The 288,358-nt window shown below is 41.5% G+C and overlaps 6 protein-coding genes and 3 long non-coding RNA genes across 17 annotated transcripts in view; 5 read left to right on the top strand and 4 right to left on the bottom strand.

The window, feature by feature from the left end:
- Nucleotides 1-1,993, top strand: part of LOC119033091 (placenta-specific protein 9-like) — a 5,867-nt gene extending 3,874 nt beyond the window's left edge. The window contains exons 2-3 of the mRNA XM_037122718.1: nt 986-1,077; nt 1,548-1,993. Coding sequence (XP_036978613.1) covers nt 986-1,077; nt 1,548-1,697 — 242 coding nt within the window. The 3' untranslated portion in view covers nt 1,698-1,993. The remainder of the gene's footprint in view (nt 1-985; nt 1,078-1,547) is intronic.
- A 114-nt stretch (nt 1,994-2,107) lies between these two features.
- On the bottom strand, nt 2,108-79,669 carry LOC119033089 (serine/threonine-protein kinase 32C-like). Of its 3 annotated transcripts, none has more exons than XM_037122714.1 (13): nt 79,097-79,669; nt 70,849-71,038; nt 53,458-53,513; nt 31,691-31,842; nt 21,124-21,297; nt 16,352-16,389; nt 15,612-15,701; nt 14,979-15,082; nt 14,732-14,848; nt 11,615-11,740; nt 11,121-11,249; nt 7,616-7,683; nt 2,108-5,806 (listed from the first exon to the last, which is right to left on the bottom strand). In XM_037122714.1, exons 4-13 carry the CDS (start codon nt 31,807-31,809, stop codon nt 5,611-5,613), a joined length of 1,161 nt encoding a protein of 386 aa, XP_036978609.1. In that variant the 5' UTR covers nt 31,810-31,842; nt 53,458-53,513; nt 70,849-71,038; nt 79,097-79,669; the 3' UTR covers nt 2,108-5,610. The 3 variants fall into 3 exon arrangements, 2 of the variants coding, with proteins under 2 accessions (XP_036978609.1, XP_036978608.1); XR_005079145.1 differs by lacking the exon at nt 70,849-71,038 and having other exon boundaries at nt 2,110-3,725; nt 4,963-5,806; nt 79,097-79,608; XM_037122713.1 differs by lacking the exon at nt 70,849-71,038 and having other exon boundaries at nt 2,110-5,806; nt 79,097-79,608.
- Nucleotides 79,670-80,595: 926 nt separating this feature from the next.
- LOC119033090 (leucine-rich repeat-containing protein 27-like) lies at nt 80,596-87,841 on the top strand. 2 transcript variants are annotated; one of them, XM_037122716.1, is made up of 11 exons: nt 80,596-80,770; nt 80,968-81,266; nt 81,444-81,574; nt 81,986-82,044; nt 82,448-82,600; nt 83,350-83,554; nt 85,464-85,604; nt 85,792-85,867; nt 86,410-86,486; nt 87,381-87,501; nt 87,607-87,731. In XM_037122716.1, exons 2-11 carry the CDS (start codon nt 81,057-81,059, stop codon nt 87,700-87,702), a joined length of 1,269 nt encoding a protein of 422 aa, XP_036978611.1. In that variant the 5' UTR covers nt 80,596-80,770; nt 80,968-81,056; the 3' UTR covers nt 87,703-87,731. The 2 variants fall into 2 exon arrangements, with proteins under 2 accessions (XP_036978611.1, XP_036978612.1); XM_037122717.1 differs by having other exon boundaries at nt 80,598-80,770; nt 83,353-83,554; nt 87,607-87,841.
- Nucleotides 87,612-97,314, top strand: pwwp2b (PWWP domain containing 2B). Of its 2 annotated transcripts, none has more exons than XM_037122708.1 (3): nt 87,612-87,746; nt 91,166-92,894; nt 94,937-97,314. In XM_037122708.1, the coding sequence occupies exon 2, from the start codon at nt 91,251-91,253 to the stop codon at nt 92,892-92,894; it is 1,644 nt and encodes a 547-aa protein (XP_036978603.1). In that variant the 5' UTR covers nt 87,612-87,746; nt 91,166-91,250; the 3' UTR covers nt 94,937-97,314. The 2 variants fall into 2 exon arrangements, with proteins under 2 accessions (XP_036978603.1, XP_036978602.1); XM_037122707.1 differs by lacking the exon at nt 87,612-87,746 and adding an exon at nt 88,754-88,928 and having other exon boundaries at nt 94,937-96,849.
- On the bottom strand, nt 88,187-89,399 carry LOC119033092. Its single transcript, XR_005079146.1, has 2 exons — nt 89,009-89,399; nt 88,187-88,837 (listed from the first exon to the last, which is right to left on the bottom strand). It is a non-coding gene; the product is annotated as an uncharacterized LOC119033092 (long non-coding RNA).
- Nucleotides 97,315-102,075: 4,761 nt separating the features above from the next.
- LOC119033848 lies at nt 102,076-128,913 on the bottom strand. Of its 3 annotated transcripts, XR_005079388.1 has the most exons (7): nt 128,702-128,913; nt 127,616-127,797; nt 122,856-123,087; nt 121,214-121,352; nt 109,723-109,886; nt 104,416-104,531; nt 102,076-104,162 (listed from the first exon to the last, which is right to left on the bottom strand). It is a non-coding gene; the product is annotated as an uncharacterized LOC119033848 (long non-coding RNA). The 3 variants fall into 3 exon arrangements; XR_005079387.1 differs by lacking the exons at nt 102,076-104,162; nt 104,416-104,531; nt 109,723-109,886 and having other exon boundaries at nt 119,259-121,352; nt 128,702-128,893; XR_005079389.1 differs by lacking the exons at nt 102,076-104,162; nt 104,416-104,531; nt 109,723-109,886; nt 127,616-127,797 and having other exon boundaries at nt 119,259-121,352; nt 128,702-128,821.
- On the top strand, nt 104,855-119,110 carry LOC119033849. The gene is made up of 3 exons (XR_005079390.1): nt 104,855-108,114; nt 114,484-115,023; nt 116,894-119,110. It is a non-coding gene; the product is annotated as an uncharacterized LOC119033849 (long non-coding RNA).
- A 4,881-nt stretch (nt 128,914-133,794) lies between the features above and the next one.
- Nucleotides 133,795-279,400, top strand: LOC119033931 (inositol polyphosphate-5-phosphatase A). 3 transcript variants are annotated; one of them, XM_037124548.1, is made up of 16 exons: nt 133,795-134,330; nt 172,017-172,058; nt 184,457-184,557; nt 184,907-184,994; nt 216,429-216,492; nt 218,401-218,504; nt 226,101-226,153; nt 227,469-227,588; nt 237,158-237,242; nt 255,708-255,803; nt 257,454-257,528; nt 263,270-263,343; nt 272,742-272,853; nt 275,710-275,778; nt 277,101-277,137; nt 277,517-279,400. In XM_037124548.1, the coding sequence occupies exons 1-16, from the start codon at nt 134,253-134,255 to the stop codon at nt 277,564-277,566; spliced, it is 1,248 nt and encodes a 415-aa protein (XP_036980443.1). In that variant the 5' UTR covers nt 133,795-134,252; the 3' UTR covers nt 277,567-279,400. The 3 variants fall into 3 exon arrangements, with proteins under 3 accessions (XP_036980443.1, XP_036980444.1, XP_036980445.1); XM_037124549.1 differs by having other exon boundaries at nt 133,797-134,330; nt 277,101-277,188; XM_037124550.1 differs by lacking the exon at nt 133,795-134,330 and adding an exon at nt 134,381-134,735.
- A 1,901-nt stretch (nt 279,401-281,301) lies between these two features.
- nkx6.2 (NK6 homeobox 2) lies at nt 281,302-285,144 on the bottom strand. Its single transcript, XM_037125000.1, has 3 exons — nt 284,278-285,144; nt 283,507-283,679; nt 281,302-283,169 (listed from the first exon to the last, which is right to left on the bottom strand). The coding sequence occupies exons 1-3, from the start codon at nt 284,708-284,710 to the stop codon at nt 282,921-282,923; spliced, it is 855 nt and encodes a 284-aa protein (XP_036980895.1). The 5' UTR covers nt 284,711-285,144; the 3' UTR covers nt 281,302-282,920.
- Nucleotides 285,145-288,358: the final 3,214 nt, after the last annotated feature.

Here is a 288,358-nt window from a genome sequence, read left to right as displayed (position 1 = left end):
CAGCACTGCTGCCAGCCTCCAGTAAATGAATGAGCGGTTCACTCATTTATAACGTATAAATGCTATCAATGGGAGCTTGGCCCGCAGCCACTAAGAAGGTGTTAGGAAAATGGAAGCGGAGTCCTGCGAGAGAATGCAGACCTCCCCTCAAATATGTCGGCTTCAAAGAGGAACAGATAATTGGAAACATGACTGCGAGGGGGGGAAACATACTGAGGTGAATTCACACCAAGAGCATAATGGCTTTTCTCAGCATGCTGAGTGTTGCAGTTTTCATTGTATACTACAACAATGAGGCAAGATGACTCATCTAAAGCTGGCAGGGTCCGCCACATATAAACAAAGTAAAACAGCATGAAATGTGTTGTTCTTTAAGGTCAGTTTGTTTCCTCAGTTTATTCAGGCACGACAACCAAGACAGTTTAGATTGTTCAGGCATAAAATTCATAATTACTTTCCTAAAACTACACAGTGAATCTTTAACTTGATCACTTCATCTTTTGTGTAGTCCGGTTCATTTGCCCACAAAGAGCATGAAGTTCGTTTCTACGTGCTAGCTTACAGTGCTTGTGTACGTGCTAACCGTGCAAGCACTGGAAGCTAGCAAATTCATTGACACATGCTTTTCACTTCCTGGAGTGTCTTCTTAGTTTTGTTCAGACTAAATAAATTAGATACAACACATTAAGGGCTGCAGGACAGATTTTGTTACGTTTCGGGTAGAGCCAGGCTAGCGGTTTCCCACATACTGAGTCAACCTATTCTAAGCTGAGCTAACCGGCTTAAATGTTTTCCTTCGGTCTCTTACAGCCATACAGTAACTCCTCCTGTTTAAATGTAAAGACATAGCTCTGAAATCAGTGTTAAATCATGTGACCAATATATTTTATGCTTTTAAAAATTGTTTTAAGCAGTTTGTTTGCCTTTTATGAGCCTCTATCATACATTGTAAATCCACTGAGATATGCATCTTTTCCTCTCTCAGGACCTGAACCTGACCTGCAGCCTCGAGCGGTGCGTTCAAGTGCCTGTCAAGAGCACACGGACCTCCACGGGCGCCTGGATGCAGTGGAGAAGGTGCCATTTCCAAAACCAATCTCCCATTCAGTGTCCTGAACGATTTGAAAAACAGCAGGGATTTTTTGGGGATGTTTCCCCCCCAATGTTGTCAACTTCGTTATTAGACGTCAGCTTTCTCTTCATCTCAGGCTGCCAAAAACAGTCCTCAGCATTTCCCTTTTAGGGAGAAGATGTCGACAAAGCTGTGGCTCGCTGCCACACGCGCAGCCGCGTACTTAAAAACCACACGAATGCTCAACTTTCTCCAAAAAACGCTGATGAGTTGGTCCAAGTCTCCACACTCACCTCATCTGACAAACCCCACACTAACCCTGACCTTACTTTACTAGCTGTTTTGGGGCGACTGTATAATTCATATGAATAAGTGATTGTATTATTCATGAGGGATGATTCTATTATTCATACTACAACTTATTAATGCATTATTCATGCGTTAACCACACAACTATGTTTCCCATCTCCGGCAGAAAGTAGAGGACACGGTTGAGAATCTGGAGGCGGAGCTGACTGCTCTTCTGGACGCCATCGAGGCCCCGAAGTGGCGCCCTCTGTTGGACAATAGAGGAAGGACGGCTGTGGATATCCTGGAGGACCCGGGGCAGATGGGCCGGTCGTAAACCAACTAGACATTCGCGGAGGGGGGGATTCGGGGGGGGGGGGATCTTAAACTTGGACATTGATGGATCTGTTTCAATGACTTCAATACTATTATTTTTTTAAACTGCGTGTATGCATATACTGTACCTGTATATCAAAATGCTGTTTTAATCTTAAAAGAGGAGGAATAAGGACAAAGCTTGTGTGCATTATCTGCTCTTACTAACCCTGTGACAGCCTCAGTTATAGATTCTTCCCCCTGCAGTCAATAGTGGCACGGCTCATGTTTACAACACTATTTAAAGAGTATAATTCACTTTGGACATCCGTGTTATGTTAGTTCATACCCCTGCTCTGCATCGCCCTCTACTGTCTACCCTGAATGCTTTTATCTGAACGAAGAAGACAAAAAACACACCACACAACCAAAATTACTGGAAGGAGATTTATTTCTTTATCAAAGCAAGTTAAAGCAGCATTTTTATTTTATTTTATTTTTTTAAACACACGGAGCAGTTTCAGTTGGTACAGTAACAAGGCTTTTTCACTGACTCCCCGTTAAAAATCCTGCAGCACGGAAACGTTATGCAAAATAGGATCACAAGGAGGAAAAAGAGTGGTGAAAATCACATGTTTTTCTTCTTCTTCTTCTTCTTCTTGATTTGTTTTCTTGACAGGGCACTGAGTTTCAAACTGTAATCCACAGAGTTAAGACATCTACAGAATGGTACACCTCGAGAGAATCCGTCGGAAAAAAATGGCTGAATAGGAGACATGCTGTTGCTGGTCAAACACTAGCACAATGCCTTTTTTACATTTTTTTTTTAAAAACACCTAACAGCATCCAGAACATTAACACATAAAGAGGGACAGGAGGGTCAGGAGGAATTGCAAGCACAGTCCAATTAGAAATGATCACTGATATATCGAGGAACAACTCCCAACTGTGGGTTAGTATCGTAACTTTGAGAAAAGCTTCACTTAAATAAAAATCTTTATCCATTTACAAATGATTAACAGAAAGACACATCCACCTCAGGCCTGTGTTGACTCGGATGGTCTGTAGGCTGCTTTAATGAGTCTTGGAAATAACTGAGCCTTCTTCGCCACGAATGGAGACATTCAGTGTTTTTTTTAATAATGCAGTAAATTCTGTGCTGGGGTGAAGTGAAAACCTGCCCCAGTTCCAAATATTCTTCCTTTGCCGCACAGACGATAATGCAACATTTAAATCCCACAGAAGGAGACATCACACACACGACTGCTGACCTCATTCCACTCATCCAGCAAGGGCACGAGCCTGTATACTTGACCATTAAGCATTAAGACAATCTATGGGATGCCAAAAGGTACTGCATATCATCTAAAAATATCATGCCGTCCATATAACACTGGAATTATACGATTTTTGTACAGTTTAAAGTTCACGAAACTCACTGTCCAGAAACATTTACGCAGGCCAGTTATACTCTGATTTGGACTGTGTCTATAATCAGGTGAGCACTGAGGTATGCTAATTACCAAAAGCTTGTACATGCACAAATCAGCCAGTAAGGCTCAAGGCTCCAGGCTTTGGCAAAAACAAGCTTATACTGTAAAGGTACATGCAAAAAGAAGCACAGGGCTCGAGACTAGTAACTCCATCACATATTTTGGCGGGCTTGGAGGATTGCCACTTTATATCCCTTTAAAGAAGCTTCTTAATCTAATCATAATGTATAGTGTTTAAAGAAACAGTTAAACATTTTGGGAAGTGCACCTATTAGCTTTATTTCTGAGTGTGAGATGAGAAGATTAACACTGCACTCATGTCTGCGTGTTGAAGTATGAAGCCGCAGCCAAGAGGCAGTTAGCCTAGCTTAGCATGAAGGCTGTGAGACTCTGGAGGGACTCTGTTACACGCCACAATACGAGGATCAGACGATGGACCACAGAGGCAGCACCGTTTGCAGTTACAGATGCTACTTCCATCTTTCATGAGACCAGCGGTATGACGTGACAGGACGAGGCAGGGCTAGCTGGCATCGATCCTGTTGTTCCTTTGCATTCTGTTGATAAAGTTAAAAAAGTTAAAATTCGGGCCACATCTTGCACATTATAGCTGTAACTCAAGCTCAAATTAATTAGTGAGCTTTAGGTGGACTTGGTAAGTTGATTTCTCACCTTGGACAGAAGCTTTGTATTAAACTAATTGCCTCGCAGCTCAACTCACAGACACGACGGTGCTATAAATCTTCTCCTTTAAATCTTGTAAAGAAAGCCAGTAGGTGCATTTCCCAAACTGCCTGACTATCACTTTAAGTTTCCCCCCCTTACCTGAAATAGATACTTTATACATTATCACAATATGATTGTATAAATGATAGTATTTTCACTTGCAGAAGGAACACTGACTTTATGTTATACTGGGAAAAAGAGACATACATTCACACACTCAAAGTTCCTTAGAAATGGTTATGCAAATGGTAGAAAAGCTTTGGCATATTTTGCCTACAAGTTGTGCCTGCACACTTGGAAAGAAGAGCAGAGCGAAGCAGTGTGAAGCTTCACGCGGCTCTTCCTTTAGTTTATACGTCGACTTCGCAGTCCCACATAAAACTGTGGTGAGTTTAATTACCTACACTGTATGCTATTTACATGGGTTTCATTTTATTAGGCCTTAGGGTTTCAAGGTGGACCTCTGCTACATGTTCTCAGGTGTTCAGACTGAGATTAATGGCCCCACCTTAAAGGTAACACTATCACTATGACAGTAATAGACTAGCTCATCTCTACGAGTTGAAGTACCAGCAGGGCACAGCTACACATTTAAGTACAGCCCAGAAACAAGCTCTACAGGGAGATGATCGTTACACTAACCAAGCACTTAAAGAGATGATGACGTGTAGTGAAGCAAACAGAGCTTTCTAATAGATTCTTAAAGGATGGGATTGTTGGTGATTGGTATTTAATCCCCAGAGCAGTGTTTCCGTATGCTCTTTGAGCATGGTGCAGGGCTAAAATGCTAAATTTTGGTAACCATTACAGACACAGTGACAAGTAAAACCGCTCATTCTGATTGCTGTACTGATTCCCCGTAAATGACAGTACCTTATCGTCCTTAAAAAAAAAAAAAAAAGCTTGCGAAAGGAATAGTTTGCTTCACACTAGCATTTTAAACTATAACGCACCCATGGCTACGATGTGATTAACGAATACTGATTATCATCAACAGGCACCACTTTAAACAGGTTCACAACATGAAACCAGCCACATGTTCTTGGCCGACTGCAAATTAACACTTACTGTAAATGTGTCCTGGGAAGGTGTTGCAACAGGAGGAAGGTGCTCTGGGGGAAATGAAGAACGGTTGCTCCGAATTAGGGCAAACCTAACATGAAACAGGGCCGAGGGGAAGAGTGAGCTGAAGACACAGGCAATAATATAAAGTGAGTGCCTGCGTGTGCTGAATAATTCAGTCGTCCCCATCAGATTTGAAGCAGGAAGGCGGAGAGGGCGTCTCCTCCGAAAAACCACCGACCCCTCCAAAAAACTGCCGACTGCTATTGCTCAGGATGTCGTCATGCTCGCGGAGCTTTCTGCTTGTGAACAACACCTCCTAGTAAGTGATACCTTATTTGTCATGCTATACTGTAACATTGCATAGAAGTTAGAGCTTACTCTAGGGGGTACAGTAGGCAGGGACTCTCTGGAAATCTGCTTCATTCATGCCTTACCGGAAGGATGCTACAGAACAAAAAAAATAAAATAAAAAAAAAATAAGGAGGGGGGAATGGTGGGAGCCGTGTTGGGTCCTGCTGTGCGTCAAGTCGGACCTGCTGTGCGTTTTCCTCCGCTCCTGGCTACAACAGAGGAGGGAGGTGAGAACGTATCTATTGGCATGGCAGCAGCATCCAGAGAGACCTGCGACCGTCACTTTGAGGCGATGTGGCGCTAGCAGCTGCCGGGGGAGGAGCACACCGAACCGCACATGCTCAGTTTGGAGGAGGACTCGGGCTCCGGCTCGGGTTCTGGTTCTGGCTCGAGCGCGTCATCGTCAGTGCCCCCGGCTTCAGCCTCTCCGTCGCCGTCTCCACCATCATCATCGCCCCCGGCCTCTGACTGACCCTCCTCCTGACGCCGTTTCAACCTGAGACAGATGGATAACATAATGTATATGCATACGTGCACCATATGTTGACCTCTAAATCTAATTCTAAGTCGAACCTTTAACCCCTCAAATGAAAACAGGCAGCAAATTTCTAATTCTATTTTATCCCTGTGAACACATTGGTCCTCAGAGAAGTAGTAAGAAGAAACACACGCAATGAAAGCAGTCAAAGGGAATGAGAGGCCTAGAGTCTATTACATAGTACTTGTCTCTGCTGTGCATAATTCCAGACATTATGTCCTCCATTATAAATAGAAGAAGTTTGCCATTAATTAGAGCAATGGGATATAATAAGACATTTGCCAAACAGAAGGATTTCAGTAACGCTGCAGTGGCAGGACCTGGTCAATAATGAATGAGGCAATAATTTAGAGCAGCACGGAGCCAATATTCCTCCCTCTACATCTCGGAGAGGACACATTTTCAAAAATAAATTAACCTAATAGACTTTATTAATGTATACTGTGTATATATTACAGAAATACAGTTTATGCACAATATGTAGCCACAGTCTTTGATCATCTGTGGTCTACATAGCCAGGTCATTTCATTAAAGAGGCTTCGGTTTGGATTCATGTGCAGTTCTCTCCTTTAAGCTGAATGCCTTCATACATCAGCAACTTTATCAAGATACACTGCATGCTCCATGGCTGTGTGTTACAGTGGACCTGCAGTAGATGAGTAGCCGCAGCTGATACAAGTTCCGAATGTTCCTTATCTCCTGATGGTGTTTGCCTCAGCGGTTTTGCGCTGCAGTGATGCTTCAGGGTGTGTTCAGTGTTCATCCATTCTTTAGTCCCAGTCGTGTTGTAAATGCGGTGAGGTGACAGTGGGGGAGATTACTAACTGTCAATCTTTGGAGTGGGTCCCATCATTTCTAGCAGTTATGATAACTGTGTACTTCCCCAAGTAATTTGCTGAGATCTGAGTCGGCCAGGATGAGGAACATGAGCAGTCAGAGGCCGTCATCCACAAGCCAAAACTGAGCCAATGAGAAAACAATGCAAATGGCGTCACGATTGACTACAATGTTCGATAGCAACACTGGCTTTCTACTTCCAGGTTTAAGATTTCTCGGTATCAGCATTGGTGTATGGGGTAATTGGGGTAATTCATAATTATTATTTCTTCGGTAACAGTAACAGTAGGCTGTGTTGATTTTATAGTATACTACCTGCAAAGAAGTACGCTATAAAGACTAGTACAGTATATACTGTATACAATTAGTCTCCAGTATGGATTTAGGAAAATGGTATTAGTTTTCCGGACTACCAGCTATGGGTATGCATGCTTTTGGTTAGCGCCAAATTAAAGTGGAAGAAATTTGGCAAAACTGTTTAAACGGTTTAAAACGTGAACAATTATCTGAACAGTTGTGTTTTCCAGTCATGTTTCAACAACGCCACAATATGAGAGCATATGAGTATTACATGTGGTGAAGAAAAGTAGTTTCTAAGGAAAATGGTAGCAGAAAAACAAACAAATTCCCAAACTAATGTAATTAGACAATTAATAACATAGCATTGTATTGTCATTCATCTGTGAGGACTTTTTTTCATTCCCACGCACCGATAAATACAACTGAGAATTGAACTGAGAGGGTCTCAAATAAAGCCATATTGTTGTGAACATCAGATCTGACTCTTATGATATTTTTCCTCCTGCCTTCTGCATCCAGGAGGATGATAACTTTCTCTCTGCACTGGTGCATAACTGTTGGATGACGACACAGGAAACTCTGCTTTTAGCCCAGATTATAAATGGTCTGCTGCTCTTGTGTTCACTTACTTCTCACGGTTGAAGATCATGAACTCTTGCTGCACCACTTCAAGGCACTCGTGTAGGTAGTCATTCTCCTGCGGGCAGTCAACAGAAAACATCACCGTCATCATCTTCCACGTCAACATCAGCCTCGTTATCGTCAATAAGGGCCACAGTTAAAACTCTACATCAGCTCGGATCAGTCAGCTGCCCGACCTCCGAGGTTAAAAATGTCTTTTTCCTCATTTCCTTTTTATCCCTCGTTGCTCTTTTTAGACAAGTCATGAATTGTTTGTGAGCCCTCCTCAAATTGGATGTTTGGCCCGAGACAGAAATAGAAGCTCATATTTCCGAAAGCACTTGAGGCCATGACAACAGCAGCGAAGGCTTCATAATTTAATAATCTTGGTAATAACGCAGTATGAGCGCACACAAGCAGGCACACACACACACACACAAACACACACACACACAGAAACACAGAGTCTCATAACCCTGTTATTGTTCGAGGTACACACTCCTTGCACGTGCTGATCAGTGCTGATAACACGTGACGCACACACACTGAGGAGTGACGTTAATAACACTGATGTCATGATGACTGTCTGATGGGAATGGACCGTTTCTCATAGACCTCTCATATACAGAGAGGATATCTCCTGTCTGCACTAAATAATGTCTCAGTCACACAGAACAAGGAAGAGGAGACAAAGTGACTCCAGCAGCGTATTTACAACATGATCCTGGTTTCAGCACAAACACAGAACATCAGGAGAGACCTGAGCCGTTAATCTAGTCTTTAATTTCACCAAAAAAGGAAAGTTCTGTCATTTATTACTGAACCCCATGATGATGGAAAGCTGGATGACATTTCATCGTTCACAAAACATTTCTGGAGGTTCATAGCAAAACAGCTGAGGTATTTATAAAAACATATAAAATCAACCAAAAAAACCCCCCAAACTATTGATTTGAAAAGACTTTATTTACACCCTTGACATGTAGTCAAGCTTGTGTACCACTTCAAATAGGGTGGCACCGATGCTTTACCTTAACAGCTACAGTGAAGATGTCAATTTTTAAAAGGGTGTAAATAATGTACCTTCAAGTCAAATTTAGGATCTCTGGGCTTCCTGAAACTTTGTTTATGACGAGCTGTATAGAGCCATTTAATGTTTTCTTTGGTTAAAAACAAGTCTCCAAATACTTCCGTTGTTTAGGAGAATGCTGCAATGCCAATTTTGCCACTGCAGTGAAGCTCCAAAAATGTTTTAATGACTATGAAACTTCACCTGACTTTCCATTGGTGAGTAGATTTATTTATTGTTCTAAGGGGGAACTTATTCTTCAATGTGAAGGATTGTCCTTTTTGTCTGTATGCCTCAGAACTTTAAGAGGCTGTACATCTTTGGGTCATATTATTTTCCCAGGATTAAGTCAATTTAAAAAAAAAGAATAAATAACTGCAAGGGCTGAAACTTTTCATAATATAAATTAATTGCTTCATTAAAATGTCACAAGCCAGAAACAGCTGATCTTCTCTAAAGTCGTTTAAGTCTCTAAAAGGAATACCTCGACAAGTTAGGATTGGTGGAAGTAGAAGAGAAGATGGAATCTATTTTCATGCCTCTACAGTAAATACGCAGCCTGACCTACCTACTGTTTTTGGTACTGTTTACCAAAAGTTTCAATTTGTACAATGAGAAGTTGCCAGGCAACCTGCAGGGACTCTTTTTTTTAGGTTCATATTTACATGCTGTCATTTTCAAAAAACACATTATTTTTCTCATAACATCTACTGCTGCAACTCGATTCATCATCTGTATAGATGCTTTAGTGTCTGTCTATCTAAGCATCCCTCCAAAAAAAAGACCAGTCTCTCATTGGTCAACTCTCAAAAGCCTGAACAGACTTCAGCCTCTGGGTTTCCATGTAAGCTCTGCAGGTGTGCAATCACTGACTGCTGGGGGCGTGGCTGAGGGCGGTGACTGTATAGTTGTGACAACCTTACAGAAGACCTGAGTCACAGCTTCTGAATATCCATGGATTGAGTGTTTTTGTATATTTGCAATATTTATAAAACACCAGACTTATAATGAAAAGAGACATAGAAATCTCACCTTCTACAATATGTGACCTTAAAAGCTGAAACCTGTGATTTGTTGTTTTAAAGCTTTTGTTTCTGTGCCGCTTTAGCAAACATTTTAATGCTAAAATAAGCAGACTGTTGACTCAAGCTACATATCAAAAAGACAGATATGAAAGTGGTATCAACATTATCATCAGCTCCAGTTGGGAAAGCAAGACATTTCCCCAAACGACTAAAATAATATCCTGCTGTAGTAATCTTCTGTCACGCAGTTCAGTATAGAGTCTGCAAAAGAGATTATTGCCTTATACGATTCCAAAAGATTTAACTAATCGGTGCACTTACAGGACGCCTGCAGAGAGCAAGCTTGTGCAGTCTGTCTTTCTTTATGAATGTGGCACTGTTATTCATTCTGTCTGCTCAGCTGAGAACAGAGATAATTCACAGCAGAAAATAAAAGATGCCAGGATTTAGCTCGCCTCCAATCTAAAAATACACAGTTTTGATGGGAAGTGACAGAGCGGAGACCAAGGTAAACCTGAGCTGCATTGTTATCCAAGACTGGCCCTGCCTCTTCATGTGTGCAGCATCTAGGAGAAGTACTCCGCTAGTGCTGTGCGGCAGGTTATAATTTGCTCTGGCAAGTATGTGTGTGTGTGTGTGTGTGTGTGTGTGTGATGGTGTCCTCTTTGTAATCATTTGCTTTTAGCACCTTCATACTGAAAACAACTCTAATCTGACCTGCACAAGGATGCAAAAATAAAATTTACGACAAAACAGCAAATCGTAGCAATGTACAATGGAAAACAACCATTTAACATGTGGAATAATCTAAGAATACCGGTAGTTGTTTTTACCATCAAAGGGAATGAAGGCCTCTTAACAGATGCAGTGACATCTTGAATTCCACCTTCATACACACACAGCTCCCAAATCCTCCTCCTCAACAGAACATAATGCTTTTAACGCTTTTCAGTTTTTTATCTCTTGTATTTTGAGATAAAATATGAAAGATGGAGCAGATTATTATCTAATCTGATGAATGTGACCCTTCTCTCTTTGAATGTTCTTTTCTGAGACACACATGTGTACAGACCGCATCGCTCTCATAGTGTTGTTTTTTAAATGTCATTGTTTTATTTTGTGGAACACTCCATTCCTTGTTTGAACCTCGCATTTTTTAATGGCTGTGTGAATACAATCTTCTCTTCAATCTATGAGACCTGTTGATGAAGGTTGCTGGATTGTTAAAAAAATAAAAAAAAAAATAAAAATGATGGAAATAGTCTTTGTCTTTCTGCTCTAAATAAAAATATGATGTAATTTTTAAAACCTTAAATCTGTTCAAGTGTTGTCAATAAACCAGACAAACAAAGAGCTCAGACATGGGCCCTGGTATTATAATCAGACAACTCCTGTATAACCACCAGCAACGTCACTCACAGACTGTGAATCCTTGCTGTTGTCTCGAGATCGGTTCTTGGCCAGCCTCTTCTTCTTCTTGTGAAGGGGGCGCGACTCCAAGATCATCTCCTCCAGCTCAAAGGTGGGGTCGCAGTGGAGGCGACCTTTCTGTAGGAGGGAGACGCACACGAGATGATTAGAAACACAAACACCCGCACGCAGGATCATAAATCATCTGCGGTACACACGGAGGGCCACAGAGCGCACAAACACATAGCGCACACTGACGGGAACGTACGGAATAGCACGCATTAATGCACTCACACGCACAGGGTAATTTATTGTAAATCTGTGTACACACACACGGAGATGAAGCTGCATTCAGATTCTTTTGCATTATTTAGTTGCTACACATGCTCATTACCATCGGCAAACACAAAGGAGTGCCTGTGTGTGCTTTAAAGTGTTTATTATGTGTGTGCCTACGCATGTGTGTGTGTGTGTGCGTTCGTGTCTGACTGCTCCATACTAACATTAGGAACAAATCCAGCCTCCATCTTCTTCTCGTACACGGCGTCCCAGTTGACGTCAGCGAGGTAGGGAGATGTCTGCATGTCAGACAGGCCAGAGAAACGATGCTCCGGGTTCACTGTCAGTAGCTGGAAGGAAGGGATTTACACACACACACACACACACACACACACACACACACGCACACACACACACACAGCGATGTCACCTACTTCATGTCACCTTCTGAATCAAAATATCACCTTCACAACTTCTCTCCTCACTCACAGCCAGGCTCTTCACATTGTGAGGCGAAATAAACTCGACAAATCGAGGGTGGAAAATAGAAATCAATCTGATGGTTGCTTTCCCTTCTCTTGTGCAGTTTGAAAGAGCAGTTAACAGAAACCATGAGCAGCCGCTAAGCGTGGCTGGGCCGGGTGAAGCAAATGTAACAAGGAGCCAATAATCTACTCTAAAATTTGTAATCCTGGCTTCATCTTGCCATACATTTCTTTTAATTTGGAATTGGATATATTTTTTTCTAGACTATCATTTTTATTGCGAAGTGTAAGTGTTCATTGTTTTAACTTTTTAATATTAAACAAATAAAAAACACATTTAGATAACAAATACATGATATAAATGATATATTGATATATCACTGCCCCCTGCTGCAGGAAAGCCAGCAGACTCAACAACTGCCACCACATTTAGCCAATTAGCCTCTGTTAGCCAGAGCACCAATTACATTAAAGCTGCTGTAAATGCCGTCCTTCTTTTGGCATCTCTTTCCATTTGGCTGTTGGAAATCTTGTCCCTCCTCTCTATGTCACCACACGAACATGCAGGAGTAAATATATAAATGGATACCGTGGGCAGGGATACCAGAAAATGTACTTTCTCTTTTACTGCATGAGCAGGGGGAGGAGAGACATGGGTTAGTGACCAGATACTCTATAACAGTTGCCCCATTCACACAGGAGAGGACGCATTAATGCCGCAGCAGCTTTAAAGCTACTGAGGTTTAGTTATTGCTTCTGTCTACTGCTGTGTTTCCAGCAGAAGCTAGCTGGTTGTCCATAAACGTTCCCATTCTTGGCTTTTTATGTGACAAGCCTACTGGCTGAACATCTTAGCAGTTATTGAGCTCGCTTGCTTGAGGCGCAGGGGGCACTGTCATTAGAAAAATGACACGGAATAAAAGAGTCTAAGGTGAAAAGCAATTATGACATCAAAACAGAGCTTTGGAAAATTAGTTTGTCAGTAAGAAATGACAATGTAGTGAGAAAAACCTGGTTAATATGATAACGATATGAGTTGTAATTTATTTAATTAGGCCAATTTTACAAATTATGGATTGTTTTTTATCTCACTTAGTTATTCACGAGCATTAATTCCACAAATGATCATTTAATATCTGTATATGCTGCCACCACGCTCCAGCAGAAAACCCAGATTAATTCGAGTCTTCACTGATGCAGTAACCAACAGGGGGCACTGTTAATCAAATCAGCCGCTCATCAGGTTTGAATCAAAATTGTTGCACTGATCAAGACAGATGATGGCCACACATGAGAGGAGTCACTTCATCCAGGGAGGAAAATAAAAACCTGGTACCATGCACGTGCATTTTTTAATGGAATACCATCTGTTTCATCTCTCTCCTCGGGGAAAACACTGGAAACAATAATGGGATGTGGCTTTTGGTGTCATGTCAACTCTCCTCTTGTGCTTTATTTTCCTCCTTTGGTCAGAGGTTGATTCAGTTTTCTCCTGCAGGGCCGGTTAGGTCTGTCTCGGTGGAGTCCAGACATGGTAATCGATCATCAGCGGAGCGGAAGAGACCAACGCTCCGTCCAGAGCGCTCGCTCAGACGCACAACACATGCACGCACTCATGCTCACACTTTCACTCTGCCAAAAAATATCCTGCCTAGCAATTCGTGGTTTTTCATACCGACTCTGAGATCCTGTTTTAAAATGACAACAATAATACCGCCTGAGGGGATGAGATTACTTGTTTCCAGCACAGTTTCACTTATACAGACATACTGACACAAAGCAAAATAAAGTAGACTATCATTATCATATAAAACATGCAGTGTGTGTTTCAAGTAAAGTGTTGAGCAGATTTTATTTTGTTTGATGCAAATTATCTCATCCAAGAGGTCAGTTTTCACTCATAATAAGAAAAAAGGACTTTTCGAGGCTCAGTATGAGGTTAAATTACTGTTAACATTAATATTATCAGCAACAATACACTGGTTGACACACACACACCCACTCACTGTCTCTTCTCTCACCCACGTGCTGTGTTTCTATGCTTCCATCCCTCAGATGCCCATCTGTCGTTTTTCTTCTCCCTTGCCCTAAGGGTCTCGGCTCATCCTCCCCCCCTCCAGCTCCAATCCCCCTTCAGAACCTGTATCTTCTGTTCCTGTGGCTTCAGTGCTTTTTACCTCAGGATGTACCCCAATATCACCTCTACATCTCTGCTCTCCTTCCCTTGCCAGAGTAAACAGTATTTGTCCAAGCAGAGGGGTTCCTTTACGTCAATAAAAATAAGATGTGAAGCAACTTGCTTCCACATACCTTTGTATTATTTCATTTTTTCGTAAGTTCAAGCTTTAAAATACGTAGGACTAAAACTGACAAACAATAAAAACAAACAAATGTCTCCATGATGAAATCAATATGCCATTAAATGCCCCCAAATAATTATCTAAATAAAAAGTAGGCATTTATGGTTTATACATTGTCAAATAAATGGTTTCTGTTCATGTGCCTCTGTTTTTATTTTCCATTTAATTTTTAAACTTAACTATGATTATTTTAATTTTCTATGTCTTCTTTACAGACTGATTTGTCTATAAATTGTCACAGTCCAAAGTGAAGTCTTTAGAGTGCCATTTTTGTCCAACTAACAGTCAAAAAAAGTTAAGAAAGTTATAAAATGTGCTATTAAATAAGATCAAGCACAGTAACAAAACTTCCAAAATTACAAGCTGGAAGTTGGGGAAGTTTGGGATTTTTGCTTTAAAGGAAAACTTAAATGATTAATTGTATTTTCCAAGGTAAATCCAACTATTTCAGTGACACAAGCTGCTAGTACACGATGTCCAGTTATGTCCAGCTCACCTTCCTCAGGAGGGAAACCAGGTCCTTGGGCCAGGCTGAGTTGTACTGGACACTGACTGTACTGAAGAGCTGAATCAGAGACTCCACTGAGTTACTGGCATGGATGTCATAGGGCCTCTGGTGTGAAAACAAGAGGAAAAAGAGGACAAATGGAAAGATGAGGAAGAGAAAGAGGTGAGGAATTCACAAGAGGTTCAGTTTTGCAACACAATAACACAAAAACTCCCAACTTCCCATCGAGCCTTACCCATCCACGCAGCACTTCGAATGCCGTCACCCCTAGTGACCACCAGTCTACTTCAAAGGCGTACCCCGTCCCTCCACTTACAAAAGACTGGAAGATCTCTGGGGCTGAAAGCACAAACAGAATCATTTCTGAAAAAGCTTTTCAAACCACCATCTGTACACGGGGTAAAAGAGCAAGTGTTCCTTTGTAAAATGTCAACTGCAATTGTTCATTCTCCCTCAGCAGGGCAACAAAATCACTAGAAAAGATGGTTGTTGGGTTTTTTTTTGCCTCAGTTTTTCCACAAATAAACACAGGATGATTCCATTCACACAACGGGCAATCAAACAATCTTACTTTAATACACTGGCTTGTCACATGCTTATAATAAAAGTCACACCCACATCCAGTTGTTATCTCTGTAAAAATGTCAGAAACAGCTAATTAATTTAGCTGTCTTTTTTCCCCCTTTCTTATTAGTTTATTCATTCTGAAGGCAACATAACTCCATTCTCCTATGCCAAGAACACAACAACCCTTCTTATAATCCTCTTTTTATGCAATAAGGAGATTTATTTGCACAAAACAATCAGACATAATGAAACCAGACATGGTTGACAGGACGGCTGTGATGCGGCTGCAAAGCAAAGTTACCCATGTAGGGCTTGGTTCCAGCTAAAGCTGTGGCTCTCTCCCCGTCCTTTATGATCGTTGCTATGTTGAAGTCTGTCAGGTGAGCGTGACCTGAGAAGAAGCGACCACAAAGTCCATTAAACCATCCAAACTTTGGTATTTTTCAATAAGTGCCTCTAAACACAGACAAAGTCAAACATTTCCAAGTTAACAAAGAAAACAAAAGCTGAATTTTAAGTGAACCGGGTTTTTGTCCTTGTGGTTTTGTGTTTGAGGCACACATTCCTGCTTCCTCTGACCTTGTTACCAGTTTGACTCATTAGCAGCTTGCAGGGTCATTTTTGTGTCCTAGTTGTCAAGACTGACTCAGTCTCCATGCTGTCTGTATAGTTACTTAATGGCTTGGGCTATTATGTGATTCTCATTTTTTCTTGACACATTGACAGATACAAACGTAGCTGTCCTTACAGGTAGCTGTCAGCGCTAAAGTGGGTTTTTATGGACATATCTACACATAAATGCAATCTCTCTTTTTTTCGGGCAATTTCACTGACGTAAGAATCTGTTTAAGAATATATCACGCACATATCAACAAACATCCCACGATCAAAGGTGTATAAATGTTACTAAGGTATAATTGTGGATTCAGTTTGAGGCTGTCACAGATATCTGACTAACACAGAAAAAAGCTGCCTGTAATGGCTTGAAATGGAGAATATCTGTGTGCAAACAAGATTGTATTAAACGGTTAACACCCTTACCTTGTTCATCCAGCAGGATATTGTCTGGCTTGACATCTCTAAAGGACACAATGACAGACACACATAACAAAAAAGATTAGTCACTCAAATAACAATCATACAGAAAAGCAACCTAATTTTAATACTAGACACTGCAAACACCAGCCAGGTTTTATAACCAAATGTAGTGCAAATACGAAACACAGATAAAATCCCTTTTACTCAGAACGCCAAAACGAAGGCTCACAACAAGCACACACATAGCAGAGCATTACACTCCTGCAACACCCTGATAACTTACCCTTCCAGACAGACGTCGATTTGCCTCCGTTACGGCTCTGTTACTACCTTCTCTAACCTTTATACAGACTGCAAGGTGGAAAAGCGCCCCGCCTTAAAAAGACAGTACCAAAGATTCTTCAGTGATGCGCCATAAACCATTCAGCGCCAGAGCAGAACAAGAGGGTGAAACAAGATCGCGTACCTAACAAGAGCGTACTAACTTTCTATATTCCTCGAATTTCCATTAAGTTTTTGCGCCACACTTCTGGTACTTCTATGAAAAAAAAAAGGCGGTTGAAGACACACAACTCACATCGTTGTTGTTAGTAAAAGAGTTTCAGATTCAGGGTATTTGCTAAATGCCTAATTTGCTCCATTAAATCCAAGTTAAATCACAAACACATAATTTAACAGTGCCTCGAGTTGTGTAGTTTGTCGTCAGGTGGGAATGACTTAGTTTAGATGTGTACAGTATGTGTGGATGTGAAAGTCTGTAGGAGGTGGTGATGCAGGCTGATGATGCATGTGTGAATTACATGTTAGTGCAACGCATGAAGTGTGTGTATGTCGGTGTGCGTGTGTGTGTGCGTGTGTGTGTGCAGTGAGAGGAGGGGAAGAAGAAAGCTCTGATTCCCTGCATTTCAAACGCTGCCAGAGCACATGAGAACACAACCATCAGCGATCCCCCTGGAGGCTTGCGCAGGTTCGTCTGCACATGCTTATTACACTGGGCACCCATGCAACTTACACTCGGTTACACGCTCGCACCCGTGCACACACACTTCTCGACATTTCCTCCAAGTCCTCCACAGGCAATTAACGGAGCGCACACAGCTTATTTAATTATGCTGCACGTCACGCTGGTGTGGAGAATACACTCGGTCCACAGAGGGCGTCTACACTTCCCACAGGATGCATTTGTTCATTGCGGCTATGCAACGCGAAGCTGATGCTAATATCATCTGCCAAAACTCTTGGAGGGGAGTGGTGGAGGCGGTGGTTATGGATCCAGCAGTACAAGGCTGCAGGGAAATACATACATGTTCACAGAATCGTAACACGACTGCCAGCTGCAGCACCGTGCCTTTTTGTTTGATGTAACAAAATCACTTAATGTTGCATTCATTCTGCAACAAGCACAGGAACACCATTCCAACGTGAAGCGGCATGTCAAGTGAATTCTTATTTTTGCACAGGAACAAATCAGCTGTGTGAGGTGGTCTAACAGCGTGCCAGTTTAACGTGCAGAGTGAATGATGAAGACAAATGAAGCAACCCGAGGGTCTCTGCAGAGAGGAAACAGAAGAGAGGAGAAAAAAGGACTTTTACTTCCCCTCTTCTCATAGGACCAAATTTACCTCCTTGGGCATGGTGGCAGCTGACTGTTGCTAGGAGACCGGAGACCCTGCTTTCTTCAGTTGGTGCAACAAAATAATTGTATAGTATTCTCCTGTCAAAAACTTACAGGGTGGAACAAAATTGTAGAGCTGGGGACGGCCATGGATACCCAGGGATTGGATTACGGCTCTGACTGCAGACACAATTGTGTCAAAGGCATAACAGATGATGTCGAGGAGAGGATGAAAGAACAGCACCGATAAGCAGCGTCTGTCACCTACTTCTAATGGCAGTCTTGAAATGTACATTCATTGACGTCTGTGCCAAGCAGACAAGCAAAAAAAATAAATAAATAAAAAATAGAAAAGAAAAAGACATAGGCGTGTAGTGACACGTAGCGTGATATCACGTGGTATCACACATGCTCATGATGCTGATGATGTATGATATGGTAATTTGTTTAGTAATACGAGCAGCAGCTTACTGCAATTAAGCCGTATCTGGTCCACATTTGTAGATTGAAATTCAAACAAATCTTTCTCTACACACACACTGCACATGATGCCTTATGTATATATCATTTATGAACTGCATCAATCATAAGTTTAATTAGTGTTTTTAATTAATGCATGTTTTGCGTGTTTTTGTTAAGCGATTCTGGGTGGTTCCTGCTCCGAGCCAAGAAATAGTTCAGCACAAGCCTTCAGTTAATGAAAACAACTTGTTGTTTTTAGCCTTTCTTCTCATTTTATACCCAAGTGTAAGGTCTTCCCCCAAACCCTAATTTTAAACAAACAAAAACACAGTAAGTAAGTAAATAATCATCATTCTAGTTTAATATTTGTTTTTATTCTGTTAAACACTTGGATTAAGCCTACACATTTGCAGGTAAGGGGCTTCATACTGTCACTGTCCTAAATGTGGAAATAAATAACAAGACACAGGTATGCTTCACTTAACACAGACAAGCACGATTGCACAACTAGAAATACACAAACACACACTCATACGCACACACAGACAGCATCCTGTTGTTTGAAGGAAGAAATGTAGCCCCAATGAGGTTTGAACAAGGTTCAAACAGTTTTTCAGCCATCTGTGGTACTAAATCTGCAGTCTGCAGGGATCCAGCTCTTCCACTTACTGGGCTGCACACAGACATACTGCTGTGCTCAGCACATTTGGACAAAAAGCTGCGGACAGCGAGTACACCCTAGTTGAAGATGATGGATAGTAACAATTATGGGAACACACATAAGGGCTATCTTTATATTTGTAAAGTAGCTAGAGTAAATAGAAACAGGGATGCCCAAATGCTGAGATAAACTAATGCCTTGAGCCTACACCACAACTCAATGAGAAAACTGAAGATATGAAGGAAGGCTTAGGACTGTGTGCCTGCATAAGGATCCATTTGCTTGTGTGATGTGTTTTATAATAATATATTTTTTTATCTCTATTCTTATGTTCCATTATGATAAATCTTAATCACTCTCACAGCAATATTTGGATTTCTAAGTAAAGGATAACAAACACAAATTTCCTTGTGCACTGATCTTGAGTGTATGGTTACAACAGCAGGATTAAAAAAAGAAAAAAGAGGCCATACTACCTAAAATAAAACATGACTAACCCTTTATACCAGCCTTTCTAGGGAGCTGTAGGGCACCATGCACTCCTCTGAAGGGTAATTTAGTGTCATGTGACAGGATCTGCTTCCAGCCAGTAAGGTCAAAATGAGAGCAGGCGAGATTAGTCAACAGCACGTGATCAAGGTGGGTGTAAATATATATATATATAAATATATATATATATATATATATATATATATATATATATATTTATATATATATATATATATATATATATATATATATATATATATATATATATATATATATATATATATATATATATATATATAAATATAAATATAAATATAAATATAAATATAAATATAAATATATATATATATATATATATATATATATATATATATATATATATATATATATATATAGGCTTGTTTACAGCCTAAAGGACTGCTAATAAAGCTGGTTAGAAAGGCACTGTGACTTTGTGGTACTGATAAACTAAGAGTGCTTACACAAAGGAAAAGATTACTGCAGTATTCCCTCCGGAACAGAGAAGAGATAATGCACTTGAACAAGTCATGCTGACTTTTACTTAAATTCAAGTTGGTGTTTGAGTTTTTTTAGTCTGAGGAGTGAATAAGATCACATCAAATTATATTCATACATTGGCAATGATATTGCTGCAAGCTGGAGAACACAATGAGCCAAACCTCTAAATCTCTGAATACTTAAAGTCATTGACACAACCTTGAGCTGATTTTCTTTCAATTCTTCAGTTCTTTCAATGCAGGACAATTTCTAGGCTTCGTTGGGTGAAATAAAGTATAATGATGTAATGGGCTGAAATTGGTGCCTTGGATGTATGTGGAAAGTGTTGAAAGTAAGTGTTCACGATTTAATCAAAACCCAGAAAATGAGTCATCTGGTCCCACAGTGTCATTGTATTTAATGTTTAAATCATTTCTCTATTTTTCAAAAAATGTTTTGGCCTTTGGCTTTTATTGACAGGATAGCTTAAGACTGGGCTGCCATGACGACGACTAGAGGATGAAGCTACTGCGGACGCGAGTTGTTCAAAAACTCTCTTTTTAGTAAACTCTGTGTACACAAACAATGTTCTCAGAGTTCGTGTTCATGTGTAGAGACCCTCAAAGCTGAAATCATCAATATTTTTCATTTAACAATGAAGTAATTTACTGAACGTGATGTGAGAAGTCGAAGTTGAAGAAGAGAACGTGACTAAGCATAATGTGAATCAAACTTCGGTACGTTACCTCATTTATGAACAATCTTGTCGCAAAGACTTTCATTAGCAATGGTCATTATTAAACTTTACGCAGACATTATAGGACACAGATATTTGGATCCATCCACAAAGTAGAGTGACTATTGGAGAAAATCGCAGCCACGTCATGCTGAAAACTAAAACAGTTTCAGAACAAATAAATCTGTTCACATGTCTGTTTCAAGTTTAAGAAAAACTTTTTTTTTTTTAAGGTTCTTTTTGGTGTCAACAAGACAGTCTCTGAAAGCTGTTGGAGACCTTGAAGTGAAGAAATAACAAAGATCCATGTGTACCTATGGATGATGTGCTGGCTTCGCAGGTAGTCAAGTGCCAGGGTCATCTCACAGAGGTAGAGTTTGACAGCGTCCTCGCTGAACTGGACACTCTGCTGCAGGTGGTAGCGCAGATCTCCCCCCAGCAGGAGGTCCACCACCATGAACATGTCCTCCTCGTCCTGGAACGAGTACCTGTCACCATGGAGAAGACACAGTGCTCACTCACGGTCCGGCATGGAGAGACAACACATGCTATACAAACAAAGACTGAGCACGCAAACAACAAACACACAAAATATAGGGGCTTGTTTTCTCCAGCATGCGTCACACAATACAAGTGCAAAGCCAACAGACATGAATGTTTATGGAAACACACACATTGGCTAACACTGTAGGAAGCCACAAGAAAACATGCTCCTTTAGGGCATCTGTCCTTGTCTTGTACTGAAATAAGCAACCTGTAATTCTATTGCATACTTCTGTAAGTCAGTGTATGCTTGAGGCAGGCTGTGAAAATGAACAGTAACAGCTTAACACCCATCATTGTCTAAATAACATGTCATTTATTTGAAGGCATTCAAAAGGAGACAAAGTCATTGTCAAATTAGAGCTTGAAGACAGCCCATCTCTGCTTGATGGGACTTAATTGAAGGCTGCTCGTGGTCCACTAAACATTTTTGCCAATCAGGCTTACTAATCATGCACATCAAATTAAAACACAGCCTCTCAGTGATCTGGGTTGGGATTTGTAGCACTCCACTCCACAATTTCTGCCCCAGACACAGAACAAAACATTAAGCCACACGGGTGAGCAGACTGTTTTTTTTCTTGCAACAGAATCTAATTTCTCATCTTAAAAAAAACCCTGCAGAATAATATCTAAATGGGTCCCCAATGTAAATTTGTAGTGAAGGAGGGAAAACAAACCAAGCCTTGGTGATTTCTTTGCTCAAACTTGGTTTAATGTGGTTGCAACTGAGCCAATTCTTTATTTTCCCCATTAAAGTTCTGATACTGTGGCAGTATTACTTCTTTTTATAGCTGCAGGGTCCCTCAGTATCTTCAACCTGAACACTCGGGGGACTATTCTGATTGGTCCTATTCAGGTGCAATTTCCTGCCTCTCTATATGTGAGAAATGGGGCCTGTGTTGGCTGCAGAGCGAAAAATCATTCCATCTCATCCACAGATCGGTGGTTCTGCCAAAGAAGAAAAAAGAGCCCATTTGCTGTGCTGTTGGGTCTTTTTCTTCTCCTAAAACACAGTGCTGATTAATTGACATGGCCTCAACTTTCATGTGATAGATAGATAACGGTCAGAAAAGCACATCCTTCTGACTCACTGAACGCAAAAATAACCGGAGCTGGCAAGATTTATGGAGTAAGGACCTGTTAAATAATTGCCAACTGTTCTGATAATGGGTGACTCGCTTTGACTAATTATTTAAGACAAAAATGGTCAAAACTCAAAGAATTCCAGCTTCTCAAATGAGAATATTTTTTGGTGTCTCCACCGCTTTGTCGGGATGTGGACAAAACAAGATGTGAGGACATCATCTTGGGAAACACAGACTGACATCCTACAGACCAAACAACCAAATGATTGATCCAGATGATAAAAAATTGTGTAATAAAGAAAATCAGATTGATCAGATTACAAGTATTACATAGACTGGCAATTAAACAACTTTTTTGCTATAACTTAATTCTGAGCTAAATAATAATTGGAGTCTAATGACAGTAGACAAATGACACCCTCTGCCTAGAGATTGGTTCCCCATATACCCCGCTTTCACTATGCTATTCCATCAGCCACTGGACTAGATTTTTCCCTCAGAAAATCAAGGCTGAATTTCAGCAAAACGAAAGCGAGTTTGCCCTTGTGCAACCAAGACATGGCCTTGACTACCCCCAGGTAACTGTGGAATAACTAGAATAACTGTGAAAACTCTCCTCGCCGATGGGAGAGGCAAAGAAGGCAAAGAGGGAGAGTGATTGAAACCAAGGTAAAACAAGACTGAACGGACAGGCGTTCACTCAGCGTAGAGCGTCGGTATTGTATAGACTTTGGACAGAAGTCAGGCTCATAGCAGTAGCAATGTAGCTATCCCTGTCTTTGATGCAACTTCGGCAACAATAATAAGACAGTGAAAAGCTCGGAGGACGGAAAGACGCAAAGTTGCCTCTATCAGTTTAATTGTCAGAAATGGAACAAACATCATTTTAAACAGTGACAAGTTTGAACAAAGACTCAGCTTTGTATTACCATCAAAAAGTTTCCTGAACAAGACTCCCACGTTTCCTCTGTAGACACAGCGGCACCACTGCAGCACGACAGCCCTGTACTGTCGAATGCACTCAACACGAAATGACAGTCGAGTCACCTACATCAGACACACTAAACCAACCTGCCCTGACCCTTCAGAGATCAGCCTCACTATTAAAACACAGAGCAGCCTCAGCAGATGGCCTGCCCCAGGATGTTGTTTGCCGCTGGCAGGGATTCCTCACCGTCACCTTTTTATCACCTCATTGTCACAGTCTGATTCCCAGTATCCAGTTGACAGATGAGCTTCCTCCGAGGCGGCACTCGCTATCTCACTGTTCCACAAATCAGTCTTCCCAGTCCACCGCTAAAATATCTGGGCTCCTGAGAGAGCGAGAGAGAGAGAGACTGCAGCGGCTCGGTCTGGTTGTCACTTCCTTCCCCGCTTTCACCGAGGTGACAAGGAGATGTCAGATATAGGCCGACAAATGGAGCATATGAAAGCGCTAGTGCTGACAGGCCTTGTCACCTTTAAGACTGTTGCCAAGGATGGGACAGGGAAGAAGCACTAACATTTCATTCCCCGGTTTTTGGGAACACTTCGCTCCAAATAAACACAATGTAAGGTCCATTTCTGACAATCTTTAGCAAGTAAAGGACTCCTCTGCTGTCAGAGAGTGGAGAGGAATACTAGTTAAACAATAAAGAAAAGGAAAGTTCACTTGTTTTGAGAGATATTCATCGACTCTTAATCTGATTTCTGGCATTTATTCAGGTCTTGGTCATGACGGCAGCAGGTTAGACGGGTCAGAATGCTTCAGCCAAATTCAACCAACAATCTTTGTAAATTTCCAAAAGTAAAAATCCAACAAAACAGTAATTTTGCCAGCATTTGGCAGACACAATAAGAAAGAACATCCTGCAAACACCTCTTTCAAGTTTCCTATTTCCCATCTTCACACATCTACTTCCATCGCTTTTCATGTCAATGCAATGAATGCCTTCGATTGGAGAAAGTATGTGCCCTTATCACCATTTGTGTAGGTCACTACATTTCATCACTCTATAATAGCAAGCTTTTCATCTTACCATTCAGAAGAGCTACTAACCCTTTGACCTTTTGTGGAACTACAAACTAGTTATGTTTCTACTCTGGCCTCAAGTTCAGTAGTCCAAGTGTCCCTTTTTCTACCCACTTCCAGTATGTTCTGAGGGATTCTAAGGATTTCATTGGTAGATAAAATAGACATTTCATCAGGACCCATCTCTGGGTCTTCTTCTCCATAGTGGACACACCCAGAATGAAGAAGTTGAGCTAGTTCTCAGATACCAGAACTACCTCAACTTGCTCCTTCAGAGTGATGAACAAGTCCACTCCAAGCTCTTTCCGGATGTGCCTTATCTTCTCATCAGGCGAGGGATAAATTATTTCTGCCACTGACTATCCTTGTTGAGGATAGATACAGAGAACAAGAGATAGAATGTGAAACGTTATGATCTACATTCATGCTGATGAATTTGTCAGCATTTGGCAGAGATACTGAGAAAATATGTGTTCAATAGACATTTGCATATACAGCAGTTACTTGAGTCTGCGTTGATCATGGAAAAAGGAAGCACTTTCAGGGTTTGAAGATCTCTCTCATGACACCTTTTTTCTGTCTTTACACAAATGCTTCAATCTCTTTTCACATGTACAACCAAGGACAACACAAGATCGTATAATTCTCTATGTCAGCAAGATTTTCAGCCAATCAATTAGAACAGGTATCAACCCTTTCACCTTTTGACATAGTCCAACGACAGTTGTTCGCTCTGGGCACACTCTGGCCTAGAGCAAAGTGATCCAGATGTCCCTCCCTCCCCGAGCTACTTCCAGCATGTTCAAGGAGTTTGTAGGCCAGAAATTTACAATTTTTCCAGCATGCTCAGGGATACCTCTTGGTCTTCTCACAGGTGAACATGCCAACGAAGGTGTCAAGAAAAATCCTAACCAGACACCAGAACCACCTCAACTGGCTCCTTTTAATATGAGTAAATATTTCCACTCCTGTCTACTTTAAGGGGAAAGTATATGTTGAGTGTAGATGAAGAGAGATTAAATGTAACAGGTTGTGATTCAAGGTGGTGATTTTGCCAGCATGTGGCAGAGACAACTAAAACTAATTGATACATATTTGCATTTCCATCAATTATTTGAGTCTGCATCAGTCAAGCAAAAAATAAATCGTCACATGGCTATTTCTGTAGCTTGTTGGATCTAAAATCTAGCTCAATATCCCCCGAAGACTTACAGTACTGAATGTAGAGCGTGTGAGGAGATCTTGAGCTTTGCTAAACTTAGCGAGTGCTCAGTCTCATATCACTCTAACTGCTTGTTAGTTTCAAGGCTGCAACTCGAGATGCTGCCATGACTTGAGTTGACTTAAATAATAAATTAACTGTTATAAGATGTTGTACTTATGATACTGACTGGTGTCCATGGATAAAAACAGAATTAACTACTCTCTTGCCTTGTACCGCATTGACTGATTGGTAGAACACTTTGGGGCAGTGAAAAAAGCTGTAAATATAACATTGGTATCAGGTATAATTGTTTCATAAAGTTGATATGGATAATGTTTTAGCAGTCAGTTGGCTATTTACTCTTTCAGCAGATATACAGCTTTTCCATCCACCTGAGTATAGTCCAATGTTCAGGCTCCTTTCACTTTAACACCTACTCCGAAGGATAATATCTGGCTATCAACGTTCTAAATGCTCGGTGTTCACCAGCTAATGGCTAGCTTTTGTCCGTTTCATGGTGCTGGGTAGGTAGCTAACAGTAGGTTTATCAGAACCATTTTTTTCTGAAACACTGCTGATAAGAGCAATTGAGACTGAGCCAAAAAGTAAAGTGGTGGGCCGTAAAAGCAAAACAATGAGCTGAAAGAATCTTTTATGCTTTTACAGCTCCGTATAGAGCTGTGGGGAACTGCAGGGCTGAGTGTATTTTCTGTCTGTGGGTTTGTCATTACAAGCGATACCTTTTAGATCACACAGTCATTTCATCTGTAGTCAATCTTAAAATATTGATCAGTGCAGCCTCAACTTCTTTATATCTGTGGTACATAGCTTCACATACTGGGGCACAGTAATGGGTCAAAATCATTTTTTAACACTAATCTCATTTTATCAGCTCTCTGCTGCTCATCATACATTAAAAAGAGCACAGTTTATTAGGTGGGGCTTTACAATGAGCACAGAGGAGTTGCGGGTCAAACCCTTCAGATGAGTGAATGCCTGGCAGTAATCTGGGGTCTGGGGAGAACTGTTACTGTCCAAAATCCGGAGGAGGCCATGTGGAAAGGCCAGGACAGGACTGGGCTGCAACAGTCACAGCGACTAAGAGAGGAAGGTTAGCCGGCTGGAAGGAGTACAAGGAACAGGCTGAAATAATCAGGCCACAATGACAAATGAGCCCTGGGAGGCAGGGAAGAGGGAGGGAAATAGAGGGACAGCGGAAGAGGAGACTAGTTTTGAGAAAAAAGAGAAAAGAGTTTGTGATTGTGTTGGCCCGAGTTGCTCTGTAAAGTTTCAATGGCCTACATAAAAGTTGATGATAGAGAGGTGCAGGCTGAACTGGTCGCAGGACTCAATCACAAGACACCCGCATGCTCCTCTGAGGATTCCTGCAAGAATGGTGCAAATGAACGCTCCATCTCCTCTGAGGTGCCTTCAACCAGTTGCCTTATGACACAACACCTCCACTGGCCTGCTTTCACAAGGTGCACTTTGCATGCCCTACAAAAAAGTTCTTCTTTAAAAGTAGTGTGTGCTGCAGTTTCAGTAAAAGTATTTGCCCCTTCAAGGCTGCAATTCCAGGGCAACATAATCTTTGGATTCATAATGGTTTATTGGAGAAACTGTCTCCTGTGCTTTTTGGAAATTATCCAATATTTCGCCTCTTATGAGGATGATTTAAGGCTAAGCCCCCTCACAGGGCCTGTTATATCTGCTGACTGGGGGTGTAGGGGCTAATTTGTTCTACAGTCTCCGAAGGCCTTGTTCCATCCAGACCTTAAATCAATATTCTTAATGGATGCTGGACAAGGCAAATCTATCCTCACCACTCTTCTGGCTCACTCTCTGACGACATATGAAGGCATGGACAGTATGAGGGAAGCACCACGTGCCGCTCTTCCCGATGACTCATCCCTCCTTTGATTTTGAAACATTTAAAACCCTTAAGATGATCCCAAGGGACTGTGTATAAAGCTGTAACCTCTTGACAACAGTCGCTGCAACCCTTGCTCCTCTTGCTGCTCTGCGACTGTTTTCAACAGCGCTGTGGCAGCGTCCATTTGGTCATGATTCACTGCTGCGTCTCTGGCCACTGAGGGACAACGGGTGATGCAGTTTGAGAGTTATCTGTTGTGATATAATGCTTATGGCGAAACCTTGCTTTCATGAATTGAGCAAAATACTCCATATATCAAAGGGATCAAATTCTATTGCTACACCGTGACGCTTGTTCTTCGAGGCGGGATGAGGTGACCCTTGCACTTTTCAAACACATCCAAGTGTCGGAAGTCAGCATCTTCTCATGTATCACAAATCCCTACAAGGATTTTTGTGGATTTGGTGTGTGCAGCAGATGATAGTTAATTTTTCCTCCTCCAAGGTAATCCATTCAGTGTACCCTGGACTCCTACACATCATATCTACGCAGAGAGGGAATGGTCGCAGCAATTATTGTGGGCTGCAAAACTTGACATCCGCCCAGCTTAAGGCAGCCTTTGCCGAGCTGATGGGATTCAGTGTGGGCTTTCACAAGGTTGCGTCCTAATGAATTTCCTCTGAAGCTACGGACGGAGCTGCTCAAAAAGCAGCAGAAATCAGGATGTCTCAATGAAAGTAAAACCCGGCTTTGAGACAGAAAGTGTGTCTGTACGTGTAGGTAAGAGTGGAGGAAACCTTACAAATCCTCTTAGTGTGCAATTTTTCTTTTTTGACAAAACAAATCAATGCCAAGTACTTTCTTTGCGCCGTCTTGTGCTCCCCTCCCTGCTTCTTGATGCCCCCCCCCCCTTTGTGATTGTAGGAATCATTGCTTCCTCTGACAGCTGTCTGGTGTGTTTCCCGCATTCTCTCCAACTCTGCTTGTCTCTTTGGCTCCCTCCCGGCACCGTATCAATAAAAACACTCCTATGAAGCTTTATCAAAGCTGGCATTTCTCGTGACTTGCATCTTTTTTATTTGATTGCTTTTGAAAATAGGCTGTTTCCAAAAAACCCCAGCTGGTCCACCGCACATCCATTAATGATGTAATGTAGCACCGAAATGCCTAGCACCAGAAATCCTACAGCTCTGTTTGACAAGTCTATAGATACTGGCAACGGTCTGGTCTACAGGGAATTGGTTAAATAGCATACCCACGCAGTGAACCAATTAGGTTCCTGGTTGTTATACAGTAAGGGAGACGATGGGAAGATGAAGCAGCGTTCTCATCAGTCCTATCTCATTACTTGCTTGGCTGAGATGCTGTCTCAAGCAGCAGCTAAATGTAGCAGACAGTTTATGAGATGCATACAGGTGCAACACATAGCAGTGCTGTCATGCACTCACAAAGTGTCTGCTTAAACTGGGGCAGAAATAACAAACTTACCATAGACACAAGCTATAAATTGATTTCTTTTATTTCTCACTGTGTTCTGCTCTCTCCAGCTCAGGGATGAAAAGCAAAACTTCCCTTGTATTCTACATTTATGCACACAGGGAAAGTTCAGCATAGGAGAGCTTTAGTCCTCGCAGGTGGTTTTTAGAGCAGCCCTGTAAGACGCCATGGAGTTGACGAGGATTTTTCAGCAGCTTCTGACTGTAAGTTTGCACCACGAGGTTACTGAAAATGGTATTCTTGGGCAAGTTATACTAGATACATATTTTGTCACTCTCTCGGGTGGATTTACATAAGACCAGTCTCTACACAACATCAACACAGCTGCCCAAGTTCAGTGTGTGTGTGTGTGTGTGTGTGTGTGTGTGTGTGTGTGTGTGTGTGTGTGTGTGTGTGTGTGTGCGTGCGCCCGCGTGTGTGTGCGTGCTACATCAACAGACCTGTATAGAAACAGCTGCATCCAGACACTATCACACAGCTGTTTTTATGTGGCATTTCCCTCTTGTCACACAATCCGATGGTGACAGTAATAGCCTGATGAGGATGTGGCTTTGCTTTCTGCAACCTGTCACCATGATGCTTTATTTGTTATGCTGATTTGACAGCCTCCCTATGCTTTTCAAGAGGGCCAGCCAAATACAAGCAGGCAAGCTCTGAGCAAGATGAGGCAAGGGGACACTTCAGTTTACAGAGGCCACTTTAATGCCCTCAACTTCAACGACAATAATTCTAGAAAAACGCATATCCTTACCATTTGGGTACAGTCATTTTCCATGTACCCTGTGCAATTCAACACCAAAGACTCATTGACTCAGAGCAATCAGAAAGACAGGAATGCTGAATAAGGCAACAAAGCTCTATAGTTTTAGGGCTGTGACACACCAGGCCACCAGCCGGCCACCAGCCTCTGTCAGGGCTACCATGAGCATTTGTGGCCCTAGTGTTACAGTGTGCCCAGCACCACTGATACTAGTTGGCCCTTGTCGGCAGCTTTTTGGCCGACTGAGTATGTGGAATTGGCGGCATAGCCGGTCAGTGAGAGAAAGCACTCTGATTGGCTGTTCAGTTAAGCCTGCATGAGAAGAGAAGCAGAAAAAGAAAGGGAGAGCCCCTCAAGCCTGTCACTTTAGTATCAATGACTTTATACATTCAGTACCACTTTCTCCTTTTTTCCCCACCTCTGCCTCTTCACCCGGCAACTTTTTATCAGACACATATATCATAGAATGTCCCTGAAACTTGAATCCACATTCCCATCCCTGGAACTAATTTCAATCAAAAAAAGATCAGCTCAATCACAGGGTGACAGGATATCCTGTATATTATCAAGAATAACTATGAGTAGTTGCTGTTGAATCCTTTAGTACAGTCACAAAATTCAATTCCTCTCCAGTGTATCTGAGGGGGAGGCTAAAATCAACAATAACTCTCTACTTTCACTTGCTAGTGTAAAATGATCCACCCTCATTGTTATTCTTGCAGAGCCTTATACAGATTCCAGAGATAATGGTCCCAAAAAAGAGTATGCGGATTATCCAGACTAAGACTTTTTGCTGAGCAATACATCTTTGGTACAAAGAGAGCTGGCTGAGATCATTTTTTTCTATATGCTCCCAGTGAGATGGACAGGCCCTCTCTGGAGTATCTCTTTAGAGCTGACAAGGAAAGCGGAGAGAGGAGGTGTGAAGTGTGAAACTTCTCATTCCCACATAGCCGCAATGACACAGTTGAGCATTTTTGTCACTAATGGGCAGTTGAAATAGTGCATGATGCGGGGAGAGAGAGAGACAGAGCAGAGCAGCACATGGAAAACTAGAACACAGAAGGCTCTGGCAGCCATATACTCCTGCAGGGAATTATACCATAAAAAATACACAGGGCTACTATTGTACACTCATTAAAATGCCCTCAGTTTGTTCTAGTGGAGTGGCTCCTCTAATCGGCAAAAATACCCTGCAGATTAAACTTAAATCATTCACAACTTGGTGGGGGGAATGAACAAAGGACATGATTTTGTCTTGGTTCATCTCCTCACTATCTATACAGTAATCAATCCTTCATGGAATGCGTGAATAACAAACTATTCTTGCGGCGATTCCACTGAAGATAAGCACGTGTGAGATCATTCTGCCAATTACAGAGGAGTAAAGTGCTTTGTGTAATATGCCGTGAATGCCGTGCCAGGTCCCCAATTACATTTAGAAATGTGTCCCGCTCGGAGATGAGCGTTGAATAATGAAAGCAGCCTCCATTCACCCACATATCAGACTCGAGGGAAGAGTAAGGTCATTTCAAACCACAGTAATTATCAAATGTGTGCTTCATGGGCTCAGAGTCAAAATTAATATCCTAAAATATCTCCACAGTGTTAACTGTTTCTTCAGTTAACACTGTGGAGGAAATTTAGTTTTGAGCCTTAATGAAACCAACAAAACTTTTTTTTCCGTCTCAGTGCCAAATGCAGAGAGTGAAGCGCATGCAACACTAGGAACATAATATTCACAAAGAGTACATCTATTTTAAGGCTGCAACAGATTTTGGAGCGAGCATGCAACTCTCTATTGAGAATCTCTTAAGTAAATACACAAAATGCACAGACAGACAAAGCAGGCAACTGACACAGGCAGTGCAGACAACATAGAAAGTGTAAAAACAGGATAGTCACCAGAGATTTACTAAAAAAACATGTTCAATTTCCTGTAGGATCTCAAGCTCTCTAAAGACGTTTCGGACCTCATCTCTCTCTATGCACTGCTGTTTGTTCATGTACTTCATGGCATACATCTTCTCGGTGTCCCTCTTTTGCACAATGCATACCTGCAGCACACAAAGGGAGAGCAGAGAGAAAGAGCAGAGAGGATGGGAAAGAAATAAAGAGAGACAAAATTAAGCAGATTAGAACAATGTTAACATATATTTGCACAGTTTGCATATAAAATCTGCATGTGAATTTCTAGATAGCCAACATGCATACATGAAAACACTATCTAATGACTAAATTGGTTTTCCAGGAGAAAACAACTGCACCACTGTCAAGGTCTTGAAGCCAGGTTTCAGTTCCACAAATGCAACCACGCTTTGTAAATCAGATATGTTTTCAAAATAGCCCACGGCATCTTCCATCTGTTGATTAAAGTGATGGTGGAGATGGATGCCCTATACCGATGCATAAAGTGCTGACGCACCGAGCAACTCTAATGAACTTCATTTCCAAACGCAGAAGTTTGCGGCGGAAACCACTTCCAAACAAATCACCTCATTATTTATTTATTGCAAGTTTTGTGGTTTTGTCAGGAAGTGGCTGTGAAAGGTCAGGGGCAGGATGGGACTCCAGGGAGGTCAGAGTTATTACAGTAACATCACTGTGAAACCACGGTCATTAAACAGATCATGTGTCTGCTGCAAATCCTGCGTTGCAGACAAATAAGGAACTGAAGTGGCTTGTCTGTTGTGACTCATTCTGGGGTATTCATTGTAATACCTCGAGACTGGATAATTATGCACTTTTAATCAGTAGACAATAACATGAAGTTAAGGCAGTGAAGGATCGGTTTTCGATGCTTCCAAGACAATCCTAAAAGCCAAATGTCTTAACCAAGGCATTGTGTTATTGCCAGTATGAAGAGGAAGAATCACAGCAACAAATGTTCTCAGCATTCAATTTATATAGCATGTGTGTATTGTATTGTATCCTTTATTAATGTGGCTTCACAGCAGACTCTACGGGGTGGTAAGATCTAATTTGCATGACTGTTTAGAAGGGATGCCACCAACGCTCAACACTGTCAGTGAAATGCTTAAGTGGGCCAGAGGGAAAACACGCATTTGCAGTAGCTTCAAATGCAACAAGATGCACAAAAATACTGTTTATCCATTATATCTTTAACGTTATTTCTATAATATTGTGCACAATGGTTGCGGAAAAGGATGAGGAGAAATCTGGCTAACTCAGCTAGATTCCTAACAGAGACCTGCTGATGTCTTTGTCTTGTTTTTTATTCATTACAAGCGTGCATGACAAAGACTTGAGACAGAAACAGTATTGCGGTGGCAGCAGTGCAGAAGGAAACATCATTACTCATCCTTGTAATACACTTAAAATATTCCAGCCTTGGTCCAAAGCTGCAGTCGGGGTTCGGAGTGGAATCTGATTACCAGCCACCTGCATGTAAAAGCACTCTGTGTTTTTCCTTCTTAACTCGATTTCTCTAAGTGTACCTGGGTTCTTGTGTGCAACGGGGGCACAGTGAATGTGAAACCTTCATTAAAGACAGCAAATTCACATCATCATTCAATGTCAAAGTACTTCAGGAACAAAACCTAAGCAGCTGCTTAAGCCCCTAAAAAGTGTCCCATGAACCCCAGACTGCAGCTCTTGACCATCCTGTGAAGCACTAAAAGTTAAACAGCCCCCTGCTATTTCTGCTGCAGACAGAAGGTCTTAGCTGGACTGAATTGTCCACCGGTGCAGAGGTCTCCTCATTACAGTCAGAGCCAGACAGATGGCTGTTTTACATAGCACTCTGGCCCTGATGCACCGCAAAAAACACCCATCGCAGCTACTCATTCTCTCATTTGTTAAGTCTTGCAGTCTGACACAAGAGAGACAAAATGCATGGATAAACAGGAATATGGAGATACAGTCTTGAAATGAGTTACTTCCAAGCTGTTGGACATATTCAAATGACCTCTGCGTAACAAACAAGTAATAGAGATTAAGAGATCTGAGAGTGATTTAGAAGCATAAATTTCCCATTACGCTGGTGGATTCTCTTCACTTCATTGAATTTGGGGGGAAAAAGGAGTTTTAAGACTGAACAGCAGAGTAAATGAGGTGTTAAAATAGACATTTTGTCTGGTGACAGGAGGGAATCTATTACTGTGTAAAACACCATCTATTTAACTTGCTCATGGTTCCCCCTCAAGCACAGAGCTCATCTGAGTGCCAGGTCTGAGTCGGCTCTCTCCTGTTTCCTCCGTCTGGATCTTCACCAAGACCAGATTCCCCCTGCTTCTGTCGCTTTCATTAGCTTATCATCACAGAGATGAAATTCATCAAATCTCTTCCTCCCCCTTCATAAGAGTCAGATTATACTGAAGGAGAGTTTGTATTAGCTATGCAATGATAACTGTAGATTTCATACTCTAAGGGTGTGGTTGTAAGCAGTCAGTCCGAGCGCCAGAGTACACTGGCACAAACTTAAACTTACGAAGTAAATTGGGAGTGCTGTTGGAAAATACTGTTGGGTTATTCGGAGCACCACACTCTTGGGGAAGCAAAGCGCACTCTTGGCGCCATGAGCAGCCAGTATTTCATGAACAGATGAAATGGCAGCCCGAGCTCAATGTAGCAACTGTGGACTGATGACTGAATTAATGGAAATGATTCAACACATGAGCAGCAGAAAAGTATGAGCTGTTTGTCATTGTAACATTAGCTAAATGCTCACTGGTAGCATGCAATTCTAAAAGTTATTTTTATAGGTCTACTGTTACAGTGAATAGCATGATGTAATATACCCTGCAACAGTGGATGGCAGGGTGGTTTTTAATCCACCGGGAAAACTAACAAAGAAGAGTATTCAAATATTCAAGTATTCAACGCAGAAGACCTTGGGAGCTGGCTTGACCAGAAGAGTTCAGAAGAGTTCTGGGCAAGCCAACTCCCAAGGTCTTCTGGTTTTTCTGCGAAGAAGACAGCTGGCCGCCTCGTCGAAATAAAGCCCCCAATGGAATGTCTAGAAGAGCCGCACAACTAAATTATGTTATCCCCATTCAAGTTAGCCGGGCACTAAACTGGAAGTTAGCTGGCTCTGTCAACCGGTACCAAAACTGGAATGCTGACAAAAGCTGCGGCTCATTTCTTGCCAGCAGCAGTTGCGTTGACAGGCTAAAATAGCAACTTTTGTGGGAAATTTGCTTTAGCTTCAACTGTGTGAGTCGATGGTAAACGCCATCCCCTTCTGACTCTGCAATGTTTCCCACTGAATCCAGAATATTCAAAGAGTCTTACTTTTATTACTTATATAACACAACATGATACTGTTCTGTGGCTAAAGCTTTATGTTTAAAGAAAACATCATAACCAGGACGTAGAGAACACTGCAATGAAGAAGCAGCAGTGCTCTTAAACACAGGCATAGATCTGGTTAGTCCTAGTTTTAGAAATAAAAATGAAAACAGACTGTTAGAGACTAGCTATTTGTATTTTCAAGTGTATATTTTACTTTCAATCTAACAAGAAAAAAGGCGTTTAGGATGAGAAAATTCAATGTGTCACATAACACTAACTTATGGTACTTTGTTGTTGTAGCTGGTGTGTAAACTCAAGTTAAAACTCTGATGGTGTCTAGGAAAGGCTTCCTCACAGTGGCTAAATACCACACAGTGGGGGTGCTACAACAGTGTAATGTACTCTTTAAGCCTGCAAGCTAATGACTAATATGCTGTTTGGCATTGGAATGCTCACTGACCACTGGCTGTTGGTAGTAAGCTGGTTATCTGCACAGGTTATCAATTGCATCTTAAATTAGGAGATAAACGCGCTGTTTAATCCATCTTATACTTGAGGTCTTGCAGTTTCAAAGCAATAAATTAATTAACCAATTTCACTTTAAATGGTTTAACTACTGATGCAGGGAACTTCATTTATCGCTATACAGAAAAGATACAAATCTTGGAGAAATGCCAAACTTGTATGTTCGACAGTTTTCAATTTAAAAATGTCAAATATCAGCAGAAAATATTGCTTATTGCCAGTTTAAATTCTAAATCCTCCTATTTAATTTCAAGCCTCCCTATCAGTTCAACCATACCCTGTACCACTTTGTGGACTTCTTTTTAGCCCTCAGCATGATAACACACAGCTCCAGGCCCTCCCCTTCTCCATCTCCCTTGCTGAGCTTAACACAGACCCAGTTTCTTTTTTGCTCTTAGCCAGGCCAGTCTGTACCATCTGCACTGTGCTAGAAGGTAGTCTAAATAAACTCCTTCAAATCCTGAAAACAGTCATCCAAGTGGTCATCCACACATTTTCATCAGTCAGTTCAAGCAATTTTCAAATGTCTACATCATCTGGGGAGAAAAAAACTGTACATTTTAAGAGACATTGGCAATTCAGCGTCTCAAGACTTATTTGGGAATTATTTTTAAGCTCTGCTGGGAGCAAGAGTGGTAACGTTTTCTAATAGCACATGGCAAAAGAAAGCTTCTTAAATACAACCAGCATACCAATCACAAGAGACCATGTACACAGAGAAAGAGTCATGATGTGTGGAACTACCTTAAGAGGAAATATTTTATGTGAGGTCTGCGGGTGACAGATGAAAACTAGACCCTTATCTGGAAATCATAGCTGTACTCGTATTACAGCACTCAGTGGACATCCAATTTATTTTCTCTTATTGCCACAGAACACAATTTTCTAAGAGATGTGATCAGTGCACTGGAAAGCACTACTGAGGAGAGTGTTTTAAAAAATGGTCCCAGCTCATAACTCCACTACTACGTGAGCGTAATGCAACTTAAAAAAATGTGCAAAGTGAAATTCACTGTGGTGGATTATCTATTTGAAGCAAGCATCTGGTCTTATCATATTGAGATGATTAGTAGAAAATAGGTCTTTGATTTTATGGTCAGATTTAGAAAATGTTAATAATGTTAGGTATATACTCATGTATGCATGCTCTCATTTAGCTTCCTTCAGGATGTGAGCTTCCTTCTGTCTTATCCTTTGAATTTTTCATATGGTTTCATTCAAATGCAGGATCTGTAGTGTTTGGTGGCTCTTGAGGCTCAAGCTGCTGGCCCCTTTGTTCATTCTTGGCTGATGCCCCTCTTGCAACATATAGTAGGCAGGCAAGGTTTTCACTTTGTGAGTCTGAGTGTGTGCGTGTCATGGTAAAATGTGTTCCTGGAGACACACTTGATGGTCGGAACTACCACGGAAGACATTTTGAATACTTTGCAGCATTGACACTGTGTAGGATGCAGTCACAAAACTTTACAGCTATGTACTTGAGATCAAAATGAAGGCTGTTTTAAAAAATGAGTGTCGTAACAATAAGGATGCCAGAACATTGGGGTGTAGGAAGTAGAAAAGAGAAAACCTGCCAAGATCCTATTCAACAAGTTATAATCTTTAGTGGCAACATAAATTTCTTTCAAAGATTGAGTTGAGATAATAATAACCTTTCTTTTTCTTAGTGAATAAACGTCTTAAAGACTTTTTAGCTGCAACCAGCAACTCTATAACTCTCTTTGTCAGTGAGTGCACAAAAATGTCCCCTCCCTCCTTTCCCTTTACTTTTCATTTCTCCATGTTCCTCTGTTAGTCCATCAGCTCATGGGTCCCCAAATATATATCCCTTCACTGGCTCACAAAGCTGTCCACCCTATGGCAACTGCAACTTTCTATTTTTTGGAGGTACTCCTGCCCATGCTAGGGAGACTGCATGTTAGCACTGTAAAAGGCTAATGGTAAACTGTGCATTTTCGAGATGAATACAGCTTTATACATGGCCTGATGTTGAACACTAAACGCACTAAATCTAAACAAAGCAGATGCAGAGAGAGAAAGAAATTATTTGGGCAGTTAAAGCCCTTTATCAAAACTGAGCAGCAGCAGGTCAACAGGTGAAGAAACTCCCATTCCTTTTGAAAACATTCATGTTTCCTTGATCATGTAATTTTCTGCGTTGACCATATTCTCAGTGATATGAGGCTATTCTTACAGAACACTTCGTTATACATGGCTATTTTTAGATTTTCTTTATCAAGGACTCTAATGTTTGTGGCCGCTGTGAAGACGGTAAAACCCAGAGTGTCTTAACCAATCAGACATCACACTGTCAGTCATCCCCCAGCAGCCCCGTCTTATGGAATCCTCAGGAGGCGGTCGGCCGAGCGAACTGATGACTTATGAAAAGGATTTATTCATATATTCATTGAGCATATTAGCAATTCAATGCATTAGTTCAGTTTAGTATAGAGGAGAAAAAAGTACCAATTTTCTGGGAGAGGTGTGAGGCAGAATGTTTTGCAAGATATTTGCATATGAATAGAGACATTTTCACCTAGATTGAAATCAGATGAGATGGAAGATTCTGGCTATTGCTGTGGTGTACCGGATCAGGAGTGGGGCGCCGACAGTGACAGCTTCTGAGACCAATTCTCTCTGAGCAGTAATGGACAATAAAGCGTCCCTAATTAATTCTATAACATTATCTCCGAAATGCTAATGGTCAGCATGAGCCAATCTACCATTACACTTCTGGCGAGGTTTTCATTGTTAAATTCTAATTTAGGAACACCTGCTATTCAGATTGCCTTTGAATATTTGTCAGAGATAAAGGTCATTTTGTTATTCGAACAGGCGGGGTGGAAGCTAGGGCGGGTTAGCGGATGGTGCCAAGTTTCTCCACTGGATGGATGGCTGAGCATCTGGGTGCAGCGGCGGGTTAATATATTGGCACATTAACCAGACTGGGCTCTAGGTTTTCTAGCCTCAAGCCAGCACAACTCATCCAAGAAAAGGAACTCATGGTGCTCAAGCTTGGCATCAAATCAAAATCAAAAAGTATTTCTTTTATACAGTATTTATCACTCAATAAACAGGAATCAAAATCCTTTCAATGTCATATTTTAAGAGTTTAATACTCAAGAATTAAATCAATCTGCTTCGTCCAGACTGCGTGGGTCCCTGCCTACTCGTGTTGAATATCTCTCATGACACTGAGTGAGGAAGGAAGTCTTCAGACGACACTGAGGTTTGCTGAATTTTTTATCAGAAATGTGTGCTGGTTAACCACCAGCAAAACAAGTTGTGTGTTTGTTCTGTGTTTATTCAGCTCAAACAGCCAGATTACTTTACTGTGCATATGTCGAAAAGCTTGCAAGCAACATCACACACTGAGTGTGTGTGTGTCTGTGTGTTTGAATTCAGGTCAACCTCGAAGATCACTGAGACTCCAGTTTTCTCTCTAGTTTTGCCCCCTATCCTCTCTGTAACTTTACGTTAATGGAGGAAAGTACAGCTTCAGGCAGCTGTGAACAATACAGTACATAAACACCCGACAATGGAGGTAATTTCTGCTGCAGTCGGATTGACAAACGCTAGTGTCAATTTATCTCTGAGCTCTGCATACATCAGTAAAAAGCAGCGGATCAAAGCAGAATCTGATCTGACTCCTGATGTTCATTCATCCTGAAGATCTGACTCTGCATCAGCCTCTCTCCACCAGAGTTGCTCTATGTTCAGTCCGGCCCACCACAGACAATACTCAAATGCAAATGTCTTTTGTTTTGTTTTGTTGGAGAGCAGAGGAAATTACATTTTGTGCATTTCAGTCACGCACATCATAAAGATCATGATGTCTTCACCAGTTCTCTTTCCATTACACTTCAAATGGATTTAACTGTACACGAACTTCAATAAAAGTTTGTGGAGTGAATCAAGTTGTTCCCTTGCACTTTATGCATTGGTCAATCTCTCAATTGTTTCCAACTTCCCTACCTTGTCTGTGGCTCTCAGCAACAAGCCCATTGTTGGACACTGTTCAACAGCTGGACATTGTAGTTTTAAAGCTTATTTACACATGAGTGAAATAAATGTGTTGGGCTAATGAGTATTTACAGCAGCAAGACAGTGTATGTGGAATATTTTACTCAAAACACACAGCTGTGCCTGTGTTCACAAATTATGTATGGACATTTAACCCAGTGCAGTGTGGCTCATATATGTGTTTTTATATATTAATGTCTATGGAATAGAGGAATACATTCAGGCTTTGGATACACAAACACAGCAACTTAGTGGGACCAATTTACTGTTAGTTTTCAGCAGGATTTATTGACTAAAACAAAAACATACACTTATCCTTTACTGTGCTGCTTTTACATGTATTCATTTGTTTATCACAATCATTTGAATTCAAGTGGAGCACTAATAGGACACCAGTGTTTTCATCAGCTGTATTTACATACAGTGTATGAGTAAAACTCACTGTTATGGTCCAGGTGACAACGAATTCAGCCCTGAAGCGATCAAACCGTTTTTTTGTCCCTTGCAGCAGGGAACTTGAATGGTGTTGCGGTTAATGAGCAAATACAATTGAAGTGGAAAAAAGGCCATTCACATGGGCTGTGTCCAGAGTTTAGACTTGGCTCTGGATTTTATGTCTCCAAGCAGCAGGAAGAACGACAACGCAGGCCCCGGGTGAGATGCTGTCACAACGTTGGCTGTAATCTCTGACCACCAGCTGCACAAAACACCTGTTTATCTCTGCTAAAGGAAGCATTTTAGCAGTGGTCAGACAGGCATACATACAGACAGACAGACAGACAGACAGACAGACACACACACACACACGCATGCGCACACACACACACAGAGTAAACGTAAAGGCTGGACCTATCGATTTCTCTGAGGACAGTGTAAGAAGTGCAGAGACATTTGATGTAGAGGAATCCAAAGGAAAAGGAAGCGCACGTGAAGGAACGCTACAGATGAGAGCACCTGTCTCATCTTCAAAGACAGGCGCCCAAAGATACCCTCCTCAGCATCACATCCACTGCATACGATCTTTGCTTTAATAGTTTTGAGCTCTGATGCATGAAACTAACTTTGTTTTTCAGCAGCACAATCATTATTTAATCAGTGCTAAGAAAGGAGAACGGGGCTAATAACGAGGAGCTGTTTCCTGGAGTTAATCTCCACAGGGTCAGCCAGGGGCGCCTGGCAGGCAGCGAAACACGTTCCTGTGATTGAACAGCACATTAAAACATCCACTATTCTAAATAAAGCCACCAGTTATTCGCCCATATGTTCTAAGAACTTCTAAGGATCACTAATGAGGCAATACGAGCAGCAATTACAGGATAACAATGGTGGGTCTTCAATGGGTGGATAGAAGAAGCTACTTGTAAACTCTGGTTTGAAAGCTACAGTAATTCATTAATAATTCAGTATTACATATTCAACAGAGCATCAGAGGCTTCAGGGTAAACCATGCAGATTGCATACAGCCTACGGGAAGGGTTAGGATTATTCAAAGATGCTGTAATTGATATTGCTGCAAAAAAGTATCAATACAGGAGCTATAGTAGTGACAAATAAATCCATGATATTATACCTCAAACAACAAAATCCCCTTACAACCCAATATACTGAATATTGTACATTTTGGAAATGTTCCTCCAAATTCTGCACGTTGAGACTTTCAGTTTCTTTATGTTGAAACTCGAAGTTTGTTAGGTTAAATTTCACGGCCCTTCTAATAAATAACAGCTTTTTGTCGCCTCAAACACATCTGGAAATTGTCTGGAATGGTCTCCTCAAAAATGGTTGCAAATGTTGAAACCTGGTGTTGAGCCATGGTCACTGGCTTACCAGCCTTTTAAATACATTACCATCCCCTTGACTTCCTGATATAATAGTCAAGCATGTGAATGTTATATGACATGTTTTGAGGAAATACCAATACGGTGGGTAGGCCTACGATATGGACAAATGTAAACACATTTGTGGTTTGCAGAGATGTTTACTGCACCATTCTATTCTGGCAACTGGGCTGCTTTTTAAATTCATCATTTTAAAGCATAGTTTTAGAGTCTTCCTAAATTTGCTGGAATAATCATTCCTTTGGGACATTATCTGCTAGTAAGAGCCAATTACTGCAGATCATGAGACTAATAATATATTCCACTGAGATGTTCTGTCCAGCTCTGAGTTCAGCCTTTTCACTGGTTTCTGGTGGAGGATGTCAATTTGGAGGCCATTGGATAATGATTCCACAGGGTGTTGGAGAAAACAATTATTCATCGCCTTGACTGAATTGAATCATTTTTAGTTGGGGTAATGGAAATTGTTTCTGAAAGTGACCAGTGCAACAGAGGCACACTTATTGTAAAAGGATAAAGCTTTTAGGTCATGTAGGTATTTTTTTTTTATCTTTAGCTTAATTAAACCCAAGAGGTCCTTTCTTCCAATGTCATTAAAACTTTAGCTGGACTTGAGGCACCAATAGCTCTCATGCAAAATAAGTTTTGTGGTATTAAAAAGCTGAATTCAAGATGTGGTCCTCCTTGAATGCCCTTTTCATAACTGAGTGATACCTAACATTTGAGAATTATGGTGCCAGACTTATGAAAGGAGACGCGTTTAAAATATTGGAGCAGAGAAAGACTGACAGGCCTGCTGGCAAGCCCCTCGAACTATGCTCAAAATAGGAGACCAGGAAGATGATTACTATCCTTTAATAATGTGTTTCATCCATCACAGAGGAGACATTAAATCCTACCAACCACTACAATTTCACTCATGGCCCTAAGGATAATATTTATATATATTCATTTATCTCACAGTTAGGCATAAGACCTTTCAAGTTAACAGGTCAGAGTGTAGTGCTCTGTTGAAGGATGCTGACATGACACAAAATAGCAATTCAACATAAGGTATGACAGTGGTTGTAAACCATGTCAGCAGCACCCCCTGGGGCTCATGGTGATTATAAAGGGATTACAACATAATCTATGGTGTATATAAACAGTGCTGGTGAAATCAAAATTCATGATGTTTATATGTGTTTTTGGTTATTGTAATATAATCAAATAGTTTTTTGTTTTGTTTCAAATTGTGAAAGCTGCATTAAAGAGAAATGTAAGCCCTCTAACTGCTCCAGTTTATCTGACTCTCTGTAACCATGTTTGGTTTTCACATTCCTATGACTAATAATTCTTTTTATCTCAAAGTTTTTTTTTGCATTTGAATATCCTCTGAAACTATTGTGTCATACCCTAAAATAAATCTGCATTATACCAACAACGCTGTTAACATTATACAAAGCTGATATACACTTAGAGGCAGCATGAGTGCATACAAAGGTATAGCGATGCACTGGAGCACTGGGCACAACTGCAGGCAAGGTGAAGGCGCGTCTGCTTTGGGTGTGGGAGGGGTTGACATTAATTAAACCTGTGTTTACATTCTATTTCATGTCAGTATGGCTGCAGTGAAAAAAGGTCTCCTCCATAAAGTTGGGTGCCCTGCGAGAGACAGATGGTCAAAATCAAAGCAGCCCTTTAAAGTGTCTAATATGCATCAAGCTCCAAACACATTAAAGCCTACACATCCTATAATGCATATTGATAGTGTCTTTGATCAGACCTCTGTACCCAGTAAAAGCTTACATCTTTGAAACTACGGAAGGGTTCCCACACCTCCACAAACTTTAAATTCAAGGACTCTTTGAGGACTCTCATAGCCCAATTCTCTCACATTCAAGGACCCAATACAGCACTGTTTGATATGTGGATCAAGGTTATTTACTGTTAAAATACTGAGAATTTCTATATTAACAATTAGAAGGCTTTACAGATGCTCACAGACAACAATTTCTATTACTGAACAAAATATATGAGGTCATCATTTGTAACACAGGCTTACTGCCACATAAAACCAGTGCCATGGATCTACTGTACATCTGTTTTAACAGGCTCAGATGTTCTCCAAATGACAAGTTATCTGAACCTCATATTTAATATTGTTTGTCTTGAGATGATCACTGTCCTAAACTCAAAGACCAGCCACCTCTGTGCTGCATTTACAGCATCATAAAATCATTAGTCACAACAGGACAGTTGTTAGGATAAAAAGGTTGACACAAGGTCTCGGGACAGACTGAGCCACCTTCATGGAGTATCAGGTTGTATGTTGATATCATATCTCTGTGAATCATCTTAGAGCAAGCTGCTCTGTAGTCACTCGCCCTGTCCTTGCAAGCCCGGCCTCTGGGCAGTTGAATCTCTGCAAAATAAAAATAAAAGCCTAGAGTCTCTTTCCGCCGCTCTAAATCTTTCATGTGCAAAGAAATAGTCCTGCACCACAGGCCTCTGCCTCAGTCTCCAGCACTTCTCCCTCCACCCAGGCCTCCTTCTGGTTAATCTCTGTGTTCTGCGCACCTTGAACACATGGACCTATTAAATGCTTATTAGCTGAACACATCACTCAGTCACAAAAAAAGCTCTTTCATGTTGGGCTTCAAAGCACAACTGTGTCACTGTTAAATCCCAAGGATGGCTGCATGTTGTTTACCTTTACAATCCCCCTTCTTTCCTACCCCTCATCCCTGATCCACTCTTCTGCTATAGTTAGCAGTCCTATCAATTGTTGTCAGAGGGTTGAAAGCCCCTGGGACAACAGGGCTTGCAGAGAGAAGAAAAAGGTTGAGTGTTAAATTTAGTGGACTCATACAGGAAGCTGCAGATTTTCTGTTTTCTAGGTCAGGTAAGTGCCAAGTCGGCCAGAAGCCTCTGACAGAGACACATGGGGAAACACAAACAGATAGAAGACCACTGCCTGAGGGGGGAAGGAGGTGGAAAAGAGTTAGAGCAGCCTGTGTCTCTGCTCTTAAGTTCAGTGGAAATATCATCCTGCACATAAAGTGCTGACATCCATCATTCGCCCGGATTAAGTTTCAGCCTGTGTTTGTTGTCGGTTCGATGGTAAGACGCTCATCGTCGGTGAGCAGTGATTGAAAAAGAGTTGTGCAAGTAAAGGATAACCTGAAAACATGCGCGCGCACACACACACACACACACACTCTTGCCAATGCTGAATTTGGGCAAGAGTGCTTTGAGGGAGGCAAGCGAGGCAAACACACTTTCAGGGTCTGATGAACATGTCATCCAGGGAGAAGAAGGAATAATTTGCTCTTTCATTTGGTTCATTCCACTGGATGTCTTCTGCTCTGCAGTGGCTGCTGTCAGCCTGCAGGAAATGAAAGTGTTTACTGAGCTTGGCCATCCATTTGCACAGCTCCAGAATGCACTATTACAGCAGGCATGACCAATAATAAGCACAGTCATGGCTCAGACTTCTCTGAGTCTGAGCTAAGTGATACTTTGTAGTACATGAGCTAAAAGTGAGGTGTTTTCTGTACAAGTATGAGAATCATCTCAAGTACAGATAAGTACAAGTAACACTATGTTGCATTATATGCTGACACACAATGGAGGCACATCAGAACCTCACACAGCAAACACACATTCCTCTGACAGCCGGAGAGTGCTTGAGTCTTTGAAGCAGCCTCTACCGACAATAGCTTAACATTATTCAGGGATTTGGTGTCACTAAGGGAAAAGCCAAAGCAGTCTGAGCAATGGCTGCATGTTTACACTCTTCAAAGTTACAAAACTAATAGTAGGGATGCACCAACTGGCTTTTTCTCTTACAATACCTTTTCTGATCTGCAAATTTTGAGTACCAATCTCATTATATGGAAACCATGCTTTTTGTGCAAGATAACATGAGGCTGGGTATTGATGTAACAATACATTTCTAAAAACATTTATTTGCCCATACTTTCATTGACAAAAAAATGTATTGTTTTGTCTAAAAAAATGAATTTTTAAAAAATACTTAAAATTGGCACAAAGTATTGTCCTCTTATGTCCTGTTATGTCGGACACAGTGTCCTTACTGACTGTGACACAAGCAAATGTCAATAACAAAAATATGTTTGATTGCATTGCTCTCTGCTGAAATGTCCAAACTGGCTGCAAGTGATGCAACACTGAACAGCAGGCCACTATGAGGTGAAATTTTGTCACACGCCGTGCTTCTATGTATGCCTGTCACTCGCGTGGAAAGCCCTTCATTGACAAGGAATGGTTGATTCAAGACATTGAAATGAGGAGTTATCTATACAATATTTCAAAACCTAATAAGGAGGCAAGTGGCTGGAGGGTGATTGCCTTATAAAGAAATATTTAGATGTAAAAATCGAAAACACATGTTTTTGTTTGAACAAAGTACAAAGGAGGAATGTAGGCTACCTTCTCAAACACATCCATCTCTTCCTCATGTTTTCGGTCTGCTAGAACTGTGGTTTGTTTACATGAGGTAAAAGAATATTTAACCAATTCATGTTCAGAGAGCATCCAATGCAACCCAATATTCAGATTCATTGCTTGCCATCAGAACATGGTACGAGTCCAAAACCAAAGAATTGTCAGTTAACTGTCATAACTGACCAAAAAAAAGCAACAATTTCTCCAATTTGAGAAGCTAGATCCAGTCAATTTATGGCATTTTTGCTTAATAATTACATGGAAGGATCATTCAGTTATCCAAACTGTTGATTATTTTGCACAGCTAAGACAGTCATATTATGGCTAATACCAAATCTGTTCAATAAGGTCAGTACTGGCCCTGTTACTGATCCAGTGTATCCAACTGGAGCAGTTTTTACTAATATTCCTCAATTGACTTTCAATTGCAACTGTTGTCCTGGTTGCTTAAAATTCAGACATGTGAGAGAAAAAGAGAGACCTCTACATATCTTGTTGCATGACTACAACAACAGAAGGAAATAATGCACACGATTCAAATGATCTAAAAAGTCCAAATGCCCCAAGCAAGACTGCCTTGAATATGTGCTTATCTCCAATTTATACAAAACACACTAAAGACTTTGAAGTCACTAATGCATGAAGGTGGGAAAGTATAAGGAGCAGCATAATGAGGATTACATGCATCATAGAATGTAAAGGAGACTAAAGATGCCCCAAAAGTGCCTGAAGGCTTATCTCCAGTGGATTCTCTTTAGGCTCACTGATGGTGTTAGAGGTGTAAGTGCATGTTCCATAAAAGGTCTAATCTCTCATACATATTCATCGTCATGATAGTATTTGGAGGCTGTTATTTAATATTTTGTTCCATATCATCACATATGCTGTTTGATAACCCAAGGTGCCATAACCTATATTATCTAATAAAGCATCTCTTCTTTTAAATCAAAGTATAGAACTGACCATTACAATGACTGATACCCTGCCTGCTACCTTGATCTCTGTCTTGTTAACCACAGGGGCTTGATATTTTAGTTCACGGGTCTGACAGCTTGCTTCTTTATCTGTTTTAAGTTTTCATTCCCTGAACTCTCTGTTAAGGTGGACGTCACTCAGTTCACCCTTCATACCCCTGTGGGACCAACACTGACGTGCATATATTTACTCTGTCAAATACATGAGCACTTTGGCTTTCGAAACTGATTGATTATTTTACTGAGCACTGCCTCCTATTTCCTGTCGAGCTTTCTGTTCTCGCACAGTACACATGCAATTAACAATGACGATCGTTGATGACTATCATGGATGATTCATATGTCAAAACTCTCTAATTCTTGAAACCTGGGACCTTGATTTAAAACCCTGAAAGAAAGAACATCTACCTTAAATCTGTACATCAGCTGTAGCCAGTTAATTAGGGAATCAAGAAAACATTAACTCAATGGGCTAGCAAAAAAAAAAACCCAAACCAACTGACTGACTTTTTGATGTTTCACACTGACTCATATTAAAATTATTATCCTGTGGGTTAGGGTAATGATCCATTTAAAAAAGAAGATGAAAATACATGCTGCCCTCATATGCAGTCTTGTTTTCCTTGTCCAGGAGAAGAGTCCATAGAGTCCATTTTGGACATTTTCTAAAAGCTCTGCCTTCATGTGTCGCAACAATGTGTTGCACAGGAAGGCACCTAAAATAACAGCAGTGTTCTTGGAGCACTGAGCTAGTCAGCTTTGACATTATAATGAGGTAATGTTGAAATATGAGGTTAGACTGTTATTTCGTTCTTACTTATTTAGCCGCAATTTCATATTGTACTATGAGTGTTTCAGGGGCTGCCTGATATTGTTGACTTGCTCAGATTGTGTTTATTTTGTAATTTCTCTATGCTTTTTGTAACTCTACTCTGGTTGAGTACACTACACTGTTTTGTTATATGTCTGTTTAAAGTTTTTTTGAAATTCAAGTTCAAGTCAATGTTTTTGACTTTGTTGGGCTGTAGATTCAAGTTGGCACAGGATGTTTTGAAAATCCTAACGATGTGTTAAAAATTGACAGGACGCATTATGTTGTTCCACTGTCTTGAGTTTCTGTCTGGCTGTATCTGCTCTGTGCAAATTGACATGGCTGTGGCTGCTTCCATCAAGGGGCAGACTTGGCGGGTATTCTCTGCGGAGCAGAGCGGAGAGTTGTGGAATAGCTGGTGGAAGGTGCCTGGGCTAGAATGGCCACAATCTGCTCCAGCGACCATTTCACGGCAGAAACGCATCTGGGACTTGCCCAGTGGAATCTGTGGATAACGTTTTCATGCAGTCGCAACGATTACATCTTAGGTCAGAGAAACATACTGTAATCAATTCCGTGCCATTTTGCTCTTGTTAATTTGGTTTTAGAAAAGGCTAAATAACAAGCTGACCACAACCCCATGCACACTGCTTCAGGCTAGTTAGGTTAGGCTATGGTGGGATAATCACTGTTCAGGGAAGGTTACTAACAGACAATTACACTCCTTTCTATTGGACTTTTTGATTAATGTTGGCAAAAGGCAGCCACTCATGCCTTAAAAACAGAAATCTTCGAGGGCTATAGATCACATATCTTACAGCCTGTGATCTTTTCTGATGTCCAGCCTAGGGCGACTGCATTGATGATAAAAAGACACTTGCAGACTGCAGGTTGATGGCATTCTTATGAGAGTCATTTAATCATAGCTCTGTATCAGATTTTAATAAGAATATGTAACCTTATTATAAGGAAAATACTGGACACTCAAATTTTTCAATTCATTCTCCATGGAGTTGCACAGATATCAAAAGATGTAGGTGGGACAAAACACTCTTTCTGGCTAATACAAGCAGAGAAGTTAAATAATGATTCTGAACATGTGAATACTGAAAGTCTGTGGTATTCTCTAGGGAAATATGGTTGGAATGATAATGAAGACAAGTAAGAATTTAACATTAATATGAGCTGCAAAGTTAAAATACTCAGGAAATACAAAGACATACTTTGGCATACTTGGAAACTGATTAAATAAAATGCAGACAGCGGTGAAAATTGTAAAGGTCATCTTTTCTGGCTCACAGAATTGCTGCCATTCTTATTTTCTACCACCATGTACATTTTATTTTCTTGGCAGGAATGTTGATATTAACGCCCCCAAATGTCCTATTTTTCTGAGATTTCTGAATTTGAACTGCCATTTTAAATCGAAAAGAGAAGGGTAAAATTATATACTTAAAGCAACACAAATGAAAATGGGGCATTTCAGGGTTTCTGAGCTCTCTGGAGGTTGTGTTAGAGCAGCTTTATCAGTCCTGAAGCTATTTTAACCATATGGCTCTTCCCTTTTCTACTGGCTATGCAGTGAAGCTTTGTGCTGTGAAACCTGAGGATGTGAAGTGTAATGGAAGAGCATACATTTTCTAGGCTAATAGGTTGCTGAGGGCTACACCGCTGGGCTGTGCTGCAAAGCTGCACTCTACAAAACCAACTCTCATCTGAGCTCCTCACACCTAGAGCTCGAAGCTATAGAGGAGGGAGAAGTCCTTAAGAACAAGATGAGGCTCAACTGTCAGTCTTTAGAGGCAGGAGGACTCTCAGTGTGCTGCCTGGGAGCTCTGCATCGCTAAAGGAGAGAGAAAACGCAAGCAAAGGCTTCATCATCTCTTGACCTTTCCACAGATGCCGGTACCTTCCCTGGATATGATGAGGGTGTCACAGCCTCCCTCACTGTCCTTTCCCCCTCGCTGTATCATCTTCCTCTCTCTTCCACTCCCACTTATTTCCAGCGCCTGTCTCCACTCATCTGTCTTTTTACTTCCATCACACTCTGGTCTAATGAGGACATTTATTCCCACTGAAGTGTGTGTGTGTGTGTGTGTGTGTGTGGCTCAGAGTACGAGGACATGGAGGCTACCAGCTGAGCTCCAGCACGACCTCTGACCTTCCTTGTCTCTCTCCATCCGCCTTCCTTCGCGCTCTCCTCTCGCTGTTTAGTTGTTTACCTGTCCATCTGACTGTTGGCATTAAGGAGCTGTCACTAAACTGCTGTCAGTGCCAATGACTGTCATGTCTCCCTCGAGAGGCTTTAATGAGCCCTGTGGCAGAAACAGGATCACCTATACAGCTCGGGTTGAAAGGATGGAGTGACAATGGGGGGCAAAGTATGATGCTCATGGGGAACAGATAGAGGAAAAGAAAAAGCGCGACAGGGGAGCAGGCAATTATCCCGACTGTATATGGCCATCCACCCCTCTAGCAGACATGTTACAAATGAGCTATATCCCCCACTGCTGTGGAAATAATCACACCCTGCTACAGTCACTCTTCACCTCCACCTGGTAGAGGACAGATGCTTCAAAACATCAGAGGACAAAGTAAAAAGAGGCTGTACCTGGAGTGGGAATTCAAATAATAATAATAATGCCATATTTTAATCTTCATAACACTACATTGCTTTGCCAATACAGGCTTCTTTACTGTCGAGCCCAGAAAATACCCTTGGATTGAATCGCAAGAGAAACAGAAGGGGATAGAGAGTGAAACTAGGCCTGATATAAAAAAGAGAGAAAGGGTGGAAGAGAGGTACCTGTGCTGATAGAACAGAAAAGTCACAGGGGATTTATCTCAAAAAAGGGGAAACATTGTGTAACTAAACAACTTTTCAGACCATAATTTGCCTTTTCCGGACATGGTTTTGAAGACATAAGGCCTTTAACTGGAATGAAATCTGTGCTTGTGCCTGTCAGGACAGGCCATCTAGTTCGAGTGGTTCCAAGATATATCTGTCATGTTTGAGTCTGAGACTGGGGATGAGCCAGATGCATTGGGAATGGAAACTAGGGTCAGTTCTCCCACTGGAATAACACTGAAATCAGAACAACTGTGTGATAGCTCATTCAGTTCAGTGTGCGTTACACTAGGCAGTGTTTCCCACACATAGACATTTCTTAGGCGTCTGCCCAAGTATATTTGGCCAGCCATTTTATCTTTTCCTATTTCTATTTTTATTATCTGGCTGACAGAACGTTGCTGTCAGCGATCGATTAACTAGTGGACAATCTGCCCTTGCTCTACCCTGTCCATCTACTGACAATCACACATGCTTTGGAGAAAAACACAGTGAGAAGGAGGGGTTCTCTAGCTTGGCGTCCCTCCTGTAAATGCAATGATTGTGATCCGACCCCTCCACTATACTATAGGCCTATTTATGCTGTTGTTTCACAAAAGCTTGTAAGCACACCTGGTTGGTGCGATGTCATTCGCTACCGCGTTGGTCTTGACAGGCTAAATCATTAACGGCAAGCCTCCTCCACATGCAGCTTTCTTGCTGTTGTGAAACACATTTTGTGGGTGGAAAAAATAAAGAAAAACACGAGGTGTGATTTTTGGGCTACTTGGGTGAGAACGAAACAGAAAGAGATGAGGCAAGGCAGTGAGTGTGTTTTTACATTCATAACATAAAACTTTTGTAATGCAGACCTTTAGTAAGACCCTCGTATTAATGTGGAAACAGTGTTTGACAGCAGATTCGGTCAGTGAACATTTAGAAAAATTGTAATATTAGAGGGCACAGAGAAGCTCCTGTGTTATAAGAGTGAAAGCCAAAAGAATGGTGGTAGAGAGAAGAAACCGACACTTATTCAGAATGTATATCAAAGAGGAGATGCAGAGAAGGTGATGAAGAGCAGAGTAAAAGTGTTAGCGTCAGCCCTGTTTACAGATGGATTTTGGAAGAGGAGCTTTCTTCTGTCTCTCCTCTGGCAGGTGGCCGCCCATTTCTCAGCTTCAATCTACCTCTCGGCTTCACGCTGTGCAAGAACGAGCCCCACAAAACACATCTTCTCACATTCACAAATGCACTCAGACACACATCTACAATACCGCACAGCATGAACCCATTTTCTTGGAGCAACTACATAAGCTGGAATATACAGATCATGCTAAACGCCTCTCCTTTGTTTGTGGCTGACTCTGTCCTTCACTCTTTGTATTTCTCTCAACTACACACACACACATTCACATTCTTTTAAAAGATAAAAAATATGTGTTTTAGAGGTCAAGGTTTATGCATCTTGTTTTATATCCAACTACATGTCTGCTCACACAAACTGACACAGGCCTTCGTATGTTCAGTAGGACGCTTTAGACTCATGCTGTTAAGTATTCCGAAACAGCAGGAGCACAGAGTGAGGCCACAGTGGGCCAGAAAACACAGATAGGATGACCTCCGACAAGGACAAACTTTATCTGGATGTCTCCATGAGCATCTGTCTGACTGTGCGAGCACAGTTTGTCTGTGTGTGCACGCACATGTCTTGTTAAAGTGTGCTCAAACATGACTGTGTTACTGATATTGCGGAACTGGGAGCCAACTCTCAGACAGGAACTGTGTCTCTTTTCCCAGCCTCTTGGGTGGAGCGGTTGGCTTCTCTTGCCATATGCCGAAGACATTTAAACTGCCCAGAAAGGAACAGCAACTCACTTCAAGTTCTTCTAATTTTCAAAAAAAAAAAGAAAAAAAAAAAAACATGAATGAGCATTTATTTACATGTGGCATCTAGGAGTAGGGATTGAGTGCAAATCATTATTCAAAACATTTGGGCTGCCCTGCTTCAGTCTCCAAAGCTAGACCTGCATGCAGTGTATTCCCCAGCTTACTGCAGCTTCCCTTCAGTATTATAAGAAAAGTGACAGCAGCTTGAGGGAACAAAGCAATAAGTAAAAATTAACATAAATTCACATGGTAATGTATTCAGCATTGGGCAATGACTTTCCATATAACAGGGGGACATGTTTTTGAAAAAAGATTGTGTTTTCAGAAGAGCAAAGCAGAAAGAATTTACAAAGTCGTGCACAGACACAAGTATAATGAACAAATATAAGGCGTGATATTTGGGATTCAAAATGAAGATAAACTATTCCAATCTCCAGAGCCCAATTGTGTACCCACACACACACACACACACACACACACACTGCCCTGAATTCATTATTGAAGACTCATACAGGCATTCAATATGAGCACAAAGGAATTCTTCAACTAACAAATGGCCCACAAGTTAATCCAAAATGTCTGTTTTATCAACAATGGCCACCAGTGATGATATTGGCACCTGAGACTGGGTTGAAAAGAACTGCGGTAATTTGGTTTCACAATATGCAGCAGGCACACACACACGCTCTCTCTCTCACACATACACACAAAGTTTCTCTCACTTCTGTACTCAGCCCAACCATTAAGCATGGTGACAAATGCAGCCACAGTATTGTACTGCTCTGTAATTAAATGGAGACGTGGGGTCAAAACTCCCAACAGGTTGGCTGACATGACATGAAAAGTAAATTGGCTCTTCTCAAAATGACTTTATAGAAAGAATTACATAAGCTGTATTTATAACTATTATTGAAATAGAAAAATTATTTATCTTTTAAGCACCATGTGGACTACAGTGTAATCTCTCACAGGCAGTTCTGGCCTGGCCTTGTCTGATTCTTCAGCGGAGATAATGACTATGCAGGGTAATTGAAGGTACAGAACATCCACACCCACTGCATGAAAAAAAAAAAAGGTTACATTACCTTTCCAAAGCTGCCTTTCCCAATCGCCCGCAGTATCTGGAAGTGGTCAAAGTTCACTGCGAAGAAAGAGACAGGAATAGAGAGAGAGAAACAATCTGTCAGTATGAGTTTGGATACATTTCAGAACAGGAAACGTGTAGTACAATCATAAAGTATCACCTCTGCTGTTGTTGTGGCTCTGCCGACTGGAACATTTCAGTTAAAAAGGACACAATAACTATCAGGTGCTGTCTAAGTAATATGAAGGTGAACACTGGGAGGAATTGCAGCCTAATGTCCCACTTTAAAGACTCAAAAAGTAATTGGACAAGTTAACATGAAGTTGTAACATTTAGTCGTTGAAATAATGTATAATCAGTAATAGGCTGAAGTCTAGGACCCACACACATCAGCAGATAACTCCCGAGTGATGCTCACTTCTTGAATGCTTCAAGGGCTTTTGTTTTTTTGTCTTTGGAAATATAGGCTCAGGTGAATTGAGGGCAGTTGAGGAAGAACATTCTGTTTGGCCTTAAAGAAGTCCCTAGTTGTCTTGCCTGCAGGCATAAGATCCCTTTCCTTCTGCATAGTCCTACATAACAAGATGAAGAGTTATGCTCAGTGGGGCTGTACTTATACAAATTCCTAATATCATCATGCAAAGATGCCCTGGCAAGCTTACATGGGAGTCATTACCGTCGGAAAATCTGTTTAAGTCTGACGTATTTAAATCTGTCCAGTATTACTTGTCCAATGAAAATAATTTCCTACAAGCACAATTTAAATTGTATTTAAAGGTTGATTAAGCACTTCTGGAGAAAGACAGTTGATAGCTGAGTCTCATTCCCAGGTCGTCAAATATCCAAATTTTTTTGGTGATGCACGTCATCAAAACACAAAAACTGGCAAAGCTGAAAATCAGCAATTTAACCTAATAAGTCATTTAAAATCCAAAGGGGCCTGAGTACAGAGCCAAAACAATACAAACCATATTATTGTCCCAACACTTTGTGGCTGTGCTGTACCTTGGATTTGTACTGTCAAGTCATAGCTTTTCAAAAGAAATTAAAGTATATTTTCTATTAGAATGGAAAAAACAGCTTGAAAGCTAAACACCATGGGAGAGAACTATAAACTATACTTTGAACAACGAAAGGCAATGACACTCTTTGTAATGCAATGCCTGTTGCATGATTTTGTTTTCTCGTAAATTTACTAAGGCTCTATTATACAGACAATGATATAATACATTCAAATAGCTTCTTTCTTTTTGTTTTTAAAGAAATGACTACATTCTTTCATCATAACATTCAACTATGACCAACTATTCAACAGACAACTGGACACTAAACAATGCCACTAATCAAGAGATCAACTATTTCATGCTTGAATTTGTGCAAATTAACAAGTGTGAGGAAAAAAAGGATTGTGATCTCCAAATGAAAATGCTTCAAGTGGAATTATAACTTATCTAGCCAGATCATCAGAGCAAAGACAAACATCAGAGGAGTCTTAATTCAGAAAACACACAGCTTACAGCACTGCAATCATTCACCTTTACTTTGTTACATCAAGACATTTAATGGTAGAGTTAGGTGTTTTGGCTCATTGCCTTCTTCAATGGATATGTGTTCTGCTGTGTGGTACTGAGCTTAAACCAGTTCCTGAGAGGGAGGGTGGATGGATGACATGAGTTTTAAAGATCATGAAGAGGAAATAGTCTCAGTGAACAAAGAACAGCCCAGATAGACATACTTAATCATTATGTGATGCTTAATTTCGTTGAGACAAACAGAGAGGTGTTGATTCAACTATATGGTAGGGCTGATCAAATTGACGAAAACAGCCTACCAAATCACAATTATCTGACCAATACTGCAACTGCAAAAGACACTGAATGATTTCCTGCTGTACATAATATAAACAACATATGATTACTTTATCAAAAATGTATCCCTTTCCTACATGAATATAATCGCATAAAATAATGCTACTGACTTGGGGCTTATTCTGAAAGTGAGCGAGGTAATAACCTGGGCTGTGTGTGTCATCCCTTCTTCTTTACTCTATAGTGCACTATATTTACTGTCCATGATTACATTTGAGTGTCCAAATTGTGTCCAAGTATGTAAATGTATCCAGTTTATGGAGCTCTTCAAAAGCTCCTCAATGGGATAAAGAAGTAGTGTCCATGCACTTTCGGCTAACAATCCCACAATGTAATGCTCTGCATTTGACAGATGTGAAATTAACTATGGAGTGACACACCTCTCAGTGATGATGCACACTGATGATGATAAACAAGGGTCCAAAAAACTTACTATCACTATTGCATAAATGACTGAGTGTCCATTATATAGGGAGAAGTGAATGTGTTAATAAATAGCTGATTTTGGACCCAGGCCTGGACATAGCCCACTCTTTAAATTCTTTTCAAACATTAACCTTAAACAGAATGGTGCTATTTCTTTAACAAAACAATCTTTGGTGTGACTAGCACAGATACTGCAGAAAGCAAGAGAAGCCAAGATTTATTTTTTGTTGCTTCACCAATTTGAAGATTTACCAGTAATTAGATACAGTTAAGTCAATCTACAGTACCTGCCAGTTGACATAATACTCTGTAAATTAAACAGTTGTTGGCCTAAACCCTCCCTTGCTACAACTTGTTAAAAGACACTTTAATTAAAGACCTAATTTAGGCCTAAATAAAAAAATGCACTGGTGCTTAGGTTAACGTAGTAAGGGTTTAGACTTATATACCTAAAGATTTTTTGAAGTGCTTTGGTGATGATATAAGAAAGAGAATGTGGCATGTGGGTTGATGAGGTGATTGGCTACCACTGGCTTCCCTCTTCTAAATCATCTGTGTTACTGATGGAGAACTCTGCCTCTGTGTGTGTGTGTGTGTGTGTGCGCGCACGTGCGTGCACGTGCATGCACAGCAGTGCCTGCAGGCAGATGTGATCACAGCAGGCATGACGCTAACTCACACAGCTCCTCCTTAAAAGTCAGTCAGCTTCTGATGCTCACATCCTGATCTGCTAAGCCTCCTGTCCATGTCGACAAGAAGTGATCATGAGTGAGTGAAGAAAGCGCATGCTGGGCTCCTCCAGGCAGACCCACCGCTCGCTAACCTATGCACCCCAGGCTGAACATGAGGGAAACCTCACAATGTTTTTTGCCATCAGACAATAGACACAAGGTGTGGTTTGCATGTTGTGTCTAGAGGATAGACTAATCCAGAGTGGATTCTCTCTGCTCAGTCTTTTGTACATGGCTAATCCTCTCATATGGCATGGCTCTGATGGCACCCTCCTGCTGGCAAACAGAGACACTGTACCATCAACATCGCTATCCGTTTGGTATTAAAATGGATGAAGAGAAATATGGAGAAAATTGTATATATAGCATGGTGGGTTCAGCAGTTCCTCTTTGACATGAGAATGAAGATGCATTTCCATCTGGCTCCCATCCCATGCTGACATTTCCCATTACATTAACATTAACACAGGTTATGTTGAGCAGCACATGTTGAGCAGTATTCTACAACAGGAGTGCTTGGCAGACAGTTGTAATGCTTCGAAAACCCACTCTCTCCATACCTTTCTGAGCTTGTGATTGATGGGGAGGGGCAGGCAATCCAATATTCACACCCACTTTGTGCAGCGATTGGTGAAGTGTGCCGACATGAGAAAGTAAGCTGTTTTCTCCCATTTTTCACACAACAATATCTGCAGCTCTCATGTGACAAACAAGTGCAACCTTATGAATGCCTTGCAGGAGCAATAATCTGCACATTAAACCCAATTTTAAATAATTATCATGATGCCTGTCCAGCATAGCCGTTGAAATATTTCCTTACTGCCTTTTGATATTGTCTGAGGACAAGTGGTTGAAGAACACATCAAACTAACCAGTTCTCTTCCAGAATAACCAGGACCCAGTCCAGTCAGATCATTCTCTAACAATCAGCCTCAATCAGTTTCAGTCATACCTGGTTTCAACAGACAATCTATCCCTCATTTACTTAACTGTATATACAAAGTCATGTAGGTCAGCAGTAAGAAGACTGACAGGTCGGGGCTTAACTTAAAGCAACATTATGTTGAAATTGTCATTTTTATGTAATTTGGCACCACCCTCATTTTCTGATGCAACACCACTGTCATAAATACAAATCCCAGGTCGGTAATGATTTGTGAGATGTAATGTAGGTGCTGACTACAAACAAATCTCCTTACATCATAACAATGTTATGTGTTGAAAACTTGTGTGTTGAAGTGAACATGTATGTAATGCTGCGATCCTACCCTTTCACTGAAGAAACATGTGATGGGGGGCAAAGTGGCTGAGACACAGACTCCATTCACTCTATTACAAAACACTGTAGCATCAACAGGACTTTGAAGCTGTTATGTAAGGAAAAAAGTATGTCGCTTTAAAACAATGAGCTGGATAAGTTGATACTTTCCAGCCAAGAGAGCTACTGATGTCATGAATTTGGTTCCACTTGAACAGACTTTACCTGTAAAACTTCAGTTTACCCCTGAGCTCCATCAGCCTCCAGATAAACTAAAATGATCTGCTCCTGACAGAAATCCCAGGAGAAACACTCAATCCATCGTCTATGCCGTCTCACTTCATCAAGTGTCTCATGCTGTGTTCAAAGATGTCCGACCTCATACTAGAAAAAGTACAAATGGAATGCCTGAGCTGCTACATGTGAACTCGGGACAAATTCATCTTCCGCGACTTATTGAGGGAGCATATTACTTACATCGAACAACATGGCAGCACTCATGAGGATGGGGGTAGGCATGATTTTTTGTTAATGTTTGTTGGCCTCGTCTCCCACTCTGACCTCTAACATTGACAGAGGCATAATAATAATCATAATCAAAAGAGAAAAAAATAATTCTTCATTCTTCATTTTGTTTGATCTTAAGGACAACTCAATTTCATACTGTTTAACTTTATTCATATTTGGTGGACCCTGACACCTTTCTAGCTTCAAACAGTGTTCCGGGGACCTTATCTTAATCTGAAAACAACAATTCATATTTATGAATTTGTATTACTACCTAATTAATATCATAAACATAAAAAATCTGAGAACTACCTTGAATTCATTAACAGCATGAATTCTGTTGTTGATACTTGAAAGCAAGTTCTGGATTTTTTTTATTTCTTATTTTTTATCTTAGATCAGTCAAAGAATCAGTATATTATCTCAGACTCATCCCACTGCAGCCAATACTTTCACAAATAAACCCTGAACCTTGCTTCAATTTGAGGAAACACTAAAGATATGAGTCAGATTAATGGAATCCAGGACTATGGGTTGACATATATATAAAAAATAACAACCTAACATTTGTTAAATTACTATCAAAGTCTTGGAAAACGATTCTAAATGACAGACACAAGTAACCATCCACCTCAACCTTTTTTTCCCTCAGCCCATCTACTGATGTCACCAATATCAGAGCTGGTGCTTCCGCGAAGCATGAGTCATCGGGTAATGGGAAGCAAAACAAAAGTACCCCCCTCCCTTTAACTGGCCTGGTAAAAGGAGTTGCTCTTCAGATTAAGGGCGAAAAGAGATGTGGGGCTTGTTCCATTCTGAAGGGATAATTAGAGCGGACAAGGCGTTTCCTGTAACCATTGCTTTAGCATCGGAGACTCTCTTTTTAACCCCCACGTGCCAGGCTGGTGCTCACATGCTGCGAGGCAGAATTGTGTGGGAGGCAGTGTAGGTCTTTCATGTTAAACAAGCTTTCTGCTGACTTAAATCACAACACAGAGCATCCCTCGACTGGCCGACCGCTGAAATCAAACAGCAGAAGAGTGTTTGCAGGTCAGTCAATAAAAGGGTTCACAGCAGTGCAGATCGTTCAATACCGGCCTTGACAGTCCTCATCTGAGAATTTTTCTCTTCACCTGTGTATTCACAAACCCTAACCAACCATTCACCTGCATTTAAATGACTTATTTTCCAGTACTGTCAATGAGTGTCCTTAGATATGCAGCCCTTTTCTTTCCCAGCTTTGGGTGGTTTTTTTCTGAACAGCTGCTGCAGCAGGTGTGAAGCCAAATGATTAAAGGAGAGGGGGCATCCATTAGGTAAACCAAGTCAACAAGCGCTGCTGATGGTATTTGCAATTCGTGTTGTTTCACAGTGAAGTGATGCTCAAAAAAAAACAGTAAGTTAATGGCATGTGCGGTTGGATAGTGTGTGCAGTCACTACGTAGGCTCTCAGCTTTCAGTGGATGCTGCACTAAAGACCACAGCTGAACCCTGCAGACAACTGCAGCGTGCCGTGTGAGAGAATTTGATCTACCATGGGGACAGTGGGAAACTGACAACATACTTTTCCCTTTGTGGGGGCTGGAAGCTGCTGACACACCAGGATGATATGCTGAGTGGGCTCGACAGGGGTCCTCAATGGGTGATTGGCTCCTGTGGAGGAGCTGATATTGGCACAAAGCCCGTGTCAAGGGGCAGGGAAAGTGTGAGTCTGAGAAGGTCTGACAGTTTATGTGTCCATGTGAGGGAAATTTCGGCCCTTGCTGAAAGAACTCTTGTATTTATCTAATCGGAAATAGTTGCTGAGCAGGAACAGCAGCAGAGGGTAAAGCAGTCCGCCCTGTGTTGTTTCCACTTTGATTTATTAATTTCATTTTGCAGTTTAAACCCAGGCAAATTCCACCAGGAGTTTACCCAATGGCCAGTCCAGGTCTGGCTGCAGTTGAGAACACGACATGGTGCCATAATTGTGTCCAAAATTGAAACTAGAATTAGAAAAGGTTTAAAGCTGCAGATTGTAATATTAAAACTTAACTTCAACCCATGTGTAATATTCAATCTAAGCTCTGTTATTAGAGGTTTTGGGCCAAAATACATCATGGGAGTCCTTGGTAACTAACATCTTGACTTTTAATGGACAAACTTTAACTGTTCTATTAACTAAATATACTTCCTAACTGACAAAGCCTTGTACCTACAACTTTTGATAAAGATATTTGAAACACAGTCTCTTTTCACACCCATCCAAGCCATGAAAGTGCTGCAGCTGTCAGTAACCTCTCATCCTTTATGGAGAAGGAATATTGGATTTTTGCTTCTAGCACGACGGGGAAACCAAATTAGCGCCTCCATCTTCACAGTTCTATATAATTCAATACAGATGTGTCTTCTAATCAATTGTCGACTTGTCTTCAACTCCCCCTCACTACTGGCACAATTTACAGGAACACGTAAACAGAATATATATCATTCATTATTAGCAAGAGAGACAGCTCTGCAGCACAAGGCTCTGGAGCAATAGGGCTGCAATTGACAATTATTCACAATTATTTCTGGACAAAACATTTGTAAATGTTTATTTTATGATCAACAGTACAGTCTACAAAATGCTACAGAACTCTGAAGAATGCCCAGTACAATAGCAACATAGCCTAAGGTGACATCTCCAAGCTTCTTTTGTTTGACTGACAGAAAAAAGCCTGAAGACATTCAATTTGCAATATACAAAGAAAAGCAGATAATCTTCACATTAGAATGAAGCTGGAACCAGACACTGATTTGCATTTTGCCTGATAAATTTTTAAATTATCTGATTATCAAAACTGTTGATCAGTGTACTTTAATCTATTAAATGACTAATTGTTTCTGCGCTACTCGGGGCTATGAGAGCTGTGGTCTTAGGAAGGGAGATGGACCCTCCCTTAAATCTTTCCAAATCAGGAGAGCAACCAACAACCAGCCTGTATCATTGGTAATGGTACAGTGGGGCTTCATTCAACGTGATCCAAAGCTTGGCTTATTTCGTTAATGATTCCAGTTAATACAATCAGCTGTAATACACTGCATAATAAAAGAGAGAAGAAGGGAGGATAGACAAGGTGAAGCATGTGGAGGACACCTTAAAGACCATGAGAAATGCATTATGCAAGAAGATCATTAACCTGGCTAATTATATCCTGGGAAATACTGAATTGCAGAGGGCCATGGGAGACAAAGAAACTTCTTTCAACATGCAAATTTTTACAAAGTAAGACAAAACAAAACTACAGCTCACGTAACAAGAGTTAGATGACAGGGTTGGCATCAATCCCTCAAAGATGAAAAGAAACTGCAGCATGACAAGCAAGAGTCGTTACTGTAACATGGGAGGAAAAAGGACAGCAAATGGGCCGACATTGTGAGAGAGGACATGCTGACACATACAAAACATTTTTTTTTACGGATTTAGTGTGTGGCACAAAACTTGCTATAGTCATATTTTGGCATTAATTATGAATCCTAAGATAATGTAATTTTCATGAGACGTTCTTTATTAATCACCATCACAGTCGCAGCTCCCGGCGCAAAGAGGGTTGTGTGAGGGGAGGAGGAGTGGCAATTCATCAAGAGCGCAGATGCTGATGAATTATGAGTTCAACTCATACACAAGTACCTGCTATTCAGATAGCTGTGGCATGATTCACTATAAACAGATGCTCGTCGCTACAAGGTTGTGAGTTTTTGATGCTTGAGAGTAGTTGGATAGAGTTTACGTACTTCAAGGTGTGATAAAAAAAAAAAAGAGTAGCTGCAGTGTGGTCAAGAGCACAAACATATATATTCACTTGTCACCTTGTTTTTTGAGTTTAACTGTAATTCCATCTTAATATATCTAATGTGGTTTTAAAATAGAACATGTAGAGATTGTAATCAAATAAATTCTACACATTCAGTCGCCAATATAAATGTAGTGTCTTCCTTTTTTTCTGCAATGTTTTTAGTATTGAAGTACAACATTCCCCCCATTTTCCCCCAAACCCAGCAAGCTGCCCTTCAAAAACACATCAGTTATTGGGGAGAGAAAATAAATGAAATTCAATTGGGTTGAATGTAAAACCACTCAGACAACAGGAGATTAAGTATTGATGCATTCCTTAGAAAATCAAAACACCACCCACAGCATCTCATTCTCCACTATTTGGCCTCCAATTTCACCCTAGGTTCCCCAACGAGGCTATATCTAACTGGAAGAGAAACAACACATGATCAATAAAGTGGACCAATGATACGGTTTCACTGTCACCTGAAATGGATGCATCACGCTGAGCTGCAGGATGCTACCAAGGCCTGAGAAGGAGGCAAAGCACTATCCTAATGGGGGGCAATTTAATACCTTTGATGTCAGAGCTTGAGCACATTGATCTACGCGATACCACTTAATACGATGGAGCCATGGTTCACCATGCTCATTTTGTTCACAAGTCGAAGTGTTTTGCTGAGAGCGCTGAATTGAAAAATACATTGAAGAGATTGAAGCTATTTGTGCTAGGATAACCAGTTTAGTCAGTGAAAGTAAATCAATCTTGAGTGTTGGTAAACATTGAAAACGCACATTTTAAGCATTCAAAATAATTCTTTATGGAGGCTTCTTTTCAGTGCCAATATAGCTAGAGCAATAACAGCTTACTTCATACCATACAGACGCCATTAAAAGTACTAACAAATATGTAAACAGTTGAACACTGTTGTAAATTAGTTCTTCATTGGTTTTGCTGGATTATTTGTGAATTTTTAAGCACCATATTTGAGATTGAGAAAATCTGGTAATTATATATTTTATTGGCATTCATTGCACATAAATGCATAACATGCACAAACATTTTTGATTCTGGACCATTTAATATGAGACCATGATATAGTGTGCATCAGGAGGAAAATGTTACAGTTTGGGAAGAAACCTGTTAGAGTTTTATGGTGGATATGTGTAGTCATGATCAAAAGTTTTAAAAAACAGAGTTCCCATGTTCATGATCGGGTTCAAGTCAGGACTTCAGGAAAGCCGTTCCAAATGTTAATTTCTTGATGATTTAGCTATTCCTACCACTTTTGATGTGTTTTGGATCACTGGCCTGTTGGAACCCCTACGTGAACCCAAGATCCAATTTTCTGATAGCCCAAGCAATCAACCATAATCACTCAGAAGAAGTTAAGAGGCCATGATACAAGGCCCAATTGATTCACCAAACTTTCTTTTAGTTCAATTTGCTGTTTGCATATGTTTGACTCAGCAGATTTGGTCACATTTTCAGAATAATAAATTCATTATTGAACCAAACTTCATGAATGATTTTTGTGACAAAGTACTTTGTGTGCTGCCAAATGAGAGTTGTAGAAATCATTGGAGCGCTGTGATATACATGTTCTTTACTCATTGAGTGTATGTAAACTTTTGACCACGACTATATTTGCATCAGAAGTATTGGTCCCCTGATTTATTCATCAAGCTGTGGTCCAGATGCATGAGTCCAAATGATTCTCACCATCCCTCCTCATTAACAGGTTCCTGGTGCAATTGTTCACACAAGCGTCTTGTCCAATGGGAAATGGTGGACAGCCAAATTCAACAAATGCCTGGTGAACAATCGCAATGCACAAAGCAGGGAGAGCCAGATTTTCCAAGAGGTTTTGGTCCAAGTCAACACGAATCCTAAATGCTCTGGTCTACATAATGCATAAGTTATGTGCAAGTAACGTCATTTTGCTAACACAAATTAACTTGCTGAGTTTAGGGTTTGGTCTGACAGTATCTAAAATGTTGGTTTGAACATTGGTGAGGTCATGAACCTTTGTACTATTCCTATGCTACGTAATTTACTTATTAGAAACAGGGCCCAACTACTTCCAAGCAGTATCCAATACACCCATTTACAGACTTTTTACTGCATACATAGCCTGTATCCACAAATGGAAAGCCAATTTTGTAAGCTCAAGCACTTCCATGACACTACATCTAACACTGGTATCTGATCATCATTCAAATTAGCTCATATAAAAAGTTCAGATATTGGAATTGATACATCTGTAGTTGAGGTTGATTTAGTTCTGTATCGGTACAGCAGTCAATGTCGACCGTAGCTACAATCAAATGATAACAATTCTTTCACACAGATATCACTTGATAACAACTTCTGCTTTATCATAAACACTGTGCAACCACCAAGCACATCACAACTGGCACAAAATAAATTGTTTGTTTAAATAAAATGAATATTAATATATTGGTTGAGTGTAAAATGAAAATATGGCTCTATTGTTTCAAAGTGTAAAGCAGTTCGACACAGCACGCAGAAAGTGAACTCTGAAATGTTAATGTAGGGTACATTTAGAGTAGGACCATGCCATCAAATCACACTCAGTGAATGCACCCTGTGTGGATAAGCCCATTGGACTGGGATCAAAAAACCTCCTAGCATCGATCCCTTCCTGTTCTGTCTATGGAGAATACGCCTCTGCATCTAATCCAATCCTATACCGTCTGTCTCTGTACTATGTTATCAGCCTGTGTACAAGCTATTTCTCACATTCTGCTGACAGGTTTCCATTTGCATACACACTGCACATAACCACTACACTGTATGCTTGGCAGCTTTATAACATCAGCAGCAGGCAACGCCGGATATGATGATGGCTACAGACTTTGCTCAAGTTCTCGTGTCACTAGTTCAGTATCTCCACACAGATACTGGCTGGAGGATCAGAGTCTGAGTACATGTGACACCTCACTGTGCATGTGAGACCACATAGTGTCACAAGGATCAAAGTAAGAACAGCTCTATAAAAAAAATGTTTGCTTTACAGCAGCTTTTTTCTCCAACGTGATTGCTGAATATTTTATCGCAGTAGTAAGCCATATTTCACGGTCTGTAGTAGTAGAGCTGTTACTGGGACACACTCGAGGCTTTGATATTGAGAATCCAATGGAATGTATTGAAGAGGCAGATGCAGGAAGACTTGACAATTCAACTCATTGTAAATCCAAGACTGCTTTGAGCATTCTCCATTTCTCAAGCCATCACAGAGACTTACTATAGGCCATCTTGATCTTGACCTTGTATTGATTGTCTTTGATCTTTATTGATGGGACTCTCATTAAGAGATGGGGGGGAGGACTCACATGTTCTTTTGATCAGCACAGAGATGGCTGCATGTGCCTTGGATGGCAATAAAGAGAATATGGTGGCTTGAATCATCATCGTTGGCAGCGTGCTCCATTTCAAGTGTCTCAAGTGTTAAGACCAGGCTCTTGGAGGTGTTTCTTTCACAGATTAAAGTCTATCTGGTGAAGACTGGAAGACACGTCAGAAGAAGAGGCTGCATTGAGTTTCCACAGACACAAGATGCTTGTTACAGGCTGGCTACGTTGAACCCTTCGCTGAGCGGCTGCAGCGACACAATGTTGTCGCCTGTAATCTATAAAATTGGCAACAACAGGTAAGAGAGTGCTGTGTGGTGTGTATGTGCCACAGACAGAGTAAAAATAGTTTCACAGCACTGTGAAAAGCCCAAAAACAAAAGCTCGCCTTCCTGTTTTACCGGTGACTTAAACACCACTACACTATATGTGCATTGTACAATTGTCTCTTTTACTGGCTCATTAAAGCATGGTGTTTCCCTGTTTTCCTAAGAGATGTGCATGTTGCAAAAGTTGACTCTATAATGGGTGAAAGCGAACCCTTGCTGTCTTGAATATCAAAGTCACCCAACAGGAAAGTGCCTCTGAAGCCTGCCGAAGGCCACATTTGATGAATCTGTTTACTTAAATCACTATCATCACCAAGTAGCCATCATCATCATTTTCTCCTTGTACACTAGAGCACTAATACAGCCTAATTGCAGGCTCTCTAAACAGAGCACCTCATGAATATTCATGAGCTCTACCAAGCTTATTGTCTTTACAGGCATGACAATTTCAGCTATGGATCTCAACTGATAACTGGACAAGGACAGGGAGATTCATACAGAGTGTGTGCCAGTGCAACTCTATATTCAATTCTAGCAGTGTGACTACAGTCCCTGCGGGTAGACTGTCATGTGGTTATGCTGTCTTTGAGTCTCCTTGCATGTGCATTAATTACCATGAGAGTGTTTTTTGATCTTCATCTGCTGGATGGCTTTTATGAGGACACAAAAGAATCACACTGCTGGAAAATTAAAGCAGCCATTAAGGCTTGATCTGGTTTTTTTTTTTTCCCTGGCCGTGTTTGTATACCTCACTAATGTGATCAACCTCTATTCAAAAACAACTAGTGGGGCGTGTGATTCATACACTGTACCGTGTTGCTACGGTTACTCACCAAATTAGAATGGACTTTAACTACTGGTGCCTGGAGAGGATCAATATGGGACACAGATCAGGGATGTGCACATCAACTGCCAAAGTTTTATTGGGTGTTTCATTGCCAACTGACAGAAAGTAGAAATTTTCTGCCTGAGCAGTCACACCTGTTTACTTCTTCATCTATCATTCACCTACAGAATCCCCGTCTCCCCAGACTTACGTGGATGGAGACACAGGCCAGTAATCTTGTTTGCCTTGTCCAACTCTTTCGGTTATCTATCTTTCCCTTCCTTTGTTGTTTCCTGTTTGAATTCTGCTTCCTTACCTTACCTTTTAAGCCTTTTGTGAATATGGTGGTTCTAGTAAGGTCCATTAACCTTTTTCTTTAAGCCCCTGTTTTTCAACAGCACTCATGGTCTGCACATTTTAAAGAGAAGCCATTCAAGAGAAAACAACTTCAAGGACCCTGACTAACTCTTTGGTTTGCCAAACAAATGTCTGCTGAACTTCCCCACCTCTATTAGAGAGCAGCATGCAACCATTTCCCTGAGCTTTTCTTAGGGACCTTCACATTACAGACACTACATTTCAATATATTTACATTCTTTAATTAGCTCTCTATAGAGTACTATCCATTGTTGGAGTCAGCCAGGTGGATTGAAATAACCTTCATGCGCATGAGGGGATTCAAAGGAAATGCTGCAGCATGTAATCCACCATTTCTGTTCTTAAATTTGATTTATCCATTTATATCAGCCTCACTGTTTTCTCTCAACTCTCTGTACAGGATATGCAATGCATTGGACACTGCGGTTGTGACAAGGACGGTTCATCACAAATACGTCCAGAAGACATGGTCATTGTCTGCATGACTAGTGGATTTTTAATTTCTGTGAGGGAGAAATGGAACAAGCAGGAGCAGCCACGGCGAGCTGATAGATGAAGAGCTGCAGATGACAAGCTGGACACCTTCAACTACTCAGCAAGCTAACCAACTTTACTGTGTCCTGATGTGTCTGGCTCTGCCCTGTACCATCACAGCAGGCTGATAAAACTGTCTGACGGAAGAGTTACAGCCACTGTTTGACCCTACAGTTTCACACAAGATGCCCACCTGCAAATACTATCCCCATGCATTTAGACAGACAAATGTACAAATGCCATTGCAATTTCAGTTGGTAAAATAACTTTGTCTAAATTGTCATTTGTGAGTAAGCACGTCATTGAAAGGTTGTAAAGTTGAATGATGGTTGAAAAAGCTGCGCAGATGTGAAATAAATCTTCACAAACGGGGAGCCTTGTTGCTGTGAATGAAAGAGGAGATGTGAAACTGGACCTCTACACACAGAGAAATCACTACGGGAGGCTCTATCGTACATCTAAAGGCTGTCAAGACGAGGCGGGGGCAAGACGAGAACACTTCAGAGGATAATTCTGCACTGCAGCACGGGGATTCTCACATGCACAGCACTGTCACAAAGAAACATCATCTGGACTGTGTGAAAACTTCTGAGGTTACCATAGCAATGTGTCCCTTTGTGTGTGTGTGTGTGTGTGTTTCTCTCTGTCTATGTTATGTTACACTGCTGCCACATCATCCCCTGGTTCCTGCATTGGTATAATTAATTCACTGTGATTCACAACTCCTGGGCCAGCATCAGCACCATTGTGCATTCATCCTGTTTTGGCCCATTAATAAATCACAAGGGGGAGGCATGATGCTGGACTTACGGTGAACTACATATGGCTTGCCGTTCTATCTGGGTTTAGACAGCATATACAGATCATAAGCGCTTCAAGTCAATGTTAGCGTTAGGAGTTACTCTTGCAGCAAGTTGTTCAGTTTCTCCAGCGAAAAAGCAATGGATTTATTGACAGCCCAGCCTGACTCCTCAAATGTAATCATCCAAAGCGTGCACCCTGAACCCAGGTCAGCCACTGCATATATTTAAAGCTGAAGGTACAGCTAAGGCTTCACCACCATCACCAATGCTATGCTTTTTTTTTTTTTAGGTTCGTACCATTAGCTACCAGGCTAGGGTCGGGGGCCCTTGACATTTTAAGTGTCTGGGTTACTTGTTTAGGCAACCTTATCAGCAGTCTTCTTCTGAGGAGTCAGACTTGATCAATGACTCATTGTTTGAGTCAGTTTGTAAGGAAGCATGCTACTGTTTCTTCCTAAAAACTGTCAGTACACTTTCTATTGCCCTCTTCTTCTGCTGTCAACGAAAATATTTGAGGGTTTTGGACAGTTGGATGGACAAAACAAGCTCCCCCTAGCTCAAGACTTCAACTTGAGCTATAAAAAATGAAAATGAAAATGACAACAACAACAATAACAATAATAATAATACTTGCTAGCAGTAGTTTATTCTTGGGCATTATAAAAAATGTTGGATTCTTGGTACAAAAGATTACATTTGCCACTGTTATCGGTGAATGTCATCTTACTTGCCAATAGCAGTCAACATGGCCAATATCAGCCGACAATGATGGTCAGCCATTATATAAGTGCCTCCCTAGTTGACTCTACATACTCATCCACCTATTAAGGCAAAATCCCTGCCTTCGATATATATTTAACCTGTTTTTCCAATTAAAAAAATCTGTATCCCAACCCTCACCTGCTCCTACCGCTTGTCTGAATCTTCAGTAGGGCCTGGTTTCACAAACCAATGGGCTGTGACACATTGCGGTGAAGAAACTGACCAAAATGCCATACTAACCTTTCGACTGTTCGCAGAGGGATACATTAGGGATCTATTTAGAGCCTGGTGGGAGGAGGTGGGAGGGAATGTGGTAGACAGATAGGAAGAGCAGTAACATCGAGTCTCCAAGAGACAAGAACAATTGTGATGGTATGTTGCGAATATGGATCTATATGTCCAGTTGTATAGTGCCCAGGTGTTGAGTTTCATATTCATATTTTCAACCCCTCCAAAGGTGAAAAGTACACTGACAGCTGAATAATGTATCTTCACTTCCAGCACCAGCTGTCTTCATGAGCACATGCACAAAACACAGAAGTGCAGGACGTGCCTCAGCGGGCCAGTGTTGATGTACCACAAATTATTCACGATAACATCCCTGATACCAATTTAAGATAATTTTCAGGAAATGTTTAATATGTAAAAGTTTATGTTTTATGCATGTATTAACCTGAGGGAAGACTTTCATTATCAGTACATCATTATGCACAAAAAGTAAATATGGTTAAAGAAAGCTTTATTTAGGCAACACTGTAGCTTTGTACTCAAACAATGGGAAGAGATGGAATACTTTAGCACTTCCTAAGCTTAAGCTGAAGCGTGGCATGTATGACACTGCCTTTAAGTATCGTTTAAGGTGAGAGGAAATGGACACTGTGGCCTAGTTCTCTCCCCTTAGCAGCTCCGATTTGAGGCACATGCAGGACACATGGTGTTCTGGCCCAGATACACCTGACTTCTATTAGTCCTCACAGGTATTTAGGACAAGCACCAGAGCTGTATATCCAGTTCACCAGTCAGGTGCGTGCTCATATGATGCCTCAGCCTAAACCCAATTTTCAAAACCCCTGCATTATTAGAGAGCACCTTTTTCACTGCAATCTTTGAAACAAGACTCGACTCTTTCGACACCTGCAAGTGGCGGTGTGACTGTTTCTATAGATCTCTGATCTGCATAGTGAAGGAGGTTTGTTTGCATACGCTCTCCCTCTGGGGTAAAATGTGCAGCTGGAAAGGAGGAGCCTCTGTCAGATGTGATAGTGTCACATTTCAGTGGCCATTCACTGTGTCTCAAGAATGAAAATATAAATCTGTGTTTTGTGCCTCCAGTGAGTCAGTGTGAGAGCAAGTAACCTGGTTACTGTTGGCTGCCTGCAATAATGTGAGCTTTTAAGTATCATTTAATGAGAAACTCAGTGTACTTGATTGGCGTAATGGATTAAGAGAAATTTAGTTAACATGGCCAGATTTCTGCTGGAAAACCTCACAGGCTTCTCACTGCGTTTTACAAAAGCATTCGTGCAACACTGAGACTTCAAACAAGGAAATATAGCTTTGTGCAGCTGGATGAAAGGGAAGATTATGACTTGTAGTGGTGCATCCTGGTGTCCAAAATAATTAAATCCAAAAAATATGTTTGGGGATAGGGGAGAAATCGGATTACTGACTGACTGCATGTAAACACCAGTTTTAGAGAAACACAGATCTAAACACGATCTCTGATTTCCTGCCTCAACCTGATTTCTCTCAATAACCTTGTTGCTTGTGCGCATGTGAACATAACGAGTGTGACAAACCCTCTGGCAGCACAGTGAACTCGGAGCTCTACATAAAGAGGTACAGCGATGGTGGTGGGTGGTGTGGTATTCTGACATCAAAGAGGCCGGCCAACAGGCTCCCAGTCCTGTCCTGTTCTCTCCTCTCGTAATCATGTGACGGACAGAATCACCTTCCTCTGACCTCATTCTCTCAGTTACAAATAGCCTCCTGAAAAAATCAGATGGAGGGTCAAAAGAAAAAGCTAACATATCATTGGCAGTTTACCTAAAGTTTGCCCAATTTTGCAAAAACCGAGACAGAAATATTGTAATTTAAGATTAATAGTTAATAGTTAGTAGTAGATTAATCTATAATGCTTGTCTGGCTATCTCTTCTTTCATGCATTCTATTACTACAAAGAAGTTATTATTAGATCATATCCTCATATCGATCAGCCTATCATTGGAATTGACAATTTCCCAATAGCCTCCTCAGTGAACAGTGGTCGTAGATTAGGAAGTGTCTGTCAAGCAGGTCTGTAAAGATTTCTCCAGATTTACACTAGATTTACTTTAGTACGGCAAAAACTGTATATATTATTAGGTATTAAGAGTTTGGATGTTGGTGTGTTTATTCCACTTTTCACCCAGCCCAAAATAAAAATCTCTTCTAACATTAGTATGAACCTGTCTGTCTGTACCAACAATAGAGTCAGTCAATCATCACATCATTAACAGACATTTGCTGGATAACAGGAATTGATAAAAGACACTGACTTACACATTTACTGCATAGAATTTGCGATGGCGTGGTAGCCGCTCCAGATGAATATCTGAGTTTAAGCTAACGTTAGCAGTCGTGTCCGACTCCCCTTCGGAATTTTGTTCAAATAAGCTCGAGCAACCCCAAACAAAATTACCAAGGATAGTGCTGGCAGACTCATTTGTTAGCCCTCATCTTAAAAGCCCCCGTAGTCTATTTTGCTGCACCATAGTCTCATATTGATTCAAACATTTTTTTCAAAATGACAGCAGCAACCTCAACCGCACAGACTAGACAATATATAGTTAAAATAGGACTTGCAGGTACTCATAATTTTGAAACAAGACAATGATTATCTGGTCTCTCAGCTGAGGTTTAGCTGCAAGGCAGGACTAAAAGATGAAAAGATTTAAAGCAATAGATTGATATTGACTATTGACTATAGCTTATAGGCTTGTGTGAACATTGTATAGACAGAGCTGTGTATTACATTAAATGGTAAGGACTGGACCCATCACCAGGTAGCAGAGCCAAAGCTTAGACATGATAACTACCGCGGGGGCATGCCCCGGGACCCTTTTACAGGGTCCAATGTCCAACAACCACAGTCAAAAGCTTGACATAGCAGCAATGCAGGGATGCTGAGTTTATCTGGAAACTGGTTATAATTGGTTTTGACGGGCAATAATGTCTGGGCTGGCTGCTAAATTAAACGAAGGAGCCAAGGGTTTGTCTCACTACTCTGCACCGAGGCCTCCCCACACAACAGGACACCACACACACACGCGCACACACACACATTGAGGATTGAATGGAATTACAAACTATGTCAGTCTGTCAAGCAACTTGTGTTGACTAAATGATTTGCGATCCAAGTCTTTATCCTCTCCGATCCTCCTCATTTGCTGCGAGGTAGCCTGAGTACTGAACATGGGCAGAGTGAAAATGTACTTACAGTTTGATTCAGGTTTCCCACAGGAGTTGGCTAAGCGAGAGTGCTGTGTCTATTCCCTTTGTCATGAATCTAGTTCAGTAATTGAAGCAGCGGGAATGTGTGCTGAAAGCAATAGTATATTTCTCCATAAAATAACTTTACAGCCTGAGAGTCAAATATTGAACTAACCTTACCACGCCGCCAGGGTGCCTTCAGGTAACAGTTTAGTTTGCTTTATTAGATGCTCCTCTTATCAGTTCCAGTCTCTCATTTCCCAGCACAAAGCCAAATGGATTTATGGTCAACAAAAAAGCTCTATGACCTTTTCAAGGGGTCTGAAAAGTGCAAATGCAGTGACACAAACAGCAAAAAGGAAAGACAAAACAATCAGCAGGTGTGAGAGAATCCGCGCAGACAATCCTCCACCATACTGAGCCCACTTCAATTGTATTCCCCTTGTCTTAATCCGTTCCTCTCTGCAAAGAAAGACAAAGACAGCTCAACCAGCAAGAGAGCCCTTTCTTCCCTCTGATGTCACCTCAGCATCAAGCTGATTTCATCTCTTTGAAGGCTCCTTAGCTCTGGCACTAGAGCTGCTACAACCGTCATCACCTGAAGCAAACAAGACTGGAGAGATGGACAGAAACTACCTTAGAGGGATTATGAACTGCATTTATAAGGTGGTGTATCGTCTGTGGAGGAAAAGATTTGTTCCAAAATGAAAAATAAGTCAACCCTTAAAATATGATTGTTGTAAGCATTAGTGACAACTCAGTTTTTCCTCCTATCACAAGCCAAAATGAATACTGTCAAAAAGGCTAAAGCTGTCAAAAGTAGGGGAAGGCGCCGTCAGTCAGACATAATAAATAATTTTAAGACATGACTTACCAGCAGTTTGTAAATATGAACAAAAGTGGCAAACTATGCAGCCGTAAAATAGAAATATAACACCTCTTTTAAATGATCACAGTGGAATATCAGTCAAATACATGAGATATACCTCTCATGCAATACCTCCCTGAAACCTGAACGTTTTTATCCGTTCCATATTTCAAATGTCAACTCTCATTGTTACAGGTATTTTAACTGCTCAGACACAAAATTCCAATAATGAACAAATGAGTTTCCTACAGAAAATGTAACTTTCTTAGTGACTTTCTTTCTTAGTTAATTTCATACATAAATAACATAAATAAATGTGAATAATTTGCTATGTGGATGACACAAGTGGATTGACAACTAACTGTAGTTTAATTTATAGAAAATTATTGCAGTGAAAATCTCAATAACAGTCAGAAAGGCCTTCATTACATGTTATTTTTTGAAAGAGAGAGAGAGGTGGGTATCTTTTAACAGGAAGAGTTCCTACACATTTGTTTACTTCAAGTTTTAAGTTGCTGTACGGGAAATACTAAACAATCCAGACGGTGGTCACAGTCTGATGATACCGCAATATGACCAGGACAGTATTCCCCACCTATTGTGTTACTGTGAATGCCAATTATGGCAGCCCTCTGCTGTGGCAAGAGGCCAGTAGCTGCAGGCTGCCATGAAGTGGAGTTGAATAAAGAGAGTGAGAGAAATTGAGAGTATGTAACAGAGATGAAAGAAAGTGAGAGCCTCAGTATTCAGTGCAAGTAATCAGCCATCTCTCTCTGCATCTATCTTTATCCCCTACCAAATCTGCTTTCATTGCCTCATACATTTATCCCTGACGGGAAGTGCAGTTACGCACACACTCAGACATTCAGGCACACACATACACGCCTACACAAAGAATAGAAGTTTATTGTCCACAGAAGTGGAAATTTGCCTTTGGCTTAACAAGGATGATCAAATGCACGCAACAGTGTAACAACACAACACACACAAAAAAAACACAATTAAGAGCATCTTCTACACGCACAATCACACACGCACTTTGAATACTTGGTAAATCCTTTGGAGAAAAAATAACAAGTACACCAAGTCCGTGCCCGTACTCAATTAAAGCAGGCATTTGTCAAATCTGCACTTTCTCCTGCATACTGCAGCACATTAACAACAAGTGCCCTTTTTCAATCACGACAAGCAAGTGCTGTTCCAAGTTGGGATGAGGAATTGGAGAGAGTGAAGTGCTCCTTTGTCTGGAGTCTGGCTAATGGTTAAACTGAACAGCCTATACACTCGGTCAGTCAGCTCTTACTGTGATAACAACCCATTTACCAGGTCTGGACCCAATGTATCTTTTATTTATTTATTTTTTTCTCCAATCAAAGCTTCTACTGACATTTTCAAAATGAGGATTTGAATGTCTGTCATCATATTTTGATGTAATCACCCTCAAAAAAGAAAACATCCATCCATCTCAAGCGAATGCAGACACACATTCTTTTCTTATTTGTGGTAACAACAGAAGTAATTTCCTACAACAATGATAGAGCGGAAAACAGATGTTTTGGTATTGTGGTTATATAAATGCAATTTATGGTGCTGTTGCCAATAACGTGTCCTTTTAATACAGGTGTGTGCCACCCTTTGTGTGCAAAGAGTGGGAGCATGTTCTTTTGACAGCAGTGAAAATTGTATTTTTTTTTAAGGCAAAATAGCAATTGAAGCAGAATGTTTCATTGGATAAAAACATGTTGTGAATTTTGGAAACTTTATGGATATTAGGGCCACTCTGGAGTTATTGGAAATTTTCAGATCACACACTCACAATCCTAAGCAGTCCCCACTGGAATCCAATCATACAAATCGTATAATACTGATAACATTAGATGATAACAACTGACTAAAAAAACAATTATATTATAAAGTATTTATGAAGTTTGGAAGCTCTAAACGATTCAATACTACGGTGTTGTTTTCATTATGGATGGAATTAATGACTGTTTTCTTTATTTTTATTGTTCCAGGGAACAATGCATGGATCTTGATGAAAAATGTATTTAGGCAAAGATTTAAGTACAAAAATGACACAATGTGGTTTAATGGGTTGTTGTGTTCTGATCAACCTTTTGGCCAGGGAGAGTTAATTCATACAGTCTCAGCTGGTTTCATAGCAAACTTTACAGTGATGAAAAGGCTCCAGAAAGTTACTTGACCGAGCCTAGAAATAGTCCAGCACATCTGAAATTGACATGCTATGATCAGTGATTTAGCATTCAAAGAGAACAAGAAAAGACTTCACTGATGAATCATGATGAAGAGTCTAATAGACCAGCACAGACGGCTTAACCACTTCTTATCTAGCACTGACTGACTTATTCATTTCTCACCCTGGATGTTGCTGTCAAAGAGCCTCAGTGAGAAAAGGCAATGCAGAAACACACAGGATGTGCACCTCAATCAATTCCACAGCCTTCCTCTGCTTATCAAACTATGTGCCAAAAAAGCCCTTCTGGCAGCTACGCTTGGACATCAACCTGACCGCTTGATTATGTTTGCAGTCTTTTGAGCCAAACGCTGCACTTATATTACTGCCTAATGTAGGCCATATGCTGTTTTCCATGAAGCAAAGAGATACTGTTTCTAAGAGACCTGACAGGCAGTGAGAAAGTTGAAGTCAGCATCCACAATGCAGTGCACCATGGTGGTTTGCTCAGACTGTTATCAGCGCTCGGCAGCTCTTTGAAAGATGAACAGGGGAAAAGAGAAGCAGCTGCTTTACAAAGACTGTAAACTGTGCAGAATCAGCGCTTCGCAAGTGTTCAAGGTGATCAGACTGATGTTAACAACCAACCACCCACATTGCTCTGTACCTACTGCTCACTGTGTGACTAGAATATTTCACTGCTGCATTAAGCGACAAACACTAGAATACATCCTTGAAGGAACAACATTGTATAATCACGTCAAACAGATCTCCGCAGTGAGACCTCAATCTATGGATCATGGTAGTGTATATGACAAAGTATGATGAGCATGATGCAACTGCACTGAGTCTAAGCTTGGGTAAATTCTCATTTAAACTGATAGGGATACCAGGATCATTACCTAGAATTCGGCAACCAAAGGCACCTTTTTCAGTACTTTACCCGTTCTTTCTCTGCCAAGAAATGTAATTTCAAAAAACATCGAAGCATTGCTTCAAAGGAGGAATCTGTTCAAAGACCTTGAAGCAGCTGGAGAAGCTGTTATTATTGTTTGCACTTTCCACAACCTGGACACCTGGACAAAAATAAAAAGACTGATAAAGCACATTATTGGGATGTATCAAAAATATAAATAACTGTCAAAAAGAAAATAATAACAAACATTAGAGGGCAGCAATACACAAGTGCAGTATCTAGTCTGCCTGATCCAAAGAAAAAGGAACAACCAGTATTGTCTGTTGTGTTGTTGTTTGTGATATTTCCCAGTGAATAGTATCAAATTCATTCCCTACTGGTTTCAGACTAATAACCTCACATACTGTTTAGCATACCAACCAGCATGTTGGTAAGAAAAAATTCTGACTCAACCAGTGCCTGAGTATTGGCTAACATTAGTAAAAATGCTACATCAACCAAGACGGTGAAAAAAAAAACTGTTATTTCTAACAACAACTTATCCCACTAGCTAATTAATCATATAAAGATATCGATGATACTGATTCCTCCTTGTTCATGTAGGAGGCTATAACTTTGCTTGAAAAGATGCAGCAGTGGCAGCAGGCCTGCAAACTCTAACTGTGGCTCCTGCAGGGGACTTGCAGCAGGGGTGAGGTCTCCCTCATGTAGCTGACTATGTTTTTGCATCAGACATAGATCAGTGGTTAAAACAGTTTTCAAATGGAAAAAAGGTCCATCAGATTTAATCTATTATTGATTAGCGGCTAATCAATTGTTAACTGTGTCAGTGGTAGAGTTGCCAGTGACAGAAAAGCTCCAGCTGTCAGCGCTGATGGGATCCAGCACAGAGGAAAGATATTGCTTAAAAATTTGCATCGGTAATAGGCACCCTTAAACGTACTGAGTTTGGTACCCAACCAGACACTATTTTTATGATCGATTGATCGTTTCAGTAATTTTTCAAGCAGAAATGTCAAAAATTTGTCAAATGTACATATTTGCTGTGTTTCTTTGTCATATATGATTGTAATCAAAGAGTTTTTGGGTTCCTGACTGTTGGTTGGAAAAAAAGAAGCAAATTGAGCCCCTTGCTTTTTTTTTTTTTTTTTTTACAATTTGTTTTATTTTATATAAACAAAAGGAATAATTGACTATTTGTGAAAATAATCATAAAGTTGCAGCCTCAAGTCATACATAAAAGGCATGTGCATAATATTGATGATGGGGCGGTATGGAACCTAACTTGTGATAATAAAGATGACAGAGGCTCCCTCCCTTTCTCTGTTTCTGTGGAGAAACATGCCATCTCAGCCTTGATAGTCTCAAGGTTTCTCCACTAATTGCTCCACAGCACAGCTATAGAATCAGAACTGTATAGAGCCCCGGCTGAGAAGCTCTCTCTCTCAACCTTTATATGTGAACAACTGTGGCTCTTGGCTTTGATCAACTGCTGCCGGACAGAAAACAAACCACTTAAGGCTGTAGGGCCACTCCTATTCTTTTCAAAAACCACTCCCCTGGATACTAATCTGAATTAGAGCTGCACACTTTTACTTGAAGGCTATTGACAAAATGCTGCAAGCTTAATTGGGTTATCCTTTTAAGTAGGAACTAAACACACACGCGCGCGCACACACACACACACACACACACACACACACACACAGGCCATATGACCACATCCCTGCAGTGAATTGACCTCATTTACTCAAGTTTTGCCTGTAACTTGGCCTGCACGTTGATGGTGGCTCTGTAGCAAAACCCTGGCTCTCTGTAGTCTATCACATACAGATTCAGTGATCCTGTGCTGAGCTTGCTGGGTGCGCTTCCAAGAGGCTTATTTCCCCATACAGTGACAAGAGATCGTGAATTATCATTACTTCCATGCATGACACTAATCTTGTCTTAATTATGCAATCAACAAACTGTCTTCAAATAGTCCATACTTCAAAGACTCCATTCAGGCATTGACGTATTTTTTTTTTCTCTGCATATGAGCAGATATGTCACAGTGACTGAGGGTTAATGCTACACTTTACCGAGACTCAATTTTTATCTGGACAGAGGCTAATTTGAAGTGGAAACGTCCAATGCTGTCGGTGTGCGTTATGTGGGCGCCATCGAGTGTGAGGAAAACACAAATCTAAAAAAGGTACTTGGCATCTTGTATTAACGCCTCTGGATAATGTAAGTGACAGGCAGATTAGTTGGATGTTGGACTGGACGCCTCCAACAATCTCCGAAAAGACACACACACAAAAACAGCTTTAGTTAAAATGTGGGCAACACACGCCATTTTTGTTTTCTTTTTCTTCTAAGTCCAACGAGCTAAACAGCGCTCTGCTGCCGACATTTCAATTCGTAGTAGAAACTTTGCCAACTTCTATAACACCAGCCCAACTCGTGTCTAAATACAGGCTAGTGCTAACTTGATAACTGAGATATTACAGATACAGACACAACTGTAAGTTAAGTCAAAGCTACAACTTCCAGAGTAGTGTTATTTTTGCTAGGGTTTTGTCTTTTTGGGGGGCGCTTCACTTTTCCATCACTTACCATCTTCCTTCTCATCGAAAACTGGTCTCTTTGAAGAACTGTTGGCTCCCATCCTCTTCTTCCACTTGCCCCAGTGAAACATTGATGCTCAGAGTGCATTCCTCGCCTCTTGAAGAGAAACTACAGCTCTGTGTCGGACACCCTCCTCAAAAGACTGTGTTCATAACCATACATTTCACCCGAACCGTGTCCGTTATGTTCGTTTTTTTTTTTTTATCCGTTATTCAGTCAGCCCACAGTCTGAGCACCGCGACTTAAACTCTTGTCTAAAACCTCGGGAGAACAAACGTGGCGGGCGCCGACGGACTGCGGGATAATTCGGAAGGAAAGACCGCTCGGTCCGGCTCAGTTGGAGGTAAATACAATCACTCGGTTCTGGTTGCGTTCAGTTGTCTTCCGTACCCTGCCAGCCAAACCGAGAGACTTATGTTTTGTCGGTGCTGAGAGTAGGAGCTGCGTCGAGCTACACGCAATCAAGTGCAACGTAACCGGAAGTCCAACGATTTTGCCTTAAAAATAAAAGCTTGAACTTTGTACTAGCGCTGCTGTCGCTTCAAGTCGGCAGGACTGGTTGGTGTGACATACATACACGACACAAGGTACGTGCACCAGTCAGTGCAGTGTGGCGATAGATTAATTGAATTAATAATTTCGATTTAACAATTTAGCATACAGCAGCGGCGGAGTCCGGTTCAGTCAGTAGACTAGGACTTTACATCTAATTGCTTAAAAAATGTATCCTTGATTAAATATATCCTTGGCAAAAAAAAAGAAAGAAAATGCATGACAAACTATTTTACACTACGGATTCAAGCCTATACAGCGCTTACTTTAAAGTCTGAAGTGGAACAAACAAAATAAAGAAAATTTTTTTTATTATTATTTACATCACTTATATCTCTCAAACATCCTTCAGTCTTAGTTCTTTTACTTTCAACACAAATCCTTTATCAAGCGGACCTTTACATTGAAACTGAAAACCGGAAGCTACCGCCTGGTATTCCCATTAACTTGACAGTTGTGAGAGTAGTGTGACAGTTTCTGGCCAGTGACTGTAGTCGACGTAGCTCTGTATCACAGACTGTCATGCATTTTAACACGTACGGACCATCCTCTGTAGGTGAAGCCAGGATAGCTAAGTGCAAAAACTGGAGGGCTTACATCGCCTCTTACCAGCAGCAGCAGAACACTGGTGCCATCCTTCAGCTGAAATGAACCTCAGTGAATTATTCCACAATCTCATTAGAAGATGGATGGGTGGCGCCGGCGGGATCACTGAGGGGGGAAAAAGGGATTTAACACAATGTGCACACTCGATGTATTTATTTGCTCCTGTTGTTTGTTGCTCTTACAAAAATGCATTACAGAGAATGACGTCAAGAATGTTGTTCAGTGTTTGGCATGTTTATGAAGTATTAAAAGCTTTTACATACATTTAAATAAGCCAATGGTTTTTATGCGTTGTGGGGGCAGTTCGCCTTGTTTGCACGTGAACGGTTGCCGTAGTTGGTGTTGACGTCGCTGCCATGGTTACGGCGTCAAACTCGTGAGGCAGTAGATGAAAGTTAGCTTAGAAATTAGGTATTTCGCATTTTTTTTCATAGTTTGACCTCGTATTTTGGGAAAGTGTTGTGTCTTGTTGACAGCATACGAGTATGTTCACTGAAATTAAAGGTAAGCTAACACGCAGTGGTTGAACTTTTTACTAAAGTTAGCTAATTTAGCTACTGTTGAGCAGCAGCAGCAGCAGCGAATGAATAGATAACACCTGCTTTTAGGCAAGTTTGACCTCATGCAGAAGAATTTTAATGCGCAGACAGAAAACCTGTCTGTTAAATGTGATACTGACATGAACTTTCTTATTTTTCTAGACACCACAGAAACATGCCTGTGCAAAAAGACCCTTGAACGCCCCAAACAATAGTCTGTGTAGACTAAACATCTCAGCATCACTTCCACAATGTGTTCCCGAGAGAACGGGGATGTCCCTGACCTGCAGTTGAGTTTTGTCTTTGGGAACAGTGTTGTCAAACCAGAGACCCCCTGCACGCCGCCTGGGGATGCTGAGCCACAGGAGCTCCCTGAATATTATTCAACAGAGACTATGTGTCTGAGCAGAACTGAGCTGAAGCATGTTACAGATAGTATTGTGAAAAATATCTCACTAAAGGTCGGTTGGGACTCCTTTTTGCATTTATCAGTGTCTACCCAACTAGCTGCTTTTGCGGCAAATGATTTCAAGAAATCAGTATTGGATCCAATAGAATATTTTTTTTAGGTCTGTAATTTTTTTGTTTTTGTCTGTGTTGTCTGCATATTTTAAATGTAATGTAAATATTGTTTTCAGTATTTATACCTCGAAGGCAACCAGATATCCAGTATCCCAGGATCGTTGTTCATCAGCTTGCCTAACCTGCTGTGGCTGGACCTCAGAAATAACCAAATTGCATCACTCCCTGCTGAAATTGGCTTGCACAGGTATGTTTCTCACACAACTGCTCTTTTTGAAATATATGCTGATTGGTTCCAAACCTCGCAGCCATGTTTCATGTCCCATTTCAGAACATTTTTAGATCATTTTTTTCTATTTCTATTTTAGATTTTACGTTCGCTTTGAAATTGACAACACAAATTCATGATTCCCAAGTGTGGCAAAATTAGATTCTTTACAGATGTCTATTCCTCTGGCCTATCAGAGATTTTTTGGCATCAGCATATATGTTGCCCGATATGCACTGATCCGAAGAATTGTTAACTGTGAGTGAAGTTTCAGCGTCAGTGCACTGATTTCAGTTTGGACAAGGGGGGTTAAAAGTAAAGTAAAAGTAAAGTGTACTGTCAACTGTAAAATGTGCAGAAAATGTGTAGTTTGTGATTTTGTTCACTTAGGTCTCTGAAAACATTACTGCTTGAAGGAAATCCCATCTCAGAACTTCCAGCAGAGCTGGGTAAGTTAAGTTAGCAAGCAACGTCTCATCCCTTTGAAATAAAAGGTTGTTTTTATGTTTCATCAGCTTCAATAAGCCTCACTGGCAGCAAATTTAGATTTAGATTACATGCAAAGAAAAACTGGTCGCTATTATTAACAGAAAGACTACACAATGTGGTTACACATGATTTGCTTTCCTCTAGTGCTGCAATGATTAATCCGTTTGGTTGTCACTTATTGAATTAAATATCAACTATTTTGAGTATGAGCAATTTTTGAGGAGAAATTCTCAAACTTCTCTGATTCCAGCCTCAATCAATATGGCCTGGTGTCTTTACTCTTGCATGACAGCAAACTGAACATCTTTGGGTGTGTAGACTAAACAGATTTTTTTCCATTCTTTGCTTTCCCATATTCCCCAGGAAATGTGATCACCCTCAAAGGCCTGAACCTGAGGAACTGCCCCATCACTTTCCCCCCACAAGACGTTGTGAACCAGGGTCTCCAGAGCATCCTGCAGTTCCTAAGGAGTGCTATGGCTCAGCGGCCCGTTAGCACGAGGAAGACACCTCCAGGTGAATCAAAGGCACCTTCACTTTGAACAATGCAGCAGCGCGTTGTTCAGTATGCACGTGCATTGCAGCCATCTGCTCTTTTAGTCAGAGATAGGACGGCTGGCCACAAAAATAGCTCCTTGCCCTGGTACCACTTCACTGGTGTGACTTCTGTTGCCTTGGAGACGGCGCGTGCCACTCGGCTGACTCTTCCCCTCTGTAATATTTTTAGCCGGATGAAAATGATCGATAACCTGTGGGCTCTAAACAGGAGCTCTCTGTCACTAAGCACTGTCTGGAGGTAATCACTGTGAGAAGCCCAAGACAGCCCTCCACAGGAGAGCCTGCTGCTGCACAATGAGCAGAGCCAAACCCCTCAGTCAAACCATTTATCTCCCTGTCTACAAGGTTATTAACAGAGGCAGGACTCTGCTGTCCTGAGGGAAATCTCCTCCCCTTTAATTGGCTCAGAGTATAAGTTTAGCAGATTTGAATGTATAGTAATCAGGTACATACTGCATTGTCATCAGGTGCTGTAACCTGTAGTGCAGGCTCCTTTCTTTCTAATTTTCATGTGGGTAAAAGTTACATTCAGTCCCTTGTTTTCCTAATTGCGTAAAACATGTTTTGTTGGTAAATGCTGGCACCCTTTTGCTGCATTTGGAAAATAATTCTGTTTTCATAGTCAACTAGTTGTCATCATGTGCTTGTACCTGCCAGTATTTGCTGCCCCCACATTAAACTTGTTGCTGCCATGGCCGTGTCATTGGTAGAGTTGCCAGTGGTGGAGAAGCTCCAGCTGTCAGAGCTAATGGGGTCCAGCGTAGAGGAGCAGGAAGAGTCGGTGGATGAGGACGAGCTGCAGATATTCAGGGAACTCAAACACAAGATGAACCTGCTGGACAAGGCCGAGCTGGGTTCAATAGCGCAGGGCCACAGAAACCCAAATTCACTTCTTGATTCTCTCAACAGAAGGTAAGAAATAAGAGATTTTTTAAGCGATAAAGGGAGAGGAAATTGTCCTATTTCTTATGATTGATGCCAGTTTCATATGTCAACATTGAATATAGAGAACCAGAGGTAGATTCTTCACAACATTAATTTTCCCTGATTACGCTGTTTTCTTAGATTTGAGTTCCCTGGACTTGTTTGCTTTATTTTGTGTCCCTTTGTGTTTTCTGTCTGTGACTATGTGTATTTATGCTGCTGACTGTCTTATCTAGATCTCCCTTGAGAGACATTCTTAATCTCAGTGGGATTATCCCAGTGAAATAAGGTTAAATAAATTTTTTTTAAATAAATAGAGCTACAGCTGGGAGATGCTTAGTTTAGCATTAAGACCGGGGAGAAGGGAAACAGCAACCCTGGTTCTATCCAAAGTTGACAAAACCTGCTTCCAAGTACCTCTAAAGCTCTAAAATAACTGAACTTAATCTTTATATGTGTAAAAATTGCAATGTTACACTGTTTTACCTAATAGAGTTGCCTGACATGTATCTCTGGACAGGAAATAGTCACACATAACATCCTGTGAAACAACTAACTGTTTTGCACTTCAGTTTTTAAATAGACCTTTTAAAGCGGAATATAACTTGTTAATAAGTGACATTAAAAGGTGCCCGTAGGTGGATTTTGTTACTGTTGGACATTGCTTGGCTAGCTGTTTTCAGTCATCATGCGACGCTACGTGAATCAGCTGCTGGCTTTAGGGTCTCACTAAAACCTTGGTATTTCACGTGGATGAGTGTGGTTTCTACAGGATGTAGCAGGGCACACTTTGGTGAGCTCCGTGATCATGTTTTTCAGTAATGTGTGTATTTGACCTGACATTTGTAAATGGAAGGTGATAATCTACCTTGAAAGACAGTTCCGACCTTTAGATGATACATTATTAAGATGCTCAATTACGTCTCTTACGTCAAGCTGGCAGTGTAATCAGAGTTTTGTGGATTTGTATTTGTCAGTTTGTGAATTTATTGTTTTATGCAATTCTGTGATGTTTAGACAATAAAAGTACCTGGTTTGTTTTAAGAAAAATGGTTGGATTAAAATGATAAGTCAACTTTGACTCTTGATTTCACACTGGGGAACAATTGATGACAAGCCACATGACAGCAGACTAGTTATGCATCAGGCACATGACACTGACATACAGACTAAGGCACCGGCCTGATGAAAAATACCAAATTTTTAGGGAGTCCCACTGGCTTAACTTCATGTTTAACAAAAAGACATGAGAGTGGTATTGATTTTCTCATCTCTCTGCAAGAGAGCGAACAAGCACATTTTCCAAATTATCAATCCATTCCTTTAAATAAAATGTCTAGGCAAGTTACAACAAAGGATTATAAACATCAGTTGCAGCTTCACAATTAACAATGCTTAATAAATGTTTTATGAAACATTTCATAGTGTGTTAACAGTTGAACAACCATTAACTAAAGTTTGATTAACTATACATTTACATTTATTAATGATGGTTATTATAAAGTGTTACCAAAATATTTTTCGTTGTATTTTTCATTGTTTTTTGTGCTCTGTATTTAGGCAGCATAAACATATATTGGACATATATATTGTTTTTCAGCTGCTCAGATAAACATTGCAATAAAGTTGAAAGGGTTATAGGTTACGTAATAGCAGGACAGGGGAGGTGAATTAGTTTAGTTTCACTAGATAACTTTTGTGCTGATGTTTGGAGTTGTGGTGGAGAGCCAAGTATGTGGCACAGTGCCGTGGAAAAGGATAGCAAAACACTTTTTAATGACATTCTCCACAGAGGAGAGAAGTGATAAAAAAATTCTCCAAGGCTGTCTCCGCTGGGACTCAGAGCTCAGGAGAGCAATAAAAGTAAAGCGTGTGTTTGTTTCATTTTATCTGTCAGAAAAAAGGCAGCTACCAGGGCCAGCATAATTCCCGAGCTCCCCCTGTTTGACACTCAGCACTGGAAGAGGCCAGAAGAAAGGAAACAGGCTGCCATGAAAGAGCTGAAAGAGAAACAAGCACTTCTCGAGCAGAGAACCAAGTAAGTTGAGTTCAGCACAATAAACTATCCTACTGTTCTACATTTTGAACGTTAATTGCATTGGATGAATTCCACAGAATATTCTGGCCAGATAATACCAAACATATTATGTCCACTATGTAAATATAATCAGTTTTTACCGTTTTTTAGATCGATTACAGTGCATTGTTATCTGTGTCTCTTATAGAAGCCAGGAGGCTCTAAGGAAGTGGCGTACACAAAGCAGAATCCCACAGGGGAAGGAGAGACAAAGAAAACCGAAGGTATGCGTGGAATAAATCATCTAAATGTCCACCTGTCAACCTCTTAGCCACCAGGGGGCAGGAGAGCACCACCCCGTCACATACAGAGCGCTATAATGGTACATTTAAAATTACCACCATATAAAACAATTCTGATGCTGGTGGGTGACTTTTCAGGATGTATCTGTTGAAGACAGCAACACATGCCGGTACTTGAGACAAAATGTGTTCCATCAGGGATCTCACAGCAGCAATATACTGTACATGCACGCAGAAACAATGCAGATGGATAATTTTATGGGGTTTTTTTTAGACTCTTCACTGTATTCCCATGCACATAGCTGAAGAAATTAACTCTATTTCAGTGCAAATATTCACTGGAAAGTAGAATTAAAAACAACCTATTTCGGTAATTACACACAACAAGGCTTTCATGTTGCAGCCTTATCCGTTTGTAGGATGTGTCGAAGCAGCTGTTCCATCGTATACGTACACAAGTGCTGCACTCCAGAACAAAATCTTGTGATCTATGTGGTAGTTAACATCTCCTCCCTCTGTTACAGGAAGCAGAAAAAGATTCAAAACCCGGTGTGGGGGACAGCAGTGCTACTAATCAGAGTCAGACATATGAAGAGAACAGGTAAATGGGAATTAATGCTGGCCAAGATGTTTGTTGTGTCAGTGTGACTGGAGGAAACTGATTACTGATTAATTGGTTTGAGTGAAAAAAAAGTTAAAAGAAAAATCCCCTTTTTCCAGCTGCTTAAATGTGAATGTTTTCTGGTATCTTTACTCCTCTGTGACAATAAACTGAATGTCTCCCTGCTGTTGACAAAACAAGACATTTGTGGACTTCATCTTGTGGTTCGGGAAAAAGTGACTTATAGGTGAATCGGGGAAATGGATCGATAGATTAATCAAAAATAAATATAATCTTTAGTTGCAGCCCTAGCTTTAAGACTGAATGAACAGAATACTGGTGACCTGTTCACCTAAAATGTCAGTCGTAGCCTTGTTTGCACAGTTGACTTCTCATTTGTCTTCAAGTTTAAAAATCCCTTAATAAAACATGCCATAATGTCCATCTCATCAGTGTACCTGATGAAATATATTTTGAACATTTGGTGTTGATACTTTAAATACTGACAGAGAACATTCTGACCCATAGGGGTGTAGACAGAACAGTCTTTGTCCATGTAAGTATCCACCAAATGGCATGTTGCATGGTCTAGAACTGCCATGCAGGAAAGCTAGAGACACCTAGTGGACTTACAGGGACTGTACACCCACCACAGAACATGAGCTGTTTCTTTTGTTCTTCTTGATCAACATTTAGCCTAAAAACAGATCAACTGGATAAGGTGGTACACCAAGACCTCTCTGTCTTCATTGACAGAATAAATCTAAACAAAGGAGAAAAGGTTTGCATTTTTAAACAGGCATAAAGCCTCCAACACCACTGGTCATATTTAAGTGTCAAAATATTCAGTGTTTCGGTTTGTAATTGTGAGATTTGACCCGTGTGGCCTCACAGAACTGCCCGTAAGCTGGAGCGACAGATCCATGCCCACATCGAGAGGATGGTGGAGAGACGCAGGAATCCCAGGGGCACGGCCGCTGAGCAGATGGAAGCAGAGGAGCAAGATGTGAGAGAGGTCAGTCCTATGCCTCATTATGCACACAAGTAACACATCTATATTGATCTGATAGGTTTTCAAATCAAGTTATTTTTGTTTTGCTTCCACCCAATTGAATGACAGATGAGGAGGCTACAGGCTCGGCTTCTGGAGAAGACGAGGAATCGGGGGAGACATCTTGAGAATTGTTTCACTGTCTTGGCAGCAGAGTTTCCTTGACAACTGACAGAGATCAGAATAACTCTCACTCCGGCTGTTTTCTGGTATTGAATTCACACTCCAAATTATCTGCAAGGGCTAATCTCTTTACCATTGTGATGCTCGTATCTTAGAAAAAATTAAAGATCACAAGGCTTTTTCTGGTCGAGCAAGTGTTTTGGAAATTTCCCAGGTATATTTCTTTCTTTCTAATCCTTTGGCCTTCTGCGAGACACGCTCTCCCTTATAAGGTGGTCCTGAAGTGCAGATCAACACAACAAATGGGAAAACACGAATAGTCATGTTTCACATTCACATGACCATAGTATCTCAAATATGTACAAAACAAATATGATGCTGCTACATATTTACTGTGTGAAATGAAGCTATTCAGTTCATCCCATGTATAAAAAATAAAAAAGTTCCAGCACACAATGTGTCTTAAATAAAGCATAAAATACAAGAATCCTTAAGAGGGAATTATAAAATAAAGGTCAATATACAACTCACCAATGATTTACACTGATGGGCTTTTTTTTGTTTTTATGCCTGACATAACAGTAAGAAGATTTGCAGCATGGAATTGAAAATTTTAAGATTTCAAGGGCATTTTAGCAAAAAGTGACATTTAATTATCAACTAGTTTAGATACGTGTGTTTACATCTTGTGGTAAATATCTAAATTCATGTCATATTTGTCCATTTGTATCGCTTACAACATTACAACAACAAGAAAATGCATCCATATTTTAATCCACGCTCTCGTGTAGAGTTTTAAAGCAGAGCAGAAATAGCCTCTCGCCGTGTTAAACGGAGGCTTCCCCGATGTGAAAGTCCGTCCTAATGAATGGCATCAAACAAGTCGAAGTGAGACAGAGAAGGGTAGGCCTTGTCTTGAGAGATTTCTGCTCCTCTAGCACAGGGAGCGTGATGTCAGCGGTGGCAGTGCTGTTGTAATTGACTTGGTGGGGGTGATGGCGTCATTTTATGCCCTGGTGTAGCCTCCTGCTCCAATAGCGAAGGGGAGACGGATCTTTAGCCGACGCGACCGTGGCTCCCTTGGCCGGGATCGAGCACCGCCGAGCCGGACACTTGACGCCGGGAAACATGGAGGCTGTGGCCGAGGAGCTGCGGGCCGGCTCTCGGGTACCTGTCACTATCGATCAAATAGTTAACGATACACTGGTGGTGACGCTGACCTACCGAGAAAGGAGCTACACGGGGATATTACTTGACTGCAACAAAAAGTGAGTGGCGTTTCGTTCATTTTCTTTCCACTTTTTATCCCCGAAATTAATTTGCTAAACTCAGCTAACGGCTAACTTACCTTTTGATGCTAACGAGCCAGAGCTAGCCGTTGAGCTAACAGGGCCTCCATACAAAAGGCTCACAGGTTATTGTAGCTGACAGGGGAGCTATCTGCTAGCTGCTCGGCTAATGCCAAACTCATTTTAATTTGAGCCCATAATGAGACGGCCACACACGTTATTTTATGATGGTTGAATGCTGCACGTCAAGACGGTGGTCATGTCTACAGAGATTATTGATGACTCTTCTGAAACAATAACTAATGTCAGTGGGTTCATCTATAGCTTATTGTTAGCCTAATCTAATACAGAGCAGCTCAAACGTCTTCAGTAAAAGGAGCAGGCCTTTGCTTAACTATATTCTGTGTATCTGTTGTGTGTACATGTGTTTACACAAACAGATGGTTTGCAATTTGTAGTTCTTGGTGGTTGTTTTTTTTCTGAGTGATGTTTCAGTTCAGATCATCTCAAATATAGTTGGTGCTGTGAGAATTAGCCCTTCAGGACCACTCACTTTTGATCTAGACACAATGGGGAAAATGGCATTAAAGGTACACTGAGACTTGAATCACAACTGTAGTGCTTTTTTTTTCTTTAATCCTGGTTCTGATGACATACAGAGACCCTCTCTGGCTCTGTGGTTTGACAAGAATGGCCATCTCTTGCAAGTTGTAACACAATCCAGTGCATATGTGGGCAAGAAAGTAGGCCTATGTGTATAATTTGACATGTGTTATCTGTCCTTATTGGTGTGTGTCACATGTAGGAGCCTTGTGTTGCTGCTGGTACAGTACACCTTAAAAGCCACTGGCTTTAGACTATTTATAGACGAGTAGAATCAGAATCTGACCAGCTTTGCCCCTTAGTATGCTTAGATAGTTTTTCATGTGAGCGCTCAAGCTGTCCTGAAAATAACCCACCCAAATGGGAAAAGGCAGGCCTTGGAATAACTGGAAATAGGCCTATATTTCAGGCCTTGTCACTGACAAAATTTGACTTCTTCTTCCTTTTCAGCACATGGAAATACATTTCCTGTTATTGTCTCCCACAGGTTTCTTATTGTGTGTGTCTTCATCCAGGCAGATCTCTGCATCTAGTTACACTGCACACAACGTGAAATGGCAACAGCGGCTGGTCATACGCCATGTCCTTGTGCTGTGCTTAACTAGCACTGCCTGTTCCCTGTCACAGGCCGCCTTGTTTGTGCCATGTCAATCATTATGAAGGCTAATATTCGCCTGCTTAAGGGCCGCATATAAAAAGGTGAGAGGCGCAAGCAGCACCAGGAGACTATTATTCGGATGTGCCTGCCAGTTACCTCTCCTGGGGAGGAAATCGGGCTCCCAAAATGTTCACTAATTAATAATCTAACCACACGTAAGCCCTGAGTAGACACGGATGCAAAACAAACTGAAATCTCCTGGCTCCTTCCCCACATCTCTGAATCCCGAGTGATTCATGGGATTGTTTTTGTTCAGTCAGATGTTGGGGGGGGGGGTTCCTGGGCATCCTGTAGTCTCTTTGTCTGCTGTCTCCTGACTAAAGCAACACAGCCATGTTACTGTTGCCTGCCAGCTACCTCTCAAAGACTCCTTGGCAGTTGGGAACCTCTTTGGGCATGTTTGCCGGCCCCAGAGTACGAAAAAGAACTCATAAAATCACTCGGGAGCGAGTCGGTGATACCATTGCTCAGTTTTGCGGCCTAAGGCTGAGAAAGGAAAGATAACTTGGGTGCCTGCGGACCCCATCCCCCACACACATAAAGAATTTTCAGCACACAGGTGACAGAGAGAGCAGTGTCAGTGGGCTCAGTCAAAGTAAAACAAATCTGTAGAACAGGTTTTTCTGACTTAAATCTCAGGGCATGCTGCTTTATAGGGAAGACTGTGAACAGCTTTAGGTGCTTTTTTTTTTCTCTTTTTGGTCTGATTGAAACTGCACAGTATTTGATCAGGTGCTGTTATCTGATACTGTGAAATACAAACAGAGCATCACAATGTCACTCTTGTGAAGGAAATTGCTTAACTAAAAAAATTCAAGAAATGCTTGTCATGTGTAACAAGAATGTTTGTTTGTGTTCTCTTGCACAAACTTCACTGCGGTGCTCTAATGAAGCTCGATGAGACACACAGTTATTCATTTGTTGTTCCTTTTTTTTCCTCCCTTGTTTATCTTAGGACTGGGCTCTTCTGTCTACCAGATTTCACGGCGAAACCCGGGGAATGCCCAATATCTAAACCAACTTGTGAAATCCCCGAAGTTATGAGTGAGGAGCCGGTTTCCAAATCTCCCAGCCAGGCTCCGCACAGACCAAAGGATGAAAACACTCTCCCAGAAAGCAGCATACCTGCTGCACCTCCTCCCTGCCCCGTACCCACACCAGTGCCAGCTGGACAGACTCCATATCCTCCTTATTTTGAAGGAGCCCCCTTCCCTCAGCCCTTATGGGTGCGCCACAGCTACAGCCAATGGGTACCTCAGCCCCCTCCGCGACCAATCAAGAGAAAGAAGAGGCGAACGCGAGAGCCTGGCCGGATGACCATGAGTACTATCCGTCTGCGTCCACGGCAGGTACTATGTGAAAAGTGCAAGAACACACTGAATAGTGATGAGGACAGCAAAGATGGCATAAGCAACACTAAGACTTCTAGAAAAGAGAATGCACTACAGAGCGATGAGGAGGGGGACGACAAGGATACCCCCTCCAAGCTGTCGAGAAAAGAGGATGTAGTTGCAACCAAGGACACTAAGAGACGTGAAAATGGCACCAGCCTTGACAGCAAGCGCCTCAGGAAGGACAAAAGGGTCGAAGCTGAAGGGGAGAAGTTCCCCGGAGGTGACGTTATCCCTCACAGTCCTGTCATAAAGATCTCCTACAGCACTCCGCAGGGCAAGGGGGAGGTCATGAAGATCCCCTCCAGAGTCCACGGTTCAGTCAAGCCGTTCTGCCCCAAACAGCTGGTGCAGAATGGTGTGGAAGAAAATGGCAAAACGTCTTCTGATCCCACCAAGGAGCAACGGCACATTTTAGATGCCACGAGGTCCGGCCTCACCGTGTCCATTCCCAAACTCAAACTAACCAGGCCTTATACAACCGTGGGTCAGGACTTGCCTTCCCCAAAGATCCGCTTGAGACCTCCTCCGAGGGAAGGTGAGGAGAGCGTGGTCGAGTATGAGGCAGAACTTGTAGGTGGCACCAGGAGACGAAGCCCCAGGGTGCCTGGTCCCTGTCTCCCCCACTCTGAAGACTCAGGGGAAGGCAAGAACTCTCTGGAGCTGTGGTCCGGGAGTTCAGGGGAGGAGGCGGAGCGCGGCCACAGCGACCTCACGCTCCTCATCAATTTCCGTAAGCGCAAAGCGGACTCTTCTAGCCTGTCGGTCTGCAGCAGCGACAGTCTAGACGAGTCCAAGTCCTTCAGCTCTGACGGCACCTCACCGGAGCTGTGCGACCTGGCCCCAGGTGAAGATCTCTCTGTAACCTCATCTTCTGTGCCCTCACGGGAAGACTGCAAGACGGTGCCACCGCTAACAGTGAGGCTTCACACCCGCAGCATGACAAAGTGTGTAACAGAAGAGGGTCACGCCGTGGCGGTGGGCGACATCGTGTGGGGGAAGATTCACGGCTTCCCCTGGTGGCCAGCGCGCGTCCTCAGCATCAGCGGCACCCGCAAACAGGAGACGGCCAGTTGCGAGGCCCAGTGGCCCCAGGCGAAGGTGGCGTGGTTTGGTTCACCCACCACGTCGCAGCTCTCCGTTGCCAAACTGTCGCCCTTCAGGGAGCTCTTCAGGTCCCGCTTCAACCGCAAGAAGAAAGGGATGTACCGGAGAGCCATCCTGGAGGCAGCCAAGGCCGTCGGCCACATGAGCCCAGAGATTACATCACTGCTCACCCACTGCGACACGTAGGTTAGTTCACACCACTCAGATGCTGCATGTGGTTTTTTTTAGAATAATTTACTAAAACCAACATTATTAAACTTTCACCTGCCTAATTTATGTTATGTCTGTATGTTCACTCCATTGACTCTTTCATACCAGCCCCTTCATAGGAAAGTTCATCAGCAAACCCCTTTACCCTCAAAACACTGTCAATCAGCAGGTGCCTGTGTCCTTTGTGTGGGATCATTCAAGCAGAGGAACTCCAGCCAGTAGTTTTATGTAACGTGCTTATCTAATGATTAACTTCGGCTGACTCGGAGAAACAACCTAAACGTTAGTGATATTGCAACAGGGTGCCGGTGCTTATATTGTAGAGCTGGCACAGGAAGTAGATGCCATGTCGGTGGTTTGAGCCCTTTGGCATTACACACAAACATTGCATATCTTTGGAAATGGCTGCAGCTACAAAAGGAAGAACGATGAGTTCATTTGACGAGTTGACGAGAATAAATGAAGAATATAAGGGTTTTGAAACATGTAGTTTATATAGCAGTTTTAGTTTTAGCAGTAGTGAAGCATCCCTTTTTTCAAACTGCTAATTATTTTGAGGCTTTGAAGTTTGGGTTGAGATTTAATAGCAGGTCATCAGGCCTGAAGCGAGTATCAGTATCTTGCTTTGAATCTGAATCTGTTCCAATCCCTGATTGAACAATATGTTCAAAGTTTGAATGTAACACAAGTCTCAGGACTCAAGAGACTTAGTGGAAATCTTGAGGCTAAAAAGCAAAATAGAATTTTAAATTGCAGTCTTATATGTTAACAATCCTGAAAATACAACTGAACTAAAGTCATCGTCCTTAAATTAGATACATAGCAGCAGCAGCAGCAGAGGGTATGAAATGCTGATTATTCTCATTACCAGCAAAGGCTAAGAAAATTAAAAGCTCATATCTGAATGTTTTGTATCCTGCTACTCCTGCAAATGGTAGTGATTAAGCAGAAGGTTAAAACCTGTTTACAGTCATTATGGAACATGGGTGTAAGTGTTGGCACTGTGGAGCGCTGACTTGTTTATGGAGTTCCATACCTTTTTAAAATCTCCTGTAAATTGAATGTGACACCATAGAGATGTTGCGCAAATGTCTCTCGCTTTGGTGGTTGCAAAGAAACATGAGCCATATTTTATATGTTCATAGAATTAGTAAATGTTAAAAGCAAAGATGGAGGACTGTGTGCACATGTGTATTAATGTATTGTTTAAGATATTCATTCAGGCCCTACCCTGAGATTTGTTCAAAACATCGAATTTGATCTTCATGTTAAACTTTAGGGGAACGGTGAGTCGAGTGGGGGAAAAAAAGCACCAACCTGCATATTTACGCAAACTCTTATAGCTCTGCCACGCCAGCCGAGGGACTCCAGCTACATTTGAAGGAGTTGCTGTGTTCAAAAGCAGCAAAACAAACATTCATACCAGCTTAAACGCGGGCACAGGCTGTACTGCTGACTGTCAACAGGCACGGCTTGTTAACACAGCTAATTGCAGCGAGTGAGTAACCCAACAAATGGACGTTACTGCTTTTGGCACAATGAAAGCATGAAGGGTATCTGTCCACTGCAGGCATTTTATTTATTTTTTTTTTGTGCCGTGGCTTATACCACACTTGTTCCCCGGGGTTTCTTGATGCATTCTCCCCATGTAGCCAAGCTGCAGCAGGTTCTCAACACACACTTGAAGGTTAAATATTATACGAGAGACAGACAGGCAGCTCCCAACCCTTCTGTTGACTCTGTTGTGGGCTCAGCAGCCAAGAAGAGCTTGGCTGGAGTTGAGAACATACAGCCTATATTTGGTACTTTTTTCCAGAGCTCATGAAGGAAGTGTTTTTTTCCTGCTCTGTCAGCTACACAGAGGTTTCACTAGGCTGGAAAGTAGCTGACGTTCACTTTCTCAGTGCTCCATAATCTTCAGATGAGTAACGTGACATGTTGAGGAGTCTCTCAGCGGATATGTGACCTGCCTTGTTTGCTCTTTGTCTTTACTCTGTTCTCTCTCTTCTCTTGTGCAGAGGCTGAGGACAGACCAGAGGACTGTTTTTTTTTTTTTTTTTTTTCTGAATTCTGAGACTGTCATCAAGACACAGGAGGGGAGTACGTGAGGTTGCCACGGCTACAATTTATATGCCGTTTTATTTTTTTTTGTTTTTTTCTTTTTCACAAGGCTGGTTGAAAAATGGCCGCCAAGGTGGAGTGTCGTTGAGACTGGATAAGGGAGCAAAAAAAAAAGGCCAGGCATCTCCATGGTCTACTATGAACTGAACTGTTCCTCTTTTTTTTTTTTTTTTTTTTCTAGATTTAATCATATTTCAATAGAGCCGAGTAACGACACTACAAGGACCCAAATGTATTTATTATCTGTAACGGTTTATTATGATCCAACCTTCTACTACAATCTCGCAAAAAAAAAACAAACTACAACCTCCCAGTCTGCTGCTGTCATTATCACGGTCCTCGCTGCTGATGTGTTCGCTGCGAGGTCCGACTCGTCCGGCCGGAGGAAGCCGGCGCCATCTTCAATGGAATGCCCACCAACCCATCCCGTCCCCCTCCTTTTGGACCCGAGACATTTTTACCACGGTTGAAAGTCTTATCCTCTTCCTTCTGAAAATGTGAACGGCTCCATCCAGAGACAGTAGTGACTGTTCCAGCTCTCCGAGCGATCAGTGTTCCATCCTCGTAGCCTTCTGCGACATTAGTTGGATTTGTGGATGTATTTATACTGAACTCTTATTCCTCTCCTGAATCATGTTGTGTCTTCTTCCATTTCATTTTTTTTTTTTTACTTTAGGAGTGTCACGTCACCGAACTCCACCCCTCCACCCTTTCCCTCCAACTCTTTGTTGTTCCTGAGAACCATTTTTTTTTTGCATCACTTTAATTATTTAAAGATTCACGTTTTAAGGAAAAAAAAAAAGCACTTTATCTGTACCTTGGTGGCCTGCTGTAAGCTCACTGTCTGAAACACTATTGCGAGATACAGCCCTGATAGGCAGCAGGGGGGGTTCAGAAGTCTTTGTGGTTGACTATCCATGGCCTTGGAGATACACAGAAAATCTTTTCTTTATTTTATTGTACGATTTTTGGGGACACCAGACACGGATTGGTTGTGCACACTGTATTCTCGCGTTTTGACTTGTTTCTCTCTCAGTTTATTCGATACACACACACAAACACAAACACACACTACGAAAAATGTAACATTTCCACTGGAGAAACATGGGTGAACAAATGTGTCAAAGCCCCCTATGCATTATCAGTTAAAGCTTTATGACTGGGAGAAAAAAGATCATAACAACATGCTGTAAGAATACTGTGAATTCAACTGCTGAGTGTGCTGAAGGGAAAAAAAAAAAAAAAAGCTCGCTACTGGTCAGAGCCCCGCAGTTATTGAGTCATCTGGCTGCAACGCTGACCTTTAGCGACCTTTTGTGTTGAAAGCGGCACTGTTGGAATCGGGGGAGGGGCGGCAGTGAAGGCGAAAGAGACCTCGGCTGTCGAGCACAGCCAGGTCTGCGTTAAAAACTTACCGAAGATTGCACACAGTCACGCTCAGCCAACCAGCCCGTCTCCCTTTCCGCCTCTGCGGGCTCAGCTCGAGGCTGGAAACTAGCTTGGTGATTATCTAGGGAGAGAAGTGTGTTTTATAAGAGGAGCAGGTAATGCACTCTTCCCATTACGATAATCTGCGGTCTGACCCTTTTTTTCCGTCGAGCCCGACTAGTTTCCAGGCAGCCTTGCACAACGAGGGGTGGGAGAGTCTAAGATGTATGTATGCCTGAGAGGGGAAGCGGTCACCAGGATTTTCCCGTGTATGAGCAACATGGCTATCTACTGTTGCGCACGTTGGTCAATGTTATTGGCTACTTTTTTGTTTTCTTTTTTACATGTACTGTACATAAAATAAAATATAAAGCAATACGTCTGCTGGTGTGGATGGATCACTTTGTCACTGATGATCAGAAGACGTGCTTTTACTTTGGTAGCTCGGGTTATTTGACCTCATATTTGTATTGTTTTTAATTGTTTATTTGCTGAAGGGAGGTTACAGCACAGCCGATGATGTTCAGATTTTTAAAGGGGCATTTCACCAATCATATACATGCCCGCTACTATGGACTAATGTCAGTAATTTTCGTCCTTTGCTGCTTCAGTTTTGACAAACCTTTTTTTTTTAATCCAGTACTCCAGCAGTCTGGAAGTGTAATACTAAATTGCTTGAGGGGTCCTTTGCTACACTAAAATGCAGATTTTTCATGTTACTCAGCCTCCTGCATATTTATTTGAAAGTAGAATAATGAATGTATTAATGTCCTGGGAGCCTCATTAACACCTCCTGTTGGGTGCTGATGTCAATGCTGTGCCTTGAAAAAATTCATTTTCAACTCTTTTTTGCTCATGGTTCTCTTCGCTCGCTCAGATTTTGGGATATCTGGACATTTTTAGGAAATGTGTTCACGGCTCGCATTTAGCTTGGAAAGAATCGCTTTAAAGTGTGTGTAGATGTAGCTGTCACTTGGTATGTTTCTGGTTGCAGCTGGTCCTCTGATTTGTCTCTGGTCATCCTGTGTGGCAACAGCTTGAGGTTTTCATACTGCTTGTTTTCAGTCTTGTTGCAGGGCGTGTTTTTGAAAGCAACATTAACCCTCAAGAAATTCACAGAGGCTTGTATCAGACTCAACCCCTCAGGGCTATGACTTCAGCTTTGATTCTTTCTGTTTGAATTGAGATACATTCAGCAACGGTTATTTTAACACCAAGCTACCCAAAAAGAAACATCGTGCTCAAGACTCTGGTTGAATCTTCCTTCCTCTCTTCCCTCCTCACCCTTCTTCCAGGCTCCCCCTCAGCTGTGACCATGCCATGCGCGATGATTTGTGGCCTCCGTTTCATAAATAGGAGTGGTTAAGTATGTCTGTTGCATAAGTAGTGTGTGCGGTTCGGTGGATAGGCCGGTCAAGGTGAGGTGACCCTCTGGCTATCTCCTGATCAGATCATTTTACTACAGAGGCTCAGCTGGAGAGCTCCCCTCCCCCACCCCTGCTCTCATTTCATAACTGACTCATTCACTCAAACCAAAGCTGCCCTAGAGCACACTGACTGATTCAACAGGGATAATTTGTAGCTTAAAAAAACAGTGTGGTGTTGAGACAGATCAGGTTAGAGGCGCGCAAGGGGCGTGAAAGTTCATATTAGCAGTGCCTCACCAATAGATCCAGTTTTTTACATTTTTCATTTAGTTTGCTGCTGCAGCATTCCACTACAGATACAGTCCAGTGGGGCAGTTATGAGTCCTGAAAAGTGGCAAAATCTACTATTATTCACCAAAAACTCCACACAGTTGCCAGACATGGCTCTATGCTCTGATAATCAGGCAAATGCGTCCCTTGTTTTCCTTCCATGCTGGATGAAGCAGAATATGAAGATGAATGCCACTTGCGTGTCTGTTCTTAGATGATGCTTCTGCAGGGAAATGCTACGCTAAATGTAAAAAAACTGAATGAATTGTTGCCGGGCTGTATCGTCATATTTGGCATACAGATGTAGAGTGACACAGATCCTCTCATCGTATGCTACTAAAATATCAATAATCTAGAAAAGGTGTTTGTTTTTTGTACCATATTACCTTAAATGTGAAATGCATGCCTGCACATACTCCTAGCTAAGGCAAAGGCCTACAGAAAGCTGTACTGGACTGTGTTCAAGCGCTCAGAATGAGACTATTTTCATCAGCGAGGTTGTACTCAGGGCCCGAGCAACAATAACCACATATTGTCTAGAACCAAAATACTCCCTGTTACTGATTAAAACCACAAAAAAGGAACTTCTCTGCTGTTGCTATAGTAAAATGCTGTTGTGTCATAATAAAAAAACCCATTATAGGTATTATGTCAGCCTTATGAACTTCCTGTCTTTTTTGCTGTTTGCAATCACCTCCCTCCTCTCTACATAGTCACATGGACATGGGCGCTAATCTCCCTGAGTCCATTTGAAAGTCAGTGAGGTTACTTCTCAAAGGATCACAGTTCTATTGTCTCCTTCATGGCCCGCTGGAGGTCTGATGTCACACATTTGGAAGCGGTTGCGCAGCTGATCTGTCTCACTTCCTGTCTGTCAAAAGCCTCCATTGTTTTCCGAAAAAATTGCTTAAAAATGGCAAATTTCTGCATTACACAGCTACACAAAGGAAGTGGGGTTTGTCAAACAAGTGTGACACCACACTACGTGTGACCTGGAGTCACAACTTGTCAAAGCATTTAGATTCAGAACGTTTGCTGTGAACGAACCTGCTGTATGATAGTCACACGTAACGGGTCAGTGTGGACCCAGTGGACACAGAACCTGGTTCACAGTTTGGATGAACCCATCTGGTTCTTCTTCTTTGTTTATTACAGCTGTAGCGTCTGTGTTGGTTTTCCGAGCTTGTGTTAAGTCTGCGCTGCCCGCAGGCAAGTCCTCGCCATCCGAGGCTGTGTTTGGCTCAGTGGCTGTTGCTTAGTTGCTTGGCGTCGATCCGACACACTGTGCAGGTGAGGCCGGAGGGCGAGGAATACTGGCAGGCAGGAACGTCGCATTTTCTGAACCCAGTTGTGAAGTCGCACACAAATAAACACATGCCCTCATGCGCAAGGTGCATGAAACAAAGGAACTGTGTTCACTGGGAGACCTGCAGGCTCGACAGCAGTGACCACAGTGGAGAGATTTGTCATGCTGGGGGCAGTTTTTATTGAAGTGGAGCCAACATCGCCCTCCACTGTGGATCTCTTGACTATGAAGGGGGAAATGTCTGCTCCAGTTTATCCGCAGTGATCTTTTAGCACACATGTGCAAATGTTATCTGCAATTATTAGATGAGATTCCACTTTAATTCATTAGCCTTCACATATTCCTGAATGTGCATACACACAAGTCTTTTCATACCTCATCCAGAATATAACCACATTTTCATAGAAACAGAATATGAGCTAGTAACTACGGTGGAGCTGAGAGCGCAGTGGACTGCAACCAAAGAAAACAAGTAGACTTCCAATACATTCAAATGAAGAAAAGACTCAACACAAAAAATCAGAACATTAGACAACCAAGTTACCGTTGATGTGACTGTGTTATTCCGCCCCAGCGTTCGGTATACAAGGCACAACGGAGGAATAGGGAGTTATTGATGGTGCACCTCTGAGCTGGCAGCTCAGGTAGTAACAGCGTTGAATCAATGTCTGTTCAGAATGAGGCAGGACAGGAGGGGGTCTAACATTTGGACAGCGTGTTATGTGTGTGACCTACAGAGATTTGAAAAGCAGCTAGCAGGAGTTAGCTGCTAACTTAAAGAGGGACAGCAACCAAAAATGTCTGTAAATTGGGGAGAGGTCCAGAAGCTCAAACACCAAAAGCATCAAACCTCACTTAATATGGACGTTATTGCCCTGTGATGCCGTTGTATCTCCAAGAAGGTGGTTATGTTTTCAGCCGTGTCCGTTTGTTGGTCAGTTTGTCAGCAGGATTACACACAAGTGGCTGAACATATTTCCATAGAACTTGCTTGGGGGACAGGTCTCAGGAATGTTATTCTCGCTTTTGTCTCTTTCTAAGGCGATCATCTTTGGCCTTTTTTTTATTCAGTTTCTAAACAAATAATGCAAGTATCCCTTGCACATTTACAAAACTGGCACATTTACTTAGGTGGTTGGTATTTATGAGTCCATACAACAGGGGACAGTTGGGCCTCAGCAGCTCTGCGCTCTACTGCAAGTTCTAGTGTAGAAAGCGCTGCCCAACGCATATGTAAAGCACCACACTAGACACTTTTGCTTGGGGAATGCTTGCATGCTATCCAAAATCACAAACCTTCACTGCATTAAACCGCCATATTCTTCTTCATCATAAAACACAAAGGCGTGGTAAAGAAAGGTCTTTGTTGTAGCAGTATTGCGCGGTGAAACCGGTCAATGTGTTCCTTAATTTTTTTCTCATGTTTTCCTTCTGTGCCCCGTAAGATTTGAGGGGCACTCCTGGGCGCCCTGTGTAACACTGTAACAGAGACTCACTGTGTTATGTAAGCCCACAGCTTCGTCTCCTTGCAGGTGGTGGTGTACTGCAGCAGCCTACTTCACAAGTGGAACTCTCCAAAGTGGGCCTCGCCATCTGCCGGCCCAGACTGCAGAGAGAAACAGGCTAATTGCATTTACACCTGAAAATCTACAGTTCGCGGTTCAAACGTGTAACGACCAGCTCGGCAACTGAGCGGGAGTGAACAACTGTCCCACTGTTTATATGAAAACACATACACCTATACACATGCGCATGCTTACACAACAAACACGCCGTGCCTGTCAGTAATCCCTGTATTTCCTGGAGCTGATGTGGAACTGCACTATCCATCCACATGTGTCGGTTTTTTTTTTCTTCCCGGCCCCTTTGAAACCCAGTCCCAGATTTAGGCCTGACTGATAGATGTGAGCACATGCTCGCACACGGAGGGCCTGGAGTTGCATCACTCCTTCCCCTCTATACACCGCGTTCCCGTTCACAGCATGCGTAGGGGTGCGCTGCTCCTTCATGGATCAGTGCAGCGTAAATCTGGGACAAAAAAAGGGAGGCACATGGCAGAGGGGTGCTGTGTGCAATTACTGCTAATGATATGCCTCCATGCAAGCTGTGGCCGTAATTAACTTTGGAGGAAGCCTGGTCTATCTGTGCTCTGTGCGAGGGGATGCTCGCAGGAACAAGCGCAGCGCTCAGAGCCAAGGCTAAGAAAGCAAACCTGCCTTGACATTATTCAGACGACATGTCTGCTACCCCAGATTAGGCACATTGGGTGGTCCCGTGTTAGGAGTAACATGATGCGGATGTTCGTGGAGTTGTCTCCCGGAACTGAGCTAAAACTTGGGCTTACTCGTCAGGGTGTGGTGAAGCAGACTGGTTGAATCGGAGGTCAGCAAGTTACTGTATAACTGGATGTTGACAGGTACCGAAGCCTAGTTCTGCCGGGAAAAGGTTGTTTTTTTAATTTAGTAGTTAGTCAGTCCTTACTACTATAATTCTAATCATTCTAATACTGATTGAAAACTGATTATCTATTTACTTTGTCAAAATTATGAAATTAGTCAAAAGTTTAGTCAAAAGTTGTTTTGTAATTTTGACTCAATGAGTCAAATCATTCAAATTTGTACTTACATTTCTATACGTTTGATGTCATGTTCACATTACTTATTTATTCACATCAGGAGCTGGAGGGGAGGTTACAGGCGAAAAGGCTGCCAAGCCAGTGACCGCAGTTCAGCACTGCGTTTCAACATTTGTAATTGTGACACCATTCAGGAGTTTAAATGAGTCCTCGGGACAATTTTTTGCTGTATTTTTGGTGACACTTGTGTTTATTTGTGACCAAAACAGGTATTTTAAGCCAAAGACTATATTTAGAGTGATTTCTGTGCTTAAACCTAACCAGAGCATAAACAAACCGTTGTCAAAAGATAAAAATGAACCTGAAGAAGCGTAAAAAAGTTGCAACATATACAAATGTACAATTTCATCACATCTGTGCTTTGCAGAAACATACGCTGACAATTTTTTTGTTGTTCTCGGCAGAAATAGGTTTCCATTGACAGGGGGGCCTGCAGAAACAATTGTTTTGCACAATATAGTAAAGTATACAGTATCTTCACTCGGACTTGTTAGAAACAGAAACAGAGGATGCAGTTGCCGCTGTATTCACCGCAGTGAACACTTATCCTCTTACTGTGTGAAAATGTGCTCCTCTAAGCTTCACTGTCAAGAGGAAAATGAAAGCCACGCAGCCCGGCATGTCTGTGTTTACTTGACGTGTTCCACCTGTCCCTGGAGTTGCTAGGCAAATGGCATGGTGGCTTCAAAAACAGGCCTTGGCGCGTCTCCAGAGCTGTAGCACCGGAGAGCTGCCTCCTCCTTTGTCCTTGATGCCTCAGAGTCATTTCTCACTGCTGTCATCTGTATTGACAGCCCAAGTTCGCTGGCCAAGCTTTTTAAATTGGGTCGTTTTATTGATCCGAGTTAATCATTCGGGGGTTTGATTACTTGAGTCTCTCATTTACATTCACTGGTGGCCAGCCTACCCCCTCTAGCTCGATGCTTTTATAATGTAATAGGGATAATAAATGTTTTATACGTAGGTCATTTTTTCTGATTTATTAAAATATTATGGCTTGAAGGTGAAAAATAGAATTGAACTTGCACTGTAAAATGTCCGTGTGTGTGTGTCCTTGTTAGCCATAAAAGTGATTCCAGTTCTGATTGAGGACATTTCAGCTGTGCGTGTTCCTCAACATGATGCAATTTTCCAATTTATTTTCTCCTACAATTGCCAAATATGCAGCCTTCCCAAACTCGCCCTTGCGCGGTTCCAGGAAGAGACTAGAAAACATTTCTGAAGGATCTGGGTGCGGCTCAACTTGACAATTTACATGACAGCCAGAGGGTCAAGCCACGTGACCCCGGTAATCACAGTTTGGACCCCAACAGGAAGCAGCCGCCGGTCGTGATGGACTTTAAACTGTTAAACGGTGTGCGCTTGTGAGTCATGTGTCTCTGCCACACCGCGCTGCCACACAGGGATTCCTCAAATATTAACACAAGTGGACAGATTGAGTAAACATTGGGACTTCTTTGTCAAGGCTGTCTTTTTATTTCAGGTTAGTCCGGTCTGTGGTCGTTTTCTCGGCCGTGAATGAGTGCATGAGATCCTCGCTGATTCTTCCAGGATGTGGCTGTGGTTCTGGCCCAGCAGTAGGCAGCAGCCCCGGGCCTCAGCGAGCAGCTGTCAGCAGGCTCCAGAGAATCAAAGAAAGAGAGTCGCCCTGCCCCCAACTTTACCAGCCTGCCTGCTCTCACTGCAGGCACGAAAGGGGGATGGGCTCTCATGCAGAGATATATAACATGGAGGAAATCATGAGCGATTCCTCAGCATCCTTGCATGGTTGATTTTACACATGTGGACTTTTATGAATCACGATGATTTATTGTCATTTTCAGGGAACGGGTCCAACAGTAGTCGATCTGTTGAAGCCTTTGTCTCGGTCTCATGTGTCCTCCTCCCATCTGTCCCTCTCTTTCTTCTCCTTCTCAACCTCCTGTTTACCACCTCCTCCATTGTCCTCCAACTGTAATGGTGTCCTCTACCGGAGCCACAGTCAGGCGAAAGATCCTCCAGGGTTTTAAACCACCAGTGTGCCAGTGTCACCATGGGAAGGAAGCGAGTCTGTGTGTCTGCGTGGAAAAAACAAAATGACAGGATAATGTAGACGGGGCTGAGTAATGATTGCATAACAATCAAGCGCGCTCGTGTAGTTTGCCAAGGAAATGAAAAAGTGGCGTAGTTAAAAGGTCACGCTGGATTTACAGGTAGCGAGATGCATCTTAAATGTGAAAATGCCAGAGAGATCAGGCGAGAGTGATGTTTGACTTTGAATGGAAACAAGCAGAAACAGGCTTCGAATGACTCTTGATGCAAATTACTCACAGACGTTAAAGCTTCCACTGGAATCCTCTTGTTTTGATTCGGCATTATAGTCTTCCTTTGGTCAGCGTTTCAGTGTGTGATTTGTTTCATCGAGCCTGCAGCACTTTACATCATTTCTGCTTCGAAGAAGGGACGCACATAAACACATGCAACAGTAACAGATCACAGCCCACATATTGCAGTGCGTGTTTGGTTTAATGCGTACTTACCATATTTTCAGTGTTTGCACCTAATTCTAATCTAAAAACTAAAAATCTAAAAACGTGCGATCTCAACAGCACCCACAATAAAGTTTGTCTGAGTTTTGTTACTGTGACGTCGTGGTGATTGCCTCTTATCTTGGAAGATGAAAAACCAATGACAAATTGAAATGAATGTGAAATTGTTTGCTATTCAATGTTCTGTCAATTGACTAATCAATTAATTACCTTTGCCAAGCAGGTTGTGATTTTACCCATGTTGGTTTGCTGGTTGGTTTGTCTGCAGGATGACACAAAAACTACTAAACAGGTTTCCATGAAACTTGCATGGAGGATGGGTCTCGGCCCTGAATAGACCCCATTAACTGTTGGGGCAGATGCGGAGAAAGGGACAGATCAAGGAATATTTCCTCTCTTACTTTAACGTTGCCAGATAGGGCATTATTACACCCTTTTGTCAAATTCTGAGGGAATAATGCATGAATCTGAAGAAAGCAATCAGGCTTCAGTGGACTGTTAAAGTAACCAGTAACTAAAACAGTGAACATAAGTGATAGGAATACTCTAAAGTACAATTACATCAAATTTGTTCCAGTGTACTCTCAATGTACTTTGTTGCATTCAACCATTCTGAAAACAGTGGGCCATAAACTAAAACCTTACTTAAGCTCCTGCAAATAGCACCACACTCCCTGTATTGCAGTTGCGTAACATCGCTAGTGTTTTGCCAGGATGACCATTTCTTGCCATTAGTCCTCTCACCCAGTCGGCTCAACACACACTTGTGGTTTCGCCATCATTTGCATAAGAACACACACTTGAGCGTCATATGAGTGTGTTCTTGGAACAGGAAATTCATGGAGACATTGCACTTACCACACCTTTGTGTTTGCTAAGCTCCCATATCAACAAGGGCCAGAGCAGTCACACAGAGACAACAGTGATAAGGAGTTATGAAACTGCTGAAGAACATTTTTGTTTACAACACTGATCATTACACAGATCACATCAAAACAAACTGTACATTTCCTTCTATAACAAGAACATCAGTGTTTCTGCTGCATTTTGGGGTTGGTTAGCCAGTCAACAGCAATTATATGGACTGCCTTAACATTTTCGGACAGACATTGATGTACCACTTTTCTTCTGTTACCAGCCGTCTGTCTCAGTTGTTCTTTGTGGCTAGTAAGCAGAAGTCGTCATGCTATCACACAGCTGTTGGTAAACATTATACCTGATGAACATCAAATTTTGTGCTTTCACTTACTATCCTGAAGTGAATACTGATCCAGAATAATGGCTGAAAAATAACATCACCTGCATGTAGAACGGTTGCCTATAAGCCGTGCTTCCATAATGTAGTGGGGTTGGATTAATTAGGGCACAAAGTAAACTGCCATTGCATGACCAAGAGGCATTGATTTCTTTGGTCACTATCCACTGGTAACTGTGGGATGACTGGAATGACTATGGATTCTCTGCATTGCAAAAGAATAAAAACCCTGCTGATGGAGGAGACAAAAAAAGGCAACTAGGGAGGTTGAACAAGAGAGAATGGACGGACATTGACTCAATGGAGAGCGCAGGTGTCGTGTCACAATCTGTTCCCCCGCTGCAATGTGTTTCCTCATACCAAAAGGACAGATTGATAGATTGTGATTTCTAGGTCAAATTGAGATTCTTGTTTTTCAACTGTGGACAGTAGACAGACTTCTAGCGGTAGCCATGTTGCTAACGCTTTCTTCGTGACACAGCGTCAATAGTATTGCTTAAACAGGGAGACGTGAGAGCAATAATTCATTCATTAATATTAATATTATTACAGCAGTTACTATAGAAGGAGTGAGGAATCAATCAGAAACTACTTGATAGTTAATGATTAATTCCTGAATAACTGTAAATAAAGGACTAATGAGCAGATGATGATGACTTCCTAGATAGCATACTGGGAGATACCACATTCATGACTCATTAAGTAATGACTTATCAATAAATATCTGTAAATCAGTATAATGACCAGTTTCTTACTGAGTTAATCCTGATTAACTATGAATCAGATGCTGAGTAAGCGGCACGAACTAGTGACAATTCATTATTAATTACTTCATCCTGACCTTCAAGTGAAGTGAAACATGATACTGAGTAGTTAACAAGTAGACTCAATGACAAAGAGCTGCTTTATCATTAGTCACCATTTTCTGTATCATATCATAATCATGAAGTAATGAGGGGCTACTTAGTACCTACTCAGTATTATGATTTTCTTTACTGGAAGGTGCACAAAAAACAGTAGCTAATGATTAATTAGAAATTAATGAGTCTGTACTAGAAAGAAATTGGTCAGTGTGTCAATTTAAAGATATTTATGAACTAATAATGACTTAAATATTCATTCATATAGCATCTGTGCTCTTATATCTCACTGTTATCTCTATATGGTCCTTGAATGACTGTTAAACAGGGATTTCTCATTTTTTATTCTCGTGTTATTAATCAAGTAATCCCTGATTTATTCATACTGTGAAGTGTTCCTGTTAAAAGAAAATTACAAATATATCTCCCACATTTGTCACGGCCCAAGAGCCAGTCGGTTAAAACATAAACAGCTAATGATTTGGTTGATTTAACAGCCATCAGTGGAGGTTATGCTTTGCTAATTTCGCCCGAGAAAGACAAATAGACTTGGAGTTAAAAACTGCAGGGGGTCTTGGGCTACTTGTGCATTGACACATTTGATAAAAGGGAAGAATATCTGTTCTGCGAGACGGGGGAGTGTTGGACAAAAACGTCTCTAAAAATGCTTTGTATGTGGACTCTGGCCTTTAATGTTCTTCCATCATGGCAGTATTTGCCAATAAATATCACGTAACCTGCCAAGCGCACAGAAAGCAACGTTCCTTTTTTAAGTTATCCAAACTCTTCCTTTTGTGGTGTTTTTTGCACCGAGCTGATCCCACCGCGGGCCAGTTATGTGAGCAGATAAAACCCCCGAAGGCTCATTTGTAAATAACCCGGGTCTACACTAGATTATTTATTCACATCTAAATAGGGTGACATTTAATTTCCCCCCCAAAACCTCTCCTGAAGTGTGTGTGTGCCCGTCAGATTATTCCCCAGAGAGCTGTGTGAGCATTGTTACTGTTTGACACATATTAACCTGAAATGTGTGGGATGGAGTTATGTACATTAGGGGGAGGGGGGACGGTTCTTGGCACACGCTCAGATCAGGATGTGTTAATATCTTAATATGTAACCTATCACACCATCTGTTGTCTCTCATCTTGCTGCTGTTCCCTCCATCCACACGCATTTCTTCCATGTGGCGGTATTTACTGCATCGCTTCTCCTCTGGTCTCGCTTTCTGTTTGGCTTTTCAGGGTTATCCTCCATGCGTCCCCTCCCTCTGTATCTGTCTATTATTTTGAATCACAGCATGTCGCCAACATCAAAAGCGTCAGGCACAATGGAGAAGGACATTCCAAGATCATCGACTCACACAGTGAGTCAACACACACACACACGCACACACAGGCACTGTTCCCCTCCGTGATCTGTACAATCAGATTATGTGTGGAATCTGGTTCGGGTATTCCATCAGAAATGTTTCCGTCTGTGATTGTGAAATATGATAATGTGCCTATGGAGATGAAGGCTGACACAAATGAGTAAAAGTGTGTTATTTATGCTCACATTTGTGGCTGGAATGTGATCTGCAATGTGATCATGTGATCTTTAGCGCTGGCGTGAATGTGAGAAACAGCGGTGTGTGTGCATGTAATGTGCTTTTGTGTTGTGTAAGTGTACATACACACATCTCTGCACATTTGCGTTGACTCCCTTGTCTCCTGTGTGTGTGTGTGTGTGTGTGTGTGTGTGTGTGTGTGTGTGCACAGCGCGGCCCTGCAGCTATTGCTGATTCCATCTGTGGACCCTGCCTCCTCACAGCTTGATCCCAGCACCACCTCCATTGTCTCACTAATCCAGGACTATTAACATTGCAGCACCACAACAGGCGCTTACTGGAGCCCCGGATGGCTCCCAAAAACTCTCCCTCTCCGCTGAACAGACTGCAATCTAATTAACTCAGAAGGGGGGTTATGGCTAAAGGGGTCCAATGTTCGTGTGTGTGTGTGTGTGAGGTTAACAGGATCCAGTGGATTAGCGCCTTCTGATAATGGGGCGAGGCTCAGCGGCTACAGGTGCCAAAATGAAAATGGCCTCAGTCGGGATCACCACATTATGTTAACACCCAAGATCAGAGCGTCTGTATAGTCTTCTTGTTCATAGCCAGCGTCGCATACAATCACACGCGCGACACTTCTCTACTCGCGCAAGGTAGTTTGACGTATATATCCGTTTCACGGTTGCGTTGCCCATCCTCCAACCACGGTAACAGCCCTTTTACATCCTTGAAGACGTTTTCGTTCAGTGTTTTCTGCAGTTCTTACCGTTTTGATAATCACCTCAGCAGCCGGTCAGCTAGCTTGGCTGGCTGCTAAAATAAAGATTCGACTGCTGTCTTTTGCAGTCCCTTTAATCTTTGGCAGCTCTTCCAAACACCATGTGTAAACAAGAGCCACAGTGACCTAATGTTAGCTTAGCTGAGTGACATGCTAATATCACAATGCTAGGTCAAATGTGGAGTGACTAACGATCATCGCCTCCATCGTTATGATCATCTCTCAGTGCTTTTTCATCCTTAGATTCCACTTTTAACAGATAACTGTGCAGCCGACACACTATTAATAGTATTCACCGTCTGTATTTGCTCATAGTATTTTGGATAATTGCCTCATTTTCACAATCGGATAACCGTTAGCGACATTAGCTAGTCCCCTCAGCTTGGCACACCTGTCAATTTTGTACAAGCTGCACTTGGAAGAGCTGAACAAAAACTAAAGCGACTCACATATATGATCTTGTGAAGGTTCTGATCTGATTTTTAGAAATTAGGATGAAAAAGAACTGATTACTGAGGCTGGAGTCAAAGGTGATGTTACTGTAGAGTTGAGAGCGGAAGCAGTAAGCCGTAAATAATGTGCACTTTGTAACATTACATTGTGCAAGTGCAAGCAGTGACTGGTGTTATGTGAACAACCTGATTAACCTGTTTGATTATAGATGATGTGTTCAGTTATCAGATTTATGTCTGGATAGTTGAGCTGAAGCCAACGGGAAACCTTCCAGAACTTGTTGATTTGAAACCTGACGCTTGCTTGGTCTCGTGCTGATGTATGAATACGCCTCCTTCCCTCAGGTTTGCTCCAGGACCTATGGCACAGAATCAACACACAAAAAATTATATGTCCAACATCCAACGAAAATAAGGGTCTCTTAAAACAAGAGTTAATCATGCTGATTTTGACTTTACATCTTTTAAATATAACCTTGTTGTTCCTTCAATCCGATTAGAGCTGAATTATTGGCATGTATGAAAGCACACACAGTGTGAACAGACAAGACTTCCCAGAGTTTCATTTCCAATACTGATATGGGTGTGGTGTATAATCTGAGGTTCATCAACAGAGCCGGTTGCCTAATCCAGCTGTGAGTGACCAAAGCCAAAGCGTGCCTGAAGCAGTGGGAAAAAAAACTATTGTGCAAAACCCGATAAGACATCTTGTCAGCCAGACCAGACTGTGGCACAGATAAAGTAGTTTTAGTGTGTGGTGATGGACGCTTTGTGATATCACGACAACTTGATCTTTCTAACTTTCTAACAGTTAAAGGATAGTTTCACATTTTTTAAGTGTGTTATAAGGAAAAAAAAATATTGATTGTTATTGTTCCTCTTCTCCAAACTAGCACACAGAACCCATAATAGATGAACCCAGAGGACATTCTGCATATAAGGTGCTTTTTACTTTAGATTGTAGCGGAGTATATTTTATACTGAAGTATTTCTACTATGACAAGTTCAGGCATCTAGCCTCATGCCAGCGTGAGTCTTCAGCAGTCTGACATGGAGTGGCTCCACCTTCGCTAATGGAAGCAGAGACACACAAATACCATTTACATCAAAGTTGCCACCATCAAAGACAGGCAATCGACTCCTTTTCTCATTGGCAGTAGATGAGTTTGTCTTTCTGGTTCATTTTCCTGTGTCACGCTGAACGCCGATAATGCGCTGGAAAAACAAATAGTAGACAACAGCAGAACATACACCTTATCAGACTTTTAAAAAAAGAGGTATCTTGCTACTTCTCATGGATGTAGAGAGTTGCATATGCAGAGTACCGGTCAGGCATCCTGCAAAGACCTGGGTTAGAAAGCTGATTATACCCGATCCCAGTGAAGACAGAAGCCAGATCTTTTTTTCCGGTGTGAAAGGATCAAACTTTGGATGATACTCACTAATCTAGCAAGCCCAGATAGCTGAAGCTTCATATTAGCACAAAACATGGACTGTGAATTTGGCCTCTTGCGTTGCTGTCAAATTCGGGAGGGACTACATGTTTCAAAAGACATATACAGTCAGCGCATGTTGTGTTGAAATACACTGGGAAAAAAAGTGTATCTACCCTTTTAATTCGAGGGAACATGGCTGTACCAGCCGCTCTCTTCTCACCATCTCACCGTTACAAACCATGACACATCAATTTGTGAAGGCCTCCAGCAGAGCAGGGTTACCGCTAACATAATAACTTCCTCAAGTCTGACTGTTCTCTCAAAGGTCGGCGGGCGGTGTCCAATTGGTCATTGTCGCGAATGGGCACGTCAGAGTAAGCAGGAGGGTATGAATGCAACCGCAAATGATCCACCCGTTCCGTTGAGTGGACTTTGTGTCTCCAGTGGAGCTGTTACATTTGAGGCCGATATGAATAGCTTTCCCTGAAGGCCTGTGGTTTGACTGCAGCCTGGGTACAGACACAAATAGTTCTTGTAGATAAAAATCACACAAGAAGACACGGTACAAGCCGAGCAGAATTTGCCTCCGGTGCTTGGGGGTCTGTGCAAACGGTCTTAGCTCAGCTCCGCGGAAGAAAAGAAAACAGATCTGCGCTTAGGTTGTGGTTAAGCCAAGGAGCTTACTCGCTTACTGTAAGTCAGAGCAGCTGAGTTTGCATAGCTTCCACCTCCTGAGGCCTGGGAACTGTTGATTCTTCAATATTTCTGTGTGAGTGTGCACATGTGGGTGCCTGGCGTTTGCCTCCATGCGAGCTCACGTAAAGTGGACGGGGAGGCGAGAGAGCTCGCTTCACACACTCCCCGCTCTCCCTCATTTTTGACATTCTTTGGCCTTGTATGGCAGATCAGCATCAGCTGGTGGAGAATAATAACCACAGCTCACTAAGACTTCTGCACGCCAACGCCCTCCCCACAGTGGGTAAAACGAAGCCGCTAATGTCATTCCACAGCTCGTACTTCACATTCGCGTCCCACAGCTGGAAAAGCAGGCTGACATCTGCACCGTGGGGAGCGTGTTAAACCCTTTCAACCCCCTCCGAAGCGCTTCCACGTAGGTAACATCTGAGAGTGAATAAACAATAAATGTACCGAACAAATGAAAAGTTCTGGCTCCCTGGTTCTCTCCTCTCTGTCTCTGTGACCCATCCTCTCTCCCTGCATTACGTGCCTTGATGAGTCAGTGTTTCAGGCCTTGATTGCGGGCTGTGTTCCCGGAGGGAGGAAATGCCAATGTGTGCATTCATACCCATAGCTGCACAGTCATTATCTCTGTCTCTCCATGTGTAATGCACAGGCATTTTTTTTTTAAAGGGGGGGGCGGGGGGGGCCGCTATCACCGCCCCATCAAGGACGCTCTAACTCGAGTGAAACGTCAACATGAATTTAGGCAACAAAAAAAGGCGAAGTGTGCTTGTGAGATAACAAGTGTAATCTTCGTCCATAATAGCTGCTTTGTGCCTCGGGGCGTCAGATCGAGTTCGTCTTTGAGGTTTCGGTTCCCTCTGGTGCCTTCTCGGAAATGTTCGCAGTCACTTTGGATGAAGGTCAGATATGATATTACAAGCAAAGAAAAATATCTGCGAATCATTCTTGAAATTCTCTTCCAGGCCACTTGCTGTTAACAACCCTGACTCCAAAGAATTTGGTCCGGCTGATTGAAAGGAAAATAAAAATGTGCACGTCTGCGAAGGCGCCGCTGACGCTGACTGGTGCGTTGAGGTTTTGGAGCAACGTGTGGAGCAGGAACAGGAACTCCCGCTTATTCCAGACACTGCTGAGCCTTATTCTGCACACATTACAACCTGGCTTTGTATTAAGAGTATAGGTACAAGACTGGTTCATTTGAAAGAAGAGTCACTTCTCTCTCTGGTTCCCTTTAGCTTGCATCGGGCGTCAGTTCTCTTTCTGTTAAACTTTAGTTCCCCTGAAGCTCAGACCGGAGGTAAACTTTAGCATTACTGTGCGTTGTGGACAGTTGGCATTTATTGTGTTCTTTGCCTCAGTGTGAAACAGTGGTTTCTTTCTCAGAATAAACTACGCCTTATCAACATGCCTTGCTGTTTTTTTTATTTCTGAGAATCTGTCATCTATGAGTAAATACAATGGAAAAGGGCAAAGTGAGCCTGGAGCACTTTGTGTTCACAGTGAGCAGGTAAATGTTTCACAAGGGTTTGAGTTCTGAGTATTCATTCTGTACATTTTCACTTATAGTGTGTGCAAAAAACAAAATGCTTGCTCTGAGATCATTTGGACTGCTGGTAGGGACACAGTGTGAACACACCCTTACTGTTTAAAGGAGTCATTTGTAAGAAATTACGAGAATTTGAAGGTCTTTCGAAAACTATGGGGTGGCAGCTTAACCGCTAACAGCTGCTCACTATACTGGACTTTCTTCTCTTTGCTGAATCTTTGATTTGGCTGGTGTGACTAGCTGCTGCGAGCAAGTGGTTTGATTAGCTGTGGAGTGAAGTCGCCCAAGAAGCTGACTGGAGTACACCTACAAACTCAGATTATGGGGAGGTGGGATCACAAAGGGCAACTGAGCTCAGTCAACTGTAGCCTCCCATTAAGCGTATTTTACAATGAGTTACCAAACAATTAATCTTGTCCTGTCTTCGTGTGCAGTTGTATTTGTCTCTTTAGTAAGGAAAATTGGTATGAAAATATCTCCTCTGTTCACATTTTGGGAGATTATTTTGTGTACTTATTACACTAAGTGGTGAACTTTTACGTGTTCCCCATTGGGAATTTAATCATTACAAATTACCTTAAGCATCTTTTCTGAATTATATTCTGGAAAAAAAAGTTTCAACATTGGCATATAATTGACCATATTCAGGCTGATAACCAATATATCGCCAGTATGCCTGTGATAGTCCGTTGTTGACCAATATTACTGACTGGTTTGGGTTTGCTCCCCACTGTTTGGTATCGGGGTCGTGGGTATTCAACACATGTGAAAGCTTTAAGGTTGAGTTATATTTGCTTACAAGGCCGTCAATGATATTTCTTGACTGAAATACCCGAACAGTATGTTTAAATACATCCATTTTTATTCCAAAACTGGATCCGCCAGAAAATGTTTGTAAAGGCTACCTGTCAAAATATTAAAATATGTTCCGTTTTCATTACAACACTGGAATTACAAGTGGCATGAAGATGGCCATAAAACATTTCAAGTGAAACAGCCACAGCACTGTTGTGAGTATGATAGCTAAGAATCTGTAGTAGTTGAATGCTAACAAAGGAATTCATTGTTATTAACTTAGATAAAATGGTAGAGTGCTTAAATTTGAATGTGCACTGTAAAATACAACCAGAAAAATGCCATGTTTGTGGCTCTCAGACCACAGGAACAAAGACTCCATGGCAAAACACAGCCATGGATTCTAGTGGAACAAACGTTATGTTAACCGTATATAAACAGGTCCTCCTTTAACTCAGTGTCCCTTCATTCCAGTTGAAGAAGGACGTCGAAACCCAGCAAGAGGCAACTCCCCTCGGGCCATAGTGGTGTCTAACTGCCACCTCACTCTCTGACAGGTTTTCCACCCATCTCATCGACAGCTCGCGGCTCCAGCTCAGAGATGAGTGACTCACACACACGTGCACACAGAAAGAGAGAGACACACACACACACGCATCACAGTGTGAGAGGTATCAGCGGGGAAGAAATCAATGGCTCTCTCTGACAGAAAAGAGCACTGCGCTGAATCTCTGCTGAAGCCATCCAGTAATGGCTTTTCAGCTGTCCCACATTCAGTTGAATGAATCAGCCAGAATGACTGTATCTATGATCCCCCCCCCCCTCCCCTTAATCAAAGCAGCAATTAATTACCCCCTAATTAAATCTAGCACAATCTGTGTTTAATGTGATATCTGATCTGAAATAATTATGGTCCACGTTTCCCTCCACAGCTCAGATGAAATAGAATATCTCAACGTAATGCCCCCTGGTGCTCAGGCTGCTGCTCACACAATGCACGTCCACGAAGAATGTGTAAGTGAGTACACATTCAGTCGCCCCACCCACACACACACCCACACACACACACGCGCACACACACCATATGCATCAGACTTTACAAGCTTGTTTGCTTGTAATGGTGTTTCAGGGTCTGAATCACAATGCTCTAACCTTTTGGACAGAATCAGTGCCAGGCTACCTTCATGCTGGCTCGGTGAGTCATGCAGAGTGGAATTATACAGGACAAAAGCAAGGGGAAAGGCAAGGTTTAAAAAAAAAAAAAAAAAAGACACCTCCTTCTAGCACCACGATTTGTTCATATTCTATTCCATTACACGTTTATCTTGTCGTTAACTGGTGGCGACTTTTTTTCAAGATAGATCTAAGAGAACCCAGTGACAAATCCACCACCTCCATCATAGTGTTGCCATTATGTTTCAGGTTTGGGAATAGGGAACAAGTAATCTTTGATGGTTAGTGATTACACTTATTCACCATTGTCTCCAAGGTTCTGAGTTTATAAGAGTTGGGGAAATAAGGACTCAGTGGACAATGTAATGTAACGAGGTGATTTTCTGAGGTCAGTGTAGATAATTACAGCAGGAGAAAAAAAGCAGAATGCATCATAATTCAGTTAATCTCATTGGTGAGTTCTTATTTGCTGTTGCAAGCTTTTTAACAAGTTTTGTAGTAGCAGAGTTCCTCACTGGTGACAGCCCCATGATGAAAACTGGACATAGCGTTGTGTTCAGATCATCATTCATTCCTACGAAAGCTGCTGTTTATCAAAATGAGTCATTTTTCCCGGGTTTTGAAGCAAAAAATTCTCCACAATTTCATAGCCACTTCCTTCACAATGTTATCTCATGGGAAAAAGTCTATATGGGCCCTAGTGTGCCACATGGCGATGTAATCACGTAGATTGGCCATTGTGTAAAATTAGCTGGTGCTCTTCCTGGGGCCCTGCTAAGAGCTTAGCCATGATATTCTATATTTATTTCCTCCTTAAAAAACAATTGCAAGATCACAGAGGCTGCAGAAATCAGAATCAGATTATTTTATCACACTGCAGCCTTTTGGAGTTGTTAACCTTACATATAATCTTTGTATAGGCTAACACTGAACTGAGCAGAACATACATGTCAGCTTGAACTGGCACCAGACTCAGCATGCGACTGGAGCGACTGCTTCGTAGAGGAAAAAACTGAACCAAACTACACAAACTGTGACTACAGTACCAAAGTGATCCACCTCTTGTAGAACAATAGTGGACTGACTCACTGGCACGTTAGTTAATCTGTGGCTGTCGCTGCCGGCTTTCCTGGAGGAGGTGAATGGTTGACAGAGACCATTACTGTATCTGACTCCTTTTTATTCATCTGGTTTTATATTAACTTTAATAAAGCTGTCAAATTAAATCGTCTAATTATGTTGGGTCTGAGCAAACATTGTAAAAATCTTTCCTTGGAATCATTATTGACAAAATGTATTCAAGTAAACATGAGCTCATCTAACGTTTCAGTGAAATAAATGTTTTGACTTAACTCCTTTTCTGTCCACAAGGGATGAGCTTTTCAGCTCGCAAGCAAGGTCAAACGACCAGCTAAACCTTGACAAATGCTAGCAGGCTAAAGAGCTTAATATGTGGCTGTGAGCTAAGACACATCATTGACTTTTGTTTCCTCCACTGCTTATGCAAGTGTGGATGCAACTAGATAGCACAGAAGTATGTAGCAGGCACATTTTTGGGGGGTATCGTAACCAGTGACTGAGAAACCCTGTACGTTTTTTAACACCACTACCACACTCTGAGTGTGTGTGTGTGTGTGTGTGTGTGTGTGTGTGTGTGTGTGTGTGTGTGTGTGTGCGTGCGTGTGTGTGAGTGGGTTTGCGTGTGGTATAGGGTGACAGCGCCAGGGACTTTGCGGGAAAGCGGGCCATGAATCAACAGGACGGTGGTACACACAGGAAGGACTGCCATTACAGTCATTGGATTAACCTCCCTGAATTAGCAGCACAACCTGTGACTCATCCGTCAGACCGTCTGGATTCCGCTGCTCTATTCAGGATCGGATAAGAAAAAAACGATCTCCCACAAACTCTGAAAACCTTCAGATCCTCTTTAATAAAGTCAACGATGAACCTGCACAGGTGTGAGGAAAAAGCAGTACAGTTCATTTGTGGAGCTGCCCTTTTCCTGAGTGATCTCTGAACAAAGCAGTGGGTTAAAGAAGCAAAGGTTCTCGGGCCGCACTCATATCTGAACTCGCACTTGAAATAGACAAGAAGAGACATTTTTTCAGATTTGAATTCTGATTAAATGACCTTCTGTGCTGTGCTGACACAGGGACTCATAATATGACTCACAGGCTGTTCTGTGCTCTATCAGTTTGTTCTGCGTTATAGAGCGGTAAGTGGACAGTGCAGGCGTAGTCCGTGTCTCGGCAATCAGAAATGTATTGTACACTGACGGAAAAGAATCCCGCGACGGCATTTACGATCTTGGGTGGAGACATTTATTCTCTTATGAAACCGTCTCGCTGCTGACTTCTTTCAAAAGAAAGATTATTCCATTGCAGCACTGACACTTGCAGAAATTTTTCATGAAATTAATCCGGACACTGGTGCCGCGCCCTATTAAGTAAACTGGTTCCAGTTTTACAAAATCCAGCTGTGACACAGTCATCATATTCAGGGTGCATGACAAGACAGGAAGAGATGTGTTTTTTTTTTAGTAAAGCCAATATGGTCCAACCCTGAGCAGTCGTTGTGAAATATGGCCATGCTGTATGTATGCAGAAGAACTGACGCGTCCATCAGCTTTGTCTGTGACTCATCCTGTCATAAAAAAACACATCTGCTCTCTTTGAAATGATCTGCCTAACCCCCACGCCTATGTCTGTGCTCCCTCAGCGCCAGCTCAGTGATCTTCCCCTTCTGCAAATTTCATCCATTTACCATCTTTAGATGAGGACGGCCGTGCCCTTTTGTGATTTAATATCTAAATGTACAACTGCCTAAAATGGACATGGCAAGACACCTTAACTTAACACTTTTGCAGTAGATTCAAACTTTCCTGGACTTTTGTGACCCCTTAAAATGATCAGCTACTTGTGAGCTCTAACCATAGTTTATGTCCTAACAGTGGAGCCTGCAGAGGTAGAAGAAAAATCCAGTATTTTACAAGAAAAAAAATGTAGAATTAGAGCATAAAACAAGGGGGGAAAAAATGAGATAATTTGGTTTAACTTGTATTTTTACTTGTATTTGCACTACCACTTGATGGATTTACCAGGCCATATGATTGCCACTGCCCTGGTTTCAATGTTTGTTGCAACATGCAGCTGATGTTTGCAGTCTAGAATGACGCCTGACTACCCTGCTCTTTACTTCAGCCCAGTTTCACACTGGCACCTTTTAGCCCCGTGTATAGAAGATTTTCAACCCCACGATCTCAGGGATAACCCTGCTCCGAAGCTTAAGTCTGAGTTTGTTTCCACTTTGGAGTGTGCCAGGATTGTGCTAGTGTGAAAGCTGTCTAAGCCCGAGGCTCGGGAGTGTCTGAGAACGCTTCTAGCCCTGGGCTAAGTTGCCACTGTGACATCCAATGAAATGTCAACATCTCGACATCTAGATTGGCACAAAATCTTGTACTGGCAATAGACTTTTCTTGACTGATCCTTGGAATTCAAAGCATCTCATCTACAACACGATTGTTCCAGATGGCACTAGGAAATTACCGACATTCTAAAGGACAAGTCCACAAAGAGAGCCTAAAAACCTCTGCATGAGGTTTGAAAATGCAACATGATACTGCAGACTTCTTCTTGGAGTCGTAACTGAAATCTTGACACACAGACATAAAATGTCTTGACATAATTCAGTGTGACTTACACCTTCAGATGATATCATTAACGCTGATATTCAGTGCAAAATAAAGTCCCTAAATCTTAATAGAATTGATAAATAAAGGCACCCGAGCCCTTGATAATCAGGTTTTTACATTCTCTTTGGTGGAGAAGTTATCCAGTGACTGTCTATACAGCAAACAGAAAATACTATAGTTCAGAATACCAAATTGTAAACAACTATTGACAAAAAAACAGGGCTGTAAAGAAGATAAAAACCCCTGCCTGTAGTGACATTACATTACACACATTAACCGCACATTTGGTGACATTTTATGGCATCTTCACTGTATTCTCTGTTATCTTAAAATAGGCCTATATGTTGATGTGAGCATGTTTCCTTCTGTCACTTCAGCAGAATGATTTTTTTACTTGCTCTATTTTCACACAAAAGTCAGATTTCACACTGAGCTGATAAAAAGAAAAAAGTAGGACAAGCAGCTCCTTCTCATAGAAAAACACTCAGGAGATCCACATTAAAATACGAGGATGTCGCTCCATACAGAATTGAGATTACAGGAGGAAAAGTGAGTTTGGTGAAAAAACAGGACACAATGGCAGAACAGTAAGCAGTAATGATGGAATGACCCGTCCTGCAGGGAAATACATCAAGTGTGATCTTAAGGGCTTAAGATGATGAAGATAGCAAACCCGGTACCTGCTAAACCAGAATGTGCTAACGTTTTTACCATTCACCATTGTCAGTCATATGTATTGATCTGCAACAGAATCTACTCAGGCAAAGAAGGCGTCCATTTTTAGTTTTCTCCAGTTATGTTTTTTCCTGAGGCTCATTTTTGAAAACGCTGCAGGAAGGTGTACTCCTGTTGAAGAAAAAAATGGGTGAAAAAAACTTATTTCAATGTTGTTGTTTTTTTATTACACACCTCCATGTTCTTGCCTCATATTTGCTGCTAAGTGCTTATCCAACGGGGTTTTTTTGCACTCCAGTTCCAAAATGTCAACCATCAATCAGACTCTGTTTGCAGAGTGTCTGGTTTGTCAGATTTTCTGTTGAAAAAAGGTTTGAACTTTTGCAGGTGTTACTTTTTTTGTGTTTTTTTGGGGGGGGGGCTTCCATTATGGATCACGCCGATTGTGTTTTTCGCTGTGCCTTAATTTGGAAGATTCAATTTATTTCTCAGAATCACTGATGACTCATTCATTGACTGGCTTCAATCACAGCACCAAAGTCCTTCTTTATATGCAGAGATTCCTCCTCTTATTGACAGGTTTCAGGGGACAGCAGGTTATGGTGAGAGGTAATGATGTGGAAATCTGGTGCTGGAGGAAGGGGTGGGGGTGTGAGGGGGCCATGACAGCTGTCACACAGTAACAAACGCCTCCCTCTGTGAACGGACACTCAGGGATGAGGGTTGGGGGGGGGGGGACCTCCCTCACCACACAGCTGCCACAGACCTGTCACTCAGGGTGTTATCGTGCCCCCTCATCTGGACTGGATAATGGGCTTTTGGTCTGTGTGGGCATTAGCCACACATCGCCACAGTAACTCCTGGACACCACCCTCAACTGCAGAGCGTGGTCCTCCAGAAGCTGTTAAAGTTCACTTGAATGAAAATTCCCTGAAGACACTGAGGGGGTGCTGGGAATCATTAGTGTTAAACTGAAATGATTTTCAGTAACCAGTCATATGATGGTGCATCCATGTTGATTCAAAGTCAGATGATGCTAGAATGACTTATGATCCAAACAAACTGGCACTGCAACATTTGATTAGAAGAGAGTCTGCACAATTACAACCAAAAGTCCTTCATTGTCTACCCGAATAAAAGCAAAATAAGTACAACACTGCCACCCAGTGGTGTTTGAGGGGTAACTGACAGAGTGTAAATGTAGTAATAACTTAGATTTGGGGGCCCAGTCTCAGTGGATAAGGCCTGAAGCCCTGAAGCCTCACAGACTTAGCTGATGTCACCAGGTAGGTGTTTGAGTGAGAGCGGCTGCGAGGGGCCGAACTGGTATAAACTGGAATGGGACCCCTGTGGATTTGGGCCCATTAATTTTACCAAACAAATATTAATACAAATAAGAAAACAAGAGCATTCATATACACAAAATAAACAGATTTAGTTGAAGGTTTCAGGGAAAGAAGTTCCATGATGTTTCAAAAGCATAACTTAAACGTGATTTGTGTAGAAAATGTTCATGTGTGATTGTGGTCATTTAGAACATTTCTCTTTATGAATAAAAAAAAACATTGCATATAGTATAATGAAATTAATCAGAGATTGTATGGTCCAGTGTGCAGGATGTAGTGCCATTAGCAGCTGGCTGCAGATGACAGCAGCTCTCACCCTCTGCTTCAGTCAGTAAAATGCAGAAATAAAAGCCCTCTATGAGCTGATGTTCAGTTTGTCCACTCTGGGCTTCTGTAGAAACATGGTGGTGCAACATGGTTGACTCCAGCTCCCTCTGTGGACATTAGGGCTCATTCTAAGGATTAAAAAAAAACAAACAAAAAAAACAATACAGTTTCTTTGTTTCAAGTAATTACACACTTATGAAAACATTATTTTGAAAATTCATTCTGAATCCCCTGCAATCCTACACACCGGACCTTTAAGAGCACCATGCTAACCCTATGTTTAAGTTAAAAACGCTGTGAACGGTGGGTAATGCCCTCGGGTGAAGTCTGCAAAAATGCAGACTTACAAATTGTGGCCTTAAAGGGCAACAAATGTCAGTGAGAGATCCCCCATTCAATCTGACAGTGGTACAGCCCCAAACCCCAGGAGACTTACTAGGAACACGCCTCAAGAGAAACTGGGACAGCAACACAAACACAGCACTCAAATCTGTTCATATCTATGTATGCCCAGTCTCATATATTTAGTGAACTTTGAGCAAACGTAATAAAAGTATTAAGTGTAATGGAAGTCACCTTATTAATGTGTAGGATTCCAGTGAATTTAGAGACTATTTTTATTGAGCACAGAGCGCCGATAGAGAGCTTCATCACATGCTGATGATAATCGTCTGAAGATCAATATCAGCAAAACCAATTTAGTCCTGAGGTGGTCTACTGCTGTGTGATTACTTGTGTGTAAGTTCACAGAGAGATACAAAAAACAAAAGCAAAAATCCTTATACGTGTTGTAGCCATGACAGTAATGATCATTAAAGTATGGATGCCGCTGCAAAGATGCTACACATTGTAAAAATGTGGATGCTTCACACTCATGTTCAACCCAGCAGCACAGAAGATCTCTACAGTCAGCGCAGTTATAAGGTGGGCCAAGAACAGTGATGAGGATTCAGAATCCCACTAAATGTTAAATATGGTGACAATCTTCCCTTCTCTTGCTGAGTTATGGGGTTGATGGGATTAGATATATAATGTCATCACCTCATCATTAATCTTCTAAGAATTTTGTTTAGTGTGCAAATTTGTAATGAATAGGTAAATGGTTTAGTGAGGTCACAGTGACCTTTGACCTCTAACCACCAGATTCTAATCAGCTCAAGCTGAAGTCGGCGGAATTCCTGAGATATCCCATCCAAGAGACTTTGGGACAGATGGACAACGTGAAACAATGTGCCTATGGTCTCGGCGATTATGAATTTCATGTTACTGATTTGGCAGGTAACTAAATATCTGTATATATGTGTGTTTTGAACATTTATGTTCTTTCTGTTGTTTCTGTTTCTGATCTATTTCCTCCTGTTGGTTCAATAATGCAACAATACAACTCTGACAGTGCTGAACTTCCCTTTCTAAAACATGTACAATGTACAAGTTGTAACATACTACTTTTACATGCCCAGTTTGCTCTGTTTGTTTGGTGTGTTACAGGTCTCTACGTGTTTGAAAAGTATGGTGTCATTGGGAATGAATAAATATCAACATATCAAATACCAAATGCAAGGCAAAAGTTGAAGTTGAAGTTCATAATACAACATGCAGACACAACAAGCTCTGTAGAGAGCAAAACTTACCATTGGTTATCTGTAAATATGATGACAACAGTGCAGGGAGCAAACATCCTCTGTAATAGTATATGAAGTCAATCTGAAACAGGTCTCACAGGTGTCAGATGCCTCTGTTACAGGTCACTGCAGCATGTTGTAATGATGGACTCATTTACTTTCCCAAATCCTCTTTCACTAGGCAAGATGCAGATTTTGGAATTTGATACGCGCTGACAGCACTGATCTCTGCTGCCATCGCCTGGAAGAAAGCAAGAATGCATCTTTAGTATTTTCACAGTTATATGCCTTGCTCTCCTTTGTCATCTTGTATCTGGGATTCTGTATTTATGTTTAACCTCCTTCTCTGTATTATAAGGCAAAGCAGTCTCATTCACTTGTGTTGTTTAACCAGTTTGTGTGTTTCTACTCAACAAAAATGTTCATTTCTGGTAAACAGTTTACTTTCCAACGTTACTGGATTGCCAAAACCTATACAAACAGGTCAGACAAGGATCCTCAGTTATGATCTTGAAAGCAAACACATGTTGGTCACAAGGTGGAACAATTTCATCATTTTCAGTCTGGCCGGGGCCACCAGTTGATGGCAATTAGGCCCCACTCAGCCGGGACATTTACATAAGGCTCTGGAGAGCAGCACAGAGCACGGTTTGTTTCCCATTTTGGCAGCGGCCGTTTCCTAGATACACACAGGCCTGTTTTCAGCACCTTCAGGAGCTTTGTGTTTGACAAGCGGCAAAAAAAAGGGCCTAATCCCCCCAGTTTATATTTAGTACAGTCCTCTCGTTACAAGGAGTCTGAATCACGGGGTCGTTGGCTTGACTTATTGCCAGTTATGGTTTGAATGAATGGAGGAATGAGTGGGAGAGGTGATCTTGGCCCTGAGTGTTGTGGATGGGCTGCTGTTGTATGTAGCTGTGTTAATGGCTTGAGGCCTGTGACGCACGCTGTTTAAATACCTTTCTTAAAAACAACAAAACAGAAAAAGCTGCTTTGTAACCAAGATACCGTCACCCACGAAAGGTTTGCTATTACGTTAAAGTAAGACATGAGATTGAGCTTTGTGTATGCTCCGAAAGGCACCTCTAGATGTCAGTAATAAGGACAGACAGATTTGGGTCTAACATGTTATGTCCGTGTGTTGCATCAAAATGAGAGGAGATTTTCAAATGGTATAAAATAGGCTTTAGTTATGGGTTCAACAACTTAATAAATGAACCAAAAAGGATCATGCAAGACAGGATTGAGGAAAGCATCAGAGAAACTAGCAAATCCTCTATCCACAGAGGACATACATGTTATCTAAAGCATTTAAGGGAGCAATTTGTAAAATTTGTGGATGCATTTGACTACTCGTGGAATAGCTGTAAACACAATATTGACAATCTGTTAGCAAACAATTAGCTATTATACATCCGGCAAACATGGCGCAACATCAGTATTCAGTTCAAGGTTCATTATTATACAACACAGGGTTGCATAACAAAATAAAGGTTTGTAAAACTCCTTCATTCCACACAAACACAGAATATACATACAGTTTTGGAAAATAGGCTACATAAACACATCAAACATAAACACACATGGTATCTTTTTTGAATTTGCATCAGGGCTAATGTAAATGTCTCAACTCACTCCTAAAGGAAACATCTTTCTCTTTAGTCAAATGCTTCACACAAGCTGGTGGATAACTTTGCCAGCTGCCATGATAAAGCTGCAGGTCAAATTAAAACAATGAGTTACATAGAGTTAAATGAACCACTTCACATTGTACTTCATAATTTTCCATGTTAATGTGACAATATATTCATGTTAATGCAGAAGTATTGACTAGTGAAACTCTAAAGACGCGATAATCAATATTTCAATAACTCTATGGTTACTTCATTCTAATCATTGTCACTAGCAGGTCTCAAAAGCATGATGGACCTGTTTCTACTGCCCTCAGAAGCTCAAAATCTTTTTGTACATCTTTAAACTTGGCTGGTATTCTTCAAATACTTTCTTCAGTTTGAAGTAATAGGTTTCCATTGAATTTCAAAGTTACCTGATTCGTCTGAAAATAGTCTGAGCGATGAGTTGAAGCAGGGACAGTCTTACCCATCATTCCCCCTTGAACTAAAACTGATTTAGGCCATCAGCAGCCTCTTTCAGAAAATAACTGACCTTTGTCCCAGTAGAATAACTTGCTCCAAATTAATTGGTAAGGGAGGATAAATTAGTATGGGGCGATATAATAAAGCACCCAGTGGGAGCTCCAAAATAGGCTTCCTCGCAGTGGGAGACACTTGGCCAAGAGAGAGAGGTGGAGAAATATGCCAGAGATTTAAGGGTACAGTCCAGGCAGAAGAAGCTAACTTTGTGAACTGAACTTAAATCAGTAATACCAACAACAAGATACATTTTGGGATTATTATTTATGAATCATATTGAATATTTTTGCAAATGAAAAAAATAACATTCATCTTGAGAAAAAGGTCCTCATATAATGGTGTTTTCTTTAAGTGTGATAGTTGAGAGTAATTTTGGACCAACAGTATGCAGTGCTGAAACCAGCATTCCCATTAATAGTCCATAGTGCATTTGGTATTAAGTGGTTGTATGGTTCAACCAGACAACGAAAACACTAACAGAGGCAGTACATCTGGAATAATCATCTATACAACTTCTTGTTTTCTTAAAAATGTGAAAAAATGAGTAAACCTGTTGAGGTGTTCAGGATGTACCGTGCCACTCGTCCAATGTGTGTTTGGATAAGCTTCACGGATGGGTGTAACTTAAAATAGAATGCAATGTAAACATCATTTACATAGTAATGTTAGGCAGATTGATGTCCAATACATGGTCACATGACAACTAAGCTATCTCCAACTGAGTGAACTGCATTCACAGATAGAGCCTGTCAACCTGGTGCTGTAGACCTTGAGTTAAGATGATTTGTCAACAAGCTGATCACTGGCTATTTGAAAGCAACACAAAAATGTAAAAGGCTCGCCGGGAGTAATGAATGCACAAAGAATTAGCAGCAGAATCACCGGATCCTTTCAGCGCTACAGAGCTCTATAGAGAGCTTCAGCTCATTGTTGAGCTGCCCAAAAACGTTTTCCTCACTCACAACACTCTCAAAGTGTTGTTTAGCAGGCAGCTGGTTTTAAACCCTGACAGACAAATTTTACAAACTAGCTGGTGGAAATATTGGAACATTAGCTAAAGAGGCAGAAGTTTCTCTCAGGAGTTTGCAGAGACCAAAAACTGTGTTTAAAAATGAGTGAAAATTTACCACGTGGACAGAAGCATGACCCTAAAGAAATGTTGCTCCATAACTGCTGGATGTGTGAATAAACAACTGCTCACCATATCAACTTAAAAGGTGATTCTATGTCAGTGTTGTACCACTGTCACCAAGTAGCCCAAAATAGAGGGAAACTGCATCTTAACATTTTAATACCTACAAAAATACAGCAGTGAAAGTCGCCGTGCTTCTACAGCTGTTCCTGTTGTGAAAATGATGTTTCAGATTGAAAGTTTGAGGACTTATAAATATACTCTACTTGGAATCCTAAATTGTGTGCGACGTGTTATTCCACAAAAAGGTTTGATTGGAATTCAAATTAGTTGAAAAATTCTAACAAATTATTTTGCACATTTTCAAATCCCGAAAATATCTTTCATTTTAGAAGTTTAAAGATGTCATTTGTAAAATATGGCCATAACTCGAAGGTAGGTCAGCATATCAGAATAACCAACAACTTGTGCTGACTATACTCCTCGCTGAAGCAGTCTTTAGCAACTACCGACGGGCTGCTGACTCAAGCAGAGATCCCTGCAACACAACACATAGACATCTCTGACTTAACATCAGCACTGTCGTTTCTTCACATGCTGATGATATTCAGTGTTTTAAGCTAAGATTCTTGCCATATCTAACAAAATTGCCCCTTCACTTGGTGGACACAATTCTGCTACTTCAATGGAAAGTCCAGCTTTGTGCACAGGAGATTTCAGTGTCCACATATGTGCCATATGAATGACTGGCGTAATTTTTGTCAGTGAATAAATACATTAAACTGTTCAGCTAGACAATCCTGAGGTAATACAAATCATGGTCCACTAAAAGAAACACACAGGAGTTTTTGTTCAAGTGATCTGCGGCAAACATTATATTCAAATCATATGGAAATATGTAGTGAATGTCCTTGGAATGACTCAGATAAACCTTCATCCACACACACACACACACACACACACACACGCCCTTTTCGTTCTGTAGCACAAAAGTGCACACAGACCTCCCTCCCACTAATGAAACAGTTTTCTCATGCTAAATTCCCATGCTAACAAAGCCGGCTCTCCTGGGATTCATACATCAGGTCTACATGACTGATTCCTGAGCGAGGCTGGAGATAAAACTTGATGTCGAGCGCGTCTCAATACATCATCACATGGCTGAATCCCTGCTCCCTCGGAGACATGAGAAAGCCTGATTATTTCCAGGTTTGCCTATTTTTAGATGAGCGAATTTAAGAAATAGAGCGATTGGGGTCAAAGTGCACATACTTGCTTGCAGTCTGGAATTCCAACATAATTTTTCCATTACTGAGAGTGAAGAAGGAGGGGCTTCTGGTCACTGTGCACAACTTCTTTATCAGCAGCAGACACACACACACACATACACACATTTCATTACCCCCTCCTTGCGTTCCCCCCTGTGGGATATCCTGCCTAGAGCTAACGGTGTAGTATTTACTGATCCTCATGGAACACATTACCTGAGTTGTTATCTGTGTGCACACAGAACTCCACACATATTTGTCCTGTTATTTTTAGGTCCATTTCCACTTGCTCCCCCTTTAAGCTGTTTGATTAGCAGGAGGAAAACTCTCTGAGGCATGCGAGTGTTGCGAGCAGAAACAATCTCACCATCCAAGATGATGGCATGGATACAGACCACCTGTGAATTGATGTTTTATCAGGAAATATAGTTTTGAATAAACAGTTCAACATTTTTTGGGAAAAAAACACCTTTTTCACTTTCTGGCACTGGGTTAAATGAGGAGATGGATACTGCTCTCATTTCTGTGCCATGACCATGAAGCTCGAGCCAGGACACGATTAGCTTAGCTTAGCATAGCATAGCATAGCATAAAGACTGGAATCAGTTTGCTTGCTTTGTTCAAAGTTTAAGAAAAAAAAAAAACAAAACAAAAAAAACTCCCCTTTAAGCACAAGCGCCTCTAAAACTCACTGAAAAAGACAACATTTTGTTTTACTACCAGGATTACATGTTGGATCTCAGCCTATTCATTAGCTAAAGGCAGTGCCTTTTCTCTAGTCTTGCTACAAACTCACAAAATACAACTTTGTAAGGACATTAAAGATAATGTCAGTTTAACTATGAGCTATGGAAATACAAATTTTTACCATTGGACAGAACAGGGCTAATCATTACTTTCTGCTTCCAGTCTCTATTCTAAACTAAGCTAATCAAACCAAGCTAAGCAGCGGCTGGCCCAAGCTAAATATTATCAAGATAATTTGCAAAGAAAGCATTTTGCTTACCTTAAATAAAATGTATTATTTAATGAAATTATGTACACCTTGATCAAAATACACAGCCCAGTACAGTGAAAATAAAAAGAAGCTCCCAGCTGGCTAGCATGACAGCAATTACCCTGTTAGCCTGATAGTCCTGCAAAGTTAGCTTGCGTGGTGACATTCAGTGGACCTCAGTTACTACAATTTTCAAGGGTAAAAACATAAAATCGTCAAAATAACCAACATTACCATTACTTTAACTAGACTAGTGGGTCAAAAACGCAACCATTGTTTAAGGAAATTAGAGACCAAATACTCACCATTAAATTTGTAGCTTATTGGTAGGCGTCTTCTCCTTGGCTGTATGGATGGCAGCGGGATTTGTGGTGCGTTCAAGGACAATACGTTTTGTCCCTTTCATGAATAACCTTAAGAAACACTTTATAACAGCTTTAACTGATTTCCTCCTATAAAAAAAATGTATAAAGTTTTGAAATTTGAGAAAGAAAGCCCTCAACCCCCTCAACTTTTGCTCGGGGAATGTGTACACACACACCATTTCCAGCACTGCCTGCGGGTAGTCACTTTGTAAACACGTAGATGAATTTCACTGTGCCTCTTTTGGGTATTTCCCAAGATGTTGCTCTGTGGTAACATAAAACTCTAAGTTCAAGATCAGATTATTTAATTGTTTCATGCTTGGCTTGCTTAGCGCCACTTGTAACGAGACTTTTTCCTCTGCTTGCTCCTCTGTCTTCCTCATCCTCCATCTCTCCTTTCCTACTCCCTCCTCTGCCTATTAAGGACACAGCTAATGTTTTGGGGTTTTTTTTTGTCTTTTTTCTGCCTCCTCCTTCACAAAGCTATTAACTCTCAGTCATCCAAACTCCCAAACCCAGCATGACTTGCTGTTATAATATACGTAACAAAATGAAAACTTTATGATCAACATTAGTCAGCCAGACAGAGAATGTTCCAGCACAGACCACACAGTTTACACAGCTCTAATGGCATTGTGGTGAGTTAACATTCTGCAAAAGAGATATCGTCTAGTTTGGATTGTTTTCAAGGGCCGGTCGGATCCATTTTTAATTAAAGCTTTGTACATGTGCACACGCAATAACACTGGCACTGATTTCTTCCCTTTGAGTGTTATCACTGCCCCGTGTCTGAACGACTGATTATAGATATTCTCCAGCATATCATGTACACACACATGCAGAACACGGCGAAACACCTCATAAATTAACACACGCTCATCAAACACAACCACGACACTGGAGTCACAAAGACACACACTCTTTCTCCCACACAAACACGCACGCACACACACACACACACACACACTCCCATGCCAGACACAGCTGTGAGCACTCTCGTTTTGGCGCTAATCTCTCAGCTCTCTTCAAAGACTCTTAGTGAGGCATGACCGTGTCCCCCCTTCCCCAAACACACACACACACACACACACACACACACACACACACACACACACACACACACACACGTCTGATGTTGTTAACATAATGGCTGCATGAACCATCCTTTAGCCATTTGAGGATTGCCACCGTTCCCTCCTGTCATCTCTGCACAGCTGGATGCACGCTGAATGTTATGACAAAACATTTCACTCCAAAAACGATATAGCAACGTGAGGCTGACAGTTGCCTTCTCAATAAAATGAGCTCTCACTCTGATTCTATTACCTCATCTGTCTTATTAGGGAACCGAAGCTCATTGCGCTGCTATCCAGCATGTCATATGCCTGCCCTACGTGGTTGACCTCAAGCTACCTTTGACTGGAGTGGGCTATTTCTGGTCCCAGGCTCCCTAAAAGCATCAGGGGAGATCACATTGTGCCGTGTAAAAAGCATAATAATTACTAGAATTAATAGATGATGCCCTGTGAATGAAGCCGAAGAGTCAAGCTGCTTTCTCGCCAGATGTTTATGGAGCCAAAAGGTGACAGAGACACATTGGTGATCATTTGTCTTCCCATCACTACTGCGAGCCCATTGCACTCAAACAGCAGCGTCATGACCCTATATTGAACACATATCTGACCTCTGCTTACTGTCATCAGCTGTACTCTTGAGCATAAGTTTGTATTCAACATTCAAAACTCAACAAATGAAGTGGCCCAGTCGCCAAAACAAAATGTTTCTCCAAACCATATGAATAATTCAACAAAACGTATCATGTCACATTCACATTACATGTGTATGCGCCAACTTTCGTGTCGGGAGATGGAGGGGATGCTGGGTGAGATGGCTGTCAAGCCAGACACCACTGTTCGAGATTGTGTTTTACTTTTTGTAATCCTGAAACCACTGAATATTTTTTACGAAACATTAAAACATTTTCCTGCTGTTAATGTCGCAAAAGAATGACGAATGCTCAAAAGCGATATTTTTCTAACCCCAACCATGTAGTTTTTGTCCCTCCAGCCAAACTAGAACATAAGCACAGCATTGTCACAACATATGAATGAAAATTGAATCAAAGTAGCAGCAAACACGTTGCAACCTGAGAAAAGCTTAAATTCCAGTGTACTGTATCTTCTCAGTTGAAACCAAGTGTTGATAAAGTATAATGAAATGTGGTCTAGCTGGTCCAGAGAGTTTAATCAGCATCTTCTAATAGCTGTGAAAAAAAAGTTTCACTTTAGAACCGGTTTAAATGTCTTTCAGCTGTGACCATTAATGCTTTTCAACGGAAAAATGCTCACTGGGCGACTCAGTCATTTAAGCCTTGTGTTTGTATACAGGTGACTTAATGCAAGATGCTGTTAATTTCCTGTCAAGCAAAAACAGGTTTTGTGCGGCCGGGAAAAAGCTGACGTACAGTAAACTAATTCACAATAATCCATTACACATGGGCTTGGCTGTGTCTCCGAGTGCCCTGGGCAAACTCCAAGTCATGCACCCGGTTTGCTTTCCAGTTTTTTTAATATAACAATTTCCAAGATCTTCCTGCCAAAACCTAAAAAGGAACATCTTTAGATCAAAGGTTGCATGTCTATGTCTGGGGAATGGTTGGTAAGCCTGTGCATTGATCACAGACAGAATGGAAAAGGCAATTATAGACTTAGTTCTGCACAACACGCCAGGACTTGTGCGGCAGGTAAGGACGATATGTTAGCTGCTGACTGAGCCCGGTTGCATAGATAAGTGTGAGAACTGTCTGCTGCTAGCAACGCATTAGGTCACAGAGGCTCTTGTTAAGGCTAATCATAGCTGTGATGCTATGATGGAGGCGTATCCATGGTTACAAAAAAAAAAAAAAATCACACCACGCTGCGTTAAACCCTTGTTTGGTTTGGTTCACTCCATGTCATTCACTCCAGGGAATCATTGTGGACAAGCTGAAAACTCAGCCATTTTGGAAGTACGGTAACACAATTTTTTTTTTTATTTTAGCACAAGCTTTTTTAGTAAGCTGCTGCTGAGCCTGCCAACACTTCAGTCTACAGCTCTTTGCAATTTCCAGCCGGTTTAACCTCACAGTTCTGGGGTCCAGGTTCCAACAACAAAAACAGTAATTGCTTTATTAATTGTAATGTACTGTCATTCCCGCAGTCTTAGCCCAAAATCTCAGTTATATTGCAATCCCTGCCTAGTGAAATGGTTGATGAAGAAAGTGTGACATCTGGCAAGCTAAAGAAACGACGGTGATAAAATGCCAGTGAGTGTTTGACAAGACACTGTGAAGCCGGCAAAGGTATGTCCACTGGTCTGTACTTGCTGAACGTGCCCCCATGGGTTGAAAATCCACTCCATGTAAGAAGACCCACTTCCTCTGTAGATATAAAAAGGCTCATCTGAGGCAACAAAAACAAAACAAGTCCTATTTTCAGGTGATTATGCACTTATGTAAACATAATTATGAATAATACATTACATTTCCACAAAGAGTTCTCTCTAAAACCTACACACTGGACCTTTATATGACCATATGAAATATTCTATCTGTAATGTAGATGTCTAATCAGCTTTGACTTTTCAACAAGCTATTGTGTTGCAGATACCTGACTGGGCTTATGACGTTATCTCTGAGAGTCAATAAACAAGGAATGCGTTAGCCTGTAGTTTCACCTCATTGATGTTGTCACAGTTTAGATATCACAGTAGGCTACAATGCTTGGCCTGTAACCTCACTGTTGAGGTTCTCCTGGCTGGGCTCCCTTAAATTGGATGCTGTGGACAGCCCCCACAGCTTGGGGGAACAAGGTGAGTCGCTGAGGACCTCCAGTGTCCTGCTCTGACTCTGTGATGTGAACGGATCTTGGGAAAACTGGCCTCAAACATGTTTCATTCCACCTCCTCTGTTGGTGTTGGGCGGATACAACAATTGCTTTTGCAACAATATGTCATGTCAATTAATCTAATTTGGACTGTTGTCCAAAGTCTTTATGGTTTGGTTTCACAAATAACCACACTGTTACATGCACACAGTGATATAAAGGCAATATATCATTGTGTGCATCATGATTTCCATTGGTTAATTTATTCATGGGAGTCAATTGTTTATCGACTGATTTATGTAATTGTTACCAGGAGTTGCCCTATGCCTCTTGAGTCTGGCTAAAATGTTCTTGTATCATAAAGGAAACAGCTGTTTCTGGTGTGTCAGGTTGGCCGTTCTGGGCTACTGTGTAGAAGAGGACTTGCTACCACCGTGAGGAATGGAGACATGGTATTAAAACTTATTTCCTGGTTCCATCTGGTTCATGGTCTGTGACTAGACTTGCGTACATGCCAAAACTCAAGTGGTAGTGAAGGAAACCTCTGCCTCTGCGCCACACAACAACACATTTAGCATGTTCACTCCATGGATTTAGAACAAGCCAACAGCCCTTAAGATGAAGCCCCCGTTCATTCATGTAAAAGCTGCTCAGACCAAGCCGGCTAACTTCTGGTTTAGCGCCCAGCTAACTTGAATGGGGATGAACTAATTTAATGGACTTTCCAAATGTTATTAGTTATTCACTGCTTTGGAGCCCGTTCTTTCACAATGTTAGCTCATGTGAAAAAGTATTTTTGGGCCAAAGTGCATCACGTGACTCTGTAATTACAGGGTTTGGCCCCTACAAAATTGGCTTCAGACCCCCGACCCACTTCCTGGGGGCCTGATTCACCCCGATCTAATGTTTAGATCAGAGCCGAGCTGAGCTGAGGTGATAAAAACTTGACCAAGGTGTAAATGCCGAGTTAACACATCCCTGATCACATAAGTCTGATCTTAGAGTGTTTAAGTGGGATATTTGACCAGTGAAAAAAGGACAAACACTCTCTCACCCCCAGCTGTGTCCGATAATGGGCGCCGTGTCGCTGGAGGCAGAGCGCGCTGTGTTTACGGTGCGCTGGCCCTTTAAGACAGCCCCGTGTTTCCATTGGCACGGTGACGTCAGAGCAGTGAAGGACTCCAGCCTATCCTCTCCAAACAGTGAAGGCAATGGTCCTGGCAGAGAGTCCTGCTTTCGGAGGGAGACTTTTACACTGCACAAAAAGCCAGGGAAACACTCGCAGCTGAAATGACCCACAGCTCTCGGCCACTCGCCGTGGATTAAAGCGGAAACTTTTGCGATGGCTCTGAACGTGAAAAAGTAGCGCGAGAAGAAGCACGCTAACCGCCGCAGCCGCTGCCGTCGCTAACGGACCTTCTACTGCAAAGCAACTCCTGGTAGATGCACGGCCACTGCTGAAAAATATGCTCCAGCCGAGCCGCCTCAACCCCGGCTTCAGTGGCAGATACCCCGTCTTATAACCAGCTCCGTGAGACATTCGGCCGGCTCCCGTTTCTTCCTTTCTCTCCGCTTCTTACCCACAAAGTCCGCTGTGCAAGTCCACGACCCACCTGAGCGAGATAATTATGGCAGGGAAGCTGACAGCAGCGCAAGGCACAGGAATACTGCTGGTGACAGCCAACGTTGGATCCCTGTTCGAGGATGTGAGTTTTACACCATTGATAAACGCTGCTCTCCCCTCACACCGGTGTTGTCTTTTCCACTTGTTATTTTCCACACTGTCAGCTCCCGTCTTAACGCTGTCAAACGCTAAAATAACGTCTCAGCCGGTCACGACTCGTGTGTGTGTCAAGTCTCTGTCACCTGTCCCCTCACATATAAACACATGGGCCTGTCACAACAACACAGACCCATGCTAGCTCTGTGTGTTGATGGTTATGTGTTCTTCACGTGCAGTGACCCACTTTCTCTTTCATGTCTTCTGCCTGTTCTGTGTTGTTGAGTGTATGTGAGCGCTGATCATCGTCTGTAGCCCCCTCGCTGCTGTAGTGCTGCCATGACTGTAAGGGCTCTCCTCCCATGATCCAGCCTGTAACTTGGGTAATCAGGTACACAGCTGCAGTTTATCTCTGCAGGGCCTTTCCACCTTTCATGCTAATCACAGCAAGTGGAGCAAAACTCGTGGGAGTTAAATGAGGGTTCGGTTTTTTTTTTAGGAAGCAAGGAACCATATGGCACAATGAAAGTGGCATAGAAGTTTGATGGATTTGTGGAGATCACTCAAAAGAATATTGTATGATATATGTGTTTTATAAAGGAGCATATTAGTTAACCACTGCATCACTAGAGATGTTTCATGTTCACCACCTATTTTTTTAAAGTCTTTTTTGCAAAACACAACATGTTCTACACCTCTCGTTCACGTCAGGGCTGCCCTGCAGGGTGAGAGCAGGATTTCCCCTTAACACATCCATTTGAGGTGCAGCAAATTAAGGCAAGATGAAAGATCAAAACTAACTAAGTGATAGATCGTGATGGTCGTAGTTTTTCCCCAGTGGACTTGTTTTGCAAGTTTTGTCATTAATTGTTATATTGTGCCAGCTTTTCCAGCTTTCCCATCACACAGATATGATCATAATAATGGTCTAGAATTATGTGAAATTGCATGTTCATAGCCAAAGTCCCCCCCTATTAGTTTTGATTTGGCCACTATATGTTTCTAGTAAAAAAAACAATATAACAGGAGGCGCTTTTTCTGATTTATTTTTGTGGGGTAAGGGTGCTCTTAAAAGTAGATTGCCTAATTAGAAATTATTTTTGAGAATCTGAGCTGGCAGGCACATATTTTGTCAGTCAGTTCGGAGAACTTGAAATTGTATGAAAGCACAGAGTGGCAAGTAAAAAAACATAAAGGAACTTTTATCCTGGCAAAACATATTTATAAACACAGAGAGAGACAACAGTTTATATCCAACTTAGAAAGAGAATCAACAGGGTTTTTTTTTTCAGACTTTCCTCTCGGGCTTACGTATTCAAGTACTACGTTGCATCTTGACACAATAGGCGGCTGCTTTTGGCCCATGATCCACCATTCAATTACTGTTTTTCCTCTCAAGTTACAGTTTGGGCATCCCTGTTTTAGACCAGTTTTTGGGGGAGGACCCCAAATTGCCACCAAAAACATGCCTCTAAACCTTAAACAGATCCAGGGAAACCCTTAAGAGGTAGGGTGTTTCCTCAAGTAGACAGGATTAGGAATTACACTGATGCCGATTGGGACTGTACGCTCACCAACATCCTATTTGCATCATTATGAGAAAAAGCCTCATTCAAATATTCACTCCAGATAAAGCCGCTTGCTTGCTCGCTCGGCTGAAGAAAGCAAAAGCATGCTCTCTGTGAAAATAGGTCTGTCAGGCCTCCTAAGGAGCGTCTGTGCAGGATTCTGAATGATATGTGCATCTTAGCTGTGTGTTTGTTAGGCTGCAGCTCGACACATAATGGCAGTTAATTACGGTGGAAGCTTGTTACGATTAAATGCTTGGAGTTCAAACACTTTGTGTCACTTTCAGCGTTGTGTCAATAGAGTCCCCCCTCTTCCTCCCTCCTTTCACCCGCCTGAAGAGCTGATCCCAAACATGAGGGAAGAGCTGTCTCCCTCACTGGAGTAAGCCTATAAATAGCCTGCCTCTCACAAGCAGCGTGCTTTGGGTGTCTTGTAGATTTTTTCCTCCAAAAGACTTCTAACAAACAGCGCAAAAAAAAAAAAAAAGAGACATTAAAGCATATTTCCTTCTATGAGTGGGTGTGGTGGTCACATATCAAGCTAACTATAGTCAGCAGTGTTTTTGCACTCCTTATGATTCATATATGAGTTGAATGAAGGCTTTGTGGACTGTGTAGATGAGAAGATTCTGTGTTATGGCTGCGTAGCCTTACCCCAATCCTACAAGATACAATATGAAACACACCAGGCCCTCTGTGTTAGAGGTATATTCCCATGTCACCGCATACAGTTTGATTTCGAGATGGAAAATATGCTTTTTGTAACTTTACAGCTCAGATTACGCTGCTGCAAGCTCCTGTGTTCCAACCAGTAATGTAACTTAAGTATGTACAATTTACTCAGGAAAAAATTTGAGTTACCTAATTTAAGTATTCCCATTTTATGTTTTTTTTTTCGCTTTCACTCAACTACGTTTATTTGACAGGCTACGGACTGTTATCGACAAAATAGAATAGCTTGATTGCAGTTAAAAGTTATAATTTCTGTGACTTAGAAACCTCCACAGAATAGAACTCAGTTGCTAAATTTGCTCTAGAGTGCCTAAAAGAACCTCACCACAAAATACAATGTCTTGGTGATGGTGGATTCATAAACTGCTGCGCAGCACACTGGTTGTGCCCACAAGCTGTGCACCGTAGGTGGCCCAGCGGACCTCCAACTCTGCCAGTCATAGCGCCTGCTTCAACTTTAAGTCACACAGTACTGCTGGTCCAAGATGCTGTCTCATAGTTCCTTTTTTTAACGCTTGTAGCAGTACTCTGGATCTTACCTTCACTCTCTGTCATGTGTGAGAAAATCTCTAATTCATCATGCTGTTTTTTAGATTCACTCGTTTAACCTATGCATGACGATTAAAAGCAGTACCCTGATGTGAAATCAGTCAGCCTTCTCCGACTGCAGTTATGAGTAATTGTTTGAACATCTAAAGCGAAAGACAAACAGTTCAAGTCATTTTCCATTGCCATTGTAGGCCCTCTGAGCCATCCTCACTAAATCTAATTATGACAGCAAACATCATTTTTTGCCGCGTTTAAAGCGGCCAACAGTTAACCATTATTTGCTTTTTGTGGAGTCTCACATGCTCATTTTGTCTTTCTAATGTAAAATCGCCCTCCAGGTGAGAGCTGCACTGACGGTTTGCTGTTTCACTTTTTCAATAAGTTAACCGGTCTGGCAAAAAACAGCAGGGCTCAGTTGTTGATGGCGACTTGATTAAATAGAGCAGCAGGCAGCCACTCAGATATGACAACAAAGAGACACGGTGTTAAAACACCTCATATGATACTGTAGACACTGAACTGAAATGTTCTTAGCCTTTTTTCTGATCAACTCCAGTTGGAGAACTCCCATCCCCATCCTGCCCTGTTTTGATCACTTCATCACAATCCCATTTCAGTCATGTTGAATATTGCCAGTCTTTTGCTAGATGGTAAATTTAATTTTTGTAATGAAGTGATTAGACCTGTTCACTTGTACTAATGTAGCCAAAAACTGGCCTCCCGAACTATGTTTGGCAAGGAACGCTACATGTTGACCTTGTGCTGAAACAATTAAGGCGTATTAAATGGCTGCTGGATGACACTTTGAGGCTTTAACATTTATGATTCTTCATCATACATTTAGTCCCCGCAAGTTTCAGGATATCTACTCCTCAGGCTTGGTTTTATTATCCATTCCCATCCTGAAGTCCCAGTGGGAAGGCACCACGGGATTCCCATGGGGCCTGTGGGATTCCTACTCCAAAGTCAGCCTTCTGTCAAAGTTCACCATACATGAAGCCATTTAAAGATTTTGCTTTCTGTCAGTCAACTCTTTTCAGTGGCCATGCCTGCTTATGGTCATTACAGGGAAAGACGAGAGTGAGTGCACAAACTGATGAATAAATGAATGAATACGTAGCTTTCTTTTTCTGTGGGAACCCGGAAAACCATTCCCATCATAGCTGGCCTTTTGCACCAGCCTTTAATTGATGATAATTATATTAGTTAAACTTAACATGAAGTCAAAATGGAAAAAAAAAAAAAGTCCACTTACGTCTTGTGCTGATCGTTCCCGATACGCCAGTATCTGTCTAGCCCAACAATGAGCTAAAAGTAATTCTGTATGTGTTAGTAATAGTATTTGAGAGTTAGTCATTTTCTGGAAAACAATGAAAAATGTTGATGACCAATTCTTTTCTTATGACTCACCAAAGAGAGGGTTTCTGGAGGCTGGGTTTCAAAACTATATTGTCCGAAAACAAGGCTTTAAAACTTGTGTAAAAATACACTGTTTTAATGTCATTTGTCGCAATGTTCCTTTATTTAGCTTAGTTAAATGTGCAGTTAGTGGTCCGATTACCTGACTTAACCTCTGGAGTACCAGGAGCCAAACCTAGCAGGAAAAACCGCCTCAGTACTGTATTCCCTGTCTTTAAACAGCTTTTGTCTGTCTCAGAGGCTATGTTTGGTCCTGTTTTGGCTGTGCTCACCAAGAGCTCCCAATCTGGGCCGATTCAGCTAGCTAAGACTGCTTCTGTAAATGCCAATCGTGAATCAGTCAATATCCACAAGAAGTCCTTTCCTAGTTTCCTGTTTTGACAGGAAATACACAAATATGCGTAATCAAATGGCACTCTGCTAGTGGTTTCATGGGTACATAAGCTGTCACTGTGGTTGAACTCTGGTTGGAAACTCATGCCAGTATGTGGGCATGATCATATCACATATGTTTGGAGGGCTCTGGAGTGTTTTTCTTCCCGTAGTGGTTTGTTTAAACAGGTAAGGCGCCATGCTGACTCAACTTGGGTGTCACCAAATAAAAGCACTGTGACTCCTAAGCCACAGGGTTCATTTTGAGAGAGGACTGAGGCGTTCTTTAAGTGCGAAGGTAATCTACACTGCATCAACAAACCAGTTAATGGAAACAAGTCAGGGGCGGAACGTTTGGATGTTGAAATTCATGCTTGAAAAACTGACAAAAACAGCTGCACGCTGCCACCTGTAATTCATGCATTCTTTACCTGACATGAACATCTTAGACAATATACTTCAGACAAGCCTATGCAGATATTTCCAACATGCACCACTTAAGTTGCAAGGACTGGACTCGAGTTGATTTAACATCTTCCACCACCCAGAACCTCTTCCCTCTTACAGAAGACTCTGTGCAGTTTGAACCTAAATAAATCCAGCAAAAAAGTATCAAAGTAAACTTTTCCACCATGTTTTGGTATAGAGAAAATTAACTATACATGTCATTTGAGAGTCTTTGTTCATTATGCGATCTCTGGTGGCTTGCTGACAGCAACTAAGAGACCGTATCATGACTTTTGGAGACTTTCCAGTGCAAAGCACAGTTGTGTTAATCCAAATGATGAAAATCTGACAAACAGCCTGCTGTTATTGTTGAGGAAGCACACTGATGACCATGTGGCTCAACTCCGCTCTGTTCATATTATCTTAATGATGGCTCCTACATTCTCCTCAAGTGCTCTCATTGCGGTAATCACTAGTCACTGGCTGTGGTTGTCTTTTGATTATAACTACTCTGTTTTTGATTACACACACCTCCGGTTTGCGAAGCCAAGATGACCATATGCTGATGCAATAGATTACTATGAATAGCCTCCTTGTGGGTATGGTCCTCCAACTTATTTTTCATCATGTCTCCCTGTTTCTCCCCCACTCACCTCCCCTGTATCTCCCTCGCCTGCCCACTGACAGCTCATTAGCTCAGGCTATCACAGCCGGGACCCCACTGAGCTGGCATATTTACACCACCAAAGATAGAACAGAGCAGGAAAAATGTCCTGTCTCAGACCTGGAAGCTATGCATACACTGCTCCCAGTACTTTGTCTTCAGTGACTATTACAGTGTATATAGTGTCTATTCAGTGACTTCTCTGCATCTCATTAGTGGTTCAGAAATTCATTTTCCCTGTAAACATGTGAAGATGTTTCTGCAGCCAGCATGGAGTCTGGAGACTATATTTAGCCCTTAGTCACACGCCTGATGGTAGTGAATTCCCTAACTGAATAATGTAATTGAGCATTCAGGATGTGTATTTATAGTGTTGGCAGTAGTAGCACAAATGTGTGATACCAGACGTGACGCTGTGTTGATAAAGGGGTTGGAAATGGAGGAAGCGAACATTGTGAAAATGGCTTCATTCTTAATATCAAGTCTTTGCTTTGTGTCCAGCTCTCCATGTTTTCTCCAGACTTCTGAGCTCAACTTTTATGAGTAGAAGCTCAGCAGCAGAGACTCTGACTAAATACTTCATCTGACAGCGTGATTTTCTTTCTTCCTCTGCCAAAGTCTGTTCCAGTGTGTTGCTGCAGGAGTGGAAAAGTTTATGAAAGAAAGATCAGATGATGCTATTTTGGTGTTCCCCCCTGCTCTGCCCTCCTCCATCCTGTCATAACACGGAATTAGAATTTCAAAAGGAAAAAGATGTCGGGGAGAGCCGAACATTGCCACCAGCAATTGATGAAAAGTCAAGACTTTGAGTGTGGTGTATTCCTCACCAGTATGGAGCATCTTGCAGTGAAAATAATGTTTCATAAATAATTATATGAAATAATACATGATTAACATTTTTTTTGATAAATTACACTCATTTCTTAATTGAAAGTCCCATATGTGACTTGATTCATAATGTCACTGCTGATGAATTGTTATCTTCTGTTATTTTTCTTTGTTTACCGCGACAAATTATGTTTGATCATCTGATAAGAAAAATGGTAGATGTTGGAAAAATTCATTGTTATAAGATGATTTGCTATACCTGTGCCACACAGTCTGTGTTAGAGTGACACAATGTAGCTCATGCTTTCATTTAAAAGCAACACCTCTGTGATGGTAATGTTAATGACAATGGTTTCATGACAGGTGTGAATGTTCCAGTCTCGTTGTCAACAACACCACACAATGTAAAGTGTATTGTATACTTTGCATGTTGCGTGCTATTGCCTGAATAATCACTTAGCTGTTGCCACAGCAGATAAGCAGATGGTGTTTTGAGTTTTGAAACAAAAGCCTTGCAGCTTTAGGCCACCTCTGCCTGCCACAGCCACTGTGGCCTTTTACTAGGGGTAAAAGTTGAAGGCCACTTTTTTTTTTGCTTCACTCTGTGCTCTGGGTTTTCTTCAAATAACCAGCTGCTCTCATGATAGAATGCGTGCCAGATGCAATGACTTGTTTCAGATGATCACTGTGACAGCCAAGCAGAAGTCAACAAGTTAGCTTGAAGCAACATTATGTAACTATTTTGTCTGAAAATAACCTCAGAATCATTATGATGGTGCACTGGCATGTCGTGGAGGAATGGTGTCTCTGTCAGTCTCACGCTGCACCACGCTTCTGTTGGCAATATATAACTTGAGTGGTCAGTGGTATCTCCTGAGAAAAGTATGTAAAGCATTATAGCACTAAGTCACGCAACATTGACTATGTTAGTGAGACTCGATCATATTTTAATGGAGAAAAGGGTTTTCCCTCTAATGTCCTTTCCCCACTCTGCCAAGTTTCCTGATGGACAGATGCTCACAAGATATTCAACTGAAAGTTAGCAAGCTATCAAGATTTGAGAGCTTTTCTTGCCTATGCAATAATTCATGATAGAAAGTAATTTTGTACAATTCTGGTAACACCATGGTGTTACTGGTGGGAGTAAACACTTAAGACCTTTGTATATGCCCACTCCACCAAGTTGACCGATCTGTCAGTGGAAAAAGCAATCCAATGATTGCTGTGTGGCGACCACTTATTAGCCAGTCAGCACCTTGGGTAGGACTAACACTTTGTCAGGCTGTTTGCTATTTGGCCTCTCTTTCGCTTTTGGGCTGCTGAATAATAATCTTGACTTTCATCTCAATATTGCGCAACATTGTAGTTTGTTATGTTTTTTTTTTTTTTGATAAACTCTTAAAACTTGGAAAAAAGCAGGATTTTGGCACGATGACGCATCAGTGTTTCCTTAAAAATGACATTAGACTCAGGCAGATGTGTTGTTCTCTGGTGGTTGGTTAGAACAAGTCAAAACACTTAGAGTTAGTAAGAATGGAGGTGGTGTTTGACTGTCTGCTTGATGTAAGGCAATGTAAACTGCACAGTACAAGAAAATATGGAAAGATCAGTCCCTAAGTTGTTGCTCACATTGAGCTTATCTAGCTGTTTTTCTGAGTTGTATCTCCCAGTTGCTGAGTCAGGTCACAGTGCCCCCTGAACAAGAGCAGAGCAGAAGAGTCTGCCTGGGCCCAAACAAGCAGAGGTGCGGACATGATCATGCTGCTGATGAAGAGAACGATCCGTCCCCCCAACTCGCCTGAGCTGTTGATCTTACCAAGCAAAATAAGCAGTCGCTCAGTGAACCAGTCAGGAGAGTTCATAGTGGGAGTCTCTCAGGGGAAATGGCGCAATTCCAGACATACATGTGAACATGGAGATGTACACACCAACTCTCAGCCATATATAAATGAGACGGGGACTTTACAGTGGGTCAACACAGCCAACTTTTTCCAGAGTTCATTGACCCCACTCAAGAGGATTTGACAATGTGTGTGCGAGCAGAATGGGACAATGAATAGCCAGGCCCCATTGGACCCAGATAAGGAACTGGGATAAGGGTGGGAGTGTCGACGCCAAGCAAGGGAAGCTTGGGTTCACTCCAAGAGCCATAATTATCCAGGATGGGAAAGCTAAAGAGGGACACCGCCCCCCACCCATCATACTGATGAGGAAGGACTCATTCAGAAGATTCCCTCAAGAGACAGCAGTGGGTGTTCGGTCCCCATGATAACTTGCACACAGTCTAACAGTGGAACAGATGCAAAAGGGGCTTGGTCACTATAAAGTTCAGTCACGTTTAGCAGGTCTTGGCGGTCCTGTTTGCTACAGAGCTAACTTTTCTTTGGTCAGTTTTACCTGACTTCTTTATTTTGGTCACCATGGATCTTTCCTGTCAGTACGAAACATTAGTCTCCTTGTAAAAGTGTTGCATTAGTCATAGTAATAAGGTTCAATAAAGTCAGAAGACAGGAGATGATTAAAGGCACAGTATACCAAAAACGTCATTGTTGTTATTATCTACTCCCCCAACGCCGATGGAAAAGCAATTTTTGGATACTGGTTTTAAAACAATTCCCCATCTACTTCAGGTGTTGCTGCAAAAATGTTGTGTTGTGAAGATCCAGAGGTATTTTGTGGACTACGAAACTTCCCCTGACTTTCCTTCGGCATGGGGATGAGTAGCTGAAAACTGAATTTCAATTTTCTCGGGAACATATCTTTTAAGGACTCCAAACTAGTTATTAAGCGTGTCATTGGATTCATGAAGCTGGCTGCCACTGTTGTTGCCGTCAAAACGTTGTGCTGCAGATCTGATTTTCACAGACATTAACAATCACACAGTGAACATGGAACATGGTAAATAGCTGTGCCATGTTTGGAAGGTTTCTAAGTTATAACTGAGTTATTCTGACCCATTAACTTTCTGTTTGGCATAAAAATGCATCAACACAGAACCAGGTTACTTGAGCAACTGGGTTAAGAACAGAGTGCTCTGTGCTCGTACACATGTAGGGCTGATTAGGTGGTAGCATTATCAGACCCACAGTGTGCTAATGTCATGTTGCGACGGTGCATTGGTAGATGTTGATGCCCTGCTGCCTCGGGCCTCAAGTCCAGCAGCCATCTCCTATCACATACTGAAAAGAGGGGTTAGTGGATTTCCTTAACTGCACCTCCATGTCCAGACATGCCTGGCTGTAAACTCATTCATGGTGTCTTAGGGTGTTGAGTGTATTTGTGATATTTTGAGATTAAATGTTCATTTATTTTGCTTGCACCAGACAAAGAACGTCAGTGAAGCTTTCTCTTTCCTCATCTACTTACAGCTCCTTGCATCTTGTGTAACATTTAAAATACAAGAGAATTAAGGGAGGATTATCCTAAAACCTGGGTCTTATTATTGATCTCCTGCTGAGGTTTAGTTATTTTGTAGTGCTACATTGTCACATTATGTTTCAGCTTTTGTTATTATGTGCTAAAGTTTTAAGATAGCTGTGTCGAATATACCTACTGCTACCCCAAGAAAGTATAAGTTATGTAGTCATGTTGACCAGTAGTCATTGAGGCTCAGCCTTCAGAAACACTCCGCTGTGGCAGCGCTTGTGTTTTTCCAACCCAGTTCTTTTCTCGTTTATGGTCTGATGAACAGTAAATTCATCAGATTCAGGTAAATGACAACACATTTGGTCTTGGCAAACAGAAATGAGTTACATGTTTATTTGCATATAGAGCACAGAAGTTGTTTCACAAGTGGTCATTTGAGACACATTTGGTGACGCATTCAAATGGTAGGTGTGAACTGACTTATGCAGAGCTGTCCACTCATGATCAGATTACTGAAGACACGTGTTGTCAACAGGGCGTTTTTGATGGTCAGGCAGTTTTGTTGAATACATTTGAGTGGAACTCCTTAGTAAACTCCTCTGTAAGTGGTTTTGGATTTTTTTTTTCTCAGTTCACATGTTGATAAGGTCGGAAAGTTCACAGCTTCTTGCTGACTTCTCACTTTGTATTCATCAAACTCTCTGGTTGAGACCGACCATATGGGTTTTGTTATGGCTGGGATTTTCTCTACTAAGAACAAACCCAGAGCTGTGATCTTCTTTTAAAAAAACAAGGTTTGGATAATCTAGAAGCAGATAATGTTGGATATGTTGCAGGAGGTGGTTTATGTTCCAATATTTTTAATGGTTTGTCTTGAAACTGTTGGTATTCATACCTGGAATTGTGCACACAGTTTATGTGCAGCGCTTAAGCTTGCGTCAGCGCTGTTTATCAAAGGAATTTGGCTCTCTTTCATCTTGTAAACCCAAAGTGTGTGTTTTAAAGAGCTTGCTTAGCAACAGCAGGCCTCCTGTCCACTTGTGTCTTTATCTGTGATCCACATCCACTTCACTCACATAGACTCTGTTGTGATGATGTCGGTTTTACACCTCTTACTGTGTTTGTTATAGTCACACACGAACATGGACACACGCACATGCTTTACTCCCTGTCCTGCTGCGTTTCCTCAAAGCAACTGAGTCCACCGTAGAGACACAAACTGAATGATTACAGAAGTGTTCATACCTCTTTTATCTCCATAGGCCCAACTCCTGAAATAAAGGAGCCATGGCTCACAGCCTGACTGTGCTGTCACAGAAGCAGGGTGTTGAGATATCTGTCCTCCCTTCTCTGCACCACATTAGATCACCAAGCTCTTATCACCAGCAGCTACAGGGTTTGAAAACGGGATGCTGAAATTGTGCGTTGCTCACAGACATCAAATGTCTTTATGGATTGGATAATTGGAGGGGATAGCTTTTTAGTCTAGATTGACTTTTTAGGATATTATAACAAACTCGGCAATACTTCACTTTCAATTAATTTATGTCAGAAATTACATTATTGTGTTGTACAGGAATAGCCTTAGGAATCTTTCCTGATCTGTGTTTTCTCTTTCCAGCTTAACTTGTGTTGTCTAAAAGCAAACAGACACATCATTAAGGCAAGGACCAGAATTGGAGTAGTCAAAATTTCAGAGGTCGACTTTGTGTCTGTTACCTTTAAGTTTCAGTTGATATAAATTCTCTGACTACAATGAATTCTGGACAGACAGTGCCTGTTGCACACCAGTGATAACTAAACTGTGAATTTGTTATGTTTTTAATTACAGTTAGACTGATGGAACATATTACAGTTTCTTTACAAAAAAGGATTAAGTATAAATAACATATAACAATAATATAAAAACAGCTAAAGAAGCAGCTTTATAAGTAACCTCTGCAAATGCAAAAGAACAAGATCGTGTTGATACCACTGCCATTATTGTTTCTGCCTATTGGTCTGACACTTTCTTGATTCCATCATTGATTCCTGATCACCATTTTAATCTAGGTTTTCTTAGTCTAATGTGATTATAATGCAGGATATTCACTGTCCGTAACAGACAAGCCTCTCAGTTGGGAAGTAGAGTGTCAAATACATTTCATTCTTATAATTTTAGTCCATGTTGTGGAGAAAGGTATGTCAGCATATTGCTGGTGTTTCCAAACATTTCTTCCTCTCTGCCACGACTCTTCCTTGTTTCAAGTTTCCAGCAGCATGGATGCACAAGTTTGATGTCTTTGTTTTGCAATGCGTGTCTATCAGAAAAAACACGTACATTAATAAATGGAATTGATATGCTCGAAGGCATTCTGTCCCAATGAACTGAACAATTTGGAACCAGTTCTCAATGGTTTCCGTTCTTGATCTGTCCAAACCTAGCTAAATATATGGAAGATTTAATATATGTCCTCTTTGCAACTGGTTGAACTCTTGTGGGAAAGTTGCTTATTTGCTTTCTTCCTGAGAGGTGGATGAGAAGATCAATACCACTCTTGTATGTGTAAGCTAAATAAGAAGCTCCTGAGCTTAGCTTAAAGACTGGAAACAGGAGAAACCAGCCGGTCTGGCTCTCTCTACAGGTAAGAAATCTTGCCTACCAGAAACTTCAAGACCATGTTCCAACTGCATGAGAAAGGACTCATCCATTTAGATTCATCTATTTGGTGAAAAGCTTGGCCCATTGAACTGGGCTGAACTTTTACCAAAAGACGTTGTCCTATGCAAACGTGTCTGTTTAAGTGCATATTCCAGACAATTACATTGTAATTACATTACATTGTGAGAAGGATACTGTATTCCTCAACTTTATGTTGCAATAAAAGATAAAATGGTTGCTATTATTCCAGAGCTTTAAAATCTTGTCTCTGACTGTTAGAAACCTGCTATGTCATGATGTTCATGGCTCTGTTACTCAGACTGGGCTTCCTGGATTGGTAGGTAATTTTCTTTTTGTGTAACATTTGGACAGAGCCATGCTAGCTTTTTTTAAACTGCTGTTTCCAGTGTATATGCTAAGCTAAGCTAATAAGCTGCTAGCTGTAGCTTCATATTTAGTGTACAAGCGTGGGAGATGCAGCAGTCTTCTTGAATAACCCTCAAAAAGAAAGCAAATAATGCTGCACAATTTCTTTCAAAAAAAAGTTTCACGTACTGCACTTCATCTACTTAACCAGTTACAGTGGGTGCATCTGCTCATTTGTATAATGCTGATAAAACAAAAGCAGTAATGTGATCACATGAGAGAAACATTTAAAACCATAACCAATTGTCCTTGGTGACCGCTGATATTTGGATATGCCAGAGCCAAAATTGCTCCTTAAACCCAACCGGTGGTCTGACATTACCATGCGTAGAGCCCTGCCCTCCTGCTGCTAGGGCACTTGTATCTTATTTTTAAGCTTATCTGGCACTCTTTCTTTGCCTTTGCTGTTTAAAGGCCTCACTTTTAGATATTTGTCTTTCCTTGCCACATCTTCAAAGCGTCTGCTTAAATATCTGGGGGCTGAATTATGACTGTCACATGTCAGCTTCTCCTCTGCAAAGTCCTCTGACACATACCTGTTTTGCAGCTAAGACAAAAATGTGAATTTTGGACACTTTGCGAAAATCCAGATTCTTTGCATCGACTGTGTTGCTGTGGACGGACAGTCAGAGGATGAACTAAGGTTCTCCAGCTAGGTTGCACTTCTTCTCTCTTCTCACCCCCGTTATCTCCCGCAGAGACCTCTTTGCTCACCAGTCCCCTTTATCTTTTTCCCATACACACTCAGCCACACATTCCCAGCAGGACGGGTGTTTATTTAATCCTAAGCCTTTGATGGAGAGTGCTTATTGTCTCTGGTCCACGTACAGTCAGTGGGCGAATTTTTCCCAGTTAAGGCCATTGTGTTTTTTTCCACCCCGGCCCCAGCCTGAAAAAGTATTGCCTGGTCTGGCCAAGTCATTAAGCAGAGCCTGGTACTGAGTGACTATGCCTATGACTACACTTTTCCTCTGGCCTCTTGCTTTTTTTCAGGTTTCCTGGTCTGGAGTCATGAGCACCTGGATGGTATTACTGTACACCCTGCCTCTAGAAATCTTGGCTATGATTTGGTCATGAACATATAGTTGTGGTGAAGTGTGTACACGCGCTAATCTGCTTTGCTCAATCTTCTATCGCTCAGATCTACGCCTGGTTTCGCTCAACTACTTGCTAAGCCATAATGGAAAACTCCCTCCCAATGAACAGCAGTATCTGACTGTTTGACATCCTCTGGTTCCCATTTAAGGCAAGCCAAGATGAACGCTGATAGAGCAATACATAACACACACACACACACACACACACACACACACACACACACACTCTCTCTCTCTCTCTCTCTCTCTGCAGGCACTCCATCACTACTGAAATAGCCTGATAGCTCCTGTTATATGTCACATGGCACTCCAAAGAGTTTCAGCTCTGTATTTATTATACCAGGGAAGGCATAGTGTGAATTACTGGACTGTACATGTGGACTGTATATACAGTACGTGGTGATATTTGTTTTATGGCTGTTGCTGATCAATTGTCGTGCTGCATCCAGAATCCTCATATTGTTTTCTTCCCTCAGATGCAAATAAAGGACCAGCTGCACAGAGGGGTGGGGGGGTATTGAGTGTTAGTCCTCAGCAAGCTGCTGTGGTGCTGGAGCTTGGCGCCTGCTTTAATTACTGCATCATTAGCCCTCCCACTCTCAGCCTCACTACTGGAGAAAATGAAGGCTCAGTACAGTTTAGGACCTTGAATGTGAACATGAGATCAGTACTACATCCCGAAACAATCAAATCTATCTGGCGAATAGCTGACACATTACTGTGAATCACGTTAACATTGAGATAGTCTTCTGTCTTGGCACCGGCGCTACAGGCTCCATGCAGGGAAAAACAGTTTCAGTTTCAGAAGTTCCCTTTTTAAAGGAGGAGTTCACCAGGAAATGAAGATTCAGTCATTATCTACTCGCACCACTGACAATAGAAAGTCAGGTGAATGGGAAAAGTCCACCAAACATTTCTGGAGCTGCACAGCAGCAGCACTGCAGCGTTCTCCCAAACAACTAAAGTAGACGGCTTCTTGTTTTAAAATGTAAAAAACAAAACAAATGAAAAACATAAAACATATAATGGCTCCGCACAGCTTACTGTGCTAAGTGCTTACTTATGCATTAAGCTTAGGAGCCAAGGTGAAGATTTTCACAAAAAGGTTGTAAGTAACATCTTTTTAAATCAATTTTGAATCTCTGGGCATCTGTAGACAGAGAAGCAAAACAGTGTTGCAACATTCACCAAACAGCTCAGATGCTGTTTTGGTGTGAAGCTCCAGAAATGTTTTGTGGACTGTTAAACTTCCATCGTGACTTTCCATCAGCTCCAGGGTGACAAGATAATGACTGAATTTTCCTTTTTTGGGTGAACTTTTCTTTTAAACTGGGCATGTCTTTGTGAGTTTTCAGAACCTGCGGTAATCTTGCAGTAAACATTGGCATTGCGTAACAAACTTTGAATGTGTTTGGTGAGAATGCCCGCTCTTTGCTGTGTGTATCTCATTGATATGCAGACCAAGAAATTGGCTTAAGGTAGCGTCTTAGGGTAACTTGCTTTCTGTGACTTTAGCCGAGGCGTGTAATCGATGTGACTCAAAGGAGCAGCTGTGCACTGCCTCATCAAGCCTAAGCTATGAGGCTTTTCACCTTCACTTTTGGCTTTTGATAAATGTCATTTGAAAACTTTACTGTGAAGGTGTTACTAATCACATTAAAGATGGCTGATGCTATTAAGGTGTACTAGCAAGCCATGCGAGCGAATCAGCATGCCCAGTACTAACACACTGGCAGTGGAGCTGCTAAATGGAATTCAACCATTGTTGTATGCAGCTCTATGGTCGACTTTGCTGATGTGAACAGTGGTGAACAGCTGAGTGGGAGTTCGACCACTCCCTGCTGATTTCCCCTTTGTTTTTGAACTTCTCTCTGGGCTTTTGCCAGTTTTCCAGCATACGTGTGCATTTGTTGCGAGCTGTGTGTCGACTCTGTTCCTGTGTGTGTGTGTGGTCCCCGTCGCTGCCTTATCATCCCTGGCCTTTGCAGGGGGTTATCACTCGGTCTACCACTACCGACAGTGAAGTTTCCACTGCTGACAGCTTGAACAATGCAGACCCTCCCTCGCCTCTCCGCCACCTCTGCCTCTTCTCTGGCAGCTATATATAGACCTCAACCACAAGTATATCTTTGTCTAAGACATCCTATTATTTCTTCATGGTGTTTGCCGGAAAAAGGTCCCATGGTGCAGCAGCCTGGGAAACTGTGACAGTTAAGTATTCAGCCTCACCCAAATTTCCTCTTTCAGTGACAAACAGTGAGAAAGTTAGCAAGGCAGACTATAAATCAAGCAGGAATTGGAGGTTTTAAGGTTCAAGTTGGGATTTGACTTGTCTAACTAAAGCTCCTCAAAACTGCAATGTGTTTTTGTGGTACAGTGGCCTTCATTGGGCAAAAAAATGTGCATTTGAACAGAAAAGTGGACATGGCAGCAGCGATTTCAGTGATCCTTTGACAGGCAGTCGATAAAGAGAAGAGAGTTCACACTTGCCATGTACACACTCACTTGTTTGAAGGGTTGCCCTGGCCATTTGCCTGCAGCCTGTCAGCACCTCTTCAAACAAGTGTCCGTTTGGCTCCATGGGACAGGCCAACCCTGAGATGCTGATCCACATACCAGCTGAACAGATGGCATCATCTCTACCTTGCCGGCTTCACAGGCTTTTATTACCCAATTTGGCCAGCTACAGGCTAGTGAGAGAGGGGAGACCAAAGCCTGGTGTAACGGGAATATATTCACCCACCTGCTAATGCTCATCACTGAACTTTTATAGGTATTTGCTTTGTCCGTATGACAAATGGAAACCTTGTTAAATTCTGTATGTAAAACTCTTGTATGTTGCTTTACTGTACCTCTGAGGTAGTATGGCAGAGAGAAAATGATGTACTTAGGCTATTTAAAGCTGTCCAATAGACATAAAACTGTCAGACACAAAGTAGTACCAAGGTTTACAAGGTTTGGCATCTGGTTTGTGCTCCTGTCTTGTAAAATGAGTTAAAAAACTATTACCCAGCAGCTTCTTCATGTGGCACATCTTTATAATCTTTATATGTAGAGGTACGGGGATACAAGGAACATTAAGCTGTTTTACAGGCGTTGGATTGTTGACCGCTACACCCCTGGTCCGGTTATATGTCCTTCTGTCTCATTCCTCTTTATCTGAATATCTATCTGTAGTAATCAATGGACTATAACTGCAATATTTCGGGCTACTATCTATCTTTACTTTTTTTTCCTCAGTAATGCACCTGTCTGTGTAACATAGCCTGATTAAACATGTGACTCAAGGATAAATTACTTCCAAAAAGCAACGTGTGTCCTTAGCGCTCATACTTAAATGAGCAGAGATGGTAGCAGAGGGAGTCGAGGCCTGTCTGCCCTTCTGTTCTGAGCAGAAACAGCATATCGAGTCAGAGCTCAGTCTGTTGGCTCGTCCCATCTTGCGCTTTCATCATCTGACAATAAGCAGTGGGCTTGCATTTCCATCATGCCACAATCCTTTCAGTCCATTTACATTGAAATGTTTTAGTGCTGATGTTTAGCATGTTTTGTGGACTTCATCGACCTTGATATCAGCATCGGATTAAGTAGATGATGACTTTGAACTTTGACCAAAATGCGTAACCCCTATCCCCTCCAGTAGAAGTGCTCAGGGCCTATGCATGTTCCTTTCTGTGTAAATATGCAGAAAAAAGTGTCTGCGTGTTTCACTGTTGGGATAAAATGATGATGTGGTGGTGTGAAAAACTACTGTATGTTTGCATTCTCAGCAGTAAGTCGAGCGGACCAGGTCTCACTGAGGCACTTGCTCTTTCCTTCCTGCTCACATATTCATGTTTGTACACATGGATTCAGAGATGGTGACAGAAAGTCACTGTGAGCGGTGGCTTATCTGATTGGCTGCTGACCGAGAGAAAGTAGTGTGTGAAGGGACACTTAAGGAAATAGGTGGCTGGTGATGCTGGTCTGGTTCTGGCCTTTCCAGTCCATCTTCATCATTTGATACTTTGTCATACTTCTTCTTCCCTCTTCTCAGTACAAGTCTCAGTATACAGTGACACTGACAGCGTGCCAACATCTGATTTGTCAGATTATCACTGGGAATCTTTCCACTGTGAGGGTAACTGCACAGCATAGATTGAGCTTTTGTTAACTGTGCCTAGACTCACTGGCCCCTCTCTTTTTCCTACAATATAAATGATGTTCTCCCATCCCAATGTGAGTTGTAGGAGTTCAAATTAAATGAAGTAATTCCGATGACCTTATCTTGTTGGTGTTCTTAAATTAATTTTGATTACTAGAATGAGTATACCAGAAAGTGAAGCTATCAACACTAGTCATCCAGGAGCTTGCTAGTGCCTTTTGGTTATAGTCATAGTTACAGGAGCTCTCCAAGCGAGCCATTCTGCTAAATTTCAGTTAGCAGGCTTATTAGCTTAGTTAGTAACAGAATGATAAGTTCACATGGTTAACCCAGAAGATGCATACCATCAATTCCTGTTTCACAAGTCTCTCAAACTATATTTCTTGAGAACTCCAACAGCGGGGTGTGAAATAGAAGCGAATGATGCAACATAGCCAATAAGCCACAATAACTTCCTTAATTTTGGGCTCTTTGGCTCCGCATTCCCTCAAAGGTCAGCAGAGTCAAGACACTATGCCATTGGACGTTAGCATGAATTCCCAAGTCAAGAGTTGTCAGAGTTCAGTAATTATCTTTCATTAACTTTTTATGAGAGAACTTGTGTCAGGAAAGTGAATTTAGGCACACAGTGTATGTATCTGTCTGTGTGACTCAGTGGAGTTTCTTTATGTCAGGGTGGTTGAATTAATCCAAATGGTTTAGCTTTTGTCAGAGGCGACAGTGTGTGTCCAGGCAGAGGGTGTGAGTTTGTATGTATTTTACATCTGGAACAGAGAGATTACATACAACTTTGTCTCTCAATTCCTGTTTACGTCTTGCATGATGACCAGTCTACACGCCTTATCCTGTGTGTGAGTGCATGCGGGTGTGTGTGGCAAGCTGTCTGTGTGTAGTTTCCCCATTTTGTCGTGTCTTATTGTATGCCCTTGTTCTGCCGGAAGGTCACCAGAGAGTGACAGGGCTGCTCAGGAGACGTGATTAGATATATCAGATGATGAATGGGAACAGACCGGAGTAAATAGGAACCAGCGTGGTTGCATCTGTAAAACTGATGAGGTGTTTTGTGAGACCCACTGCACTCCAAAGGGAGATGACGCTCGACAGACGGCAAGGACACAAATAAATGGCTGAAAACAGTTAATCATTTCGAGGATGGGAATAGATCTCAGGCAGGGCAGCGTTCAGTCGGCTGTGCAGCAAATTGTTTGCCTTTGTTCAGGTGAACATTATTTTCTGCCCACGTCACGGCTCCCACTCACTCTATATGATCCAACAGTATGCGTATGAGGGTCAAACTATTCGTGGAATACGCTTGTTTCTCAGTAACTGGCTTGGAAGTGTGAATACTCGGATGACAGAGTAAAATCAATTGATTGTTTTGCTGCTGCTGGCTTCAACAATCAGACAGACATGCAGTAGGTTTGTACAGTACAACTTAATGGAACATATATTAAGATCTAAGAGATTCACCAGTGTTACAGCACCATAATTTCTGTAGATTTTTCAGTGAATTAAAAAAGCGTTGTCTTTTTATAGAGATCAGATCAAAGTTGAACTTTTTCCAGTATCAGAATCACCTCGCCATTATGTTAGTTATAGAAATTCGTGTTTACTATGTAGCAGGTTGATGATAGCATTTAGCTCAGCGCTCCACTGTGTCTAAGTATAGCCTCGCAGAGCTGCTAGCATGGCTGTAGACTCTCAGTCCACGCAAGGCTTTTTCTTCCGTCTGCCCTTTTTCAGTTGTTTCTGATAAGTTGAGAGCATTTGTGGCGGCAAGAAGTGCTACACCCAGCGTCTTTTTTCAGAGCCCCCTGCCCTTTTTTGTGTGGCTGGTTGAAAATCTCTCAACTTTTCAGGAAGGCGTTGGGGTAATCTTTGTCAGGCAACTAATCATATAATTGGAGAGGCTTGTTCTGTCTGTGTTTGTCTATCCTGAGCTTTATCAGACAGACACACTATCGTAACAGAGACAGAACAGCCTTTGTTGGAGCACACCATCTGTACTCTGAATGTTGCTGGTGAGTGTTGTGCTTTTATCACCCTATGTGTTGTAAGCTTGTTGTTAGCGGTGTAATCAGCCCTCTGTTACCATAGCATTAGCCAATGTCAGTCAAAACCCATGTGCAGTGTTTTTTTTCTCTCACTGCACAAGCGCTCCCAAGCCTGAAAACAATGTTTATTGGACATGGGCCCTAAGTCTTTCTTTTCACACAGATACGAGATTGTTATCAAACAACTTCAATGCACTTGTGACTACACTACGAAGAGACAAATATGTGCAAATAGCTGAACCGAGTGGCTTTGCAGTATATGTGTCTGCAAGACAGTTATCCTTCTTCGAGTGCCGTGGCCACGCAAAGACGCCTCATTTCTCACACTCTCTCCCCTCGCCATCTGTCTTTCAAATGACCTACATGGCCACCAGGCTAGTTCTCTAACTCTAAAATAAGTTATTAACTCATCATGCTGCCAAATGTATGACACACTTGAAATGTCCTCTGAAATGTAGGCCAGCCTCATCACTTGCCCAACTGCTGCTCCGTGATGTCAGTTCGTAAGAAAGTTGCAAAACTTGATTGAGAAATTATCCTAGTGTTTCATGAATGTTTTTGTGAAATCTAAAATCATGAAGTCAAATAGCCAAAAAAGGAAAATAATGAAGGGAATCCTAATGCTCTGCCAACCGGGGAGAAGTTGAGATAAAGAGCAGATGTTGTCAAAGTGACTCCTACAGTACGCATGCAGCTCATCATGTTGGGGGTCATGAAAACTTAAAATATCCTGGGAGGAACCACAGAGAATATTTTATTTAGGAAGAGAGGAGAGATGAAACTGAAGGGATAGACGCGTTCAGAGAGTTCAGCTGCAGGTCACTGGGAAATACTCTGTTATTCATCAGCCGTCTAGATACCGCCACCCAAACCCACACATGCAGGTTCTAACACAGTTGGGGCCTTCGCTTGTACATTTCAGCCGTCTTTAACAAGCTTGTCGTGTGTCCCATGTCCCCGTCCAGCCCAGGTTTTGACCACTGAGGCCTGTTGTGGTGTTTTCTGGGGCCTGACTCCTCCACTCTGGGTTTGGTTGCGGTCTGGGCCTGGGCACTCTGTTGTGGAAAAGCCAGCGCCCTCTCCACTGTTTATTTTGGAAGTCTGCTTTTCTGGCGCTCTGTGAAGGTCGATGCTGAGGGGAGCCATTAAATGAGAGGACTTCTTGGGAGATATGTTCTTGATTTGGACATATTTTGGACCTGCTTTCTGTTGGAGGAGCGGGGGAGAGTCTGGTTTGTCCACTTTTGGGCTTGCCTGATGAACTATGATGGATTTAACCTATTTTTGTGTGACACAGATCCTCATGTTGATCTTTCTGCTCTACATAGTACACGGAACATGACAGAAAGAGTTGTTGCGGGGCTTCTCGGAGACATTTTAATGGGGTCCTGGTGGAAATGGAAACTGACCCTTCATTGGCCCCCTCCTTCTTTTTCCTCCCCTCTTTTTTTCTTACTTTCCATGCTCTCTCTCTCTCTGAAGCACTCCCACAGCAGGAAGAACCCAATTATAGAGATATCAGGCCCATGCTGAAAACGTGATAGCCTGTGAAATGTCTTCGGCGTCACACAGAGACAATGTTTGTCCTGCCCCAGTGCAAACAGGATGCTGTGTGCAGGAGAGTGTCGCGAGATAAGAACAGACAGCAGCAAGAGGGAAAGACAAAAAAAAAAGGAGGGGGGGGGGAACCAAGGGAGCAAAGGACAACAGGACAGGGACAAGAAAAAAACATCTGGGAGACTGATGATGCTGAGATGATCTGATGACCCCAGGAGAGGCAGAAGCAGAAAAGTAGTACAGGATCACTAGAATAGTGCGATTCTTGTGCAGGAAGTAGAGGGGTATGTGCCGCCACCTGAAGGAAGCACAACTTGTACTACAAACAGTGTGTTGTCTCTCCCTCCTCCTACTCCTAACCATTTCCTGTTGCCTCCTTGCAAGATTTGTAGTTCACATTCACCTCTTTTACCACCATGATCAAGGCTGATCGCCTCAGGTACACAGCTTTGGCAAATCAGTCACGCTGCGCACTGACACTGCCAACAAGGATTAGTATTATGAACGTATAATCACATGTTATTCGCTCACAGAAACAGATTATGGGATGATTATGTCTCTTTTCTCCACTAAGCCAATGACTGTTCTCGTTTTCAATGGACTCACTGACTGAGCACACACTGTCCATAATTCTGGTTTTAAAGGGACAGTTCAGGCCAAAATCAAAAATATGTATTTTCTCTCATATCTGTGGTGCGAGGTTGCTGAGTTTTAGAGATATCTGCTTCAGAGATGTCCATTTCCTCTCAAAAATAATTGAACCACATGGCACTCGGCTTGTGGTGCTCAAAGTGACAAACATTTTGAAAAACTCAACAGCGATGTTTCTTTCCAGAAATGACAGCCTTTTTATCCAAGATGATACACAGAGCAGTTTCATGTAGGAACTAGCTAACTATGCTGACTTTACTAGCATATGTTACAATGCAGAGGCATAACATGTGCTAGCACAGTTAGCAAACACCTTACACCTTAGTGAGGGGTAACTGAGTTGTGATCTATGTCATTATTTATCATAATATTATTTATTGTCATTTGTTTTACTGTGGGGCCAGATACATGTTTCAAAGTAAGTTACAAGTAAGTTGTTAGGGAATTCTGGAGAAGGACATTATTGTTGAGTTCTTGAAGTTTATTTTTGCGATTTGAGCAAGACAAGCCATCTACTTCCATGATATTCAAGAAAAAGCAGACATCTCCCAAACACCGTAACATGCATCCAAACTGTCTAGATGGATAAACATCAAAATGTGTTGAAAATTAGACTTACTATACTCAGCAGGGAGTGCCATTCAGTTTCTATTTCCAACAACAACCAGTTATTATTTATTTGTCTCTTACATGCGGTTCTCATACCGCTAGGCTCACATAGGAATATATTGCTTTCAAGGGAAGACATCATTCACAGATTCAGCCAAAAGCAACAGTGAACAACACAGCGTGTCAACAACCTAACAGTCAGTTTTTCATGTAACCAGAATGATGGTTTTTATAAGCTGGTGTTTTGCTGTTTCAGAGATGTTTGTCCTTTTGGTAGCTCTCAAAATTAGCACCAAAAGGGCCTCTTTTGTTGGTTTTGTTGGATGATTAAACTCCTTGACAGCAAGATACAAACTTCAGATTCAATATCAGAATGAGTTTCAGACTTTCAAACCTCACACAAATGCACACAGACATAAAACCAGAACTCAGAAAACCAGCTCCATCCTCATCAAACATTTCTGTGCAGATGCCTCTGGAGATGTGAGGCATCTGACTGACTTTTCAAAGCTTGAGAAAGTAGAGCAGGCTTTTTATGTTGAATCTGTGGCGGCCTAATTCTCTCTGACTCTTTCTTCTGTTGCTAAATTATGTATACATGTTCCTAAGTATGTCCTTTTTGCCGATTGAAAGTGTGAGCAGAACAAATTTGATCATGTCCTTCAGGTTGTCCTCAGGCCATCCGAGCACTGAGTACTTCACCAGTGGTATAGACATTACCTGCAGTTTTTCAGTTGCATTAATGGCTATCCATGCAGTAATACTGTATTGTAGGATATTTTGTAACAAGCAGTAATTGTCAAATGTGGTGCGAAATGTCTTGTCCTGGCATACCATGGTCAGTGTGGTGATAAACATTGTTTTTTAAGTGAATTTCATTATAATTCCCAAACGGTATTCCACCTGTGGAAAGTGAGAAAGTTGATTTTGCAGTAACAGACACTTGGTGTCTATTAAAAACTCTGTCTTTATGCAAATTTTAGTGCCCAAAACTGAGAAACAGTTAGCTTTGTGAGAATAATATTAGGGACTTGCTTAATGTCTTACTTCACAGTTGGAACTTCCTAGCTGCAGCATTGATTGTATCGAAGAATCCCTAAGAATCTTTCCTTGCATTTCTTACTAAGCGTGAGCAGCTGGGTAATGTAAGTTGTAAAGTAATTTTTTGCTGTGAAGCCTCAGAAATGTTATGTGATTAATGAAACTTGACCTGACTTTTCATCTGCATGAGTAGAAAATTACTGAATTTACAATTTTTGGGGTCAACTTTCTCTTTAACTCCAGGTCCACTAACTAAAGCTTTCAACCCTGTCCCAAATTAAGTAAACTCCATCTGTCAAAAAAGATAGATACAGATCAAAGCCCAATGAAAGGCTGTCGAATAGTACTTGTGTTAAGATTTTTTTTTTCTTTTGGTCAGATTTCCAAAGTCTAGAGAAGTTTTTTTTCGACCAACAGCACGAAGACCATACATATTGAGTTTACAAGAACTGAAAAAGCAGAAAAACAGAAATCCTCACATTCACTTAGAGAGTTCACCAAGTCATTTGATGAAAGCACTTAACATATCAGCAGCTTTACGTGTCATGATGACTTTTCCTCAGACTTTAATTTCTTGCAGGTCATGTGTGATATGTGTGCCCTGCTCCTTGTCACATGAAAAGCTACAAAATAAGACCAATGTCCTTTATTGGAATCACCTGTCATCTTCAGTTATGAAGCTATGTCAGTGTTGTTGAATCATAACCGAGCCAAGCAGCCGTTGTGTCGTATAGCTTTTCGGAAAGTCCCAAAGGTTCTTCGGAACAGAACAGTTGATGACGACAAAGTTGATTTTGGATAATGGACATTGGCATGATTCAGTGCATCATAAATATTATGCTGATGAATTCTTTGTTGGGTTCCCTGATCATGTGACTTACTGTGCAACCTGACTTCTGTCCCTCCCTGCTAGTTCTGTTGAATTACCCCGACGAGAGCAAAGTAAACACAAGGATTAACCTTCAGCACTGCATCTGACATCGCCTTTAAATCTCAGATAGAATGCGTTTTCTCTTCCAAAAAATAAGAAGCCCTCATCGTTTTCTTAGTGGCTGTTGTGCTAATCTGTTAATGTTTGTGTAGAAAAGCTCAGCTCAAGTACATTTTCTCATTTTCCAATAAGGCCTAATGCTTCCATGCCCTTTGGCTTGAGACATTCTACTAACAGTTACAGTAACCAGGCCTGTACAACATTTAATTAGATATTTCAATTACTGATGCCATGTGGAACATGTTTAATTCTTCAGGCAAGCGTCTGGTGCTTGTAAAATCTTTTATCTCTCCCAGAGAGGTTGGGCTCATCTGACTTGGATGTTTTTAAGTTTAACCTCACCAGACTGTCACTGTTAATGAGCTACTTCAGTGGAAGTGTGAAGCTGCTTCTCTGTGCTCCATCACTTCATCTCAGTGGTCCAGCTGATGTGGGTATTTGACCTGCAATTAGAGCCATATTTGTCCAAAGATTAATCAATTCACTATTTGTTATTCTGGAAATATATTGATTAATTTGACCTAATTTGGTAAATAAAAAATGAAGTTGATATATATAATTTTTCATAATCATTCAATGTACAGGTCTAAAAAAGTCAAAAAAATATTGGGAAGTGATTAAATTTCCACATCTTAAAAATTTCCAGTGATGCCATTCGGTCTGCTTGTATTTCCACTGTCTCTTGTTGTGAAAGTTCTGTGGTAGCTAAAAAATGATGTAATCTACTTAAAGCTGCAACTGTAACCTTTGCCCTAAACTCAGAATAGGCACCAAGTTGTCTAGCAATTTAACTGATAAAAGTACACAACAGAATTGATTTTGGCATACCGTTCCTTGTTTCCTTGGGATAAGCTTGAAACCTAATCTAGACGAGGACTACCTAGTCTTGGGCGAGCCGTCTTTGCAATGATTGAAAAAGTGGCAGATGGGAAAAAGCTTCTTATCTCTATGACGAACATCATTTTTATTTTTTTATTAAGCCCTTAAAAAGCCATACAGGACACCGCCCAAGATTAAGTCACTTAAGACATGAACTTATGCACCATTGAGATAGGAGGGTATTGTTCTAAAACACAGTTAACCTTTAGCCCTCATGAAATGTAGAGCTACAGTAAGCAGAGTTGAGTTCTTTAATCAAATGCAGTTAAATCAGAAGAGGACTTGGTGTGGATCAATGTATTGATAGTCTTCATATTTGCTTGATTAGTGTCTCATTACAGTGTCTTGGAGGCATCTGCAACACCAGGCACTCTCTTACTCCCTCAGTGGTGGTTTACAGAATATCTGTTATTCTGTCCCACATCTGTTGGCAGGACAGATGTGGTGATTCATAGTTTCCCTTGTGTTATTAAGATCATTGTGGAAAGAGCTAAAACTTGACTAAAATGGTAAAATGTAATGTCTTTGTAGTGGTGACAAGCAAAACTGATTCCTACACATAGCTATTAGTATCCAGTTATCCAGTCTAGTTAGTATCCTGAGGACCTACAGTGTGTTTGATAGGAGTGTAGTTCAAGGTTCAAGGTGATATGTCATGATGCAATGCAGGGTTGCGTAACGAAATGAAAACTTTAAAAACTCCATGCTGCACAAACGCGGAAAACTAACTGTTTATATACATGTAAACATGTAGTGCATTTTTCGATTTTGCATAGCAATGATGAGATGGTCTGGATCCTCATATTAAAAGTCAAGTGCAACAGTTTGATCCAGGCTGTTGTGGTTGAGATAGGTTCCTGTAAAGATGTTGGAATGACAGTCAAATGTTCATTTAATTTACCTGTGCTGGACAGGAGCACACTTAAACCCAAACTGGAATAGCACGACTCCCATCCTGGGTCTGTCTTCTCTCCTTATTGGGGTGGTTGAGCATTTAGCATTGTAAAATTCTTGAAAAGCAAAAAAATGAATAGATTGAAAACACACCCCCATATTTTATTCTTCTTCAGACGTGAAGTCCTCAGTCCAAACTGATAATGACTCAAGTGACAACACACACAGCAATTTATCAGTCTTTGTTCAGCTCCCTCTTGAGCCAGGAAAGGCTTTATACAGTGTGTTTCAAATAGGCTGTAGCACTAACCAACAACTGAAAACAGGTGATGTGTGAAATCAGTGGAGTTCCCCTTTAGAGCCTTACACCAATGATATTTTGAATGGAGAATTCAGTGAATTTTTGTGCCTAGTTGTCAGCTTCACAAGGTTCACATGTGTGAATATTGAGACAGACACCCTCACTTGCAAAAAAGCAAACTGTTTGAAACCTACTGAGCAGATTTTTCCTGTGTGAAAACTGGCAATTTATTTAACTGAAATTGATTGTTATTATTATAAATCCAATGAGACCACAGCCTTTCTTCCCCATTAAGATACAAAATATAACAGCCATAGTAATGTAGGTTAGCGTTTGATAGTTTAAAAGATAGATCTCGCGTAGTGTAACACTTTGGGATTGTGGCTTCTTGACAACCCCCAAGGGCTTGACGAACCTCCAGTTGATTATTTTTAGGCGTCTTGTGGAGACATGTCCTGGTTTTTGTGGAGCGCTGCACGTGCCTGACCTTTAAACACACACACACGTGTGCGCGCACACACACACACACTGTATTTGTCTGGGACAAGATACAATTGCAAATCAAATGTTTACTTTCAAAATCTGAATTTTCTTTAGTATGTAAGGCTGCATTTATTATTTATCACAGCATCTAGATGATGCCAGGTTTTGTTGTAGATTGCATCCCAGCAGTTGTGAGAGTAACATGCTGTGTGTAAACTGTGTTTAACCAAGCTACATGATTTGAGTAATGATGATGCCCTGAAGCCAACACCTTTAACTCTGAAGGCCAGGGGTTTGGCACATTTTGATTCTAAGTTGTAAGGATGAACGGAATTGTAATAGAACTACACAGTTGTCTGTAGTTGTCGGGTTTCATGTTATGTTTCCATCTTTATAGCAACATCAGTTCATAGTAAAGCACATATACGATGATGAAATGAATGACGCATGAGGTAAAATAACATGCAAGATGCATGCACTTAATTGCGGTTTAAGATTATTGTCTTATAAATCTGCATTAAGGTAACTGGTCCACACGTGACTTTCAAAGGAACATGTTACAGCTTGTGTGATTAATTGTCTACAATCTTGATAGATAATTTGATTTCATTTGATACTTAACAGAAACTTTTTAAGTCCCTAACTACATGGATTGAGGACATCGCCACATGTTGAGGGTTCTGATTTATGAATTCTCACGAAAGGAGTATTGACTACAGTACAGTAGCAGTGTGCATCATATTGTTAAAAGGAGTTTGCTGTTTGTGTTGAGTAACACATGGCAGAGGTGTGAGTGGGAGAGCTCGCACTGTTCAGATAGTAGCAAAGCTCCGTTGGTTGCTGGGCTGTCTTTAGGCCTAGTGTGTATTGCACAATGCAGACATCTTTAAAAGATTTTACAGTGAAAACCATTAATGTTCTTAAGAAATTTCTCCAGAAATGCATGGTGAAATCATTCTTGACAAACCAAGGCTTTAGTCTGTGCTGCGCTGCTGATGCACTGCAGTATTACCTGAACTGTACAGCGTCATCCTGTACATACTGTATCCATCTAGTGAGGAGGTGTGTGAGCTGTCAAATGCATTATAACAGTGTGCTGCAGCCTCATGCAGCAAGGAAAAGGCTTTCAAGCTAACACGGCTGCGGTTTCTCTGAGTGCTGTCATTTCCTGTTTTCTGATGACACCTTATCTACGCAAATCCCAGCTGATTGCAGAGTTGATTCACACTAAAAGGGGCGTGTGTGTGCATACATTTGTATTAATACTGCTTTTTAGTTTTACTATTTCACTGTTACACACTGTGTTACATACACCCTGCAGCTACCATGCCGTTCAGGTTCACTACATGCTTTTTCTGTCTGCCAGTTTCTCTTTATTGATCACATAAAGCACTTAAAATAGGATGCATTTTTTAACTTACTAACTTACATCCAAAAACAACACGTAGCAACACTTGCTTCTTTCTGTTCAGGGCTGAGTTGTGCTGGAACCATCTGTCCCAGCGTGCTTTGGGTCAGTGGCAGGAAAACAGACCCAAGAGCTCATAAGCAGCAGAGAGCTTGCCAAAGACACACAAGAGAATGAGCGGACAAACATTAAAGTGCAAAGAAACGGAAACAAACATTATAGCATCTGTATTTAGTTGTGGTTACTGACTAAATAAAAAATACCTTGAGGTAAAACTTGCAACAGCACTCAGGTAGTCACTGACAGATTTAATCTGCTGCTGAATGAAAAGCAGCTGTTAATGCTGAAATGTATCGTTTAAACTGGCATGATTGATCAGCTCTGTGTTGTTGCGCAGTAATGGAGGTTTGATTGCAGCTGACTGGAGAATTATTTATCTCACTGACCCATCTGATAACATTTGCACTGCGCATATTATTTCACATTTTGTCATGGCAATGTTTGCATTTGATGGAAATGGTTGTGTGAAATAGGGTGATGGATGATGTCTACTTTCACGCCCCTGCCTATCAAGCATCAGACATACTTCCCCCATTGGGGTTGAAAAGTATGCTTTGTCTCTGCACCACACATCCGTGACTTAGCTGTGTTCAGCCAAAGAGCTTTAAACAAAATTAGCCAGCTTCCTATACTGAGGAAGCAAAGCTAATAAAATGCAAATAACAATGCCACGACTGAGAGAAACACACCAACAGATCCAGAGAAATGATACACAAATGTAACCACCTATATAATAAGAAATCCTGGGTCGCCTAACTGTACAGGCTTAATAAGAAAATAATAAAGAGGACATGGAGATGTAACCTATGCATTTTCTCTCCCACATCTTACAAACAACAACTCGTGTCTTAAAGGCAAATCTGAGGATTTACACTTTTCTGTGCTCTCGAGAGGAGGTCTTACTGATATAATGATGGGACACGGCTCAGTAGTCGACCATCAGCTATTAGGATTGATGGCATCATCCATTGGGAAGAAAAAAAACTTGAGAGAAGCTTAAATCCTGTATGTTTTTCACCTCTACAGAAGTTGGTGAGCTTGTCAAGTTGTTTTGTTTCTCAAAGTAAAAAAACAAAAAAAAAACAAAAAAAAAAGAAAATGTGAGATCCAACCACCAATGAGTCTAACACTGAAATGACAGGAGCCAAGGGGGGGTTTTAAGCGCTATTAGATGATCTGACGGGCACTTTGTTTGAAGCATGCTGACGCCTCCATACCTTATCCTCTAGAAGGATGAAGGCATCTCTCAGGAGTCAGCTTAGGTCTAATTTAGTGTTTCCTCAGAGTAGATTTGCTCTAATTAATTCCATAATGAGCCTCTTTGATGTGGAGTTACATAAAACACTGAGGGGACACACCTCCGCTTCATCCGGCCTCCACTGAGCGACTGTGAGGGAGAGTTGTTAGCGAAAGTGACATCAGTGACAGCCTGTTGAAGGACACATGGCCGGCCAATCAACCGATTCCCCTGCTGATTTTCCAGCTGCTCTCCTTCCTCAGATCCCCTCAATGGCCCCCATCTAGGCAGGGTATTTTTAGTCAGCTGCCCGCTCCCCTGATAGCCAATAACCTCCTTTTTAACAGTCTGTCAACACACCCATGGACATGGAGCTGTGTTGCAAGGGTCGGGAAAAAAAAAAAATGAAAAAATGAGGCATTGACGTGAAAGGCCTCTATTTCATGCCCACTACCTCCACTGTATATTTTAACATTTTTATTTCGACTGTTGTCTGGGATATCACAGCTTTTTGTTGTTATTAATGAGCATGTTTTTGCGTTTGATTCAAGGAAATTACATCCTGTTATTAAGACTTAATGGCTATAATTCAGTTGAACTTGGAAGAGTATCAAAGCGGTGAAAGGGTTCTCTTTGTAAAGATGTTTTTTGTGAGCTGTGGTTGTTTGGAGAAGCATTCCAGGCCTTCCTGGTAGTAAAAGCTGCCACTGATTTATTGTCTTACTTTGCATGGCAAATGAGGTGGTTATGATTTGAAAAAAAAAAAGACACGTTCGTATCACACCTAGAGATTATAGTTAGTCTGCTCAAATGACTTATTGAGGGCACGCTCTAAAGCGTGAATGTTCTGCTCTCCCAGATGAGATGAGACAGACTGCAGAACTTTACATGCTCTGTCCATTTTAGCCAAGTGTGTTTGTTTTGAAGCAAAGTCTTTCGTGTACTAATAAATGCACAGAGAATGGTCACCCTACTCTTTGGCTCCCAACAGCGCCACACAACATTTTAGCATCGTTTAGCTCCTTGTTTTACATAGAGCTAACAGTTTAATTGTTTTTTTTTTCCAATCTCACCACTCACGTCAAAGTCATTTCAGATCACAGCCTTTTGTGTTTGTAAAAGCAGTGACAAATAACCCACTCTAGGCAACCTCCCCAGCATCAAACCACATAAAAAATAACAACTATTTGAAGAACATAAGCGAGCAATTAGCTTAATAGGCACAGATTTCCAACAGAATTTGGCAGAGTACAAAACTAAGCAAAATGAGACTAAATAGTGGACTTCAGCTGGACACGTGACTCCTTATCCTGCTCATGATGCCAGCTCCTGCTAAAGTAATGCTAACATGTCTGTCACTTGTGTAAATGGGCAACATGTTCGTCATACCAACTTTATAAATTGATACTATGTCATAGCTTCAAAGGTGTAAGCATTTAAGATTAGGCTTAGATGAATCAAATTGTTGTGTATCAGAAATATTTGTCTTTTGTGCTTACAAACTGCAGATAAATTGAAGAGGATGTTAAGGGGGTGAGTCGAGTATGACTGTGCTGACTTTCAAAGCTTGACATTTAAGTGTTGTGAAATCAGAAGTTTTTGGAGCTAAGGAAAGTACTTTTACAGGTCTACTTGCATAACAGACTTGGAAGAAAGTCACCTCCTGCCACTGTACATGGCTGTAGCACAGCGACCACAGCTGGCTTAGCCATGTTGGACTGGACATCTGTTAAGGTTATGATTTAAGAACTGATCATGTGCAGCATGTGTTGTCTGGACTGTAAAGGGTAATTCTGGTATATATTGCAAAGATGTGCAACTGACAAGAAACAGGATCAAAGCACTGATGTTTAATCCCTAATAACAAGAATGTGAAGGATCCAGAAACACCAGATCTTAAACATTCGTTATTACTCTCTCCCTGCCTCGTCAATGCCCACGCATTTCCAACTCTGTGCTCCCAGCTTGTAAGGCATTCTTTCTGTTGTGAATCTGTTGTCTCCAGGCTCAAGCTGACTAAACCCCCGATGACATCATTAGGATTTATTTCCTCAAACTTGACAAAGCTCCTCCAGGGCCATGCAAAACTTTTTACATCTATTTCCAAAGGTTCAGCAAAAGTTTAGCGCTACTCATTGCATTATTTAATATGAATGGTGCTTTCAGGTCTGAAAAGTGAATATTGGCCATATTTGAATGTTTTCCTCCTTGTTGTTACTTTTGGTGTAGTAATGAATGAAGGCCCATAATTGCAGCCTTCAGCAGCTTCCATTCAGAAACCGTCCTCATCTACCCACGTCAAACCAGTATGCAGGTACACCACATAATAGCATCCACCTTGAGCCACTCGTGTATATCTCTCAACATTTTTCTTTCAGGGATACTTTAACACATGCAGTAGGTTGATATATACTCGTGTCTGGTTTGCTGTAGAGTGAGGTCCACTTGTTTGTACGTCACAGATCAAGAAGCAAATTATAGCTGTACTGTGTTTGGCGTTTAGGTTGTACCTCATACACAGCTTTTTTACTGTGGTAAACCTGTGTATGTCTGGTATGAGTGCCAGGTGTAACCAAGCAACCATTGCTTTTTTAAGACTCCTCGTCTCCACTCTCTTGTTTTCAATTATAGAGGTTGCGTGCTGCATAGCAAAGTTGTTGTTTTTTTTTTTTTTTACTATATTTCTCCTACCCCATGCCAGTCTGGTCTGAATTGGTGAGATCTGGGCACGCTTGCTGGGAATGGAAGAATAGCGCAATTGTTGGGAAGGATGAAGCAAAATAACAGCCAGCGGAGATGGGAGGATGGACAAATTTAGAGATCAGTGAAAACCTAATGAAAATATTAATATTGTAGTAGAGATTGAGGCCAAGATAAAACAGCGTGAGGAGGATTACTCAGGACTACGAGGAGGAGATGGAGGAAACTCATGTGGTGGCCATGTGTTCCCAGCAGATCGCCACGGGGGTCTTTAACAGGACAGGCCTTGACGTCATTTCCCTACCAGCCTCAGTTTAAACATTCTGCTGTAATACTGAGGCTAGAGCTGTGGAATGCTACTACACTGTTTGCCAAAAATGCCTCACTGAGGAGCCAAAAGAGGAAGAAAAGCATGTGGACTTCAGGTGACGACCTCTGAGGCTCTGTGGCAGCCCGAAGGTTGTGACCTCTGTTCAACTCGTAGAGCTTCATGTTACTGTGTTAGTCCAGCAGAGACACATACATAACTTGTATCAACTCAAAATACATGCAGACACGTTCTGATTCATCGCTTCCTGCTTCTTATTAAAGAGATGCCGCCACACATTACATTGGAATAAAATGTTTGCAAATGAGGACATTCTACAGTCCTGATTGAAGAAGACAGCACATGGTTTTCTGCTGCAGCCTCACTTTGTGGTTTAGGTTACAGTCACTTCACTCAAATCACAAAAAAGACATCCTTTCTCACATACATATCGGCATTCAGTCATACAGGTACTTTCATTTTTTGTTGCACAGAAACGTATGTTTGGAAACTATTAATGTCACAGAATGTAGTTCCGATTAAAAAAAAAAAAGAAAAAAAAAAGCTTACAATGAGGATCTGTGACCTTGACAGCTACAGTGAGGTTAGATTTGTTAAACATCTGGTAAATCGAGCAATTCTGTTTCATAATCTGAGGATGGCGGACGGCAGGACGCAGGAAGTTGGTAAATTCAGCAAACTTCTTCTTAATAAAACAATGCAATTGGTGTTTTCATTTGGCCTGTTCCAACTATTAATGTTCAATGTTAACGAGTTGTCTGTGAAAACTTTGATCCTTTGAAATATCCATCCAAGGTCATTCACATCGTAGAGTTTCCGACTGTATTGTACTCTGTGTGAAACCAAATTTTGACCAGCATGCCAAGCAACAGTGCTTTGCATTTTATTTGTTAAATTCAAAGACTGGGCATTTGCAATGGGCAAATATCTTGCCCCAAGACAGTCAAACCTACATTCATTACTCCAAGAAAGTGTTATGATGCTCTTATGAAAAGAGGAGTTTATATGCTGAACGTTCTTATGCTTTATTGCCAGATGTAACTGAAAAGAGTATATGGACATTGTCATATTGAAAGTCAGATTTCTTTCCAGTATTTTCCACTGTTGCAAATGCAAAGTGTTAAAAGGTCAACAGCGCAAGGACCCTTCAGATTTACCTTTTTAATGGCAGGGATTTAAAATAGTTTTCCATTAAAAACCAAAGGAGAGTCTCTTAGTTCCCCACGCTGTCTCAAAAGTAGGCCATCGACTGCGAAAACAGAGGAGGTGGAGAGAACTAAGCGAGTGAAAGAGCCAGTGGAGGAAGAGGAGGTGTACGTGGAGGAGAGGCTGGGGAGGGTACGGGGTTATTTTTACCTCTCTGCCAGTATAGCCCCACTTTCTAATTAACTGCAAATTAACTTCTGATAAGCTGAGGGCGGGTGGCAGAGTGCCGCGGCTACATATATAGACTTGGTTTGTCCTCCCTTCCCTTCTGCTATTAGCCCACTTTCTCTCCAGGGCCTAGGGCTCCATGGGCTTGCCCACGCTCCTCAGAGCCACCCTGGCAAGGCCAACATCTGTTCCCCTGAACCGTCACATCAGAGATGGGGCAGCCTAAATCTGAACACTCTAGAAAGCTCTGGATAAATTTCACCACAACCAAGCTGTTTTTTTTTTCCATCCTCTGCTCCATGTCGAGTTGTTCTAGGACACATATTCCCCAGATGAGATACTAAAGATTTGTTAGTAAAACTGTCAACAGTATGGTTTTATTGCCTCATTACCACGGACACCTCTCAGTCAAGTTTGTGTCTGCTGCGTTTTTTCATGCGAAGTACACTTTGTGCTGCAGAGTGTTTGTGTGATTGAGTGCAGTACACCTGAAACCTTTGAATTTGCAGAGAGCTCAGCCAACAATGGTCTTGGGACAAAAGGACCGATAGAAAGAGCTAAAAATATGTGGATTATTTGTCCAAGGGTTGTCATTTCACGCAATGGTACAATCACTGGGGTCCCTAACTACAGTATTAAAACTTGACACACTCACAGACATGTTTTAAATGTAGTTTTTGTGCAACATTTGCCGATAAGCTGCCAACCCAAGCATCCCTGTGAGGCACACACCTAACCGTAAACAGCATCAACCTGCACCTTTTAGTGTGAACTTATGACTGTACTGTATGTGGCTTTTTGCAGTACTACCAGGATGGTCAGGTGGCAACTCTGGTCTGAACCTTTCTGTTCCTCTGTCTGCCCGTCTCCGTCTCACTCTCTTTTTCTCTTCCTCCATCCATGTGACTAATGACAAGGTCCAGTGCTTATGTCCTTATATAGACCTATGCTCTGTCTCATCTGGCTGAGGCTGGGATGATGGTGCACACACACACTTGCTCCTTCTTCAGACATTTAGGTGCCCCTAGAAATGTCAGTATATATCAGGCAGGAGCTCATGACTGCATTAATAAATGCATTGTTATAGTTCATCCGTGGAAAGTTCTGCAGTCAATTCCTACCTTGATGATTAAAAAAAAAATCCTACATTTAGTTAGGTTCTTTCTGACTTGGGCGTGATCCCTGATTGGACCAAGTAATACTGGCTCTATTTCTGTCTGGCTCAGGTGGTGTTAACAGTCTGCAGATAAAATCTTAAACGAGTGTGTGATATGTAAAGATTCTCACTGCCATTTGTCATGATAGAGCCTACAAATCACATTATCTGTATAGAAAAATCGGGACTCATTTTTCAGCTGTAATATCTCTCATAATAATCACAATATGATATTTTTTTTCAGCCTTTAGTTAAATGGTGTAAACTGCTTCATGAACGTGTGACAATTGGCATTCTTGCTGGAATCAGTCTTTCGTCTTTAACCAGAACTCCAGTGGTTACTGACCAGTTAAGGATTTTCAAGTGTGTTCAGTCAGTTCAAGATCTCAGTGAATTGGTGGAAACAAGGAAACTAGTCCTTAGGTTTGCCCCAAACTTAAAGCACCAAAATGTAACTTCCTGGAGTAAGAGAGTTGATTGTTGAGTCTCATAACCAGATCTTCAAGTACTGATGCTGTGGGTCTCAGTATTTTACCCACAGGCATTAAGCTTAACATTTTTACCCAACTCGTATGTTATATTAAACAGAGTGCTTTAGAGGGGGCTAGGCTAGCTGTTTCCCCTGATTCCAGTTATATATTTAAGACCAAATCCTCATTTGTAGTTAAGTAGTTAAGTTAATTAAGGTGTGCAGTTACTTTGTTACACTATCTTTTCACCCTAACATTTCTGCGAACAGCCTATGACATGTCCTGGGACAATTCACCCACAGATTTTACTTCAATTTTGAGAGAACTCCATGAAAAGCAAAGACACGTGCACACTGGAAAAGAAGTTGTTAGTGACGTTATCAGGAGTATTACTTCAGGAGTACTTTATTTAAAGAGGTGATCGTGAACCTTCATACTCATCATGATATACAGCTGAGCACACATATATCTTGGGCTGCTTAATTTACATCCGGTGACAAATGGTATTGCATGCATTTTAATCATTTGGACAGAGGAAAATATTTTTGATAGAGTTGTCATGGCAATAACATATTTGTTGTGCTTTGTGCCCTGATGCTATCCAAGGATACTGCACCTACTTGTGTAATATATTAGGGCTTTGTTACAGATACCAACAGAGCCTGCGGATCCCATGTGTATTCTTATTATAGACCCGTCTTGTTAGGACAAACTCTCCAACACACACACATACACACAAACACGCAAGAGCTGTTCATCAGACCTAGTTATCGACATAGAGAGATCTCTCCTTAAATGGTAGACCGCCTGGGGCCCTGTCTCTGTTTCCACTGCTGGAACTAAATGGAGTCCAGGTCTGGGAATAGCCTTTTAAAGTGGAGTAGAGAGAGGGAGGAATGACAGATACAGGCAGAGCAAAGGAAGGTGAGAGGAAGAAAGATGAGGGAAGTCTCGTTGATGCCCTGGAGACCATGATTCTGAGAGACCCTGAGAGAAAGACACTGCAATTGGAAGAAAGCAATTTCCTGTCAGTAGAAGTTGTTTGTCATCTCTTACTGATGCACCACTGTGTTTGCTGTTGATCAAGAGAGGTCTGAAATAGCGTGATTTCAGTCTCCCAATTGAAACAAGTTGATGTGCACACAATGAACCACAGTGGATCTGTGATTAAGTCAGAAAATACTTACTAACATCACTAACATCTGGTCTTTTTTCTCTCTTTCCAGCCTGAAAATCTACAGAAAACATGGCTGCGGGAGTTTTACCAGGTAAGCCATACAATATCCAAACTCAAATACATGATGTCAAGTTTTATCTTACTGTTGGGGTCAGACACAAACCCAGCACGTTCATTATATGATTACTGGTTATCACTTTTGACATGTCATAAGTTGTCTAAATATGAATAATTTAAAACATATGTAATTAATTGGAACATATTTTTAGCATCTCCTCACCCTTTCCCAGCTGCAGTAGTAGTACAGTGGATGTGCTGCTATCACAGTAGTCCTTTTATGTGCTTTCTATAGCTTCTAGTGTTGTCATGGGACTGTGACCACAAACCTTGAGGCTAGGCCACGTGATTTTCTTTTTCAGTTGAAGCACTGTCGATTAGGTCAAGGGAAGGCATGTGTTTCCTATAGCTACAGTGTCTATTTCTTTTTTACAAAGGAAACATCTAAATCTGACTCTGCCTTGAATTGAATTGAATTGAATTGAATTTCTTTATTGTCATTGTAACAAGTACAACAAAATTAAGTACAGTAATTTCAGTGCAAAGAGAGTTTGATAAATAGTAAAAAAAAAAAGTAGAAACAACACATAAAAAACAATGTAATACATAAAAACCTTTTCATATTCAACTAATCTTTTTACAGTATTTACAGAAAAAGAGTCCAGCAGGCTGATGTTGGAATAAGCTACTGTGATCTGTTCACCCCATTCTCACCCCTCTAAACAGTGTTTTTTTTTTTCAGAAAGTAACAGCTCAAGCTCCGTCATGTTTCAAATCTTACCTTTTCATCTACATAGGAACCCCTGTCTAACCACAACTCTTTCCACTGTGCTAAGGGAAGTGAGGCAGCTAGAACTTGTAACTGCTGAAAGTGACAGAGAGAAAAGAGAGGGAGCGACACACAGATAGTTTTGCTATGATAACCAAAAGGTGAATTGAAGAATTAAATTCATCATTAAATTCATCATTCAACATTTTAAACAGTTAAAGGTAGAATATGTAAGGATTGTCCACCTGTTGAATTCATACTCCTGACAGCTAGGGGTAGCAAATCACCAGAGTAATGCTGAACTGCTGCTAACTGTATTCTGTTTAAACATCCAGGACTGTGGCAACTGTTAGCTATGTTAACAGTGTTAACTTTAGTAAATTGAATGGTACAATATCTAATTAGAAAATAAAAAAAAAGTTAAATACCACTGTATAGATGTTGTTAGCTGTTCATTACTCTCTGAATTTATGCGTTAAATACTTTTTGTGATGATTTGAATCATTGAGCAATATACACAGTTCTGACCTTGCAGGACTATGTGTTGCTGTGAGCTTTAGAAGCAGTGGGGAAAAAAGCAAAAGTTAAAGCTAGCTTAACACAACACTTAGTATGGGGGAGATGCCGATGACTCAGCAGGTGTTAAATTCATGAACAGAAGATAACTCATAATAGGAACCAGTGATAACATCAGCAAAGTTAGCCATATAGCTCAACTGAGAGAAAACTAATTAGACTCACCTAGCTTGCTTAAGATACCAAGTTCCAAGTGCATAAACAGCATGATTATCCTCCCTCATGGTGAATTAAGGGGAATATATCTTGAATTGTTAAGTTAATCAAGACTCTAGACTTGCATTGTGCTCTGCAAATGCCATGTGCACTTGGTGAAAAAGCACAAGAGTTTTCGGCAAGGCTACAGGACTTGCCTGTAACCTTGGCAAATGGCGATAAATTTACTGACACCATCTTTTCCATGAATGTATCCTTTTTGAAAAAGGGAAACTTACACACAGCAGCCGCAGTTTTATGAGTTTATATTTTCTCACATAGAAATTAATACTAATCCAAATATTAGTCCACCAATGCCACTTCGCCAGTATCAAACCCTCCACACATAAGTTGTTGTTGATGTCAAAAGTGGCAGCACTTGATGAATAACAGACGGTATGACACAGAGGGAAGGTCGGAAAGAAATTCAGAAAAAAAGAACATAATGAAAGACACCCGAGGAGAAACACACTGACAGAGAAGGAGAAGAGGAGACGGAGAATAAGATTATCTTTATCTCCAAATTCATCAGGAAGGATGGCCGGAATTCAGCAATTCTTATAGCGTTACTCAACACTGCTGTCAGGCTAAATAGCCTGCTATTGATTTGTGTGTCAGTGATAGTAGCATTAGAGCCATGAATGTCTGTAGCCAGATGATGTACTGTAGTGCCAGTGTTTCTGCTATACAGCAAGACAGGCCAAACAGAAGTAGGATCCTACCTGGGTAACGTCCAGGTAGACAGACAGACACACACACACACACAGTCGCCTAAACTAAGCTGACTACAACACAACTACAACAGAGAGACGGTTGGAGAGAAATACATGTCCAAGTGAAGAGGGTGATGTGAGGTTAAGGGTTAAGGAGACACATTTTCACTCTCAGGATCAGGAAGTGGTTTGACTGACGGTGGTTTTCTAGTTGTGAACAAGCATCCTGGAATAACTGCACACGATACAAACAACTGTACAGTGTAGTTGGGACTTTTCTTAGGGTCCATCTACTGTATATTATAGTGGCAGTGGCTGTGAGGTAAGGACACAGTGTCACTGAGGATTTCTACTTAAAGATGTTGTTTTTCTGTACTTTATCTATAATGTAATAGATTTTGAGGAGATGTGTTTCTGTGGGCAAACACATTATTTCAAGTGTTCTGAATGTAAGTTTAGGAGCCTATCAATGCAAAAATGTGTACTAATTCTGGTGAACTTGGTCCGAGTCCTCAGAAGTCACCTCCTGTCTAAGCTTTTTTGTCTTCCCGTTGGCTCTTAATGCCTTCATTTGGCAATATATCACACACGAAAAATAAAAAGATAATTTGCTTCTTCCCATTAAACAGCACCCTGTTCTTTTCCCTGTCTGCCACTGGTGTCAGCAGTGCAACAGTGGTTGGAAAGAAGCTGGAAAAAGTGGTTAGTTGAGACCTGTATGTAAACCAAGTCAATAAACGACACCTCAAACACTGTAGAGAAAAACACACAATCTTATTTACTATTCCCAGGAAGTTCTGGTACATTGGTTGTGATGGAATATATTCCAGACTCACCCTGAACACACACATAAATACACACAGCCCAACTGTCATCATTCTGTTTAGCCTCAAGCATTTATAAGAATATGGTTTGTCACATTCTCAAATATTTTTGCAAGGCCATGAAAAGGTATACCTCTAACTCTGAACCCACAGCATTTAAGATCTCCATGTTATTTTAGCGCATCTGCAGTCGACTGCTCGGTCTGTAATGGATCGTTTAACGTGGGAGTCACAGATTGCCTCATATAATCTAATAACACATCACACAGATTAAATGTGATGCTGCATTGATAACTAAGTGAATGTGAATATTGAATGCATGATTAGATTTCCTGGTAATTTCCAGACCAATATGTGCAGTGCAAAATTAGCTCATATTTTCTATACACTTAGTTAAAAAAAAAAGAAAAACCTAGAAGTCTTAAATCCAGTAATATTTTGTTACTTTAAAGTGTACATAGATTAAGTCTAGCTTGAAGTCAATGCTTCATGATGTTCAACATATTTAAGCACCCATTGAGCTGCTAAGTTTGTATTCCACTAGGAAAATGAAAGCTAGCAATGGAGACTAACTAGCTGTCATTAGAATGTGGAAGATAGGTAGCCTAGCCATCTTTAGCACCCATTAAACGAGGTGAGCCATTGTCAGATTCTGATTCGGTATTGAATTTGTCCCACATAGGAGTAAATAAGTGGTCTAGCTAATGTTAGTTGTCTTTCGGTTATAGTCCCGATGTGATGAATGAACAGATTTTTAACAATTACAGTTACTGGTGGTCCTGTACCCACAGTAATCCATGCATTACTCTGTGATTGAAATCATGACACAGAGTAGCTAACATAAAGCCATGGAGGAAATGGGGAATGATTCACAGAGAGTATAGAACAATGCCTTACTACTTAAGCACTCCAAGTGGTTAACTGCTGGTGTGGCCATTGAAATTCGAAGTGATGTTATGGACTATTATCAGAAGAGGCTTTCACAGATATTGCCCCAATGGAAGTTCCAGCAGAGAAGTGGGAAACAGATATATGTATGTGACAGCTCAATAGCTGTGCATTAAGGAACTATGATTTGCTTGATAGCATTCACTTTTCCTGTGTTGTTCCATATCTTGTCTGAGGCTTTGTACAGACTGCAGGCAAATCAGATCTGAAAGTTTGAGTGTCCGCACTATTTACTTGTAAGTGATCAGATTTAATTGTTTTGTATCCAGACAACATGAACACATCTGCATGAGTTGTTGTGGTAACAACATAAGCATCAGTCACTGCATCCGCTGGTGACGCAGCTTCCCATCACTGAAGCTTGACAAATGGAGATCCACCATCTTGGTCTTTAAACAATCCTGCTTTCAAGTCTTGGAGCGGTCAAGTTATTTCAGCTTGACCCTCCATGGACTTGATGTTGTTGTCATCCGTTGTGCTGCGAGTAACACAAAGGACACTTTGAAATCTGATTTCAGTTGCATTTCAACCAGCTTCAGAATGTGGTTTTGGTGATGATTTTTAAAACATTTTATTACATGTGGGTTTTGTCTCTTTCTAAAGTCTTCCTAAAATCAATTTCAATAGAATCTGGATATGTCAAAAATAGATTTGGGCTCTCAGTCTGAACATAGCTCCATAGTGTTTTGTACAATAGATGGAGGAATGTGGAACATTTCTGTCTGAAACTGTTGTGGCCAGAATGGTTCAACTGAATTGGACTGGGCAGTCTCTCTATAATCAAATACAAATGCAGTTTTCAGCCAATAGCAGCAGGCCGTACTGTTGTGCAAATGTCACGGAATTATGTGCAAGAAAACTCCAGCTCTAATACAGAAGCTGTCAGTGTTGATATCTTTACTAAACTGCTGGTATTTAAAGATAATGATAGAACACAGTGGACAGGACCCATATGTGGAACAGGATTGGTTAGAATAAAAAAAAATCTTAATTGCCTCAGGCTTATTCTCACCAATACCAAGCTATGAAAATATGCCTGAACTGTCTTTGATACTGATGTCTGAAACTTTCAATTTCCAGTTTTAGTATTTTTTTTTAGAATTGCTTTCATATCGACTAATCTGAATCTATTAAAAGAGCCCTTTTACACTAGGAATTTAACCTTATTTGTGACTGTACAAATTACCATCTCCTCCACAAGTCCCTGAATCTTTGTCAGCCTTGCTTTACTCCTCTTGGTATTTATTACTGTCAGTTGCGTGTCATGACATGTTGATTGCCAGGTGATTCCAACCTGTGTGTTCTGTTTAACACTGAAGTTATTGGATATAAAGAGCACTGAGCATGGCCCTGTGTGTGTGTGCGCACGTGTGTGTGTGTGTGTGAGAAAGAGAGAGAGAATGTGGAGAAACATGTCCCGGTCACGACTGTTGAGGAATTCTGTTTGCATTGTGCAGCTTGCACTTTTAGAGGAAGGTATCTTACTGTATGCGTGCATGCGTGCGTGTGTGTGTGTGTGTGTGTGTGTGTGTGTGTGTGTGTGTGTGTGTGTGTGTGTGTGTGTGTGTAGTGAGTGAGAGAGGGAAGAAAAGCATGCACAGATAGAGAGACAGAGTGTGTGACTGTGTGAGAGAGAGGTGTGCCCCTGTGTGAACCAGGCAGGCCTGTAGCCTCATGCCAGCTCCGTGCCGCTGCCGGCTGACGTCATGGAAAGAAGCATCAGACTCTGAACTCGCTGCGGCTGGGAACAACCAGTAGTGATGGCTACAGTTCACTACAATCAGCCATGCTATGCTAGCTCATCGCGACCCCCCTCTGCACACACAATACTGTGTCTTCTGCTCACCTGCTGTTAGGTCAAGAAATCTTCAAACTGCTATACGTCTCTTACTGGAAAAATAAACAACATATTGTCATGACCTCTGCTTTGACTTGGCAAGGATCCAAAAGCCGTTTCACATAGGAAAAGTTCACTCTCACACCCTATAGATCGAATCACTTTAATCATATAGTCACATCTTGTATTCAGGAAACATTTAAGAATACTTGAAACGGGTGTGACTAGCGCCCCCAAAACTGCCTTGTGCTTCTCTGAAGCAACTGTATGTGTTCTAGCATCGGTCAATTTTTTACGCTTCAGAACTAGTCCTGGAAAAGAAACAATGAAAAGCTGTTCAACTGGCTTTTATAGATGTGGGACTCCAGCAAAGGGCATTGTTTAAGAATGCCTGTTGGTACCTGCGCTCTTTCTACATATCTTTATATATGTGTATCTATGTTTTGTATCTGTTTTATCTCGTTTCCTTCAGCTACTCGGCACAGTGAATGACACAGCAGATCAAGTCTGCAGCTCGAGGGAGTTCCTCAAGGAAATGAAATTGTTTAATCATATGACACACCTTGGTGGCAGTTCATTGACAAGTATGCACCAGCTACTGCCAGCCTTGCCACAGTCCTCAGTCTTTCTCCTCTCCTTACTCCATGTAGCTTTCTTACTCTTTGACTCATTTTGCAGCCTGTTCTCGTTCCCAGCACATCCAATACAGCGGCTTGGTCAGTGGCCTTATGCCTAGATGATAAGTTTGACACTGTAGGGTACCCTTTTAGGCTCTCTTCTTGAAGCGCCCTCGAAACGTTTTATTGTTGACTATCATGTATTATTGCTTAATTGATTGTGCAGCCCTGGAGGGGTAGGTAGAGCATCACAGTTTAAAGCTCAAGGTCTCTGACCAAGCTGCCATATTTGATGAGAATGGGATTGAGGATGAGGGTTTTCTGACATGCTTTCTTCTTCTTCTGTATATTTGGAGCAGTTAAGACAAACTGTAACCGTAACTTGGTTCAGTTTATATAGGCAGGTGAGAACAACCTATATTCCAGTAACTATATGATAAGATGTCTGCGACTGTAGGTCTCTTTTCCGGGAGACGGTGGTGCATTTCTTCAAGTAAAAATGTAGCCTTAATGATTTACAGGAACCTGCCCCTGAGTGTAGGGTTTTAGGTGCGTAAAGAAGCAGATATCAACATCTGGTGGTTGGCTCTTACTCATACATGCAAAGGCTGCTAAAACAGAATGAATCAAAGTTCGTGGTATTACTCATTGATCTTTATCTTCATATAACTGGTATGAATATTAGAGACGGAAAATTACAGGAAAGAGTGCAGACATCTATCAGGCTTAGTTAGAGTGAAAGGGACAGTTATTTATGACTTGCTACAAAAATATTTCAGACTCCGACTTGGGTTTCGTCCTTGGCTAAATTGTATTGGACCGTATGAGACGACATTTAGCTGAAAAGCACAACTCTGTTGTTTGTAAGGCTTGTGATATATGCATTGGCTTTTTCCAATCTTTGCCTCTCATTTCCTTGCCTCATGAGAGTGAATCAAATCCTGTATCAGGGCTCTCACCCTGTCTCAGGATATCCCTCTCATTTACACATAAGCAAAGCAGGGTCATTTGCCTGCTCCACATGTGCAAGACTGGGTTCAGTGGGAATCCGGCTGTGCTGCTGGTGTAGTATATACAGTGTTTTGCATTACACCACACAGAATTGAACAATCCCACAGCCAATTTGCATTGGAAACTTCCCTGGACCGTCACAGGCCAGTGGTTGTGTCTCATCCCCACATCCAGTCTTGTGATTTGGAAATTGCAAAGAGTTGAAGGTCATCAGATAGTTCACTGATTTGATATTTATTTTGAAGTACCTGATCTCTAATTATGTCATGGGTCATTGGCTCGCTGTTGAAACCCCAGGCCTGCCTGAAATAGAGATGTAATTGAATTAAACAACCCTTTTGATGTATTGTTATATCTCTTAATACATTTTCACTTGATAAAATCTAGATATATTTACAGAATCTTTTCACTGAGTGCACCATGTTGGACAATGAAAAGCAAAGAATCCTTGCTGACGTCAGTTCACAAACTCCAAATTCCTTTGATTATTTTCCACCTCTAAATAGGAACCATGAAATAGAACTCATGCTCTCCTGATTAGGCTTCGTCAAAGGCCCCCTCTGTCTTTTAGAGCATATCTGGTGCACAGTGCAGCTTTTGACCTAGTTTATAAAGATGAAGCAAACGGTAAAAAGACCAACTTATATTCGTCATTATGAATATGGACTACAAGTTGTCAGGACTTAAAAAATATCAATTATCAGTGTAAAAACTTTAGTTGAGCCCTGAAACCAAGATAACTTCTTGTTTAAACTAAAGTATGTGCACCTGGGTAAATCTTAACCCTTAGCTGGGGTTCATTACAAAGTGAGACGTCTCCATTAGTATGAGTTATATATATGTGGGAGACTTGAATAAATGTCTAGATGATCATTCACTTTACAAATCAATCAAATCAAGTGTCTTAGAGGCATGGTTAGCTTATTAGCATACCTCCCCAATTTTACACACAAATATGCAAAACAGTCATTTTGGACCCCGCAAAATGTTTTAGATTATTAATTCACAATGATTATAATGTTATTAAGAGAAAGAGATACTCTGATGCTGCAACTTTCTACAAGCTCGGTGAATTATTATTATTATTTTTTGTCGTCATAAAAAATGTTATCAGTATGACCTTTAAAGTCAGTGCACTCAACTCTCTTCAGTGCTTCCACTTCAAAAGGAAATTCGACTATTTTTATAACTTACACGTCAGCGTGTGTTGAACTGACAATTCAACTCAACATCTTTCACTGTTTATACACAGCTTACCTGAGCAAATACTGTTTAAATGTTTCAGCTTCACTATATTAACAGCAACATACATTTTCTTCAGAAGTGAATCCCAACTTTAGCAACATTATGATCAAGGATTATGTGTCTTTTAAAACATGTCTCCATGAACAATAGTGTCTTGCTGAATGTTATTCTTTTACATTCAAAGCTTCCACTGACGTTTTAAAATGAAGCTTTTAATGTCTGTCATGGTATGTGATGTCATCACCCTAAAAAAAGTCAAAAATACTCAAACAAAATCATCATATTAAATGGAAACCAAAGTGCATGCTGATACCTAAGATACATTACATGTTTTTTGTTACAACTTAATTGACAACTCACACATTCTTCTTTCTCTAAGCCTGGCGCCTGCATTGACCGCAAAGCAACAGCCACTGAGTGACATCTCAGGAGACAATTTATCAGATTACATGCAGCTTCCTCTGGAGCCACAAAACTTTGTTTTTTTTTTCACATATGCAGTAATACCTGGAAAGAATTGTACATTTGGAAGAAAAACGACTTTGAAAGACCAGTACGTACTCAAACAGGCCTCCTACTCCCCCAGGATACTTACATACACAGTTTGACAAATAAGTAAATGAGACAAACGGGAACCCTACTTGGAGTTCAAATGTTGTGGAGGGAGAGAGACAGAGAGAGAGACAGAGAGAGAGACAGAGAGAGAGACAGAGAGAGAGAGATCGACAGAGGGAGACAGAGAGAGGAAGAGAGAGAGGGCGAGATCGAGAGAGTGAGACAGTCAGAGGGAGACATAGAGAGAGAGAGAAAGAGAGAGAGAACACACCTCCATATCAAACAGATGAGAGTCTGACATCCTTGTGAGGTTGAGAAATGGTCCCATATGGCAGCGCTCTGTTAGTCATGTCAGTCACGGCCGCACAGGCTTTTCTCATCACTGACACAGCAGCTGTCCCTGTCTGAGGGCTGTTTAGAGAGGCCACTACTGTTGTTGCCCATCATAAAACCCTCTTTTATAGATACAGTATTTGGCATGTCAACATTTCAACTCAAATGTCAACAGAATTTCTTGTTAACAGCAGTTGATGTAATTGGATAGTGGTTACACGTTTGCTCTTTGCCAAAGTAAAGTAAGGCCACTCTTTGATACTGTTTGGTTTTGTCAGACGGCACTAGTGATCCTGGTAATGAAATTACTACCTAGATACTATCTGTTTGCCAAGTTCAAGCTGAATTTACAGCCTGGAAAGACAAATAGAATGCAGTCGATTAATATGAGCACGCCTGACATTAGTGGCAAGCTCCTTGAGAGTGTGACCTTTTCCATCGTGAGTTGATGGGTCCACTAATCTTTCCAAGTTTGAGCCGCTGTAGGACTCTGCTTTGGGTCATCGGGCTAAGTGACAAGCCATAGGTTGATGGAAAATCCATAGTGTTATTGCCATACATTACTTTTATTTGATTGGGCCAGCAGTGAGCATAATGTAATGCTGAGGTGGGGTGCTGGTGAAGTAGCGGCGCTCCGCTCGGTGCTCCTCCAACCCCCCTACAACACCCAGTGACGCTGATGCATGTGCTCTGCCTGCCATCCACACGCCTGACCCTGTGAGTGCTTGTGAGTGCTCTAAATCACTCTGTGGTATTGATTCTCCATTAGAGGTCAGCCAGTCTGAACACTTCTGACAGGCTGCTCACAAACACCTCACTATGTGTAAGAGGGAATGTTAAAGGGAAGCAACATGAGGTCACGTGACTCTGGATGGGAGAACTAGCAGGAAGCAAGTCTTTTTACCTTGAAGCACCAATGTGTGCTCATGGTGGTATTCTCTAGGAGCCTCACGATTCTATGCTGATGGAAAGGGCTATGACGTAATTATGAGATGATTATCGATGCGACACATGAAAATGTTTGATTTACGTATATGATCTTTTTTAAGGTGCCATACTCAAGAATTTTAGAATTTTTAATGACAGCTACAGTTAGCAGCAGCTCTCCTAATCTGCTGCCACTTATTTGTTTGGAGTAACACGTGCCCAGTTCCTACACATCACATTTTTACACCGGGGTGACTTCTCGCTACTTCTTTTTTTATAGGACAGCTGAGGGATATGACAGGAAACAGGTTGAGAGAGAGAGAGGGAATGACACGCAGCAAAGGGCCCCAGGCCGGGACACCATCCCCGGACGGCTGCAGTGAGGACAAAGCCTCTGCACATGGGGCAGCTGCTCTACCCACTGAGCTAAACGGCACCCCAAATTCTTGCTACTTTTAAAACATGATGAATTTGTAATGATCCAGATGAATTGACTTCAGTTATCTATGCTCATGCTCTGTCATCTTCCACAAAACTCAAGAGGAAGGCTAGCGTAAAATGTCAACACAATGCACGTTTATGTTACAAATTCAAAATCTATTCAAGTAATCTATCGTTCTATTATTTGCAATTCTGAATTGATTCTTTGATTCCTGAACGATTTTATATAAGTATCACTTAGTCCCTCGGTTCAATGCTAGCACATAATGAGAATTGCCATTATTGTGCTGAGTAAATTTAGAATTGAGACCACAAGGCTATCTTTACTGATGATTTCAATTCAACTCCACATGCTCAGCTCAAAACAACATGTGTTACTGTATGAGTTTTTTCCCGTGGTCCAATAGTGTTTAAAAAAAAAAAAAAGAACTGCAGTCAATTCAACATTGAATCCCAATACTAAAAGGTCCAGTATTCAGGAGTTGTTGGGGCCAATATAATATTGGCAGAAATAATAGCTACAAATAAATAAATACACAAATAATATTCATTTTTATGCCATGTTGCTACAGTAGCCCAGAGGAGACAAACCAAACGCTGGTTAAAAAGTGGGCCTTTCATATTTTTTAGTGACCGCTGTAGATAAGGGAGGATGAGACGAGAGGTGTTCAGTTGGTTTCAGCCTATGACAATGCAAGAATGCATTAAATCTTACACACTGGACCTTTAAAAATCAAGACAAATCAAATTGGCACCTAAGTATCATGGTGGTACCGATTTGGGAGATTAGTTTTAAGTCCCAGCTCTAATTGTTACAGGTAATGATATAGTTGAGTTGTGTTTTTAGATTTCCATTTAATGACTTTTTACATCGAGACATTATTATTTGTACTAATTACACAACATGCACGCAAGTTTATATACATTTTAACACAAACTTTGAATGTTTGTTTTAACAGCCTGTCTTCATTGTAGTGTTGCCGACGTTGTAATAAGCATTCTTGACATAGTCGTGCAGCACTGGAGTTGTTGTTGGTGCAGTGAATGACGTGTCGGCAGGAGTGATGACAACTGAGCATCTGTCACACACCCTGTACATACATACTGTGCTGCAGGCACAAGAGGAGCTGATGTTTTGCTTGTGGAACAAGCTCACTAAGTGGTCTCTGCCTGCATTAGCACAGCACTTTGTCTTGTGTAAATACAGTAGCATGTCACAGAGTTGATTTAGGAAGAATTGTAGGGGACCAGGCGCCAGGCTCACATAGGTTTTGTGCTCAACCGAATAATTCAGCATAAGGTTTGTTTATCATGAACAAATGGGATCATTGTAGTATTGCTACAGCTGTTATAAATGAAGTTGCACTGAAACATGAAGTGTCACTGAACTGTTTGTCACCTTCCCTCCTTTCTGACCTGCGACTTTTCTCTCTCCTTACAGACAGTACAGACACAAAAGCCTCACTTCTTGGCAGTGCACTGTCAAGAGGTGGGTGGAAAGAACTATGAGGCATCCATGTCACATGTGGATTGTTTTGTCAGGTGAGTATAGCGCTAATGATAGTGGTCACTTTCTTAATTCTTTTGATTAAATTGAAATAATTGAGCAGTTTCTATGATAAGGAAATGCAGAGCAAGCAGGATTACTGTTTTAAACTGAAGGTACTACTCCCCCCACTGGTCGCATCACAGCTGTACGTCAGCTCAACTAAATATGTTTGTTTGTTTGGTTTTTTTTTCAAAGTAGGCCTTAAATCTCGGATTACAATAAATGTAAACTTCTTTCAGTACATACTAAGATATTCTGAATTTGGTTCAACTTGAAGAACTTGATGCTTTTATTCTTTATTAAGATTTCCTGATGCATCTCTCTCTGTCTTGTGTCCATCAGAGAGCTGTTGTCCAGTGATGCCATGAAGGAATACAGCAGAGCCCGCGTCTACCTCGATGAGAACTACAAATCCCAGGAGCATTTCACGGTAAGCGCTGTTTTTTATGCCTATGGGTTCACATTCTGTCCGAATTCTAACAGTTTGAGTGTACTTTCTAAGTGGTTTTCATCTCAGCTGAAATGGGGATGAACCACAGGCTCAATAGTGATATCATTCTATTAAATGTTTTAATGTGGCAGTTCAGTTTCATGCTTGCCCAAACTGTAGAAATATGAAATAAACTTGGAATGACATGATAAAGCCAGACATTGTTTGCACAAAAAGTCTTTTCTATAGATAAACTGAAGATATCAGACTAGTTGCATCAGTCTAGCTGCACGCAGTGGTGTTGTCAAACTGAAAATCTGCTTTCAAACAGATGCAAAACCCTGAAAAGAAAAAATCTACACAAATGAAAATTTTTAAACTTGAAAAACTTCTGGCAATCTTTCCTCATTTTAGCCTGAACATTTTTGACATCACATTTCACACTAAACAGGGATATTAGTTTTACAGTTGCAGTGTCATTAGCAGTAGTAGCTGTAAATGCAATACTGCCGACAGTGGCAGCAGTTATACAAGCTACAGTCATAGCAGCAACTGTACCGGTTTCATGAATTCTTACATTGTTATGCTAAATTGTGCTTCCTCTCTTGATGGAGGCCATTCTCGCTGGATTGTGATGCTAACTAGAAAACACGTCAGCCAATGAACGTGTTGTTTTGTGCTCAGAGCTCTTAACTGAGGACATTGTGGTGGAATTATGGCTTGTTGTTGAAACTGCAACCGTAATTTAATGTGGATAGAGGATAAGATGATAACTGTCAACCACCATGCACCAGGGGTGGGACAAAAAATTGATACAGCAATATATTTAATCGCTTCCTCTTGCAATACGATTATAGATACTCAGGCATTGGATTATCAATATTTTTATTTAAACATGCTGGTACGGACATAGATTCCCCAAAATGTTTGAATCACTAATCACTAGAGTCACAGCTTCATAACTAATGTAAACATTATATTGTATTTAGAGAGGCATTGGAGTAGTATTAGTGAACGTGTGTTGGAAATCCCAGCTTTATAAAAAGATCTGCTGGTTACAACAGTTTCCTCAGTATGCAGTAACAGCAGTTGGCCACCAGGAGGCAGTAGATGCTTGGAAATAATTCTGTTGTTTGCGCTCAGTTTAATGTGTAACAGCTGAATTTCTTAGGGACTGCCTATCTTTTTTTGTTATCAGGATTGATCAGCAAACCATGGATTCCTTAGCATTGCTTTATAGTTTGTTATAGTCAACAAAAGTATGCTTTGATACAGTTTATTTCACATCAGTTACAAACACATTTACTAAGATAATAAAACATAAAGCCAATGCGTATTTTTGAATTTATCTAGTTTTTTTTAAGTTGCTTTTAAGTATCTAGACCAATAGTGTGATATAATGTTTTTCACGTTCCTCTGGAAGATAGATTTCCATACACCGTCAGCGCTGATAAATGATAAATAAATGATAATACGTATGAGTTTCATTCGCTCAATATGGATAGATGCTTTAATTTTGGTGAATGACCCTCTTCATTCATGTATTTGCACCACAGCTGAACAGATGTTTAGTGTTTGGCCTCTTGGTGGAGCCAGATACTCAAAGCTCACAGCAGTAGCAGAGGACTATAGCCCTGTTGTGTCAGTATCCTCTTTATAAGGAAATATGGTTTTAAGTGCAGTTTTATGTCTGATGCTTTATTGACAGACTACATGTATGTCACATGTTCATCCCTGCTATCCAAGGAGATTAAGTGGAAAAAACACAATATAATAATCTATCCAAATCGGTCCAAAAATGGACTTTGTTCCCAGTTTGTCTGTGATCACTGAGTTGTGTGCGCCTCTCCTCCATGTTTTCACCGTTATCACCACGCTACGCTGCATCTCCACAAACGCTCATAAATCACAGCACCCACTGAGTCACATTTGCTCTTTTCAAAAAAATATTACAAACATTGGCCTTTAGAAAAATATAATTATCTGCCATTTCATATAAGCACCGCTAATATCCCGGCATTAGGAGCTGTTTATTTAATGGTGTTTGTCTATAGATTAACCTTTTTGTTGTATTTTCATTTTCATCAAATAGAGCTGGCAGTTTGTGCGTCTCTTTGTGAGTCAGTCAGTGGAAAGGGAAACATCTGATGTGGTTTCTATGATGTTGATATTGAAATCCTGGCAACAGTAAATATGAATAGACTCTCCAGTCTTTCTCACACAGGGCTTGCCATTTAGCTTTGATGACATCACCCGTATTTGTTTTCACAATCTTCGATTTTTTCCCCCCCGTGCTCCGGGGATAATTGTTTGTTGTCTGCCCCCGCCTGTCAATTTTCAGATAATGTAAGTGAAAACACTTTTCTGGGTCCAGAGCTCCTCCCTTGTATGACTGTGTGTTTTGTTGTGTTTTTGTATGCAGTTATGTGTGCGCAGTTTCTTTGGAAGTAGATGAGTGAATGTTTTGGATGAGTGGGAGTGTAGTAATGTGGCAAGTCTATGGTAAAGGCCAGGGAGATTGTTTACATGCCTGCCCAGTGTGAGAGCGTGTTTGAACTGCGTGTCAGTGGAGGAGAGGAATGTGATTGATAAATGAAACCCCCCACTTACAACTATGATTAGTGCTGGAAAAAAATAATCATTTAGAAACTACAACTATTTTTTTAAGCACAAAGGCACAGAAATGACTTGTTTTAGCTTCTCAAATGTTAATTTCTGCTGTTTTACCAGTCTTCTATGATAATAAATAGAGCAGCAACCATTAATCATTTTGTTGTCAACTATTAGATTAATGACAAGTAATTGATTTATAAATTTAAGGACTTTTTTTAAGGAAATAAATAAAAAGATAAATAGAGTCAGAATTCTCTCATTCCAGCTTCTTTATATGAATGTTTTTTGGTGTCTTTACTCCTCAGTAAACTGAATATCTTTGTGTTGTGGACAGAACAAGACATTTTAGGATGTCATGTTTGAATGCCTTCCTAAACTAACAACTGATTGACTAATCAAGACAATAATCTGATTAATTAACAATGGAAATAATCTTTAGTTTCAGGCCAAAGAGTGAATTGAGCCTCTTTATGGATTTATGGAGTTCTGATGGTACAAAAGAAGCAATCTGATTATTTCAATTTGGGCTCAGTTTGTGAGTTTTTGATGGCTGCTTTTAAAACAAATTTCTGACATCTCATGTTTAATTAGATTTATTTATTTCGTGCTGCAACATACAGTCATGCACAATCAGCAGATGCATGGACCAAGTTATTTATTTAGATCCTTTTTTTCCACTTTAAAAGTAGCAGCTAATGTTCTTGTTGTCCACACAAATAAAAAATTAAAACTTGATATGACAATATTTAAAAAAGCACAACGGAACAAATTAAATAAACTACAAACATATATATATATATATATATATATATATATATATATATATATATATATATATATATATATATATATATATATATATATATATATATATATATATATATATATATATATATATATATTAATTCACAACAATAAAACTACTTATGACAATAACAATGACAACAGGACAAACATAAATCAAGATAATATTCAGGTATATACAGCGTGTGTATAATGAAAATCATCACTGGTGGAATCCCTAACTCTGCCACGATTTTGAGAAAAACCTACTAAACAAGTAAACTAATATGTTGTTTATTTTCCTTATTTCTAGTTAAAATGTCTAATTTACGTTAATATAAGACACCATCATCCAACAAGCAACATTTAAGTGAGATGTAGGGACTTGTTTTTAGACATCATATCTCATTTTAAGAACTCTTAAGAAGCAAATAGTCACTTCTTTCATTTGCAGATTTCTTACTTATAATAGAAGCAGCTTGTTTTTCGTAATTTTTAAGACTTATTTTTGGCAGTTTTTTTCCCAGTGTATTATTTCAAATATGTATCAATTGCTAAACCAAAACCCCTTGAAGTTTTGAATTTCTAGAGCACAAACAACAATTTCTTTGTAAATAAGTAAGAGACATTTCTTTGCAAATTCCACCTGCTGTTACATAATTTAAACTGCAGTGTGGAGTCAGTAGGAAGCCGCAGCTTTATTTGTTTACTGTATCTGAACTTCCCTAAATAAAACTGTAATCATTCCTTGATGTTAAAATGCTACATGTAACACCTTGATGCTGAATCTGAACAATGAGCCGGAGCTCCTCCTCTCCTCCCAGAGGAAGGCGGCAGTGATGGGCTAGAGCTTGACTGACACGTCCCCCCTACGGCTGAGCCCGGGCCTGGTGTTTTACAGCCCTGTTAAGGTATACAGCAGGTAAAATGTCAATTAGGAAGGCCCGCCCTGATAACTCAACTCCCAATCCACTTGTTCTTGGCCATTAATATTTATCGTGGGCCTGGCCCTGGAGCTGCAGCCCATGTCATCTGCAATGATGTGCGCTAATGTTACCGCTTCCTGACACGCTAACACACACACACACACACACACTTGTAATCTGCTGTCCGTACGGCTTAACGGAATCGCCTGCAGACCTGTGCACACACAAACACACACACACCTACCACTGTCACACAGTCTAATCAAGCTCTCCACATACAGACAGTGACACTGAGCAGCTCACAGTGCCTCCTCAGCCCTCAGTTGTTCCAGGGCATTTTAATGGGAAATTAAAGGCATCCCTCATGTCTGTGGTCTGCAGGACAGGAATGAGAGCAGCGACCGAGGATAAATCAGGCTCCACTGCTTGACAGGACACCGCTGTCTGAGTTTGCCTCCTGGTTGTGTGTGTATGCATGCGCGTGTTTGTACGTGCAAATTTCACCCTGAGGGACAGTGTTATTGTATTTTAGCGCTTTATTCTGACCATTTTGTGTCTTGAATCTAAAAGACATTCAAAGAAGTTCAAAGCAAGCTGTTGGTAGTTTTTGATTTTGATTGAACTCCAAAAACAGATCTACACAACTTTTTTAGTAAGGAAAAAAACAGCATTGTTCAGTAGAAATGGATGAATCATGAAGGCTGAATTTGCCATCCACATATAGATTAGCAAGTCCATTGGAGAAAGTGAAGGAGATGAGAGAAAAGCTATTGGTCTGGACTTCCTTTTAATCCTTCTGCTATTTGAGTATAACTTATTTGAATTTTTCCCTGGAAGAAGATGTTATCTGGAAGAATACAGATGCACACTATTTTAGTTTGAACTGGTGTTTTTATTTAGTATTTGTGCTATGAGAAGATGGTCACTATAAATATTTTGGGCCTTAAAATGTAAGTTCAGCAGCTGCTGTATGTGAGTTGACTTAATTCAGACTGAATGATTAGTTCAAAGTTTTCTTCGTTTGTTTTCAGTAAAAAACAATTGTTAAGTCAACAGAACTAATGTTCAATAACCTAAAGATTTTAAGTTAAATCAAACTGTTGACTGTTGAATCATGCTGACGAGCAAATTAAGTTTTGTTTGACATTTTCTCAGTTTGAAGATTGAGGTCTTCAAAGAAAAGCCGCGGCTGCTTTGTGTCAGCATCGGTACAAAGACGATATGTCAGTGTAAGGGGGAAGAGACTCAATTCAAGCCTTCAAAAGCAATTTTTTAATATCTGTGAAAACAAAAAAAAAAAATGATTTGTTTTAAAATGTGTCATGGACAAACAACAAATATCATATATGTTTTCATTTAATTAACTGCTGAAGGTTTCCAAATATGCTGATGATGTTTCTTTAGATGAGTTGATCAAACTTTTTTAGTATTCTATCGAATTCAAGTCTTAAGACATGTGAAGTTAGAAAAGCTCATGTGTATAAGTTTGGAAATTGTCTGAAAATAAAAAAAAATACAAATTTAAGTTTTACCACCTTGAAATAGACACATTAAGTTACTGCTGAAAGATTAGTTTATTTCACTAAATTCCTGTATGATTATTATTATTACTTTTATTTTTTTTACAGGTTAATATGTATTTTTAGGCATTGGATAAATAGTGGCCTCTATTTGTGAGGTCAAATGTGACTTGACACAGAAATCACAGCAAATTCCATGTAACAGTGATGATTAAGATACAGAGAAGGGGGCTGCATGCTAACTGAACAGAAATGCCTTATAATGTAACATTCATATAAGATGATGGATGCAGTTGGACCAGGTTTAGTGTAAGCTCTTGTGCTCTGGTCATGGCAGGTGTGAGCGAACAGGCAGGTTTACTTGTCAGAAATCATAAAGATGGATAGAACAATGTAGAAAGCGAATGCTGATGACAAATCCGAGTCTTTAGCGAGGTGGTTGAGTATTAAGACGCTTAAAAAGAGAAGTTGCTGGTTTGACCCCACAACAACAACATGTCGATGTGTCTATGAGCAAGGTATGGCCTGTGACTCAAATTTTAAGTTGAAGGCTTTCAACAACATCAACAAGATGCTTGATTTTTGCCTCTCCTGCACATGCACACATCTGATGTGTGGTCAGTAGAGCAGCCCTGTCAGTCGCTGCCAGCAGCTCAGCCTCTCTGTGCTCCAGAGGTGAGTCCTTAACTCTCCTCCCGGCAGCACGCTGTAATGCAATCATCAGTAGCGCTCTGCTCGGCCAGGAATTTATGAACACTTAGTGTCCCTCCGTGCTGACAGGGCCTCAGCGTGAGTGTGTTTACGGTATTACCCAGAAATGCATGTCACTCGCATTTATCGCGCCCCCCCAACCATTTTTTTTTTCTTACTGCGTCCTATATCACCCGCCTGTTCCACCTTTTTATGATGAAACTAAACCAGGTTGCATATAGAGATTATACTTTCCCAGAGAAAGTGGGGTCATAGAGGAAGGGTCTCTGTGTACAGTCTGTTGGTTTTACACACAGAGGTTAACTAGCAGGGGCAGCACCCACCTCTACCTCCTCCTCCTCCTCCAGCCCTGTGTTTAAAAAGACCACAGCAGGCACATAAGCAGGTTAAAATATTGCTAACTAAATCCGAGCGAGCTCTTATTTCAATATGGTGAGAAGTACGCCACCGACTGAGGCCACTTGAATGGAGTAGATGTCAGCACGGTAATATGGCCGGGCCATAACTCTCCGCGGCCATCACTCATACTCTCGGGGCAGACATAAGTGCATACACACACATATATATGGTGACAAAGCTGAATAAACACTGATGCAGGCACGCGCAGGCACACACTCAGGACACGGGGTTGAGCGACAATCAATGAATCTGCCATCAGACGTGAGTTATGATGCAAAGAGAGTGGGCATTCCCTGCGTGAAAATATTTTGACTGAAAATGTAGATATAATTAATAGATTGTGTAAAGAGGTGGAGGATTTGATGCATTTATTACAAGGAGTCAAATCTGAGGGAGCTGAGCCTTTTGGCCTCCCGGATCATCACTGCGGCTGCTCTCTCACGCACACACACACAAGTGCCGAGCATCTCCTCATAAACAACGCTCTGATAAAGTGTTGGTGTGTTTGGTCGGGATCTAGCTGAAGGGGGAGTAAATCAGTTGTGTTGGAGGTGGAGGTGTTGTGGTGTGTGTGTGTGTGTGTGTGTGTGTTTGTGGGTGGATGGTGGTGGTGGTGGTGGTGGTGGTGGGGGGCTCCAGCCACAGATAATGATGTGATTCCAGCATGAGGCGGGCCGGGTGTACCTCGCCACCGTCCATTATGATGTGCGGCCCCCAGCCACCGAGGGGGCAGAGTGAAGGTGAGCCTGTCATATCGATCTTTTTAGTGCTAAAATATGAGCCACTTTACTCTGCTCCCCGGCGCGGTGATGTGAAAAATAATAACTCGGACCCAAATTAAAAATATTGATCGCTTAGGAGGTGTTGAGAGCAAATAAACACCCTCTGAAGGATTTTTATCCCCCACCTCCCCTCCCTCCTCCGTCTTGTCCCTCCCCGCCCGGGTCAGGCATGGTGGCTGAACTGTAAAAAAAAAAAAAATCTCAACACCATGTTGTTGCTCAGTTGTCTTCATCATAACCACCTCCCTGGCTCTTGATGCTCTTTTATTGTTTCCAGACACAACAAGCGGCCATCTTTTACGCTACTCCCTAACACTGATTGATCGAGTTTTGACTCCATAATCTGGCATTAGCTTGACTCCATTCAGGTACGCCCCCCCCACCACCATCTCCACCCCAAGCCATAATTTTTTGCACATTCAAGCTTGACTTTTTTATTCCTTCGCCGCTTTAACAGATGAGCTGACACGGGGCCATCAAACGGGTGGGAAAACAATTGCCACAAGGTTAATTTTATTGCCTGCTCCATGCATTTGTGAGCAGGCGGGAGGTGTCCTCTGCCCGGGTCCTGATGAATGGCCGCGCCGAGCAGGCAGGAATGAAAATGAGAGGGGAGAGGCCAGGCGCAGGGAGCCGGAGTCTCGCCGCTCCCACCTGAAATTGAAATTTTTTCTGACATGCTCAAAATTGGTATTCTGATATATAAGGGAGTGGATGTTCCATTTAGTTTGATGATGAAAGCCGTCATGTGTCCCAGTCAATTGCGTTTTACGACACCCACTTTACCTCATACATCCGGAGAAGGTTAATATCCACACATCCTAAATGGCGGATGTCAGATTGTTCCGAGTCTGTAGGAAAATAAACTACTTAGTGTATCTAAATGCTGTCGTAATACTTGGCCGTCCTGCTCGCAGCACTATTGATTGTCCACAAGGACGTTTGTTCTGTTTTGGGGCCAAGGCGGGATGAATAGATATTTGATGGAGCGTGGAGAGCGGGGCTGGACCCGCATCTGCATCTCGGTGCTGTGTCAGTGGGGACGAGGGCCAGGCGACGGGGTGAATCACATGCTGCTTGTTGACATCAGTGAGAGGGAGCCGGGGCCGGAGCTGGCGATATCTCCGGTTCCCCACTTGAGCCGGGTCCTCTCGCTGAAAGCTCACTCCTGTCTACTGGCTTCAGGCCCTCACTCAGTGTGTGAGTGTATGTGTGTGCTTGTGTGTGCATACACATGTATGTCTGTGCATCATCGCTGATATAGGGCCAGCACTTCCATACGTATCGATTCTTCCTCTATAGCTGCTTCATTTGCATGACCCAGCTGACCCAGGCAGTCAGTGGCCATTATATTCCCATTAGCTAATCTCTCAGCTTTGATTTCCATAATCCTCTGTCTATTGAGAGCCCTCACAGCTCTCACAGTCCCGCTCTCCAAGGAGAAAAAAGAACCCCAGCCTCCCCACCCCAGCCACTTTACTCTCCCAAAAACCAGCACAATACGCATCATGTACACACATGTATGAATGGAGAAAGTACCCGTTATGTAGAATGGCTGCTTTCAGAGTCTTCTTAGCATTATTAATTATGATGCATTAAAGGTGCACTACACAGTTTTGGAAAAATGCATTTCTTTTGAAAATAGAGAAGAATCTGCATTCAAAGTGTGATGGACAAACTGCACTGAAGGGACAAAACAATTTCATCACGTTTGACTTTACTGTGTTTATATTTAAAGAATCTCTCTAAGTAACAACATCACTTTTCTGAGTTTGAACATGCTTTCCAAAACTTGTAACAAGCAATATTTAAATGTTGTGTTTTGCTTTTCAGTGTGGAGCTAAATTAACTACATTTGTTTAGTAAACCTATAACAATGCATCATATTTTATAAAAGAATTGAACATTTTGTATATAAACTATAACATTACAATATAACATTATCATATGTTTATTATTAACACAACATCATGTGTTATTAATACAATATCAATATTTTATATATTGTTTTGGTCTTGTGCTGCTGACATGACTGTTGAAGGTACAAAAGAGGATGATTGAGGGCTTCAGCGATCAGTTTTGGTTTTTTTTTCTGTTTTTGGGGGGGAAGAAACTAGCCCCTTTATTATTTCAGTCCCTCCTTTACAACTTAGTAGACAAGATAAAGAGGGGATTTTGTACCAACAAAAGACTTACTTGGAAGATAACATCTTTGTCTAATTTAGATAGCCGGACTCTCATATTAGCTTTGGCGGAACTAGAATGTTTTTTTGCACAAATGTGGATTTTGGCTTCCATCACTCAGATGTCATGTTTGGAAAAGGACTGATTTCACCAAGTGAACAGTAAGTCTTTCAATGCACTAATGGGCCAAGGAGTTTTTTATCCAGATAGACCAGAAACAAATTTTAAAACCAACATTGTGTAACTTTTTTTTACCTTAAAATAACAGCTGCAAAATCATGTTGGTGGTAAAGTGTAATAGAGTGAATGATGTCTCTGTCTCACTCCGTTCCCCATCACTTGTTTCTGCTCTGTGTAACTACAATGAGAGGGTAGGATCGCAGCGTTACATACATTCAACATTTATTTCAACATACTGTTTTTATCACATGACATTGTTGAGATGTAATGAGTTCTGTATTTCTAGTTAGCACCTACATTACATTTGACAGACCTTGGATTTATATTTACAACAGTGGTGTTGCACTCAGAAACCGTGGGGGGCGCCATGCCACACTAAATGTCAGTTTCTACATAATGTTGCTTTAAGTAGCTCTTTTTAGTGTCTCTTTAAAGTTCCATTTGTTATGACGAGAGTATAGATATCGCAAAAAAGAAGATGATTATATGTCATACAATCATGCCATGTGAATTTACAAAAATAGAACATCCAGATACTTCATGCCTACTCAGTTTACAGGCTTCTTATTTACTAGAAAGTCTTTAAGGCTGAAAAATCTAAATATTTAGTCTATGTAACACTTAAACTAGATGCAGTACTCTGTTCAGTGTAGTGGTTGTTACACTGTATAGAAGGGATTTTATGGTATTTAACCCTCCATGCTTACAGCTAGTCACTGATTCTGTCACCAACACTTGCCAGGACAAAATTGATGTAAACCAGCTAGCTACAGCTAACACATTCACCTCCCACATCTCCACTCATCCTCTCCTGGAAGAGACACTGTGCCAGGCCAAATTGACCTTAATCACCCTCAGTAGAGTTCTCTTGGAACGATTGCTCCCATTGATCAAAGAGGACCTACCACCTACTGCCCACACTCCACCCTTGACACCCCCTCCCCTCCAAATGAGCTGATAATTAATAAGGGCTGTCTCTGCAAACACCAGTCAACAGACAGCATGATGGATCGGACAGCTTGGATGCAAACCAATACGATGCCAAGCTTTTTTCTGGCCCCTGGGTGTCCTTTACCCCGCATGATCAGGCATGCAGAGGAGCACCCACCCTGCTAATTAAATACCCACAGGTTGCCCTTGTTTTTCAGTGGGGATGCTTTCTATCTGTTCACTATTGGCATGTATTTAATAATTCATGGGGCTGCACCACTGAGGACAGTGCTCAGGGTCTGTGCTGTGCTGCTGCAGACTTTGTAATAAAGTCAGATTTCAGAGTTTTAACAGCTCACAATGTAACGCATGGTGTCGACTTCATTTAGGGAAAATTAACTTGAAACTTTCACTGTTTGCTTTCGGATTAAAGGTTTCTAAAACCAACACCCACATCCTAAAAGCTGATCATGTCGGAGCAAGATGGTGCATATTAACAATTCTTAACAATCAGACATTCTTATCATTCATGTGAACAAGCAGTCACAGCACCGTGGGACATTTGCTGCAGAGCTGCAGAATAATGACTACACCTTCAGGCCATTTCCTCTAACTGTCACTGAGGTGGTTAAACATCAGTGACAACACACAATTATTCTGTCTTGTGACAGCTGTCGGCCTTTTTGCTGAATGAGCCGAGCAGTGACGGACAGAACCATGACTGATCTACACCACTGTGCTAATGACTTCCTCTTAATCACTGCACTTCCTTGGGTTTGTCACCACGTGACTTGTTAGCCGCTAATTGTGAGATAAAGGCATTTTCTGCAGAGGAAAATTGTGTTAGCTGCATAATTAAAATGCCTCAAGGCTTGAAATGGATTATTCGTAGCCAATTGTATGATATTTATTGTTTGTTTTTTTTTGTTTTGTTTTTTGTTTTTACCACAATTTGGTATGGTAATAGGGATTATTTTTGACAGATACAATGATTGCAGTATGATTCACAATTAGTAGGAATGATCATTTTTGCATCAGAATTTTCACCCCCACCCAACCAACGAAGTAAAATAAAATAAGATAAACATCATGACGATGTGACATTTGTTGGGGTCTGTAGCAAACAAACTTTTTAACTCACTGGCCTTGTGACATGGTAATCTATCTCAATAAAAAGACAATTAAAATCGTATCATAATGCTGTTTTGTATTTTTATATTTTATTCATTATTACGAACCCTATAAGCATCCATAACACACATAATGTATTAAAATCACATAGTGTGTGTGTGTGTATGTATATGTATATAATATAATATAATATAATATAATATAATATAATATAATATAATATAATATAATATAATATAATATAAAAAGATCAATATGAGCCAGACATGAAGGAATAGGTGTCTGTCTTCAAACGCACTGAGGAAAATAAAGAAACAGATGTTAGGGCCTGTCTCTGCAAGGCAACAGCTGCAGTTAGGAAGTGCAGTCGTCTGGCCCTCGTGCAGCCCCTAACTGGTGTGATTGGGTGTAATTGGTGAATCTGGTCTAAAAGGAGTTGCGGGGTCGTCGGCTATGGGTTGTGAGCCTGTCATAATAACAACCAACAATGTGATCATTTCATTTCCTTTTCACTTACACATCACCTCACTTCACATGAGACAGCACACACAGACATGGGGACAAGGTTAACGTTGGGCCCCATTTATTTCACTCTAACAATGACTCTAAATAGCCTTTCAAAAGCGAGTGAGGAGGGAGACAAAAATAATCGAATCACACAATTACTGCTGGGCTTCATTCTATAGTTAAGTGCATTTTTATTGTGTAACGTTTCTTTTTTTCCCCCTCCGCCCTCTCCCACCTCCCCCCCACCCCCACCCCCCTTTATATTTTTCCTGCCTCCCTCGGCAAGCGTTCTCTCCCTGCCACTTCTCATCTAATATGGCCGTAATTGGGTTTGCTTGTACAAATCAGATTTCAGCAATTGGGTTATCCTCCTCTGAAATTGGAGAGGTCTCTGGGCTGGCATGGGTGGAGAGTTAATCTGCTTTTGTTAAGCCCTTCTTTTGGTGGCCGCGGCTGTGCCAGTTAAAGCGTTTTACCTGTCACTGTGGACATGGCTCGTAATTTACCCCCCTCTTCAAAGAAAAGGAGGGAAAAAAAAACTCCCTTGCACGCACACAGTATACAAATCCAGCCATCTGCTTCTCCTCGTGCAAATAATGACATTTGAATCGAGCATTAACAGGCTTAATTACTTTAAAATTGTCATTTTAATTTACACTGATATAGTATTGATCACACAAGCAGAGATTAAGGCCCTCAGTGGAGCGGTTGATGTGGAATTAAACAGGGCCAGGTCCTCCTGGGGCCTGCCTGGCCTGTCCTGCCGCAGCCAGAAGAGGAATGACATCCTCCCCCTAATGAACTGGCAGCATGCGCAGACATGAATTTCAGGCCCCGCTGGAGAAGGAGGGAAATAATGGGGTTTGGGGAGCCATGGCGGGTTATTCATTCACTGCCATGCACCAATTCTCCTGTGATTCATCCCCAGGCCCTCAGACCCCCACTGCCTGTTTGCCTGCCACATTCAGCCCGTCTGACCTTTCTCCCGCCTAAGTGTATATATATATCGCCTCCCTCCTCCGGGAGCACCTTGCCCCATACCTGGTATCATGTACAGAAGGGAGGGAGTGGCATGAAGAGCAAGGGTGAGATACTTCCTGTGAGCCACCAGCCTCTAATCCAAACCGCCCCCCCCCCCCCCCCCCCCAACCCAGTGGTGGAAGTGTCGGTCCGTGATTCTCCCTCTCATCCTGGCTCACCGGCCTGTCTGAAGGAGACGACACTTTCCCGGGAATTGATCTCCTCAGTCGAGGCCGATGTCACGCACAACTGGTTAATATCAGGGGGGAAATCGTTACATTAAATCCAAGCAATTTCTCCCCGGTTTGAGGAAAGCCTGTGGCTGCCAGGGTAAGCGCTGTGTTGTGGAGTAATTATAGCAGTGGAAACAACCTTTTGACACCTGTCTCCAATGAACACACTCAAACAATCACACTCCACACAAGGGCTTTTAATGACTGTCTCTAAGAGTGAGGGGCTGATAAGAACAAAGCCGGGGCTGTGTGCAGACACAGGTAGGAAGGGTATTCCAAGACACGTGCTGTCTGACACAACACATTTCAACTGAAAATCACTGTTTGACTTTTTTACCCACTGTAATCATTTAATTTTATGATGCTTAATTTTGTGAGACAATAGTTAAACCTTCTCTTTTTGTGTGAACAGAGCAACAGTGTGTCATTGAAGATGGACTGTTTGCTGACGTATCTCGAATCAGATGTCACTATCGTGTTAAAGCTTAAAATCTCTACCTAGATGGTAGAGCAGGTCGGCCATTAATCGTAAGGTTGGCAAATTTTTTTCAAATGAAAGGCTTATTCCTCTTTTCAACAACCTAAGTGATTATAGTGCGCATGGTAACTAGAAATGTATTGACTCCTGCAATTTAGTAAGACCTGAAAATTTGAGGCCATGATATAAATATCAGCATATAGACAACCAACAGCAACAACAGCATCATGGTAGTAACTCAGCATGTCTGATGTTGTTTGCTCTCCTCCTCATTTCTAACTTTCTTGTTTATCTCCACTCTGGGCTTTCAAGAGCTTTAGAAATGATTTATTGAATTGGATACACATCATGAAATCACACTGTGATGGCTCAGCGGCAAAGTCAAAACAAAACTTGAGTCAATGCCTGTCCTTGAGCCAGTTGACTACCAGTGTTCCCTAAAACAGCCCAAAGGTCTCCGAGCAGATTGAAAGAGGGGAGGGGATCGTTTGTGAGGTCCTCATTTGATTGCATTACCTGCGCCTGGATGCCGAGAGGTGGAAGCCATCTTGACAATGAAGGCTAAACAAAACAACAACCTCTTCTCTCTCTCGGCTGGCAACTCCCTGTGACGGATATCAAGATGCCTCCAATACACGTAATGGACTTGGCAAGACCTGGGTCGGCTGGCTTGGGCCTTCCACTCCACTCTGTCATCCAATCACCTTATTCTAATGCTATTGCATTGTTTAGTCAACCAGCTGTCCATTTACATCAACCCATAACCACACAGCCACACCACAGAGGCACTTAATAGAATTAGCAGGTATTGTGCAGCACATTTTAAACACATAGGCCTTTTTAAACACACACACTCAGTCACTCCACCTCCCTCCCTGGGCTGATGATCCCCGCTTGCTGTCAGAGTAATGGCATCACAAGCTCTGCCTTTCTTCTTTCACTGCCATAACACCATACCCTGCCCCCCATGGACACTTTATTCAGATCTTTTAAAGTGTAGCCAATATTGTTGTCATGTTTATGTTATGTGCTACATATTAACAGCTCATAAAGCACATTTGTTGCATTATTAAATCATTTTTAACTCGCTCTTCATTAGGAAATAGGAAGCTGATGCTCTCTGCCCAAACAGCCGGTTAATTATAGGGCTCATAATTTCCTAATCTGATTTTGGGGAATGTTTGTGAGTCTGTTCGGCTAGGCAGCATATAAATAGACAAACAAAAATGAAACAGCCACATGGCTGGGAATTTGCAGTCATATGCCCTCTCTTGCCCTTGACTGAATGCATTGTTTTCCTTCTCAAACACCAACACTCCATTGACATCTTTCCATACAAATTAATCTCATATGCTTTTCCTTTCTTGTGAGTAACAGAGAACAACTTCACATCAAGTAACCCCGAAATTATCTTAAGTCCTCATTATCAAATGATGTGAATTGAGGCATGTGTACATTTATTTGGAATGACTCATCTATGGGGTCAGGGGAAATGAGCAATCCCTTTGTCCGCTAGCAGCCACCCCCCGTTAAACTATTACCTATAAAAACAGCCGTACACTCCCAGTCAGAGGGCGTGTCCCGCCTGGTGTAATAACGAGGGCCTTCCTCCTTGTCCCATTCCTCGGCCGATTGATTTTTGTAAGGAAAATTAATGCAGTCGCTGTGAGGTTCTGGAGGTCAGAGGTAGACAGGCCTCAGCAGATGAGGGGCGTTGCTGGGCAAACGCAAAGGCAGCGTGCGGCTACGGCATCTCCAGAGTCTGCCTGATGAAACTTACTGTGCGTTTGTTTGAGGGCGGAGCGCGCAACAGCTTATGATGTATTGTCTCAGCGCTGTTCCATGCACACACCAAAATGCATCTCCTATGATTGATCGAGCAAATATACAGGCTCATATATTGACTACAATCACTCACACCAATGTTGGTTGGGTGTATTGCCCTTGTTGTTATATGTATTTATATTTGTGGTCTTGAAAGCAGGCCAACGGTGGAGAAAAACATATGGTTTCAATTCCTTCACCCCAGAAAATAACCAAATGGTGTCTTATAAGCAAAGCATAACCATATTTCAGTGAGTAATGCTTCCCAAGTGGGAACCAATCTAACACAAAGGGTGCCCCAGTCAGCAGGGTCCCTGCACAAGTTCAAGCTACAAAGGCACCCTGTGTGCACCATGCTGTAGCTAATTACCAGCTCATTAAAGAGCCCTCTAATTAGATTGGATGTTATGCACTTTCAGTTAAATTTGTGCTCTTAATTTTAACTGGCTAATTACATTTCTGAAAAGAAAAAAAAACACATTTCAAAGCACTCTTTGGCCAGCTGGAAATGAGGCATTTCTCAGAATGCTTGGCTACCGAGATTTGAATCTTCTCATCTATGGATAATTGTTGGAGAGAAGAGCCAATATTTCTGGTAACACAGCTGGTTGACTGTCTAGACCTGGAGTGTGTCAAGTATCGGGTTCCGCGACAAGTTGAGGTAAAAATGTGCAGTAAAAACAGAGTTGAAATGGCCTTTTTTGTACAGCAAAGATGTAGTCTTGTCAAACGCATGTTTAAATAATCAAATAATACCTCCACTGTGTTGCTTTAACTGTTGGAGCAGAGCCTTCATTTGTTATTGGTTCCACCTATGTTTTGGAGGAAAAAGTTTTTGTATTGACATGTACTATAGTATGCCTATGAAATAAAATGTCATGATCGCTGGCTCCAAGCTAGCAGTAAACTAACGTTACACACAAACAGCTAACTCTTGTCTGCTCATTTGTGTAGACCGCTGTATTTACAAACAGACCAGTTCAGATTGTAACTTTGTACAGTACCAAGTCCGCTTACTTTATTTTTTCAGACGTCTTAGTTGTGTATACTCGCTAACACATTGGATAGGAGCTAGAAGTTGGTCGTGGTTTAAAGTTGCCATTAATTTGGCAACAGATGGCTTGTAGAATGGCCCGCTGGCTAGTTAGTAAGTCCGTAAAACCCTAAGACCAGCACTTAGGTAGTAGACTCTACTTCTCATGCTGTACGTTTTTTTGGAACAACTAGACTAGACTAGACTAGAGCTTTTAGTGTGTCTCAGTAATGAAGCAAAGATCTACCCCTTCAGACTATTCACATTTTCATGTATTTATAGAAATGTTTTTTGACAATGGCAAGTACATAGCCTTGGCAAATGCTGGCCACAACAAAAAAATGTTTTTTCCCCTTTTTTTGTACACAGCAACTGCTAAACAGGGATAGCACTGCAAAGCCAAAGTCAGGGCTATTATTGAGTCAATCAGATGTAACAGATGCACTGTACATTGCTTATTTTTCTCTGCTGCCTCGTGACCAAATGATATACAATACAGTACCACCTGGTCATCTGTCGAGCACACAAAGGGGCGACCCAGGAGCCTTGTTGCATATCTGCATGGGCCCCTCCAAATCCTCTTTTCTTCCCACATTTCTGTGGGTGTGATATTTACAGGAGAGCAGACGTTGGTCTGCTGCCACTCTTGCCCCTGGCACCGGACCTCTGCTCACTCACAACTTAAAGCTGTCTTTCAAGAGGGGCCACGGGAAAGGCCGGATGCTGCGATTGTACGGATAAAAAAGAAACATCTGCGCAGGAAAAGTCCTCCGTTGTTCACTCTTTTTTATTTATTATTATAATAATACAATAAGAGGAAAAAAAACCCCATGACATAATTTCTTGTTATCTAAGAAGCTGAGGCTGCATTTACATTTGCTTTTCATGCAGCGTCCATGTGCTCTTAGGGGCGATGCACTGGAGTATAACTAAGCTAGCATGGAGGATATCCAACCATTTAAATCAAGCCTCTGGGAATTTTACATAACACATCATTGGCGAGCATTGGTTTTTACATAAAGACAAAGAGGGCCACAAAGAGCCACCGGACGGGCGTCTTAGCCTAAGACGAGCCGCTGCGTGTGTTTTTGCAGACTCCTCTAAAGCTTCACGGTCCTGTGGTCACTGTTGTGCTCAGAGAACGCCTTTGCTCATACCCAGACAGAACACAGACAGAAAGCTGCTTATTTTTTTTTATACATCTAGGGGGGGAAAAATGATTTTTCTGAACGCGACCTCAAAACTGAAACCTCTGCTCTGATGGGGTGACTCCTCAGCTTGATCTTCAGACGAGCTCTCTCTCTCTCTCCCTCTTTCTCGCTCTCTCTCTTTCTCTCTCGTGGCCTCTGGGCCTGAGGAGATACTGTAGACCGCCATCGATTGTCCCTGAGTCGTGGAAGCTGTCGTATTTTATAGATGTTTCACGAGATGGCTCATGATCTAGACGATGTTGCCTTCATTTGGGAAGAGTTGTGTTTGTACTAAGGGAGGAGGAAGGGCTCTTGATACAGAGAAATGAGGACCTTCCTGATAAATTCGTCTCACAAGTGACAAAGTAATGCCACTTAGATGCAGAAAACTAATATATTTCATTATGGGACTCAGCAATAGAGCTGTATCTCATTGGGCAGCCAAGGATACCACTTTGTCATTACAAGGCCACATGAGCAAGCCACAGGCAGTATGGGATGGGGACAGAATCAGAGCTGCTTCTGGACAGAAGCTGACTGATTACTTTTCCAGCTGACATCACAGCACTGACAGCTATCCCAGGCGTCCTTTGGGAGGGTTGAGTTTGCTCAATACTGATTATTTCACATCGAAAGTTCCTTGTGTCACTGATCACTTCACCCCAGATGTTGACTTGTGTGTGCACATGTGCTTCCCCTCTGCAAATGCAGTAAATTGTTTAAAAAGTCTTCATTAAAAGGAAGTAGACAAGTTGTGCTTTCATGAAAAACTTTTCAAACTTCTTTACAGTCTTTATTTAACCGCAGCAATCAGTTAAAATTATATTGCTTCCATTCTCCCTACAAGCCTGTATGATGCTAATTCAATCAATTCTTTCACAATTGAGGACACATGAATAGGCGTAATATTAAATCAGATAATAATATAGATTGATGAACAGTCCATGACAACATTAGCAGCCTTTTCCAAAATGCAGAGATGAAAAAAAAAATCAATGAGCTCAAAGACCTGTCATTTGCATGGGCCTCTTCCCCTAATGGGAATACTTTTACAGATGGGGAATTACAAGTTGAAATATTCTTTTTGATTATTGGACATCCATAGCCAAATATGATTTACATTAATGAGCCTAAGTATATTAAAGCCATTTTATCCCCCAGCATCCGAAACAATTGAATAATGGCTCTGGCAACCAAGCAGCGGCCTGCGAAAATGGAGAGGAGGTAATGTCACTTTAATTACTAATGGATACCTCAATTGTTCTGACTTTGATTTTTCATCTTTGGGAACAATCTAATAACGCAAATATTCATCATCTTCATATTCCCTTTTAAAACGATGATTTTGTCAGGACCAGACAGCGTAATTATTTAAAGAAAGTGGCCTTTTACCATGCTGGCCTCCAACACTAGCGGTTTATTTGAAGATTGCTTTGAAAACATTATTTTCCTGTGAAGAAAGAAGAAAGGTCTTTTCATGCCCAATTACAGATGTCTGATACACTTAACGTTGACAAGCTGACCTTGTTAGCGGGGGAAAGTCATAAAATCTCCTGTAGAACTACAAGTGTCATTGGATAAATGGCACATCCTGTTTTAGTATTAGTTGCGGTTCTGTCATAATTAAATTGCGCCGTGCAGTGTTTTGATGTGAGCTTTATTACAAAGTTACAGAACAATCTTACATAGCTGTGTCTCAATCATTGGGTTGGTTTGACCTTAAAAGTGTTCTGCTTGATTTTTTTCAACTGCTCTAGTCAGCTTCAATTCACCAGAGCATGCGACACAACAAAGCAGTCTTGACATTGCTGTTTAATTAGGTTAAAACACTTTTTTTAACACAGAGGATACATAATATGCATACAAGGTCCTTATGACCTTGTGAGCCATTGAAAATATATTGCTTATGTCTCTGTGGCAACATGCGATACCATCAACATACTGCAGCTTGTCAGAATGTATCTAAACTATAAGCATAATAATGTTTCTATTAGTTCTTCATTACCTTCTTATTAGTCAGGAGAATCCCTTTTGCCAGAGCTTAATAAAAACCTAGAAAACCTCAGAAAAAGCTAGCCTGACCTCTGCTCCACTTCACTCATGTTATGTTTTGAAAGCCAATAACCACGTAGTAGTCTTTTGGATTTTTAGTTGTCTTGAAATTGTCGTATCTAACATTTTAAATTACATCTTACCAGGCACATCCCTTGAATGTGCAGTGTGAACTAATTCGAACAAATGAAACTTTAGCTGATTTCATCTTTTGTTGGATAAACTATGCAATGGGCATAGCGTGTAACTATTTTTGGCATTCTGTTAACCAATTTAAATTTAATAGGTTAAAGAGTTGGAAAAAATATATCAATGGACTCGTGATAACAACAACTGCCTGTTTAGAGTCGAGGAATGACATTATGAGGGTCATTTTTCTTAAACTTCATAACGCTCCTCAGACTCACTGTAGATATTATACAACTGTTACCACAGGCCAAGCAGTACTTATCATGACAAGTAGATCAAACTTTTATGTGTAAAAATTGTGTAGTGCCCCTTTAAGATTAGTTTTAGCCTCAAACTTCGACTGTATAAAATATGATTGTAGCTTTTGTGTCGGACAAATTAAGCTAATTTTGAGGTGCCTTAAACCTGCATGCTTTCTAATAGTAAGCAGAGGCAACTCCAATGGTTTCAAAAAGTCTGATTGTATGTAAGTTTATGGGAAAATTACACTACTTCCCACTTTATTTATTACCTCAGTGAAGAGTTTCCTAATTAGTTTTTTGTCTCAATCATTAGTTTCAGTTCTTCTTCAGTAGCACATGACATTCATTTAATAAATTATGGTCCAATTTAGAGTGAAGTTGACCATAAATCTGGTTATTCCTTTGGGCATGTCTACCTTGTGATGTACAACTCTATACTGCAGCATGTCCTCAGGTTCTCAGTCAGATCCAAATATGATCAACAGGTGATATTGACTTGGGATTACACTAGGGCCAAAATCAGGTTCAGAGTCCCATCATTTACTCAAATAATGATAATATGTCAGTAAACTTAACTTCTCGTAACCTGATACTTGAATGACACCAGAAGGAGTAACATTTTAATCTGGCAAGCATCCATCAACCACTGGCTTTAGCTGATCTCATGTGTGAGTTGTACCTTTGTCAGGCGGCAAGCATAAACGCCCTCACCATGGCTTCATTTAATTCCCTTTCACTATGAATTTACAGACTGCTCTGCCATGCAAAGGACAGCCTCCTCAAGAGGTCAGTGGCAGCAAAGGCCCCACAGGTGTAATCCCATTTAGTTTGATCCTCTGTTTTTATGTCCTCGTTAAAAGCTGCTGAAGTAGCAACATGGTATTAGTAAATACGCAGCTAGAATATATATGAGCATTAATCATTCTTTGTAGTGAACAGGCCACTGCTACCTTTGTGGAAATAGGCGACTGTGCAGAGATGATGCATTGAATTTAGATTCTCTTTCTTTCCTTCTTCTTTAATAAGGATTGGAGTCGTACCGTACAGCATGTATTACACTAAAATGTGCCCCACCACATTTCTTTTTTATTGATCTATCAGACGAAATTTATTCAAACCACCCATTCTGAAAACAGAGCTGTTACCGTGTGTATCAAACATTTTTAACAAAGTTATCAAACTCTTCCGTCTGCATTATGCTGAAGAAGCCAATGATGTGGCCTAGAGCAAAAAAATAAAACCCTCCAGGCATTATAAGAAGCTCTTTCAAAGTCTGAGTCATATAATGTATACGCGTATTCACTTTTCTTTTTTGTTGAATGTCATTGCTGTGATGGTTTTATTGCTTTAGACCCCTCTGCCGGGCAGGTTAGAGGAGCGACTGCACGACTGATGAGCGTGGCAGGAAATTGGCAGATGGAAGCATCCATTTCACCGCTAATTAGGGGGTCCAGAAGCCCGCCGACTGACAGGGTTCAACTGGGCAATGTAGTGCCTGCCAGCTCCCATCCCGTGCGCTTTATAAAACGCTCTTTAATTCCCCGGCACAATATCATTAACTTTGTAAGTGGATGAACACAATGGACAAGCAATTTAATTAACTTCTACCATTGAATGTTGGAGGGGAGACTAAATGAAATTAATGCACAATATTTCCCAGTGAGGCAGCCAACCTTGGGAGTGGGTCTGGATTGTTGGCAGGTCAGGCGCTGCCGTGGGTTTGGCCAATTATGCCTTGTTTAGACCCATCCATAATATTTTCCTCAAAGGAAAATAAAATCAGTGGTTTTGAGATCAATCATGAGCACATGTCGCTCTGCATTCTGGGAGATTTTAGAATAATGAAGTGGAAGCCCGGAAACACTCTGCCAAAAGGAGTCTACAGAGCTAAAATAACAGGTATCATAACTGATCCGTATGGCAGTGGGGGTTCACTTGAAATAGACAATCATTAAATGGATGGATTGAAATTGGGTTTGGAAAATTCACTAAATACAGTGGTTTCTGATTGTGGATCTAGGGATGGTAATGTTGGATGGTCTGTCAGTCCATCACTCTGGAGAACATGAAAGTATGTACAGAATGTCACGGTAATCCACCCAATAGCTGTCAATCTAGACCAAAGGGGGAACCCTTATGTCCCCAACAATCACCTAACAAGTCAGAATTTCACTTATTCAGTGAAATATCTGTATGTCTGTAAGAGTCAGCCCTGACTTTCTAGCAGACTGACAACAATATTGATATATTGGCCAATTTTCACACACTTTGTCGTCTCAAATATTGTCATCAAACAATTGATGAACGCACCGGTAACTTAATAATCAGAAAACACCCCAAGCTTTTTTTCTGAATTATATTCTCTAAAAATTGGTTTTCATTTTGCCTCATATTGAACAACATATACACCCACACAATATATATGTGATTAACCAATACTAGCTGATGCTATCTGTTGGGCTGTAGTTCAGTGTGAAATGTTGATCACTTTATTCATCATCAGGTCAAAACTTTATTTTGCCCAGAACTTTGGTTTATCAATCTGATTTAATTATGTATTTGGTTTTCTTTGCAGTGACCATTCCATCCTTGCAGAGCTGCTAGCAATCCTAAAGAATCTTAGTTCTGTTGATTTTGTAAGCAAATGTTATAGAATTATTACAGCACTTCTGTATGAAAGCTTTATCTGACCATATTTTGATGCTGCAGATCAGTATTATCCACTGTAGTCACAATCCCACTCAAAATGAGGTTCAGGTGGTCTGGATCTGCTCTTCTTGTTTTAATTGTAAGGGATCAATACCAGTCCTACTTTACCATAAACCAATTTTCTTCCAAGGTTTGCTCATGAGGTCCCTCATGGGGGCAGCAGAAGAGCATTAAGCAGAGTAAGCTAAACTTAAATCTTAATTATTGTGAAATAAATGAGTACATTTATGTTAACATGTTTCCTTTTAGTATATCTCCGAACAGTCTAATTCCTTCCCTCTGTTTTTTACCTATACCTCCTAACACACACACGAACACACACCCTGGAGACAAGGGCTCCTTCAGGACGTGACGGATGGCTCCAACACTCAGGCCGCTTTCAAATCACAGGAAGTGACAGAGGAAGTTTTAATGAGAGTTTTGTCTGTGTATCCAGTCAGGCCTTCCAGGCAGCCGATGAATAATAGACACTGTGGCTCAATACTCTGAATACTCAATCAATGGCACTGGGAGAGGGCCTTGGCAAACACATATGGCAGCCCGGGGTGGGTGGTGGGCTCAGGAGGGGTAGAAAATACTAAGGCTTCTCCATCTGTATCTCTGGGCGGAAAAAGCACGCCATCTCTATTGATGCTGCTCACTTTTGTGCCGGGGTGTTTTCCTTGCCGGGGATGACAAACAGGCTGTTTGTGCAGTATTGGAGATTTGTGCAGAGAGGCTCCTGTGAAGGTGCTCTTTTAGCCCCCAATCCTGCATATCAATGGCTCCCTTGCTGGGACACAGAGGGCTGATCATGATATGTGGGTTCTTACATTCAGTGGCTGTCAGAGCACAGAGCATGCTGCTCTATTGTCTGCCAGAGGATTCAGCCTTTACACTTTGATTTGGAGTAGGTCTAGAATGTATGAATGCTGGTGCTTAGTGACTAATGAGGATATCATGTACCTATTAGTCAGAGCTTATGTCTCTGCCTCCTCCTCTAAGCTGTTTTGACGCAGCATGTGTTTCTGATATATCGCAACACCATTTCATCATGACAGCACATCTGATTGACCTTTTCCGATAAGACTGTGTGTGTGTGCTGTGCACACATGGGTGTTGTTTTTTGTAGTCATGTTTCTATGTGCAGCTTTATGCGGACGTGTGGCATCACTCGTGATTTGACAGATGAGGGGACTCTGGGGATTTCTGAGCGATGAGATATAAACTGGAAAACAGCCCATTTTGTCCCTGCTGTCTGGAGGGCAAAATGCCACAGAAAACCCAGAGGAGATATTTCTCTGAGGTGGCCATAACAAGCCTGTAATCAAACACCAAGATACTGGTACTGTATCGGCTTAGAGGAAATGTTGTCAAAGGGTATTTCTGTTACAGTGGTTATACAAATTACCTTATTTTCATAGTTTGACCATTTGATCTCAGCCTATAATGACACTCTATTCACTGAATTGATTTCTAAGATCTTGAAACGTCAACATTTTTAAAAGGAATGATAATGATAAAGATTGTCACCCAAATGGTTTGTTGTTGAAAATCACATTTTACATAAAGACTTAAGCTTTGTTTCAGCTGAGACCTAGAGTGATCGTCAGCACATTAGGGCTGCATTAGGGCTGCAACGACTGGTTATTTTATATTTTCGACTAGATGTTGAGATTGCTATTTTTGTCAAACTATTAGTCCAAAACTATGAGATATTCAATTAAGAACAATAATACAAATTAAGAATTACATTTAGGGCATTTAACAGATGCTTTTGTCCAAAGTGACTTAGAAAAAGTACATTTGTCACAAGAATTAAGCCACAACATATCACCAATGACAAAGTAAGAATGAAAAATATAGAAAGATATGATTAGGTATGAAAACTAAGAAAACCACCAAATACTTACTAAAAAAACGGGATTTGGGGAATTTTAAGCGTAAAAACAGACAAATAAAGTGACTTAGATTACCTCGGCTAACTGATGGCTTTTGCTGCTTGTGTCCAGTTTCCAGTTAAAAGTTAAATATTATAATTTCTGGTATGTGCAAAAATTTCAACCTGTACGTTAACAAAAAATTATTATGCTTATGGGTCAACAAAACACCACCAGAAATAGATTTAAAAAAAATAAAATAAAAATAAACTGGGATAGAAACAGTCCAGAAACACACACAGAAACCCCTCAATACCGGACATAGTATTGTGTACTGATATAATATTGTGTATTATCTTATACTGTATGTAATGCTGATTAGTTAGGTTTTGGTTTGAAAAATAAATCCTTGACCATAAGACCACAGGGATTGTATCCTTCCCCATTCAAAGAGAATTTATCTCCTGATGTGCATGGCAGGTACTAACTTCTGTTCCCACAATGAAAGATCGACAGTATCATTTAAAGGATCCAGTTATCACTTAGAAATACAACATCTTGTTGTACAAAATTCATCTATAAAATTCAATTGTATTCATTCAACCTGAACAGTTTAAAAATAAAGGATAATAATAATATCTTAATAAAAACCATCATATTCTGCCACAGTTCACATCTTCTGAGTGAGCTTCCCTAGTTAAAGTGCTTCACGAGCGCATCATCTATTTTCCCATTAAAACCTTCATTGAACACGCAGCTCCGCTCCACAAACCCATAAGCGTGCACTTTGCTAGTGTCTGGGGGACAGCAGAACATTACCCTCAGAAGTTGTACAGTGACACTGTGATGACACCGGAGTGTGTATGTGTCACCTCTCCTGGGACTAGCCACTCTCTCTTAGCACAGATTGGAGGTGAGACCTTGAAGAAAAATTATTACTTTTATGTTTGCTTTATGGCTCATTTTTCACATTAAACGCAGAAAATCTATTCAGAGGTCACAGAATTCCTGCTTCTCTTCATCGGCCAGAACTAATTTTTGCAGCCCTCGGTATCGATAAAGCATTCAGCGGAGCAAAGTATGCAGGCTATGTACTGCAGCTCTCAAGTCTCTATTTTCCACCGGCCAGTCTATTGGGACTTGTTCAGCCCGTATCTGCTGGGGTTTTCGGAAATGTCAACTGCACACGAACACACACACACACGCGGACAGTGAGTTGAGCCTCCGTCGCGTCAGTGTGCCCTTATCTGTGAGCTGTGTAGCCAATACAACTTGTGATAAGAGATAGCATTGCCAGAACGAGTCATAAAGCCCAGCTTTTATGGCGTGGTTATTGTCTTTCTGTCTACAATTATGGTGATTACTCATTTCCCCTTACCTCCCCCGCGGCCTTCATGCTGCACTTAATAGACTGCATTTTACTAATGGAAAATTAAGTAGCCGCCATGGCAGTGGGGTTTATAAATATGTAAAATATACTTTTAATTATTTCAAGTGAATCTGGCAGCTAATCAATAAAGAGGGACGTGACAAACATACGTTTGACACAGGCCATTGTAAAGCTACTGGTAAAAGATAAGCATGGCCTGTCAGCGCAGTCCGGCCCTAATGAATATTTTGAGGCTGTCATGTACGGAGACAAATGGATTAATTGCGCCCCGCTAATATAATAGCTTCTTCATGAAGAGTGCAGGAGGGAGGCAGAGGAGAGGAGAGAGAGCAGAGCAGCTGCGAGGTTCTGAACCCCGATGTCAAATAAATATTTATTAGGGTGGAGGGTTAAGTAGATTTTTGCGATTACACGGATAGCCACTTAAGCATAGTTGTTTATCATTTATTTGAAAATTGATTCATCATTTGTTTGATGTCATATTCATTTCATTTTTCCGTGCACTTGGGGCCTGTAGAGAGACCGGCTTCCACTGAGAGGGAGACGGTGGCTGTTTGGAGTTAAAGTCTTAAAGGCTTTAATCATTCATTTATTTAGTCAGCTTTTTATTTTCATTTGCAGAGGATTGCTGTTGAAGTCTCCCTGCAATCATTAATCAGGTTCTGGGGTCCAGCACAGGTTTTCTTTAAGCAATCGAGAGTGCTCTTTAGGACAATTATTTTTCATATATTTCATGTGAAAAATTCCCAAGAAAAATTCCCTGCAACTAACAACTATTACCTCAATTAAGGAGGTTATGTTTGCAGCAAGATTACACAAATACTAGATAAGAGTTGGATAGAGGATGGGTCTCAGCCCAGAACAGACTCCTTTAACTTCTGGTGCAGATCCAGATAAAGGGACTGATCCAGGAAGTCTTTCTCACTTTCTTCAACATTTTAGTTAATTAGTCAGCTAATGCATAGATTGTGATGAAAAAAAACCAGGTGTATTAAGCTGGTATGTATATGAGTGAGGTACAATTTGATACAGGTCTGAGATGTGGAAGACTGAAATTATAGTTAAGCTTTTATGGATGGTTTAGAATTTGGAGTGATTAGGCTTGACATAATTAAAAGGAACTGTAAGGCCTTGGCAGAGGTATGAGCTCTGCCAAATACCACTAGTTTTTATTATTGTCTAATCTGACCATTATTTTCATGATTAATTGTTTCTGTCTATAAACTGTCAAAAACAGGTAAAAAATGCTCCTCACAATTTCCCAGAGCCCAAAGTGATGTCTTCAGATTGCTTATTTTGTCCAGCCAACAGTCAGAAACTCCAAAGACGCTCCTTTCGATTTCATAAATGACAAATATATTCAAGTCCTTATATTTAGGAAGCTGAAAAGAGAAAATATTTGACATTTTTGCTTGAAAAATTACTGAAATTATTAATCAGTTGTAAAAATAGTTTGCAATTCATTTTCTTTTTGGTTGGCTAATCAATCTAGTGACTAATTGTTACATAATTCCCAAGCCTCAGGTGAAATTATGATATTGCTTTTTTCTTAGCTCAGCAGTTTTGAACCAAAAGATATTAGATGTATACTATACTAACAGAGAATAGCAGAAAAGCATATTCATATTCAAGTAGCTGGATCCAGTGAATCTTGTTCTCAATAAAAAAAATAACATTTTTTTTAAAAACATGAGTCACTTGCTAAAAAATCTTGTTTATTCATTTTCTGTGGATCAGTTGATTGATTGACTAATTGTTTCTACAGTAGTACATTGATTTTCTGGAGAGATTGCAGTCCTGCAGTTTAATTTCTAATAGAGTGAAATCCATCCTCTTTTCTCCATAATTTCCCATGTGTCATATTTCAAACTTGTCATTTTTACTTGACTACCCGCTGAAATATTCACACAAACAGCTGCAGTTAGCATAGTGGCACCGTTTTGACAAATGGCACGGCTTTCCCTCCCTCGGCCTGTTTTGCTATCCATCTCTGTCTCCAAGTGTGTTGTTGGCACTTTAAGGTGAAAGAGAACATAAAGACAAGCGAGCACAAATAAGTGTACGGGGCCTTCCTGGAAGCCGTCCTCTCGCAATGGGAAGCTGTGACCTTGAGTCCTGCCTTCGCCCAGCGCCGTCCCCTCTCATATACACAACCCCCCCCTCCACCTTCCTTTTCCCCTTTTCTCTGTCCTCCGTCAGAGCAGGAGAAGGAATGAGGGAGGAAGGGAGGGGAGCGCAGCGTGGGTTCGGGTCACCAGCCGCTGTTCTCATCAATTAAATGTGCGACAGTGTTTTCCGTCGGCTGAACTTATATGTCAAGGAGATGGGCAGGACCTCATGTTTGTGCTTTTGACAAATCAGCAAATGTTTAATCTCAAGATGTGCCGGCGCTCATAAATAATGCAGAGGCCGGGCCCAAACTCTGTCCCAGTGTGTCAGGGAGAGGCGTCTGTGCCCGGCCTCAATAGGGAAAACGCAGGAAAACCCTCTAGACTAAATCCTTCTTCATCCTCACAGCCTTTTCTTCTACCGATGTCTCCTCCTTCTTTTGATCACCGCCCCGCCAACCTCGCTCCATCCCTCTTCTTGTTTTACTGTAACTGGGCATGGGAAACATACCTGGCCTTATCTTTGATCTCCTACCTCGCTGCTGTCTAACTCTCTTTGTCTTTTTGCCGTGTTTCAATGTGGTCGCTCTGATCTTCATAGCAAAAGTTACCCACCACCCTCTGCTTCTCTCTTTGAGGGCAGACTCAGAATTATCCCAAGCCAAAGGTCTGCTATCTCAAAGACACAGGGGATTGAGCTTGAGCTTTGCCTCCATTTGCCCTAAATGTAAAGAGGGCAACAGAAAGCAGTGTAGTGGACTGTGAACCGCATCAAATCCCCCTCTGCACCACTCTAGCTTCTTCCCACAGACTTTGATTGGCTTGTTCCCCGACTGGGAAAGTTTCCTGATTGTTCACAGGGAAAATTAAGATTTTAAGCCTATTGAAGTCGATCTTTGCTCATTCAAAAGTCCATCTGAATGTGTCCTTTGAAAGCTCAAATTGTTGACTCGCCACATTAGACGACTGTGAGCTCGAGAATGGAGCGTACAGAGACTGCGCTGAGTGTACTGTACTGAGAGCACGCTGCACCTGTTGTTGTGTAGTTGATGGTGTGTAGTGTTTGTGGCTTCCCATTGAGCGGAGCTATGGAAAGTGTGCTCTGGAGTGTGTTAAAGAGTGAGGCTCTCTACTTTAAGCCCAGTTTATTAGTCAAGCATTCTCACATTAGGTCAATCCTTCGCACGCTCAACATTGTTGAAAGGTTACGTGCAGGATTCTTGGAAACTGGAGAAAAGATGTGATAAATTAAAGCTCTTAATTGGGTGGAAATTTTGCAAAGATGGTGGGAAATGTTGGTGGAAGTTATATTCCTACTTTCATGTCTAGAATCCAAAGATTCCAGCCATTCCAGATTCTTAAGGGCTTTTAACAGAACTGGTATCTGGACCCAAACATGGTGCCTAGTCAGTCTAACAATAATTGCTGCCTGGCACATACACCCAAAAATGTTTCTAGCTTCCAGCTTTAACTCCTGCCCCTAGGAAAAGTGAGAAGAGTCACAACCCAGTGAAATGACTCGCTCTCAGAATTTGAGTCATTTGACATGATAACATTTGAAAAGTCTAGAAGAGCTGCACTGTTTTTGTTTTATTCCTGTTTACGTTAGCAGAGGGCTAAACTGGATGTTAACTGCTCTGGTAGTGGAAGTCTCTAGAAAGCACGTCGGCCGTACAATGCAAAAACTATGGTAATCTTACTTTTCATTGGAAAACGGGCCTCTGCCTCCGACGCTGTATCTGGATTCCCTGTATTAGATCCATTTCAAGCCCAGGGAGAAGGCTCTGGGTTTTAGTCATTGATGCTTTGTGCTCAAACTTAGTTAAAGTTGATGGACAATATATCTCAGATGTCAAACTTGCTATATGAAGATGTCATCCATTTTATCATCGCTAAATTGTTGCTCCTGTCCCACAGACACAATTTTGAAAAATGCCCAACATGTTTATGTATACCTGTGTATATATATTACTGTGTATATGTAGTTTTTTTCCTGATGTCCCTTCCCACAAGTTCCAGCAATGCCCAGACTCAAATTTATGTTGATGTCACTGATTTTTATATAGCTTTTCGTCTTGGCTCAAGTAACGTTTTGCAAATTTATTCTGGAAAAGGTCATGATTTACCCTTTTTTTTTTTACAGATTAAAGTTTCCTGTCAACAGTTTTCTAGATGTCTCTTTTGTAATGGTGCTTTTTGGGAAAATGGTTTTGGGCTTGAATTTTTCACTGCAATACCACGATTGACCACTGGGCAAAATTGGAAGCAAAGCTGAGCAGCACTAGCTTAACCTGGTTCTAAATAATAGATTCATGGGAGAATCTTGGGGAGGGATCATGGGAGGGATTTGATCAGTCCTGAGCGGATCCAGCTCCAGAAAGAAAGTACGGAATCCTTCATGGCAAACATGTCTAATCTCACCAATATGTCTTCTCTTGCAGGCTCTCGGAAGTTTCTACTTTATCCACGAGTCTTTGAAAAACATCCACCAGTTTGATTTCAAAGGTGAGTGCCCCCCTCCAGCACACCTCCACATATACATCATCAATAATGTCTAGAAATGAAATCCTCACATGTTGCCCCCTCATCCCACCCCTGCATATCACACACAACCATTTGCAGGCTATTCCCGCTTCCATCAAAACTAGCGAGCTAAGATTGGCTTTGAGGGTAATGTAACGGGAGGGGGACAGAATGGTAATGCTTATTAATATTAGGATTTAATTCATAAGATTTCAGGCCTACAGTAATGGTGTGTGGCGGGTTATTGGACAGTTACGGCGGTCTCATCAGCCTGCGATGTCAGAGGCCCCCGGGGTCCAGCGGCCGCGCTAATTAAAGAAGGGATATAGATGTGGAGGCGCCTCGCTTCCTATTAGACCCAAGTCAGCATAAGCACCAGTTACCCCAGTGAAGGACAGGGCGAAGGCGGGGGAGGGGTCGAGAGGGGAGAAGACCACCCCTCATGTACACACATGTATTCATATATTGAGACAGAAGTCAGAGTTACATAAACTACTGTACTTTCTGTGTATATCAGTTGATTGTGTTGTTCCCCAGCAGACATTTTGACTTGTCATGGTCGAAAAAGCACAGATATTACTAACAACATTAACAATGGCTCTGTTTTACTCAGATGTCCCACTTAGACTTTATTCCATGATATAGGCCCAATGGATGTTCATTAAGAAATACTTTTTGCTCTTTTGGTGGTTTTGCAGCAACACAGATATACAGATTGACGTGATAGTAGTCTAAAAATCAGCTTACAGGTCAGTATAATACTCAAACAGGGTTGACAGTACAACACAAAACTCAGACTGAAGTAAAAACAAACTGCGATTTAAAACAGATTTTAATATTGTGTCCCCACAAGCCTTGAAATGTGTGAAAATTATAGTAGACAAAATAACTTTTTATAAGCTGATCTTTAATGCTGACTATATTGATGTATAAAATGAGTCAGATGTATTTAATATTGCTATACTTTTGTAGATATTTGCCATGTAGTGCTGCAAATAATGAATATTTTAATGGTCAAATAATCCATCTATCCTTTACTCAGTTATTTGATTCATTGTTTGGTCTTTAAAATGTCAGAAAATGGTGAAAAATGTCGACTGGTGACTCCCAAAATCCAAGATGATGTCTTCAATTATCTTGTTTTATCCTCTACACAAAGATGTTCAGTTTACTGTCACAGAGGAGTAAAAAAAATAGGAAAAAAATGTTTCAAGAAAAAGAGAAAATTTAGACATTTTTTCTTAGAAGAGGAGCCACAATTGATTGATTAATTGCAGCTCTGTTTCGTTCAGATTTTGTATATAGTGTGTTGTGTCAGCCCTAACTGACTCCAACTCTCCCTCACACATGCGTTTAATCAAGTCCCTTGGCGGTAATGCATGTTCCTGAGCTTAATTATGGACCTTGTGATCATTTTGGTCCTACTTACGTGCTCAAGTGTATTTATGTAGTCTAAAACACCGCAGAAGACTAACTCCGAACATACAGCACCCTCTATCATCAGACTGGCTCTCGATTCAGTTGCGTATGTACCCCACATGCAGTAGATATTGTGAAAATGAGAAGCAGTTATTGTGAACACAAAGGGAACCTAACATGAAGCAAACTCTTCCTGTGAGATCAGAGACAACCTATATTATAATTTTACCCATGCTGTGACCTCTTACACTCAACCTCTCCAGCTGAATACAGATGTTTTTCACTCTGACCAGCAGGTGGTGCAGTTGCCTGATGAAGCCAAAGTTGCTCCTTCAGGCTTTCAGTCAGCTCTGATTAAATTAGGGGATTCAGACTCACACATGGTGTCTCCAATAATGAACCTAACTGTTTCCCTACCTTTTTCTCTACCTCCTCCGCTTCTTCTCCATCCTACCTCCATCTCTTCCTCAGCCAAGAAATTCAAGAAGGTGGTTGGGAAGGAAACCTACTCAGACACACTAGAAAGCACACCCTCGCTGGAGAAGGAAAAGTTTCCACAGGACTACTTTCCCGAGGTGGGTAGTGTGATAAGCACACTTTGACTGACAGATTGGGGATGTTGTCGTCTAATGACAGCTTCCTGTTGGGACGTGGACTGACAGACATCACAGCTGGAGTCGAAAACGTGTCACGACAAATTAACACACCAGTTTGCAGGTTTAATAAAGCTGCTAAACTGAAAAATAGATTGAGCACATATCATTTAATTAATGATTTTTATTCTGCGAAAAGATTGCAAAAGAAATCTGGTAAAATACCTTAAGTTTAGAGTCTTTTCATTATAGAACTTTCCTTTTCACTACTTTGGAAGTATGTACCTTTTTTAAAAAAAATGTCTTAAAGTCCAGTTGATTTTTTTTCTGCTTTCAAGGAAGTCATGTGACACATGTTTGATTTGATTTGAAGTTAAAGCAGCAAACAAAATTAAAATCATCAAACAGAGATTCCTCGTTGTGTCTGCCGTTTCCCGTGGAGCAGTCCCATGCTCACCGCGCTGTGTTCAGTTTCCTGGTGTAGACGCGATGTGCCATCAGAGGGGAGCTGAGCGCCGAGCATAGCCGTGCTGATATAGTAATAAAGAGCACGACCGCCCGTGTGTCATCCTCGCACTCCCCACTCATCTGTCAACCATGCTCCGACGGCCGCCTCTGCAAATATATGCAAAACAGATGGATACGGCCCCTTCACACACTTCCCCCCAATTTCCGTCTCTTTCACACACTGCAGGACTCCCCACCCTGAGCCACCCCAGACGTACACACACAAACATATGCATTTGCACACACACACACACACACACACACACACACACACACACACACACACACACACAAACATCTTCACATCTCAGGTTTTTCCCCACTTTCCAATTCCAGAGATGATCTAAAACCAATTACACTGATTGAGGCGCCAAGCCATTTAACATGATTACAGCAGAAGCATTGTTCTGCGTTTAACAGGACAAGTAAAGAAAACCACAAAACAAACCTGGCATGGCACTGTGCGAGAGGGATGAGGGGAGTGATGTAGAGAGAAAGGAGGCGGTGGGGGGGGGCAGATGAGAAAAGTTTTGCCCCGTGATTTATGCCTCTTTCCCGGCTGGGATATGAATCTGGGATGATGCTCCAGAGAGCAGCACTCCAGATAATGTTAGCCCATTTAAAAAGAGCAGATTTGTGTAGTCTATCAGGGTCGCCGAGTATTTTTTTTCTCCTCCTCCTCCCCCTCCTGCAGCCCCTCCGTAGTGAGAAATTGGTTGTTATCATAGATCACAGATACTGCTCAAACCTCTTATGAAAGATGAATTAATTTCACTAATGCTTTAATGCAAAGCTCTCATGAGGGAGGCAGACTGGTGATAACCCCTGCCTCGTCTCCGCTTCCTCCGCTGGTGATTTATGCCCTCTTTTAGTAGATGAAACCGCCTAGATTTGCCATCCATCTGCAGCTTTGAGGAATCCTATTACATGGGGATCTTGGACCGGACAGAATGCCACACGGAGTCCCAAACCAGTTGAGTCTCAGCTCTCAGTTTTGGGTCATGTAGCCCCAGATGTGTGGAGTCATTTTTGTAACAAGTGTGGAAAGATACCTCAACTAGAAGATATAAGTTAACAGAAAAGACAAAGGGGTAAGGTATCTTGTTAACATGGTTATAATTAGTAGAAAAAAACAGCCATGTGTATTTGAATTGACCCAGTTCGTCAGACAGAATACTCAGAGGAAGGCTAGAATGACAGCAGACAGCTCAGGTGGCCGCTGTGAGACGGATGTGTGTGTTTCTCTGCTTGTGTCTTACCTTTACGGTCCCCCATTAATAAAGTGTCAGTGAGCAAGGGACTGATGACATCATGGTGGGAGGGCTTGGCGTATGTGTGTTGGGTTGTGTATTTAAAAGAGAAAAAACAAATGCCACTCAGTACATGTCACTGCACTTGAGTTGTGCCAGTGGTTCAGGCACATTAAGTATGAGTCCATATATACAAAATCATTCAGAGGTATGTGCAGAGTGGAAACTGCGGATTTATCTGCTATAGACTGCAATGACTAGATGATAATCGATGGAAAAAAAAATTAATCACACTATTTTGATAATCGATTAATTATTTTTGTCATTTTTCAAGTAAAAATGTCAGCATCTGCTGGTTCCAGCATCCTAAACGTTGCTTTATTTGTCATTTATGACAGTAAACGAAGAGTAAATGTTTTTAGAAGAAGCTTTAATCTATCAATTCGTCAAACAGTGATTTGGTCTATAGAATTGTGATCCACCACATTTCCCAGAACCCAACACATGTTGTGTACAAATGTCTTATTTTGTCCACAAACCAAATATGTTCAGTTGACATTGAAATAAAACACAGAAAAAAATCTAAATTTAAAAGCTGGTTAAATGTTTGACATTGACCTGAGTTAAAGCTATTGTGCAATGTGTGCTGTCCAATCAATTCAGAAAGACAGCAATCAGAAAATAAAGAAGAAAATTAAACAAATTAAACCAAACAAGCCTTTTTTCTCTCTGAAAAAATTACTGAACACTCTGAAAAGATCCATTTCCATTTAACCTAAATCATATTCGTCATGGCTTTCTGTTTCAACTCTTTAAAGTGGCAAAACTCACCGCCATTAGATAAAATATTGGGGTAAACATTCACACTTCCCACTCGCCGCCCTCTCTTCTCAGTTTGATTCTGATTTAAGTGACAACCCCTCCATATGCATAACATCGGTTCTTACCGTAATCCCACCTTGAGTTATAGCTGTAAGTGAAGGGGAGAGAAGCCGGGACATTAATTGAAATGCTGAATAAGAAGGAAGTGGACAAAATAGTGGGCGCATTTCTTTTGAAAGGTCGCCATGATGGATCTGGGCGGCTTGTCGTTTCCCGTTGTTCCGTCAATCTCTCCGCCTCCCCAGTGGGCATTAATATATTTATTTGTTTGGCGCAGTAATACACGCCTCCAAAAAACTATTGCATCATAAGGATTTGTCATTGCCTTATATAAATAAAGTATACGACCCAGACCTTAATGTGCCCTTGCTATTGATTGTTTTACACAGCTGTAGGAAAAAAAAAAGGTAGGGAAGGAAATAGTGGACAGGCTGTAGATCAACATCCATATGAGTTTGTATTTGTTGTTTGGCACCACGAGCGTGTCCATAAAAGCATTGACTTTTCATCCCCTTTTAGTGCCCTCTGTAGTAAGCTCTGATACAGGGCTGCGATTACTTTCGAGCTCTGCCCCTGATGAAAGTTAACTTCCCTCATGTTTTCCTCCTTTGATTTAAAACGCTGCACGTGATTCATAGATGTGATGTGTACGTTAAGGAGATGAAGTCATTTAAACTGGCATTGCTTGTAAAATGCTCCCCGCGTTTATCACCAGACAAGACACCTGTGACACAGATGCTGTTCCCCGTGACAGACGTGATCCATGAGACTGCAAGGAGCTCATAAATGAGGCGATAATGTTGGGATGAAAGCTAAATGAAAGCTTTCTACACTCATTTCTTGTATACAGAAAGAAAACACATCTTGATTTCACCACTGAACTACTGCAAAAGTCCAATTTAGACTGCACTCTGGCTGTTTAAATCAATCCTTTTTCTTTGAAAATGTTGACATTTTTTTTTTTTTTTTTTCAAATTTGGAGTTCAGAATTAAGGCTGTCACAATATGATACAGTATTTTAACAGTATCTATATTTATGTAAAAAAAAATGCAATCAGTCAAATATTTCCAAAAAAAAACCTCCCACACTCGTGAGAGTACATTTTTTTCAGGTGCAGATAGAGCGTCTCACTTCTGTCTAGCTAGGTAGTAGCTAGCTAGCTAGTTACTGCGTCTGAACATCACATAGAAAAAGAATATAAATGGACATAAAGAGTAGTTTGAAATATTGACACCTACTATTCTGAAATCGTGGTATGGAAGCTCACTCTAGTGGTACCCCGAGGTTACCACTAGAGACCAACGGAGAGCAACAGTAGTTAACGACCAAATCACAGATCCACAGTGTCTCTTTCAACTGAAAATAAGTTATGTGGTTCATATAATATTTTTTCAGCAACATTTTAGATCGTACAGTTGAAAAGTTTGAGAGACACCGATTCAGACGATATTCAACTAATCATAAATATATGTACTGTGCAGAAATGCCGTCCTTAAAACCGTGCCACCGTAAAGCAATCATTACCACATTTCATGCATTGACTGAATTCTAACCCTGGATAGTGGATTTCCCTTCGAAACCATGGAGCCGATTATGAAACATAAACATTTTGCATTAGTGGCGCCCTCCATGGTTTGGGCTGAAAATTTCTTGAATTTAGCATGTACATTCTAGAAGCTTTCCTGCGCTGTGTTTACTACAATATTTGATTGGTGACAGTGACGCATACTGCTCTCTATATTTGCGGTGCATCTTTAAACACACACACACACACACACACACACACACACACACGTACGTCCGTCCGTGTGCTGTCCAGTCACATAAAGCCTGCATGTGAGGCCCTCTCTTATTTGATCGGCCTCCCTGGATGATGGAATAAAGATAAATGTGACTGTCTAGCAGGGCTCAAATCAATCAGCGTTTGTGTGTATTACTTATTACTCACAGTGCATTTCTGTCACGGGGCTTTTGTGTAACCCCCCCTCCCTGTCCTGCACTCTTCTATCACTCCCCCTCCAAACATCAACCCCCGCCATGATATTATTTATGGGGGTCGGACTTTGAGCTGAAATATAAGAAAGGTCAAAGAATCAAACGGGATGGACCGGGAAACGGTGGCGGGAGGGTGTTTTGTACAAGGACTGGAGTCAGGTTGTGTATGTGTCCAGACTGTCACGTCTGACATTTTAAAGGAGCGTTATTTTCCATTGGTCACAATTGGGGAGTTTTATGTAGTGTTTTCCAGTTTCAAGTGAATCCGATGGCTCTACTTCCCCCCATTGTGCCATCTTGTCCTTTTTTTACTTATTTCCTGTCTGTCTCTGTCTCATCCTATGTGTGTGTTGTGGTCAGCATGTATATGTATTGCCTAACACCCCTGGATGTGACCCACTGTGTAGCCGCCGTTCATCACTGTCATAGGCGGAGACGCCATCGCTGACCTGTGGAAGGTCAGCCAATGTCACCTCAAGCCTCGTGACCTTTTTCCGATGCCCTTTGACTCCTGCCATCATCCCCTCCCTCTGATTCTTTATAGCAATCTGATATATGATGCGATTACATGTCATATGTCCATTTCATCCAAATATGTCTACTATTCTAAATAACTGTGGCATAGCAAATCAACGAGTGTAGTGGCTAAATGCATCTGTTTTTAAGGTGTGTGCGTGTGTGTGTGTGTGTGTGTGTGTGTGTGTGTGTGAGAGAGAGACAGGGAAGGAGGGGTAGGCGTGATGATGATGATGATGTTTCAGCAGGAGATTAAATGGGGCTGGACAGCATCTGTGTCATCATCTCTGCTCCAATATCAGCTGCAGCAACGAAATCATGATGTCATCATGTCACCCAATAGAGAGGGACACTTTTCTTCTTCTGCACTATGATTGATTGCACGAGATAATTATCCTAACTGAACACCCATTACAAAATCAAAGCATTGAAATTGGTTGAAACAGAGAGAAGAGAGTGAATTTTTTTTTAACTTTCTGGTATGTAGATGGTCGTTCTCTACGTGTTTACGCTGTGTGTGCATGTGTGTGAGCGTGCACGTGTGTTATGTGAGTGTGTTTATAAGCAAGCGATGAAGCAGGGGGTCAATCAGTCATACGTGGAGGAAATGGGGCAATCTGGGGCCGGGTGTCAAGGAAGTGATGGATTTTAATGCTGCGATTGTAGTTAATGGCTCTTTAAATTAAATCGAGATTAAACGTCTCTGGCTGCAGTCAGAGCTCGTATGGACACACACACACACACACACACACACACACGCGCGAACATTCACTCTTCTTGTCCCTCCTCATCCTCCCCACTCTAAGACTTTCTTTCCTTAACTTTAAATCAACAAACGCACACAGTAAACTACACTAATGGATTTTATGTGCAGCATACTTAATGTGTGATTGAATATACATTTTGTGTACATAAACACATGAATGTAATTACTGAATTCCCTCCGTTCATGTTGCTTTTGTTTATCTTTACAATATGTTCTGATTCAGTTAGTTTCAAATATGTTTCGTAGCGTGAGAGGTCAATCTGTTATGCCGCAGCGCGATGCTCACATCTAATTCCATTTGTTCCTTTCAAAGTCACAATATTGGGACAGCGAGTTATAATTGGGCCCATACATCCTGCAGAGGCAGTATGGATTAATTCAAGTATGCTAATGTAATTCAATTTGATACAGTTAATCTTGTACTAATGCAGATTGAAGGATGTGAGACGCAATCAAATACCTCTTAGCCTTTTAATTTGCATCTGAGTTTTTCTTTTTTCTTTTTTTTTTTTTAAATAAAATTAGTCAATTTGTAATTATGTGACCTGGCCCATAATTAGTTTATTCATCACTGTAGTTAACTCCCCATTAGGAGTATCAGAGAGAGACAGACAGAAAAGGAGAGGCAGAGGGAAAAGAGACGTATTTATCTATTCAGAATGAGAACACTCGCAACATCAATTTGTCTCTCATTTAATAACCAGCTTCATGGTGAATCATGTGCTGTTGAGAAAGATCTTTGGACTTGTGATTGGATAATTAACTCAAGGCTGGTGGGAGCTGATCAAGCAGCTGTATGCTGCATATCTACAGTGTTCACACACTGAGTTGGATGCTTATCTATATTTTTTCTGACTTTTACTAATTTTAGGTTCTGTATTGAAGCTGTTCAAATAACTTGTCCCTCCATTATTTATTAGATATTTTGCAAAGTATCTGACAAGGACTTTCAAATTAACTATAATGTCTAAAGAATAAGAGTGGGCTCTAGATGCATTTCTGACAGCTGGATTTTAGATTTGCTTCATATCTAATTTGCAAATTAACATGGAACAAAAGCTGTTAAATTCAATAGTGGAGTAAAAAGTGCAGTGAATTAAAAGTAAGGATAGTTACAGATACCTCTCACATTTTTGCATAGAAATTATTTTTGCTGATGCTTTTTCTGCATTAAAATGTCTAAAAACGGCCAGACATTTGTTATATATTTGTTGAGTACTTACATCATCCCAAATTATTCTAGCGGATGTTCAAATCCAGACAAATCCTTAGATCTATTGAAGGTAACAGTGTGTTTCATTTCATCGCCTGTTGCTATAATTTCTGGGAGAGAGTCAGAGGATGAGCGGTAGTGGTTGTTTAACAATGAATTTAACTCCCATGAACCCACGCTTCTTCATTACCCCATCGAACTAGTGTTTTGTGTCATGTTTTGATTGGCAGACCTTCGAGAGATGGAAATTATACGCAGTGCAAGTGTCATTAAAGTGTCAACATTTTCAGGACTTTGTGAAGGAAACTGCTCCCAGATACTGGACACTGGTATTTTATTGTAACACATGTGACATTATAGCTTTCATTTCCCTCCTGATGAAAGGTGAATCCATTCTAATGTCAAATCCTACTATTGTCATGCTGAATTGAGTCTTTCTGTTCTACAGTGCAAGTGGTCCAGGAAGGGATTCATCAGAACTCGATGGGCCCTGGCTGACTGGTAAGTCCCTTTAGTGACACATCCCACCTCATCTGTGCTCTGCCCTGAATCATTACAACTGAACTGTGATTAGAGATGAAGATCTAACCATGTCAGTCATGTCTGGCTTCACCCATAAGCCTCAGTGGGGCTGTGTAGTTATCATAGACAGCACAAACGGCAAGAGTGAGTTACATAGCTGAACCCTCTCCGGACAGTGTGCCACGGAAGCGAGCAGGGATTTGATTAGACGTAATCATGTTAGTCAAGCAGCTGCATATGACAGATGACAAAAAACATTACAAGCAATTGAACCTGTACGGGATGCACACAAACGCTGGCTTCCAGTGTTCAGAGCAGGGGAATCGAGGGGGGGGGGAGACGGGGATTGTAATCTAATATAAGGATGACATGAGAACTAAAGAGCTGAAACAGTAAGCATTTAATAGGGGCATGGTGTTTGACAAGAGCAGCAGGGAGAGGGAGGCTGGTGAAGAATAGGGAGATCAGATCAGAGATAGAATAGATGGAGATAGCCAAAGCCATGCATGTATTCATTTGTTCAGGATGTCACTGCAGAATGAAAGCCCCTTGAGATAAGACCAATTCCTCTGGGTCGCCCTGCCTGACACCATGCTAACAAAACAACCCGGACTGATAGGATCAGCAGAGAAGTGTTCATCACTGTACATTGAGCTGTCTTGCTTTCCCCTGACAGCACAGATTGAAAGAAAGCAGCTGGTATGCAGTGAATTGTGCACGTGTATGTACCATTTATTTGATCGCCCTCACAAGGAAAAAATCAGATAATGTGTACCAATCTAATTTTTACTACCGTCATTTAAAAGCTCATCTAATGCCTAGATTCACAAATATATCTCTCCCTGGGGATTCATTGTCATCACATTCAATTATAGGTCAACTGTAAAGTAATAGTCCATCACAATTCTTGTGTGCGAGACAGGGTTTCCGTTGCCGGTCAGCGTGTCCTGGAAGATGTCAATGTCCCGGACAAAATCAAGCAATTCACAGAGACCACTGCATCAGAAAACTAAAGCATTGGAATTTGACAATCCAGTGAAACTAAAATTGTGTTCATATTTGGCACACATCATGGCTGAAGAGAATAGAAAAGAGAAGAGAAAAAAGTGTTTGATTCGAAAACCTCAAAATACATTGTTAGCTTTCATCAGTGCTTAAGTTGCCTGTGATCACTGTGTTAAAAGATAAAATCTTAATGGAGGTAATTAGTTCAATGAAAACACCTGTAATCCATTTACAAGCAAATGTCCTGGTTAAACAAGGTAACCGAGTTGAGTCTGCTCTTTCATCCCAGTGCCTTTGATCTGGTCAACATACACCTTTTCCACGATGCTTCCAACTTGGTGGCCTGGGAGAAAAGCCCCTCTATCTACTCTGGGACCAGGCAGAAGGCGCTGGGCTACGTTTTAGACAGGTATTGTACATGCTTGAAACCACCTCTCTTTCTCTTTTTAGTTTTTTCACTGTGTTTCAGCTGTGTTCTCGTTGAGGTCAAACAAACATCCCTTTCTCCTGCAGCCATAGATTTCTTTTCTTTGGACTGGAAATTGGATGTGTACAAATGTAGTATATGCTATCCACAATCCAGTCATGTCTGGCAAGGCGAAACCTGTATTGATATTGTAATGGAAGCTTAGAGTGAGAGCGAGGTACAGCGGAGGAGATTTTGTCGGGATTCAGTGCTAGACCAGTGGGATTACATCTGTCTGTAAAAGTAGGGGGTCTTACTCACTACACGGTCTGTGAACTTCCAGCTCTCTTTTATCTGTTCTTTCTCGGTCCCTCTCTCTAACTCCTCCTTACTTTTCAGCATTTTCTGTAGTCTTTTTTTGCAGTGTAATCCTACAGTCATATGCGTTTTTGTTCTGCCACTAGCAGGAAAACGGATGCAAGCATTCACTGATTGTGTATTTGGGAGGGTTGGACAAAGGTCTGTCTGTCCGAAACTTTTGACCAATACAAAATGCTGCCCATATTATTATAATATCAAAAGTCCTGGCCCCCGAGTGATGATTTTAGTGATCTTGACCTTTTGCCTACGGCCAGCATCATATCAAAATTTCGCTTGAAAAAACACTTCTTATGGTACACAAGAATTATCTTGAGATGGTTTGGATTTACATTAAAACACATAAAGCACATTCACCCTCCCTAGAGGATAAAACCTTTCCATTTTGGACTCTCTATGAGCTCAGGCCCCATGTCTGTTTGTCACCTTTGTACACTTTGCACACTTGTAAATGTTTCATAATCTGATACGTATATCGCCACGTCATTTGCACATCCATGCTCCCGAAGGGGATCAACCCTTACAATAAATCTGGTATTTGTAATTATGCTGGAAAGGCTCTGGGAATCTTAATAATAAAGATCTCTTCAGTCTGGACTGAGTGAAGTCAGCCACTATGCAAACACGCCAGGCTATCCATTCATAGGCCACGCTAATGTGATTTATGGTATATCCATTTGCAGCGGAGTGCATGGTGCAACCCCTGCTCCCTACCTGGTCATGCTAACACAGAATAAAAGCCCTACTAGATGCCTCGCAGCAGGTGACCTCAAATGGCATCAGAATGCACGACATGGCCCCACTTTGAATAACTACATGCATATATGGGTGGCATACATTATCACCAGGCTCTCTGATGTGCATGAATTATGAGGCAGTCTTCTCTACGAGGTCATATTTTACTTGTACTTCATTCTTGATTTGATGAAAGAATGGTCCGCCTTTAATGGACAGGGAAGGTGGAGTGTTTTAACAATATGGCAGCTTTTTGAATTTTTATTACGCTGTAACTTACCTGGATTTACTGTCATAATGAAGTTTCGAAAGGACCTCTTACATTTAAGTCTTGAATTTCCTCTGCTTGCATCATGCTGGTTTAGTATATTTTCACTGTTTCCCTTGTAAATATACTTAAACAACAGAGTCTCTGAGGGTACTGAATAGAAGTTGTGTTGGCTGAGTGGCAGTTTCCACGCTCCCTCTTTCTAAATGCCCTTGTGGTGTGAATGGTAACCCTGTTGTTACTTCTGGGCCATATCATTTAAAGGTTCTCTTTTTGACAGGGGTGGGGATGAGGGGTAAGTGGTGTGAGGCAAGGTGGTGGTGGGGAGGTCGTTATATGTTCCGGATACCCTGGTATTCCTTGCTAGGGGTCTAGGGGTGGAATAGTGGTGGCATCGCGCCTCAGTCACTCACTTTGGGGGAAGCCGTCGGGCGCAGATCCGGAGCACCGGAGTGAGAAAAAGCTGGCGGTGCAGAGGGAAGGGAGGAGGTGCACAAAGGGTGCTTGGGCTCTGTAAAGGGCAGTGAATAATGGGTTGGTCCTTTCACAGAGGCTGCTAACCTTTTGGCAGCCACCAGCAAACTCCATTCTCCTCTGCCGATCTGGGAGGACAATGTGCCCGGGCCGGGCTTTGAATGAAGCGCTACCACCAACAGTGTTCCCATTCAGCGGCTGGTTGGGAACCATCTTTTTGGCCATTGTCCTAACTCTGACTCCTACCCCCAGAAAGCAGAGCAGGAAAAGGGACAGGGGGAATATCTAAAGCCAAACTCCCCCTCCTTCCCTCTCCTCTCTCCACTCTCCCTCTCTAAACTCTAATCTCTCATTGCGGAATGGGAGAAGAGAAGAGGGGGTCTGCTGAGCAACACCACCAGCTGAGATCCATGAGGCAGCCGGTACAGGAGTCGGATCACACAGCAGTGCTGGGGAAAGAGTTCTGCTGCCGGGGCATCAAACTTCAGCCTCCACCTTATCTGGGGCCCAGGCCTCATAATGCAGCTTATGGCCCATTGAGAAGACATCTGATAAGCCTTTTCCTCTGTGGCCCTTTTAACTGCTAAACGGTGTTTATCTCCAAAGTGCTTCAAGGCCTCGGGGGAACAATGCTGAGAAGGAACAGCGTTTAGCCAGCCAGACCTCACTATTGAGTCACATCAAAACAGCACTGCTCTGTAGCCCGCGTTGATGTGTGGGCCACTTCCATGAGAGCAAAGCAGAGCTCTGCTTGAAATGCATCCCTGCTTGTTTTCCTGTGCTTTGAAAAGGCACATTTGTGCTCAGGCCTGCACTAAACAGTATTTACCTTGTTGACTCAACTACACCTTGATGTGCAGAACCATTGTTTTAAATAATGTTTTAATTTTTTGTCCGCTGAATGCAAGAAAGTGGTTTTAATTGGACATTTAAGGATTGATATCAAAGTATCTGTCACTAAATGCCATTAAGGGACAATACGTTAGTAATTAATATGACTTAAAAAGTGCTAAAACAGCTGATAAAATGGAAGTGATGGTAAAACCCCTGGCCTCTCCAGAGGATGGATGTCTGCTCAATGAGCCCATGAAATGATAGCATGAGATAAAATCAACAGTTTTTTTTCTCTTCTTTGAAAAAAAAAATCTCTTTTGTGTATTGGAGTTTGTTTCTTTTTTCCAAGCCCCATTCAGAGCGGCTGGTCCGGTTCAGGGGAGAACAGTTTTACATTACAACTGTGAAATCCTGGCATAAAGGCGTCCTTTGTGGCGTGCCATTATTTTCACACAAATATAGTCCATTGTCACAGTGCTGAAGTTAATTTGATCAACATTGGGGACATTTAACTGTTTTGTTCGCTGAAAAGGCTTGTTTCATGCTCATTTTCGGGGCATTGAAAAGCAATGATTGGCAGAAAAATAATGTTGCCGTTAACAATTCAAAGCAATTAGTTTCCCATGGGGAGGCAGTGGGCCGCACTGGCCACCACACAGCGATGCTTTGTCATTTTATGGACGGTCATCAGTCAACTGTCAGAGCGTCTCAAAGAGCCCTCCAATCTAAATGTTTCCCTTTAGGCTTTTCCCAGAACAACAGGCTGAAAGAGCAGAGAAAGGCCGGCTCGTTTCCAGCCAATAGACATGTTGAGCTGCAAGAGGGAGGACTGGATAATCACAGGGAGATCCTCCATAAAGCCAGAATGAATTTATTAAAGAGGCTAGGTTTTGTGTGTGTGTGTGTGTGTGTGTGTGTGTGTGTGTGTGTGTGTGTGTGTGTGTGTGTGTGTGTGTGTGTGTGTGTGTGTGTGTCCTTAGTGCTCATATCTGTGGAGGCAGCTTCCCCAACTTCCATGTCATCCACATTTGCCCCCCCCCAATATGCTTACACATACAGCAGCTATATATGAATCACATTGTATAATTGGATTACTGATTTGTGTGTGTGTGTGTGTGTGTGTGTGTGTGTGTGTGTGTGTGTGTGTGTGTGTGTGTGTGTGTGTGTGGTGTCACTTTGTGTGACTCTGAACTGCCTTCTCACCCTGGGAGGCCTGCAGGAGCAGAGGTTAATCTTCCCCAGTGTCTCTCTGCCCACAGTGGACCTGTTTATTTCTCTCTCTCTCTCTCTCTCTCTCTCATACACACACACCGTGCACCAGCAATCCCTTGGGGGGGGCACGTGAAAATAACTTTGAATGTTCCCCTCCCCCAATGTCTCCCCTTTTATACAACCTAGATTACATAAAAGTTGGGACACTGTGTGAAATGTATATAAAATTTGAATACAGTAAGTTTTTTTAGATGTGTTGGTAGCAGATTTGCCATCAGTTTCTTGTATTATTTTGACTTGTTAGACCATGAAGTCAACCACAGTTGACATGAAACTGTTGTGTTAACCAGTGGTCAGATGTCAGTGTTTTGCTGATGATCAAATAATACATTTCCATCAGGTATACTGTACATGAGAGCATCCCAACTGGTGGTAAATAATTATCCAATTTTATTTTCAGTCTGAAGCTTCTCCACAGTTTGAATTCATTAATATGTTACAAGGTAAACATTGCCCCTGTATACTGTATGATACTGTACCAGCGTAATCAACAATGGAAGCAATCAGGTGTGAGTTTCCTAATAGTTTGTGGACCATTATTGGTACTGGTTTTCTGATCATATTTTTTTTTTCATTGCATTCTAATTACTTCCTAAATTCTGCTAGTACTGGCTTTGCCAAATTCAACTTCCATGGGGACAACAGTAAATTTTAATTTGGACCCCCATTGAAGTTGAATTTGGCAAAGCCAGTACTGGCTATTGCACTCACATTGCCATCAAATTCTTTAAATGGTTAACTTGTTGTTGCACAGAATCATCTCAAAAGTTGAACAATGTCTGGAAAAGGATTATAATATCAAACTTCTATCATGGACTACCTTCAACCAATCAGATAAACAGAGAGAGCACTACCACCAGCAGAGCTAGATGGTAAACCAAACTCTAGCTAAAGCCAGTCGAGAGACGCGTGAAAATAAGTTTTTCATCAACAAAATACTTAAGTCCCGTTTTTTTGCTCTTCTCCCTTCAATGTAGAAGTACTCTTCAGGTCTGACGTGACTGATGCTTTAACAGCATCTACCCTAACTATCTTTGGTTGTCATATCACGCGATGCCATCTCTAAACCATGCCCATAACTGCCAGTAGATCTTTATATGATGCTGATTGGTCCGAACCACTGTGGTTGAGCATCAAGCACATAACTTGAAGCCTGGCAACATGCTCATTGGTCTTTGCCCTTATCTGAGATTGTGATGACTTTGCTGTTGGGTTGAGTTGACTTATCTTTTAACCTCTGCATGACCGCGGCAACATCCTCGCACCCCCTCAGCACCCTGTCTTGGTGTGCTGAGGGGGTGCATGGTGTTCTTGGTGGGGTGGGCGTCACTGAGGAACCAGGGTGCTAACAGGGGACGAGGGAAAGGCTGTCCTGCCGTGTCAAAGGTCCTGTCAGGGGCCACCCCTGCCTTATTCAGAAAGACGTCACCCAGCACATTCTTCACAATGTTAACATTCTCCCAAATTCTCAACATTTACTTACAATGGATGACTGCCCTCAGCTCAGCTATTGTGTGCAAAGTTGAATCTGAACGGCCAACTTATGGTAAGTCATCTTGTCAATATAATCATGACATGGCCCCCCGTTGCACCCTCATAATCCCATATAGACTGTCTATTATGGCTCAGTTTAGCTGTCAATCACAGTGTGTAATCTGGCAAGGAGTCAGAGAGGGATTGGGGCTGCTGTGAAGGAGATGGATTTATAAGAAGGCAGGTGTTTTGTGGGTTATTTCAGTACACGAGTGTTATCTGTGAGATTCAGATGCTGTCTCGTCTTTGGTGCAAGAGCCTCTTGGACGTCTTGGGCACAGGTGTTTTTTTTTTGTTTCTTTTTTTCACTCAACATGCTTGTGTGCGAGAGAAAAAATTGAATCAGAGGTGGAGAATGTGCTGTGGTCGCTTTGTGCCGGTGGTTTAAGGAGCCTGGGAGCAGAGTCAGGGGCCATGTTATAAATTAGTGTCTGACCCCTGTCTTTGTGTGGCCCTAGGAAGGCCTGATGAAGGCCCCAGCCCCAAACCTCAGTGAGAACGGCTCTTGTGAAGAGCCTCTTTCAGGGGTGTCACTGTGCGATGAATTGGCCAGCAGAAGCATGTTTATAGACTGTGTAAAGGAGTGCGTCTTTGTGGGAGAATGTCACTGACACTGTTACAGTTTGCCTGAATGAACTGTGATGACGAGGCTAATGGGGGCCCCCGCTGAGGGTGAGGGTCAGCGAGGGGGGCCCCCCAAGCTCGAGACCCCCCACCCTCAGGCCCTTTTCACGCCCAGTAGCTGTAGCTAATGTTGCAATTCTTCGTTTTCCCCGACAAAGGCCAAGAAAAAAGTCAACTTTCACACCAGCGGGTCACCATGAGTGCTTTAGGAAATGATCGTGTAAACAGAGTGTTACCTTCTGACCTGTGGCTGATACCTTGGAGCAGCAGACAAAACAGCCAGGCTGCGGGTATTAGACATGGCTGTTAGTGGGATAAAGCTACAGCACATAGAGGAGGAAGAGCTCTAGGCTTGAGAAACTCACTGCAATCTCACGTTTTGTCTCCCCATCTCACTTTTACAACAAACTTTATTCTCCTAGAAGACTTCTTCCTCATCTCTCAACCCATTTTCTTCTCTTTTGAATCTATTTTTAGCCATTATCTGATTGGCACGTGTACATAATACTGACTGAAACAAAGTAAAATAGAGTTTGATTTTCTTTTGCTTATATTCCTCACTCACAGCAAGAGGTGTGGTAAATTCTCTATTAGCACAAGGAATACATGAGTTCCCACGCCTGTAACAACTGCATTGACGCCCGTGTACAGCCGTTTTATTGCCCTCCATTCAAGCCAGTAGGATAAACTGGCCACTAACCCTGTTTGAATAGCGCTTGAGTCTCTTAGCGCCAGGATGTCACATCAGTAATGACATGAGTCCCAGTTTGAGTGCATATATGAGCTACTACACATGCATACTAGTGTAGTCTTTATATAGCTTTTGGCGTGTGATTACTTGTATAGTTTGATCAAGTGTTTATTTCCCAATACGTCATTATTTGACGAGTTGGGAATGAGACTCAAAAATCAACTTTCTTGATCATCTTTTTCACAGAAAATGTTATTAGCTATTGACATGTAATACTAGGATGATGCTCCTACTCAAAAAGCTACATAATATTGTCTGTACCTGATACTCGTTTCAGCCAATTTAACCAACCTCAGAATGCATGTAACCTCACGTTTTTGACAAGTGTCAGTGGATACACCTGTCAGATGTACCTGTCTGGTGTCAAGGCTCAACAGGAATATTTCTCATGCACACACACACAATCCCAAGCATCTCATTAATTTGTTCTGGGCTCCATGTCTTTAGTCTGTTGCTGCAGGCTTGTAAGAGGCAATCATGTCAACAGTGATCTGCTTTGTCAAAAATGTTTGACACTGCTGCCATTAACTAGAGGGCTTCATTCGTGAGTAGAGTTAGTTCGTTGGTTGTCCACACTATCCTCATAACTGATAAAAATGGCAGATCTTATTTACCCTCAGTTTTCATTTATTCCTGTATAACTTCACAAAGGCATGAAGCAGATATCCATCATACAGATGTGACAGTCTTTGAAATTAATAGATCAGCTATTTTAAAGATTAAATTGGTGATGCTGTTCCCATGTTTCTGTTGACCCCTAATGAAAATCCTATGGGGTGGAAAGATGATCCAGTTTCAGTTTAATATAATGGGATGTCAAAGTTACATACTCTCTATTTAATATAATAGCTGTGTTCCCCCGCCTCCTTACTCCAGTCACCTTCGCCTCCCTGCCACCTCCTGTCTCTTCTTCATAGAGAAGAAAGCAGCCATGCTTTACGACAGCCACCCAGAGCAGAGACCCACCACTAAGAAGAGGCTCCTTCTCTCTTTACGGCCCCATAAATATATTGTTATCTGGGCCTGGGAAGTCTACGGCGAGATTTATCCACACAGTTAGTGGAGATAGCGAGCCAAGCATCCTGAATCATTAATTACACAAGAGGCTGCGCTACGTCCACCTTAATTTCCTATCTCTGCTCTGTAGAGAGCCACTTTTAAGTAGGTGATGAGGCATAGGAGTTAATTATATGTCGCTTAGGTGCATTTTTTTTTTTTTTTAAAGCACTGGGATGCTGGCTCTGTGGTGAGGTTCCGGATGTTTGGAAGTAGTCCATGACAGAGAGGATCTATTCTCAATTAATCCTCTGACATCATAATCACAGCTTTTCAAAAGCAATGGATGCAGTGCTTTAAAAAACAATAAAATACTCTTAGGAGGCATCAAAAAAGCACAGTAGTCGCTTAAGTTACAGCATAGGTGGATGAAGTCCTTCACTGATTGTTCATCTGAATCCATGATCTAAATCCATAAGCTAAATCTACAGAGTCACTAGGACCAACATGGGAAATAGCTTCAAGATCTCCTCTGGGTTAAGCGAGCTGAACTTTCTCTTTGACCAGTTCAGTAAAGTGAATTTTCTTTGCCATCAAAGCAGATTATCAAGGAAATTGGCAAGATGTATTAATTTAATACTGGTGTCAGCTGAGGATAAATAGTTTGAACTCAAAGTATAATTACTTGGACCTCTTGCACGCATTGAGAAACACGCAGAGCAGACAAGTCCCAGAGGATGAACCAACCTTTGTGCAGGTATAATATGGTATAGGTATGAAATACAGTATATTGTCCTATATATTATCCTGCTGAGACTACTACCCTTGACAGTCTTTTTTTAATTGTATCATCATTGAAACAGTATGTGAATTTCAGACTCCGTGTTTCTATAATTTAAATCTATCTGACCTATCCTTACATTTGAACCCTGTGTGCTCTGTGATAAATCATAACTGCTGTAAAACCGGACCAAAAGAATGGTGTCGGACCACACAAAATACTTTTAAACGTTTAGCAAAACAGTTACTGCCCCTGCTCTGTAAAGGTGAAAATGTTCCCATCAAAGTGTTGAGACCACCAGATGGTGCTATGGCCTTCATGAACTAAACACCCTGAGGTCAGGGGACTCATCAAGTGACAGACTGAAAAGTTTCTGAGAGTCAGTGATCATCATGTTCATCAAGATTGTGGTTTTCAGGATCTTTTTTGTATTATATGAAATGTGTTTCAAAAACCAGAGTCAATCAAGGCATTCAAAACAAGAAAATGTGTCAAATGAGGAGGGAAGTATTAAAAATCCTGTATTATACTGGCTAAATCATTTAAAAAAGGTAGATTATAATCATGTTTGGGACCCTGTAGAAGACATTGTGGTCAAACATGTTACCTTTTTAATCATTTCCCTTATATAACAAGTTTTACTACTAAAGCCACTAATAAAGGCTTTTGATATTTCCTTCCTCATTTTACACATTTTCTTATATATTGTAAATGCCAGGATTACCTTCTTTTCCTGTTTTCAAAGCACACCTGACACAATTTGTTATCCATGTTGTATGACATATAACAACCAATCATGAATTTTCTTTATTTAAAATGCATGTTTAGAATTTGGCACCATACTGAAAATCACATTTTAAGCTGCCAGAGAGGCTTTGATTGTGTTTGAAACGTTTCCGCTTACAAGTTGTCGTCATGTTTTTCAGGATCACCGACCAGCGGTTTGAGAGGTTGCCCTATTTTGTCTTTGGGGACTTCAACTTCAGGTTGGACTCGAAGCAGGTTATTGAGGTGAGTGTTTTTGCCTTACACCTGATGAAATAATAGAGGAAGGCTAATTGTATTGATTATCTGTGTGAAATTTGTTCACAACTGTATGCTGATAAACTATAAACATATGTGGTTAAACATTATCAGAGTAATATAAAGTGTGAGTGTGTTTGTGTGTATTAGAGAGAGACTGCAATCTAGTAAAAGTGGTTTTAGTAGCCCACTGTCTCTTCAGAGTTATGACTCATTAAACGCTTCACTGTTGCTGGCCCAGCTGTGTTTGCCAACCAAGCCTCCAAGTGCATTGTTATGTTATGGTGCCATTCACTGCTCTTTCTCTCCCCCTTCCTCTCCTTCTCCCTCCCTCCCTTCTTTCTTCCTCCTCCTCCTCCTCTCCTTTTCTTGGTGTAAATGAGGCCAGCGAGAGCCAAGGTAGTGCACTCATTCAGCGTCCTCCATGAGGAGATGGGGGGCTTAGTGGCATAACAAGTCATAAAGGCCCACCGCAGACAGTGGTGTCCTGTGATAACAGAGTGGGAGAGCCACTTGTTGGCCGATGCTCTCCCTCCCATCCGGCACAATGGCCCTCGAATCAGTGGGCCTGTTCAAGGTGTGGGCATTGTCCTTTCTGACCAGAAGCCCATTCAGGGGAGAAGGGAAGAGGAGGGAAGGCTTTCTGAATAGACGGGTTTTGCCCAAATGACTTAGGAAGGACTTCACTCTGTGTGGCGCACAAGACACACCTTTTGTAGTTTAATAATGCAGCCACTAGGGGGGCAGTGAATCACCCCCCAGTGGAATCAGCAATCTATCAGGATCGTTGATTGATTGCCTCAAAGTTTATGCAGTACATTTCATTTTGGCTCTGTAATTAGGTCACATTAACCGCCTGATCATGTGAGCATGTGTTGCTTTGGAGATAATAAATCCAAGTAGATCAGCAGATGAGTGAACACTGAGGCTATTCAGAAGTCAACTGTTATGCAATTGAATGCCACCTGACACACATTTAGGTCACCAATGTGATTTTTAGTCAATGATCAGCTGTTTTTTTTCTGCTCACCATTGCTGCGATAAAACGCACAGTGTTGTAGACATTACTATTTGTTTAAAAAAATGTGATAACACTTTGATAAACATCATCATCAATACATTGTGAATTTATAGTAGGTTAAAATTAAGTAGCTAGTCATTTGACTGTTAAACATTGGAACTTAAGAAATTGTTTGTAAAGTTGCAACCAGTGTACTTAAAATGTTAAGGGTAAAAATAATATATTATTGGTAAAACAGCAAAAGTCTTAAAGTATAAGTTAAAGTCAATTATACATATATTTACATGTATGTGTATGATGCATACTATAAGTCGACCTGATATATGCAGCATTTGAATCATAATAAGTGTTAATAAATAAATAAATTACTGATAAAAAGTACATTTTAAAATGCATTACGTTGGCTCTGACACAGCACCCAATTTTGCAAAGTAACTAGTAACTCAAGGTATCAAATAAATGTAGTTGAGTGAACACACAATATTTGCCTCCACAATTTTGTAGAATGGAAGTAAAAGAAGAAGAATCAGCAGCAATTTTCAAGTCTCACACCGGCAGGCAACATGGATGCATTAATCTGCAAACATCCACTCAAGCAAAGTCAGATGAGATGATTTCAGTGTTTATCCTCTATAGCTAATCTAGATAACTCTCTCCTCATGTTTCCTGTCATGTCCGTGCTGCTCTGTGGTAGGTAAGCACTCACCCTCTCCATGTCTCTACCACTCTGAAATGCTGTTTAAGTGCAGTAGGGGTCACGACCCCTTTTCCAGGGATGTGTTAGGCCCACATTGCTGTGTGTCCATCTCTGCCCCCTCTCTCCTCCACACTGCTCTTTTCTTATGCACCTTGGCCCCCATTCACATACACATTCGCATCCAGAGCGAATACACACACATACAAATACACTCACTCAAACCAATTTGTTAGGCTAAATGAATCAGATTGATTCACCCCATTTAGAGGGGTGTGGCAGCAATGCAGGGGGACCTTTTAGATCCCCCCCCCAAGGAAGTTAGAGCTGTGTGCTGTGGTAAAAACCACACAATCACACACCACACACACCTCGACATTTTCCCTTCAGCTTAATGAGAGGTCCTCAAACATACCGAGAATTTAATGGGCACAATAGAAAAGGCTGATGATGTCATCAGCGTGAAGTGCGTCGTTAGAGGGGCAGGACTGCCCCATATAAAGCCATCCCGCACAGTGGTCAACCTGTCTGATTTAACAGTGACCTGTGCGTTAGTGGCAGGGAGAGCTGTGATATCACCAATAAACAAATGGCTTGCAACCTTAGCACAGGGTATAACTCACAGCCGGGCGGCCGTTTTAAGCCCTTTAATGACAATTAATGTCAACAGGACAATTAGTGCACATCCAGCGGAGTGCTTAATTGTAGATGGGCTGGTGGTGGATCGATTGTCCATACTTATCTGAAGACTGATTCAGACACAGAGCGGCCGGCTCTTATTCTCACCATCTGAGTCTCATTTTTTGCTTTCTCACTCTTTTCTCCCCACTTTAAATCGATGAGAAATGGCCCCAAAAACTGCAGATGAATATATATTTTTGCTGCATTGAGTGGACAAAATTATCACAAAATGAAACTGCTTGCCTTTTGATTTGTTGAACACCAGGGAGCACCCAGGGGGGTCACTAGGCCTCACTTTGGGAGTCATTGGATCAGAAAATACTCCAGTAAATTTCTCCCCAGCTGCACACTACACCACTTCCCTCTTCTTCTCTGTCTCTGCTCCATTGTGGGTGACTAGACTGTGGACAACCACTAGACACTCCCCTGTCAGCCATCCTGCCTTGTGTGTGTGTGTGTGTGGGGGGGGGGTTATTTTAGGATGTATCCATGTGTGTACAGAAAAGGAGGTGGGTTTGGAAGGGGGTGGGTTTGTTATTGTCACAGGGCAAATTCCAGGTGGCAAATTCTTGGCATGCTTGCGCAGCAGGATCAGTAACCAAAGGCCCGCTGCAGCCCCCCTTCTGCCCGGTCCGGGCAACCCCATTAATTGTGTCCGACAGAGGGAATTGGTTTCAATTGACCCCCATTCAGCAACCCTTTGACTGGCAGACAAAGGACACAGCCACGTGGAGACTAATGCTAGGGCTGAGCAGCCTGGAGGTGGTCCAATCCTCACCAACCATCTCCCTCCTCTCCCATGGGTCTGATCATGCTTTGCATCGGTGATGATAAAACAGGAAACCACCAAGGAATGGTTTTGAAGATTTGGTCTGGCGAAGCGGACACTTCACACTCCAGTTGTTGATCAGCTGCTCTGATTTCTTTGAATCCCTTATGAGGCTCTCATGTTCAAGCCACATTCGAGAAGTGGTCATTAACTGACTAAAAATCCAGCATAACCTATTGCAAGAAAAGAGACCCCAACACTTTCTCAGGTGGGCCTCTGACCTCTGTTAAACAGTTGGTATCCCAAATCAACCTTTTGGCATAGTTCAGTTTCAATAGACTCAGTCGGATTTATCAGTGAAATTACAGTTCCTTCACCTTCACGTTACACACTGTTAATGCTTTATGAGAAGTCTACAGTGAAGAAGAATTCCGGATATCAAAATTGTACCACACTCCCTCATCCGGCCCACATATTGCGTGGAATGATGGTCCTTTGGTGATCTGAGCCACAAACGGACCATAGCATGGCCAGATGTCCACCAAGAGCCAAATGAATAAACCAGAACTGGCCCAGTACTACAATACAATAATACAAGATCCAGCCTACCAGCATAGAATGAACTGTGGCCCCATTTACCAGTTCAGGAACAGTTCTCTGAAATGCTGGAAGTAGGTTGGGATTCCACAGGTCTTATCACAAATGTTCGTGGCAAATTTTGAAATAAAGGTGGACACTGCAGGTAGCAGTATTTGTGAAATTTAATGCATAATGTTGAGAGATGGTTATTATTGACCTCAGTCACACATTCAGATCTATTTCCTTCCAGTAAGCTATATGCCTCAATCAACATGAAGACGTTGAATCTTAGTTGGTCTTTCTTACTCACCTATTTCCATTCTGCTCAATCTATATCTTTCCTTAGGACTTGAGAGCCAGACATATTTACTGCAGACAACACTGGTGCAGGTATATGTAAGTGGTGAGAATCACAGTGGCTGCAAGCACGAGTTAGACAGCGATGGTCAGAACTCCTGAAGGATAAGACAAGTTATTTAAGAATAGTTCAACATATAACACAAGTCGCTGTCAATACGTATCATGATAAGGTTAGATTACAATAATAAGTCTATAATAACTTTGTAAAAAAATTTTATATGGAAAGCCATGTTCAACCATTTAGACCAAGGCTGAGCAGTGCCAGCTCCCAGGTTGGGAAGCCGAGTCATGATGCCAGGTCACATAGCCCTTGTAGACCCACTCATACCTGCAGCAAACGCAGGATTTTTGGTTCCATGTTTAGTCAGAAGGTGTTATTAGGTGTAAAGCAGCAAGAGTGTGTCTATGTCCCTCGAGGTGGCCGGTGGCCATGAATCAGCAGTGTCGATGACAGGCTCAGGGCTCCGTGCCTGGACTCCTAGTATATTTAAAATCCCTCCTAATTAAACTTAATAGAATGTAAATTTAATATCTGCAGAGATTGTGTGCTTCTGGCCGGCCTGCTCCAATTTAAGGATTGATAGAGGCCAGCAGGAAGGTTAATTGCTGACTTGATCTACTGTCCCTGTGACATGGTGTGGGGCTGTTTTTAATTGGGCCTGATCTGCTGCTATGGACAGATTTCATTAGGCTAGCTGGCCTCTCACTGACTGGAGAGCTGTTTGCATCAGCGCCCCCTGTCTGTGTCTGCAGGAAGTGCAGAGGGCCGGAACCAGGCATCAATCTTCCTCCCTTTGTCCTGTGTCCTTTCTCCGCTTGAGCAGCATGAAATTAAAGGTGGGGCCCTAGACTAGCCCCACTCCTAATGAATGCTGTAAAATGCTCAGTAATGACAGGCCAGCATGATGGATCATTCATTCTGCACACTGTGGAGTTACTCAATGCACACAACCGTGACTACATAGATAGAAGGACATTAAAAGATAAATTCTGTCATGACTGCCAGCTTTTTTTTTATTTGTGTCTATTGCTGCATGTCTGTGCGAGACTTCATACATAACAGTCAGGGATGACTGCTTTGCTATGTTTGGAGCAACTATTTATAGACGCTACAATTTTCAAAGAAATATCATTGCATTGAATCACATCTGAAAAAGTGTTAAAGAATCCCAGGCAGACTCAAGTGACAAACTACTCTGGAGCACCAGAATATACTAACATTTTTATGAATACTGTAATATTTATATTGCAGGGGTCCCATTACAGAGGCGTCCAATGTCTGAAATATCTGAGTTTAGGATGACATTTAGGAATTTAGCTATTACAGAACCATCCTAACTGAAAAATTTCCCACATTACAAAGTCTAAGTTGGTCTGATAGTTAGATAGCTTAGAGCCCATCTGAAATTCAAAGTGCAAAAAATGGCAGCATTGCAACTACAAGGAAGGTGGGGAACAATATGAACACTAACATCAATGTAACCTGTTCAAAAATTTAACATCAAATACCAGTGTGGATTCAAGAATCAATTTACAGTTTTAGTTAGGATTCAACATCTGAGATATGGAAGGGCAGGGCCCCCAAGTTGTCATAATTTAAGTAAGTGGAATAAAACTCTAAATATGTTGTCTGTATGTTACCTGCAGTCTACAGGCCCGCGAGCTGAAACCAACAAGAGTTCATTACATAGTTGATGGCCATTGTCCTCACTGCTGAACCTCGTCTTGGTAAATGAAATGCACCAGTGAAAGCTAAACAATTTTCCCTTTTTAGCCCGACTTTGACTAGCATGTGTGTATCTGGCCAGCAATAAATCAAAAGGCGGCCGGTGTAATTAAGTGTACACTACATTAGTCAGGCTAATTAATTTTGGGGGCCATCCATCCATTAACCAGCGGGCCAGCACTGATTGGGCCTCTGTTCTGTGGAACCCCTGACACTAGGGACTACGACCCTCCTTGGCTGCCTTCAGTTTCCCAGATATAGTCATGCATTTAAACCCAGAGTCTCAGATGCACACACACACACACACACACACACACACACACACACACACACACACACACACACACACACACACACACACACACACACACCAGCCCTTGTGTACTTAATTTCAGATTCTGACTAAAAAGGGAAGCTTATTATAACAAATGTGACAGTTGTATATCATAACTCTTCAGCAGTGTGTTATAACAGTCTTCTCTTCTTCTTCTTTACTTCATTTATTGTCAAATCTGGAGTATTAGCGAGACTCTGTTTACTGAGAGGAGGCATCGGAGAGTTGTGTTTGACTGTTGTATGACTCTGACAAATTGTATTGACAAATCCTCTATATGGGTTGCAGGAAGTTACTAAATCAATATACTTTTCCGTGAAAGACAGCCCACCTGACACTGTCTTAATTGTCCTGATGCAGTAAACCCCACCTATTTACTACATGCCATGCAAGTTAAAACAGAGTTTTATATTTGACCCACACCTGTTTATGGCCACACAGGTGAAGCTTGCAATAGAAATGTTTCCAACAATACAATAAAGGCATATCATCTGGTGAGAAGAGTCCAATCTATCACAATGAGGACCCATTATATCACAGATAACCCATCTGGATATAGAGGGAGACTATTCTCTCTAGACAACAGCACCTCTCTCTCTCTCTCTACTCTGTTTGCTTTCGATGCTAATGAATACAACGCTGAAGACACAGAGGAAAAAAGAGTTCAGCTATGAGGGCGTAACTTGAGCGATGCAGCTTTGATGGGAGCGCTGTCCATATAATTAAAACGCTGGCAAATGAAGAACAAGCAGTGGCTTCTGTTGGTCCTGCTCATTAACAACAGGCCGTTTGAGCCCGGCGCCAGCCATGCTATTGCCATTGTGTACTTGGAGGGGGGAGGGCACAGTGACTGGCAGCTGGGAACACCATGCCAACGGTGGGATGGCGTGACAAACCAAGCCAAGGATGAGCGCAGAGCCTGGCACTAACAGGGCCTTGGGAGGGCACGTTGCCTTGTAGGCCCCTGGGGTTGGTCCCGGTCAGGGATGTAACCTGAGTTACCCCTAAATCAGTCGCGACTGCTGTCCTCTCCAGCTGGAGCTGATGTTTATACTCTGAATCTGGTGCACTCCGCCTCCCACAATAATTTAATAGATTTTTATGAAGGTTTGACAGTGGAGGAAATAGTCAGTTAACCAGCTGCTTGACAGATATTTCTTGCAGTGTGTCTGATACATCCAACAGAAACTTCTCAGCCATGCTATTATGGATGCATTGGATGCTTTTGTATAAAGCTTTTTTGATTTTTGGGTTGTGTAATTCTACTGAAAGCCAAGTCTGTAATTCGCTAAATAAAGATTATTTTGAATAATACAACACAAAGACCAATAATTTTTCCTGTAGTTCCCCCTCTGGCTGCTTTAAATGATTATCTTCATTGTCGATTAGTCTGTCGATTATTTTCTCAAATAATTCATTAGTTGTCTATGAATTTAAGATAGTAACAAATGTTGATAAGACTTTCCCAAAGGCCAAGATGACATCCTCAAATGTCTTCATATTTAAGAAGCTAGAATCAATAATTTTCACTTCTTTATTCATGAAACATTGTTCAAAGGGACTGATGGGCAATTATGAATAGTTGCCATTAAACTAAATAGCAGACAGCCTATCAGTTAATTGCAGCTGTCTGTTTCCCTCATTCTCACAAACATGTTTACTCACTCATGCTTTTAGTTATCAATCTCCTCCTTTCAATTTGTCTGGTCATTTCTCCATTCTTTCTTTCCCTCGAAACACTTCAGAGACTTCCTCTCTTCTTTATTTTGCAAATTCATATCCTCTCATACTTTTCGTATCAAAAATATTCTCCTGCTATTCCGCAGCATATGTCATCAAATTAAAGTAATAATATTTTTATAATCAATTAATCTGCTAATTGTTTTCTCCAGTGATCATCCGGTTTATACAAATGTCAGAATCTGTAAATTGCTTGTTTTTCCCGACAGCAGGGCTGCAACTAATGATTATTATATTTTCGTTATTCATTAATTTGCTGATTATCTTCATGATTAATTGTTTAGTCCAAACAATGTCAAAAAACGGATGTGAAAAATGCTAGTCACAGTTTCCCAGGGTCCAAAGGGACGTCTTCGAATTGCTTGTTTTGCCCAACCAAAAAAGTCTTTTCATTTATTATTCTAAATGACAAAGAAAAGCAGCAAATCCTTAATTTAAGAGTTGGAAGTAGCAAATGTTCAACACTTTTGCTTGGAAAATGACTAAAATGATTAATTATCAAATTCGTAGCCAAATAATTTCCTGCTTGATCAGTTTATCAATTAATAGCCATAGAAAACTAGGAAAACATTTCTGCCAAAAGCCCTCCACATCATGTGCAATATATTAGCCAGAACCTCACAGTGTGCTGCAAGATAGACGAAAATTGTGAAGACATGTTCTGAGGTCCTGCTCTTAAAATATCCCCAAGCCCTTTATCTCTGTAAGGACACCAGACAATGTGTATGTGAAATGTCTTATGATAATGTTATTTCAACTATTTACATGTCAAATGGTCAAGATAAGTCTCTCAATGTCTTGCATTTCAGTTACTATGATGCGGTTGTCAAGATTATGCAAGCAGTATAAATAATCTCAATCTAATTAGTCAATAATCTGATCAGTCTGCCAATTCAAATGGACTCAATACTCAATCTATGGCTTTTTTATTTAATCCAGCACTTTTTCTAAACAGTGCAATCGCTCTATAAATCATGAATAATCAACTTTGGCTTCCAGTCTTTCTTTATCTCTCGCTTTATTGATGGTTTGTTTTGTCTTCTGTTGTCCCCCCACCTTTTGAAATCACAAGGAGGAACAGCAGCAGCTAACAGTGATGCTATTATTTAGTCCAGATGAAATGTAGCATAAACTGTGACAGATAGGGACCTCTTTGTGCCTGGTACATAGTGTCCAACTTGTATGATGTCAGTCTATTTTTGGCTAATGCAGTTCTCAGTCTTTGTGGAACAGAGCACAATAATTGTTTCTCTCTCTCTCTCTCTCTCTCTCTCTCTCTCTCTCTCTCTCTCTCTCTCTCTCTCTCTCTCTCTCTCTCTCTCTCGCTCTCTCTGAGGGATGGAGTGGTTGTCAAGATAACACATGTTGTATTTGGGGGTTGCTCTCAGACACACATACACACACACTCAGTCTTCATTGCTATTTCCAGCATTTAATCATTATAATTGTTTGTAATGCATATGCAAAGAGACAGTCTCTTTGGCTGCACACGGCTTCACTGCCTGCTCAACAAGTCAGCCGCTGTCAGTGGTGGTAGTTGGATTCAGATCTTTTTCCCAAGTAAAAGTTGCAATGCCAGTGTAGAAGTACTGGTATAATAATAGTAAAAGTACAAAAGTATGAACTATATGTACTTTATGTGCCAAAAGTAGCAGCCATCATTGCACAGAATGGTCCATTTCTTTTTTATTTCATTCAGTGTGTATTATATTATTAGACTGCAATTATGAATACATTAATGTGTTCATCACTTTATACGGTCAATGTGATATAGCCAGAAACAACAAAAACTGAACTAACATAATTAACTGTAAAGAGGGCTATTTACTCCAAAGCTAACAGCTAATTAGCGAATGGAAGCAAGCTGCAACCAAAGATGGCTACAGCTAAGAGTATTGTTCAAGTGAGCAGCAGCTGTCATTTTCCCTGGTGATATTCTGCCCCACTTTATTGGTGGAGTTACATTCAAAATCTGGACAGATTTGAAAAAATTGCATTTTTAATGTTGCAGCTTTTGCTTATAAAGCTTGAGTGGAGAGTGGAAGGTAGCATAAGATGAAAAAACTAAAGTAAAATATCAGAACATTTCACTGAAGTACAGTATTTTAATAAATGTATGCAATTATCTGAAGTTCCATAGTGCAGAAACAAGTGATTGGGGAAGAGTGGCTGAGACAGAGACACCATTCACCCCTTTACAAAACACTGTACTATCAGAATATTGACACTGTTATTTTAAGGTAAAAAAATTATATATTGTTGCTTTAAGGAAGCCAGTCCAATTACTCTGATTAATTTAAACTACTTGGCTCACAGGTTTCCCAGTGTGAATCATTACTGTCAGCAGCATAGTCATGTTCAAACAGAATGACTCGTTGTAACACAGCTGTAAACCCAGTGTTGGCACCATGGGCTTTTAAACAACTCTACCCTCTGACATTAAAAGTCGCCGGGCTCCATTCACATCCACACACAAATATCCCATCATATTTAAGAGGGCCCATTAAGGGCCACATTGAGAATTCATGGGCCTTTCTCTCACTCCCCTTGTGTGATTTATCTGTGACGGCCATATTGCCGGGCCCTTTCAGAAGGAGTGGCTCCAGTTTTTGTCTTAGAGGAGGCCCGAAACAATGCATTTCAGGCCCATTTCTCCGACAGGGCCTCCTCTTTCAGGGGGTAGAGAGAGCCGGGGCTGGCCTAACATCTGTTTGTGTCCAGAGCCAGGCGGGACCGGAGCACAGCGTGCCTCGGTGGCCCCCTTCTCCTCTCCCAGGGGGTCTTTGTTCCCGATTTCATGCTATCAGAGCGGCAGCATGTTTTCCTGCGCAGAGCTGTCAGGGGCATAAAAGGCCCTGAGTGGGGTCACATCAAGAGGGATGGGCATGAAAAATTGGTAAAATGTATCACAAAGCCCACCCACTAGATGGTTGCCTAGCGCCCTGCGGTGGGGTTTCAAGACCCTCCTCCCCCTTCTGTACCTTCCTCTTCCCCTTTCCTTTGGCTGAATTACACCTCTCTCCCTCACCCCAGCGGACAAGCACATCATTTAGATGAAATGGTGCAAACAAATTAAAGGGTGGTGCTCCAAATGAATCAATGTTCTTTGTGTGCGAGGAGGGTTTTGTGCCTCACTAGGGCTTTCCTCGCAGTGTGCACTGGGAGGGAGATGGCTGGTCACCTGCCTGCCTGAAAAAGCCATCAACTGCAGTGGTACCTCAGCTGTTGCTGCAAAGAAGACAATAACTCTTATAATACTCCTGTACAATGCCACTCTTGGCCAACTTTCTATTTACCTATCTGCTCTTTTAAACTTAAAATATGGAAGTCACAATCTTTGTTCTATTAAAAGTTTGTGATTTATTATTGGTAAGGGAATACAAGCTGTAGTTTTTCTGAGTTAACAGATGGGACAATGTAGACTGATCTTCAATTTAGGATAATATACCACAGAAAGATATTGTGCAGTCCACAGAGTCCAGGTTGTCTTTGTGCATATGCTTTAATTGATCATCTCTCAAATTTGTGTTCATTTTCCATTAAAAGTATGAGCTACTGCCATTCTTGGCAAGGTCTTACTTGGAACTAACCTGGTTAAATGAAGTGTCAGTGTTATTGGTTGAAGCTCAGACAAACGTGAAAGAATCTCCGTTGCAAACAGTCTGGTCAGTCTTAATGCTAACCAGGCTTTATCGAATACCAGAGTAATGAACTCCACAGACTCCGCATTCCTATTGGGCCATCACTAATCACCAATCACTGATTGGGTCTTCGATATTCTGTAATTGACTCAGCAACGACAAATTACCTCACTGCCTGTTTCCTGTAATTGATTCCCAGCCCGAGCTGCGGTAGGATGGGTAAATTAAATGAGAGTGCAGTGTTTTCAGGTGCTTAGCAAGTGTTTATACTCTGTATCAATAGCTCATCTGTTGGCCATGTTTAAATGTGCTACAATGATTTCTTCACGGTTGGATGTGAATTTGTTTTCTCATTAACAGGATAAATGCTCTTTTTAGGTCCGGAAAAAACACCATGAATGGCTGTAGCACTGCTGGCTGCTCCTTCACACCACAAAGCCTCCATTTGGATGCAGCTAACAACATTCAAATGAATGCCACATTAAGATGGCTATTGAGCGATTTAAGCATGCGCGGCCTTATTGAGAGGTTAGGAGAAGCCGGTACGTTAAACAGTCTTGCGGACATCTGCCGCGGTTGGTTTCAAAGTGCTGACTAAAAGTGGCAGGGGAGGTTTCTCCGATTAAATCTCTCATTAGGTTTTCTTTGTACAGGTGGCAGTAATGTGTCAAGAGCCCAGCCTGAGACAATGTCCTCCTCTTAGTGGGACTAATACGCCTCAGGAGAAACCCACCCTCCTTTTACTGCCACTACTTTACACAGAGACACAGTCACAATGAAGCATCTGGTGGCCTTTTCCTGTGTGGAAGGCTTTTCCATTTCCATTGTGTCTGCGAGTGTGCATGTGTGAGAGAAAGAGACGGAGAGATCAGGAGGCTTAGTGCATTTCTGTGGCTCCGCTTGTTTAAGTTACTGTTTCTGTAAGTATGAATCTTTACTGAGAATGTCTGGAGATCACTTAAAAATATTTGCTACCCGCTCTGACTGTGAGTTTGGGTGGGTGAGCTAGTACGTGCTTGTGTGTGTGCGTGTGTTTGTGTGTGCAACCCCCCAGTAGTGGGAGGTCGCCGAGGTCAAAGTGATGAATTTTTATAGGCCTGTTCCCTGTGTTTCAGCCCTGTCCCTTTCTCTGCGCGCTGCACTGCCTCTCAAAGACAACCATGCAGGGCAATTTGTCCTGCGGGGCCATGCAGAATGGGCCAGCAGAGAAGTTAAATACCAGGGGGGAACACACACACACACACACACACACACACACACTCTCACACTCACACAAAACATACACATACATTCAGTTTCTTTCTCTCTCTCACACACACACACACACACACCCCTCTGTCCTGTTGTCCTGAATGATTTGTGGCCTGTCCATTATCCATTCCGAGGGGACAAATGCTTTTGGGCAGTTTGTGAAGGTGAAGCCAGAATGGCAGCCCTCAATGCGCGCCATTGTTTTTAGAGAAGTTTCCCAGATGTTATAATGCACAAGATAAATAGGGCACATTATCACTACCTTGCACGCCCTCTTACCTCTCCAACCTCATTTTTTGGCAAGGGCGTGGCAGATGGGGAGACCCCCTATGAAGCACATACTACCGTCAGCCCTTAGTGTCAACTCTCACACAGCTTGACGAGTTCATGGGAAGGGGTGACGGTTGGGTGTGTGTGTAGGTTGCTGTTAGGGGTGACACAGGCCAGGTTTACTAGGGTCAGTTGCTGACCAGTGGGTCACACACAGGCTAACTTTGTGGCTGATAATGTGTCCACTCTCACCTCCCGTCCATGTTGAATCCCCGTCCTGCCGTGTGTGTCAATGATGAATCCACAGTGTTTGGAGGCATTAAATTAGCCAGCCACAGGGAGAGAGGAGTGGACAACTCTGGCTTGTGTCCAGTCAGATTGGGTGGGGAGGGTCACAGCTGATTTACTGGCTTTCCTGTGTAATAGCTGGCAGGAAAGCCGGAGGCCGAATTTGTTGTTGCCCACATCGGATGCCCCCTTTTATCCAGCGCAGGCAGATGTCGCCATCATGCATGTGGGATGGGCGTGATGAACGGTGGCGAACGGAAGAAAAGTGATCAGTGCTAAGCAATTCACACTGAACCTGCCAGCCCTGCTGGCACACCTTAACTCAGCTGGCAAGCCAGCTTTGTGTGGCAGCGGGAAAATAATGGCACATTCTGACAATGCCACTGCCCCTGCTGACACAAAGGGGAGCCCCTGTCCTCTGCCTCTGGTAATGAAGAATGAATAGTTAGCTCATTGTCCACTCATCCTTTGCCTCCCTCTGCACACACTCTCATACTCTCTCTACCTAATTGAGGTTTAATCACTCAGCTATAAATGCACTCGGTGGATTATTATATTGGTGGAATGACAGTTTATTGAACAGTGTGAATCATCGTATGTGATTGGGGTGAAGGAGGGAGAAATATAAACCCCAGACTGAGGATGAATCGACATTGGCTGGTACACTGTTATGTCACAGGTCTCTGCTACTTGTTTGGCAGATTGTGATTCTGACAAAATTATAGTGACAGTGTCCACGAACAAATCTAAACACATATGGTGTCATTATTCTCTAGCTAAAAATGCGGCAATCAATATATTCTGCATAATGTTGAGTTAAACAGTAGCTATTTTCACTTTGAGTTAAACAGGACCTCAGATGTGGTTCATGGTTCCAATGGCTGGAGTTGCCCATGCCTAAGTGTCCTTAACCTTCCGCTATGATAAAATAATGTATAGTACACTGAAATAAATGGTCACAAGTATACAAATAATTCTTATAAGTGTCCTACTAAGTATTTCTTGATAGACCTCTGTTTCAGAGAACTCCATTGTTGTCCACAAACTATTAAAAGCCAATCAATGAGCCACACTGTTGCACTGGTGACATGTGCCTTCTTACCATGAACACACTTTAGTTTGAGTGTGAGTCAGTCCCACATGAACCATCCAACTGCTGTAATTAATCACCACTGTGTATTAATTATTTGCTGTAAATAGTACACAGAATTTCACCTCTTACTCATGTTTCAGTAACCTTTGCCAAGAACTGCAGTGCCCAGTTATTTTATGAACTTAGCCTTTTTTCTAATTAAGATACACTATATATGTGTGACCTGATCCTAAATATTTGCATCTACAGTAGAAACCAGTGGACTTATGGCCGAGTGCCACAGAGAGGGTCGGAGAGTTAAAGAAATTGTTGACAGATTTGTGTGAGTTTTTTTTTTTTTTTTTTTTCATGGAATTTATTGAGGATAAGAAAAATGTAGAATAAGGCCAGCCTCACATTTCAAGTTTAACATCCTTTTCATCTTTTAATCATCTTTGTGTTTGGTCAAGGAAATGTAGATAAAGATGAAAGTTTTCACAAAGAACCTGCAGAGAAGGTTTTTTCGGGTTTAGTTTTTGTTGATCTTTTAAATATAATGTTTTTTTTACTGTGTGTATTTCCCATTATTCTTCCTCTTATGTGTGACATGCATTGTCGGGAATGCCATGGTGCTGTGTGTGGGTTTCTCAGTGTTTAAGTTGGGCACAGTGGATGGCCTCCATCTGTTGGCAGGACCAGAGACAGAAGGCCTGAATGTGTGTGTGTCTTTGGTCTTTGAAGTGGGACAGATTGCTTTAACCTCTCTTCTAAGGAGAGCAGCTGGAATAGAGAGCTCCTTTAAACAGCCGCTTCCTCCTTCGACAGTCATGAGATTATCCTCCATTGATGCACAAAGGCAGCGCCTTCCTCGGCAACCCCTCGTCCCAGCCCCCAGGCCTCTGGCCCTCTACAAACACTCAGCATTGACCTGTGACCCATAATGCAGAGATGTGATGCCAAGTCACTTTGCAGTAGTGGTTAAAGAGCTCAGAGGAGTGAAGAGATACCTACTGGACTACAGCTGCTTCTTCTCACAGCTGTCTGTCACCATTTTCCCATTGCCTTGTTTCCTCTCTCCCTCGCTCACACTAATTGTCATGTATTCAATAATGAGCCAATTGCAACCAAACGAATTATGGTAATATCATTTAGGTTCGCCAGTGAGAGCGTGTGTATGTTTAATGTGCTTAGGAGGACGGAGCTTTGAAGGGAGAGATCTGTTCAGAGATTCCTCACAAGCACCTGGGCTCTGCTGGCAGAGAGAAGGAGACATCACCGCACTGATATGGTTTAAGTGACAGCATGGGGTTCTCATTTACCCCATCCCGGTGTTTGCAGGGCAGATCTTATGGCAGAGCTGCTGGAATGACTGAGGCTCTGTGTGTGTTGGATGACTGGGGTGTTTTTCCATGAAGGATGACAGTAGGAGAGCTGTGATCAATCGGGTGCAATCAGCCTGCTCCGACCGCACCGACACACTGATTGGTCAGTCAATGAACTTCTGAAGAGATCAATCAGCCTCCATGTCAGCATCCATGCAGCAGTACTGCCCAGGATACATAGTGTTTTGACCACACCAGTGGTGATCTCATGAGCTCATCAGCTTTAGTTTGATTGAAATATAAATAGAAATAAGTCTATGCTGTTCATTAAAACCATTAAAAGGTTTGAATGGGCCAGACAGTAGTTTAAGTATGAAGTGTTGTAAATATTAATTAACATTCATAATAAAAGACAGAGTGACACTTTGTGCAGGGCATCAGCCCATTAAAGGAGCTTGGATCATAGTGCTACAAAATCCCTGAAAGCCAGCACAAAAAAAAAGATCTTAGAGACATTATCCTGGCAACAACAACAACAATATTCACCAGTTCATACGTCATTAATACAGGAGAGACAACAATTTAGATAATACTTGAATTCAATGAATCATTAGATTTTCTTTTTTTTCTTCTTTTTCTTCACACTTCCCTCTCATTTCTTCTGTATACCATCTTACATCTTAACAACACAATACAATTGATGCTTTCTTTTGCCCCATGGTTTATCATTAAGATTAGATTTAAGAATTTTTAAAACATGGACACAATATGTGGCCATTGACTAGTGCAACACCCTTGTCTCACCTTACTTGCTTAATATGGTGGCTGCCAAAGGAGCAAACCTGTGAAAAACAGCAAAAGTCCCACCCCAGACCTGCAGATTATATAAGACTAATACAGTGATTCTTATTTTCAGGTGATTATACACAAATAAAAACATAATTGTTAATATTATACATCTGCCCTTAAATCCCCCTAAATCCAACACAGTGGACCTTTAGAATAAATAAAGTGTCTTTAGCTTCGTTTTTGCTCTTGCTCTTGGCCAAGTTTAAAATCTGCAGGTGGGATCATTAGTTTCCCTGAAGCTAAAAAGTTAAAGTTGCCCAGGAGTCCAGTTTTTAATAGTTCTGGGAAAAGACATTTTCCCACAAGAAAAAGAAGCATTAGCTAATTGTCTCTCTTCTCTAATTGAACCTTCCTTGCAGGGACACTCTTGGCTAACATGAATACGAAACCTGTGGTTCAATTATCTCACTTAGAATGATGTCATCCCCCTCTTCTCCAAGCAGACACCTATGTGTAGGGTCTTCTCTATGTTCATATCCACGTGCATGTGCTTACTTACACAGGTGTGCCACTGCCAAATGTAGAGGACACATTCATGTCCAGGGGTGAGAGTGTTTTGATCCGAGACCCACTTACTGGATTATCACAATCATTTGAACATGAATGGAGGGGTGATTTTCTGTCCTTTACATATTGGTACTTTTTGTGCCAGTAAGCAGTGTGAGCTTCTGGCCTCGGAGGTAGCTGTGGAGTGGCCAGGGATTTATGCTTGACTGACTTTTGCATTTGCAAAGCGCATGACAGAAGGGGTTTCACTTGGAAGAAATACAATAACCTTGTAGAATCCACAAACATTCAAATCCATTTGAGAAAAATCTATTTGTTTTGTATATATTTCACAGTCCTCATTAGACTGTCGAGAAAGGTTGTAGTTTTTGTCATTTTTATCCGAAGGTTATAGAGAATTGTATTTAACAGAAAGTACCACTGGCGCTAATCAAAGATGACAAAAAATGGCGGTTGTCTTTGCTAGTTGTGGCTACAATGACTTTTTGACAGGGAGAGTATCTCTTGCCCTTCTCACTAGCTCCTTCTTTGGCCTATTCATTGCACAAAGCTGCTTAAGCGCACTTAAGCGCATTAGCATTTGGCTGCCAGGGGACCATATTGACCCTGCATTTGGATGGCCTAAATGAGTGAAAGATGGAGCGATTTGTTAGGGCTTTAGAAAGTTGCTTTTGGGGAAGGGGGGGCAGAGCATGAAGGAATGGGGTTGATGCGGGGGGGGGGGGGGCAACTGCAGAGAGTTGTTCCACTTTCTCTCAGGGCACAGTGTTTGTTCTAATCTGGTGTGCCGTTTCTTCGCGGCCGAAGCAGGACTGATTTGTGACATTTGAGTCTAAAGGGCCTTTTTCTGCTCGCTATATTGGCTTGACCCGATTATCTAATCTGTGCTTTGAATTTCAATCAGGTCAGCCAGTCTCTGCCGTGTGGTATGGGAACCACTGGCTGAGGGATTACCTCATTCAACTGTCTTCAAACACAGATGGTCGAATGTTTAACTAATTGTTAAAGGAGTCCACAAAGGGGAATTTAACCATGCACACAGTCGGTGGGGTCAGTACATAGAGGCAGATAAAGAGAAGGAACAGTGAGGTGGTGGTTTGTGGGACAGTTCTTTAAAAATCATTCAAATGCTGCACAGTGTAGTGCATGTAGGTACATCAGCTATGTTATAAACTACTGTAAGACGTGTGTGTGCGTGTGTGTGGTCAGTTGCTCTACTTACGTCACGTATGGACATTTAGGTAACAAAGTGAAATAAATAAATGGATCCCATTTAAGTGACCATCTTTTTTATTTTCTCCTTCACTGTGTCTTTGAGATCACTCACTCTCTTCCTCTCTCCCCTCCAGACTCTCTGCTCCACTGCCACCATGCAGACAGTCCGAGCTGCGGACACCAACGAGGTCGACAAGCTAATATTCCGAGAAAGTGACAATGACCGAAAGGTAAGCTGTACTACAATAACTCTGCCTGCCACAATAATGTTTCTTCAGAATCGTATTAAAATGAACATAGATTAACATGACTGAATATAAATCATACTGTTATCCCTGACACTATTTTGTCAAATCCAGTAAGAATTGATCCAGTTGAAGGCCTAGTCACACCACAAAGTGGCATAACAAAAGGCTTGGTGACACAGGCAGTGCATTTACATACACAGCTCAGTCAGATTACAGCTATAGTTCAATTATGCTGCTTAATCAGACAACTGCAATTGTCCAAGTATACATGCCGGTGAGAAAATCAAATTTCGTGTCACATCGCATTTCATAGCCGGGCATGATAGGTGGTGCTCTACCCATTTCAACTAGCGGTAATAGAGAGCCACCTCCGGCTGACCTCTTTATGTCATCAGATGCCTCGGCATTTGAGAAAGATGGCGTACAAAGAGCGAGGAGAAACTACATCTTTGTACATTTCTTATATGGTGTACATGATAATTACACAAACTATAGGCACAATTGCGCTCTTGCTTGCGGTTATTTCATGTAGCCTTCAGGTCTGAAAACTGGTGGCAAAGTTGCAGTGCCTTAAAACTGCAGTCTTTTTGATGGCCAGCAGTTGATGATTCCAGTGTTTTCACAAATAGGTCTGTTTGTATGTAAGCGTATGAGAACATTACCCTACTTCTCATTTATTACATCAGTAAACAGTTTCCGAATAAACAAATTAAATGTCTCGGTCAGTAGCTTCAAGTTTTCTATAATGCAGCACGATTCATTCATTTAGTAAATAATGGTTGAATCTAACGTAAAATGGTCAAGAAAGACTGACAAGTCACTACCATGGCAAGTGCCTGGGTTTTCAGTCAGATCCAGTCAGGATAATCTCCCCAGGTCCATTCTCTCGTCCAAATATGATCACTTCTTCTTCATCACTTCAATTGTTTGACTTGAAGCCTCAAAACGGTAGTCCACAAACCAATGGCTGACGTCATATTGTCTATGACTAGTGCTAATCTGTCACGATGGCTCTCAGAGATTCTTTGTATTTTTATTGACATTTCCTTGTACTTTTATTCATTAAATGTTAGTATAGGGAGGAAATACAATGCTTTTATCTTGCAAGTCTTTTTGCTCATTCGCTAAATGGACAATGAGTGCGCTCAGTATATTCCAGAATGATGTTTGCACCATTTATTCCTGTCACATAAGTGTATAAACATTATTTATTTTCTCTGGGCCAGTACATTTTCCAACAGAGTAGATGTACAAGACTGATCACCGCTAATAAGCTGCAATATCTTCCTCCATTTTGAACCATCCAGCTCTCCCCATGTGCAGATCCACTCATTTTGTTAATTGTGTCTAACTGAATTGATTTGGCTGCAAAATTCCTCATTTTTAAACACCAGTGTGACCAGACCTTAATAAGAATATGATGAAGCCTCTCTGCTGTGTATTGAAAAGGGACATTACCTGAGGTATTACAGGTTGTGTTAATATGCGGTGTTAAGTGATGCCTCAGTGAGACGTGTAGAATTAACAGTGCTGTCTGCCATCGCAGCACACTGCTGTTCATTAGTGCACTAATTACAAAGTGCAGTTCACATTATTAATCAGAGCACCGTTTCTCTCTTGTCGCTGATCTAGGTTGTTCTTCAACTTGAAAAGAAGCTTTTTAGTTATGTCAACCAGGACGTTTTCCGGGAAAACAATGGGACCTCAGTAAGTCACCTCATTGCTTTCTAGCCCTTTATATTCTCATGTACACTCTCATTTCTCTACTTCTGATTATATAATTTTTTTTTTTATCAACTTTACATTGTAGTTTAATTCAACATTCCTTATTTCATCCAACATGGTCTAAGATTAGTGATTTTAATGCTTTGGTATGTTTGTATGTTAGATGGCATACACTTCTATTTATAATGTATTAAGATTATGTTTTTCAACAACTGTAATGGGCTGAATCAAATTTGTAACAAGTAAGATTTCAGTCACAGAAAAGGGTGCAACAAGGCCCCTTAGTTCATAGGATTGTCCAAAACTTTGGTGTACATATCAGTGCGTCAGTAACTCATGTGCTTTTATGTGACAAGCTCAACCTATCTGGCTCTTAAGCAATCAATTAATCTGTATTTATGTAGGGTAGGTTTGTTCAACAAAAATGCTCTTTTTCAGCGTTGCTCTGCTTTCTGTTTGAGGACTGAATTCAGCCCCTGTAGTTCTAAAAGAAAGTCAGAATGACTTACATTAAAAGATTTCATTAAAAAAATAAAGTAAAAAAAACCTTATGATTGATATCACCACCCTGTCTGTCTGACCTAGCAACTGAATATGTCTTTTTTTTTGAGGGAGAAATCATCTGAGATCATGTCTCATAACTAGGGTTGGACAATGTCTACCAAAATTGGCATTCATTGATGTCCACAATGATGAAGTCTACCTCCAGCTGTCTCACCTAGTTGAGAAAAGTTTCTTGGTCTCTGCACCACATCTGTAACTTAGTCAAACTACGTTACACTGAAGCTATACTGAAGAAGCTAGGCTAAGAAAACAGTAGCACAAATAACACTGGCTAACTCATCAGATTTAACAAGATAATAATAAACCAGAGATTTGACGTTAGTACGTAGGACAGTTTTTTTAATCTCCCACATGTCAAAGACCAACAACTTTTTCCCTATGGCAACTCTGAGGGGACACACTACACATTACACACACACACACACACTACAGCCCAGCCTCTGTCCTAATTGAATGTGACTGTGTGATTTTTCCTTAATGAAAGCATATAAACAGGCCCTTAGTGATAAAGATAGTTATAGCAGGAAAGGTAATCATTCATCTATTTAACCAGCGATGGAACTTGGTTGGTATTTACCTTACACACTGTACTATTGGACATAAGATGTGTGCAGAGACTGTGTAACAGTCGCTGTAGGAGGCTGAGGCTCCCCCTGATCTGATTTCCACCTCCCTCTCCTCCTCCTCCCCCCTCTCCTCCTCCTCCTCACCAAGTCAGACAAGATGGATGACATAATGGGGGCATCAGAGATAATCTGATGGTCATGGTCTAGTTAAACACACCATGTTATGATCCTTATAAAACAAACTACCTTTCCAAAAGGATAAATGTCCCTCCTCACCCTCTTCCACTAGGGAAGGGGAGAGAAAAAAAAATCCATTGCATCCTTCATCAACTGCAAGACTTGTACCAGCTTGACAGAAATTTAATTCGAGGCAGCTCTTGAAAATAATTATTGTATTTTGAGAGGAGTAATCATTGGCCGGGACATGATTGAATGTGTCCATGCCTATTGACTTTTGCTATGATTAATAGGTTTGTTTAGTCGATATTCCCATCGAAATTGTATAATTAATTATCCCCGGCGCTGTCACAGCGGGACGATGGAGAGCCCTGATGAGTATTTGGGAAGATTAAATTTTCCGGGTGCTCGTGGCGTCAAGGGGCACCGCGGGGCCTTGCTCCGGTGGAGAGATGGTTGGAGCGTGAGGTGCGTGTGTGTGTGTGTGTGTGTGTGTGTGTGTGTGTGTGTGTGTGGACGCATGTTTGTGCTGTGCATCCGTACATCAGCACAGTTTTCCTCCTCTCCTGGAGCACACACCCGTGGGGCCGTCCCCCCTCCTCCGTCCCCATTGATTTTGTTTCAGTATCTCTTTATTGTAACTTTATCAGTGTGGTGTCGGCAGATGGGGGACCGGGAGAGGAGGGTGTGTTTGTGTACTAGCTGTAGTAAGTGATGAACCTTTCCGTTTGGCGTGCCTCTTCTTGTCATGCTGGCAGCGTAGTCCTCGGCATTACTCAAAAGCCCCGAGACGTTTTAAACAGGAAAGGACATAAAAAATAAAGAACAAATGCCTCTGCGCCCTGAAGCTCTTAAGTGGCAATACAGAAGACATGCTAAATGAAATCTGACCTTATAGGAAATATATAAAGTGATGCTGTGATGTCTCTCTTTTGAATGGTTCAGGAAAGTACTTTCCCATCCTGCTAACAACGCTTTTGATTTGGGAAAACATCAAAATCCTTCCTCTCAGTTAACATTTGATTAAAAGCACGGTATGTAATTTTGCTGTGAGGGTGTCTGTCAATCAGTATAAAACACACCAAGTAATATGGGATCATAGGAGTTGTTGGCTTCATTGTTGAACAGTCACCATTGGTGATGAAAATCTACCTACTCAGGCAGGAATTGTCAGGGACAGGGTTTTGATTAAAAGCGTTATTCACGTTACGTCTTGTTCTCTTCCTCACCGTCTTACTCTCCCCTGGAAGTTGGAGCGACAGGCGACCAGTTGAATAAAAGTATGTGTTACTTTGGGTTTGAACGCTGTTTGAAAAATTTTTGGTACGAACACAACTCAACAAAATGTATAACAAAGCTATCATCGCTTCAACTGAGAAACGTTACATATTGTTTCTTTAACGTCAAAATGAGAGTTCAGAGGTGCAGCGTGCCACCGTGTTGTGTTTTGTTTGGGTTGGCCAATCCCGCCACCAATCGACCACCACCCCCACACCCTCCGTCAGTGACAGTTTATCGCTTTTCCACACAAAATAATGAAGATCCCATAAAAAGAAGGAAAAATATGACCCCCTGCAATGAAAACCAAGTGTGAGGTGTAAAAATCAAATTAAATGACCTTTCACCCCAACATTTATTGATGGCCTTTAATGGCAGCAGGTGTTGTCACAGGGGATACTTGACAACGTGTAAATCAAAGCACAATTACAGGTGTGAGGGACAGTGAGAGGGACAGTTGCCAGGCCAAAGACCTCGTATTCCCCTTTTTTTTTTTTTTTTTAACCCTGCTCAACTTCCTGCCTCTTAACTATCAGCACCATTCTGATTTAAGAGCGCGCTGATCGTCGAAGCAAAGTCAGAAATTTGATTCCATGACAGGGTAGTTTTTACCCAGACACTTCCTCATCTCTTTCCCTCTGTGATATTGCCGGAGCTGCATCATCTCCTGCCACCTCAACTCCCAAGGTCACTTCTGGTTGACAAACTACTCTTGGCTTTATAATGTCATGAGGCCATGAACCAATATAAGCAGTTTTTTTTTTTAACCACTGACCTAGCAGGAGCCGCAGAGCATTATGCTTAATTGACCTGGGATTAAATGTAGTGTGAAATTTGTGGCCGCGGGGTTTTTTATTCACCTGAATGAATTACTCAACATTCACTTAAGGCACACCGTAGACACACACAGCCATATGTCGCTCATCCCCGGCTGTTTAAATGGTGTCACACACTTATTATCTCGTGTTTTGCCTCAAACAAACTACCACACCTGTGAACATGATGCACATATATAGCAGGTTGTCACTTATTGATTTCAGCACTAGTCATTATACCAGTATGCGCATGTATTGCTACATATTCTGCTGCACAGTGAATTACCAGAAGTCTTAAATGCACCATATGTAATTTCTGTCACTAGGGGTCTCTTAATCAAAATAATGACAACAAAAGATGTAGTTTGGTTTGTCGTGAAGCAACAAAGGATCAGGGGAGTTGTTGTCTTCTCTGTTAATGGCCACCATTGCTGATGAAAACCTGTCTCATTTGTTTTCATTCACTGACTTCCTTCTTCAGTCTCTGACACTCTTCTAGAAGCGACAGGCGACCAAATGAAAAGCACCGTTATCTTTGTTAAAATTAACATTTCTCTGGGTTTGAACATTGTTTGAAATATTTTGGATTACAGTATATACATATACAAATTAAAGAATATATAACAAAGGTCTAGTCGTTTTGAGACACTTTAAAGCAAAAATTCTACATATATATTTCAGCTCTCAATTATCAATATTGCTATTGACTTAAAAAAAAATCATCTTTATCACACATGCTAGAACACATAAAAGCATGGTATCAGTGGGTGGATGGTGAGACGGGGTGCACAGTGGAGCGTGGGGTTGCATCCCCTGCTCAGCCATCCCTCATCCACAGTATGTGAGTCTCTCCTGTGACCCCAGCACTGTGAGTTTGATGAATGCAGCACATCTGCCCTCCTGAACCACAGAGACTCCGTCTGGGAGGCCCCTGTGCCTGGAAGTAATGGCCACTGTTCTACACCACTGACACATAATCACACATACACAAAAACACACATAGTGTCTTCGTGAAGACACACACTGGACTTTGGCTTATTTATAAACGTGTACTCACCAGTGCTGTGAAGACAAACAATGCATGCACAGTCAGACATGGACAACATAAATGTGTCAGTGAAGATGGAAGACTGTAGTTACATTCTGCTGATATAATAATATTCACACGACACCCACCCACCTTCCTCCTCCCAAGTCTCCACTTTGTGAGGACGTCCTTCCAAATATTGAGCACGGCGTCATCTCCGCTGATATTTCATCATGTAGCCATCAACATATCGCCGTGTGTAATACACCAATGTAATGTCATTAACGTCAAGCTGCCTATACAGCTGCTGTCAGACTCACGGCATCTAGCATGAGGTCTTCACCAGGCCATAATTGTAGTCGGCTGTTTGAAACATGTACAATAGCCCAATTTACCACTAAACAAACATGTCTCGGCTTCATCGCCACGTCTTCCTGTGTGAAAGGAAAGGGTGGTGCTAGCAGCGAGGTCCTCCGGGGAGGTTGCTGGGAAACGTCCCTGTCAGTCTCTCAGGGAGGCAGTCATGCAGGTGCCCGAGCTACCTGTTCATCTCCCAGATAATTAATGTGTACAAGAAGCCGCTAATTGCACTTTTCACTAATGATTTATGGGTTTTGTGAAAGGGGGGAAATTGGGGGACGTGTGTGTGTACACTCTAGTGAGTGAGTACAGCTGGGTGAGGAGACATGATTGATGAAGAGTGTGTGGATGCACTGTCAGTGTGGAAAGATAGACCCCCAGTAGGACAGGGCTAGTAACGCACACACACACAACTGGTCAGCTGCTGTCAATTTTTCCCAGCACATGGGATGTAGAAACGAGTAGATAAACCTAAAGATGTATCCTGCTAACTCTCCTAAACTCTCATTTGGCGTACGAGTTGTGCATTCTGATTGAAGAGCACTGACCGTGCGGACGGACATCGAATAAAACTGTCTGAATCACAAGAGGCTTTAAACTGTCCTTGAATTGTCTTGGCATGTGTCTGTTTGTTGGCAAAGGTAGACTTATATATTCAGAAGACAGATTTAAAAAATAAGGCCAGAAAAGTCATCATTTAAACCATCTAGTAATCACAAAAACTGCTCAGCAGGACCCATAACTGCTCAGAGCCTGGCTGTTTGTGCCAACCAACTTTTATAGAGGAACGTGTATACTCTGTGTGAATGTAAAACAGAGCAGAGCTGCTGAAAAAGAGCATTCATTTCAGTCAACTTTTACTTGAGTACAAATATAAGAAAGATTGTCTCTAACTTCTCCCTCTCCTCATCGCCATACTTGTTTTTCTCTCAACAGCTTTTAGAGTATGACAAAGAGCTGTCGGTGTTCAAGGATCGGCTGCATGAACTGGAGATCTCTTTCCCACCAAGGTATGGAGCTGTTCTTACATCACACACAACAGTTTGACACAGTACAACAAAATACTATTTAGAGGTGCTACGAACAACCAATTGAATAGTTGTCAATGATTAAATAAAATGCAAACAATTTTGATACTCACATATTCACTTAAATATTCCGGCTACGGTTTCTTTTTATTGTGAAACAAAGAAAAACGGGATGTGTTTCTTTTTACTCTGTGACCGTAAATTGAACATTTTTGGGTTGACAACAAAAACACAGAAAGACATCATCATTATATTGACCAGACAACTAATGGATTAATTAAGAATAAAATCAACAGATTGATTTGCAGTGGAAATGATCGTTGGTTGCCATCTGAATCAGATTCGGTCTGATGTTCCTGTAATTATATCAGGTTTTGAAATTTCTGGCGGTTGCTGTTGGACAGGGATTGGCAGGAAAATTTGTGCTGACATTTGTGAACTTCATTAGGGCAGCACAATTAGTTGAACTGTAATTAAGATATCTACATGGCCAAGTATTACATCCAAATCATAGGAGCTGCTGTCTTTTGAAAAAAGGAAAAATGTGTCTCAACATAACATTCGAATAGAGGCATTGTGGTGCTACAGAGAGATACAAATCATAGTCTCCATCATCATCATCCTTCTAGATCTGTCAAAAATAATCACGGTTATTACTTTTTATTATTATTATTATCATCCTTCAGCCCCAATCTTGAACTTAAAGGATGAATGAATGCAGCTAAACCTTTCAGCTTTGTAACAAAGCATTTTCCGAAGTAAGTCATCTGGATTCTAAATGGTTTACTTAGCCTCAGACCATTTTCTCAAATTATAAAGGAAGTAATCCTTTAGTTTATTTGAAATCATCAAATTCAGAGGTACCTGGTTTTGAGATTAAAGCAACATAATACAGGAACTGTCACGTGTTGCTACTATCTTGGCCATAAGGACTCATTATTATGTAAAATCAGGATTCAATCACCATGGTATTGTCCAGAATGGTTTTATGAAAGCTGTTGGATCTGTGTTTGATGGGTATCAGTTGCTAACTATGATTGGATATGGTCCCAAACTGCTCCCATGTGTATGTTTTTTCATATGTGTGTGTGTGTGTGTGCGTGCGTGCGTGTTGCAGCGCCAACGCTTTGGGCTGCATTGATATTCCGTCTCAGTGGGACTTGTGGGAGACTGGAGCGGGTGGTCTCCTCTCCTCTTCCTCAAACAAATGCATTTGCAATTAGCCCTTTCAGAGGAGAGGGAGGGCAAACACGCGGCCGGCGTGGAAATATGTTTCGGGAGCAGCGCGTTAATGGCGCTTGACCTTTGCCGTCGGTTGTGACTCAATCAGAGCAGATAATGAAACGCTGTAATCAAACAATAATTACTTGATAAACTGCTCTAGTGGCAGGCGCAGGGCGGCGGGGGATTTTAGTGTGTGTGTGTGTGTGTGTGTGTGTGTGTGTGTGTGTGTGTGTGTGAAAGAGAGCGAGAGAGCGATCGAGGGCTTGCGATACATAGAGCTATCAAAGTGTGTGTGTGTGTGTGTGAATTGCTTTAGAGTATGTGTGTGAGTGCATGTGTCAAGGTTCTGCCAGTCCCTGTTTTTTAAATGACTCTGTGTCTTAATCAGGGACCCCATTTACATCACTTTGCATAAGTGACAGGTGGATTTATTGTCCTTTTACACTGCCTGACTTTTGCACCTATCCATATAATACTGAATCATCTCTCCACAGGGAGGAATGAATGTGCTGCTGTGGAAGAATACAAATGATTTCCTCATACTTGAGGTGATGATGAATCAAATAGATGAAACCCGGGAGCAGCATATGAAATTTGATTTGATCTACTCCATGCGCGCGACAAACCACATCATTGTCAGCCTTGTAATGGGTAGCAGTGGCCTAGTTAAACTTAAACAACCCCCTCCTCCCACTTCACACATACACACACCCCGCACACACACATACACTGGTACCCCTCCCCCTTGTCAGGTCTGCCTTGTGCTCCTTGAGCAATCAAGCCTCAGCAATTGTTCTCCATCGCATAGCCTGCTCCGGACCAGCCCCTCGCCATCTGTGAGGTTATTACTCTTTTTAATGCAGGCCATCAGAACACACCCTCAGTGACACACACACTCATGCACGCACACGGCTCACTTTTGTTCAGATCTATAAATCAATACTAGTCACAAACATTTAATCTGCAAGTTAATTCTGTCCGTTGTCCTCTGGCGGATAAGAACTTGTCACAGAATGAGACACGCTGTCAAGGATGAAGTAAAGATTGGATAACACGAAGTGATTGATGTACAAACTGTAGGTAAAAACAGCCACATTGCGGGGAATTGTATCTCCCAATCTGTATTTTTAACAGCAAACTACAGCTGAAGCTAACAACTCCCTTTCATTTTTTCGGATAGGACATCCAGTTTTGGCAGACTCTGTCCCCACACGTGATTTGTTCCCCCTGCATCGCTTCAGGAGCTGCAGGCCTTAGAAAATGCATATCTCTTTACTCTCAAAAAGCCGTCTGTCAAGGTTGGCCATGACAAGTCTAAATGTTTGGCCACTGGGGTGAGGAATTTGTCCGGGCCTCGTCACAGTTGGACCTGGAGCCAGTTGGCGGCTGGGGGACAGCTCATGCACTCAAACACAGCAGCCCGTGTATGGGTCTAGCTTTTTCAACCAGTTTATGGGAGAGAATAGATGAGTCCGCTCATCAGAAACCAATCATTCATTTAGACACAGTTTCTCCATGAGACCAGAACAGGCTATTAGGTCATTATCTTGGCACAGCCTGCTGCATGGCCCTTTGGCTGAAAATAATGGTAAGTTTGACTATACATTATGGTACTTTTGATTTCATATTAGGATTGGCATAACTACGGTAATATCCCCTAAAACATACTAAGGCCCTAGTAACTTATTCATGTATTTTGATTGATTTAGGGGAAAGCTTTTAGTACTCCTCTGATCTGATTTCTTTGTCCTTTTTTTGCACGAGATCGATGCAAAAATTGAATCGGGACCCCAGCTTGAGGAGGAAATGCAGTGGACAATGAGGGAGCAATGGAAGAATGTATTCTGCCTGTAACATGGTTACTGGGAATAGGCTTTGAGGGAGATTTTGAGTGACATCAGACCAGCGGTACAACTCCATCAGTGGACAAATCATGAGTGATTTCAGAGCAAGGAGATGGTGTGGAAGTCATGCAAAGTTTGCGGGAGAAAAGATGGCTGCTGTCTCAAGGGTGTAATTGTAAATTGGGGGTGAGGAGCCATGGTGCAGATATAGTCATAACATCCAGGTACAACTGAGGTACAGCTAGTGTTAGAAAAAATCCAACAAAGTGATATTGATTCATGTTCACTTGTCTAGATGTGGATTTTGGTACTGGCAATGCTAATTCGGTCATATTTAGCAGGTATATTTACCATGTTCACCATGTTAGTTTCCTGAGTTAGCATGCTGACAATTTCGCAAATTTTGACCCAATCTGGCAAAAGTCAGTGGATCACCAAAATCATTAGGATTCATCTTCTGGAGGCTTAAATATCTGTACAACATTTCATGGCAGTCCAGTACTTACTACATGCAGACTTTAGCGGAAGGGAAAGTGCACATTACAAACATGCGTATCTCTCTGGCATGTATTTTTTCCATTTAACCCAATACATGTAGAGAGGATGATGTGAAGGTGCTACAGGGAGCAGTATGGCTCCAGTCCCATGCGTCTTTGTTTGTCAAGTCTAGACATGGAAAGAAGCCGAGCATGGCCCGGGGGTCAGGAGGTGAGACCGGTGAGGAGACAGGAACTGATAAACAGTGACTGACCATGGCACGTTAGCATACATTTTTCCAAAGCTGCATGTCTGTGTGGACAAGCCAGAAAGTGACTTGCCTGCTCGGGAAAGCTACAACATTCATACTGTCATGAAAGAGGAAGGGGGAGGTTTGAGAGCTGATGGAAGACCGAATGACTTTGTCCTTCAGATGAGAGAAGATTTTTGGTCAAGTGACACAAATGGCAACTTGCCAGTTCATCAATAACTGTTAATAAGTACATATGAGAGAACTGTCAGAGCAGTGGAGAATTCTTGAGCTCATAGGAAGTGCTCTCACAGATGGCTCTTCTGTATACAGTACGTGCCTTTGTTCTGTGAATAACACTCTTTACACTCCACCCCTGGCCCTCTGAAGGCCTCTATGAATGATGTCACCCTCTCTGTATGTGTATTTGTGTATTTGGCTGTGAATACATTAGTCCTATAGCTCTGCTGTTTGCATCCTACATGAACAAAGCATCTTGTTCTCTGCATCGTGGACAGCCCCGCTACACTGGAGTGGAGGCACGTGACTCCATTTAAGCCGCACCACAGATGTGGTTAAACGACAATGTTTGGTTAAAGTACTGCGGCCGAGTTAGTGCGTGGCTCGTGTCGGCCACAGGATTCAGCGCTACAGGCTAATCTACTGAACAGGAACATTGTTTTACAACCACCAGCGCATCCATCATTCTAACGACTAGAGAGCCTGTGAAAATGATGAGGGGCCATTGTGGCGATAATAGCTGAAGATTGTCCACTGTCTTGTGTCATTGCCTCTTGTCTGAGATGATGCCAGTGAGAGGGAGGCTTTGTTCAAAACAATCTTACACGGAGAGGATTAAATGGATGCCATCTGTGTCTTCTTGTCTTCATTTAGAGCAGCTAAAGGCAGAACGTGTCATAGCTGAACCCCAGCAGGCTGTGAGCCATGAGCTACTGATGGCATTTCACTCTGTTTGTACTACACTATGCCAATGTTGTGCCTGCGAGCCTCCCAGCTCTACAAACTGAAGCAAACATTCAGCTTTATTGATAGCATTTGGCTGATCTTTTTGAATCTGTGTGTGTCTGTCTGTGTCTGTCTGTCTGTCTGTCTGTCTGCCTGCGTGCGTGCGTGCGTGCGTGCGTGTGTTGTGTTTTGCAAAGCCTCCCCTGACAACGGCAAACAAACATGGCTATAGAGGCAGCAAGTCGTTCAAAACCCACACTTTTGACTTTTTAGCCAATCCCAGCCCGCCAATGGTGGCTACAAAATCCCATGATGCTCTTCACCACTCATGACCTCATGGCCACTTCCACTGTTGCTCTTATCTTTGGCTTCCTGCCCTTCCTATATTCCCAAGTTTATATTGCCCTCATTAAAAACCGAGCACCCAAATAGCCCACTGTTTGGCCTGTCACTTACTCATCGTTGTGTAGAACAAGGTAATAACTGTTGATGGGGAGATAAGAGAATGCAGGACAAGGATGTCTGGCCTGGAGTATTCAGAAACATTTCCGGTCCTGGAAATGCAGGTGTGTAGCCTGGCCTGCCAACAAAATCTTATATTGCATTTTATACACAGGTTTCTGTTCTTTGGCTCTTTTAATTAAAGTTTTATTCAGTATTTTGTACGTCACAACAGCCTCTCCCTCTGCTGGGTGAGGCAGAGTTGACACACTATAGGTACGGCCTGTGCTCACCTCGCCACTTTTTACTGTTGCAAGACAAACACCGGTGAAACACATGAGCGATGCGTCAGCAGCCGGGTCAAACATTAAACCCCAAACCGAGCATGAATGAATGAGATCTCAGTGGGTGCTAGAGGGTCTCCACGTGTGACTGTACACACATGTATCTTCTGAGAGGTGGTCAGCAATACAAAAGAGTGGAGGCACAAAAGGAAGGCAGGACGGTATTCTTATGTCAACTTTACACAAGAGGTGACCGCTGTAAAATCTGTAAACACCAGTGACCGAGACAAAGACACCTGGCAAGACAAATACTTCAGTCATCGCACAGTTAGCAGTATCAGTGTCACTGACTCTCAGTGACATTAGCATGTCATTGGATACCAAACTCAACAGAGAAACAGCAAAATATTTTAAAAAAGACTTAAGAATAAATATGTAAGTAAAAATAAGTGGTAGCAGTAAGTAGTTACAGTGTGATAAAAGCCAAAGAAAAAATGTGGGCCTGTTCTTTGCACGACTTAGCAGAGGGGGCAGATCATATGTGCAGGGGCAGTTTGATCCACAGATCGGGGCCGACAGCTGAGCATGTGTGGTCACCCTTAAGCTTCCGTAGGGGCCAAGGAATGACGAAGAAGTGCCTAGTCAAAGCACCTGAGTCATCTTGGTGGGTTATCAGGAATTAAAAGGTCGGGAAGATAACAGTCAAGCCAAGTGTTTTAAAATCAGATGGTTTCAAAAGATTAGAAATGGCATATTAAGTAATTACTACATACGTTGGCAATATAATAGAATTGATGGTTAATTCCTACACAGATGATCATGAATCCCACAATAAGGAAAAACGTGTTTTACCTTTTTTGGAGATATTTTTTTAAATCATCATGATAACTGTTGTCTCTGATGCATTAAGTCAGTGCAGGTGAGAGGTATTGAACATGTAATTCTTAACTGCCTGCAGGGGATCTTAAATGCCCAGTATGTAATTTCTGCTGTTTGGCATCTATCATTCAATATAATGAAAACCAAGAAGTAGTATAATTTAGCATGGGATCATGAGAGTTGTCTTCTTCATGCAGGCAGACATGTTCATGAATGAACTGGGTAATGTGTTGTTTTATTCACGTTATGTTACGCCACGTTTGCAGACTTCCCTCGACGCTCTCTCACATATCATGTGATGTTACCCTGACAGCTGACAACAGGCGACCAAATGAGGCCAGAGGAGTGCATGTCTGCTGCTTCTATGTATATAAGTGTGCATGTGTGGATACCTTGAAGTGCGGCTCCCCCTTCTACACAGGTACACAATTGTTAGAGTTATCAGCTTGGCCCATTAATTAGTGTAATTAGTCTTGCTGCGGGCAATAAGGGTCTGATATGAGCTGACGGCCTCCAGCCCACACGCCCTCTTGGACCGTTTACCTTCTGCGATAACTTTGTGAGCTTGCTAATCGGACACATTAATCACTTTGGCCCCAGTGTGCCATTCGACTGTTTGCTGTTGCATTAAGACTTGTTATCTCTATTGGAGCCAGTGGAGGGTGCGGTAAAACAGAAAGGGGAACAACGTATACCTGCACACACAGGGAGGCAGAATCACCCTTTAATGGCCATTGTTGAGTATTTTTAATCAGCTTTTACAATGGCTGGCTGTCATCAGAAATGACTGAACGATTGCAAAGTTTTGTTGTTGGAGTGCTCGGGGGAAGTTTGCTATCAGGCGGGAGTTCATTGTTTGAAGGAGGTGAGGGGGAAAACTTGATTTTCTCTCAATCTCTTTAACACCAAAATGACCCCAGGCTTGTTAGTCAATAAAGCTATAGGAGAGTCCCTGATAGGAGGATTGTTCAGAGGCTGTTTAGGGCCGGGGTCCGTCCCTTCAGGAAGCAGCGGTATTCAGGCCACCCTGAAGTGGAGCAGCTCCACAAGCCCTTTGAAGACTTTGCTCTTTTCCACCCTCACTTTGCCTCTTTCTGTCTGATCCGTCTTTATCCCCTCTCTTCTGCCTCCCTGTCTATCTCTGTTTCACTCATCCTATTCTTCATGCTCTCTTTTATCCCAGGATCACTTCTTTAGCCGTTTGATTAGCATACCAAAACCCCATGCATTTCCCCCACGGTTTAAGTGCTATTAATGCTAATTGGAGGCAGGGAAGTTCTCTAAGTAGCTTTGTGCAGGTCTGTTTGTACACCTGGTGGGGGGGCTCGGTGTGTGTGTGTGTGTGTGTGTGTGTGTGTGTGTGTGTGTGTGTGTGTGTTGTTTCTGTGAATGTATGTGTGTGAGAAATAATCTCATTGATTTCATTGTACAGCAGAATTTCAGTTTACCATTTCAGTGCTGATGTTGTGATCTTCACAGCTATATTAACATCTGGCGTTTGTCTTCAATGGCAAGCGCTATATTGTATTGACTCCCACATCAAGTGAGTGCAGAAGTCACAGGTGCATCAGCTCCAGCTCTGATCGGCAATGATGGAGATGTAAAACTGGGATGTGTTTTTCAATTGGTGTTGCAGTTGCAAGAGAGTCAAGTAAATGACATAAAAAGTAACCGCATAGCATTGTCACTAGTCTCCATGTCGATACCTGATCCTTGCCAACTGCCTGATCGGTTCTGCACATGTGCTGCTCTCAACAGCGATGAGGAAGAAGCAAGATGGCCCACTCTTTAGCTGCTTTCATCATCAGCTCTAGAAAAAATAATAAGTCTAATTCAGTATTTTCTTGAAGAGAATTAACGTATTCGTTTTCTGATGGACTGCTTTCTACCACCATATTTTCTCTCTTTTTGGTGTAAAAAAGGGTTTTAGTACCAGTAGAAGTGTTCTGTTTGGAGGAACAGTGCCAGTAGCTGTAGCAGTGTTGGCAACAGTGGTTGTTCCAGCTGAGGGAGTAGAAACTGCATTGTGATTTGAATGCACACATAGACATTACAAAGCAACCAAAACCAAATGCTTCTTAAATGTATTCTGCCTTTGCACAAAGTCCAATTAAACTATCAAAGCTCTGCAAGTGTGATGAATGGAAGGCCAGATGTGTGTGTTTATTTTACCATTAGGACATCACCGTCCTCGGAGAGGAGGCACTCTGTGTTATGCTACGGTTAGCACGTGTGGCACTGAAGGAGCAAATTGGATTGGTATTACAGTATGTAAGCCCGGCCTTACATCCTGATGAGCGCCTACAAACAAATTGGATTGGTGGCGTGTAAATCTGAAGCAGTATGATGAGCGGAAGGGCCAAATTGAATTCTCAACAATGTAAATCTGTATCAGCTCGATGGCTCTACGCCCGACTCCAGCTCTGCCGCAGCTTAAATCATGCGATTGTTCCCTGCTGCTGTTCCAAGATACAATCTCTCTTGGCCATTTGCTGCGGCACCTAATCTGTTTTTGATGACCCTATAGGGATGTAGCTATACATATGGGCAACGGAATCTCCCTCTGGCCCGCTCTGACTAAATCACTCTCGTTCTCTTTTTTCTTTACCCTCCCTCTCTCTCTCGCTCGCAAACACACACTTGCAACCTGTACAGTTGGCGAATAAAGACTGCTTTGATTGAGCCATCCATGTGTGTTGATTCAAGAGATTACTCAGATGGTTGGTCATAATTATGGGCCTCCTGTTGTCTCCGGAAAAAAACATTTTGATCTCAGACTCTGAGATAAGGCAGATGACGTGACGTCTCATATTTATTACTCCTCTAGAGGCCTGTTGATTCATACAAATCATATTTATTGCTCTCTTTATTGCCTTTCATCTGTAGCCCTGTTCTTTTGCCAGAAAATAAAGTTCCTTATAACTTGCTAACATGCTTAAATGACTATAAGAGCTTGTCATATGTGTCAACATTTTTATGTTTACAGGTTGTGTTTTTGCTTTTGTGTCTCTTCAGTTATCCGTACAGTGAAGACAGCAGTCAGGGGAAGCAGTATATGAACACCAGATGCCCCGCCTGGTGTGATCGAATCCTCTTGTCTGCCTCTGCCAGAGATCTGGTCTTAAAGGTGAGCCTAAACATGCCGATTACAATCCAACTTAAGGGCATTTTTTAGGGGGTCCCTTGAAGAGTCAGGCACTAAAACAGAACATTTGTTCACCATTAGCACGTAAACATCCTAAATGAAAGTATGAACTTGAAATCGAGCATAAACTGGGAGCTTTAGAAGTCAGATTTCTTTCCTGTTTCCCCTCAGGTCACCACGCCACCCACTAAAACAAAGGCATCTTTATAAACGCCTCACGCTTTATTTCAATATCTCTACCGTCTTTGATCCACATTACCCTCCCCTCAATCTGTCACCTCACAGATGGAAGGATGAGGTGTCTCTGAATATTAATTTGGAGCGCTAAGCCATAGGTCCACGCAGGCAGTATATATACCCCAGCACTTCACCCCAGCGAGCACCATCTTCTTCATAAAGCCTCCTGCAAGCCCTTGCTCCGCTTCAAATCCATCCCAGCATTGTAAACTGCAGCCAATCTGCCACGTCTATCCTCTCTTCTTATTCTGTTTGCTGGATTACTTAGGCATCATCCACACCATGCAGCTCTGCCAAGTTTTCCCAGATATTTTTGTCATCCATTGAAAAACAAGAAGTTCTGATTTGGACAAAAGCTGCCATGACCACCAGAAACAATCCAGTTAGCCACAGGCCACTTTTCTTGCCTTCTAGATTCCAAAACAGAAGTTCCGCAGTCTCTTCGGTTTTTGAGCCTGCAGGTTCGTGTGTGAATGCATGAAAGAGATGCAGCAGTGTATTGTACAGGTACAGTCCACAGCAGGGGGGCTGCTCAGGAAGTTTGCTCTCTTTTGTCTGCCACAAATGACAAATTCCTTCCTGATCTTTCTTCTCGACCGACTGAAATCACACTAGAATAATAACTCTCATTGCTGCATTGCAGCAAGTTGTGAGAAACAGCCTGTAAAGCATTATAAAATGATAATACTCAGTTAGTTTCCCCCTCTTAATGTGTTAGAATTATGTAAAAGGTGGTTCTCACACACACACACACACACACACACACACGCACACAGCTGTGTTGTTATTTGCCTTTCTTCCCCTCAAGCACCAGCTAATTGCTTGTAATGCAGGGACAGAGTGGGACAGTTAGTGTGTTCGCAGATTGGCTGATGATTCACTGAGCACACACTCTCTGGCTCCGAGCATTACAGATTGTTGAGACATAGGCCCGTAAACAGCCCACCGTGCGGCGTCATCTATCATGGCACGGTCGGTTAACCCGCCATCATGTTATTTTCTGCTTGCCGAGCCCTAACACGCCAAAGGTTGCCCGCTGGCTGTGCGGCGCGGCACCAGCTCCGGGAGCGCCGGTAATGAATGTTTAGCCGAGCGAGCGCACCCTCTCTGCCGGAGGGCCCCGGGTAATTTGTTTATCTGTCTAAAGATTATGCAGCCCGAAAATCCACAATTTTATGCTGCCTTTGTAAATTATCAAGTGTGTGTTTGATGAATGTATCGCAGGCTTTGGGAGGCAGCGGCTCGGGGCCGGCTGCCAGACAAATAGAGAGGTGCCAGTGCGTGGCCCGCTGGAAGAAGGTAGAGTGAGGTGGAGGCACACCGTGTGCTGACCCCGCTCCACTGCAGGATTGGTCTGAAGTTAATTTGGATTTCGCTTTATGGTTCATTCTCAAGCTCTCTGTCTCTTTCTTCTGAAGCGCCAGTGCAGCTCACCGAGTCACAACTGGTAGCACCCACCACCCTCTGCGTGTGTGCGTGTGTGTGTGTGCGCGCTACATGGGGGTTGGGGGCGGCTGTTTAAAAAGTCTTTAGTTCAACCAGACAAGTGTGATTTATACTCGAGTCTGCAGATTCATGTGTGAGTGGGTAACAGCTTCTTTGTGTGCAGAAAGTGATATTGAAACATGATTCCCTCAGATAGGCACTTAGATTACACCCAGAGAGTCCACAGGCAAATGTCCACTTTGTAAATTACTCCAGCTTTTCATTTCTTTCCACCACGCTGCTATGCACAGGTTTTAAAGTTGAAGCTGTTCCTAAAGGTGCATTCACTTCAGTGCATACTTGTGTTCACCATAAATCAGAAGCTGTGCTGCTGCTCTGTGGCGTTCTGTACGAAAGGAAATGAGCAAAACAAGCCTATAATCTTTGTTATGTTTCCTGAGTTATCCATAATTGATACATCCAACATCATAAAAGCTTACTTAAATGACTATATAACATAATTGAGAAAGTTATTTTTTTCACTCTGTTCAATGCTCACTTCTTTTTTTTGTGCCTGTAAATTATATTAATTTCACTAATGGCTGTCTCTTACAATTCTCTAAACCAAGTGCCTGACCACATCATTAGCACTTACTGCTGGTGCTCATTTTAGATCTATCCCCAATATTACCCACAACTATTTATATGAAGTTGCAAACTGAATTTCTGATTCAGAAGGTATGGAAGACATATGCAAATGGATATAAACTGTCCAGGATGACTGCACTGGTGATATAATTGGGATTTTGTCTGCACTTGAAGAAAATGTTATTGTCCTTGTAGAATTTTGCAATTTATTTCAATGTCCAAATTGTGTGAAAGAAAGAAAAGAAGAAACACTCTTATTTTGACACCGCCTCTGTAATCCTGCTAATTGTGTTTAATGAAGCTTGTACATTGACTGCTCATCCGTGACTGTGTTATAAAACATGACACAAGCTTGTAATGATGGTACTGTGTAAACACGAACACGGTGCTGCTGACTGTGCATCCTGTGTGTGTTTACTTTGTAACAAGTGTTGCACAGTGTGGAGCGCTCACTTAATGTAATGAACTTAACAAAATGTCTGTCACATTTTCATCCATAAAATACCATGTGATTTTGTGTGTCTGCAGCCTGAAAATGAAGAGAAGTCTGTAGTCTATGATAACATCGGGCCCAATGTCTGCATGGGGGACCACAAGGTAACAATGGGGGCTCTGCCCGCGTCTTCACTGTGTGTGACTATGTTGTGATGCTGTGATCAAACTGATTCTGTGAGTCTTAGCCTGGCGTGGAAGAGGATCTGCTCTCAGCACATGTGTGTCTAGTGAGGAAACAACTATTTATATTACATATTACATTAACATCTTCATATTAATGTGTCTAAAGTATAAGATAATAATGATATTATTTAATGTGCTAAGATATGCTTAAGTTATACTACACTGGCTTTCACCAGCATTGTGCTCTGTTATCAACAAACATCTCGAGATTACTGAAGTGCCTATATTCCTTTGAGTGTAAATTTAATCATGTAATTACAAATAGTGTGACTGCAACGATTGCGAGAAAATTATTCCCCCTACTGTTTATATAATCAATTAATCATTTCCATCATTTTTCCAAGCAAAAATTTCAAACATTTGGTGGTAACAACTTCCTAAATGTGAAATTGGTTGCTTTCTCTTGTCATTCATGACAGTAAATGAAGAATCTTTGGGTTTTGGACTGTTGTTTGGACAAAAGAAGAAATTTGAAGACGTCACCTTTGGGCTCTGGAAAATTGTGATGTGCACTTTCCAAAATTTTGGACATTTTATTGACTAAACAATTAATTGATTAATCAAGAAAATAATCTGCAGATTAATCAATAACGAAAATAATCGTTACTTGACACACTTATCAACACTGGAAGTGCTAGCTGCTACCAGATGGGCAGGAATAAATTATTTGTGATAAAGAATTAAAAAATAACACATATATACAAATAATCTCAATCTTACAACTAAATTAAACCAACCAAAATGACTCTATCACCCTAAAATTTTAACTTAAAACTGTTTCTTTATTTAGGGAAGAAGGTATAAAAGTGGCCAAGAGGTCAGAGCAGCCAAAACTGACTGTACAGAAAGTGCTACACACTGTTGCCCCAGTCTCTGTGGTGTCAGACAGAAGGTCTTACGCTGAAAGAGAGGCGCCTGAAGTCAGGTCTTTCATCAATACTTAGTGTGTTATAGACAGTAGTGTGTGTGTGTGAGGTGACCCGAGCACACTGAGAGATACTGCAGCAGCCGTCACCTCCCAGCCACACACCACTGCTAAAATCACAGCTGGCTATGTTTAAAAAATGTCCAATGTAGTTAGCACACAGGCCCAAAAATGCACAGCGCTGGTATGTGAGTTTAACCTGTGTGTCATAGGTTCTCAGAGAAGGAGAGAGAGGTGCTGCTTGTCCCAGAGAGTGCTGATAAAGTCTCCAACTTGTGTTTTGTCTAACTGTGCTCTGTCTCTGTCCCCCTGCCAGCCTGTCTTCCTGTCCTTCCGAATAACAGCGGGGGCAGGTAAACCTAATGCAAATAAGCACAAGTGTTGTGTGGTGCAGTGATGTCGTGGTAAATATTAATTTTTCTTTATTATAATTCTTCCCATTGTTGCTATTGTTTGCTTTGATTTGCTTGACTTTCTCATGACCTTGCATCTGAAGGCAAATATGCCCGTTTGAAGAGTTTTATTTCAAAATAAAACATCCTCAGTGGAGAAATGTGACATGATTGCCGTTTGCTTAAAATGCCTCAGTCATTTTAAGACTTACAAACTAATGCTGCATCTTTTTATAACTTAAACTAATAAAAAAAAGTCGACATCAGCTGTTTTTTCTTTGGTTGAAACACGACCGCTTGATATTCAAGAATACAACTTTTCCCTTTTATCTCTCCACAGGGAAGTGTTGCCAAAGGGGGGAGATGATATTCCGTGAAGCGCCTCTGTGAGAACACCAGAGAAACAAACAGGACACCAACACACTCGCATACACTCACACATGCACACACACAGACAGACAGACACACACACACACACACACACACACTTTGCACAAGCATACACTGAAGAACCCAGACAAAGTTTTTCAGCAGTGCTGACCAGTTGCAGTTGTCCTGACACCTCATCCATACGAAAACACACAGCCGTTTTCTCTCCATAAAACACTTGTTGAGATGTGGACGAGCACCCGAGGGCCCGGCTCCAGACAAGACACACATCGCTGACCTCACTGTTGCCATGCAACCCCATTCCCAAGAAAAGAAGAAGAGAAAAAAAAGGATGGACGGACGACTCTTTTCCATGCCACAGCCTCGTTGCCAAAACTCTAATTGAAATCAGTCCTACTACATCTTTTAGACACCATACTTGCCATTTTTAGGTATGCCTCTGTGTATAGAAGCTACTTTCCACACAGTATGTAAGGTGTTTTAAAAAAGAAAAGTGCAATGCAAAAAAAGTTGTATATCTATATTGTTAGGGTTATTTGTACATTGGACAGTATAACATAGAGTTGTTGATGGTTTTAGTGCCGTTCTCTTTTTCCGACCAAACTTTGTGGTCCCTTTTGTTGGAATAGATCGAACCGTTCGATTTATCCCAACAAATTCTATACATATATAAATATTTTTTTTTTGTTTTTGAGTTGTTGTTGTCGTCGTCGTCGTTGTTGTGTGCACAACACACTGCCATGCCTGACACATAAGTTGAGTCTCATTTTATATACTGTACTTTTTAAAGAGATAATTTATAATTCTTACCAAAATGTTTATGCTGAAGTGTGCGCAGACAGAGGGGGGCTGCCTGGGTGTTCCTGCAGCCACGCTGACCTTTGAGGAGTCCGTACAAGAGGAGAGAAACTGTTCAGTGATTTATTGCCTATCCAAGAATGTTTTAAGCAGTGCCATAGACCATGCAAGTATATAAGATAATGTTTCATATATAGCACTCTCACATTATTTCATTGTTATTCTTACTCTAACTTATTTCTATAATATTATGGTTCTGAATGTGATATTTTAGATAGGCTTGGGTATCCTTAAAAATGTAAACTGTTTTTTTTTTGTTGTTTTTTTTATTTTATTTTTTGGTCTTTTTTTTGTTTTGTTTTGTTACTGCATTATGGTGCCAAGTATCCTACACAGAAATGAAGTGTGTAAGAGTTATAAAAAAATACTTAAGTCAGATGGTAAATGTATTGATTATGACATGTGTTAAGAAAAAAAAAAACAAGACAGAGAGATAAACTCTAAAGGCGGGAAAGCGCAGGAAGCCTTGCTTTTCTTATTTGTTTAGTATGTAGCCTTCAGCAGCCTTCATTGCAAATAATTTGAGCATTAAAGAGACGCCAGCGTTTCCTTTTATCGACTTAATTTACAACACTACAGATTCAGACTGTGTGAAGCTGTCAGATTTGATCCTCTGTGATTTTTCTTTCTTTTTTCTTGTTTGGTTTTTAAATCTGAATCACCGCAAGTGGAACTATTTTTTGTGCCTGCTGCAGACTTTCTGTTGTCTCGTGTGATTTGGGTTCGTAGGGCAAAATCAGTTTAACTTTTCTTTTCTTTAAAAAAAAAAAAAAAAAAGCCTGCTTGTTTCTGTTCCTGCTGGTCATTGTGAGTATATACTGTAGGAGTTATAAGCCGCAGTTTTTTTTTCCTTCACTCCACCTTATTAAAAAAGCAGATAGAGATTTTATTCTAGCCCCCTTCCTTTTTCCGGACGGCCTGGCCTCTACTGTAGGTGATGCAGTTCTCAAGCAATAAAAAAAACCATTAGAGCTTACCGACTGTTTGTCTTCTCATTTTTACCCTCCTATACTACACAATAAGAGCTCTTCGTGGAGGAAAAAAAAAAAGGTCTTCGTCAATTAGCCTCCCACGACATCATCAGTGTATCATTAGTATATGATCACAGTGTGGACTGAGAGGGCTCAGCAACACGTCCTCTGCTCGCCTCTCTTCAGGGAGATGCTCTCTGACACCGGCTTTAATTGGCCTCCACAGCAGCCACGAACGGAAAAATAACATTACCAGAGGATTATTCGTAATATTGACTTTTTAAGTGGGATATTTATATGTTTCTTATTTATTAATCTGGTTTCGCTACATCGCTTTGCTAATTCTCAAGACGGACACCTTGAATGTATTCTGCTCGGTAAAGAAAAAAAAAAAAACAGTTCCTGCAATGAAATATGCACTTTTTTTAAAAAATCAATTTGACAGATAGTTTAATCCAGGATTAGGTAAATTAAAAGGCGACAGACACACTAATGTAGAAATTAATCGCGTAAATCCGTTTAAAGACGACTAAAACGAGCGAAATTTAAGTGCGCAGTATAGCCTAGCAAAGAAATGTGAGCACCTTGTGTAGCTTCATCGACACTTAACGCGAATTTCAACAAGTTTTCACACAAACACACTAAAAATATACGTTTACGTAGCACCAAAACAAGGTTTTAAAAAGAAAAGAAAATATATACTTACATGCATTTAAAAAAAAAAAGTCCAGCACTAACACTACAGTCTGTTTTATCAGGGTGAAGGAAACGTAGAAAGTTAGCTGCACCATTGTCAAGAGAGGCACTGTAGAAGTAAATAACGTAAATCCAATGTAGGGGGGTTCAAACGAGCGAAATGTAAGTGCTCAGTGCCGGGAAATGACATTTCAAAGCACCTTATGTGGCTTATTTTATGCTAAACCTTCCCAAAAATCAAACTTCAGAAGGCTTCAACACAAACACATGTATAGTGTGGGCTTATATTATATAGAGGATACTTCAGTCACACGAAAAAAAAGTTTTGAAAGGGAAAAAAAATACTTGTGTGCGCAAAAAAGCTCTATAAGTTTGTGACATTTTAATTATATTGTTATATTATAGTCCGTATATTATACCGTTTCTTCACCACCTCATGTGTCAGCAGTGTTCACCTCACACACGCTCAGTCAAAGTTTCCTGACTGGGATTTGATTTTATGGCTGCTCAATTCTGATTGGCTGAGAGCTCCCCTAGATTCCAATGGAAAGATGTAGTACCGCATCACAGACAGAGGGGGAGCACTTCTGACCTGGTCTGTCTGTGTAATATGCAGCAACAGTTCACACCAAGCATCACATTGTAAAACTGTAACTGATAACTTAAAATTAAATCGATTAATTAAGTTGCAACAGGAAGCCGAGAAAGTTCCAAAATAGTAACTTAAACCTGACAAATCCTTCAAAATAAAACGACCAAAATTCATTAAGAGAACAGGCAGAGTGTTCAGTTTATCAGCGTTGATTTGTAAAAAGTTATTAAACTGCTGCCAATGATAATAACAACAACAATAATAATATCTAACATTTGATAATTTGCAATAATACCAATGCTGTCAGGAATGATTACTCAATTGTGTAGCTTGCTGTGATGCCTTATTGAACAGTAAACCTAAAAGTTGCAAATGTAGAAAAAAAAAAGAAAATCAAATTTCACTTTCGTTTTGGGGTAAAAAAAAAAACAAGTGACAAAAATGATAATTATCACTAAAGAAAATTAACTGTGAAATTATTATTGTTGTTGTTATTAATTATCAAGAGTGCCTTGTTTTCTGCTACAGACTTCAGAATATGACAAAGTCAAAAATTTTTTCCAAATAAAATATAAATTATCCCCTAACAGCATCACAGTTGCCAATAATGAAAATCGATTACTGATAGTCATGAATTTATCTTTAATTTATATTAAGCCCATACATTCAAACAAAACTCATAATAAAACAAAAATGCTTGTTAAATAATTTATTCATAATACAAAGTGTTTTTTTTTCTTCCTATGACCTTCCCAGAAGCAATAATACTCTCTTTAATCCCAACAAAAACGATGGTCCAGTTTTTCTGTTCCGCTGTGTGACGATGAGGTAAAAACATAAAAACTTTCTTTTGAAAACTAAAAACAGGAGTGTGTGTGGGTGGGTGGGTGTACTGTGGTGTCGGTTAAAACAAGCGGTTGTCTTTACAGTGATTATTTACAGCAATTCTTTTTTGTCTCTATACATTTGTGTGCCGATGGTGGATTGAGAATGGTAAAAACGTGGAAGGGGAAAAGAAAAAAAAAAGGGGGAGAGCGAAATGAACTCTGCGGGAATGAAAACGAAGCAGCAGGTTTTGTCTGAGAGGGATAATAAGCGCGTCCGGGCTGCGGAAGGGAAGGAAGGCTGCCACGTCTGAAACAAACATAACTTATTCAGTAAAAAATATATACAATCTGACGTACATCTTCATCTTTAGGCTACAGCACGAATCATTCGTTCATCTCGAACCTGCAGCCCCCACACACAACATTTTAATTCTCTCGCCTTTTAGGACAGTGGATACCCTGGTTAAACTGAGCTTTAGAAGCATCACAGGCCCCGTTTACACCTGCCATTTTAAAAACATGCGTCTGGGATCCGGATCAGTGTTCGCTGCTGATAGAGAAACAGCTCTATTTAAAAAAAAAAATTATAATAATTATTAAAAAAACGTATTTGATTTTGTTAAAACCAACAAATGAGGTTAAAGCAGAATTTAAAAATAAATGGTGTACACTTCCTTTACTTAAGAATGAAAGACGACTGACTATAGCGTGATTATTTTCTGCAGATTAAATCATTATGGGGGCTGAGAAATGATATCACCAATTAATAAGACCATTCAGCAGCGTGAAAATGAATCGCCTTCTTGACTTTTAAAGGTGACACAGGCTGTTAATTTTTGCGTAAAGGTGCAACGCAAAATACCCCCCTCGTGAGTAGTAAAGTAAGGCAGCGTTACATGTGGGAAAAAGAGTCACACTGATGAGCCAACACTGATCCGGACTGTGTGTATATTATAGCTTTACATTTACACCTGTTGTTAAAACTCCAGTTGTATGCGTGAGAAGTGATTTGCGTCGCCAAAACAACTTCCTGTCCCAAATATTTTTGTCCTTCAAGCTGTGACGTGAACTCTTCATCGTCGAGTGTTCTTCAAGTCCAGCTCTGACGGGAGTTTATATCTCCGTGTGCACAGAGTCTGTAATGTCTGAATGCAGCCAAATGCGTCTCTTGGCCACGTTTTTGGTGAGCGCGTCTTCCTGTGCGTCTTGGCGCGCGCACACAAACACACACACATACACACAAACGCACAAACACACACTCGGTTGTTCCACATTTTTTCTTTGCTCTGTCTGAGCAAAAAAACACCCCCTTCAAGCAGGCGCATGTTTCGTCGTGTCAGGTGAAAAAAGGGGGTCAGAAAGAGTGCGACAGGTCTCTGTTGGACGCCCCCCTCCCCAGAGCGGTGGGCATCACAAGGTGTCCGAGCTGTTACTGCAGGGGCTGATCAGCGCCAGGTTGGTGGCCTTGTGCTTTTTCAACAGTCTCGTGATTTTCTCGTCGTCTGAGTTCGGGTCCAGTGGTTTGTTGTACTCGTCGTCGTCCTCGTTGTCCGAGCTCTCCTTCATCTTCTCCGTCTCCGAGTCGTGCTTCTTCTTGGCCGTGGCCATCTCCGCGGCGTGTCTCTTCCGCCATTTGGTTCTTCTGTTCTGAAACCAGACCTGTTGAGGAGGAAGAGACAGAGGCGCACAGATGTTCAACAGGTCCGGGAAAGAACAAGGGATCAACAGGCTCAAAGGCAGAAAAAGGGTGTAATAATAACAATAATAATAATAATAATAATAATAATAATAATAATAATAATAATAATAATAATAATAATAATAATAATAATGATGATGTTGGACTATATAACTACAGTGGTTCAGAAATAGTATTATCCGTAGCGTGCGCTTCCAAAATCTGGATTTCCCAGGTTGCAAATCAAATAACATTTTCCATATTTGCCAAAAAAATAAATAAATCGCAAAGCAGGTGTTTTATTATTAATGTATTTACCTTGACTTGACTCTCGGTCATCCCTAAAGAGTAGGCCAGGCGGGCTCTCTCCGGGCCGGCCAGGTATTTCGTCTGCTCGAAAGTTTTCTCCAGTGCAAAAATCTGCTGTCCTGAAAAAGTCGGTCTGGAGTGTTTCTTCTTGCCGTCCTTGTCCATCATCATGTTAGTCTGAGCTGGAAAAAAAAGAAAAGCAAATATACTTATAAACATATACAAGTTGAATCAGCTGTTTTATAAGAAAAAAGGTCACACGTTAATTTCATATGTCGCACACACAAACGCAGCCTTCAATGTTCCAAAAACGCCTCACCCAGTGTGTCTGAGCTACATGATGCGTTTACTGACCAAGTGTTTTTATGGCGGTAGGCCTATATTTTATATTATATTTTTCTAATGTTATGATTGTATTTTACAAGTTTGAGAGTCCTGCCAAGTATCAAAGTAAATGTAATGTTCTTTTAGGAACTTGGGAGCGTCTGTGGTGCTCAGACTATCTTTATGGTGGCTATAGTGCTTAATCTTGTTTTACGTCTCTGGTTCAGCTTTAACATTCATTTAGATTAGTTAAATGAATTACTTGTTATTTCCTTTTGTTTGTGTGTGTGTTTGCTCTAATAGGCCTCTAATAGGCCCTAAATAATATCTAAAAATCACAAGACAAGCAACATAACTCAACTAAAACATTATGTGACCACACAGAGGTTCTTCAAGTCGAACGGTTCATAAACTGACTATAAAAGTTTAGATAACAAACAGACAGAGAGGACTTACAAGGACAGGGGACCCGCGGGTCTCTCCAGGGAGAACCCTGCATCACCCCGGGCCAGAAGATGGGCGCCCTCCCCGGCAGCTCGGCCAGGGGCTTCGGGTACCGCGACACCGTCGGGCTGAAGTACATCCCCGCTGCTGCGGCGGCGGCTGCGGTTGTAGTCAGGCTGTTTATCCTGGGGAACCCGGAGAGCAGCTGTCCGGCCGTGGTGATGGGTCTCCCCAGGATGTCGCTTATTCCGTGCGGGGTGCCCATGGAGATCTGGGAGTTGAGGTTGGCGAGCGACGGCGCCTTGAAGCCCGCCGGGCTCTGCTGCAGCGCGTACGGGAACAGGGACGTCTTCATCTCGGTCATGTTGTGCAACGCCGCCAGCGGGGTGCTGCCCAGGACGAAAGCACTCTGCCGGTTAGCCTCCATCTGCCCGACCGCTAACATTGGTGAGCATGAAACGCCAAACTCGCTCTGGTAAAAAATGGTGAGGCAAGAAATCAACTAAAGAGGGAATAAAAGGCGCAGAGCGGGGCTGGTGACAGTCAGGAGCCAGGCCACTTCTGCCACCTTTCTCCAAAAAGTATCCTTGACGAGGAGGAAGGCAGACTGGATAATGTTGGAGAAACTTGTGCAAAAAGCGAACTTCTCTTCTCTCTGGGGGAAGTGAAAACGCTTCGGTCAAAACTCCTCCAAATGTCTCTCGGCGCGTTTGTTTTGGTCGCGGGGTGTCAGCTGGGAGAAGGCTGCATGCGTCCGCCACAGGAATCCTCGCGGAAGTCGGAGCGTGTGATGATGTTTTTAGTGGTTTTGATGGGAACCATTAAGGGCTCGACTCGTCTTTCCATAAATTGACTCGCTCTAGGCTCAGAGGGAAGCGAGACCCGCTGATAATAGCGCGGCCACCTGCACGCGCGCTATTCCCATTGGACGGGGCTGAGTGAGCGGGCGCTGTGATTGGAGGAGACGGAAACTCCGCCGCTTCACACGTGCGTCTTTGCCAGACTGGTGCTGCCTTGACGTGCTGTCGGAAACAGCAGCTTCCAGTTAAATCGCGCATGGACGACGCTATTCGGCGCTTATAAGGACTGACTGGGATTTACTTATGATAGATTGTGATCCTGTTTGTGGACAAGTGACTTTTACACACTTGTCCGATACACATCAGGACGATGTAGAAAATGTTATTATTTTAGGCTAAGGCTAAACAAAAGTTTTCCACCATTTAAAACATGTATATAGATAGGCCTATATAAGTTTTAAAAAAGTGTTTTAAAGGGTCACGATTGATGCACAATTCCCAGACTTTTCTGTGCAGGAGAAATAATTAAAAAAAAGACAGAAAATGTTGCCCAATCATTTTCAAAACTCAACCCAAAGGATTTGATTGAAGACTATGGAAATTGTGGGCAGCAGGGTGTCGGAGGAGGCAGTGAACGCATCACCGGCCACACTCTATTAAGATCTTTAGCGGTGCTGTTAATGATGCGTCTCACACCATGAAAATCATTGTTTCCACATATGCCAAAGACTATACATTTACATTATAAACTATTACAACAGACACCCCGAGTGTATCAAAGTAGGTACGGAAGCTGGCGAGGTGAGGAGGGATTTCTAATGTTTTTAAGTGAATCTGAGTAAAGATTTCATACAGACAAATAAACCTCTTAAACTTTTCTTTCTTTCTTTCTTTCTTTCTTTCTTTCTTTCTTTCTTTCTTTCTTTCTTTCTTTCTTTCTTCCTTTCTTTTTGCTGTTTAAAAGCAATTTTCGTTGATGTGTTTGATGTGCAATGCGATTCGGAGTTTTCAGTCACTCAGCGTGTTTTTATCTTTTATTATTATTATTATTATTTATTTATTATTTGATTCCCTTTAAGCTCAGTGTTTTGTGATTGATCCCGGTACTCAGGAGGATGAGCTGGTATAAACTGACTTATTCCAGCGCTTGTTGCAATCTGTAAAAGAAAAAAGAAAAAAAACAAACAAAACACCATCTCGAACAATATTTCATGCCACTTGGTGTTTTTCATCAAGAGAGCAGCGGATAAACAAGAGCAGTCAGCGGCCTCTCGGATCCAATCATTACAGAGTATGAACTCTTTTAAAGGACGGGAACTCGCCTTTTTTTTATACGAGTGAGATAATCAGCGTGTGTTTTCCAGACAAACTGCGTTATTACGGAGGAAAGTGTGTGAGGAAAAAAAAAAAAAACGGCGGAAGGCTCCAGTCATCACTCTGAGTGCTGTAATATTTTATGGAGATGTGAGGAGGTTGTAAGAGTGAAATATGGTCCACGTTAGCGCTTTGAAAGGCTCCGGGCAAATGCACCTTGCTGCCCGTTCGCTCACCGGGAGGAAAGATTGTGGGTTTTAAAAGGTTTTTTCAACGCGAGGTGATTCACAATTTTGACTGTATTTCTTCAAGCTGAAGGGATGCAGTGCACACGCGTTTTCTAATTCTGTAAATGGCCCTCTCTATTTCTAATTTATATCCGTATATTTCCCCTCGTCTGATCATATACATCGATTTTATTACCTTGTTTGAAAGTCTTTCCAAAATGATCACTATAGGAAGAAGCTGCTGGGGGGGAAAAAAAAAAAAAAAAAAAAGCCACCGTCCGTTTTAATTTCTGTTGTTCGATCTATGTGATTTCTTTTTTTTGTGTGCGAAAATATCAGTAAGTTAAATAGAAGCAGCTGCTGGCTGACCCGCTGTGACACCAACGACAGAAAGATTGGCACTTTCTCCAGTTCATTTAGGCTACAGCCAAAGACAGGAGCTGCCAAACAGCCCGTGAGACTGTAATCGCAATTTAACATAATGAATTATGAGATTTTTTTTATCTCCTAAATTTAACAGTAATTTAAGGTTTAATCTCTTAAACTCAAATTTATTAGAGAAAACGACGTGGAGCTCACTGAACCAATGGAGTGTAATAACCTTAAATCTTTTAAATGATTAAAAGCAATAACGTCATTTATTACCAAGATGTTGATTAAATGTTGAGCACACCAACATTATCATTCTACACAACAACAACAACAACAACAACAACAACAACAACAATAATAATAATAATAATAATAGTAATGTGGTATTATATGATATGATTCATGACGAATACAAGTTATAATTTCCAGATTATCTTAATAGGAAATGCTGATTTTGTTTTCATATTACTCAAATATTTGCGGTCCATGTGAACCTGTTGCACGCAGCAGTCAGCCATTTCCCCGCAGTCCAGATAGATATGAGCCTGATTTATGTGCTCAACTCTATTGTGACTTTCAATAATGGCTTGTTGGCCCGCTGATGGCGCGCACCGCAGGCCTTTTGTCCCGCCACTGAAGGGAAATAGGTTAATAAACAGCGGCAAAGATAATCTTATCTGAGTCTAACCTCCGACACAAATGGGAATTGACACAACAGTGACCGGGTAGATAAGCAGATGTTGGGACAAAAAGAGGCTTGTTGCAGTCAGCCAGTGGATCTGCTCAGAGTCACCGAGGTGTTGAGCTGCTCCCAGCAGCGGCCAGCTCCTCTCTGCGCCTTCAACAATGAACACAACAGTCGTAAAACATGAAATATATATTCAAAACATAGAAAGCACTGTATAAATAAAGTATAAGCATTTTATATGTATTTTCACAGCAATTAGAAATTTCACAAAAACAGTTATTCATTGTTCTCAGTTCTACCACTGTCCTTTACTTAACACTCAAATTATGAGGTCGGAAATGGAAGAAAACACACCGGGACCCCCTGTCCAACATGTGATTACATATAAATTAGTGAGTTCAGGACATCAGAATGAAAAGTCTGTATAATTTGGCCAGGAGCGCCCTCTAGTGGCATAAACTAAAGCTCACGTGAGCGTTGAGATGTGCTCAGTGAGCTCACAATATACTCACCATCAAACACCCTGCACCTGATCCTATCGTTATAGAAGCTGTGTGATAATGATGGAAATAACACCACCTCATTCTTCTGAATCAAATGTGCAATTTATACAAAAAGTGGCGGAGTGGAGTGGAGTGACAGAATTTAATTTGTGATCACTGTGAGGTTTATCCCTCTGCAGACTGCTTTTT

This window comes from Acanthopagrus latus, chromosome 15 (assembly GCF_904848185.1).
Source record: "Acanthopagrus latus isolate v.2019 chromosome 15, fAcaLat1.1, whole genome shotgun sequence".
Taxonomy (NCBI): Eukaryota; Metazoa; Chordata; class Actinopteri; order Spariformes; family Sparidae; genus Acanthopagrus; species Acanthopagrus latus.
The sequence above is the reverse complement of the archived record's forward strand: the minus strand, read 5'-3'. Positions and strand labels throughout refer to the sequence as shown.

Bases quoted from the DNA above. Each gene is read 5' to 3' on its own strand.
- LOC119033089 (XM_037122713.1), bottom strand. From the start codon at position 79,178: ATGTTTCACTGGGGCAAGTGGAAGAAGAGGATGGGAGCCAACAGTTCT. The intron at 31,843-53,457 runs GTAATGTAACCT...TGTGTGCTGCAG, and splicing joins GGAAAGGCAGCTTTGGAAAG to GTATGCATTGTGCAAAAGAG. The intron at 11,741-14,731 runs GTGAGCTGGACA...CCTTCCTTCCAG, and splicing joins TGGTTTCCCTCCTGAGGAAG to CTACTGACAGTGAACCCGGA.
- LOC119033090 (XM_037122716.1), top strand. From the start codon at position 81,057: ATGTGTTCCCGAGAGAACGGGGATGTCCCTGACCTGCAGTTGAGTTTT. The intron at 82,045-82,447 runs GTAAGTTAAGTT...CATATTCCCCAG, and splicing joins AGAACTTCCAGCAGAGCTGG to GAAATGTGATCACCCTCAAA. The intron at 87,502-87,606 runs GTCAGTCCTATG...ATTGAATGACAG, and splicing joins AGGAGCAAGATGTGAGAGAG to ATGAGGAGGCTACAGGCTCG.
- pwwp2b (XM_037122707.1), top strand. From the start codon at position 88,789: ATGGAGGCTGTGGCCGAGGAGCTGCGGGCCGGCTCTCGGGTACCTGTC. The intron at 88,929-91,165 runs GTGAGTGGCGTT...TGTTTATCTTAG, and splicing joins TTACTTGACTGCAACAAAAA to GACTGGGCTCTTCTGTCTAC.
- LOC119033931 (XM_037124548.1), top strand. From the start codon at position 134,253: ATGGCAGGGAAGCTGACAGCAGCGCAAGGCACAGGAATACTGCTGGTG. The intron at 184,558-184,906 runs GTGAGTATAGCG...TGTGTCCATCAG, and splicing joins CATGTGGATTGTTTTGTCAG to AGAGCTGTTGTCCAGTGATG. The intron at 184,995-216,428 runs GTAAGCGCTGTT...CTTCTCTTGCAG, and splicing joins AATCCCAGGAGCATTTCACG to GCTCTCGGAAGTTTCTACTT.
- nkx6.2 (XM_037125000.1), bottom strand. From the start codon at position 284,710: ATGTTAGCGGTCGGGCAGATGGAGGCTAACCGGCAGAGTGCTTTCGTC. The intron at 283,680-284,277 runs GTAAGTCCTCTC...TTTTTTTTCCAG, and splicing joins CCCGCGGGTCCCCTGTCCTT to CTCAGACTAACATGATGATG. The intron at 283,170-283,506 runs GTAAATACATTA...CCTCCTCAACAG, and splicing joins TGACCGAGAGTCAAGTCAAG to GTCTGGTTTCAGAACAGAAG.